General features: G+C 36.8%; 8 protein-coding genes across 14 annotated transcripts; 5 read left to right on the forward strand and 3 right to left on the reverse strand.

The window, feature by feature from the left end:
• The first annotated feature begins 76915 nt into the window (after window positions 1–76915).
• Window positions 76916–77547, forward strand: LOC129242518 (uncharacterized). The gene is made up of 2 exons (XM_054879197.1): window positions 76916–77136; window positions 77305–77547. Exons 1-2 carry the CDS (start codon window positions 77001–77003, stop codon window positions 77442–77444), a joined length of 276 nt encoding a protein of 91 aa, XP_054735172.1. The 5' UTR covers window positions 76916–77000; the 3' UTR covers window positions 77445–77547.
• Window positions 77548–87617: 10070 nt separating this feature from the next.
• LOC129242378 (D-3-phosphoglycerate dehydrogenase) lies at window positions 87618–88759 on the forward strand. The gene has a single exon (XM_054878986.1). The coding sequence runs from the start codon at window positions 87733–87735 to the stop codon at window positions 88729–88731; it is 999 nt and encodes a 332-aa protein (XP_054734961.1). The 5' UTR covers window positions 87618–87732; the 3' UTR covers window positions 88732–88759.
• Window positions 88760–93512: 4753 nt separating this feature from the next.
• On the reverse strand, window positions 93513–94228 carry LOC129241725 (uncharacterized). Its single transcript, XM_054878207.1, has 2 exons — window positions 93971–94228; window positions 93513–93893 (listed from the first exon to the last, which is right to left on the reverse strand). The coding sequence occupies exons 1-2, from the start codon at window positions 94104–94106 to the stop codon at window positions 93712–93714; spliced, it is 318 nt and encodes a 105-aa protein (XP_054734182.1). The 5' UTR covers window positions 94107–94228; the 3' UTR covers window positions 93513–93711.
• Window positions 94229–103663: 9435 nt separating this feature from the next.
• On the reverse strand, window positions 103664–125703 carry LOC129242982 (mediator of RNA polymerase II transcription subunit 1). Of its 2 annotated transcripts, XM_054879979.1 has the most exons (6): window positions 125443–125703; window positions 118198–119378; window positions 117919–118051; window positions 115907–117852; window positions 106932–108309; window positions 103664–106859 (listed from the first exon to the last, which is right to left on the reverse strand). In XM_054879979.1, exons 1-6 carry the CDS (start codon window positions 125480–125482, stop codon window positions 106855–106857), a joined length of 4683 nt encoding a protein of 1560 aa, XP_054735954.1. In that variant the 5' UTR covers window positions 125483–125703; the 3' UTR covers window positions 103664–106854. The 2 variants fall into 2 exon arrangements, with proteins under 2 accessions (XP_054735954.1, XP_054735953.1); XM_054879978.1 differs by having other exon boundaries at window positions 103664–108309.
• A 1429-nt stretch (window positions 125704–127132) lies between these two features.
• LOC129241762 (NADH dehydrogenase [ubiquinone] 1 alpha subcomplex subunit 9, mitochondrial) lies at window positions 127133–129228 on the forward strand. Its single transcript, XM_054878264.1, has 4 exons — window positions 127133–127431; window positions 127559–127997; window positions 128074–128439; window positions 128497–129228. The coding sequence occupies exons 1-4, from the start codon at window positions 127392–127394 to the stop codon at window positions 128888–128890; spliced, it is 1239 nt and encodes a 412-aa protein (XP_054734239.1). The 5' UTR covers window positions 127133–127391; the 3' UTR covers window positions 128891–129228.
• Window positions 129229–130373: 1145 nt separating this feature from the next.
• Window positions 130374–169147, forward strand: LOC129240141 (uncharacterized). 3 transcript variants are annotated; one of them, XM_054875699.1, is made up of 7 exons: window positions 130374–130652; window positions 130855–131889; window positions 159489–160418; window positions 165103–165332; window positions 165401–165637; window positions 165706–166446; window positions 167530–169147. In XM_054875699.1, exons 2-7 carry the CDS (start codon window positions 131616–131618, stop codon window positions 168355–168357), a joined length of 3240 nt encoding a protein of 1079 aa, XP_054731674.1. In that variant the 5' UTR covers window positions 130374–130652; window positions 130855–131615; the 3' UTR covers window positions 168358–169147. The 3 variants fall into 3 exon arrangements, with proteins under 3 accessions (XP_054731674.1, XP_054731673.1, XP_054731675.1); XM_054875698.1 differs by having other exon boundaries at window positions 130374–131889; XM_054875700.1 differs by lacking the exons at window positions 130374–130652; window positions 130855–131889 and adding an exon at window positions 159156–159337.
• A 4734-nt stretch (window positions 169148–173881) lies between these two features.
• On the forward strand, window positions 173882–237812 carry LOC129242326 (phosphatidylinositol 4-phosphate 3-kinase C2 domain-containing subunit beta). Of its 4 annotated transcripts, XM_054878906.1 has the most exons (19): window positions 173882–174538; window positions 178222–178595; window positions 182132–183499; window positions 183562–183617; window positions 206195–206338; window positions 206441–207049; window positions 207118–207206; window positions 209133–209376; window positions 209517–209906; window positions 209974–211184; window positions 211391–211636; window positions 211703–211988; window positions 212133–212283; window positions 212353–212745; window positions 212818–213018; window positions 230278–230474; window positions 233357–233445; window positions 234027–234176; window positions 235339–237812. In XM_054878906.1, exons 3-19 carry the CDS (start codon window positions 182169–182171, stop codon window positions 235516–235518), a joined length of 5967 nt encoding a protein of 1988 aa, XP_054734881.1. In that variant the 5' UTR covers window positions 173882–174538; window positions 178222–178595; window positions 182132–182168; the 3' UTR covers window positions 235519–237812. The 4 variants fall into 4 exon arrangements, with proteins under 4 accessions (XP_054734881.1, XP_054734879.1, XP_054734880.1 ...); XM_054878904.1 differs by lacking the exon at window positions 178222–178595; XM_054878905.1 differs by lacking the exon at window positions 178222–178595 and having other exon boundaries at window positions 182135–183499.
• LOC129242327 (uncharacterized) lies at window positions 216572–225312 on the reverse strand. The gene is made up of 4 exons (XM_054878908.1): window positions 224542–225312; window positions 224233–224432; window positions 220421–220505; window positions 216572–219221 (listed from the first exon to the last, which is right to left on the reverse strand). The coding sequence occupies exons 1-4, from the start codon at window positions 224585–224587 to the stop codon at window positions 216799–216801; spliced, it is 2754 nt and encodes a 917-aa protein (XP_054734883.1). The 5' UTR covers window positions 224588–225312; the 3' UTR covers window positions 216572–216798.
• Window positions 237813–282501: the final 44689 nt, after the last annotated feature.

Genomic DNA, 282501 nt, shown 5'->3' on the forward strand with positions numbered 1-282501 from the left:
TCGTTGTGTTAATTGATTCATGCTAGGGAAACTCCGAAAATGCAATTTTTACAGATCCCGAAATTTTCGGGATTTTATTTTGTAGTCCCAATATAAAGGGAATGTACCGAGATTTGAGAAATTATAGAGTTTGTGGTATTTAAAATGTTTTAGCGAATTCCTTTTCTCGAATCCCTAGACTGTACCGAGATTAAAAAAAATATATAAACAATTTTTTATTTAAAATTAATTGCTGAACTATTTTTCTTCAACTATTATTTGTTTGCTTTGATTAAAATGTGATCTTGAAAAATTAAAGCAATTGAAGGGTTATCCACAAGCGTGACCTACATTCATTGCATTCAAAACCAGCAGATGAGAAGTAACCTTCTGCTTCAACTGGCTTCAACCAACATCTGATTTACTGGATTGTTTATACCTATGAATTGATCTGCAGCCTCTATCAACACCATAGTATCAATCAATCACCAAAACATATCAATTTCCTAAAGGGGTTAGGGGTAGTCAGAATTTTCAAAAAATTAATTTTTTTTTGCATTTTCTTAAAGTTATTTCAAAATTAACAAAGGGCGCTCCGGCGCGTTCGAGAGCAAGTAGCAAAACTGCAAATGCGTTTTTCTCAAAACTATGTTTTTTTGAACTGGTAATCACTGTCACTTAAAAACCGCTTGGTAGATTTCAATAAAATTTATACCGATTTTGAAAAACATAAAAAACTCGTGCCTCTTCGAAGGATTTTTTTTTTCGAAAAATTTCGATTTTTTTTAACAATTAACTGTCGGCTTTTTTCTCGAAAATTTGAAAAATATTTCCTGAGGCCGCCATATTGTTAATTTTGAAAGAAAGCTTCGATCAGGCACAAGATTATCTGTTAATAAAACTAATTTCTCTCGTCCGATTAATTTCAGATGAATCCCCAAGGGCTTGTGATGATCACCGCAAGGGACTTCTGGAGAAATGGCCTCCACACAAACAGCGATAAATTTTACAATTATTAATCTAGTCAAGTCTAAAGTCAAGTCTTGTTTTTATTTTTGTAAAATAAAGTAATTGACTAGCCAAAAAAAATTATTGAAAATCATCATTTTTTCGGGCCTCTGACATTCCCTAACCACTTAACCAAAACTACTGAGCTTCTAGCTGCGAACTTCTGGAACTTTTACAATTTACTCTTAAGCCTAACTGTGCGTCGTAGATCTATGGATGTTATTTTTTCCCTACTCTAAAGACACAATTCTCCGCCAAACAGAACTTAATTTGTTTTATAAAAACAGCTCAACCTTGCAGCCTTTTCCCCTCAAAAAGGTGAATTATTGTGATAAAAATTTTGCTAATGCATCTAATGAAAAAAAATTATACTCGGCAATCTCGGGATTTGCATCAACTGGCAGCGGGAGTTTTGGAAATCAAGATCTCGGGTGCTTGGGATTGATCTCCCTAATTTGTACTAAAATTTTGTAGCTATTTAATGAAAATTTTTATAGTTCACGAAACTAGGCTGCAAAATATTGAAGTAATGAAAATACGATTTATAGGATCCACAATGTCCACTCAAAAGTAGTATTCCTCTATTTATTATTGGAAGACACTTGAATGGGTTCATTCGTGCTTATGTTTAAAGGATTCCTAGTTGAGCTCCTTTGCATAGTTAGGTATTTAAACGGACTTCATGCCCCAGTTCCTAAGTTGACCACTACTAAGTATAAAAGTATCTCCCTTTAATGATTACTTCGATTCATATACATCCCCCATTCGCACACTTACACAAACAAATAACATGTTGTCGAGAAGCTTCGAAACAAAGTAAGGAAAACACAAGTGGAAAGTATAACAAAAGGTAAATTGCACTGCATGCAATCCAGAGCACCTCTTCACTCAACTCAACAGTGGCAGAGATGGACGACAATAACTTACTAAATAAATAAACGATAAAATAACAGGAATTCAAGAACTTATTTGTTGTTCTTTTTTGCAGTTCTTACCCTCTCCATACAACAGGTGTGTCTCTGATATTGGAAGAAAACTTGACTACTTGTCATAAATCACATGTCAAGAGCAAAAAGAGAAACAAAATGCATAATAGTTTGTATTCTTATTATTATTATTTTTTTTTTTTTGTTGAATTTTGAAAAGTTGTAATTTTATTAGTCAGTGGAATGAGCTTACGGCAAAGTAGGAGCTTTTGTAAATATGACAGCGAGCGTGCATAGCACATAAAGAAATTTGTGATAAGGGTAAATAGTAGATGAATATGAGAGGCTTTTGCTATTGTTACTTGTAGGAAAGTAAGTGACCTGCGTGACGGTAACAGTCGAGATAAATGTTTAAAGAAAGCCGTCAGGTCATAGATGAGATTACACTGTGGCTGGTGGCAGAAGAGTTGATTCAAGCAGGTATTGGAAATAAATATGGATAAGTAGTTAAATCGGTGATAGATAAAGCCACCAGAGCCATGTGGGCATGTCGCAGTCTCCTGGGGAGAACATGGGGTATTGACTCCAAAATGATTCATTGGATGTATACAATGATGATTCGACCAATCATTACCTATGCGTCCCTTGTTTGGTGGCCCAAAACCACACAAGAAACAGCCAAGAAATTACTGGCAAGTCTTCAAAGGCAGGCCTGTTTGTCTATAACAGGTGCCATGCGAAGTTGTCCTACAACTGCAATTGAAGCGAAAGTAGGATTATCCCCACTGCATATATTCATATGGAAATGTGCAGCTAGAAATGCACTAAAAATGCAAATCTTGTCAAATAAGGAATACAGTGACTTTGGTCATATGAGTATTCTAAGAAAAATACCGGATAGGGATATTAGCTGTTCAGTAACAGACTACATGATTCCGAAACGGGTCTTCAATAGAAATTATGAGATAATTATCTCAGACCGTGATGAATGGGAAATTTTCAGGACCTTGGGTTAACCCAAAAAGTCTGAAATGGTTCACTGATGGTTCAAAAACAAATACTGGAGTTGGTGCCGGGATCTTTGGACCCAACACAAAAATTTCAGAACCCATGGGCAAATGGCCCAGTGTCTTCCAGGCCGAAATCCAAGCGATTTCGATCTGTGCACTGACAAATCTAAAAAGGGGTATCAAAGGGGCCCACATAACTATATATTCGGACAGCCAAGCGGCACTGAAAGCACTAATGTCTCATTCTTTGGAGTCGAGACTAGTGGAAGAATGTGTAAACAATCTTCAAAAATTAAGTACAAAAAATACGGTCGTACTTTGCTGGGTTCCAGGTCTCTCTGGAATCGAGGGTAACGAAATTGCTGATGAACTGGCAAGGGCTGGATCGACATCAGACCTTATAGGACCAGAACCATATTGTGGTATCAACTGGGCGGAAGCTAAATCTAGGGTAGACCAGTGGGAACATACTCTCAGAACAGCTTACTGGGAAAATAATCTGAAACTTCGTCAAGCCAAGAGGTTGGTTAGACCTTTTACCTACAAAAAGGAACTGATTAACTTACGGAAAGTAGATATCAGGAAAATAGTAGGCTTTCTTACGGGCCACTACTATCTAAACTATCATCTTAACAGAATCCAACTTCTCAGGGACACTGAGTGTAGACTCTGTTTTGAGGATGATGAAACAACGGAGCACTTATTGTGCGAGTGCGTTGCACTGGCTAGAACCAGAATGCAAATTTTCCACCGTGATCAACGGGATCCGGAAGAAATAAAGAAAGCTCCTATTACAGATATACTAAGGTTTATAAGTATAGCAGAAAAATTGTTGGAAGAACATGGCTTTCAACCAACTCCTTTCCAAAGGCAGAGAACAACTAGGCAAACTAGAACCTGATGGAGTGGTCGGGTAACTTTCGCGGATGATCAGAAGGATCATCCATATTAAATTAGGTAGCTTGACACAAAAGATCTTTTAGGTCGCAGTGTCGGTCATTGGACCACCTACTAGGATAAATTATTAAATTATTAAGTAGTTTGATTACGGGAAGATGGCATGCCAAATTTGTGCAGACTATAATTCTGATAAATAGTGCGAACGAACGGTGGGGAGCTTCTAAGGAAAAGCATTGTGAAAAGTAATTTAAGGAAAATAATGAAAATTTGTATCAGGAATAGAGATGGTCACATCGAGAAATAATTATAATATTGTATTAGAGTTTGGGGAAAAACAAATCCACAATTTTTATTTTTTTTGCGCAAATGGTTTAAGGTACTAGTCTGGTCAAATACTCATTTGTTATAGATATTTTTTAGGATTTTTTTTTTTTAAGAAAATAAAATGCGGTCGTTTTGATTTTGTAGTATGTTATTATTCACATCAAATAGTATAGAAAAAAAATTTTTTTTTACTTTTTTTGTAGTAGGTTAGGCACCAAAGTAAGCGTGTTAAAAGAAGATAGGAGACTTGTCAACAGGATTTTGGCTATTCAGGACATCTGAAACGAAAATGTTAAACTGATTATTATTCTGTAGGCTTGTCATTCTGGCAGGTGCTAAAACGGGAAATTTTTTTAAAAAATAACACAATGGCGGACTTTTGAAAATATCTTTTTTAGGTTTAAAGCTATTTTAGTATTGATCTTTAGCTCCCGGGCGACGCTACGATTACTAACATTCCGGTCAACTTCGATTATTTCTGTAGTTTTATCGACATTTTTATCAAAGAGTACTGTAAAATATACCGAATTTTCTCTTGACTTCCATCAAAAAGAATTTTTTTAGTGCGAAATGTCACCTTGACAACGAGCATAAACTTTTTAAATTGTAAAATAAATTGTATGATAGAAACATTACGAACTATCGATCACTACAGCCATCTACTAAGAAATTAATGGATTTTTTACTCACCTTATTTATTTTTTTACTTTTTTTATTTAATTATTACACCTTTTTGCATAGTTGAGAATATATGATTGTTTTTAGAATAATTTGCAGCATAGTTGCCATAAAATATTTTATTTTTCACACTTAGTGAAAAATTGTAAAATTACATTACAGGACGTGGTTCAAATTTTAATACTGATTTTTATTAGTTGGCATACTCTACAAATCGAAAAAATTAGACCCTTAAAACTAACAGGAAAAAAAGTGGACGATAAGAAAGTCGCATAGCCGCTCGAGTAAAATTATAATAAACCAGGAGTGTAAAATGTGTAAATGAGTAAAGGAACTAGCGTAGAAAGTTCGGTTAGGTTGAAGCAGTTGTCCTGTGAACACACTCAGGCTCATAACTTATTGTGATGCCGCGTGGGGAATTTATCCCCATCTCTCATAAAAAATTGTCTAACCAGAATAATAAGCCTACGGCTGGATAAAGCAGGACAATGACACAGAAGGTGCAAGATTGTCTGTTCCTCCTCCTCATCTAGACAACTTCTACAGAAGTCATGTGGACGTGCCACTCTTTGGACGTGCCTACCTATTAGGCAGTGTCCCGTTATGCTTATACTGTGTTTATTTTGACTTGGCAGAGACTTTGTGCATTTAGCATTGAGAGTAGGCCACAATTGTCGGCGATTCTGCAGGTGGTTTCATTACGCCATCTTTCGTTCGCCGTGCTTACGATTTATTCAAAGGTAAGTAGCTTACATGTTTGTAAGGGTATCCCTGTGTCATTGTCTATGTACTTATCCGTCAATTTGGTGCCGAATCTCGCTAGTTCATCGGAGCTGCAGTTACCTTCAATGTCGCGATGGTCAGGAATCCAAGTTATCTTAAGCTAAAATGACTCAGCCACCTCGTTAAGAGGTTGTGCGGCATTTCATGGCTACCTTGGAGGTTGTCGACTGCCTTGTGAGGGATTTTATCGTGGGCTGGTGAAAATCTAGATATCATCTCTAGGTATCGCAGCACACTGTACCAGTGTCGCGGTTTTCATTATTGTCATTAACCTGACAGACACTACAATAGCCGGGGAGCCGAAAACTGAAGAAGATCCCCAGATGTTCAGAGTATGCGTCTCCACCAACTCTGCCCTCGAGCATTGAGCCATCTGTGTATACATGGATGGACTCGCCCTGTTTTTAGGGTCGAGGGTCGTGAACGCTGTAATGGCAAGTGTAGGTGGAAGTGCATAGTCCAGCAGCCAGGATCTTACCGTGACCGTAATTCGTGTTTGACCACTTACTTAGAGTGTTCAACCTTATTGCCGGACTGCATGCGTTATATATTGCCTACAAATCTACCGGAAGGAAGTTTAATGTTGCATATAATGCTTTCGATGGTGTAGTTGACATCGCACCAGTTATAAGAACAGATGCTAGTCTTTGAACCGTGTCAATTCTTTTGAATGATCACACCCTTCTCAAGGGCATTCCACCATATTATAATAATAATATTATTGCTTACTCTATCTGCGACTGTGAGCACCCAATTTATCTTCCTCTCCAGTACAAGTCCTAGAAAATGTGCCCTTTCTGTTACTCTAAGTGGTTTTCCCTCTAGGAATATCCGTTTAAGAGCAGGTGTTTTATGTTTCCTGCCAAACAGTATCAGACCCGTTTTTTCCGGATTTACTTCTAGTCCTCGAATTTTACCCGAAGGTGATAGTCTGTTAAGAGATCTTTGTCGTAGTAACGGTTCAGATAAAACTACAAATGTTACAAAAATAAAAAAGTAGAATACCCTGACATTTTGTGGATTTTCATCCAGCCATTAGTTGAAAAAGAAAAAACCGAACCTCATAGTCATAAAAAAATAGCCCAATCTTTTAATTTATTTAAACTATTGCAAATTTGTTCAGTTCCGAGTAATGGCATCGCATTTTTGGGGCCTTAAACTATAAGAAACTATCAAAAACTCAAAATCGATTTGTTGGGCGTTGACCACTTTTTCAAAGACGAATTTCATATATACCCTTTTTTTTGCCCTTTTATGCTCAATTCATTCCACTGCTTTAACTATTGAATTAAATTTTTTAGTTACCTGAAGTTTTAGAAACCTGTGCAACAACTCGTTTTTAAATAGCAGAACAAAGTGATTTTCTTATTTCCATTGCTCTTTACCGCTATGCATAAAGAAGCAATTTACTCTGCTTTATCGTGGCTAAGTGACAGTTGCAGCTGCAACTCGTCAGTTGTGCAAAATTCTATACATAAGAAACAGCAACAAATACAGAGAAGTGGACATTTTGGCCACCCAACGCTAGACCAAACTGTCTGTCACTCTGATATGCTGTGTTTGACATTCAACTTAGGACCTCGTTATATAATAATTTAGCGCTCATTTGCAGCAGAAATTCCAATGAAATTGAATTCACTAAAACGTACAGTATTTCGAGCTTAAAATCATTTTTAATTGTATTTGAGATATATACCTTTATTTTTATGCAATGATTAAAACAAAATAGAAAAAAATGATTTTGAGTGATGGAGCCCGGTAGTCTAGCGTAACTGCACTAGCCTGTCATTCCAAAGGTTGTGGGCTCGAATCCCACGATCGGGAACGGCCCTCGCACTTTTCCAAATTTACCTACTTTCCCTGTTTCTAAAAAACAAAGCAAACAAAAATCTCATTCCTAAGACCCAAAAACTTATCCTTTCCATCTTTAGTCCCGCACAATTAGTCAGCGTTTTTATTTGCATTGTGGCTGCTAAAACAAGCAAAAACAAACAGTTACACATTGAATCAGTGGCGCCAGCCGCGAGCAACCGCGGTAATAGCGCAGACACACCAAATGTATCAAAGTCCTCAATCAGCTGTGCGATACTTCTGGCAAAAAAATGTGAAACACAGATGGCGCTCCAAGCAGCAAGAAGGCGTTGTTCCTAAGCAACGACAGGTGGGCATTTCCACCACTTAGGAATGGTAGCCGCAGACTCACCGAGCCTATCAGAAATCAAAATAGATTAACGAAAGACCTGTCGAGGTCCTATGCTCCCGAGAGGAGTGAATAAGGAAAAAAAATTGAAGTATAAATTTTTTGGTTAAAAACGCCTTTGGTTTACTTGAATTATGCCTTGAATGTCTTCCGAAACTTTCAGAAATCTAGTGAGCAAATTTTTAATAGAGCATTTTAATCCCTTAACTCCTACCTGGTCGGTCTTCTGAACTTCTTTCAAATAACTCACTTGATAGTTAATTAAAGGAACAGTTTAGTATTTTTGAATTCAAAGGCAAAATGACACAGTAGCCAAGCCTCCAAAACATTTTATTAATGAAAATTAATTTATATTTTATATAATTTTTGTTTTTTTTTTTATTTTGTTTATTTTATAAAATATAGATTTATATAATAATAGTAATACTTTTTAAATTCATTCGCCCTCTGGAATCCTTCATTTGGAATTTTTTTAAATGAATCTCAGATTCATAATAAGCGATCTCAGAGGCCCTACATATCGAGTCCCATGAAAATCCTTAATTTTTATTTTATACTTTTTTTTAATTAGATCCACCACATTAAATGCACATCGGACTGACTCCATACCGTTCCGAATTTATAATCGGCGACTTCAAAATCGTCTAACTACGAGGTTTCGTTAAAAGCCGCACAACTTTTAAAATTTTTCCGCCCTATGTATATAACCAGAAACATGAGAAATCTAAAAATACAGAGTCTCATTTAAGGGGGGGGTAGGGTCACAAAATCGAAATTTTTTTTCTTCACTCATCTTATAGTAAATCATTTCAAGAATGTTGTGTCAAAATTTTAAGTGGATCGGAGCAGAACTCTCAAAATTTTAGCCTTTGTAGGAACTCTACCTCGAATGCGGAGCATCGATAATTTCTCAGAGTCATTTTTTCAAACGCGTTTTTCCCGAAACGACTTCTTAAAAGTCGGTGCCAATCACAACTCCGAAACTATTCAACCAATTCTTTTCAAATTTGGCACACGTTTTCTAAATCAAAAATACCTCCCCCCTACACTGTTTTTTTTTATTTTTTTTTTTTTAAGGTTGTTTTTCACTTACAAATATGGCGAAATTTTTCGCCAAAAATGCTCGTTTTACGTTTTTTGCCACCAAAACTACAAAAATGAAAAAAAAAAATTTTATTAATGTAGGGGGGAGCATTACGTCATACTTTAACTGAAAAATTCGACTTTTTTAGTTTCAGATGATTCTACGACGAATGCCGATTGGCACCGCAGAGCACCTCTTGAAAAACATATCTCCAAAAACACTCTGTCATGGGCTTATTTGTCAATATTTTTTTATTAATATTTTTTAAAAACTTATTGAAAAGATGTACAATAACATGCAACTGATTTTATTAAAGTATCTTAAGCCATATTTCTATAAAAAATTCAAAAAAAAAAGTGTTTTTTTTAGCGCTAAACCCTACCCCCCCTTAAGTCAAATAATTTTAAAAAATATATAGATGCAGCATACGAAATCCATGTTTGCATCCGTAACTTTGAATTTAGAAAAAATCTACTTCAAATTTCATTAAAATCCATACAATTTTTGTATGTAAAATCGATTTCAGATTCGTAATCAGTGATCCAAGAATCCTTAAAATATAATTATTTTTTTATTTATTATTTATATTAATCATAAAAAATAATTAATTCAATTATTATTTACAATTACTTTTGATTTAATACTTCTATTATTTCTGTTCGCAAACTTTATATTTTGGATCCACCGCTTCCTTCTTCATGTTTGCAAATAATTATGTAAATTCAACGCCATTTAGTTACTACTAAGCAAATATTGAATGGCTATAAAAAATACTAAATAAATAACAATTAAATAAACCACAAACAGGAAGCAAAACACGTTAATTAAATGCCAGGCAAAGCAACTACACTGACGCTTTGGCACTTATTTAATAAAAAAAGTACGAATTTAGCACTTCAGCAACGTGGATAAATGCGATAATTCAATTTGGCGGCAAATAAGCGAATTTTTATTTATCATAAATCTTATACTTGTTGTTGTGAATTATAAAAATAACTGTTAATTTAAGATATTAATTATCAAGACATAAAAGTATAAGTTTATGGAAAGAACTTCGTTATAGATAAACTGTTTATGAGGACTGAGCCGCTCAATCTGAAATGCCCGCATTTCTCATAATTGGTAGTTCCGCACTTAGTTTAATAAGACGTGTGTGCTTAAATAAAAAAAGCTATTATGAATAAGCAACATTTCTTTCATGAAAACTTAAATGCCTGGTTTGTTTTTATTTTTGGCTCTCTTTCTCCTAAAAAAGTAGGTAATTTATAGGCTAAGAAATTTGTGAGCTTAAGGCCTCACCCATACCAAATTTCTCTTTCAGTCAAACATCTAGAACTCCCTCCGTTTTTCTCTGATTTACTTGAAGCTTTCACACCAAATTATGAAAGCATTAAACTTTTTATGATTGTTTTTTTTTTAGGATAAAATGTACGACGAAGTCCTTGCCACAGTAACGTATTTTGATAGATTTTTTATTAGATATGGATTTATGAACTTGATACCAAACTCTATACTACGGTGATAAATTTTTTATACTGGGTTCAGTCAATCTCTGTCTGTAATAGGAAAACCTAGAAAGAAAGTCTGAAAATTGCATTTATTTATTATTCTTTCCAATCAAATATATTTACTTGTCGCCAAAATAAATAGTAGAGAACTGCTATGACCTTCTTCAGATTCTATAAAGAAAAACACACAGTAATAAGTAATACCCCCAAGAGCTGATAAGATGGGGCCCATGAACCACACAAGTCATCTTCATACAAAGCAGAAAAGCAAATATTAAGAAAAAATCACCAGGTGTGTGATATCTAAACCTGCTATAACGCAGGTGTAACAAAAAAATGAGAGCCAAAATGTCTGAGGAAAAGATACTGAGATGATTGCACTTTGTACTCCAGACAACTGCTACCGAAAGGAATTGAAGCAGTCTCCACGCATGGCTACCTAACGGACAAAGCCCGGTAAGGAAGCCCACAAAACTCGAGAACCGCAGCTTTATTAGCCTTACAAGTTCTCTCGAGTACCCCCGATCTGCCCATAATCTGAAGGATTTCGTGATTTTGCAAGTTTGCGCACCAACCCAGCCTAAGGGAACCACAATACTCTCATTTCGCACCACCTCTAGGGTCTCCTGTCTAGCAAGCTCATCTGACCTGTAGTTTCCCCTAAAACGTCTGTGACCGAGAATCCAAATGAACCTCATATCGAAATATTCGGATGTTGTCGAAAGGGAAGTCAGATATTCCCCGACTAATTTCGAACAACCAGCAACAAGATCAGGGCCCTAATTGGCGCTTGGCTGTCGGTACAGTAGTTACTACTCTTACAATATTAGCAAAAGTAAGAAACTTTTCGATTGCAGCTACCTCCGCATAGAAAAGACTCCAGAGGACCTGAATATGATCTTGATAGGGAGCTCTACCAACTATTTCGGCTAATTTTAAGCGATCCCTAAAGATCTTTGCTATGCCCTGAATCCAAATGCCCGCTCACTGCTCCCTTCAGGGAATATGTGAGTTTCCGCAGGTTACGCTCTTTTGGTAGCTCCATGAGTGGGTCTGTAGGTAACTTTTTTCTTCAGAAGATATACAGCTAGTAGGATGAAAGACTCCCAGTCCTGTGTAGCGTCTTCCAATCTGAGATCTACGCTATAGACAAAGCAGTCAAAACGATAAGACTGATGGACTTACTTCCAGCAAGCGTAACCAATTTTCTTGATAGTCAAGCAGTGATCAAGGCACTGGCCTCAACCCGCATCAATTCATAATGTGTTAAATAATGCCGGAAGCCGCTCTCGCTTATCCAACAACACAACACCACACTTTGTTGGGTTTCCGGACACTCTGAAGTGGGGGGAAATAAAAGACAAGATGCAAGGAAAGGCTCTGAGCATGACCTTCAGCGAGTGGTAGAAGACATAAGTATTCCTCTAAACTCGCACTATACATACAGTGCGATTGACTTGGGCGTAGTCGTGGAAACCAATAAAAGCTGTTATCTGACTACTAACTGCAGGGTCTTCAAAACGCTCGGGCCAAAACTGAATCTTAAAAATACAAAATGTCTGTTTGGATTCAACAGATCAACCACCAAAGTCCTCACAGGGATTGTAAAGGGTTGTTGCCCTTCTACCACCCTAGCCAGTAGAATGGGTGTACTTCACAATGACTTCTGCAGGAGCTGCTGTGGAAATAAAGAAGAAATTGATTCGGTACAACACCCCATCTGTGAATGTCCTGCACTCCATAGATTCCGTGCCAAAATCTTCGCAATTATTTCTTCGAAGAGCTGGAAAATTTGCAAAATGTCTCACTGGAGGGACCAGTTAACTTCTTCAAAAGATCTAAGTGGTTTAAGAAACTTAGTTAGGAGATGCAAATCAATTGCGAGTATCACAATGGACTTTAAAGTCTTGTCTACCGAGTGTCTTGTCTTAGAAAAACAACCTGGCTAACCTATCCTCACCTAAAGGATAAAAGTTATAACCTTTTACTTGAAGGTGTCTCTCTCTTCTACTACTCTTATCAGCCAGTTTTGCTAAATAACAAGAAAGTTATTGGCATACTAAATGAGCGATTCCATGTCAAGCCAGAGTGGTATTTTTCATTGATTCGCTGTACGAATTTGAATATAACTCGAAAAGTTATGTGAGTCCCACTATGAAACTCTCAGAAATGACTGGGAATAGTCTAAGATATGGGCCCGCCATCTATCGTTACGGATTTGAACTAGGTATTATTTGAAGAATGGTAACATTTAGCTGCCATCTGATTTGACAGAAAATTAGTTTTATTCTTCCGCTGAAGGAAAATGGTTGTCTATATGCTCAAAGAACGCTGGGACATATTGCGACACTACTTTCAAAATCATGGTAATGTTGCAGAATGTGTACGAAAATTACGTACGGCAATGGGAAGAAGAAAAGCACCGAATGAAGCGTATGTGCGTTACTTTGCGAAAAAAGTAAGAGAAACTGGGTTGCTTATTGACAAACCAACGCGTGACCGACCAAAAACCGTGCGTACACCCAAAAATATTGCTGCTGTGGCCGAGAGTGGAACATCAGTCATAGCTGAAATACAGCCGCATACAATCGAAAATGTGTTGAAAAATTGGACCGATCGTATGGGATGGTGCATGGCTAGCCGAGGCAGCCATATGAATGAAGTTGTGTTCCATCATTAACCGGAAGGATTGTACTTCAAAAATACAGTTTGGAAAAATATTGAGTAATTTCTTTTTTATAGCATTTTTAATTCCGTAAAGTTATATGGCGGACCCTTTATTACACGGTGCAACACTGAAAATACACCTGACAAATTACACACTGTAGGTTGTTTATATGGTCGAATAATGCATAAAAATATTTTTGTTATTTTTGTTGTACCCTCCAATTTTTATTTATTTATAAAAAAACCGTTTTTTCAGACTTTGCGCGGTAATCTACGGATATCTCAGTTATTTTTTCACCGATTTTCAATATTTTATATAATATGTTTTGAAAAGGATATTGTCAGACCTTTCAAATGATGTACAACAAGTAATTATTCAAACTAGTTAGTTGTGATTTTTATTTGATTAAACCTGGAGAAAGTACTTTTTTTTATCATTTTTTTAACTTTAACAATTTTTTATTGCATAATTTTACTACAAAATTAAAGATGTTTGTTAATATTCTTTGAGTGCACTTATTAACGAAGAAATTAATGTATTACTTTCAACAATCGGACAAAAATTGCGTAAACTACGCTAGTTTTCCGTAAATAGAAAATATGGGCCATCATGTGTATTGCAGTGTGTACAATGTATTGGAGTAAAAGGAACAATCATACTGTTTTTTATATAAATTTTTTTGTTGATTTGACATACCTAACTTTTTTTTAAAATGTTTACCCGACCTTCGTCGTTTTAAAGAAGAATCGCTCGTCTCGCGTTTGAGCGACCAACAGTAATCCGCCAACATATGTATTTTGTTTTTTCCGAGGAAACGTTTTTCAATTGACGCAATTTCTTGATGAAACCTTTCCCCTTGTTCATCGCTGAATTTTCCAAGGTTCTCCGGAAAGAAGTCTAAATGTGAATGCAAAAAGTGAATTTTGATGGACATTCTGCATCCCATGTCTCCGTAGGCCCGTAAAAATTCATCCACGACGGCAACTTCTTTTCTTCACTTCTTTTTTTTCCCAAAAAGTTTTCACAAAGAGAAATGAAACTCATCCATGCTCTTCTTTCCACCGGATTCAGTTTCTCAGTGAAATTTCCATCCTTTATGATTTTGCGAATTTGCATTCTACAATGTGTAATATGTCAGGTGTATTTCGTTTTTTTCTTTTGTAGCACTGTGTTATTAAAGAAATAAGATTAAATTCTTTTCTTTTCAAAAATGGCCACAACAATTAAATTGTTTTTTTTTTTTAATTTTTTTTTAAAACTCAAAATATTTCATATAAGTTTTAGAAATAACCAAAAACATTTTTCAAATAAGTTTTTTTTTTTAATTAAAAAAAAAATCATATAAACTTTAAAAATAACCAAAAAATTTCAGTTAAAAAACTTTATAGCAAAATATTAAATTATTTTCTTTTAAAAATGGTCATCAAAATTAAATTGTTTTTTTTTCAAATAATTTTTTCTTAAAAAACTCAAAAAAATTCAATATACATTTTAAAAATAACCAAAGACATTTCAATTCCAAAAACTCTATAGCAAAATATTCAACATAGAATAAATCTCGAAAATGATTATGTAAATTTTTCAAAAAATTTCAGTTTACTTTTAAATGCGCCCTAAATTGTGACAATACACAAAATACTTTAATCCATTGACATCCTTTTAGTTTCGAAAATGTTCAAATTCGCTTAAAAACAGTTTTTTGTTTTTTCCCCATTATTTTCAAAACTAAAGTTCTTCAAATCACTTTACATGGAATTTGTTGTTCAGAAATGTTCCTACGCTGTACGCCTTTATTTCCATTACCGAAAAGAAGGAACAATGAACGTCATAGACGCCTGCCTGAATAGTAAATATTTATTTCCCACAATGCATTGCCCCAGACGCGCATACACAAGCATTTAAGTTGTGGAGCAAACGGCCTGCAATATCTTACAATGCCTTTTTTTTGCTTTCCTTGCATCTTCTTAGAACTGTGGCTGGTTGTCCGCTAGTTATGTTGACCAACAATTCTGACTGCATATAAGGAATTTTATTTTACCCAAACTCAACGCTCTTCCAACAAAGCGAATGCAATGCCAGCACATCCTCTATCCTGCTGCCAACATTTTCTTATGCATACACAGGCTTATGTGCATAGTTGAGATGCAAACATGTAAGCGACAGCGGAGTGAATGACACCAGAGCGCTCGTGGCAAGCGACAGCAAATGGGTACTATAACATATTCAAAAAAAAGGAAAAAAAAACAACAATAAGTAAGTACTAAGGGTATAAAAAATGGCAGGGCAGCAGCATATCCTGCACCGCCTAGCAGGCTATGCAAATATTTGCGTTTGCATTTGCATTCGCGTTGTGCAACGCTTATTTGTCTATGCCATGGGCACTGGAGATGTGCACGTTTGTCCACATTCCCATTGGATAATACTCCCAACATATTTCACAATTAAATGCAGCACAGAGCACTTTGTCCAAATGCGTTGAACTCTAAAGTGAATTTGGCTAGAAGTGCGCGAGAGCAAGCGATGTGGAAGGCAGTGATTTAGATGAGGCCAAGTGCGAGTGTACTTCGGTCTTGGTACCGCATTAGACGTTATGCTTTGTACAGTGGATATTGCAGTTATGCTAAAAGTACATATGAAGATAGCCCTCTTGTTGACTATTTATCAAGTTTTTGTCTCCTAAAATGTAATATCTGATTACATCATTTTGTGAAGCGCATGCAAAATTTGCCTACGACCGTCAAAGCTGTATGAGATAGCAACAAATTGCGATTAATATTAACCACAAAGTGAAGCAATTGAGCTGTTAGCAATTTAGAATCACCAAAAAGGTTGCGCACAATTATTCACCCCATGCGAAGATTAATAATTTTTGCAAATGGCGTCGCTCGTCAATCATATTTGACACTTGTGAACTAAACAGCTGCAGTATACAATGGATCGCGTGAAGGTCAAAATAAAGATTTCCATCACTCAAAATAATTTTTGTAGTACTTAGTGGAAAATGTATTCAAAAACCAATTCCTTCCTCTTCTTGATTGGCGCAATAACTGTTTAAGCGATTTTGGCAGAGTGTAACAAACACACAAGTCGTTTTTTTCGCGTGTTAACCGGCGTCAGTTGAACACATCAAGTGAAGCCAAGTCCTTCTCCATTTGATTCCAACGCAGAGGAGCCGCTTCCCTCTTCCTCTGCTACCCGTTTAACAGTTCTCGAGATTACCTCTTTCAAAAGAATATCCGTGATGGTATTTCCTTTAGTCAAAAAGAGCACAAAATTACATGTCAGCCCGCTTAGTCCAAAAATTCTCAACTCATAAACGATTCCATTAGAACCGAAAAATTGTCTACTTTTTAATTCAGCCGCATCTTATTATATTTGTCATTTTAGAGACCTGAGAAGAATGTTGATAAGAACTCATTTATTTTTTACATAAATTCTATCTTCCTTTTTGCATAATTTTCATAACTACCCATACACATACAGTATATCACAAGGAATGAAACCACGAGCATTTATGAAAACGCAAAAAATGTAATCACATCACCACAGAAATAACAGAGTGTGGGAAGAAAACGAAAGGAATTTATTTGTAAATGTACAAGGGGCAGTCCAAAATAAACAAGACTGAGCTAAAATAGACACGACAGGAGCTTTGTTCTGATAACTTCGAGTTTATTTACTCAAAATAGTCCCCGCTGGCTTCGATACACTGCCTTGCGCCATCTAAAAGCTTTTCCGGAATGTCCTTCCGAATGTCGGTACAGTCCTTTCCGATGGCCTTTACAAATGCAAAATGTTTTCCTTTCATAGCCAAATGCAATTTTCCGAATAGGTAGAAGTCATAGGGAGCCATATCAGGCGAATACAGTGGGTAATTTATAGTTAAAATGTGATTTCTAGTCAAAAAATCAGTCATAAGAGTGGATCGATGAGATGGTGCATTATCATGCAATAAACGCCAGCTTCCTCCTTCGCGGTATTTAGGACAAATTCGTCGGATGCGATGCAAGAAACGCTTTCCAAGATAGAAAATTGCATTGACAGTTTGGTTCGATGGCACAGATTCCTTATGGACAATTCCCTTGGAATCGTAAAAACAAATGAGCATCGTCTTGATTTTTGACTGCTCCATACGCGCGTTTGTGGATGATGGCTCGTCTGGGGCCTTCCATTCGGTACTTTGACGCTTAGTTTCAGGTTCATGTTGAAAACACCTCGTTTCATCACCCGTTACAATGCTGTACAGGAAGTTCTCGTCTTTTTTCGCCTCTTTAATGAGGTCTTTAGAATATTGAATACTGAGCAATATTTGTTCCACAGTTAACTTGTGCGAAATGAAACGTGCACAGACCTTTCATAAGCCCAAATAATCAGTTAAAATGCGATAAATCGATGTTTTGTTTTTAAAATGTGATATTAGGTCTTTGTTCGAATCTCATTTTTGTACGGATGACAGAAACATACTGACACTTTAGACGCAATAAATTCGCTTCCACTGAACTGAATGTTACCAAGCTTTCACTGGAAGTCAGCTAGGAATGTAACTTCCAACGCACTAACTCACTAAAAAGATGGCGCCATCAAAAACATTTTTATGACGCCAGTCTTGTTTATTTTGGAATTCACCTTGTATTTTAGTATACAACGGAATTGTGTGTGTATGTCAACGATTTCATACATATTCTACACATCAGTAGAATGTAAAGCAAAATGCAGTCAAGCAGCCATGTACATATAATATTTACACTAAGTCAGACAATAGTCGATTGTGGCAAAGCAATTGCAGTCAGTAATGGAGCGAGAACAAACCGTTATAGTAACCACAAAAGACACATATATATGTACATTTGCAAGCACACATATGCATATAAAAGGCAATAGAATTGGAAAATTTATTGCGTTAAATAATTGTCAATATTAACAACACCACATTGGTGGCCCTTATTCGCAGATAAATGAAAAATGGAGCGCACTTATCGCACATGCTGGAAGTGGGGCAGCATATGAAGTGCAAATAAAAGCTATATATAATATGTTCACATCTGTATACATATAACAACTGTTTTGCTTGGCAAAGAGGACATTCAGACAATCAAGTACAAATTTATATTGAATACGGATCAAAAGCGCATGCCATATGAAGATGAAATATAAGTACCTATACTGGAAAAATAAGCAATAAGTAGCGACCAAACTCAAACCTGTATCGAAATTTGCATAGAAAAAGGAAACAGCAATAAGCGTGCGGTATACGCTTGGTTGCACAGAGAAAAGTTTCATTAAATTGAAAACTTCCTAACTTATTCACCATCCCATTCGAAACTGCTGTCCTTGTAGTTTGAGGAGAAAAACTAAAAAAATATTTTAAATATATATTCCAGCGAATATAGCAAAACTTTAAGGTGAGTATTTTTGTAAAATATTTGAACCCTTTAACCCCCTCAAGAAAGTGTTGTTTTAACCTTTCTTTTGAAAAGTCTGTAAAGGAAGTGAATATCAACAGCGCTTTTAGGGTAGTAGGTTAGGTTAGGTTACACACATAGACCACAAGGGTTCGTAGTTTTACCAGTGTGGTTGGAGTCGTGTTAAATATAGTGAGTTTTAATAAAGAGTTGAATCTTTTGTCAGCAATGTTCTTCTGAGCTCTTTACCTCTTTCATTTCCCTCTATACCCTTGTAACCTGCTTTCTTTGCTCTTTCTTGCACATTAAATCCCCATGACAGTTTACTATCTACAAGCACTCAAACACGCAAGTAAAACACTCAGACACAATTAAGTCCATTGTACTGCACTCGGACCCCCTTTTAATTTTCTTTAAAACCAATGCTCGGTCCTGGAGCCATCCGTGAAAATGCGAAAACAGTGTTTTCCGAGCTCATTTTCAGAGTTTGACCACAATTGAGCCTCTGGCAGCACCACACTGTATCTCTTTTCAAGTACGTCTCTTGATGGCATGGAGTCAAGAAGCATGGAGAGAATCTTTGGATCGATGTCCATGCCTTCTCTATTTTCTAATGCCAGTTTGAACCTGCAGATGACCTTCAAGGACTCTCCTAGGATGAAAGCATCAAGTGGTGGTAGACCAATCAGAGCATTTAATGCCGGGACTAAATAGTCGATGTTTTAAGTTTTAATTCACCTCCTCCAAGTATCGGTGGTGACCAGTTGGGAATCTTTTACTTTCTTGTGAATAGTACTAAGTCCGTCTTATCTTAAAATTCCAGTCCCCACAATTACGTCCACTTGTAGATTGCTCGGAGCGTCCTTGTGCGTATTTCACTCATTGTTTGGGAACACCTAATATAGAATTGTAAAGTCCCTCTATTTGCCTTTTTTTTAATATTACTGGGCCCCCATTCGCCCATTACAATCCGACAGTTTACTAGGCTGCCGATCCAGTATCGACCAGCAGGCTCTACACCACTTGACTCTAGACCTTCCACATTGTTAAAGGGTCCAGATGTATCAAGAAAGACTTCTTTATGGTGCAGCGCATTCTCTGTCTGTAGCACCACCCTCTGGAAAGCTGTTTCAGTAGATTTTGCCTTTGTGTAAGTATGCTGGTTTGGCGACAGTACGTTAGGCCTTTCCTTAATGTATGAACCCAGCAGTCTCCCCAACGTTTTATGGTAGTAGCATTGCGCAAAATTATTCAAGTCAGTCACTGAAGGTGGCATGAACCCAATTCAGGTTAAAAATACTCGACTCTTATAGATGAATTTCCAAAGTTCTTTGAGTACTCAGTTGAAATTTTGCAAGATTGAATTATTATTAGTTATTCCATACTCCTTAAGAAGCTTAAGGACTCAACAAAAGTTTCCTAAACATTTCTAGCCGTAGGTCTCAGTTCATTAAAAGATTTTCCCGTTTCATTGCGAATAGTCATTTATCAAGTCACCAGTGATTTGCCTCTTCTTTTCGTTCTTTGCTGGTTCTAAATCAAAGCGGAATGCCGAATTTTTTCGGCGTCGGCCCTAAGACCTATTGTGATACCTGCACTTGATTTCGATCCCCTTAAATCACACAGATATTTTTAAGAAGGTAATTAGTCCCACCAGTTAGGAATTTTGCAAAGTTTGCAGGTCTTCGAAGAAATAATCGCCAAGATTTGGCACGGCATCTTTGAAGTGCAGGACATTCACAGCGAAGATGTTGTACTGACTCAATTTCTTCTTCATCTCCACAGCTTCTGCTAAAGTCATTGTGAGGTACACCCATTCTACTGGCTAGGGTGCTAAAAGACAAAAACACTTTAAAACCTCTGTGAGGACGTTGGTGGTTGATCTGTTGAATCCTAGCAGACATTGTGTCCTTTTAAGATTCAGTTTGGAGACCCTGCAGTTAGTAGTCAGAGACCATCTTCTATTGGTATCCGCGTTTACGCTCAAGTCAATAGAGGAATGTTTATGTCCTATACCCCTCTCTGAAGCACAAAGCTCAGAGCCTTTTCCTGCACACTCATCTGCTCTTTCATTTCCATTCACTTCAGAGAAGGCAGGAATAAGCGAGAGCAACCTCCTGCATTCTTTAAAATATCTGATGCACTTTGAGGCCAGTGCTTTGCTTGAAAATCAACAAAATTTGTAAGGTTTGCCGGAGCTAAGTCCATTAGACTTATCGTTTTTGCTGCCTTGTCTATACATCGCATCTTTTATAGTCTTTTGAACACCTTTTTAAAAAGACAAGAGCGAGAACGCGGCTATTGAGAGGGAGCTATAGAACGCAAATACTTCCACTTATCTTCCACTTATTGAATGACGCTACGGAGTGACGAGAATGCGTGAAAACTGGGGACTAATATTGCACAGTCATGAACCAAAGGCTCCGGCGACCGGCTTAGCAGAGAGTCGCTTTCGTGAAGCTATAATAAAAAAGTTCACCCGATTAAGATGAATCATATCAAAGGTCCTGAATGCCTTCCTTCTGCTGTAGCACAGATGCTTATCCTTCCATTATCTAAACATTCACACATGTGATGTTGTTCTATCTCTTCACCTTTCAGACACTTGTCACACAAGCCTGATTGTTTAACCCTAATCCGTGTGGAGAGCAACCTAGTGCTCAACCGCCTCCCAATGATTTACTTAACGGGAGTGCCAGGAGGGAATCGGTACGTTGACGGTAGGAGGTTTAGTTCGGATTAATATCCCACACTGATGGAATAAAGGCTTTCGATGCGTCCTCCTCGTAAAAAAAGAAGACCCTAATGTTGTGTATACCTGTTTTGAAAACAATGAAGAAAGGATGCAGCCAATAATGGTTTCTAAATCACATTTTTCCATACCCTGCTTGGTCTTCCCTGTTCTGTTTCAAATATTTTAATTAAATGTTACACTACCGGCACGTGTCGCACGTGTGCCCGTAATCATAATGTTGGTATGACCATATACGCACTCCACAGGCTACATCTTTCGAGCTTTTCCGATCTGCAGATAGTCTCGCAAGCAATCTTCGGATTTTACCTATACGGCTGTTCATGTCTTGATAAGTGCGTGGCTATCAGAGCAAATCCTTGCTTCTCGTTCACCCTCTCTTCATATATTACATATAGCTTTCTTACCAAAAGACAATGAAGTCGCCAGCAAAGTTGCATTGAAGCAGCTGAATGGGTTCACGCTCAAGGCTGAGTTCCATCAGGGTCGTAATGAATAAGAAGTAGTTATCTTATATTCAAGCTCATAGACCAATCACTTGGGGAATCGAAATCCCGTGAAAATTAGCATCTATGTACCTGCTGAACTTTCACTTAAATGTAGCGGCGAGCAGCTCCAAAGAAAAGTAATCAAATCCCACGCCATGGGTGAGAAGGAGCTCGAATATAATCGTTTGATATGATTTCAAATTGGATGATCCTCTCAGGTACTGTCTTGAACCTACTGCTGATCTAATTGTGGGTCCTTATCGTGGCAAGACTTTTCATTTTAACTCATCAATCTAAGCTGTAGTCCGTGCAAAATTTGCCCAAAGTTTGCGCAAATTAAGAATACTTTACACTTCGGTGTATACTTGAAGCAACTAAACTCCCTTCTGCAAGAGCCTATCATTTTAGGCGAAAATACGTAATATCAGTAAATTTAAGCACTAGGTATATTTGTGCACCTGAAAGTGATCTGCACATACACCAGAGCTTAATACTCACAGGCAAACAAAAATATTGAAATACTAGACAGCGACTGGCTTACGCAAACATAATTAAATTAACGCGCGATTGCATTTCACACTAGATGCATGTTTCACACGCTGCGCCGAACCGCAACCGACGCAATCACGCAACGTTGCAGGCAAACCCCTACAGCGAAAACATGAAATACTAAAACACATTTTTGTTTTCATAACTAGTACACTTACTACCAATTTCGAGATACTTCACTTTTCGCGTTGTGTGGAGTGACGTCTGCTTTTGGAAAGAGTGGCCGTTGTTATTGTTGCAGCAGCTTACCATGCCCTGCTAGGTGCGTGTGACCGCTTTTGTGACAGGTCATTATTGTCACTCTTATTTAACGGTAATCCTAGAAAACGTGTTATTTCGACATGGTAGGTTCACAGTTGCTATATACAAAGAAAAAAAATTAAACAAAAAAAAAAATGTATTGCTTCTCCCAAAAGTTGAAGCAAGACGCTCCAAGCTGATATGCCAATAAGTTACTCTATCTAATTCTAGTCCCAACTAGCGAGAAAATGATAAAGTGAGAACACAAACTGAGAATGGTTACAAATGTACTAGTAGCCAACCAATTTGATACCAGTCAAATTCTCTGCAGGATATTGCTTTTGAATGCTCATATACATACATATACACACGCGTAGGTAAACGCAAGCTATGCGCCCAATAATAACTTAGGTATATGCCACACACTCTTGCAACAAACTCACTGGCAAGCAAATTTACAACTTGGCAATTGCATCTAATGAGCCACAGCTTCATCTACGCAATTGGTTGGCTTAACACATCGGTTTAAGGTAGACCGGTAGACCTGTGTGTGCGTGGTAAATGTAATGAAAAACTTATACCTTCTGTCAGAAAAGTACCGGGAATTATTCAATGAAACGCAAAATACTTGTTTAATCATCAAAATTTATTTTGTCGCCTTCAAAATACGCTCCATTCGAAGCAATTCATCAAAACACCTTTTCAAAGCGTTTGAAGAGATCGTCTTCAGCTCCTTCAGCGATATCTCCAATGGCATTTAAGTTTTGGGAAAAAGAAAAAGTCACAGGGGGCTAAATCTGGTGAATATGGTGATTGTTCGATGATATTTGTCGCGTTTTTGGTCAAAAAAGTGTTCACAATATGAGGCTCGTGAGACGGTGCGTTATCATCGTGCAAAATCCATGAGTTTTCTTTCCACAAATTGGGCCGTTTCCTACACATTCTCTCTCAAACGTCGCATAACTTCCAAATAATATTCTTTATTTACTTATTTACCGTAGAACCACTTGGAATGAATTTCGAGTGCACAACACTATGATAATCAAAGGAAACGAGTAGCGTGAATTTCACTTTTGACCGACTTTGACGTGTTTTTTTTTTTTTGGTTTCGGCTCATGTGGATAGCGCCATTCAGCCGCCTGTTGACCGGTTTGCATACCAAACTCAACTTTGCAAACGCATACCCACATCTCATCACTTATTATGATGCGCTGGATAAACGTTGGGTCCAAATTCACTAGCTGAAGCATGTCTTCAGCCACCTTCTTCCGATGAATGTTTTGGAACGAGTCGAGCAGCCATGCGTCTCATGCCCAACTGATGTGGTAAAATGTTGCAAATCAATTCGTGAGACACGCTAAGATCACGAGCTGTTGTTGTTGAGGTGGTTGAACATTTCTGAACTGAAATGCTCCTAATTAGTGACCAGCACCGCTTTACTACCACTATCTCGTGTGATGATGATGTTTTTGTTTTTTTTTGTTTCCATGTCAGATCCATTTAGTGAGATCTCCAAGTATAGCAGCAAATCCTTTATCTCGATGTCTGAGATCTCCTTAATTTGCTGTAGGAAAGGCTTACCGAAGGATCGGAGTCGTGCCCTGGCTAGTCCCGGACATTCACATAAATAGTGGAAAACACTTTCCTTCGCCCCTTCCGCTTGACAGCTTCTACAGATAGGATTGAAGAGTAGATTGAGTCTAGCTGCATGATCCCCTACTTTCCAATGTCCTGTAAGGGTTGCAGTGATGCGTGAAATGTTTGACCGAGAACATCCTAACAGGTCATTCGTCCTTTGGATTTTGTATGACGGCCATGTGTTTTTTGTTGTAATACATGTAGGTATTTGCTTTCATCTTCTTTCGGCTAAAGCATGATAGTGTGAAGCAATGGATGCTTTTAGTGTGTTCAGTGGGGTGGAGACTGCCACCGCCTCTGCTATGTCTAGTGTCGAACCCTTTCTTGCTAGCTCATCCGCTATCTCATTGCCCCGTATGTTCCTATGACCGGGAACCCATATCAGAGTAATTTCAAGCCAATGGCTGAGCAGTTTCAGCTCCCCTCTACACTGTAGGACCAGTTTGGATGAAATGTAGGTGGTGTCTAAGGCCTTGATAGCTGCTTGACTGTCTGAGAAAATAGCTACTCTTGCACCAACTTCCTTGTAGAGTTCTAGGAATTTGCATACTTCTCTGATTGCTAAAAGTTCTGCCCGGAACACGGTGGCATAATCAGGAAGACGAATTGATTGAGATAGGTTGAGTGGCTCCGAATGGAAGCCAGCTCGTATACCACAGTTCATCTTAGAACCATCGGTATAAATTTCGATATCGTGTCTTCCAATCACGAGCTACCTCTCTCAAACTTAAATAATGGGTTTCCAGCACCATTTCCTTGACTTTGTCGACATTTCCATCCGCTGAAGACGTTGATGGGCGACCAGATCGGGCCAAATCTTCCACGACTTCTCGTCCTCTTATACCACTCATAGGCTCTTGTTATTGATAAAGCACACTCGCCATAGGTTTTCGGCAGTATTTTCAATACGAAATCCCGTTCAAAACACAAAATTGAAGACAAATTCTTTCTTCGATATTTTTATCCATCGCGAAAATCGCAGAGCACACCTGCGGGTGACTGATATAATTAAATGCCAAAAACAAGCTAATTGACAGATTTTTAAATGAACAATTCCCGATATTTTTTTGACAGAATGTATACGCATACGAGTATACTTGGTATGTTGGTGAGCATATGCAGTGGTGCGATATTATAATTGCTGGTTTAATATGCGCTGGTTTCTGTGTTTGTATGCTTGTAAGCGAACATATCAATCTTCCAAGGTCAATTGTATTGCATGCAGATTCTGTATAATCTTGTAGATTTGTGTGCATCACTTTGTGTGGAATTTCGGCATGGGCTTCTTTTTGCAACCCATTAAATCCGATTATCCATTACAGACTCTTACTAGGCTTAATTGTGTGGGGAATTTAAAATATTGTTTGAGTGGCGCCACTAAAGTTGGTAATATTCACATTAGGAACGTATGCATATTTAAGGATAGGTGGTAGACTAAGTATTTCACTGAATTTCGCAGAGCGAAAATGCCTTTCATAGTCGACATTTCAACGACTGTGTTCGGTTAAGCTCGATGGCAATCGATTTCCTCTTATCTTTAGACTTCTTAATATTGGAGGAAGTAGAGCACATCCATGCACAGATGGTAGGAAGATTGCGAAGCACAAAAGACTTACGTGCTTTCGCAGTGCCGTGAAACTTAGACAATCAGCACGTGGATAGCAATAAAATAGCATTGAGTCTACTACTACCCACACTAATACCTTTCGATGCAATACTTTGTGCTAGTATCGGAAGGGGTAAGTTGCACGTGCATATAGAGCCTTCTAGTGTGAATTCAAAATCTACAGTGTGTGATCGGGCTTTTCGATCAAAAAATTATATGGTTCAGCTTCGATATTTAAAAAGGTGGTTCCACGATTCTCAAAGGAATCAACAGTAACCAATTTTTAAAGGTCTCGACACTGAATACTGAAATGTTCTGAAAAGTACTCAAAATTCCCCAGTACTAGACGTTAAATTAAAAATTTTACTCAGCATGAATTCATAGCACTCAATGTCGAGTGCTGAATGAGGATTTTATTTGCCTGCAATGCTGACTTACAGTACTCTAAAGAAGTCAGTAATAAATAAGTGTTCAAACGAGATGCGTGGGTTTACGATGATACCCTATTTTGAAGTCAGTAAAGCGCAATTGATTCCTTATTGAGTGGTTCACTTTCCAAATTCAAATTCTGAGAGTCTCAGTAGTTTGAAAATATAATACCAAATACTTTTAAAAATACCCCCTTTTTGGAAAAAATCGTTACCAAAAAACTCGTGTCTCAAAAGTACGCGATTCTCCCATCACTGAAGAGAAATAGAAGAAGTAAAATATTCTGACCATTTTTGGCTAGATGCATTCAATGGCCCATATCTCACGAGGTATACTTTGCAACGGGCCAAAAAGTTCTTCGAATTGAGTTTTGTCTTGGTTAAAGTCAGTTGTGATACGCTCCAAGAAGTAAGTAAAAAGGAAATACTCTTTAAATGCTTCAGTACCACTACCACCTAACTGAAAAACGAGAACAGGTGGTCAAGAAAATTTGTTCTCTTTTTGACCAAAAATTCCAATACAATATAGAATGCAACAGCAAAATGGTGGTTTCAATTATTTCGCTCTCGTATGGACGTTTAAAATAAAGTGAAATCTGGGAGGCCAACCATCGAACATGTCGCTAAAATCATAAAAACTCGATGAGTCGCCCCGATATGTGAACCACACAAGACCTTGCAGGGCGAGATCGCCACCGGACTGGTCGTTCGACCGAGAATACCATGACTGCGTCTGCCGATGCCGCTGAGAACAAAGAAGCATCAACCAGGCGGCGAGATATGAAATTGGGCATTACTAGGCGGAATCTAAAACGAATTTTAGAAAGACTTACACCAGTTCCCGTACAAAGTGCAAACAGTACATCAATTAATGCCTGCTGACCATCAGTCGAGTGTGTAAGCGGTTATTGAACTAATCAACAAGAGAAATGCGAATAGTTATCGCCGAAAAACTTACGGAAGTCATGAAAATGCGATACACCGGGCCGAAATGTGTATCAACATTAACGACAGCCAGACGGATATCATCCTTTTCACTAAACAGAAAAACGCGTAAAGGACCAAATAAACATTTTCATCACTCAAATATTGTTTTTTTTTTTTTAATAAACAAAAATTGGAATATTAATTTTGGGCATTTTCATGAACGCTCGCCCTATGACGAGAAAGTATCGAGAATGTTTAAATAAAACAAAACAGAGTTCAATTTCATGCAAATTTATTTTATCTCCTTCAAAATATGACCAGTCAAAATATGACGATGGTATTTACTTGGTGTTTGGTCAAATTACAATGGCGCGTTATTAAAATTCAAAATCCAATATGGGCAAACAACATTTCCCGCCGTTTGCGACGTACAGCATCTCTCAAACTCTTCAAAACGGTTAGATAATAAATATTCTTCATTGACTTTCTGGCCCTTGCCTCGCCTTAGCAACCGAAGAAAACAGTCAACATCTCCTTCACTTTTGAGCGGCTTTGGTGCAATTTTTTCGGTTTCGGCTCGTCTTCAAAGCACCACTCAGACGATTGTTGTTTGGTTTCCATGTCAAATTCATAGACCCATGTCTCATCGTCAGTAATTATCCGTTTCATGAAGGTTGGATCACTTTGGGCTTCAGAAATCATCTCCTCAGCAGCTATCTTTCGGTGCTGTTTTTGCACTAAATTCAGGGCCTTCGGAACGAACCTGGCTGCAACGCGTCTCATACCCAAAACATCATCGGATCGCTCACAACACAAAATTTCAAACAAACTCTTTGTTCAACAAAATTATCCATGGTAAAATACGACAAATTGAAAAAAGTTGACTGATGTAAACAAACGCCAGGCAGACGCTAATGATCCGATGGCGCTAAAAAGTGACAGATGTGTCTTTTACAGTCCTACCAACATAAGAAAAAAATATGGACCGGTTCCCACGTGCGCGGTTCGTTTAAATTAAACATTCCCGGTACGTTTTTAAAAAAAATCGGTAAAATTGCTGTGGTTTCTAGAAGAGCCAACTTTGATAAAAAAAATTGTTTTTATTTATTTATTTTCTCCAGGCAAATCTACTAAAGGTGGTATCGGTAAATCAGCTGAATTGTTTTTTTTTTTTGTTTCGCCGTGGCCATGTGGCTGTCAGCCCAGAACGCAACAAGGCGAATTCATTCTTTGTTTTCTACTTTGCCAATACTTTGCTTTGATAATCGCACGTACAAAACATTGTTGCCTAGTGCCACCACGTTTAATAAGTGCGCCTTGTATGGGTTTACCAATAACAGGTGTTATTTTGGAATGGATTGCGCTTTCGAGAGATGATTAACGATTTTTTATGGCCGGAATTGGATGGTATTGATTTGCACAACTTTTTTTTCAACAAGACGGCGCTAAGTACCACACAATCAACGTGCCCATTGATCTTTCACGGGAAAAGTTTCCGGACCGTGTTATCTCTCGAAGGGGTGATCACAATTGGCCACCGAGATCTTGTAATTTAACACCTTGTGACTTTTTTAGGCCCAGGGCCAATTCAATACCTCAAAGATGGAATTCGTGAGGCTGTCGAGGACATAGGGCAACCAATATGTATCTCGGTTATGGAAAATTTCATGAAAAGCATATTGTCCTGTAAGCGTCGTCGGGATGGTTATTTGTCTGATGTTATTTTCCGCTATTAACGACATACCTTCCTCTTTATAATGAAATAAACATCCGAACATTTCTTTGAATATCAAAATAACACCTCTTATCCTATATTTGGTCCTCTATTAGTTACATAAAAGTATCCAAAATTTGGCATTTAATCAAAAATCATGACGACTGGTGTAATCGGCTAAGAAGCCGCTAGAAGAGGCATTCCTGCTTTTCAGATGCATGATTTGCATTCGGTCTGCTTGAATTGCGTCCAGCCTGAATATCCATTTAATAAAAGTTCCAGTGCTTTTGGGTGAGTGCAAAGCAGAGCCGCTGTAACGAGCATGGGAGCCGATCATTACCATCTTCCAACACTACTCCTAGTGAACCGTTAGAGCGAATGGCTTTAGCTTAATTTAACTACCGTAACATATTTTCTCACTTTCTTACATTATATACAAAATATGTATGTAATTGGCCCTTGCTTTCATTACTGACAATAAAAGTCAGGCATTAATTTAATTTACTTAAATTTAATGAACTACAATCACAACATTTTACTATAAGTATACGTAGTTTAAAATAAATTAAAAAAGTATAAAATCCAGTTACACTGATGCTTAAATTTACACTTTAAAACCATTTTAATTTTAGCTTTTACGAGTATGCGCGCTATAATATACGAGTATCCACGCTGTCACCGCCAGAACAAAAACCCATCGGCAAAGTAATTGGCTTTTCGCCGCACTGCAGCGACGCCAACGGTTGAGATTTAATTACTTTCGGCTGACAAGCGCCACACACTCTGACAGCCAACGCTGCGGAGAAATTGCGTACGGGTTGAAGGAAATTCCCGGAAGGATACTTAATGCTTCATTTGCTGGTGTAGTGTAAATTGATGTTGCAGCACTGCAATGGCGCAAGCATTTGTGAAGCAACAGCGTGATTTCACGCAGATTTACTACTCTATTCTACATAAAAGAATGTCTGTAGATATGTACGTATGCATGGATGGCATTTACTGCTTCTTTTCTCATTTCTTAATTGCATTAATAATTTTCATGTTTCATAGGACACGGCGCTTTTTAATTCATTTGCTTGAATACAACCACTGATGGATGCGCCCAACTGAGGAATACAAGTGCAAACTGCTTTTGTGTTGGTGCATGCGTGTGCATCCGTATGAATAAGATATTGCGAACAATCAACAATCTTTTGCCGCCAAAGATTTATAACTGGCCGTTGTGGCAATAAAAACCGGCTCTGACATAAGTGAAAGTTCAGTGTATTGCTTGATAGACAAGTTTTACGCAAGACAAAAACAAAAACAAATAACAACAACAAAATCACAATATATGTAGTCACAGGGCAGTAAATGCGGCAAAAGTGGAAATAATTGACGAAGAAATAGCAAAAAAATAAATTTCCTTGGGGTTTTTCGCTCTTAATCTTTTGTGTTTTTTTTCACTTTTCTCTGCTTAAATTTTCGTGTTTCGTTGCGCAAGTTTTTTAATTATCTTTTATATGTTACTTGTTTTCCCTGAGCAATCATAGTGGTACTAAATATTTTTTATTTTTTCAAATCTGTACATTAGGGTGGGCCAAAAAAAGGATTAAATTTAAGCTCTCTCTCTCTCTCTTCTTAATTACGTTAATTGTCCTGAGCAATCACAGTCGTATTAAGTAGTTTTCTTCAAATCTGTACATTATGTAATATACAAAAAAATGTTAGATGTTAAGCTCTCATTCTCTTTTATTTAGTTATGTTGTCTTGAATAGTCACAGTGGTTTAAATATGCATATGGTTTGTACAAAAAAGTTGTGAATGTTAAGCTCCCAGTTCCTAATATTTAATTATGCTGTTTTCATTGAGTAATCAAAGTGATATTAAATCCATATCTGTTTTTCAAATCTGTACGTTAGGGTGGACCAAAAAGTTTAAGTGTTTTAGCTCTCTCTCGCTATTATTAATTACGTTAATTGTCCTGAGGAGTCCCAATTGTGTTAAGAAGCTTTTTTTGTACATTAGGCTGGTCCAAAAAAATTTTATATGTTAAGCTCTCACTCACTATTATTTAATTATGTTGTCCTGAATAACTGCAGTGGTTTAAATATGCATATGTTTCGCATATTGGGATGGTTAAAAAAATTATTGTTTAATTACATTGTTTGTCCTAAGCAATCGCAGTGGTATTAAATATTTGCTACTTTGTATTCTGTTTTAAAAAGTACGTGAAAATACAATTCAAAGTCTAGGGAAAAGACTAAAAGCAAATATGATTACTTTTTAATGAGTTTTCCACATTTTTACATTATATTTGGTTTTTGCGGCGCCTTGACAAAAGTTTATAATAAAAAATAATAAATAAATTGAGTACTATTGACTAAACCTTTGTGAAGCGAGATCGTACAGTCTGGTTAAAAATATTGTGTCTCAGGACTCTGTACCAAATCTGCGAAGACGGTTTATCCCTCAACTTACCTATGTATACACATATACAAATTTATCCGTCTTTCCGCGTATGTTTGTGAGCGGTGAACTGAAAAAGTAGCCAGCCGATTGATTTGAAACTTGCAGGTAAAGTTTGTCTTTAAGTCAATTAGAAGAAAATCGCACAGATTCCAAATAGGGGACGCTTTGTTCGATATATCTCTAAAAAGCGTATTTATAATCCGATTGAGGTAGGGTTTCAAACACCTATTAGCTACACGAGAGTGGATATTTTGTTTCTAAATTTATTCGATAGGTGGTGCTGGGGTCGATATATCTCTAAAAATCATATTTTGGTTCATAAGTGGCCGGATTTACTTGTAAATATACATGTTATATTATAGAGATCCGGAAAAGAACTACAAATCATTTTCTAAGACAAAAAAAAATGTATTTAATAGGCCAAAAGTAAAGCAGAACGAGAAACATTGTTTTTTTTAATTTTAAACATTTTTTTTAATTTCCAAGGGCTTGAGGGTGTGTATAAAAATAATTTTAATTTTTTTTTTAAGTGGTGAGAGCTTATATCTAATCTTAAACAAATTTCCAATTAAAAAAAAAATTTCCATTTTTTTGAGTCACCCTATTACACACGCATACATATAAAGAACATTTTTTTATGCTTATTTAAAACCATTAATTTCTGAAACTACTTGGCCAAATCGCATTAATATATGTATATAAAGTTCTGATATAAATAATACCTAAACCGATTACGGAAATATAAACCAAGGACCATTAAGGACTACAATGTACCCTCGCCGATAAAGAGAAACAAGATTTTCAGGTATGTAATGCCCTTCCACTCTATTTGAAAAGTAAAGAGGTACGGTATCTTCTCCCTTTTCTGCTAGGTTTTTCAATTCCAAATAATGAATCGGGTTTCTATACGAAAAATCAATATTCATTATACAAGGTGGCACAAAATTAGTCATCCAATTTGTTTTTGAATAAATGTTTACTAAATAAATATGTGCTCGAACGAATCAGATAAACTCTTTCCTGAAGCGCAACACATTGGAGAGTCCGTACCAATCAGGTTTTCCATCAAAAAAGAGCTACATTACTGCGCTTATTAAGGATTCAGATGATATCAGACTTAACATTGACGACAACGTTCAAGCTTTTAAAAAAATCATACCTGATCCTAAATCGTCTCGATCTCTTAACTTACTTAGTATAAAATACAGTTGCCTAGTAACAGAACGTCAGTTCTTTGTCCTAGCTGACCGTCTTTGGAACCTCCTACCACAAAAAATCACTATAATCAGAAGCATACCGCGCCGTAGAAATGAACTGCTACATTACTTTGTTGCCAATAATTGCTAACATGTATGCATTTCTTTCTTTTTACCCTATCTCTTCTCTGCTATTTCTATACCTTATCAATTTTAGCATACCTTATATTCTACTGAATCCCTGCTAACTCCTATAATTGGATCGTACACCCTTTTTGGATGTTTAGCCAAGCTCCTCCTCCTATTTGTGGTGTGCGTCTTAATATTGTTCCACAAATGGAGGGGCACTGTAAAATGACTTCTCGTTGTGTGTTTGATAAACAAATAAATAAATAAATAAAATGATTTTGAGGGATGGAGATTCTTATTTATGTGTCCCAATGCTTGTCTGTTTGTATACTACGGCGGTCTAGCGTACAGCTGTAGTTTGCAGCTAAAATTTTACAATATCCAAAGGAAACTCTTAATCTAAAAAAAATTTACATTTTATGGGCCTAATACAGTAAGGATTGTAACAGCAAAGCCTTAGTTCCAGCAATTATGTTCTTGTAATCTGAGCATATCACTCAATTCTGGCCTCTACTATCAATCATTTAGCATCAAGCCACACATAAATTTAGCGACGCCAAGCGATTATCTAAACATCACAAAAATGTGCTAAATTTTCTTGATGGTACAAAACTGGCCTAGAGAGACTGGTGAAAATAAGCTGGTCAATAGGCGAATAGGCACAAAGACTTCTGCAAATGCAGAATTATGAAAATGCTTTCAAAGTGGAAAGAAATTGTTGAACTTAACGGCACCTTTTATGAAAACTGTATAGTTTTAGCTGTCTTAATTTCATAGAGCGAAAAGGCTCAGAATTTTTCACCTAACTATTATTGTTTGAAACTTTTTCATTTTCAGTTGATTTAACATAGTAATAGCATTTCCAACATCCGCAAATACAGTAAAGGACTCAGTGCTCAAAAGTTCTGTTGAATTTCATTAACAAGCATATTACAACAAATATTTCATTTGTGAAAATTTGTGAAATTAGGGAAATTTTTTAAAGCAATTTGTTGTTGAAACGCATTCTCGCTCATACATCTGTTCACTCTAATATTTTAGCTGGCTAAATTGCCTCCCGGAAATACTCTTATTATTTTGAAATTATATCATTCTTCCAATTTTGATTCAAAAATTTCCTCTGAAGTAGTGGCTTTTACGATTCAACTCATTGTGCTATTTGAGCCAAATTTGATGCACGCAGTATACACTCGCTGGCAATTATCCTTCTGGAAAATCTCATACTACTGCACAGATTGGTATGAGATTTTCGACTGGCACCACACAAAGCATTTCAGGCGCAAGGGGTAAGCTGAAATGCACCTCTGTTTCAAATGACTGTCACAAAAAAACCCCACTACTTGATAGAACCGTCAGAAAGCTGAGTGGCATTCTTTTCACAGGTGTTTCTCGATAAGCAAAATGCTTTATTTGGCACAAAAGCGTCACCTGTTTTAATTTGAAATAATTTATAAATCCACCCTCGTACAAAAAATTAGTTTTTTTTGTTAGAATCTTTGAACGATAGGAATGAAGGGCCATCCATTCTAAATCTCTTGAGCTTCTTGATCCACCCGCGCATGCAATAATTTTAGTCTCATGACAGCTGCAAAACAATACTTAATTTTCTATTTTATTATATCGTTTTGGTGGACTTGACTACCTGTGCAATGCACCTGCAAAGTAATTAGACTTGTGACTGAAAGCCTGCAGCTGTTACTGGTGCTGTTGCGAAAACCAAAACTTTCGCTAAGCTAAGTTGAGCTGTAAAAAGTTAATTTCTATAAAATTTCGCACAATCAACAGGAGTGTTTCGGGGATATTATCACAGCAGAAGGAGTAGTTGCGAACAGCAATAAAATTAGCGACCACCCAACAAACACGCCCATCAACAACGACTGCAGTGGGCAGCTGTAGCAACTGTTACTAACCAACTAGCCATGCTAAGCAAACAATTGCCACTAATAGCAGCTACTCAAAGGCGGAAAGGATATAAAGTTTCTGAAGTGTATGCGTACGTATGGGCGCAGGTTGATTGTGCGCTTGAAGGCATGCAACTGCAGGCGGTTTCTGTTGCAAGGCAATTGCCATAAATGATTGAATGACACTCGAGAGCGACTCAGTGCTGGATGGAGGCACTTCACAACAAGTTACCAACAAGTGGACAGCTCTGCTCTCCATCTGCGCTGCCTGACAAGTAAGTTAATTTCCAAGTGATGACGAAGTTTGCCAAGCCCAGTGTTGGGAGGCACCAAGAAGTCGATGTCAAAAGTTGGCGAGTAGTGGAAGTTAGCAGCAGTGCATTAAATTGATTTACAGCGTATTTATCTTGTTAGATGTAACTTTTGAAATTATGCAAAGCGCACTTTAGCTTATTGATAAGTATGATTGTAATTTCAATTGGTCACTTCAATGAAGAGAAGCTCGAACTAGAGAAATTGTTCATACAAATTTAAAGAAAATTGTATGCAATAATTTTGAGCACTAAAGTTTTAAAAGCACATTTTAAACACCTATTCGTTTTTGTGCAACAAAAAATTTTCCTTTTTTGAATTACAGAGAACTTGCACTTTTATTTAATACTCGCTTCGTTATACTTCAATGCACTGAGTTTTTTAAATATTTTTTTTAATAAATGATATCCTTTAGATTCAAAGACCTGTTAAAAAATCTCTATCATCAGATAGAAAAACTAAAAACGCAGTTTTACTATATTCAGCCCCTCGTTTTGCGCGTCTATTGCTATTTTGTATGTGAAATTGGCTATCGCACGGTGTTCGGTCGCTGTTATTTTGTCCAAAAAATTTCTTCTCAAATTTGTTGCCACCGCATTTTATTTATCTTTTTGCGTTTGCTGTTGTTATTTTATTTATTTTCATCACAATTTTCGCTTAACCTCTTTTTTGTGCTGCGTGTACGCCCTTTTGGCGCCATACAACGCCAAAAAAATACAGCTGTTAAAACAACAACAAGCTTGTTGAATGATTTGTGCACTCGTGGACGTGCTGGCATTTCGCCAAAATAAAATTAAAGCTGATATCAAATTTCGTAAATTACGTACTACACAAAGCAAACAGGCGCGACTCTGCAAATAGTCAAAACTAAAATGCAATAAAGCCATAAGAGCAGAAAAGCATATTTATTTAGAATGTGTCCTTGCCAAAATTCCGGCGTAATGAAATATTTAGCTGCAAAAATTTAATTATATATGTGTACAGACAAGCGAAATTCGTCATCATAGGGACAGAGATAAAGTTTTTAATAAACTATAATTGGTTGTGGAGCGAAGTGTCGAATTTAAGTTCTGTTATGGGAGTGCAGAATGCAAGCAACGATTGTAAAGGGTGATGACTCTGGAGGTACTTTTGCCAATAGGGTTCTTTTGACTACTGACAAACTAAATACATAATTTTTTTCAGGATTCATTGAAATTTGAATTAAATTTTTCAGTATTTCATCATGGAAAGAGTTACGCCTCAACAAAGTTTACAAATCGTACAAGCAAAATGTATTACAAAAATCGTTGCTTTGTAAAAAGTGTTCATCGCGCGCTCAGGCCAATTTATATTGTTCAGAGATGAGGCCCATTTTTGGCTTAATGGCTACGGCAATAAACAAACTTGTGGTATTTGGGCTGAAGAGCAACCCGAAGCCATTCAAGGACAGACATTACATCCATTGAAAACCATCGTTTGGTGCGGCCTATGGACTGGAGAAATTATCGGCCCATATTTCTTCAAAGACGAGCCTGGCGCCAGCGTAATGGCCAGTGAATGGCGAATGCTATCGCATCATGAAAAACGACTTTTTAATACCGGATGCCAGAAATTGAAGCCCATGATCTCCACAACATTTGATTCTAACAAGATGACGCTACTTGCCATACCGAAAGACAGCCCGTGAAACCATGGATTTACTGCCTCGTCATTTCGATGAGCAATTTATCTCTCGTCTCGGACCAGTGGATTGGCCACTAAGACCGTGCGATATCACACATTTTGACTTTTATTTGTGGGGGTATGTAAAGTCTAAATGCTTTTTGGATAAACCAACTTTTTTTTGAGGCATTGGAAGCCAACATTACTACAGTTATTCATGAGATACCGACTGAAGTTCTCCAGTGAGCCATTCAAAATTGGTGTTGTTGGCGGCACGTGTAAATATCAAATGAAAAATATGTGAGCGATTGCCGGTAAAATAATCCAAGTATTTATGGTAAATTCTTAAAAAAATTGGTTTATTCGTAGGGCTTTGAATATAATAATAAGTAAACTGGAAAAACCTTTTAAAAATTTTATAATTTTCAGATTAATTCATTATTGAAAATTTTGGTATACTTTTTTTTTAAACAGAAGGATTTTACACTCCTTTTAGCATTTTTTTATTATTTTTTTTATATATTTATTTAAAAAAAAATTTCCGGGAAAAAATTATAAATCTTTGCCTAAAATTTTTATTTTTGTCAGTTTTAAAAAGCATTTCTCATTTTTTTTCTGTTAAAAATTAATATTAAAAAACTTTTTTTTTAATATTATACATTTCTTATTTTCTTTTTTTTTGTCAGTTTTGAAAAACATTTCTCATTTTTTTAGCCATAGTACAAATTTAATATAATTTTTTGTTTATTTTTAGATTTATTCAATATTGATAACTTTGATATAAAGTTTTTATAGCGAAACATTTTTCTCTCTTTTGAATATTTTTTTTTTATTAATTTTTTATATATTTATTTCAAAAAAAACTTTTTTCGGGGAAAAGATTATATTTCTTTATCTAACATTTTTATTTTTATCAGTTTTGAAAACCATTTCTTATTTTTTTAATCATAGTACAAATTTAATATATATATTATATATATTTTTTTTTTTGTAAAAAGTTAATACTAAAATTTTTTTTCAATAAATATATATTCTTTAATTTAACTTTTTTTGTCAATTATGAAAAAACTTTTTAATTTTTTTATCATGGAACAAATTTAATATAAATTATAATACTTTTTTGGAAAAAATTAATATTAAAAATTTTTGTTTTTGAAAAATATATATATTCTATGAGAACTCTTTTTCAAAACTGACTAAAAAAGAAACAAATTAATGTTACTTTTTTAGTCAGTTTTGAAAAAGAGTTCTCATTTTTTTTACTACAGAACAAATTTGGCAAGGGGCATCAGGAAAAAAAATTTTTTTTTGAAGATTCTAATGCACCAGTGTATGGTGAGTAGCGTTAGATGAGTATTAAAACAACTTTTTTGCAATAAAACGCAAAAAATAAATGAAGAATTTCTTTGACTAATACTTTTACTTTATTAACAAGGAAATTTTTGTGGTTTTTAATACAGGTTCACAATTTGGTTCAACTAAAAGGAAGCGAGGGAAAAAAAGCATCGTCACAATATACATAGATTAAATAAATATATATAGAAAAAAAATCGTAAGTACAAAATTTCAGATTATTTATTCGAACATCATTTTAAAGATTTTCGTTATCAAAGAAAAGACAAAGTATTATCGATTTATTTTAGCATTTTCTGCTACCTAATTTCATATAGTCGAACCACTAAAGAACATGTAAATTGTGACAGAAAAGATGTGGGAGCTAAATAACGAGACGAACACTGCTGTAGGAGAAGAAGAAGTACCCAAACGCGTGCTGTTTAAGGGAAATCCTTCTTCTGCGAATGAACTACCTTTCGTTTCTGCAATCAAATCAGTTGCAAAGCTATAACCTTAATTACTGTTAAAGCTGTATTTTTTGTTTTGTTTTGGGAGCAAATCGCCTGTAGGAACTTCGATTCGAATAAAAAGAATTTCAAATACAACTTTTGGCAGCTAAGTCCTCTTAGATGCAATTCCTCTCTATTTTTACTTTGTTGCAATGCTAAAAAGAGCGAATGCTGACACTCATCAACTAGGTAGAGAAAATTTAAGCAAAGGAAACTTTAAAACCCATATGCTGGATGTATTTTCCAAAAATTCATATATTATTTCTTACATTTTTATAAAGTTTAATTTACATATATATTATTTATTATTATTATTTACTAAAATATAATTCAAATTATAGCTTAATCTAATATAAAAGCTCTAGCTACCAGGGCTATCGGTTTATATATATTTATATTTTATTGTTTTAATAGGGACAGTGCAACCCTCACAATCGTTTCGCTTACAAAATTTAACTATGCGTTTCCCAAACATACAATCACGTCTATATTTGCATACCGTCATTGTTAACTACCGGATCTACCAACTAATTGAGCGGAAAAACTAACTTAATCTGCTAGAAAATAAAATCATTTGCAATGCATTGACTTGCGATTTGTTGTCACCGAGTCCCCTTGATATTTGTATTGTAATATTCTTTATTTTATTCATTTTTATTTACTATTCCTGCTTACTCACTTTTCTGATATTTTGCTTTCTATTCTTACCACAAATAAATGGACAAATTTTAATGCGTTCACTCAATCAAGCGCAGTTTATTGAGTCTTTTACTTACCTTGCGTTCTTATTGTATTTTATACATAAATTTATTAGTGTATGTGTGTGTGCGTGAGTGTGTAAGTGAGTTTGAATAAACATATAGCTTCCTGGCAGAGAAAACCTAAACTTTTGAAACCAATTACTATCTCAAAGAAGTGGATATTATTTCTATAAATGCAAACTAGTTTGTAATTGACTACATTGTTACCAGTTGCAAGTGGACCGAAAGCGTGTGTACTTTGCTGTCAAATACAATGTAGATGCCGGAATGTGTCCAAGAGGTCAACTATCAGGCGTATAGGATTAATAGTAGACTTAATTATTGTTGTAACAGCACAACATTATTTTTAGGAAATGCTGCTGGAGTGACAATGCTTGGGCTTAGCGGAATTTCAGTAAAGGTTATACCAGTATCTTAAATTTTTAAATGCCACTATTGTGCCACGTTTTGTTTTGGATTTCGAAAGACTGTCTGGAGTGAGGTTAATAGCTGTTGGAGTTCTCTCGCAAATTCTCTCCAGAGACTTGACTCAAAACGCGGCACTTCATTAGACACAATTTCGGCTACTATGGCCCTTTCACCTAAATGAGGTAGTTTGAAGAAAACTCAAATCATGTCAGGCCACAATTCTTTATGGCAGCCAACAAAGTAGCTGTATCTTAATTTATTTCACTAAATCGATGACTTCGGGTGGATTCATTGACTCCCGATTTAAATTATTCCCATGGCTAAAGACGTATTACTGGGATATGAGCGATTTTGTGGTGCCCGAATTTGATTTGTTCTATATTAACTTCCATCTCTGCTTATATTTTTCCAAATTCATTTTTCATTTCATGTGGCATCTTCTTCTTGATTGGTGTGATAACCGCTTAAGCGATTTTGGCCAAGTTTGACAAAGCGCACCAGTAGTTTCGTTCACGTGCTAACTGGCGCCAGTTGGACACACCAACTGAAGCCAAGTCCTTCTTCACCTGATCTTTCCAACGGAGAGGAGCCGCTGGATCTTTATTCGCTGCACGATGTCTACGTCGTCGTAAAGCTCATACAACTCATTGTTCCATCGACATTCGATACTCGCCTATACTAACGTGCAAAGGTCCAAAAATCTTTCGCACAATTTTTCTCTCAAACACTCCAAGGGACGCCCCATCGGATGTTGTCATCGTCCAAGCTTCTGCGCCATACGACAGGACGGGCATGATGACAGTCTTATAAAGTGTTAGTTTTGTTCGTCGAAAGGCAACCCAAAAAAGGAATATATAAAAGACCACCCGGATAATACCAATTCGAAATCACCGATATTTCCTACAGCGCCACTGCTGCTCTATCAGCTGTTACTGCTCACGTCCATAATTGCGATGGCTGCTATTAATACGCGCCACTACAATTTTTTCTTTATCCGCTTTTCGCGCATTTATCCTAGTTAGTTGACGCCACAATAATGCCAACAAAGGCAAAAACAACAGCGAGGAAGACTCACAGAACAACGATAAAATAATAGCTTGCCTGTAAGGCAGCAACCGTTATCTTTCGGTTGTTGTTGTTGTTGGTAAGATTGCAATATTGCTAACGATTTTCATATCCGTTCAATCTGTTGGCAATAACGCTGGCTCTAAAGGAGATTATCGGTGCAAATTGTAATTTCATTAAACGCTAATCCACAGATGTAGTTACCTGGATTTAGTCAATGCAGGGAATTTGTGCGCTATTACACTTGCTTTTTTGCCAATTTTATATTTATTGCTTCAAATTCAATTTAATGTATAAAAGATTGTTTGAATTTTATTCAATTTTTTTTCGTTTTCTTTATGTGCAGCAAGCGATTAATTCAATTAAATGCAATTGAAGGTGAATATATGTACGCATGTATGTATGTGTGTATGTATTCTGTTGCAAAAACTTTTGTGTGATGTGAAAACAAAATTGAATTTATATTGAGAAATAAGTGAACGGTGTACGCAGTGAGTCAAGTGAACCAGCAACTCAACTTTCGTGTAGGAACTGGAGAGCAGTGTGACCAGATGATCAACAGAAAATAAGTTCGAATAAGTTATTTACCGAATTAGGCATTAGTCGATAAGACCAACGCCGGAAAAATTTTAAAAATGTTAAATACTATGAAAAAATTAATAAATAAATCAATAAATAATTGGAAAAATCTTCCCAGCACTGAGACTGCTCAAAGAAGCTCCAGTCCCATCTGCTACCTTCGCAAATGTCAATCGCCTACGCACGCTGATCACGTCTGACCAGTGCCTAAGCATAAGTGTCTTGTCAGACACGGAAAATATGAGTGCCAATAAAGAGGCCATTCGTATTTTCCGTGTCTTAACTTAGATCGTCCAAAACGGCTGGAACTGGTACTACAATCACGCCCCGTACCATTTTTCGTTCATTGTGCAACGTTTTTTGGCGCAAAAATGGCATACCAGCATTGCCGCACCGGCCTTATAGCTTAGATATCGTCGGATTTATTTCCCAGGAGAAAGCTGTAATCCCAATGCTGAACGGGTTAACTTCAGAGAATCCGAGAAGTTCGCTGATGGCAGACGATTAGCAGGGCTGTCTGCATTTAGTATCTGTTTGTCTGCAACTTTCATACTTTTGAGTTTCTTTTTATTGATTTGCTTCAAATTGATTTTTAATTATAATTTATAATTATTGATACGTCTTTTCCCATTTATAACAAAAAAACTTCCTTGTGAAAGGGAATCCTGCAATTTTCAGAGTATTCGGGCAAGAGTTCGTGTTAAACGTAAACTGGTAATTTAAGGTTCAATGGAACTAGGCTGAAGGACCTCATGAGTTCGGGCAAGAATTCGAGTTAAACGCAAACTGGTAATTTAAGGGTCAATGGAACTAGGCTGTAAGACCTCATGAGTGTTGAGCGTTTTTGTTTTTTTGTTTGGAAGAACGCTCCCGCTAATACTATAACAAGCCTCCACCTCGGCTAATTCTACCCTGGAACCACAAAAGTATAACTTCTGGGTAGAGCCGCGTTTATGCCCGAAGACACAACAGGTAACTGTGTCTAGGCTCCTCTCTTGCAGGCATATGAAGGTTATACACCGTCGATAGTCCCAATTACAGTCAATATGGCGAAGTCGCGTTATGATTTTACCTGCGAAAGTTTGTGCGGCTGAAGTGGTCGTAATAAAACATGACGTGTTCTGCGTTTTCGTCAGTATTCGGACAGTTTGGACAGAAAGGGCTGTCTGCCAGCTTAAAACGGTGCAGGTATTCCTAAATACAGCCATGTCCGCTGAGCAACTGCGAGAGGTGATAGTCGGCGTCTCAATGTTTTCTCATTAACCACTCATCAGCTTTGTGACTCATCCCACAGCTGCTGCCACCGACCTATTGTTAGCAGGCGTTCAGCTGCTTTTTCTACTGGTGTGGGCCGTGCTCTTTGCCTATTATAGAGCCGAAACATTTCATCTGCCAAGAGCCGCGTAGCTATTACGCAGATTTCATCATCATGCCTTGCCTGTATGACTGGGTGACTTCCTGTAGACTAGACTTTTTGGACCCCGCCCAGATAGGTGCGGCATAAATAATTATAGAGTCATCAACCAATGACAGTAGTTGTCTGCGATTTCCCTGGGGCCCTCCTATATAAGGTAGGAGTCGCGTCAGGGCACCATTAACATAAGCCGCCCTGGAACTTACATTTATTAAATGCTGCCTGAATCAAAGTGTTGTGTCTATCCAGACCCCAAGATATTTTATCGCCTTTCTCGAGTGAGTACCTATGTTCAGTGAGTACCTATGTTCAGCTCAAAGGACTTTCACCCTCCAGCACTTATTGGAACTACTTCGGTTTTGTGACTGGCTAAATCTAGCTTAGAATCGTTAAGCCATCGTTGCACTCTTGCTGCAACATCGTTGCGCTTTTCCTTCAAATAGTCAAATTTCCTATCAACTACCACAAGGGCAATATCATCGATCTTCCCGCACTAATAGCCCTGTGTGCTATTTCCACCAGCGTTCTTATTGCATCGATCGTAGATCTAGTTTCCCGGAAGCTTAATAGGTTGTCTGAGAGAACTGTCGAGCCTTCTAGATGCTCCTGAAATTGTTCGCAGATAATGTGTCCAGCAGACAAAGAGGTCTCAGTGCTTCTAAGCTCCTCCTTGATGGTGTGTTGCCGCATGGCAAAGAAGAGCTTGAATCCTATTGTAACAAAGACGCTATTTCATTCCCAATTATATCACTATGTCGCCCTGGGATTCACATGAGCCGTATGCCATTATGCATTCCTAGTAAATTTAATTTCTCAATGCACACAAGGAGGACTTCCCCTCAAAGGATGACAATGACTTTGGGTGTCGCTTGATTGTCGCTCAGAATGGCAATTCACTCATTCCGGCGGTTTCCATCTAAGTTGATCTCTGCACAAAGGTGAATGGCATTCACAACGACGTGGAAGCTGCATGGAAAACTACTCGTCGACACAGACCGCTTTGTTTTCGGTCCATATATTCTAGCACCTAAGCCTTCAACTGTATCTGAGCCATCTGCATACCAGTGCATTCTTAGAACTTCCGTTCGACGACAAGTGCGCGCCAGCTTAACTCAACGAAAGCATATCAAATCGAAAGTTACTCGAGCGGAAAGTTCAATTCTCTGCCCCAGTTGCTAAATCTAAAATCTCCAGTGTCTCCAGAGTACAAAATTTAATTGTAAACAGTTACATCGTGGTTCGTAAGTGGCATATTTCTCTAGCTAATATTATGATTTGAACTATCAATTATTTTTTGGGATCGAAGGGCTGCTGTATTTTAATCAACTTCTTGGGCGACGGTACGCAAAGAGCAAGAAATGTGAGCGCATTCTGCACGAATAGTGTTCTATAGAGTAGGCGCCGGGGAACGTATCATTAGACTCCTTTGACTATTTCGTTTGGTATTGGTTATAGAAAGGTGATTATTCTGGAAAAGGCCATATAAAATCAGACCAACCAGATTGTCTTCATTAGGCGCACCTGAGATATTCGAAATTATTCATAAACTGTCAGTCTTATCAACGAGTTCGTCATAGAAAAGTTACGAATACAACCCTCAGAAACGACTGCGAAAAATTTGCTATGCAATTATTTTCCTCTTTTTGCAAATAAAATTCATTCTATTGAAAGTGCGATGAAGAAAAGCAGCAAAGACAGCGGGAAACATTGAGGTATTTTATCATACAAGGAAATTTCTAAAGTCAATTCCACTAAAGTTAATACTAAAATTTTACTAATTTACCCTAATTCGATCTGAATTTTATTTTGAAACTATTCCCCGACAGCCTAAATACCTCGCCACCAATTCTTTGAAAAATATACCAAATGGCTATGCGAGTGAACTTAGTGATGCAACTGTAAAAATATCGAATTTGCAATGTACACTTTCGAACTCAGTGATGCGTTTTTCGTAGAATGTACAAAAATAATAAAGATATAAATATAAGACAATTTGCAATTTGACAAAGCAAAAAATTGTTAGTTACAACAATTTGTTTATTTTAAGTTGAGAAATATTCCTTAAAAAATCCTCTTAACAAAACTTCAATTGCAGTTTTTCCTTGTTTTTTTTTGTGTTTTTTTTTTTCTTCCAAATTACAAATAAGTTTAACAAATTAATTCAAGTCCTCTTAGCTGATTAAAAAAAATAAACAACCTAATCAGTGGCTAAAGCGAAATAAAGCCATAAAATTATGTCATAAATAAATTAAAAAAAATAGCCATAAAATTCACTGACTGCGCAAGAGTAATTACGCTCTACTACTTTGAGGCATATTGTACATTTGTAATAAAAAGTGATTTTAATTGACAGTTTTATAGCGTAGAGCAGCACAAACTGAACTGCAGCACTGCCAACTATCAAGGATCTTAATAACTCAAGCAGTCAAAATCGCCGCCTTGGGGTTACTGTGCGAAAAGCAGTCAACATAATTTGAACTTCGACCATTTTTGTGATGCCATTCGCAAATGATATAAAACATTTAATAGCCACATAGTGTTGAACGGAGTTTCCATCTTAAAATTATGTATGTTGTTGCACAACAGGGGGATCAATGAAACCTTGGCCTGGTAAGACATAAAGTGATTCTCTTGCGAAGTATTTATTTTTATTTAATTTTAAGTTGTCTGGCTAACGGATGCTATGGGCGAAGTACCACCGTAGTAAATCTACTGAGGACTGTTTATTGAACAGCATGATGTTTTCTCTTTGGAATGCTGTACTTCTCGCTGCTGTGACTATTCGGCGCTTTGGTTTCACCACTTTTCTGCTCGCTATTACTGCCATCTGCTTACTTGACGAAAAATTTGCATGTGAAAACAATAGGAAAGTTATCAAGCACGAAACGCCGCTAGCGAGTACGGTCATACCTCATAAAACTGGTGTAACTCTTTTGTGCTCTGCCCATAGAGAGAGCCCGTCATCAGTCCAACCAGCCTCCTCTGCTTAGTGACAGGAGAAACTGTGACAGTCGGTCGGACATGACAGGTAACATCAGTTTTGTCCATCTACAGCCTCTCAGCCTGCCAAGCTCATGGACAGACACATTAAGATATGCTTCTCCTTGTGTTTTCCACAACAAAATTCATCGCTTCTTGAACAGCACACAGCTCCGCTTGAAGCACATATGCATGCATTCCAAGAACAAATGTAGTTTTCTCCCACTGCATTCCACGTAGATACCAGAGCCGGAGCTGTGCTCGGTCCTGGAGCCATCCGTGAAAATGCGAAAACAGTGTTTACCGGGCTCATTTTCTGAGTTTGACCACACTGTATCTCTTGTCAAGCACGGCTCTGGATGGCATGGAGTCAAGGGGCATGGCGAGGATCGTTGGATCGAAGTCCATGCCTACTCTGCTGTCCAATGCCGGACAGGGGCTGTACCAATTCCCATTGTGTTGCAGCCTGCAGATGGCCTTCAAAGCTTCTCCTTGGATGAAAACATCAAATGGGGGTAGACTAATCAGAGCATCTAATGCCGGGCCTGAATTAGTCGGAAAAGCTCCGACGCAACAGATGGCCACAGTACGTTCTAGTCTCGATAAGGTCCTCCTGATGCAGTTCACTGATGCATAGGTGATAATAGGTCTTATCATAGCCGTGTAGATCGATAGGACCTTGTTAGGAGAAAGACCCACGTTTTCCCAAAATCACTCTTGTACTGCCAGAAGACTGTCAGTGCTTTGGATGTGTTTGTTTCAACTTGTGATTTCCAGAGGAGTTTACTATCTATGGTTACTCCAAGATATTTAATTTCCTTGGATAGCTTAGGCAGAACGAGTCCATCAAGCTTCCTCCTTCTGGTGAAGAGGACAATGCCAGTCTTGGTGGGATTTGCCCGTAGCCCATTCGCACAGCACCAAATATCAATCATATCCAGAGTTTTCTGCACTTTCCTGCAGATGTTCATAAGCGAAGGGCCTGTTACCAAACAAGCAACGTCGACTGCATATGCTTGTGTGTAGACTCCCGGGACGTTTAAGGTGGTGAGCAACTTTAACTCACTTTTTTCTCAAACAAATGGTAAAAATAAAATCGAAGGTTGTCGTTGCTTGCCGCGGGGCGACCGATAACATTTGGTGTTTCGAACCCGAGCACTACCAATTGATAGTTACGCATCAGCCCGTTCACCTACAGCAGGTACAGCGGCCTCGATGTCGACAGATCGGCGAAATTGTGCAAGAATAAACATTTTTAGAATTATAATAACTATTACGGGTCACTAAAAAACATTCAGCACTAATAAGTATTCTCTAGTATTGAACCTGTCGCTGTTGTCCGCTGGTTGATAGTGAAGAGATTATCCATTTTGTACGATTTTTCGGGCCCAAATTTACTAGCGCGTCAAAAACGCCGTAACGTGAGATGATAAGTTCTATCTGAAATTCACTGATAGCCCTCTGTTTATTTCTGACAAATTCGCGCATTTTAAAACTCCCTTCTTTTCTTACAAAAATCGATATTTTATCTTGACAAAGGGGAACCTATAGGTGCTAGAGATTTCAGTGGCAATTAAGACCTACCATCACCTCGGTTGTCGAAATGAGATGTTGGTTCTGAGGGAGTTTTGTGAAATTTTTTAAGCTTCCGACTCTGACTCTCTGAGAAAAAATTGTACATATTTTCTTGTATCTGAAAAACTGAACCGACTAGCGATAGGGATTTCAGTGATGTTTGGGACATTCGATGTGGAAGGGATCTATTTTTGCAGCTGGGCAATTTTGTTTTTTTTTTTGGGCAGTTTATTGAGCCCTATGGCGGCCGCCGTAGCCGAATGGGTTGGTGCGTGATTACCATTCGGAATTCACAGAGAGGTCGTTGGTTCGAATCTCGGTGAAAGCAAAATTAATAAAAACATTTTTCTAATAGCGGTCGCCCCTCGTCAGGCAATGGCAAACCTCCGAGTGTATTTCTGCCATGAAAAAGCTCCTCATAAAAATATCTGCCGTTCGGAGTCGGAACAACATCAAGACGCACACCACAAATAGGAGGAGGAGCTCGGCCAAACACCTAACAGAAGTGTACGCGCCAATTATTTATTTTTTTTTTTTTATTATTGAGCCCTATTCTGTGAAGCAGTAAATACCGAAGCTCGGCAGTACTAACATCTCAAATGTTGTTATACTGACAAAAGACAATAAATCAGAGCCTATATTCACCTTGTTTAGAAGTTTTCAGTTTTCGAAGTGAAACAAGGTTTAATGATTTGTTCATTTTGTGGAGTAAAAATTGTTGCCCTCTATAATATAATAGTCGGTTGGTTGGCTTATCCATCGGAGTGAGTGTTGCAAGTGGATTGGGTAGTTTGTTGTCTGATTTTCAAGAAAGTTGTGTCCGCAAAAAGGCTTTTTAAAAGTAAATTACAGCAACAGAATTTTAGCTTTAGCAAAAATGTTGGCATTTAGTTATGCTCACATTTCTTATTGGGTATGTTCTCCCCACTAATTCACCACAATTCCATGTTCTGTGACCATCGTCATGCTCATCTCTTCTTTGTATTGACCCAGTCTTGTTTGCTTACAATCTTTGGTATTTTAGCAGCATTACTGTGTGCACTTTTGCCTAACGTTTGCTTTTGCTCTTGTCTCGGGCCATGTGGCCCTTCAGCGTGTCGCTCTTAATTGCATTTATTACAAGAATGCAGAACAACGTATCACCATAGGACGTCAGCTATAGTATGATATTTCTTTCTGTCATGAAGCAGAGAAAATTCCGCAAGGGCAAAGGGATTATGATCATAGATAATTGATAAGCTGTGTTGGTCTGCAAGGACTAAGATTTTGCTATTCATTGGATTTTTGTCAGTTTGTCAGGCTACTGTCAGGAATTCTTCGTCTTCTTTGTCAGGCAAGTTAAAAATGTCAAAATATAAAATATTAATTTGGCTTACTATTATAAATTTTTCAAAAAAATACACGTAAAATTCAGAAAAATGCATGAAATGTGTATTTAAGTCGATAGTACAGTCCATATAATTTAATGTTTGAAGATGCGCTTCAAATGGTCCATCCGCTAAGTCCAATTTTGGCCTACTCTTTCCAATGTTTCGGCCGGTATCTCACATATAAATGCTTTAGTATTGTCTTCCAATGCGTTAATTGAAGCAGGCTTGTCTGAATAGACATAAGCTTTAACGTAGCCGCACAAAAAATTATCTGAAGGCGTTATATCACACGATCTGCGTGGCCAATTGTCAGGTCCCGAACGTGAAATGAAATGTTCACCGAACTCGCCTCTCAACAAGTCCATTGTTGCGCGTGCTGTGTGGCATGTGGCACCGTCTTGCTGAAACCATATGTCATGCAAGTCAAGCTCTTGCATTTTAGGCAAAAAAAAATTGGATATCATTTCACGGTAGCGCTCAACATTCACAGTTACGTTGGGATTCGCAGCATCTCTGAAGAAGTACGGTCCAATGATACCTTCAGCCCATAAACCGCACCAAACTGTGACCTTTTCTGGATGCATTGGTAGCTCTTACAATTCTTCGGGCTGATCTTCACTCCAAAATCGATATTGTGCGCCGTCGATAGTAATCGATATGTTTGTAGTTATCGATAGTTTTTCATACAGATAAATTACCGATAATTTGAACTAATAGCTGAGGAAAAAATAACCAACGTGGCATTTAATTCAGTTCATTTTTATTTGAAAATATTTACGTATACGCACATCACTTACTTACTTATGTGGCAGCACAGCAGTATGTCGGTTTGGCCGAATCCAAAATAACATGCCAGCTATTTCTATCAAGCGCACGCTATTAGAAATCTCAGAAGATGACAGATCATGCAGCACTTGGTCCCTCCAACGGAAATGTGGTCTTCTTCATATTGCTTTTTGGGGTACCGTGTCGTAAATTGGCCTTGTTGAGTCGTCTTTGGTCCTTCAAGAGAGCGCTCTACTTCTCAACCTCACTCACCAAAAGATCCACCTTGCTCACCCCTCCCTTTAAACTGGAGTGTGGCGACTGTAGGGCTTGCGAGATAATGTCGATGTCATTGTGTGTTTGTTCGCTACGTGGCAAACTCCACTCCAAACTCCACAGGAGAATCAAAGATTGTAAATGTATGCTCACTGATTCCTGTATCAGCTAATGCGTTGTTGTACTGCTCTCTACTCTTTTCTACCCTTAGGAGACAGGTGAACCTCAAGTCAACTCAAGGAAGGCAGGGCGAAAATATTGATCTGCAGGATTGCTATGATTTTCTGGCCGCATGTTGATCGAAGGCGGTTAATGAAGCTACTGAGGTTAATAACATCTCATCTTTCATTAGTTATGGAAGGTTATGGAGTCTTTCTGGGCAAACTCAGCGTGAAACATCGAGCCATTTTTGAATAAACATCTACTCCTAAAATGCCCTGCTTTTCCAAGGTTTAGACTAAAACATTTTAAAGACACCAGTGGTGCTTATTTCACATTATTTACCGTTCGTTTTTTTAGCCCTTCCTTTTTTTCTTTCCCATCTTTAATTTATTCCAGAATCAAGAGAGAACGTAGGTTCGAGTCTCGATGCAACACCAAAATTAAGAAAAAAATTGTTCTAATAGCGGTCTCCCTCGGTAGGCAATGGTAAACCTCCGAGTGTATTTCTGCCATGAAAAAGCTCTTCATAAAAAAATCTGCCTTTCGGAGTCGACTTGAAACTACAAGTCCCTTCATTTGTGGAACAACATGAAGACGCACGGCACAAATAGGTGGAGGAGCTCGACCAAACACCAAAAAAGGGTGTACCGTCCAATTATATATATATATACATATATATGTCACTGCAACCATTCATCTATTCCTACGCCACGTAGGTATATTTTTATAAAAATTTTCATAAGACTCCACTCCAATATTGAGCACAAATTAAGCTATTATCTGGAAGATTTATTCAATTTATTGGAAGGTATTGTATGTAATCATTGCAAATGGGTAACACTTAAGCATTAATGGGCTAAGTATACGCACAATGAGTTAGTTGCGAAATTAAATGGAAAGAACATAGCAGGACGGCTGATTGCATTCATTTGCTCGCATACACGTCGTAGTAGACAAAATAAATTGCCCAAATCACTTAATGCCACTCAGCTGACATTTTTGCTGAAGCTATTTATTTGACACCAAACACAACATGGTGATTGATTTGTGAAAATTGAGAGAGGCGTGTAAAATTTCCAATTAAATGGGAGTTTCACTTATAGAAGAGAGTCACTTAAGTTGTTAAGTAAAAACAAAAAAATTTATAATTATATTGCTTACGAAAAACTTTGGGTTCATTATACTACTGTACTTTTGACGCAAAAAATAAAAGTAAAATAGGTGGTCCGCACTTGAAAGTTGTATCCAGATAGGTTCAATTTGACGAACGGGTAAGGGTCTGGAGTAATTATCTCTTCTGGAGATAAGAGCAGATGCTTTCATATAAGAAAATCTGGTTTATTTTTCAATGACCGGCCAGTGATAGGAAATCTCAGCTTGGAAAGTTTTTGAAAATAGCAAAATAAGGAAGAGGCTGAAGGCGAAGCTCGGGTGGAAGTGGTCCCACAGTGTAGCGCCCAATACTTACATCACTTAGATGATTCAGCTGGTTCGGGATGTAAGACAGGGCACGGGAACTTTCTCCACTCATAGGGAAAAGTGGGCGGGGGGCTACACTTGGAGACAGGGCCTGGTGAATTTGTTCGTGGATGGATCGAAATTGGAAGGAAAGGTTGGCGGAAGAGTTTTTTGCGAGGAGCTCCCCATCAGACTCAAATACAGGTTATCGGGCCACTGCAGTGTGTTCCAGGCAGAGGTAGCCACAATCAAGGAGGCAGCTGACTGGCCAGGGAATGCCTCCGAATTCTTTGACATAAGCCTCATCTGGGATCCTGGTCACAGTGACATTACGGGAAACTGTGAGGCGGATGAGCTAGCCATACAAGGGATATGTGAGGAGATTTCCCGCCGAAGGGAGAGAATTGAGATTCCCCTGACTACCTGTGGTCTGCTCCTGGAAAGATGGGCTTCGCGCCAACTCAGCGAGCGTTGGGCAAGTACACAAAGGTCGCGAAATCCTTCTGGCTACGTGTGGATAGGGAGCGCTCGGGCGAGCTTCTAAGGTTGACAAAATATCAGCTCTCGAATCTCGTGGGTTTTCTCACAAGACACTATGCGCGAAGAATGCATGTTTTGAGACTTGGGCTTACCTTGAGTCCTTTTTGCGTTGGATATATGGAGGATGAGGTGGAATCATCTCAGCAAATTCTTCTTAGCTGCCCTGCTCTCACGGGGTTTAGATCCAGGCTTCCTAGCTCTTATTTCTTTGCTACGCCTGCTGATATAGGTGACGTTGACATTAAAAATCTGAAATTCATCAGCAGCACAAAGCGGTTGACGCAAACACAGCACAGTCATCGTTCATAATCCACACACTCTAAACCCATTCTGCTAAGCATCCCACCACCACCTCTCCGCGCCCTCTCCCTTCAAACCAGCGGGTTTTTTCTCTTTCACCTCACCTCCTTCATAATGGTACCACAAAGGACGAATCCGTTTATCTTTGTCGAAGTGTGTTCATTACTTGGGCAACCATTCCAACCTAACCTAGATGGTTCAGCCAGTAAAGGATTCTTCGTAGTAAAAAATGATACATAAAACGGTCACTGCTGCATGTGGCAGCGAAATTTATGAAGTGTTGATATTTTTACAATACAATTCAGGAGGCAACGCCATAAAAAAATTAGTTTTGCACAAAAACTATCTGCGATAAAGATTTCCTTCACTCAAAATCATTTTGCCTGTTTAGTAAACATTTTGTGCAAAAAAAATTATGATTGGTTTTGCGCCACCTTGTACCTTATCATAGTTTTCCGAAAAAACATTGAGATAGGGCGCTAACTAATTCATTAGCACCTAAACTGAATTATTGAAAAAAGTTTGCTGAATGCATTTTAATTGTGTTCTTTATTTCGTAGTCAGATTGATTACTATAAATAATCCTAGGCTAAAAAAATTATCTGGATGTCATTGGAATGTCCACAACTTACATAATAAAATTCATAAATATGCGTGTAATCTAATAACTATGCACATAACGCCCCAATTTGCACAGATTTTTTGGTATTTTGAAGCTGGTCTAGCTTAGCAAATTTTTTCATAACCTTTTTGCAGAAACTTTCAAACGAGGAATGTCTATAACCCAAAATGTATTAAAAAATCGTAAAACTAATTTTCAAACTTGCGCATTAAAAAATAACTCAGCCAATTGGAATCCTGTTTTTTGCTATAAAACCTTAAAGTGCTTACCATAATTCCGCAATCATAAAATTCAATTCAATTTCATATTATTACTAAAATTTTGAAAGCAAAAGAAGGATTTTTTAAAAATTCTTATTCGCTGGGTGTCAAACTCCACTAAGCGGGAATAAGCAAGTGAAGAAAAGACAAAGACTGTATGCTTTGAGATTTCTATATCCGCTGATTTGTTATTGAGTTGCTCACTACTCTTCTACTTCTACTTTGCCTTAACGCTAGAGCAGCGCTTGATTTCTATAAGACCTTTATTGCGAATATTTTCATCAATTAAACTGATGAGTTCGTAAAAACCTGAGCGCATTGATATAAAATCCATTTACTTCTTCAAATTACAAAGATATTACAAGATCAAATGTACTGCTAGTAAAATTTTAATTTATTCTACTTCGGATTTTATTATCGTTTATTTGAAGAGGCACAAAAACTGAGTAAAACAAATGCAAATGAGGCAACAATACCATCATTTCCACATTTCCAGATATACAATAGGTAAAATACAGTCGCTGTCAGAAAAAAAGAACCACGATTATTCATGAAGTATAAAAGATATAGATTTAAATTTTTTGGCATGACAAAACTACGAGTCGCAATTACTCAATAAGCCGTGTAGTCTTCATCGTTGTCGAGTTCTTCATGCAGTGAATCAGCTTTTCTGCGTAGCTCGTCGGCATACAGGACTAGATTTTGCGAACTTGACGCACGAGTTGCTTTAAATCATGGACTGGCCTTCCGTCAAGATGCGTTTTCATAGGGGTTGGCGTCTAGGGACTGGGAAGGTCATTCCAATACTGTGACGCCATTTTCTTGTTTAGTTGTTTCTCAATGTGTTTTTCTGAGAGCAGTGGTTTTGATGATGTGGGACGGTAGGATATGTTCGCCGCCTTCAGTCGACATTCAATGGTGTTGATACTCACATCTTTTCCCTTTTTAGCAAGAACTGGTCATGCCAGGCGTAGTCACAAAGAAGAGTCCCGCTTAAAAAGTTGCTTTTTTGTCGTCACTCGCTTCAAGCCGCGCTCAGAAAAGTCATCAATATTTGTGTACACCTTATACCGCTGATTCCACATCACAACAAACTGTTTGATTTTTTAATCACTTTTGTTGCCGCAGTATAAGACAATTTCGCACCTTTCGAATGCGTGCATAAAAATACCGCCTTAAAACGCTTCGCGTACTTCTCAGTCATTTTTGTTTGATTGCGTTTGCGGGAAAGTTTCGAACGACACTAACTTGAGTTAGCAGTGACGTCGTAGCCTTTGAGTGGGACTATTACACAGTAAAAAGCAGAACGAAATATACCTTCAAGTTACAAGAAAAAAAACGGTTCTTTTCTTCTGACACAGACTGTAGCATCGAATTAATTTCTTTCACTTATTTTGTGAACATTCTTTCACAAAAGAAATTGGATGCAGATTTTGGAAATGCTTTTTAAATACCATATCGTTTGCAGTTTTCTTCAAAGAGGAAATAATCTCTTGCTTGCAGTTAAGTGTTTTCCACTTAACTGCCATCAGAAGCGGAAATTGAATTGCATCTCTGCTATTAGGAGATTTTCGTGTGATGTGAGCAACGAGAGTCAAATTCGCCGTAACTGCTTTGAGTAGTACGGCCATTGTGTTGTACGTGGCGTGATGGTTTTCTGTATATTTGAAGAAAAAGTAAATCATCATAAAATCAAAAGTTAGGCAAGTCATTAAATTCGCACAGTGGATTCAAATCAGCAAAATTATTTTAGTTTTTCAGTTATCTTAAATTATAAATAATATTTTAATACCTATTGACATTAAGCGCTAGCTGCTGTGAAGTTCTGAACTGCCACTAATACTTACATTGCCTAAAATATGATATCTCTAGCGCAGGGACTTATTGACAAGTTGTGGCACTTTATTTCTTTCTCATTCAATTTTAATAATTTTTGTATGAAACTATAGTTCATTCTGCTACAAAACTCATGAAGCAATTTAAAGGTGATGTAAGATATCTATGTAGGTAGGGAAAATGGTTGAAGTACCACTCTGGGACTCCCCAAGTAGCACTAAAACGCCGTTTTGATACCATTATGAGACCTCGAACAGATATCTACAGCCAGCCAGCTATTGATGTAATGAAGAAGAGTTATAGAATTTGAGTTGGCATACTGCCCCAGGCTGTTGAAGAATGGAGCTCCCAGTAACCTTAATCGTCTAGCTGCCAAACCCGGACTTTTGCAGGGAGAATGCTCAACAGTCTCCATCTCTGAAAGGTCCAGCTTCTACAATGGGGGTTAAGTGGTAAACCTAGCGGCAAACACAGCTACGAGTTTGGAAATTGAATGGCGTGAAGTCCCCTGGACTTTCTGGGTCCTGCGTCTTTTGTACTAGCGCCAAAAGGTTTTTGAATTAGCACTTGAAGAAATGGAGCTCCATCTTATCTACACTTTCATGAGAAATAACAAAAGTCAGGGGGATGCCGATGACCGGGTAAAAGGCCTCTGAGGCCAGTTCAGTCCCCCTCCCCGCAAGATCATTACCAATTTCATTTCCTTCTATGTTCCTATGTTCTCACAGATTAGAGAAATGTTACCTGAACACCCAAAAAATTTGATCTCTTCTTTACAGGAGCTTACTAGTTTGGTCAGTGAAGACAGAGGTGCAAGTTTCGATGCAGCTTTTCCCCTTAATCCAACCCTGCCTATTTGGAAAGATTGCGCTAGCATGACCCTCAAACTCAGTTTGCAGATGGAGAAATCTGTCCGAGGTTCGGAGAAATACGGTATTAACTGCCCAAAAATGCTACCATATGCCATGAGAGATTGTCCCCAGATTATCAGTCTAAAGTGTGGAGATTTATATTTTCTGGTAAATAGCACCATCTGTGTTTTGTCAGAATTGACTCAGAGTCCGCAAGTGTATACAGCTAGTGGCTTTTTCAAAATCTCAGCCATGACTGAGAGAAGTGGTCTAAGTTGTCTAATTTCCACCCTGTGTCAACCATCTTGAGCTACTTAATAAATCTGCGACGTTCTCTTGGCAAAGCTACTTTTATTTCAGAGCAAATTCTAGAGAAAAATGGAAGAATGAAATACATATATCATATTTGAAGATGGCTTCAAGAATCTAATAAGAATCATAAACAGGTGATGGATGACCGGTCACCTCAAATTGTCTTCATAAATGGTCATAGATAGTCGTGAAGGGCATACAGCGGAAGTTTGTGGATGGTCCCAACTCAACTTGGTCCGTATCTGGTATTGAGAGAGCATTTATTGTGCTAGTCAAGCCTATATCTTATCGCGCGTTGCTCTTTGCTATTCTTAGTGTACATTGATCTGATGTCAACATGAAGATCTATGACCTTTGAAATCAACAATGTTTGGTTCAAGATTGGACTTTGAAATTTTCGCTATTTAGATAGGTGTACGAAAGAAATATCTCCTGATATTTATTTCTCTGGAAACACTCAATGCGGTAGCTGAAGTAAGTAATTGCGGTATTTTTTTTTAGAAAATCAAATACAAATTTTTCATTAAACTAAATTATTCTGTAAGGTATTGCCCATTTTGACCTTTTGGCATCTTTCAGGCAGCATCATAATCCCACGTTCATGAAACTTCTGGTTTTTATTAGCAGAGAACTGAATCAGGTACAATTTGAAATCATCATCATTATTGGAATTTTTACCATTAAAGAATTTTGTAAAGATCGAAACAAAATGTAATCAGGTGGTGCAAGATCAGGACCATATGGTGGATGTGGCAAAATATCCCAACCAAGCTCCAATGATTTTTGCCGAGTGGCCAAAGATGTAAGTGGCCTTGCATTGTCTTGATGGAATACAATACCTTTTGTCAATTACGAATTAATTACAATATATTTGTCAATTCGGGCTGCTTTTCTTCAACTGCATTCTTTAATTTCATTAGTTGTTCAATGTAGACAACAGAATTGATCGGATGGTAAGAGTTCAATATAGGCAATTCCTATCCCACTAAACTAGTAACAAAACCTTCTTTTGATGAATATCAGCTTTTGATGTTGTTTGAGTTGGTTCACCTGACCTGTTCCACGATCCTTTCCGCTTGATATTGTTGTAAACAACCCATTTTTCATCGCCAGAAACAGAGAGGGTTTTTCATCTTTGAGTGAAAAACCACCAGAACGAAATTTGACAATGTTGGCACTGCCGTTCTTTTAAGACTTCGTCACGGAAATAAAACAGCAAAATATGACGCAAATGTTTCTTTTGATTTTCCATTTTTCAACGAACGCCAAACGAAAACTACGCAACCGATCAAAAAACTTGTTTTGCTGATTGACAGCTGAATTGCCATCTATCAAATAACAAAATGTGTTTTACATTTGTACTATGTCTGCAAACCTAAAAATTCAACTGAAGCCATCTATAAGTGAAATCCGCAATTACTTAGTTGCCAACCCAATAAAAGAGAAATGGAGAAGTATTTGAATCCGCGTATTTCCAATTGCCACGTATTTCCAAAAAGTGAAAAAGTATTCAAAGTCCTCTAGAAGCTAATAAAGAGAAAGAAAAAAAGTATTTTTACAGCTATTAAGCTATTTTGACACGATTTGTCGCCACTCATAAAAACACATCCAATACATTTAAATGCTGCTCACTCCATCCACACCTAAAAATTTAAAATTTATGGCTGCATTCAGAATTTATAGAATTTTTATTGCTTTTTAATTTGCATAAAATTCTTTCCTCACAAAACATATTTTAGTTTATTTTTCCCTATTGCATATTATCACAGTTTTTCAGCATTTTTTATTTACTTTAGAATCGTTTTTATGGCTTGCCAGTGTTTATAGTGGCTAACAATTCTATGCGCTCTTACAAATATATGTAAAAACATAACTGTATATGTATGTGAATATATATAACCTCAGCAGCATTGCCATTGACACCATTAGCAACAAAAATACATTTGTTGTTATTTTATTGTAGTTTTTTCATAGCCTAAAAACAAATGGCGCGTATGAAAAATTTCCCCCGAGAATTCGCGCTTCAAAATTATTATAGCGCACCCACAAGTTCACATACATTTACATATGTGACATTGAAAAGCTGAGGCTACTGCCAAATATGAAATAACATAAGCTCGCCGTCATTTCGATGGAAGTTAAAAATAATACATTTTATTTTCTCTAAAAATATTAATTTATTTTATTTGAAAACAAAGCGGCTTAAACTGAAGCCGTAGAGATTTGTTCTTTTTTTTAAGCTTTCTATTTATTTGGTCACGATGAGGGCAACGGCAAAACTAATATTTATCAACACGAATTTAATACTGAATTGAAATCAGGGGAATTTCTTTGTTTTTTGAAAGACGTATCGATACTAATCCTATCGAAAGAGATCCGTTTGAAATCTTATTTTATTTGAAAATTTTAATTTTTTGTAGGTTACCCATTATTTCATTATCTAATTAAATGTTCTATGAACTCCTCTTCATCACAGCAGAACCGACATAAACTAGTGCTAAATAGTTATTTTTTTTTTCCTTGTTCACTCCTCGTACACGGCTCTGTGCTGTTGTTTTTGCACCATCCCTTCGATGTCGGCATCTGCTAGTTCGCGCAACATCGACCTTCTGCAAGTGTTTTTTGGTCGACCGCGATCTCTGCTCCCTTGCGGGTTCCAGTCTAGTGCCATTCTCGTGATGCTTTCGTGTGACCTACCCATCGCCACATTCTGCGTTTGATTTGCCTAAGGATGGGTTTCTTATTCGTTAAGCTGTGCGTCGTTACTGATCGTGTTTCATCAGAATATTCTGCAGATCATGTGGAGGCATTTGTTGACGAAACATTGTACCCTCTGTGTGATGGAGTTAGAGACCATCCATGTTTCGCTTCCGTACAACAATACAAACTTCACACCTGAGCTGTTCGGAGTTCTCGTAGAAGGCTTTGATGACACGGATTATTTGTGCGATCATTTTGGCAGAAATATGTAAAACACAGATGACGCTCCAAGCAGTAAGAAGGCGCTGTTCCTAAGCAATGACAGGTGGGCATTCCCACTATTTAGGACTGATAGCGGCAGATCGATCTCCTACCCGGTCAGAAATCAAATAGGTAGATTAACGTAACCAACGCAAGACAAAAATAATTCCATTCTACTGAAATGTTTGTTTTATCTAGGGTTAGAATAGATTTAGCTCTGTTGGTATTAAAGTGCAGGAACTTTTTGGAATGGCGTTCTAGTATTCCCTGGTTTTTATTTGGATTCATTTTTTAGTTTCCTGTTTTACGGGCTATCCCGCCCCTTCGTCTTAAGAGTTAGGTGGCAAAGCCGAACATTAAAAATTGTAATTTAAGCTTTGATCATTCTTTTGCACAAATACTACCTAATATCCTAACTTTTTACTAAATTTTGGTATTAGTAAATAAAATTTTAACTATATGGCAACGCTTTTAAGAAATATGAATGTTTTCAAGCTATCTTCGTCTTTGCATTATATGTCCATATATATATTTTTTTTAAATTAATATATCTTGTATTAAATTTCCTAATTTCCAAAGAAAATAATAGGTCGCAACACCAGTTAAAACTATTTGTTTATTAGATACATATTTACATATGTTTTTACATTTATTTTTTACAATTAATATTTTTGTATTAAATTTCTTAATTTCCAAAGAAAAAAATAGGTGGCAACACCAGTTAAAAATATTTGTTTATTAGATACATATTTACATATGTTTTTTACATTTCTTTTTACAATTAATATATTTTGTATTAAATTTCTTAATTTCCTAAGAAAAAATGGGTGGCAACACCAGTTAAAAATATTTGTTTATTAGATACATATTTACATATGTTTTTTACATTTTTTTACAATTACTATATTTTGTATTAAATTTCTTAGTTTCCAAAGAAGCCATAGGTGGCCACACTACTGAAAAATATTTCTTTATTACAGCTTGTTTAAATACCTTTTATTTGATTTTCATATTTTAGAGTTCAAATAAAATGTGTCGCAGGTTGCAATACAAATCATGTGGCAACGCCAAACAAACATTTTTTTATTATAGCTTATTTGAACACTTTTCATTTGATATTTATTTATTTCTATTGAAATGTAATTTATGACGAGTTGATATTTTTATAATAAAATTCAGGTGGCAACTCCATAAAAAAATTTGGTTTTAGAATATATTTTTCTGAAAAATATTTGCTTGCTCAAGTAAATATTTCAACAAACTACTATTTGTAAAATACAACCAGTTGGCCAAGTTGCCAAGTTAAAATTAAAAAAATAATAATATTATAATAATACGCGCGTACACTTCTTTTAGGTGTTTGGCCGAGCTACTTCTCCTATTTGTGGCTTGCTTCTTCATGTTTCACAAATGGAGGGACCTACAGTTTTAAGCCCTCTCCGAACGGCAAGTGGTTTTTTTGAAGAGCTTTTTCATGGGAGAAACATACTCGGAGGTTTGTCATTGCCTGCCGTGAAGGGAAAGCCTGGGCGTGCTCTTGGAAAGATGGTAGAGAAGCTGCCAATATGGTGAGGAATACGAAAATAAAGTTTTCACCTTCTGTGTTTACTCCACTATGGCCGGGTGGTGAAACAGAGACAAGAGTCCCATCCGTTTTCTGCAAGGGACCCCGGGAACAATACTGTCGTATCACAATTAGTCCATACTTTTGGCCTGCATTGGTGTACCACAATCTTCGACTAACTTAGCAATGATCTTTAATAACTATTACTAATTTAGTACTCATCGTATATCCTTTGAATAGAACTACATTTTAAACTCCGAACTTTAACTGAGAATTTCTACTGCTCAACCGTATCAGCAGCAACATTATTTTCTCATCAACCAATCAACAGTTCATTTGTTCAACACGACTTCTTCGCTGTTGTTCTTGACAGGAGTGCGTCGCCAATTCCAAGCCGAGTCTTTTGTTCTAACCAACTCTGAGACTTTTGTCTGTTTGTCTGATTATGTATGTATATTTTATGTATTAATGTGCTTATATCTGCTGCCATTGTTCTGGACTCCCCGCTTACCCATTTAACAAGGAGCAGCTTCGTTGTGAAATGATTGCGTCTGTCTGTCAAATACTTGCTTTGAAATGGCAAAATTTCGGCCATTTGGTTTTCTATCTCTCATTTTCTCTTTTTGCTGCACTCTTACTTCACTGAAAATTTTATTGTATCTATACTTCCATGTTTATCTTTTCATTTTTTTTGTTTGCTTTCGAACTGGATGTGAAGTGGTGTGGTACAGTGAGTGATTATCATGCAAACGAGTGTGAAAAAGTGTTTTGTTTTTTAATTTGTATTATTATTGTATATGTATTGTATTATGAAAATTCAAAGGAAACAATTTTTTTTCAATTAAAATGTTAAAACCCTATATTTTCCGGATAACTTAAAAGCATTCTTTAAATTAGTATACATACATGTATGTATGTATATAATATATATGAGCCTCTATTAAGAAAAACCTGAATTAAAAATTGAAAAAAAATATATATACCTATGTATCTTAAAAATATTGTGAGAAAAGTTGAAGTGAATCTGGCATATACTATTGGAGTTATTCAACAATTAACGAAGGGTGTTCGTGCGCTCCGGAGCGTTGGAGAGCAGGCAGCAAAACTTTAAACGGATTTTTCTCAAAACAACGTTTTTCTGGTCTGTCAACAACCTACAGTAAATTCTATTTAACCGATTGATTCCACAGGTCAGTCGTTCTACCTTCGTTTCTTTTTAGCCCTAACTATCCACTTTGCATCAGACTGCAGGATTTCTACCCGAAAAACATACTTTTTTTCAAAAACCCGCCATTTTGTACAATAATTTTTCAAAAAAATTTTCCCATTGTAGCACCTGCCAGAATGACAAACCTACAGAATAATAATCAGTTTAACTTTGTCGTTTCAGATGTCCTGAAGAGCCAAAATCCTGTTGATAAGCCACCTATCTTTTTTTTAAGACGCTTACTTTGGTGCCACGCTACTACAAAAAAATATGTAAAAAAAATTGTTTTTGTATACTACGAGTATTTGATGTGAATAATAACGTACTATAAAATCAAAACGATCGCGTTTTATTTTCTTAATAACAAATTCCTAAAAAATATCTATAATTTGACCAGACTTACTGATTTTTAGCTTTGAATACTTGAAAAAATTACTTCTGTTTAAAATTTTTGTATTTGTTAAAGGATTTTTTTCAGACTCCCCTATTTACTATAAAGTACATTTTAAATTTTATAAAGTTTATATTTCATTTCATCATCAATAGGAACTTTGATTTAATTTTTTTTTTTAATTCAGTCTGGCCTTCTTGTAGTACCATACTCTAAAAAATTAACCGAGAACCCAGTGGGAACCGAAGGAGATGGAATTGATAAAAATTGATTTTCACAAAGTGGAGTTTAAGGGTCGTGCTAGGGCAATCTTTCCAAGTAGCCACGATTGGAACGAGCGGAAAATCTTTGCCGAAGCTGCTACTTCTGTCTCCACTGACTGTTCCAAGATGAATTCGGGGTCTTCTCTAAATCAGCCAATTTATCTATTTACTTGAAACAGACATGCAAAATGCTTACGCGAACGTGGGACCGAAAGAAGTATTAACATTTTCTCCGATAGTCAAGCCGCGATCAAGGCACTGACGACGCCATGGTGAAGATCCAAAACTAGTCAACTTCTGTACGGAGGAGATCAAATATCATGGGTGTGCAGGTAACATTTCTGTGATCTGAGTTCCAGGACATAGGAGCATAGAGAAAAAAGAAACTGCCGATGAGCTTGCAAGGAGAGGGACTGAATTGGTATCAGAGACCTTCTACCTGACCATCGGCATCCTCCTGACAGGTGTTGAAGAAGACTATTGCTATTTCTCACGAAAGCGCAGATAAGATGGAGCTCCATTTCTTCAAGGGCTAATTCGAAAACCCTTTGGACCCAGTACAATAGACGGAGGACTCAAAAAGTCCTGGGACCTCCACGCTATTCAATTTGCAAACTTGTAGCCATTTAACCCTCATTGCAGGTGCTGTGAGGAGCTTTCAGAGATGGAGACTGTTGAGCACTTTCTCTGTAAATGTCTGGATTCAGCAGCTAAACGATTAAGATTACTGGGATCTCCTTTCTTCGTCAGCCTGGGGCAGTGCTCCAACCTAAACCCCATCAATCTTCTTCAATACATCAATACCTCTGGCTGGCTGTAGATATCTGCCTGTTGGAGTTCTCATAATGGGATCAAAACGGCGCTTTAGTGCTATTAGGGGAGTGCCAGATTGGCCAGCCATTTCACCTACCTAACCTCACTACCTCACGAATGAGGAACCCATCCTAAGGCAAATCAAACGCAGAAAGAGGCGATGGATAGGTCACACGAAAGCATCACAAAAAAGGCACTGGACTGGAACCGGAACCCAAGGGAGCAGAGGCCGCGGTCGATCAAAAAACACTTGGGGAAGGTCGATTCTGCTCGAACTAGCAGATGCTGACATCTCATGGCACGGTGCAAAAACAATAGCACAGAACCGTGTACGATGGAAGCCCCTATGCTCCCAAGAGGAAAAAAAACTACTACCTTATATGAATTTAGCTCGTCTTTATTTGAAATTCTGTCATAATATCCAAAAACTTTAAAATACGTATCCACCTTCTGTCGTGGCCTTTCAACTTTTTTACTTTCATAGATATTTTTCAAGTTTTGTTCTCAAGTACAATTAAAAAAAATTGTTGGCCAGTGTAGTCTACCTAAAACAAGATGAATCTTTTTTAAATCGAGTTATTACACCATATTCCGTGTAAGAGTAACATTTACAGACATTTGTTTATCGAACTGTATGAGAGTCGGCCTCACTGTGAGTCGCCTCTTTGCGGTGGTGATTGTGGTGTGTATGTAATTCAATTTTAATTGTGTAAGTACATAATACTTTTTTAATATTATTTAACTCCTACACTTTATTTGTGTATTTGTGCAAAGTCAAACACCAAGTAACAGTCGTTGGTTTGAGTTTGTTTTAGCGAATATTTGCAGACATTTTTCGCGGTTGAGTTAAGTACTTTTCCTTGGAACTCTCACAGTCTCCTCCGCATACTCGCATTCCATGGCTGTGGTTATTTGTTTTACTTTAATTTAATTAAAATGAGTTAAGCTGCGGTTGAAGTGGGTAAGATAAATGTGTGCGGGAATTTTTTTTTTTTTTTAAATTATATGCCTTTTGAAGTGAGAAGATTTCATAATGGAAAATTTCCGAAAAAAAAACAGAGTGGAAATAAATTATGGGCGATGTAGTTGTTTTGTCATTTCATTTTGCCTGCATTTACATCCTGCATGATATAAAAAGCACTTTTTATAAATTTCAACAATAAATAACAGAATTTCAATTAAAAACCCGAAAATGTGATTTCCTTTAATATCTGTTTTTTGTTGTTTTCTTTTTTAATACAAATTTTAATCACTTAATTTTTTATTAACTTTTTTGTTTTGTTTTTGCACAGAAGAATGCAGACATCCATTAATTTAGCCTCGCTTTAACCTCACTATAAGAAAATGTTCCCTTAACGAAGCCAGTATGGAATGAAAGCATTTCGCAACTGCAAAATCATCGAATTTAATTGACCAAAAAAAAAAATGAGTTGTTAAAAATTTTTATTAAAAAGTATTTAAATATCAAATTTACGGATCGAATCTTGAGTTATGAATATCAACCAAATCGACTGATTGCTAAATAATACTGATAAGTAGCTTCCTTCCATCAACAACAAAACAGTCATTGGTCGTATGGCGGTGGCCGACACAAATGGTGGCTAAGCCAGGATTGTCGGTGAGAAAGCTCGATTCTCCAGCAAGGCAGCGAAGTATGTTGATATGCGCTAACTACAAAGCCAAGGGCAAAGCCCTGGAGGGTGTGCAATGAACAGCAGCACTCAGAGTTGCCTCAGCCTCCCGCACTATTTCTGGTGCTGCAGTCGTTGTGATCATCGGGGTGATACCCGTCGACCTCATGGCCTGGGACCGAATGGATGCGTGGGACTCCAAGAAGAAACACGTCATCACTATGATACGGGGGCAAAGCCGATGGGACCCTGAACCGAGTGACAGATGGACGGCGAAACTCATTCCAACAATAGGCAAATGGGTCCAAAGGAGCTTCGGTGAAGTGAATTAGTTCTTAACTCAGTGCATATACTGGGCAGCCCTGACTAATGACGCTGAACGCACGTTTTATAATTATGACAGATGGCTCGTGGAAAGAGATACTCTGAGGAAGCAGATTGGCGATATCGCGCCGAGCAACATAATCAGCAAAATGGTCGAAGCCGAGGACAGCTGGAACGCGGCAAAGAGATACAGTGAGGACGTGCTCCGAAAAAAAAGATAGACCTCGACTCAGTGCCACAACGTAAAGCCTCATAGATAGAGACACAAGAAGACGAGTCTATAACATGAAAACTGGCTACAAAAATGATGAACCCATACCAATAATTAGTAACTTTTTTTGCATTGATTGATCTTCAAATTCAATTCATTGCCGCTAAGATCTCTATTAGATTGAAGAAGGTTGGCCTCTTCAGGCAATCTCCTCTAAGATAGATCTCTCCATCCCCAAACTGGAATTTGAGGGTTGAGCTAGAGCTATATTTCCAAACAGGCTAGATTAGAAGGAAGGGAGAATCTGCACGGACATAGGTACCTCTGTTTTCACCGAAGTATTCAATATGGAATGTGAAATTTTAACTAGGATTTTCTTTAGATCAATCAATATTTCAGTCTCCTTTAAACTGTCAAAAACAAGTAGTGTTTTTCAAGCAGAGGTCTTCGCAATCCCGCAGTCATGCAAAATGCTCAGGGATCGCTGTTGGCAGGGAGACATAAATATCTTTTCCGATAGTCAAACTGCGATTAACAGCATGTCATCGCCATGTTACAGCTCTCTTCTGTCAGGTCAACTTCTGTAAAGAGCAGATCAAACGTCTCGAATATGCAGGAAACATTAATCTTATCTGGGTTCCAGAGTATAGGAGCATAGTCCCACTATGAAGTTGCCGATGAGTACGATAAAAAGGGGTCGACAGAACCAGAGAAGCTTGGACTTCCGTACAAATCCCATGCAGAAGCTGTGGGGATCCGGTAGAGAAAGAGTTATTTCTATGGACACTTTCTTAGCAAATGTCTAGTTCCGGCGGCTGGGCGCTTGATGTTCCTTAGTATGCCTTTCAGGGATAGTCTGAGTGAGTTCTCCAGCCAAGATCCCGTTTCTCTCCTTATACCCGTGGTACTCTGGCCACCTAACCTACCTACCTTCTTTTCAGAAATGGACCCATTCACTGGCCCTCTCGTTCGTCCAATTCAACGCCTCTGGACTAATTTTTGTGGGGCTATGTTAAGTCATTGGTTTATGCCGAGGAACCAGCAGCTCTTCACGAAGCAAATATTCAAGTCACCATTAACGCCATACGGCCAGGTTTATTGAAAAAAGTAGTCAAAAATTAGTCAAACGGACCATTTAACTCGTAGCCACAGCAGACATATGCCGGAAATGTTATTAAAAAATTAAATGCCACGAAATTAGCTACCAGATTATAATAAAAAAAATTATGCCAGCAATAATCCTGTTTAGTATTACCATTTATGCTCTCAAAGAAACACCCAATATATCTTTGCATGCCCAAAAATACTTTCGCATAGAATTTCTACCTATTTTTAATATAACCCCCGTACTGCCTTATTTTATTTAAAGTTCAAATAATTCAAACAATAAAAGATCAGTCGCTCAGGTGCTTCCTATGCCCCATGATTTACAATTTTATTATAACAGTAGCATAAGCCCATAAAAATTCGTATTAAAAGACCGAATTCAACGAATCTGATAAATCAAAATTTTGTGATACGCCAAACTACGCATATTTTATCATTTTATCAAGGCATGATATTAAAAAAATTGTATTTTTCCCAAAAAATAGGTCACACAAACAAAAGTGCAGAGTGCAAGTATGTGTGCATAAAATGCAAAATATTCAAAAATTGTATATTAAGATACATACACATCTACTAACAGTTATTACTTTCACCATAAACGCATCAAATTTCAGCTCGCACAACAGCTAAACACCACCCCTAGCACAAACACACACACAGACACACTCGCATTCACACTGAAAACCACTCATTTCAATCTGACAACTATGTCAACACAATCTAGACGAACCCTTGCCAAAATATCAACACCAGCTACGCAGCACCGTTGAATTGATTTAAATGCTAATGCATTTTGCTGGCACTGCATTGATTTGGTGCAAGTTTGTATTGCGCGCGTAAATATTTGCTTACTTCCATGTACTCATAAATCCGTAAATGTGTGCGTGCATATGTATTTTTGAAAATACATATGAATGCATTTTTAACAAAAATAAAGGCAGCGTGACATGTATTGATAAAGTTGACTAGCTAATGGCGGATTATTTGCTATGCACTAATGCATATGTTGAGGCGCAAAGCAGCATTCAATAGACAATGAGTAGGTGTATGAGATAAATAACAGCAACAAAATAGCAGGCAATTCTTCAAATGCTTACATTACTGAATTTTCTTTACGATTCCTTAAATATTTTTTCTAAGTAGCCAAAAACCACATCACAAATATGACCGAAAAACCTTAAGCCTTAGCAAATATTTAGTACTAAAGGAGTTAACAGATCTTCCGTACATCATTGGCGTCCTTTAACTGCTTAACAGAGTGATTTAACAGATAAAATAGTATCATATAAAGTTACATTCTAAACGTACATTTCTATAGCGTACATAAATATGCCACATTAACAGAATGATTTTATTTTAACATACGGGTAACATAACATTTTTCGAAGTACTCAGCTGCAGTGCGTATACGTAACATAAAATTAATCTCACGAGAGAGAAGTGTTTACATGGGATGCATTTATATGCTATTAAAACAACGAATGAGTGCAATACCGCTCGAACTGTGAAATTGAGTTACTCCGTTACTATAAGAGAAAATAAAAGTACACATTTTACTCGTTGCGTGGGTGGTAAGCGAAACTGTTAAAAGTTATTAATCTTATTACAAGTACATATGTACTTTAAAAGAGCAATTATTGTACAGCGTCCTTCAAGTTCGAGTTAATTGTTAAACTAAAAACACAGATTTTATATTTAACCGTTTTTAACATACAAGCATATATAGTAGAGGATACACAATTTATGTAAGATTAATCATTTTTACAGTGAAATTTTCGTTGACGTTTAGACATAATCTATGTTCCACCGCGCCATATTTACGTCAATTGTTATCTTTCAAAGTTTGTATTACTTATCCAAAGCTTATATTTGCCTTCTCCAATCCCTTGAAGAAATTGCCCCAAATAGCATAGCCAAACCACAGGGTGCACCAAGCAGTGGTATGAGAATAAATATAAAGGCTCCTCAATATATTGCCGTGAATTTTCTAATGCTCAAATTTTTCGATTAACATTTTTATGTAGGTTTCTCTGGAATGACCAAAAATACCGAAAGTTTAGCGAAATGCAGTTTTCATAGATCTTTCATTTCCGAAGTAGATTTTAATTATTTTTGTGCGGTTCTAGCGCAAAATTTAACTTATTTTATTGTAGTAAAACGTAGATTTCTACTAAACATTTGTTAGAAAAAAATGTCAACTAACTTTGACAGCTGGTGAAGAAGACGAATACTGCCAAAAAAGAAACGTATACTTGAAAGACCCTGTATATAGTTGCATCTATATCCATTATTTTCTCAGGCGCAGCTGTAATGAATTGCCTGAATTTTAGTAGTTAACAAAAATGTTACTCGTTAAGTTCATCTAACTAGGTGTCATCACTGAAATTATGCGTATAAGGATGGCTGGTTGTTTAATATATTTTAATAAATATAATAAAGGGTAACTAAAACCTACAATATGGGTATCAAATGAGATGTATTTTACACAAATTTTTGAGTAGGGTTGCCATCAAATTTCGAATATAACTTTTTCATTTCATCATTTAAAAAAATTAAATACAATTTTAACAAGCGCAAGAATTTGCAAACACCTTTAAATCGGGTTTAATTTTGAACAGGGTGCCAGTTTTTATTACAAAAACTATAATTAACCAAAAAGTTAAGTGAAGAGATTTTATTAAAACCTAAGTAAACGAGAACTTTCGCCATAAATATGTTTAGATAAGTTTTTCGAAAATAGTTCTAAAACTGTTTGCAGAATACTAAATATATCTGTGGAATTTTGCTAAAACAGCTTATGAGAGCTTACAAGGTTTTGAGGTTAGACGTCAGAGTTCAATAAATTCTTATTTATCATAGAAAAATTTAGTGTTTTATTGAACTTTTATTAAGATATTGCAGCTATTAATGATCATAGCTCATACAGCTGTATGAGCTTTACGACGACATAGGCATAGCGCAGCGAATAAAGATCCAGCGGCTTCGTTGGCTGGGTCATGTCGTCCGAATGGATACAAACGCTCCGGCTTTGAAAGTATTCGATGCGGTACCAGCTGGTGGTAGCAGAGGAAGAGGAAGGCCTCCTCTGCGTTGGAAAGATCAGGTGGAGAAGGACTTGGCTTCACTTGGTGTGTCCAATTGGCGCCGGTTAGCACGAGAAAGAAACGACTGGCGCGCTTTGTTAATCTCGGCCAAAATCGCGTAAGCGGTTATCGCGCCAATTAAGAAGAAGAAGAAGCTATTAATGATTAATTGATTCGATATGTCGAGAAAAACAAGGAGTTTAGCATCTAAGAGAAAAAAATACTAAGTTGTTTAATCAGAAGTATACAGATATTATTGGAAAATCAATAAATTAACCTTATAATTTATGAAGTTACATGGACTCACTGGTTATTTCGAAAAACAAACGCGAAGAACAAAGAAGTTTGGAACTGAGGTTAACAGAAAACTGCACCAAAGAACGTATTAAGGCATGAAGCTGCAAGCATCCGGCGGAAGGTCTATGTTTGACCTTCAACTGACCCTCAATTTAACCTCACAATGACAACGAATTCACTTGCAATCAATTTTCCGGTGAATATTCTAGATTTTTCCGTAAAAAAATTAGTTTTTAAGTTTAAGTCCGACCGAATTTAAATCCATACATTATTTTTTTTTAGTTTTCCCGAATTTTTCACAAAGGTACCCCTATTCAAAGGTGTATTTTGATGTAATAAAACAAAAAGGAATTAATTCTGGCCTAGAAAATCTCTTTCAAAATCATTGACGAGCATTTTAAGATAAAAATTATAAAAATAGGTCAATAATTACCTTCTCTAGAATTTATGAACAAAATTGGTCGAAAAATCCCCATTGTGCGGTGTGGAAAATTTCCTACACCAAATTTCCTACACCCCACATCTTTACTTCTGTAGAACTGTCACCACACAATAAATTAAATGATTCCGGCAAGGATGATAGATACCAGGTTTCCCCGGTAGGTATGGCGAAAAAAAAAATGTTGAGGGGAACTTTGGATTCCACGTCATTCGTTTTATGTTTCACAAAATTTAGCTTTAGCTTAGTGACACACAAACCGAATGACGTCGGCATATCTGTCAAATTCGCTCTGAGCCGAATAACGGTCTGCTAGGTAGTACACCTCGACAAATCTTTTCACCATGCGATTCCAGTTTGTTTCAGTTTTTCCATTTTGTGAGGGTAACTCCTGATATTTGTCAGTGGGTACCATAAAGGTATGTGGCTACTTTCATGCTTAGGTGGCTGCATGCATTGGGTAGAAAAAATTTTATTACAATGACAACTTAAAGTAGTGTAAATGAAGTCATTTGGTGTTGCCATAAACTAATAAACAAACCATGAACACCAATATATTAGTCCGCTCGTGCAAAGGTTAAAGGTATCCAATTACTAGTTTAAGTAATTAAAAATATTTAAAACAGTTTACCACCAGTCGACTCAGCTATGCAAAAAAATAGGTATATCTAATTGCGAGCAAGTGTATTTTTGTTTTTGTGACACGTGCCAACCTGGACGTACAATGTGTGCCCACATACATACGAGTGCAAGTACATTTATATGTATACAACCTTGATCAAAAAGTTCCCGGAAGAGCCGGAACGCTCTATGTCAACTGGTTTGAGTTCTATTTTTTTTTTTTGTTAGGTTGGCACATCAGTAACTAATTTTCCTACCAAGATCTCATCGCCATTGCTTTACATTTGTAAAAATTACGTCGACTTGCGTAAGTCTACCTCTGTCCGTGTTTTCGATGTTTTATAGTTTTAAAAATGAATTGAAATTTGCAACAACGACTTTGTATTAAATTTTGTGTGGATTCAATGGAACAAAAACCTTATAAACCTTAAATGGTCTCAAAGTACCTGAATTTCATGCAAAAAAGGGGCCTCGTTGATATTAACAAAGACATGATTTCCAAGGTTGAATTAGACCCAAAATTACTCAGATGCATCATTAGTGGAAACGAGATGTTGGTTGTGGTGAGTACGACACGCAATCCCACTCAAGCGCGTAGGTGAGTGAGTGGAGAGCTCCGAACAATCCAAGACCAAAAAAACCACGTCATTTGCAGTCAAAAAAAAAGCAATGTTCCTGGTTTTTATAGACTACAACCATATTATAAATTTTTGCCAGAAGGTCAGCAGCTAATAATAGCTATTATTCGGGCGTTATGAGACTTGTACGTAAAGGAATTTGCCAAAAGGAAATGATTTGGGGTAACATAACTGGTGGACTTTGCACAATGATTACGCACCGTCACACATCACTTCCCCTGAATTTTTGACCCAAGAACGAAACGAATACAATCCAACATTCATCTAAATCACCTGATATGACTCTTTGTGGTTTTTTTCTCTTTGATCGAGTAACCACTACGGGGAACGTCGAAAGGAAGTAATGAAAAAATCGAAGACGATTCTTTTGGCTATACCGAAAATAGAGTTCCAGAAATATTTCAAGAGCTAGATCAAACGCCGGCATACGTGCGTTGCAGTTGATGTGGAGTACTTTTGAGGAATAAACTGGCATTTTGAAATTTCTGAATATATATCGGGAACTTTTTGATCAAAGTAGTAAGTAAATACTTTTATATGTGTAATTTCGTTAGATGCACAAGCACAATATATACATACATATAAATAAGTGTGCATACATGCGCATGGGTGTATGGATGTAGGCGAAAGATGTCTCCATTACGACTGTCAATTTGTCCCAACTAAGCTGTGGGACTCTTTTAGGCGCACTGATGAAAAGGGTTGGCCAAGGCCAGGGCAGTTTATGAATTTTTGCACGTGTATTTTTGCGTTTTACTTACCGAAATTTGTGTTGATTTCAATTGTCGCTAGACAGTTTTTTCACTTCTTGTCAATACCATTTTTATTTCGATTTGATCTACCTAAAGAAGAGTGAATGAAAATCTCAACGAACTACTTATGGGGAATTTCACAGCTGCTATGAATGGCAGCACAAACACATGCACAATATTTGAATTTGATATCTTTGAAAGCATAGACAATCGGGAATCGACACTACAAATAAAAAACTGGCATGTCTGTAAATTGAAAATATGTATTATTAAAAAATAATTGTGGATTATGTGGCGAGTGTAACAGAGTAGACTAAGATTATTTCAGAAAACTTTATATGCCTTTTGTCTGTTCGAATACACCGCAGCATATTAAACGAATTTCTCGGGACACAAATTGGCAGTGCCGTATGAAATTTTAATAAAAGTGCGTATGGAATTTTAATTTTGCGCTTCAAATGATTTGATACCGCTGCAGGTTGGTCCTTTTAACCAGTGGTCGTCTAAATAGCATCAATCTATCCACTTCTGGTAGTCTGGAATTAATATTTATAGTCAAAATGCACACAAAGTCAATTTCTAGCACATTTTCGAGCCCGAAAAAACCCTTGGTATGACGAGAAATGTCATGCTGCCGCAGAAAAAAAAGATCCTGCCTATAGAGCCACTGCGATCGGTCGCAACACAAGCCATATGGGATCGCTAACGGGAGCTAAAAAAGGAGGGCAGGCGTATTACCAGAAGGAAGATATGAGAGGCCGAAGTATGTGAGTGCGAGGAGCCTGAGATGCTGGCCAATAGGAACAACGCCCGAAATTTCTACCAGAAAATTCAGCGGCTTACAGAAAGTTTTAAGACCGGGGCGTTTGCCTGTAGAAACGAAGACGGCGATCTGGGAAAATCCACCATCGACAAAATATTCACAATACGTCAAGTCTTTTCGAGCCGTTCGATACAAAGGGAGGTTTCAGACAGGGTGGCTCACTGTCGTGTGACTTCTTTAACTTGATGCTGGAAAAGATCGTGCAAGCCGCAAAACTTAATCTTTTAGGTACAATTTTTTACAAGAGCGTACGATTTATGGATATTGACATCAAAGCAAAGCGAATGGGTCTGGTGATGAACTGGGACAAAACGAAGTACCTCCTGTCATCAAACAAAAAGTCGGCGCACTCGCGTATCGGCGCCCACGTCACTGTTAACAGATATGATTTCTACGTTGCAAGTAACTTCGTTTATTTAGGAACCAGCATTAACACCGACAATAATGTCCAACTTGCAATTTAAAGTCGAATCTCTTTTACCAACAATTGCTACTTTGGACTAAATAGGCAATTGAGTAGAAAAGTCCTCTCTCGACGAACAAAACGAATACCCTATAAGGCTCTCATTAGTCCTTTCGTGTCTGTAAGCAAGCTTCTGCGCGGACGATGACAAAATCCAATGAGGCGTTCTTTGGAGTGTTTGAGAGAAAGATTCTGGGGAAGATTTTTGAACCTTTGCACGTTGGAGACGGTGAGTATCGTAGGCGATGGAACGATGAGCTGTATGAACTTTACGACGGTATGGACATAGCGTAGCGAATAAAGTTCTAGCGGCTACGTTGGCTGTAAAGGAAGAGGAAGGCCTCCTCTGCATTGGAACGATCAGATGGAGAAGGACTTGGCTTCACTTGGTATGTCCAACTGGGGCCGATTAGATCGAGAAAGAAACGACTGGCGCGCTTTGTTAAACTCGGCCGAAATCGGGTAAGCGGTTATCGCGCCATTCAAGAAGAAGAAGAAGAGCAAGTACAACCAACCGTTTTGAGAAAAAAGTTACAATGCCCTAGTGCACTTTTGCACACTGGTATATGTAATTACGGAAGATGAGTAATTTAAAATTGAATTACTGACGTTTAATGAGCAAAAGAAAAATTTGGAGTGTATAGATGTTTAATAGACAAACTCAAGCGGTGAAATGTTTAACGCTATGCTTACTCCTTAAAATATTAAAATCGTTTACTTAACAAACATGCCTCGAAGTATTTTGTGGTGTTTAGTACTCGTACCTAATTTTGCATAATTATTTGACTTTTTGCTTTATTATCCATTTGTAACCACAGGCGCGTGCACGAATATGAAAATAAGTTTGACGAAAGCAAACATCAAAGCAAAACCTTAATGTGCGTCATGTACTTAATTCATTAAAAAACAAATATAGACTGTGCACACAAGTTTTTAGAGGCGAAAAATGGCTCGTGCATCGGCCTAAGGTTTATTATTCTTTAAATCCATTGATATGTACGAAATTTGTATAAAAACAAATTTCTATTCGATATTCTGGTTCAGCATTGCCCAATTTTGAAATATGTATGTAAGTGAGTACGCATGGCATTTGGATGTAAATCATTTCAGTTATGCCTTAAAAAACATAAGGTAATGATTACATAGACCGACAACATTTTATTGACTTTGAGGACCTGGTGTAAAACTAGAGTTTGCCAAAGGTTGTTTACGTATTAAATGTGAACTAATCTCATAATTGCCCCAAAGTTTTTGGGCTTAAAAATGCAGAAGATACGATTTTTTGTTCTGTATAAACATGGCATCATGTTCGACTTAAAAAAAGGAAAAATCAGCTAATTTCGCGCGTTGTCGGAATGATAAAAGGGATAAAAAAAGGATATCAAAGTAAGAAAAATTGTATTTATTATTCATTTATTTATTTTTTCCTTGTTCATTCGTCTCGAGAGCATAGTACCTCGACAAGTCTCAGTCTTGCGTTGGTTTCGTTACTCTATTTTGATTTCTGACAGGGTAGGTGATTAGCCCACCAGTCCTAAGTGGTGCAAATGCCCACCTGTCGTTGCTTAGGAACAACGCCTTCTTTTTGCTTGGAGCGCCATCTGTGTTTCACATTTTTCTGCCAGAAGTATCGCACAGATGATTGAGGACTTTGCTAAATTTGGTGCATCAGCGCTATTACCGCTGTGGCCCGCTTCCTCTTTATGGCGCCACTGATGCAGTATGTAACTGTTTGTTTTTGCTTGTTTTAGCAGCCACAATGCAAATAATGCGCTGACTATTAAGCGGGAGTAAGAATGGAAAGGATCAGTTTTTGGGTTTGAGGAATGAGATTTTTTTTTGTTTTTTTTTACAGGGAAAGTAGGTAAATTTGGAAAAGTGCGAGGAGTGTGCTTTACGTGGGATTCGAACCCACAACCTCTGGGACGGCGAGCTAGTGGACTTGCGCTAGACTACTGAGACCTTATTATTTATTACTCATATAAATTTTGTTCGTTCTTGTGTGCGTTTTTTAAATAAATTTGTTATGGTTAAGTACAATAGAGTGTATTTGAAAAAAATACAACAGAGTAGTATTGAAAAAACAGAATTTAAAAATTCATGCTTGTATTTAAAACTTATGTTAAGAGAATTTCTTAAAAAAAAGACCGACATTTTTTTTGCAATATTTGAGGTTATGTAACAAGATAAGGTACTTCTTTTTCAAAAAGGTTATTATGGTTTCCTCAGTATTAACTGCTTTTTTTGTTCTTTATTTTTACTATGAATACCGCCCTATTGCTTTAAGGGGTTGAGGAAAGGCCCGAAAAAATGATGATTTTGAAATATTCTTTTTTGCTAGTTAGTCACATTATTTTACAAAAATAAAAACATGCATTAATACATTATATTTCAACTTGACTTTAGCAAAATTTCAACAAAAAAAAATTTTAATTGTAAAAGTTACCGCTGTTTGTGTGGAGCCCGTTTCTCCAGAAGTCCTTAGCAGTGATCATCACAAGTCCTTGGAGATTCATCTAAAATCAATCGGACAAGAGAAATTAGTTTTATTAACAAATAATCTTGTGCCTGATTGAAGTTTTTTTCAAAATTAACAATATGGCGGCCTCAGGAAATATTTTTAGATTCAGAGAAAAAAAAACCCACAATTGTTTAAAAAAAATCGAAATTTTGAAAAAAAAAACCCTTCGATCAAGCACGGGTTTTTTATGCTTTTCAAAAACAGTATAAATTTTATTGATAGATTTAAGCGGTTTATAAGTTTCAGTGATCACCAGTTCAAAAACCATATATTTGAGAAAAACGCATTCAAAGTTTTGCTATAGAGCTCCGGAGTGCCCGAGCGCCCTTTGTTAATTGTTGAATAACTCCAAAAGTATTTGTCGGATTCACTTCAAATTTTCACACAATAATTTTAAGATATACTTTAAGAAAATGCAAACAATTCAATATTTTTAAAATTCTGACTACTCCTAACCCCTTAATTCGTATTCAGCAAATTCAAAGGCTTTTTAAAAATTATCAAAAGGTTTCAAATGTTAAGAAGAGTTGAGAAAAGAAGATCCAATATTCTTACATAACCTCAAAAGAAACAAATAATTGAGATTTGCGCTTTCAAAACATCAAATTTTATAAGAAGAAACAAATTTTCAATAGCATTGAAATCTTCACAGCGTAAGCTTTAAATACCAGAGTGGCTTTTTTAGCCCTTTTTAATTATACAAAATTTTAGCTTTAACTTACAATTTTGATAGCGTCAAATTGAAAAAAGAAGCAAACACCAAACACACAAATTTACGCATATTGGGTATAAAAAAGCTCTGAATTTATTACGAAGAGCAAATGGTTGGCAACCCTGCACGACTAGACTAGCGTGACGTCACGCGCTCTCTGATGAACACAATCTTGTTTTTAGCATTCTTGTCTTGTTTCGAACATTCTTGCCTTGCACACTGGCAATTGAAAAGTTACTCGCTCACCAGTAGTCGTTGAGATTAAAACAATTTTCTTATTTATTTCGTACACATAAAACGATTTTTCAACTTCTATTTTCGAAACGATACTCTTTATTTATTTATTTATTCTATAAAATGTGTCCCTTAGACAACGCGGAGAGATATTTTACTAGAGTTCGCTCAAAATATCGTGGAATTGATGGAGATCTCATCAAAATCTTAGCAGAGAGGAAGACACCCGAAGACGCTATTTGTTTGGGAGATCTTAAAGGTTTGTATTTAGAAAAATTTCAATTTAATTGTTGCCAAAATGCAAATTTTTAAATTATTAGAAAGCTACCGATACTACATATAAAAGTATTTTTACTTGCCAAGGGTTGAAACAAAAGGTGTTGATGACTTTCAATTATATCACTAAATTTTGCAATATTATTTTCAGACCTATACAGAATCAATACAGAAGACACGTTTCCACCGAGCATGTGCATTCCAAGAGCCAGGCAATTCTTACTGACGATACCGAACATTGCAACATTTCGCAATGCAGATGGAGTTCCTTATTTTTATAGCTTGCGTTAGTCATGACTACATATATTTCAAACTATGTATATTCATATTTCTAGAAACAAATATTTTTTATAAATTTTGATTAGTGTAGTTTTTAAGATACTTATTAAATATATACAGATGGCGCAAAATTAATCACCCATTTTTTTACTAAATAAAAAAAAGATTTGAGTGATAGAAATCTTTATTTGGACCTTCACGCGCTCCATTGCTTGTCTGTTTGTATAGTGCAGCTGTCAAGTGTCATATACGACACCATTTGCGACACCAAAATTATAAATATTTTCATAGGGTGATTAGTTTTGCGCCACCTTGTACAAATACATACATGCAATATACGCCGGCGGTCAAAATAAAAAAAAAACAATTTTTTTCTATACACAAGATAATGCAAAATACTCAAACGAAACAAATTATCATAAATCAACGGTGCTTTTAGGTCAACTAAAACTTGCTTTTTTATACTTTTATATACTAAATAGGCTATAAAATTGCATTCTCAGAGATTTTCTAAGGACTTTGTCTAAAAATATTGAGATTTTTATAAATTTAAATTTTTCAATTCTGTACAATGTTTGAAACTTTAAGATATTCGGTTTTTGTTGTAGTATAAAATATATGAAATATTAAAAATTTTTATAAATGAATTAATATTAAAAAATTGCACATATTTACTTTTACATATATCAAATTTATAAATTAGTGCCTGCACAAGTCTGATTTTATTTAGGTGTATTTTCTTTTTTTTAGAGAATTTAAATAAGACTAAAAAAAATGTCCTGTCTATTAATTTATTTCTTGTTTTTAATTTGCTTAGAAATATGCGAAATACCTTTAGATGGAATAATATTTTCATGAATTTTTATTTTCGAGCAACAAAGTACAGTCGTTATTTGAATTATCAGAAGACCCTCGTCTTACTAGATTAAAGCACCATTTTATTCCATAAAAGTGTTTGTCTTTAATCAAGTGAACTGGGCTGTATGTGGCGCAACAATCGTGTGTCGGTTTTGACCGAATTCAAATAGCGCGGCAGCTGTTTCTGTCCGGCTCGTCGATGCCAGTTAGAAACCTCGAATGTTGACAGGTCCTGCAGCAGTTGATGCTTCTAACGGAGATGTGGTCTTCCTCGTCTTCCTTTGTGGGCTAGCGTGTCATAGATTCGCCATACTGGCGGCTCTTCATTCACACGAGAGACATGACCAAGGCAGCGTAGCCGCTGTATTTGTACACGCTTAACTATGGCCCTATCTCTGTACAGTTCATGCAAGTTCATGGGACCAAAAATCTTACGGAGAATTTTTCTCCCGAAGACTCTCAAAACTTTCGCATCTGCTGTGGACATCGTCCATGCCTCAGCGCCATATAGCAGGAGGGGAATGTCGAACGTTTTTTAGAGTGTCAATTTGGTCCTACGAGAGAGTGAGTAAAAGTACAGTACACCGAGAGTAAAAGTAAAGGCATACTGAAAAATAATTTTTTACTTAGCATAAACGCAGCGCTGGTGGATTTTATTGTATAGATAAATATTAGATTTATTGTATATATTATATTAGATAAATATTATTCACTTTTTTTGTATTATTTTATTAAAACTGTCATGCAACAAATTAGTGATATGTACATCATTTTATAGGTAGACATTATTTATGTATGTATATACATAAATTTTGTATATACATACATACACAGTGTTTGTATACATTATAGTATTCCTGCCAGTTACATATGTACATATACACGCATCCATCAACGGATTTCGTGTTTTCAATAACCCGCACTAAAATATTTTAACAAATATTTTCGTAGAACATTTCAATCCTCAAATGTTGAATTTAAAAAGACGTTCAGGCTATCTTTAAAAAATACTACGAATTGACCCGAAAAAAGGAAGATAGGGGACTAAAATGCTCTACAAAAATGATGCTCGTGAAATTGTAGATGTACTATAGAAAACTCATAGAAATTTTTCTTTCGGAAATCAACTTATAACGCTTTCTACACGCAACATAAATAGTATATATCTATTAAAGTGGTGCACAAATGACTTGCTTATTACAAAGCAACAAGTCACACATTGCATGTGACACTGTTTGTGAAGACAAAAAGCAATGTTGGCACACAACTTGAACAGCAACGAAGAAAAACTGTCTTCAACAAGCAATACTACTTCGGCTCTATCGACAGTGCACGAATTGCACGACGCTGCTTATATGCTTGCATGGCAATGGTAGAAAAACCTTCTCATACAAGCTTTGCCGAAAGACATCAAGTACAATGTGTGAATTGGTGTCATATATATGTATGTACGTAGCGTATATTAGCAGGCAAAGTGTAAGTTACATTCAAATATTAATCAGAATTTAATTTTTATTCTACAAAACCATCATACCAAACATTAACTGCGTATTTGATTTTAAAATATCAGGAATTCATGTAAGTAAATAATCCACATTTGACACAATTCACTTGTTTGAATTGAATTGTTTTTCATTGCCTTTCAGTGTCATTGCTTTTCTTGCTATCTTGCCGAAATATGTGTGTTGTGATAATGCTGAGAGAGAAGCAAGTCATACAAAAGCATGATTTGGTTTTCTCTCTAGCTGCTATTGCCTGTTACTGTTAGTTGAGAACAAAACACTGCATTGTTGTGTGAATTTAGCAAATGACTTGAAAGCACATATATGTCGACTTGTGCACCACTTTAATATCTATGGCTAAAATTAGAAATAAAAGTAAAAATTTTTGTTTACCCCAATTAAAAAAAAAACATTTTTGACCTGCTGGCTTAAAACTTTAATCTAAAAAAATAATCTACTTATAATGAGTTCTCGCATTTCACGGTCGCCTTTCTCCGCCAATCAAAAAATCTACATGCATACTCGTATATACTTATATGATATTACGCATGCATAAACACGCGCGCTCAGTTTCGCACGCCCACTAGGTGCATATGACAAAGTTTAATATCTCACCTCACTCTTAAATTCTCAGTTTCGCACGCGTATGCTCACACGATGAAGAGAATAATGATTCTATTATTCTTGGCATGCTCATATGACAAAGCTTAATTTCCCTTCTCGCTCTTAAGCCTACCGCTTTCGCACACCGCTTTGTAAATAATGCAAAATACATACATATATACGCTTTTACTAACTTTTTTCTTTGGCTTTTTCGCTCAGCAGTTATTTGAATAATTTCTGGTGAGAATCTCAATATTATATTTGTGCCAAGCTTACTTAGCTCATTGTTGTTTTGTAGAATTTTGCTGACTGAGCGCCTTAATCTCACCACCATAAACCTGTTAGGAGCAAGTCAGACGCTCAATATACTTATATATATTACATAGTTACATATACTATGTTGTGACTCGGCCATGATCACAAAAACTGCTGCACCTGGGACAGTACGGTAAGCGGAAGCAACTCTGAATGCCGCTGTTCGTTATACAGCCTCCAGTGCTTTGCGCTTGGTTTTGCAATTTAGCGCATCTCCCCATATTTCGCTGCCGCACTGGAGTATTGCGTTTGTGGTGGCCATGATCAACTTTCTTTTACTCTGGGCTGGTTCACCGATGTTCGCCATTAGTCTGCTGAGCAGTCCTGTGACCTTCGTTGTTTTAGTAACCGCGTGCTGTATCTGGGGCCAGAACATAAGCCTGCAATCTAGTGGAGTGTCCAGGTATTTCACCGCTTTTTGAGTCTTTAGGGAAGTGTCGCCTAGTTGCATGCTGGCCTCGAGTGGCATGTGACCTCGTGTCATCAAAATTACTTCGGTCTTTTGTTTGCGAGCTCCATTGTTCTCAAGCCAATATTGGGTCCTTAACATAACTTGGTTCAGCTACCTCCTGGCATCCTCGATCATAACGAATGGCTCAGGCCCTATTAATAGTGACGAGGACGCAGATAATTATTAAGGCGACAAAAGGGCTACGCGATGAATAGATTGATTTGCAGTCGTAGCCAGATTAGATCTATTTCGGCAAGCGGCTATGAATATCTCTTTTTTCTCCTTCCTCTGTTAATCGTTGTCTTTCTTTCATTCTTTTTATTTTCTTTTGTTCGATAGTTGTGTTTTGGAGATATATATGTATTTTATTAATTTTGACAAAATTTTATTGTAGAAATTCGAAAGCGTTCGTTTAGTATTACAGCAGGAGTTTTTGCTGCCGAATTATTTGAAATCAAACAAATGACGACATGGACAATGATAATGCAGATAAAACGCTGTGGTCGTATGGTCTTTAGTATTACATACAAATATTCATCTAAAGCTGATAAGGACAAAGTCGGAAACTAATTCATCTGAAACTAAACTGCTGTTTTTCGTGTTGATAAGGGATCTACGAGCCACAGCGAGAATCAGTTACAATTAAGATGTAATGATGCTATAATAAAGGGTATTCCCCAATATGGATGGGTCGATGTTGAAACGACTCAAAGAAACAGCCTAGCTCCATTTGCGGAACGCATGGCAACAGGGAATATACAGTTTTTCACAAAATTCAGATTAAAGTGTGAATTGGTAAGTGAAAACTGGTTTACAGATTCATGACAACGTAACATATGAGCCTAATCCCCTAAATATTGTAAGCGCCAGATATTTCACCATAAATTATAAATCTTCCATGGAATCATATCATACTATGTATTTAGGTAGGTATGTACTCAGATACTCATCAGTTATGAGCAAAATTTCCTCATAGGCGAACAAGTCTCTTTTATTGTGTATTTTCATATTTCTTTTTTTTTTTTGACGTGATAACGTCTTATAATTCGATTTAGCCGGCTGCATGCACGAAAAAATGTGTCGTTGCCTTGCTCATTTGTCGTTACATTGCTCATTGCCGTTACCTTGAATGAACTGCAAGCGAAAGCGCGGAACGAACAAAGCAAACGAACGGCAACGTTCGACATCCTGCTCTCTCCTACTTAAGTGAGCGTATATATGTATGTATATGCGCATATGTACATATATAAATTCACGTATTTGTATTTGCATATGCCTTCTTATTGATTATTATTAATTTGATTTACTTGAAGAATTTAAAATAAAACCAAGTTTGTTAATAATACCTGTTGTTTTAATGTTATTATTATTAATTTTTTTATTATATATGAAGGAAAAAATGTATGGTAATATTTACCATATACCTTATAAGATATGTTGTATACTAATATTTGTATATAAACATGCATATACATATACAATTTCGCGCAATTTTCAAAAAGAACAAATCTATATGTAAAGATGCATACAAATCATATGGACATATCAAATATACGAATCTATTCCGTATGCAAGCAAATGTAAGCTAATGTGCTTGAACTGCAAGCGAGAGCGCGGAACGAACGACAAAGAGCACAATCGGCCCCCGCGTTAGGCAACGTTCGACATCTGGCTCTGTCCTACTTGAGTGAGCATATATATGTATGTATATGCATGTATATGCGCATTTGTATATAAATTCACATATTTGTATTTGCATATGCCTTCTGTGTGCATAGTAATGAACCATTTCTCTGTTGAGAATAGGACGATGATAGAAAAAGTAGGAAATGAAAGGGAGTGTTTCGAGTGTAAAATGTCTTGAAAAAGGCAAATCGATGATGGTGCCTCTTAGTGTTGTTGACTTATTAACGTCTGATGCACAATCGAAATTGAAGATATCTTTCATGAATTTGGTAAATGTTTCGTCATTTCTCACGTTTGTGTAAATGTAACTTGACCTATTCCATTGCAATTCCATTTACCTCCTCCTCTATATCCATACAAAATATCTATCAAACAAATAAAATTAAAATTTTGTTTTGAAAATTGCAACCATTCCATCAATATTTTCTTATGACGTTGTCACGTTTAACTATCGTCAGTAAACCGACTTTACACACAACCTCTTTTTTTAATTCTCTAACACCTTATCCCACGTCTACACCTTCTACTAAATGTGTCTTAACATCTGGCACATATCTGTTTTGACTTTGTCCCGTTTCCTATGTAGGTAACATTTCATTTTAAAAATGCCATCCAGCAAATCAGATCCCTGTATTCGGTCGTTAAAGTGGCACTTCTCACGGTAGACGATTCTACGTTACCAGAACGACCCGCATTTATATCCTGTCACTCCAGCAGCCTTCCCCATGGTGAAATGAATTGAAAAGGTGTGGCCAATAACTGACCGTTATCCCGCTCTCAACGAATTTGACAGAACCAGCTGATAGGCTGAAGTAACTGGGGTCGCGAAGCGATTTTTTTTTTACGAAAAAACTAAGATTTTATTAGTGACATTGCCGTGTAATTGACGGCTGATTGGACGAGTGTGTGAAAACATGTAAAATGATCGTGCATAATTCGCTTACCGAATCCGTGGCAGCTGAAGCTCCCCTCACAATTTTCTTTTTCACGATAGTTATTGGCCAAACCTTGTAAATCTATAATCATGAGCCTTTCCCGCAAGGACGATAGAGTTAAAGGCTTGCGTGATAGGTATGGTTAAAAAAATTTTTAAGGGAACTTTGGATTCACGTCACTTGGGATGTGTTTCACCAAATTTAGCTTGTGGTACTGATATACGATAGACGATTGTGTGTATTAAATTAAATTTAGCTATATTTGAAAATCAATTCAAATATAAATTTTGCTTTGCACATTTGTATTCACCGTTTCGGTAAACAAACCGATAATATGAGCATTGGATGTGTTGTTTTGTATCAGTACCACAAGCCAAATTTTGTGAAAAACATCCCAAGTGACGTCAGCACATCTGTCAAATTCGCTCAGAGCCAAATAACGGTCTGCAAAGTTATACAGCCTTAAAAATCTTTTCACCATGATTCCCCATATATGAATGTATAGGGAATGTTTGTGTTGCTACAACAACAATTCGGTAAGACATATATTTTTAGGAGTGTTATTCGCTGTAAAAACTAAGAGGTAAACTACCTGCTCAACCCCAAAGAGCATCTATAGTAATTTTGTAACTCAAAAACCAACTTTTCAAAAATTGTTGTTGCAGGCAACTTTATTTTTCTTTGCTCGCCTATACGCGACTGTGTAAAATATGAGTGAACATAGGCTAGCAATCAAGGTGAATCCACACGAATGCGATTTGCTGTTGGAATGTCAAAGTGTCCCGCATTTTTGTTGTTGCCATATTAACTTGGTTAGATGTTCGTTGAAATTTTCTCATTCGACCTTCTACGAATTCCTTTTGCTAGCATTAATTTTTGAAGTACAATGTCCGGCACTCGATGTGTAACCAAATAAAAAATCCCTAAATTTAGTTTGGAAAATTACTTATATTCAATTTAAAGTAAAACATGTATGAAATAATACAAAATTAAGAATCAATTTACTTTTGCTCGAGACGGTCCAGAAACGAATCGCCAGCTGCCCAAATGTGACTTGCATGTATTTTTGTCCACTCGCTGGCAATGGCTTTTTTCAGCGCTTCGAAACTGTTGAATCTTTTAGTTCGGACCTTGCTCTCCAAAATGGCCCAAAGAGAATAATCCATCGGATTCGCGTCTGGTGAATTTGAGAGCCATTGTGTGGCCGTGCATCAGCTGAGCGAGTGGTCTGTATATGCTTTGAACATGACTGAAACACTGAAGGCAGTTGAAGATATGTATTAGCAGTCAAAAAAAAATGTATAGGCAGTTAAGAGTTACAATGGGAGAATTTTGAGCGCATAAGTCAAAAAATGTAAAATGTAAAGTTCCGTGTAAACGTCAAATAAAATAAAATTTAGATTTGGGTTGCCCGTAATTTCGTGATTTAAGCATTGCATACACGAGGAACATTGTTTCACGCATCATTTTGAAAGAAAACGCGAACTAACACATGGGCTGAAAAGTCCCGAGACTAACAAAGAAAAAGCTTTCTTTTTGTTCAAAATTAGCTTTATTCATCAACGTAATTTCCATCAAGAACGCGCAATCATTCCAGCGCCGCTCTAACATTTCAATACCACTTTTGTAGAACGATTTATCTTTTGCCTCAAAATAGACCTCAGCTTCAGCGATAACCTCTTCATTCGAGCGAAATATCTTACCGGCGAGCATTTTTTTTTAGATCTGCGTACAGCTGGGAGCCAAATCTGGCATGTGGGAGCAATTCGAAGTTCAATTCATGTAGCTTTGTCGATGTTTTGATTGACTTTAATTTAAATGAATATGCGGAAATTCATTTATTTCCAAGTAAAAATCTTAGGACAATATTCTGTTTCTTTTTGGATCAATATATTCCTCCTCCAAACACTCATTAATTATAATTGACGAGGGACTCTACATCCAATATTGTGTTCGTACGATTGATGCCATATGTACTCTTCTGCATCCACAAAATAACTGATGTTACGGCAATTGTTTCTAACATGTCCATACAAAGGTTTTCAACATGCCTCATAATGAAAAAAATGTATTAACTTCACTCATCAAACATCACTGTGAACGTATCGTGCCGCATCATAGCGCCATAGCCATCAGTGTACCCATATGTTCCTATTGAATTTTTGTTTTTCTCATTTGTTTTGATCTTCTGCTTTTTTCTTGAAATTTAGATTTAGTGTTAGGTGGGATTTTACATCCACAAAACGCCAGAGTATACAAAGTTGGGTACTAAAATCTTATCTAATCGACATTTTCTTTTTAGTCCACGGGGGCTATTTTATTTCACCCCTAGCACCAATTTCTGGAAGGCATCCCCCTATCCGCCACAGGGGGATGCGCCCTCTAGTGGTTTCAAGCTCTTTACTTTACGATAAAAAAATGAAAGACGAAAAATTAATTGACATAGTGCAAAATTATCAGTGTTCTTATGACAAAATGCAAATATTGTCATAAGTTCTGTTCCAATATCAACTGTTTATAGTTACGGCATGACTGATCGTCAAATGCTCTAATGTTGCGGCTATGGTGTTACGGCTGCGGCACCACTAATTGCAGCTTTAAGCTTGAAACAATGTTCCTCGTGTATGCCGCGCTTTAGCGACGACCAGCCTACACTTGTGTGGATGATTGTGTGAGTGTGCATTTGTGTGCTCAGTTAACAGGTGAATACATAAATTTCCTGTTTATGTTGTAGAGCATTAACGATATTCGCTCTATCTATCTCTTGCGATTCCATTCGTGCCCTATACTTTCTTTTTATTGCATATCGCCTGCTGACTCCACGAAGCATTTACATACACTGTTTTAAGTAGTAAATTAGCTTGCTTTCGATTTCATTCGGGTTTCCTTCAATGGATGGCACACCTTCTAAATCTTTTTTTGGTTCTTCCGCGGCTCCTCAGGGAAGTATTTTAGGCCCTTTACTATACCTATGTTGGGTTGATTAACGATGTAGGAGGTTGTTTTTCCGCTAATTTTTGTGCTCTAGGCAGATGATTTAAAATGTTTTCTTTCATAAAAAATCCGAATGACATACAAAAACTCTATTGGGTTTTTGATATTGATAATTTTCATCTCTGGTGTACCAAGAATCAACTTTCTTATAATTTTAAGAAATGCTTCAAAATCACTTTTGCAAAAATTCATAATGTTTTGTTGACTCGGTACAGTATATAAAATATATTTTTAGAAACTGTTGATGTAGTTTCATTTCAAGATCTTGTCATTATTTCTTCATCGAATTTCACATTTCAAATTCCTATTGACCAAATTTTGTGGAAATCTTATTCAACATTAGGCTTTGTTAATCGGAACGGTGCACAGTGCTCTGATCCGTATGCCTTTAAACTGTTACACCTCTTTGTTACGTTCGTTTGAAGCCCATATAACAGTAATTCCATTAATCGTATCAAACGGGTTCAGAAAGTCTTCTTAAATTTGCTTTGCGATCTTTGAATTTTTTTGAGCCTACTTTTTCAGGTCCTTAATCACTCGTGGGATATAGGGCATCAACCACGCCAACCACTTTTATTTTCCTAAGTTTTTGTAATTTGTAATTTTTGTTTAGTTTTTATTTGCCTATAGCTGTAAGACACCTGTATTTTCAAAGACTAAATTTTGTATGAATAAATGAATTATATCTCTCTTAACAGCGCTGTTATGCCACAAGCAATATCTTGTGTAGATCGCCTGTAACTCGAATATATTTTATACTCTCTAAGATCGTTTTTTTATTTTTTTTTACATCGCCTTATAAGCGCAATGTAACTTAACATAGGCTTTCAGTTATAAGCCGCGCTCAGAGTGAAACGGAAGCTCCCATACGAATTTCGTACGAATCATTTGCAAAAACAATCTTATCAATCGTTTTTTTACAAAACAGTTGCAGAGGTTATTTCAGTTCGTTCAGAATGTCTATTGCTATCAAAAATGTATTGATTTGTGATGCGGTTGACAAAGCTTGCGTCGAACTATTACAAAGCAATGGCATTAATGTGGATACAAAATTAAAACTGCCCGTCAACGAATTATGTCGTGTGGTTAAAGATTACAATGCTGTTATCGTACGCTCAGACACAAAGATAACTGCGGAGGTTATCAAAGCGGGCGCAGAGGGCGGCCAACTAAAGGTTGTGGGACGAGCTGGCGCTGGCGTCGACAATATTGATGTGACTGCCGCTACACAACATGGTGTTGTTGTATTGAATACACCAGGCGGAAATTCAATTTCAGCATGTGAATTGACTTGTCTCTTAATTGGAACTTTGGCACGACCAATTGTGCCAGCAGCGCAAAGTTTGAAGGAGGGACGTTGGGATCGTAAGTTGTACAGTGGATTTGAATTGTATGGCAAGACGCTTGCAATTATCGGTTTGGGACGTATTGGACGAGAAGTGGCCATACGTATGAAGACATGGGGTATGCGTACGATCGGTTACGATCCTATCACAACAGAAGAGGAAGCACGTGCGGCCGGCATTGAAAAAATGGATTTGGATAGTATTTGGCCACTAGCCGATTATATTACCGTTCATACACCGCTCATACCACAAACTAGGAATTTAATTTCAACTCAAACTTTGGCGAAGTGTAAGCGCGGTGTTAAGGTGGTGAATGTGGCTCGTGGTGGCATTATTGACGAACAAGCTGTTATCGATGCGTTGGAAAGTGGCATTTGTGCTGGCGCCGCCTTTGACGTGTACCCCGAAGAGCCGCCAAAGTCGGAGGTGACCAAAGCGTTGATAGCACATCCGAAAGTAGTGGCCACGCCACATTTGGGTGCCAGCACTGCCGAAGCACAGGTGCGTGTAGCTGTTGAAGTGGCTGAGCAATTCATTGCCTTGACTGGAAAGTCACAAAAGTATACAACCTATCCGGGGGTAATTAATAAAGATGTACTAAAAGCTTAATAATAAACATTTGTTTTGAATAAATTTATTTATACATTGCTTTCTTTGTTTGTTTGTAAGTGCTTACTTATACACACACAAATATGCAAAAATACAGGCAACGTGTCTATTTACTATATTTTGAAGCTTTGTAGGTTGTTGATGAGGCTAAAAGTGCAGATAGCAATGAATTGATAGAAAAAATATTGACAAATTTCTACTGAGACTCAGTGACTGAACGAAGGTGTGTTTGTTCCTCGGTTGCTTATTTATGTATATACGTCAACATACCTGAACATCTAAGATCAATAGCAACATTTTAAGGGGAATAGAAAGCTGTTAAAGTTTCGCAGGTAGGAAGGAAGATTGAAGGAAAATAAAACACTCAGTGGAATTCATCCTTTTAAGCTCATCAATGTATTCTCACACAAAAAATCAGGTTGCTCGAAGAAAAGAAGAGCAAATATTTCAGGACAAGTGCATTGCTTTCGGTAAATGTAATTTTTGAGGATGCATAACATAGATTCGTAAACCACGTTCCGAGACTGGCCCGTGTACGGCCAACTTATTTCCTTAAGCTGCAATTAGTGGTGCCGTACCGTAGCCATAACCGTAACCATAGCAATCAGCTATTCTGATCAAACATGTGGGCATTACTGTAAACGTTTTTAGCTGCCGCACCATAACGCCATAACCATAACCGTAGCCGTATGTATCTATTGAATTTTAATTTTTCCCCGTTACCTTGAAATACTTGATATTTGCTTTGATCTTCTTTTTTTTTTTTGAAATTTAGGAGGTGTTTGGCGGGATCTTACATCCTCAAAACGCCAGAGTATACAAAGTGAGGTATTTAAATCTTATCTAATCGACATTTTCTGGTCTACCTTTTTGGTTCGAGGGGGCTATTTTAATGCTGCTGGAGTGATAGTCCTTGGTCGGATATAAATCCGGGTCGTTTCGGTAACGTAGAACCGACTGTCGTGGGAACGCATTTGGTTTTGTCATGTGTCTTCTTGTACGCTTTAATTTCGATGCAAAGAAATTTTAGAAATTTTATTTAAAATGGTTTTGTCAAGAGGTAATCGTGTTTAATGTCATCTTCATCGCATTTTGTAGTATTAACTATGAAAGTAGTTTTTTTGACAGCCTATTTAAATTATGCCCACCCTAATGTATAAGTACAAAGAAGAAACAAATTTCTGTGCATAATATTATATTATATTTTTAGTTGATAATCTCTAATCAACATTTCAAAAGGTATATTGATATATATAGGTATATATTGATATTATAGATACGAATGCATTACATACTTACCTCTGTTCATACAAACAGGGGGAGACACCTTTCATCTTAATAATTGTAATAGCTGAAATTTCATTTTGTATTAGAAAGCTCCACCTCCCAATAAGTAATAAGCGTAAACTAATTGTTTATTTTTATTTTTTTATTTATTTTTTATTAATAATTCTATGTATGTACAAATATGTTTTGTGTAGAATAAAAAAGTCCATATCAACATCTGGCAGTGTAGTTTCTTCTAATTGTTAATGGTAAACTCGGTTGAAATTCAATAGCTTAAAAAAATAACTGAATAGTAAAATGAGATGCAAAAAATTTGTGTTTTTTCTATTTATCGCGCCAAATTCTGCAATACTCCATTCCATTTGCAAACGGGTGAATGAGCTGGCCGGTGGTGCATTTACAAAACCCCAATAATCTACGATCAATTCATCAATAGAGAACTTTAGTCTTGCGCACAATATTCTTGACATCGATGAGTTTTGTGATAAGCTTTTTTATGGCTGAAATAAGTTTAAGTCCGATCTCTATTAGGAAAAACTTCTTCTATAATGGTAATTTGGTAGCTTATTTTGGCAATTTAGTAACTTATCCACAACGAGCATTAAACTGGAGGGAACCGAATAGTAGTCGCGCACAAACCGAACTTTATCGCAATCCGATTCCGCGAGAGTTGACGCAATCTTGTACTTTCCAGCTGGCTTAGCTTAAAATACTTTGTTATCCTCAGGCACTCTCTTCCTTCTATTTATATTTCGTGATTCACGCGTGGGGGTTTCACTACTAAAACTATTCATAACGGTAAAAAACAGTTCCACCATGATTTGAATATGCTCTGAAAATCGTCGATGTTACTCTGTTCAATCGTGATTTGAATATGCTCTGAAAGTCATCGTTCTTACTCTGTCAGAAATCCTAGTCTTGAAGCCTAGCATAGGCCACAGAACCCCCTAGTAGAATTATCGGGTGTTCTTCTTACCCACTAGCAGCTCCAGCTCTTTGCACTCTCATCTTTCTTCACTCTTTCCTTTTCTCAGAAAAAGCTTATTTCTTTGCTCTTCAGCTCACGATATTATTCAAATATAGCCCGCATTAATTCTGATCTTTGACCCCGTAAGCAGCGCTATATTTCTTAACGTACATATTCGTAACGTACATCTCATTTTTGTGATCGCTAAAATCCAAGGGTTTGTTGTGCGGCTGTTCGAAAATAGCGGGAGAGGCATTTGCGAAACTTTTTGCTGCGGCAATACGTAAGACCTTATGCGATCCTCGAATCTTACGTACCCGTCTAAAACACTGAAAGCGGACCGTCCGTCTATGACTAAGTGAGCGATTTGGTTCTTCGTTTTTTAAGTAACGGGTGATCAATTAAGAGGAGTTTTTTTCATTTGCGTTTTTTTTACAGATCGCGCGCGAGTTGTGGTAAACTGTCATCGTGGATTTGTTGAACAGCGTTTGGCATTTCATCATGGAAAGACTCACACCGCAACAACGTCTACAAATTGTTCAACTGTATTATGAAAATCAGCGTTCTGTGACAAATGTTTTTCGTGCGCTTAGACCGCATTATGTTCAACATAATCGGCCTGCCTTAAACACTATTCGACATACCATCAACAAATTTGAATCCGAATATTCATTGGTGGATAATTCTCGACCGAATAGACCACGTCCAGCAAGAAGCATTGAGAATATAGCGGCAGTAGCAGAGAGTGTACGTGAAAACCGCGATGAATCGATTCGGCACCGTTCTCAGCAACTTGGACTGTTGTATGGAACAACTTGGTCAATTTTACGGAAGGATCTTCATTTAAAAGCATACAAAATACAGCTCGTACAAGAACTAAAGCCAAATGACCTTCCTGCACGTCACCGTTTTGCTGATTGGGCTCTTGAAAAGATTGAAGAAGATCCGCTGTTTTCGAGCAAAATTTTGTTCAGCGATGAGGCGCATTTCTGGCTCAATGGTTACGTGAATAAGCAAAATTGCCGTATTTGGGATGAAGAGCCACCAGAACAGGTTCAAGAGCTACCTTTACACCCAGAGAAAACAACGGTCTGGTGTGGTTTATGGGCTGGTGGAATCATCGGTCCATATTTTTTCAAAAATGATGATGGCCGCAACGTAACTGTGAATGGTGCTCGCTACTGTACCATGATATCGAACTTTTTACTACCTGAAATTGAATCTATTGATCTCTACGACATTTGGTTTCAACAAGACGGAGCCACTTGCCATACAGCTCGTAAAACAATGACTTTATTGAGAAGTCATTTCGGAGAGCAGCTGATTTCACATTTAGGACCTGTGAGTTGGCCACCAAGATCTTGTGATATCACACCTTTTTTCTTTGGGGATTCGTGAAGTCCAAGGTCTATGCTGATAAACCAGCTACGATTGAAGCTCTGGAAGCCAACATTACGCGTGTTATTCACGACATACCAGTCGAAATGCTCGAACGAGTGATTGAAAATTGGACCTTCAGAATGGACCACTTTAAGCGTAGTTGCGGCCAACATTTGAATGAAGTCATATTCAAAAAGTAAATGTCAAAGAATGTCCTTTCAAATGATAAATAAAGGTTTTGAACATAATTTACATTTTTGTTTTTTTTTAACTATTGAAAAAAGCACCTCATGATTGATCACCCTTTACGAGCACCTGGTACTAGACCACCGTGTTCCAAACTCTGCGAGGTTGTTCAATCTCACTACGTTAGCCGAGGCTCCGTCGTTGAAGCAGAATTTTCTGGTTGCATTGCCAAAAATCTCGTATACACACTGGCATTTAAGTCGCCAACATTCCCTAAACGAAGAACAAGGAAATTGCTGAAATCTTCATGGTTTCTCCCGAAAATTAAAACGAGGCGCTGAGCTCCTAGTGCCTCAAGCCTTTCAAGTTTGAAGTCCCGCTGAACGGAGCTGCAGAATGCAGATTTAACGTTCTCAGGATAAACAGTTTTTGCGTCCTTAGAAGTTTTAGAAAAGATTTTGTCGTTTTGCTTATTAAAAACTTCTTCTAAGAGTGAAAATTTTCTCATCTGTGAAAAGAATATTTTCATGCCAGTTGACCGCGTGCCACCGAAGAAGCTGCTTGCAGCTGTTGAGTCTAATTTTTTTTAAGCGCGCTGTCTTAAAATGACCAGTTGAGCGACGGAAGGTTTTCATGGGCGGATCATCTGTAATTAGTCTTCGACATGATTTTCTGCTTTCTAAGGAATTGCGAATTCTTTCTCAAACGGTTTTTATGGCTGCACTGGCTCTAATCACGCGAGGACGACCACTTCTTTTCAGATCATCTCTACTTATTATTAATATTAATATGGATACACTCTTTTCCATGGACTTGATTTTCTGCTTGCTAAGGGGATTTCTTCGAATTCTTTTGACAACGCGCTTAAAAAAAATTAAATCTATTGTTGAAATATCTGTACAAATGGTTTAAATATGGCAATAAAACATTGTTTTTTTTTTACTCTCGTCCTTTTATTACAGATGAACGAAATATACCTAATATATATATGTGTGTATACAAATATAAATAAATATGAGTGGGCGTGGGTGGGTCTGTAGTGATCTCCTACATATTGTTTATCTTCTCCTCTAATGTTGTTGCTTCGGCTGTAAGATATAAGACCAGGTATACATTTACTTATATATTTCTATGTATGGATGTGTGCGTATTGAAAACTTTCAAATATCGCTACAATTAGGCTGTGCCCCACCACTAACGTCCTTGTTTGGCAATCTAAAAAAGTACGGCATTCCAGATTTGCGATATGCCACAGTAAATGGTACGCTCACGAGGAATTCTGTTGCTCTTATGGCGCACATATGTAGTGGAAAAGTTTTGCCTGTTCGGCTTTTATACTTGTCTGCAATAAGGACACATGACACAATACACATTTACTGCAAAAATTGTATTCGGAGTGGTCGCAAAAACTATACATACCCACAAATTGTCTGAGGCTTATACTTGTTTCGCATGATGTGTGCTCGGCTAGGATTTCTTTAATTTCATCATCGAGTTCGGGATATTTTTTTCGCACTCGAATAAGGTAAAGTGCTGCTATTGCTGAGTAGCCCATTTTTTTATTTAGTTTTTGCAATTAATTTTGTGTCTGTTTTGAAAATTAAACAATTTTCGTTCAACACATAACGAATTCTGGTTTCCAAGTTGCCTTAGGAATCGTTATTTATAAAATTTTTGACACGCGCTATTTGAGTGAAGAGCCCCTCCTACTGTGCTAAACATGGCAGGTACATACATATATTGTGTACATATGTATGTATGTATGTATATAAAAGGTGATCAGTTAGCAGTGATCATTTTTCCAGTTGTTTGTTTCAGCAGCTATTAAAATTAGTAATTCTATGCAACTGTTAAAATAGGTTTGCAAATTCGTCATGCAGCATTTCATGCTCGCCGAATATATGGAAATCCAGAAAAAATGTTATCGAAATTCTGCTTCAGCTGACAATATGTAAATGGGGATTATAAGGGTATATAAAAAAAACAAAAACAAAAAACAAAACACAAGGGATATAAAAAAACATATCCGAATAACACCTTATTAGCTCGACGGCTATGCCACCAGATAAAAGTGCTATTATTTAAGCGGGTCTTCGACTAAGCATCAATGCATATCCAAATATTGAATATTTAGCGTGGTGAATGGCAAAGGGAAAGGAAAGAGACAACCAAGACGAATCCATTCAAGTTGATAGCATTCGAGCAACAACAACATTTCTTAAATTAGAACGGTCAAGGGAAAGAGAATAGAAGAATGGAATGAATGGGAAATGCATAGATAAAATTAGTTTGTCGCGCATTCATAACAAGAACTTTCCGTCATTCCGTCGTTTTACTCACATTTGAAAATTAACCCAGCCAGACTTTTTCGACTTAGGAGGTAAATTTAACATATTTCTATTACAGCTAATGACTTGAGCTTCCAGGTAACTTCCTAAAATTGAATTTTCTATCGTTTTATGGATATAACCTTTTGAAGTGGATCCTCGAACAGGACGAAAAAATAGCAGACCTCAAAGAAGTGGTCGTCCTCGCGTGATTCAAACCAGTGCAGCCATAAAAACCGTTCGTGAAAGAATTCGCAGAAATCCACTTAGAAAGCAGAAAATCATGTCCAGGGAAATGAATGTTTCGACCAAATCCATGTCAAGACTAAGTAGAGATGCTCTCCACACAAAAGCCTTCCGTCGCTCAACTGGTTATCTTTTGACAACGCACTTGAGAAAAATTAGGCTCGACAGATGCAAGCAGCTTCTTCGGTGACACGCGGTCAAGGGCCATGAAAATATGCTCTTCACAGATGACAAAATTTTTGCTGTCGAAGAAGTTTTTAATATGCTAAACGACGTAATAAACTAAATACAAAAATGCTGTTCCAAGGGCTTAGCATGGCCAACATCCAGCCTCCATAATGGTTGCGTGCGGATTGAGTGTATTGTAAAGGCGTTACATCTCTTCATTTCTGCGAAAAAGGGATTAAGGCCCGGGTCAAAGTGTACTAGGAGGAAGTCTTAGAAGGCGTGGTGAAGCAGTTGAGCAGTACTCTCTTCAATGGAGGGCATAAGGCAAAAAGCACACAACAGTGGCTAAAAAACAATTCTCCTGGGTTCATAGCTGCAGAAGATTGTCCGTCTAAAAGTCCAGATCTGAATCCATTGGACTACAGTTTGTAGTCAGAATTGGAGAGCATGGCCTGTCGGTGACCTCACAGAAATTTGGAGAGTCTGAAACAATATTGCTTCAAGCAGCGACGCCAATGGTTAACTTTGTATTCGTCCAAAAATATTACTTTTCTCCAATCCTCTTTGGTCCATGTTACCTGGTGTTTAGCCCAATAAGAATATTGTTGCTGCATTTTAACTGACGAAAGTGGCTTTTTGGCTGGTCGATGGACTGCTAGTCCGGCTTCTAGGATGAGTTCGCATACTGATTCCGAGTTCATTTCATTATTTAAATTCACTTAAACCGATCCTGAACGCTACCCGTTTAATGTCCTTAAGGATGGTCTTTTGCGGTCGTCAGGAACCAGCATAAAGATCCGTTCTTGGCATATTTTTGAAGTAAATCGCTGACAGAAGTTTTGGGGGAACACAGCCAAAAGTATGACCTTATCAACTTCAGTCAAATTTGTATTTTCCACACATTTCATTATATTTACAGTCATCATCACCTCTAGAAAATATGAGGAAGCGTTTAATGTAGCTCAATAATGTACTTATCAGAATTAATACTTACTTGAATAGGGTGTTTTTTTAAGAGCTTGAAAAACTTTAAATTATAATACAAAAGAGATATATATTTTTTTATTATTATTATTTTTTTTTGTTATTATATTTTTTTATTATTATATTTTTTTTATAACATTTTTTTATTTTATATATTTTTTTTTAATTTTTGTTTTATTACATTTTTTTAATTTTATATTTTTTTATTATTATTATTTTTCTTATTATTACATTTTTTTTATTTTATATTTTTTTTATTAATTTTTGTTTTATTATTAATTTTTTTTTATTTTATATTTTTTATTATTATATGTTTTTATTATTATTTTTTTTACTATTATATTATATATATTTTTTATTCGATTTTTTTTTTTTTTTTAATGTGGTATTCGGCATTTGTCTGTCGTCGCTACCAATTACACGGTCCAATCTATCAGTTCAATTTTTGACTACTTTTTCCAATTTTAATTCCAAAATTTCCGACTATAGTCCAATTTTTGACTACTTTCCGCATGGCGTCAATGGTCGGCTGAATATGGCAATAAATCGACTAACCCTTTTTCATAATCCGCGAACAAAAACTCTTTCTTATCACCAAGAAAGGAATAATCCGCAATAAATAATTTTTTTTTGTTAAAATTTGAAGAAAATAATTAATTTTTTTAATCCTAAACATAATTTTTCATTACAGAAATTTTTTAAAATTTTACATTCACAGTAAAAGTCTTGCCGACGCAAAGAAATTTGAGTCATCGGTGATGCGGTGATGCAAAAGGGTTAAACGCGTTGTATGACAAGTGTCTTTGAACCGAATGTCATCGATGTTTAGCTGATTAATTTTTGGAAAAATGCAGCCAGCAGAACTCGATAGCGCTCGCCATTCACCGTAACGGCAGCTTCTTCCTTATTTCGAAAGAAGCTGCGGACAGTGCTCTATGAACTGCACAAACAGATTTCATTTTTTTTTTTTTTTTTCAAAATAAATGTTCACATTTTAGAAGCGTTATTCTGGTCTTAAGGGGTCCCGGTGGTCTAGAGCTGGAACATTTAGGGTATTTTCAGGAATTTTGTTTTACAATAAAAAAAAATGAAAAATGATATTTAAATTTTTTAAACTTTTTATTTAACTTCTTTTACATACAAAAATGATTTTTTTTTATTTTAATAATTTACAAAATGGCGCCGAAAAATTTGATCTGAACGGTGTTGTCCATTTTGGCTCTTCTATTTATCTGAAACACAAAAACTTAAAAAATTATTAATCATTATAACTGTAACTATGTCCCATACTAGAATAAAAAATAAAACAAAAACAAAAAAAAAAAAATTGACAAAATGCGCGGTTTTGAATTTGACACTCTAAAAATCGTTTTTTTTTCAGTTTTTTAATAAAAAAAAAGTAATTTCGAGATAAATGCTTTTAAAGTTAGAGGTACAGGAGCGTGCGGACCGCTCTCCACCTAGTTAATGGGCTGTAGACGCTAAAATATAGGGAATTTCCGCACTTTCGAAATTTCGAAAAATCAAAAAATCGATTTTTTGAAATTTCTAGACCACCGGGTCTCCTTAAACGAATCAGGATGGTTGGCAAACCTTACTGAACAGACATGTTCACACAATTTGCTATTCTCAGCTGTCAAACCATATTTATCGATATCTATAGTTTTCATACAGCTAAAAAAACACCCGATACAAAACAATTGGATTTACCAATATTGCATTGACTTCAAGTCACTACACTTAAATGGGCTCCTTTTTTGTCCGCTACTGTATATAGAATAAAAACGATTTAATTAAGTTATTACTTTTCCTTTGTACTAAAAACTTACTTACATCTTTTTTTTATAACACGTACTTACTTTGCTGTTGAAACGTGTGCGCCAGCACCATAGAAGTTCCCAGCTGCCATTAAAAAGCACAGCTTGCTGCTTAAAAAGTTTTTCAATGTATTTAATTACAATTATTTCCATTAAGATTTGCTTTTGAACTTAACTAACTTTTCAACAATCATTTTTCTTTTGCCTGCAATGTAACGAATATCATTTCAATTGTTGTTTCGTTTTTTGTTTTTCATAAAATTCGAGATACAAATTATGGTTTACAATTAGTTTATAATACATAGGCGTGCATGTGCATATTTGTATGTAAATTATAAAAATCCTTTAATTAATTTTTGTACTAAAATTTTTTAGCCCAGCCGATTTAGTTCTAATGGTTCATAAAATTGTCATTTAACTAGTTTTCTATATGTAGTAGCATATTTTTTTTTATTTTTCCCCCTTAAATTATTTTGCTTTCATTTATTTATTTCTTTTTTTAATTTTTTTTGTATTTTTTTTTTAATAATTTATTTTTTTATTTATTTATTTTCTTTTTTATTTATTTTATTTTTTTTTTTACTTTTTTGTTTATTTCTTGATTTATTTATTTCCTTTTTTGTTCTCGAGTCTTGGGCAGCAATTTTCTCTCTTACGCTTTTAATTAAAGTTTTTAAACTTAAATTTTCAAATTAATATGCATATCTTTGTATGTATGTATGTGTAATGAGCCAAGTTCTTCGTGTGACCAAATAACAATGTGATGCATTAAATTTCGAACATGATTCTAAAAATCCTTTTCGCAAAATTTCCAGCACCAAAATTCCGAGTAAATAGTGCGCCTAAAAATATAATATAAAATAAATAGCATATTGGTGTGTTCCAGACATTGCATATTTTTGGGCGCACTTTTACTTTTGAAAATATATTTCCACATTCCAATAAATTAACAATTTAGTGTTTTTAATTTATTTACATTTGGCCTACTTTTACACCCACAACTGGGGAGGGTACAACGAACTGCATGCATTGGCAGCATCACCGAAGCATGTAAAACCTGCCCAAGTGCTGCCCTAAGTGTCGTTTTGCACTTACTTTCATCGATTTTTACGTTACATTCCATCGCTGCACAAAGTGCAATCAAGTTAAAGGAAGTTGGCCTCTGGAGGCAATTTCTCAAGAGGCCTGGTAGCGTTTTTGGGCAGTTAACACCGCATTTCTCAGAACTTCGAACAGATCTTTCTATCCGCAACCTGGAGTTTGAGGGTGGTGCCAGGGCAATCTTTCCAACTAGGCAGGATTGGAACGAGGGGAAAATCTGCAGCGAAGCTGGTACCTCTGTATACACTCACGGCTCCAAGATGGGATCGGGAGTCGAAGCAGCAGGTTCCGCTAAATCAGCCAATTTATCTATTTTCGAATACTGCTAGTATAGTAAAATACTGAGGGAGCTAGGCAGATATTAACATTTTTTCCGTTGGCCAGGCCGCGATCAAGGCTCTGACGATTCCATGGTGCAGATCCAAGGAGGAGATCAAATATCTTAGGCGTGCAGATAACATTTCTCTGACCTGGGTTCCAGAACAAAGGAACATAGAGGGAAATGAAATTGCTGATGAGCTTGCGAGGAAGGGGACTGAATTGGTCTCAGAGACCTGCTGCCCGGTCATCGGCATCCCTCTGACAGTTGTTAAAGGGGAACTGTACAAATTATTTCTTAGGTAAGCGCAGAAAGGATGGAACTCCATTTCTTCATGTGCTATTTCAAAAACCCCTGAGTCTCAGTATAATAGACGGAGGACTCAGAATGTTTTCGGAACCCAGCGCCATTCAATTTCCAAACTCGTGGCTGTGTTTAACAGTCATTGGACGATCGGCATCGGAAATGCTAGGTTTGCCATTTAACTCTCATTGCAGAAGCTGTGGGAACCTTTCAGAGAAGGAAACTGCTGAGCACTTTCCCTGTAAATGTTCGTGTTTGCCAGCTAGACGATTAAGGACACTGGGTGCTCCTTGCTTAGACAGCCTGGGGCAGTGTGCCAACCTAAATCTCAGGAATCTTCTACATTACATCAGCTGATCTGGTTGGCTATAGATATCTGCCTGTTGGAGGTCTCATAATCATAAAACGGCGCTTTAGGGCTACCTGAGGAGTGCCACGTACTGGTACTTAAACCATTTCACTATCTGCCTACCTACATTTGGCCAAAATAGTTTCCACGGAGCAGACAGTAGCAGAGAGCTTTAGTGCCAAAAAAAAAACGGAATGAGATTCCGATTCATGTAAATCGGTTAAAACATATTGAAATGTTGTAATGATTACTGAGCTTTTTATATCGATGTATATGTATGTATATCGGAAATAGATTTTTTTATAAAATAGTCGATATTTATCATCGAACTAGATTCGATATATCACTTCAAGCATTAATAATTATAAGTAAAGCAGTGCTCTTCTGATATCTATATCAGACAACTCCTATTCCGATTGATTATTTAAGAGACTTTAATTGTGATACCTTTGGCCAGACCTATGTAAGTTATCCATACCAAATACATTCAAATTAAACAAGGCAAAATCAATGATAATAATGGTTCTGTTTTTCAAATGGTTACACTATTAAACCATATACGAACTCAGCTAATGTAGCAGACACCTTGTCACCCTTCAAATGCTGGATGGACTGGGAGTGCGCAAAGTGTACACACAAAATTTGTTTGCCAAACGTCTCCCAACCATCACAGTTGTGGCCAAGACAAAATATAATTGCTCAGATGCAGGTGAGAGCACAGGTGTCATACTACGATAACAGAAAAAAAAAAATACTAAATCGAAGTCATTAGTAAGACTATACTTTGTAGGCGTAATTAATTCAAAATCGTGACTATTAGATGTAGTTTGCCAAATCATTTTGAAAAATTAAGCAAACTAAAGAGATGAGTAATGAGCTTTTGTTGCATCAAGCACACGATCAAGTCACGCTATATACTTAGACCTGCCATAAGTTCTGTTACAAGTTAATGAAATTAGTTTTATTTAATCATATAAATATTAAGTGGTTATATACAGTTAGAATTTTCAAAAAATCGATTTTTTTTATTTTTTTGTTTCTTAAAGTACATATATTTAATACACACAGAAAATTTAATATCGTTCCGGTGAATATTTTCGAAGTTACACGCAAATTTGAAAAGGCGTTTTAGAGTGCTTGAAAGTACTCGTTTTTCTCAAAATGGTGTTTTCAAAGTCTTGGTAACCGACTACTACTCGATAACGGCTAAACCGATTAGTCTCAAATTTTAACTCGAACTTCTGAAATATATTTTTTAGTAATTAATCGAAAATGAATATTTTTTTTATAAATAATTTAAGGCACCTTTCTGGTCTAGAATTTCGAAAAACTCGATTTTTTTCATGTTATGATAGTTTATACTTTCAAAAATATACTTGCAAATTTTTATATTAGAATTCGTTGTAGTTTAGACGTTACAGTCCTTTAAAACGACACCGCGTTAACCGTGTTTTTCTCGAAACTATTTTTTCCGAGTTGGCGTTGGTAATTTCTCAAAACGTACTGAGCCGATTGATTTGAATTTTTAATTTGTTATTAAGTAGACTTTGTGCCCATTTACACACGGAAACATTCGGAAGGTAAACATTTTGTTCGGGGGAGAAGGACGGCCGCGGTAGAGAAAAGGGAATTTGTCTTCTGTACTGGGGACACGCTTTGCCTTTCTTATTCGTATTTCCAATTTTAAAGCAATTTTTGACAGTTGCTTCATTTGGTTTCTTCTTTTGTGGGAGAAAGTTCTAAGTTATGTGTTGGTTTTCAATCAAACGGAAGATTACAACGATGACAAACATCCGAACGCTGCTTGGGAAGTGCACGATTTTTTTTGCTAGTAAAGTAGGCATAGTTTAAAATAGTTATGGGACATGTTAATTTTTTCCCGCATTTCTAGATACTCAACTTAATTTTAAATTAATTACACAGGTCAACAACGTTTTCTTCTAGGAAAGTGTAGGGTCATTTTCGAAGTAATTTTTTGCGTAGAATCCGAATCCGGGGTTTAAATTGCTCTATCACGTCAGGATTTTGAGATATCCTAACCTAAAAGTGCAAAAACGCTGTTTTTGCCCATTTTTGAGGTTATGTAGCTACGCAGATTTTGCCCTTCATAAAAAATTATAGTATTTAAAAGTATAAGTCTTCCTCTTTTAAATGCCGTTGAGTTTGCTTAAATATCTTTATTTCTCACTGAGATATCGCATTTTGAAGTTTCCATGTTTGTGAATTTTTCGATATTCGAAAATCCATTGAGATAACATGAGAGGTGATACGGTCGATTACATAGTCGCACAAAAAAAAAAACATGGAGACTTCAAAATGCGATATCTCAGTGAAAAATTAAGATATTTGAGCAAACTCAACGGCATTTAAAAGAGGAAGACTTATAATTTAAAATACCACGTCTACTTTTTTATGAAGAGCAAAATCTTCGTAGCTACATAACCTCAAAAATGGGCAAAAACAGCGTTTTTGCACTTTTAGGTTAGGATATCTCAAAGTCCTGACGTGATAGAGCAATTTAAACCCCCGATTCAGATTCTACGCAAAAAATTACTTCGGAAATGACACTACACTTTTATAGAACATTCCGAACCCATTTTTTTGCAGACCTGTGTTGTTTATATTATATATGAAGTATTTTTAATTTAATCTTTTTATTCAAGTACACAAATTTATTTATATATACCTATGTAAATAAAAAAATAGGAAATTATTTACTATTTAACCATTTTGGATTTCTCATTGAAATATTTAAGAAACTGTTGACGAATGCTCTCTGCTTTACATGTAAGCGGGTTCCAGAATATATCCGAACCAGGCGATGCTTAAGTATTAAACGTCAAAATGTTGCCGAAAACAATTTTGCCCGTGTGACTGCGAACCAGACATGAAAAGAGAATTTCTAGTGTCTCCCTTCCAGATGTCTCCATGTGTAAATCCGGTGTTGTGGCTCTCGGGGGTAACAGAATTATAATTTTATAATAAATTTTTCTATTTTTTTAAGAGCGAGAACGTGAAAAGAAAATTTTTTTCTTTTGTTTTTCCAATAAACACATAAAATATCTAGAAAAAAAATTTTTTTTTGTAAATCTGCTACCCACCATAGCGACATATCTCCTGATGAATAATCGACCGAATTTTTTTTCAGACGTATCTGAGTAGCCCAATCAGTTACGCCAGTGGCTTGTGTTACGACAGGGGAAGCAATTTTTTTTTCACTGTCATTGAAAACAAATATATATTTTTTTATTGTAAATAAAGAATTGATCTAACGAATAAAAACGATTTTCAATTGATACCGATTGTTTTTCTTCAATTATCAACACCTTCAATATTCACGTCTTTAGACTAAAAATTAGACTAGAAAGGTGCTTTAAGGCCGAAATTTTGGTCAAAAATCGATTTTTTTTTCTGGAGAAACCGCTTATTCTTTCGATTAATTACTAGATTTCACATTAGTTTAACGAAATCTGTTTGGTTTTTCTAATTTCAGAGGACTCAGTTCAAAGATGTAGTGGTCACCGCAAAACGCCTTTTTTGAAAGGAGCTCCAGGAGATCAGCTATAGCACCTTTCCAAATAAATATTTTTACTAATACTGGGTCTTAAAATACAGCTAAAAGATAACATAATATGTGTACAAATTTTTAGATCAATAAGTTTAAAAGTTTTCTCGGCCTTCTAACTGTATATAACCCCTTAAGTAAAAAATATTTAAATTTTCTTGCGAAACAATCACCATTTGCTTTTACAGAAGCCTTCAAACGATAAGGCCCATCAGCTCGTGCACATGGATATTGACGTCGCTGCTCGCACCGAAGATTGTATGAAGCTTTCCAAATTTCTGTGAAGCCTTCGTCGACAGGCCATGTTCTCTAATTCTGACCACAAACTGTAGTCCAATGCGATTTGCCTTAGCTCCCCCCTCAATCCATGGTTAACAAGCGAAATTTGCCACGAAACTGAGCATAATTAATGAGTTGACGATGCATACGAACAAAATTGTTCGTTCAAATTGATTTTATTCTCGCCCCACGCATTCTAAAAGTTGTCACAGAATTTATGACAAGACTAAGTATATTGCATACTTTCAGGCATGCCACTTATGTTTACCTCAAGCAACAAATAGTAACTGTAATTTTAGCACCGCTTCTGTTAGAATTCACACTACTGTTCACAATTCCATATGCAATAACAATACACAGAATGTGAACTGCCAAATGTAAGACATAGAAGGTGCAAATATGCACCACGCCTGAAATAATCGAAGCCAGATTCAGTGGTTACCTGATAAGTAAAATCCATAAGAAACATCTTCATATACGTTAAATAAGAATTTCAAATAAAGAGCTGAGCCTTAAACTCGCACATAGCTGGGTAAGTGGCAGCAAAGATATTACTTGAGAGACTAATCTTGTGGAGCCACCAAAGGGGTTTTGAAATTCATACATATTTGCAGAGACAAACCAAGCAATCTTATTATTATAATTTTTTTTGTGTGTCGGTAGTCAGTTGAAATACGGCTAATATAATTGCGAAAGCGAGATGGAGTTGGGAAAATACCTGCACAAAAAAGGTTTCCAAGTACATACTTAGGCATAAGACTGGACACAAGACTAAGTTTCTGAGGACAAATAAAACACGCAGCCCAGAAAGCCGCTAAGAACCAACATAGGGAACGAACTACGTTCTGTTGTTATTGGTGTTCTAGCAGCATAAACATTCCCCATACATACACGAGAAATGTTGCTGAGACTACAGTACTTGGCCGAATATAAATCCTGGGCGTTCCGGTCACGTCATGAATTGTGGACAAATGCGCTAGAGGTGAATCACCAGGAAAAACTCCTAGCATTGGTACGGCAGCTCTGAAAGTTGTGTCTGTCTACCGCACAGTATCAGGGACTGCTGCTTATCACTAAGCGGTGCAATACCGATTGATTTACTAGCCTTCGAAAGGAAAAAGTTGTTGAGAACGAGGTTATGGAAGAAGGAGTTGGCAAACTTGCAGCGCGCGAATTAAAGGACGAAACGATAAAGCTATGACAAGATCACTATGGAGAGACAAAACACGTGGCAGATGTATGACTAGGCTAATAAAATATTTCGCTACATGGTACAGTAGGAACGTCGGTGAAGTAAATTCTTATGCAACACAATTTCTTTCGTGACACAGGTATTTTCAGAAATACCTGTTCAAAATAGGGCGAACACCTTACATGCATATGCAGCCGAAAATGACGCTGAACACACCTTTTTCCCATGCATGCGTTGGAAACAAGAGCGTCGAGCGTTGGAAAATTCAGTCGGTCAAGATGCTAAGCAGCGAGGAAACGTGAGAAATCAGCAGTGGATTCGCGGAAAATGCACTCCGACTGAAAAAGCGGGATCTGAACGCAGACACACAAGCATAGATCATAGGTTAGGGTTAGTTGAAGTGGATATCCTTCGACGCACATAGGCCAATTAGAGGCCCCGTGTGATACTACCGAAACTATCCTATCCTTACTATACTTGGTCCTCTTTAAACCATTGTGTATGACCTTTAAAAAGCTGGCTATACTAGCTAGCTTGATATTCGCAACATCCGCAATGTTGTCCAGAAAAGCGAGACTGAGCAGTCTCAACCGGCTTTTACACAGAGCCATGCACCCGCATAGAAGGTGTTTGACTTACGCAATAGTCATAAGATGGTGCCCCTAATCTACTGGTATGTCTTCCTATTACACCTACTACGGTTCTTAAGTCTTTCCTACTTAATTTGAGTAGACCCTTGGTGCGACGCATGCGCCATTCGGGCCACGTTTATCTACTGATAGCGCAGGTGTTTAACTTTTTCCAGTTGGATCTCATAGATCTTGCCATGAGAAAGATGAAGCGCCACTCTGAAATGACGCGAAAGCGGTCCCAGGTGGGGGTGACGGTTCCAAACGAGTGCGAACTTTTTAATTTCTGGGTATAGGGTACACTAGACAGGCCTAGTTTACTGGGGCGGCAGCCCTTGGTCGGGAACAACTCGAGTCATTCCGGTAACGTAGAACCAACCAGCTGCCATGGGAATATTTTTTTAGTTCCTGACATACCACTGCTACGATGGCAACTTTGATGATGCATTAGGCATTTAAACCTCCTCATCCGCGAAAAGAAAAAAATTGGAACATAGAGCCATGTACAGTAATTCGATTAAATTAATTGTATTTTCTAGAAAATAAAATGTCTGCTTTTCTTTTTTAAGAATGTTATGGTCGTTGCATATTTTCAGGCGCACATTTACATTAAAGCCTTTTGCATCATTCGACGGGATAATCCGCGAACAAAAACTCTGTCCTTATCACCAAGAACGGAATAATCCACAATAAATATTTTTTTTTCGTTAAAGTTTGAGGAAAATAAATATTTTTGGTAATTCTGCAACATTATTTTGCATTAGAACAAACAGTAAACGTGATGCAAAAGGGTTAATGCACTTAATAATTCCGCGTACGCGAGCTCTATATTTTTATGGCTTATATTCGAAAAGATTAGCAAAAATATTTGTTTTTTTTTTTTACAGAAATTAATAACATATTGCTTATTATGTTGCACAATTTGTTTACGGGAGTTGATGAATTTTAAGTACATAATTTTTAAGTGATCTCCCTAAGCCTAACGGTACCAAAGTGTATGCTCGCAACTGACAAGCAAAGTCCTTCAGCCTAACATAATGAATTAAAAATATACCATAATTAAGAAAATATAAGAGAAACCAAATAATAAATGTCATTTACCGGCGAGTCCAGCCGATGACGCGGGCGCAGCAGCAACGCTTGGCATAAATGTTGCCTCATCGGTGGCAACTTGACTTGTTTGGTGATATTCAACGGTCATCGATGCCTGTGGTTGGACATTTGCATTATAAGTGTGTTGTTGTTGTTGTTGTTGGTGCTGCTGCTGCTGCTGACGGGGATTTATATTTTGCTGTTGCATTTGTACGCCTTCCGATGTTTGTTGCAAATGGTAATTTGCATTTAATTGCATTGACGTGGCAGTGTGTTGGAAACCGATTGGTGGCGATGATGTGTCACCCGACATTTCGGGGTACAGTGGTGACGAGCGCACATTCGAGGAGGCTGACTTTGTAAGCTGATTTTGCGCTTGTTGCTGTTTTAAGGCTTCATTGGCATGGTTATTCACTTTTGACCCGGTCACACCACTACCGCTACTACTATCGCTTGCAACGCCCAACGCTGACGTTAGTGTCTGTTGTTGTGCAGTGTGCGTTGTAGGTGCCGATTGTGTGCAATTGGTCGCTGCAGTTGTATTCGTGGCGCGTTGTGATAGTTTTGGTATTTGAAATTTGCTATTGAGGCCCTTCATAAAACCCTCCATATTGGCCGCCATTGTGGGTGAAGCATACTGTAATATTTTCAACATATCCGCTTGGTGGTCCATACGTGTGGCAGGTTGTGTTGGTGCTGATGTGATGGAAGATGTGCCACCGCTGTTTGAGCTAGATGATTTTTTTGATGATTTGCGCAGTGAGCCTGTGCCGCCGATCAAGTCACCAAATGAATTTGTGCTATAACTCTTAGTCAAACCACCACTAGCAGCAGGCGGAGCAGTGCTAGAGCCTGCAGCTTTTGTTGATAGGCTACCCGAAGAATTGGATTTCTGGAATGGATGTTTCGATGTGGCACTTTTCTTGTTTGATGACTTTGCTAGCGACAATTTTTTTGAGGCTGGTCCGCTATTGACGCCTGGCTTGAGACCAGTATGTTGTCGCTTACTTGTTGAATTCGCACTTGCAGCGCTACTTGGCTTGGCACCACCCTTCGTTGTTGCTATTGTAGCAGACGTACAAGTGCTGACTGCAGCACCACTGCCACCACCTTCACCACTGCTGCTGCTGCTGACGCTAGATTTGCCACCACTGCTTGTCTTGTTGATAGTCAGCTTTAGACCCTCTTGACTCGACTTCACCATATATTCGGAAGAGCTGGATTGCTGGTCTATAGACTCGGCACATTCTTCACCCCGTTGCGACTCACTGCTGCCAATGGCCGGCGGCGAGGGTTGCGGCGGCAGCAGCGGTTGCGCTGCCGGGTACGCTAGAGTTGCTGTTGCTGTTGTTGGCGCGACTGACATCGTTGACGCCATCGAACTAACCTGACAAAATAATTTCGTATCATAGAAAGTGTGTAGACAATTAAACGCCGCAAGCGTTAAAAGAAAGAATTATAACGAGAAGAGGTGTGATGGATATTTGGGTGTGTGTGCGTGTGTGTATTTGTTAATGTATGAAAGAGAAAAGAAGAGCAGAAAACAGTTATCGAAAGTAAAAATTGCGGACAATAGCAAAAAATTAAAAAAAAAAAAGATGGGGAGAGAAAGAGGAAAGTAACAACGGTTAGTAGATGTTAGTTAATATTTTATTATTAAATTATTATTTTTGCTATATTTTTACTATAGGTATGGATGCATTTTGTGTATGTAATAATAAGTTTTTACTTTATTTTGCTGCGTAGCTTATAACTATTTTCGAATATACCATTTTGAAAGCAAAATATTAAAGAAAATTAGAAAAAAAAAAATTACTAAAGATATGCAATACGAATTTCTTAAACCAAAAAAGGTGAATCTTTTTTTTTTTTGATGGTAATGCTTTGTTTCTGAAATTTTTTTTAAGTTTCATATACTCAAAGATTCCAGGTCAAAATCCCGAAAACACATGCCCGAATGGACATTCACCCGAAACCCAATCACCCGAAAATAATTTACCCGAATAAATTTGCCCGAATACGAATACCCGAATCTTATTAATTTTCCCGAAAAATGCCCGAAAAATGCCCGAAAAAATAAAAATAAATTTTATATAAAAATGTTAATAAATAATTAAAATTCAAAATTTTGTAAACAAGTTTTAATTATATGGCATGGTGTGAAAGAAATTGAATTGTGTGAATTTAGGATATTTGAATGTTGTATGCTAAATTAGTTAAGTATTCCAAAATTTTGTTTTCTTCTTTATATCTTTGGTATTCTTCCGTTATTGTGCGTAATCGTTTTTGGAGTGATCTTCCGCGACTCGTTTTAAATTAACCTTCACTAATTCCGCTTTCGCTGTATCCTGATTGGGCGGATGTTCATGAGGAGATTTTTTAGGGCCTTTTAAAACTATTAACTCAGAAACTGTCTGCAATGTAATTGCCCGCGCTTTGCATTCTTTTCTTCGAACCAATTGACAGTCCCAATAGAATTGATTATTTTTCGACGGTTTGGATCTGACATAAATGTATCCTCCGATTATTAATTTTTTTCCGACAAGTTGTCCCACTTCCTCAATTTCTGCCATTTTTATGAATAATTAAGAACGAATGACTGACTGATGAATTTGACACAAGAATTTTGACAACATTTGTTATGAATAAATAAAGGAATAGCACTCTTTTGTTCTTTTCTTGCATGTACTTCAAGTGTATACTAATTCTTAATTATTTTAAATTTTTTTTTCTTTTCGGGTAAAAGGATTCGGGCAAATGGGTTCGGGCGAAGACGTTCGGGCAAAAAAATTCGGGAAACTGTCAATTCGGGGAAATATACATTCGGGCGTGTGGATTCGGGCGGGTGTTTTCGGGCGTTTGGGCGTAAACGATACTCAAACTGTTTATTTTATTTTATCTTGCACCAATATTTTTATTTTGTTTATTGCTTTTTAATTTTTTTGATGTTTCTTTATTTTTTCTTTTGTCTTTTTATTTTTAATTTAATTTTTTTTTATATTTTTAATTTATATTTTTTCCGATTTTTTTTCTCTTTTTATTTATTTTTTTTTTACTTTTTTCAATTTTTGATCTCTTTTTTTCAGTTTGATCTTATTTTTAATATTCTTTTTACTTTTTGTAAATTTTGATCTTTTTATATCATTATTCACCATTTTTATTATTTTTACCATTTTCCTTTAAGTTTCATATACTCAAACTGTTTATTTTATTTTATCTTGCACCATTATTTTTATTTTGTTTATTGCTTTTTAATTTTTTTTTATTTATTTTTTTTATTTTTTTTTTTGTCTTTTTATTTTTAATTTAATTTTTTTCTCTTTATTTTTTTTTGTGTTTTTATTTTTAATTCAATGTTTGGTTGGTTGGTTGGTTTAAGGGTGACCCCGCATCGGAGTGCCACATAGACTGCAAGTTGGGTCCTTTGTGTTGCCCTAGAGCTCATTATGTTATATGATTTCCCCACCTAACCGAGATTTTTTATTGTAGATTTTGGTCAAAGATATTAATTCGTTTCGAGAATTTGATGAGATTCGATTTTCAGGTCCGAGAGTCCTGAAAGATTGTCAATTGTTGGAAAGCCTAGAAGAGCGATTCGACTTCTGGCTAGACCGGGACAACTGCACAGCAAATGCCTGCTCGATACTTCCTCATCTTCGTCCTCGCAGTATCTGCACAGGTCGTTTTGAGGAACCCCGAGCCGACGTGCGTGAGAGCCCAAAAGGCAGTGGCCGGTGATAAGAGATATTATATGCCATAGTTCGTGTTTCGAAAGACTTATAAGGGTTTTGTCTGTTTCAGATTGTAGGATGGCCAGATTTGTCTGGTCGTAACGCAAGTAGTTTCCATTCACCACCTCCGATCAGCAACGCTGTGAAATTCTCGATCAATGAGCATTTTACATGTTGAGAGCGAAATGTGGATTGTGGGTAAGTTACTAACATTTGATTGCGCAGCTCCAGCTCTTGCGAGCTCATCAGCTTTGCAGTTACCTTCGAATCCACTGTGACCCGGTATCCAGACAACTTGGACAGAATTCTGAACACTTATTTCGTTAAGAGATAAGAGACAGGATCGAACCACATCTGAGTGGGTATAAGAGGAGCTGAGTGCTCGAACGGCCGCTTGACTGTTGGTGAAAAAGCGGATATCCTCTAGTGATATTCTATTTTCTAAGAGAGTTTTCGCAGCATACCAGATAGTGAGCACTTCACTTGGAATATACAGTCGGGTAATCTAAATGATAGATTGATGTGAGGGGAATTTGAAAAGATTCCAATTCCCACTTTACCGTCTTATTTTGAACCATCTGTATATATAATCAGAGGACCATCGATTTCGGTAAGATTTGTCTTCCATTCTTTCCTAGTTGGGAGTGAACACGAGAATAGCAAGGGTGGTGATGGAAGACTTACATGATAGTCTATGTCGGAAGAGATAACAGTGTTCCTGTTCAGTATGGCCGAATGGCCAAGATACTTATTCCATTTCGATATAGCATTCATGCGTGTCGCTGCTTTCGCTGCAATCGCTTTGCCAGCCAGATCGATAGGGAACAAGTGAAGCAACATATTTAAAAAAGAAACAAAAAGGCATAAATAAAATATTAAAAAAATAAATAAAAAGACAGAAATAAAATATTCAAAAATAATTAAAAAAAATAAATTATTTATTTTTTAATATTTTTTTATGTCTTTTTATTTATTTTTTAAGTTTTTGTACTTATTTTTTATATATTTTTAAGTCTTTTTATAGTCATTATTAATTTTACTTTTTAGTTTTTTTATGTTTACTTTTTAATTTTTTTCTACATTTTAATCATATTTAAATTTTTTTATGTGGTCATTTTTATTTTATTTTTATTAATATTAGTTACATTTTTTATTTATTTTTAGTTTTACTTTTTTCTACATTCTAGTCTATTCTAATCGACATTCTAATTTAAATTATTTTTTTACGTAACCTTATTTTTTTATTATTATTTTTATCTTTTTTATTTTCTTATTTTTTTATTATTATTATTATTTTTTTTTTATTATTTTTTTCATTTTTTAGTTCTTTTTTATTTCTATTTTTTACATTCTAATAATAACACTTTTTATTAATAATTAATTGATTTTAGTTTCTTCTACCTTCTAATTATATTTCTATTTCTTTTTAATATTTTTTTCTGCACATTTTGCTGTATTTTAGCTTTTTTACTACATATTTATCTACCAGCATGCACTTCACCTGTAAAAATAACTCTTACATAAAATAAAATAAATCGCAAAAGCAAAATTAATAAAATTAAATTAAAAAGCTTTGAAATATACGCAAAATAGAAAAGAAAGACAAACTACAAGTGTTAGAATATTATTTTCTTTATTACTATTATTTTTATTTAACCAGAGTACAAATGTCTGTATTTTTTAGAAGTCTATAATAAATTATAATATGTATGTATATACCGCGTTCTTTTTAAGACTAAGCCACATTTTTTCCCTTTCTATATTTGTAAAAATCGAGTAATAGAATTTGAACAAGAAAATTGTTTCCAACTCTACTATAAACCAATATTTTAAAAAAGGTACATACATACATATTAGGCCGGGTCGATTTGTGGGGAGGCAAAAAAATCGCCCATTGCTCTGTGAAAATCATATTCTAGGGATCAAAATAAGAAACTTTGCCGAAGGAACCATACCTCTAAAACGAATTCTGATGTCCCCCAACTTGGGTCGAACTTTTTAGTTTCTTTTCTATAACTCACTTAAATTAATTTTTTCATTTACATATGTTCTGATTAAATAAGTTTCTTAAGAGAAAAAATAGATATTATTATAAATAAATAATAAATATTATTATAAATAAATAAAAATAAAGAAAAAACATAGCCATTTAGCTGATTTTTTCATGTAAAGCCCAAAAATGGTGATATTTTGAAATGGGGGACTTCAGAATTCGTTTTAGAGGTATGGTTCCTTCGGCAAAGTTTCTTATTTTGATCCCTAGAATACGATTTTCACAGAGCAATGAGCGATTTTTAAATCGACCCGCCCTAATACATATGCATACAGTAACTAAAACTGAAGAAACTATCAGAACTGCTTAAAGAATTTCACGTCTCAATAAGGACTAAAATATGTAACTAACAAAGGTTCAGAAGTTCTCTCCTCATAATAATAAAAAAGTTCACACATAGAAGCATAGTTCTAGTATGGAATTCGACTCTCGTGTTGTCAAATTTCAAATATTTTTTTCTAAAATATGACCTAAGAATTAGTGATGATTCTAGAATTAGGTAGAGACACGGAATTATGTAATAGAGCATACAATTCGATTTCTTGTATTGGTCTGAAATTTAATAATGCATTACCAATGGAAACAAAAAACGAGACTAAGAAACGAAACGAGAATAAGAGAAATAATGCAATGCATCGTATGGAATGTAAAGTATTGTTAATTAGTGGTTTCGCGGAAAGAATTCTCCGGGACCTGGACGCAGGCACATAGGGATATGGATCTTTGTAATGAGGAAGATGGAACGCCACTCTGAAGTAATATGAAAGCGGTTTCAGGGAGGGCGACGGTTCCAAACGAGTGGGAGTTTTTTAGTCCCCGGTATTGTTAATACTTTTAATAAAGCAAAATAATAATAAAAAGGAATGAAAAAATATATATAAAAAATAAAAAAAGAAATAATAATAATAAACTAATAAAAAGAAATATAAAATATTGAAATAATTGTAATAATAAAAAAACAATAAAAAAATAATAATAAAAAAACAATAATAAAATAATAATAAAAAAAATAATAAAAAAATTTAAAAATAATAAAATAAAAAATTGAAAATAAATGTAAAAACAATAGAAACAAATAGATAAATAAGAAGTAATAAAAATAAAATATAAATACAAAAAATAAGAAAATAATAATAAAAAAATTTGTCATCCGCAAAAAAAACAGTATTGTTAATACTAATAATAAAACAAAATAATAATGAAAAAAATATTTAAAAAATTAAAAATATATTGTAATAATAATAAAAAAACTAAAAACAAAATAATAAAAATTAAAAAAAATAACAATAATAAAATAAAAAATTAAACAGAAATGTAAAAACAATAGAAATAAAATATACATAAAGAAAAATAATAATAATAAAATATAAATAAAAAATAACAAAAAATTCCACCAAAAAAAAAAATAAAAATAATAATAAACAAATAATAATCAAAAAATAATCAAAAAATAAAGAAATTTTGAATAATAAATTTCTCATCCGGAAAAAAAGTATTGTTAATACCACCAATAATAAAAAATTATGAAAAGAAATATATAAAAAAATTAAAATAATAAAAAAATAAATAAAAAAATAAAAATAATATAAAAAAACACAATAAAAAAAATAAAAAAAAAATAGAATAAAAAAAGAAATGTAAAAACAATAGAAATAAATAAGAAAATATATAAGTAAGACATAATAATAATAAAATAAAAATAATAAGAAAATAATGATAAAAAAAATCAAAAAAATTTTAATAATAAAATTCTCATCCGCAAAAAACAACAAAGGATTGTTAATACTAATAATAAAACAAAATAATAAAAAAAATATATATACAAAAATTAAAAAAATAATAATACTAAAATAATAAAAAGAAATATAAAAAATTAAAATAATAATAAAAAAATAAAAATAACAAAATAAATAAATAAAAAAATAAAAATAAAAATGTTTAAAAATAATAAAATAAAAAATTAAAAAGAAATGTAAAAACAATAGAAATAAATATTGTAAAACATAAGAATAATAAAAAAGTAGTACAAAAAAAATAAAAGAAATAATAAAAAAATTTAATAATAAATAAAATAAATAAAATAAATAAATAAAAAAATAAAAATAAAAATGTTTAAAAATAATAAAATAAAAAATTAAAAAGAAATGTAAAAACAATAGAAATAAATAAAACATAAGAATAATAAAAAAGTAGTACAAAAAAAAATAAAAGAAATAATAAAAAAATTTAATAATAAATTTCTCATACGCGAGGCAAAGGTTTCAATCTGATATTTGTTTAGTTTTTTTATCAGAAAAAAGCGAATACGAATGTTTTTGGGTATAAGAAACAAATTGTTGACATTTAACTTTCTCATAAGCAGCTGGCGTAACATAGAAATTTAACTATCTCAAGAGGAAAATCGATAGAAACACAAGACTTTTTTACATTTTATATGTGGAATTATTAAATAATGGTAAAAAAGGGTCGATATTTTTATAATTTGTATGCTTTATAATTTTTTAATTCAATTTATAATTTTTTTATATAATTTACACAAAAAAATGCAAAAAAAAATCTATTTCGTATTTAAAAATGTATTTTTTATGTTTTGTTTTTTGGAATTATAAAACACACACATATAAATAAATTGCGCATTATGTTATATCGATTTGCCCTATCAAAATATTTAAAATGCAAATGCTTGAAAATAGAAGAGGACTAGAACTATGCTTCTGTGCGCTTTTTTGTTCAGGATTACGGATTACGAGCCAAAAAAAGCCTAATGCAGAAACTAATATCCATTTAACTCTACCGCAATTTACGGTTGGGAGAATGCATCAGCCTTGTCTGAAAACCAAGCGCTTCACGCGACACATGTCGTCAATTCATAGTTTATATTAACTCACGAAAATCCTTTAAGATTTGAGGCTTTAACAGTTTTGTCTTTTCGTAATAGTTATTTTAATAAAATACTTATTTGCAACAAAAGTATATCGAGTCTTTAGATTTAGTTACTTCGATGAGTTACTTTTACAAAAACGACTTGTATTATCTATTTAATAACCAATCACGCAGGTTTCAACAACTTGTTACACCTTTCTAAAAAGCACTTCACTGCATGCAGCAAATTAGCATACGAACTAAACTTAACTGCTAAGGAACTATTTAAAGGCTGTGTACTTGCATGTCGTGTCTACTGAAAAGTTGTATGAACTTACCGCGCCGCCAACTACTTTGCGCATAGCTGCCGCTTGTGACGCTGCCGCATTCATATCCATGCCAGTGCCTGCTCCATTGCCACTCATCAACTGTCCTACGCCACCACCGCCACCACCTATATTGCCCATATTCGAAACACCACCGTAGCCACCGGCAGTTGTATTCATCGTCGTCGGTGCAGCTAAGTGATTCATTGTCTTCATTTGTTGCATGCCAACAACACCTAAGCCGCCCACTCCCATTGCAGATTTCACAGCATTTGCGGCCGCCACTCCTGCAGCTGCCGCCGCTGAAAGGCCTCCCGTAGAGCCAACTAAGCCACTGCCGCTGCCACAACCGCTTTTGTCACCTTTCGGACTGAGACTGGTTGCAGTGGCACTTTTTAATGTGGACATACTCGGTTTGCCCGATGAGCCATGCTTCGGCGAGTGTGTGCCGAAGGGTGATTTCGGACTATTCGATGCGGTGTTTGTGTGCTTCGGACTACTATAGACGGGCGAATGTTTCGGGCTGGGACGTGTCGACAGTAAAGCAGCATTGCCAGCAGCGGCAAGTGTTGCAGCTGAGCTGCCACTGTTCAACATGCCACCACTGCTGCCACCTTTGGGTGAGGAGGATGGCGAAGAAAATTTGCGTGCCACCACTGTAGCGGCCGCTTCACTTGTGGCGGCGGGTGAGTTTTGACGAGAGTAAACTTTTTCCGGTGGACCCATTGGCGAATCGTCCCGCTTCTTTTTGCGTTTCTTCTCTTTTTGCCCGTCCGTGGAAGATGGTCCATCCAATTGGCGTTTGTTGGCGCCAGACGACATGCCCGTATTAGTGGATAGAACATTGCCGCCTACGACTGGGTTACTGTTGCTTGACTTCTTATCTTTGCCAGCGTTATTGCTGCCACCGACAGCATTTATGGGTGTTATAGTGATGGTGGACGACGTGTTGATGCCGGGTTGCGAAACAGCGACGCCGGTTGTAATTGCTGCAGCGCCACTACTGCCATTGCCGCCATTTGCAGCACCACATTGCGAAGTCAACGGTATAATTTCAATGCCGACAGCGCGTTTCACATCAACACCTTGCTGCTGCGAAGCGCCCCTGCTGTTGCTGTCCGGCGAAATTGGTGTTATGCTGACACAGTTCTTCAAATTGGTCGTTTTATCCATCCAAATATTCTTGTACTTATCTGCAATTTCTATTTCCGATTGCTTGCCAGTAGCTAGTTGATCAAGTAGTGTTGGTTGTTGTTGCTGTTGTTGTGACTGCTGTTGCTGCTGCTGCGTTTGCTGAAGGTGGTGTAAGCCGCCCAAAGAGCTGCTCTCAGCAGAATGCAGCGTCAAACTATTTTGCATTTGACTCTTTGGGCTGTCATGAAAATCCTCTTGCTTCATTTCTGGTTTATATTGAAGAAACCCTGACAAGCCGGCAGCACCACTACAAGCTGAACTACCACCACCACCTAACGTGGCCGATGCAGAAACCATAGAAGGCATTTGCTGCAGCTGTCGTGTGTTTGGTTCCATTTTTACGGCACTGCCGCCTCGTACGCCAGTACCACCACCCGAATCATTTGGACCAACACCCATATTAAAATTTACATAGCCACCTGAGCCGGTGCCACTACAGGCGCCCGTGCTACCCAAACCACCCATGCCACCGCCAACGCCACCACCAATGCTGCGTTGGAACATTTTCAATCTTTCCTGATCCCACAACTTGAGTAAGGCACGTATGGTCACAGGTATGGATAAGCACGTTTCAACTATTTTTGTGAGTTTCAAAGAAAGCAAATCGTAGTTATTCGTAAGGGAGTAGATTGTACATTTTACATTGCCATCGCGCAAGTCGAACTCCACAGTAGCCATTGATTCCTCGTAGGGGTGTTGAAGTGAAACGCTAATCTGCTTAAAGGAAATAGCGTTCACCTCGAGTATGGTGGTCGATTCCATGTCTGAAAAGCAAGAAAACAAAACGTTATTCCATTACTTTTTCTACTAATAGACCCTGCAACACTCACCATTGCCCATTTTTGACTGTGTACGCACACAACTAGCCAACAATGAATAGAAAAGTGCTTGTCTTTTGAGAAAGTTTAATATTTTTGGTACTTGAATCGGCTCCGTAAAAGGAATGGAAGAGATTAGGGTGGCCTGCGAAAAAATATTGTAATTAGTTAAATTTTTACATATTAATTAATTAAACTAAACTTAAAAAACATTCACGCAATTTCCAATTTCAAATTTACTTAGCGGAGTATTCTGATACTCCAAAAATTTAGTTTTAATTCATTGCCTACCTGCAAGTGTTTGTTTTCGGTAAAGAAATAGCATTGCGTCTGATCAGGCAAATTTACAAACAATCCCTTCTGCGAGTTCTTCAGCTGCTGATCTGAGGCCGTTTGAACTACCAGATCCATAATTGATGAGGTAACAAGTTCCTTTTTGTCTAGCGATTCAATGCCACTTGCGCTGTCCGACGCGACACCCAATGGTACGCCGAGTGCCCTTAAAGAGGCATGGCACACGGGCAGCGGTTTGTTTAATCGTAGCACAAATGTTGCTGGTAAGAGCATCGAGTTTTGTTGATTCAACGGCGCATAAATGGGCACATCCAGACCAGTTTGAGGATCATTAGTTACGCTCACAATGGGTAGGATTTGCAACTTGTTGGCCGACGAAGCCTCCAAATTTACTGTCACACTAAATCCGATATCTTTGCTCGTAATCAAATCTGTAGTGAGCGGTTGCAACGATTTGGACTCGAGCGATAAAAGATCATAAGGCGGAACGAAATAGATCAGCTTCATAGGATGACCACCACGTCGTTTCAACACCAAACCCACCGATGATACTTTAATCAGTTGTTGGGTATCTTTGGTGAAATTTTGAATTTGAAAAAGATTGTACAGATCTGTTTCCATTGCTTGCAATGCAACAAAGGCTTTTGTTTTAACTTTTGGTTCTGCATTCAATTGATAGATGGAGGAGAGTCCTTCTAGTTGCACAGTGAAATCAGCGAAATCTCCATTATTCAAACAATTCACCAATTCACTGCAGGATTGCTGCTCAATTTTACACTCATGATGCACTTTCACATCGGTGAGTGCACCATTCGCATCCAAAATAATTTCCAAGAAGAACATATCAGTCGAAATAAATAACCCCGATGTATCTTCCATGAACTTTAGTCCCAGCTGTCGTGATAAACTTTCCAGACGTTCGACTAAGCCCTGTCTCGATGTTACCTTTATGCAGTGCTGCATGCTGTCGAGACATTTTTGTAAATTGGCCTTCTCTACCGCATCAAGTGCGTAACGTTTTTCCAGCATAGACATACGCATAGCTTTTGAAAGTTCAGCAAAGGTTTTGTGTTGGTTTCCGCGAGACCGAATTCGCTCCATGAGTAATTCCCGCTGCCATTGCTTGTTTTTCTCGGCTGCACTGGGTGCACAACTGAGCAACTGAGCTGCGGTAGTTGCTGGAAAATAAATTTATTCAAGGCATATAATTTTATATAAATACTAGCTGACCCGGCAAACGTTGTTTTGCCATGTATGTTATTTCTAGGAATCATTTTTATAGTTAAATAAAAATAATTATCTACTATAAGTGTGCGGGGAAGTATTTATAATCGAATGCATTATAAAGAATAAAAGTACGTTTTATTTAGGTTAATAAATAAATCTTTATTAGAGTAACGAATATATTTGAAACAACAGTCTTTGATAGCCATCCAAACATCAAAAATAAATATTTATATTTTCACTATCAATTATGGCAGTTGAAAAAAAAAAAAATTAATCTCTTAGCGCAATAGAGTGTACAATATTTTTGGTTAGTCCGTCTTTAGCCAACACAAACAAACTGGATGGTTTTCCCACGCGAGAACATCCCACATATAGTTGTCCGTGGGAGAAGCACGGTGTTTCCAAATCTAAGCCACATACAGACAATGTTTGTCCTTGTGACTTATTGATTGTCATAGCGAATGCCAATCTAATTGGGAATTGAGTGCGTTTGAATTCAATTGGCACATCTGTAGGAATCATAGGGATTCGTGGCAGCAACACATTTTCGCCTTGAAACTTGCCATTCAAGATGGTGACTTCAATAACGTTTTTCATTAATTTTTTAATGACTAATCGTGTGCCATTACATAGCCGTGGTGGGTTTAAGTTTCGAAGTACAATAATCGGAGATCCAACCTTCAATTGTAAATGATGTGGTGGCATGCCTGGCAAATCCAATGAATTTAAGAACTCAATTGGATAATTCACAGTCTCGTTGGTATCGCAAACTGCATCGATAGATTTATATGACACCAAGTCCCCAGGCAACAGCTGTTGTATCTTTAAATTTAACCCATTGACGTCCACATTTTTAGCTGCCAAGATCGCTCTTTCTGCCAGCCACTTATGATTTGTATATTGTGTGTGTACGTCGGGAAATATGTTATCGATGAGACTATTTTGCGAGTCGATGATTGTGCAGAAGTCAGTCTGTAATTTTATGCATCCAGTATTTTCATGTACAGCAACTTTCCCATCGCCAATATCTAACAGTTGTTTAGAGAAAGTTTCGGCGGATGGATCCTGAAGCATTTGAACGCGCATGTTCACCGTCAGTTGTATTTTTTCAACATTACGCCATAGTCGCGATGATTTTAAGCACGCGTTGATTTCATCAGCGTAGGTTGAACGCGGAATAATGGGAAGTGTTTGTCTGAAATCACCTGAAAGGAGTAACAAAGTGCCGCCAAATAGTTTATCGTTGTTTTTTATATCCTTTAATGTCCTATCCAATGCCTCAAGCGAATGTTTGTGTGCCATAGTGCATTCATCCCAGATAATAATTTTACATTGTTTCAGCACTGTGGCCATAGACGATTGTTTTTTTATGTTGCACACTGCATCTGGATTATTTTGAATGTTTAACGGCAGCTTAAATGCTGAATGAGCTGTTCTGCCTCCATCTAGTAAAGTTGCTGCAATGCCAGAAGATGCAACGGCCAATGCGATGCCATTTTTTGATCGTATCTCGGCAAGAAGTAGCGAAATAAGAAATGTTTTGCCAGTCCCACCTGGTGCATCTAAAAAAAAGAATCCTCCTTGTCCTGCCGAAACTGCCAGCATGACGCGGTCGTAGATAATTTTTTGTTCATCATTAAGTAGTGGAACATTGCGGCTAACAATGCTTGCCATTTGTACAGTATCGTACTGTAGTTCACGATTCATATCTGTGTTGAGTAAATCAGATGCACTTCGATTCGGTGAGCCCATACCGAAATGACTGATTGGTAAATTCGCAATAGCAATGCAAAGATCCTCGATAGCAATCAATGCTTCATTGTACATGGCTTCACTGAATGATATTGTTAGATCGTTGCACCTTGTACGATGTCGATACAATATATCATCAGTCATTGAATCTTTGTGATTATCCCACAACATTTGTGCTCGGGCTGGGAAACATGTAGTCAGTACTATAGCAAATAGTAGACGAATTTGTGTTCCTGTGCAGTTTAATGCTGCTTCAGTAAGCATGCTGTCCCAATGATTGTCGTCTTCTAGCAAGCCTAGAGCAAGGCACGCATCTTTATACGTAGGATACTTTTGTCCATCTACCTTCCGTATATCTTGAAATGACAATGGTCCGGTGACATTAACCAACAATAGTCGCAGATAAAAGCACTCAGTCTGCCTTGGATTAACGGTATATACACGACCCAAACTATTTGATTTGAATAAACCGGGGCACGCATCAACTGGTATCCCTTGCTTGCGGGGTGTCCATTTTTTTGATTGAGCCCATGTAAAATACCGCGGAACTTCAGAATAGAGCAGTGTTTGTGCGAAGGCACCAAAAGCATCCGCACGATTGCACAATTCAAAAAATTCGGTGAGCGTAGTTTTCGGTGGATTTATTGCATGATCAAGCGCTGTGTCGTTCGTGAAATATACACGCTGGCCGTTTTCAAGATGGACAGCTAAATGGATAACTGCTGGATCCCGTTCATGAATTGGGAAACCGAAAATACGCCAGACAGCTTCATTGGAACTGATATACCGGCCAATTTGGAAATTCGTAATTTCATCATTTTGATTCAACGGAGGAGAATGAACATTATTATTTTCAATCCGAAATACAGCCATATCACTTCCTTTATTCACATACTTGCAAATATATTTGATACTCTTCACCGAACTGCATGACTCAACATTTATATGAGCATTAAATGTTTTGCTCAGCAGAGGAGAATATGGTACCACCCAACGATTGTCAATGTCGATGTCTGCGTTGTTGGTAGTTTTAATGAAAGATTGTCCGCCATTTTCGGTACTTCTTCGACGATATATTGGATATCCGTCAACATGTGTGACCGTATCGCACCCATAAAGTATATTTGTAAAAATTTATGAGGTTCGTTTGACATTGGCAGCAATGAGCCCACTTTGTGATAAACTTGGCCTTTGATTTTGAACGTGGAATTAAATTGTTGACCGTTTGCAGCAGTATTGTTAACTATTTCTGTTGCTCCAAATGATGTCATTTGGAAACATAAATTGAATGTGCGAATTGACTTCAGGAACAGGCTAGAATCTGGATTTGTACCGGTAAGTAAACCGTGCAATGGTTCAGGTGGTGTTTCAATTTCGGTTAGTTGTATTTTTCCTGATGAGCAACACATCCCAACTGGCTCATTTTTAAATTTAAGTGCATGGCAATGCGGGCATTCTTTTTCCAAAGTACCAATAATCACTTTAGAATGATTATAATATTCAACATCCGGCTCGTACTGGAACGCTAGTCGAAGAAATAAATTTGACGTAAATGCTCGATGAACTTGTTGGCGTTGTTGGTCAATTCCTCTACGTCCATCGACTATGAATCTGCGAGTTTCTCTTCGTTCTAGTTGTCTTTGTTGATTTCGTTCATCTCGTGCCTCTTGTGATCGTAATTCACGTAACTGCGACATTCTCCTACGCGCATCAGCATTGACTTCTTGAATTTGTTCGCTTGATCTTCGTAGTCTTTCATCTAGTCGGGCTCTAGAATTGATCGTTCGACGACTCAAATTGGCCCCTTTGCGTTTTTTTGGCATTGCTGACTGTACATAGAACATATAAATAAATGAAGTTAAAGTACTTATACGGATAGAAAAATTTGTTTATATTTGATAAGCGTTAACAGTCAATAAGTAATTTATTAAGTACATTTTACGAATAGTTAATAAATATTTATTAATGGTTATAAGTAAAAAAAACATTTATAAATAAATGATATAAATGTGATTATAAATTATATAAATATAAATAATTTGAAAAGATGATTTATGTTCGTAAGCAATATTCAGATAATATAAAATTGCAAGCAGAATATATTCACTCAACAAAATATTTATTAATTTTTTTGAATTAACTATAGATATTTGTGACAACAATATTTGTTAACTATTAATAAAGACTTATTAACAATTAATAAATGTACTTTCTTCCCAAATAAATATTTATTGAATGTTAAAATATATTATTTAAATTTAAGAAAATAAATAAATTATTAATAGTTAATAAATCATTTTATCAGTGAATTTATAGAAAACAGTGACTTACTTTGAACAGTTTTCATTTGCTTATTCATTTGACTTACCTTTCACAATAATAAAACAGGTATATTTATTAACCACATACACGTTTTCGTTTTGATTTAAAACAATGCCCAAAAAATGCTAAGTACAATATATACAGGTACGGTAATGGCCGTTGTTGGCGGGAGCTTACAACACGTGTTTATTTATATGAGATCACTTAATTAACTGAGAGTTAAAACTGTCTCTGTCAGATTAATAAATAGTAAATAAATTATTGCACTGGAAATTAATGATAATTTTACGATGACAGTGAAATTAATATGAGAATTGCAAAGGAAAATTCAAACAATAGGTATAACAGTAACTGCTACGATTGATACACATATAAAACTAAAAATACATGGCTGAAAAATGTATAGTGAGTAAGACAGGAGACCGGCTTCGTCCTCATCCCTACTACGTAATGTTTGCTGGATAAGTGGTGACACCTGGCGGGAATAACTGATCGATTGATAGTTGATGAGTAGTCGAACGGTGAGGGCGGAAGATCAAATTGAATTTAAAAAAAAATCATAATTAAAGGAACTTGAAATTATAATATCTGGATAGGAATTAACATATAAAAAATAGGGGTTGATCGTAGAGGGGTGAAAAATTAAGAGTAATATGAGATTTTTATTGTAAGTCATCAAAAAATAAAAAAAAAAATTTTGCCAAAAAATTAAAGTTTATAATTAACAAATAAAATATAAGGGTTGATTGTAGAGGGGTGAAAATTTAGGGTTATATGTATTTTTGTATGCTGTGTCATAAAAAAATAAAAACAAAAAATTTTGCTAAAAAAATAGAAAATAAAATTTAGGGGTGGACTACCCTTAACATTTAGGGGGATGAAAAATAGATGTTGGCCGATTCTCCACCCTGGCCGACAATCACGCTAAGGATCACAAAAATCGGTCGAGCCGTTTCGGAGGAGTTCAAGTTCGAACACCGTGACACGAGAATTTTATATATTAGATTGTAGATTTAGGTAAAAAAAAATCGTTAAAGACTAATGCTTAAATAAAATAAAAACGTATGAAAAGGAAAATTTGTTTCTTAAATAACTTTTCAGGTTCCTAAACCAATATTTAATTGATCTCATGGTCGAACAATTTTTTTTAATTGGTTCAATTGTCGATTTTCTGTTGCGCTACGGAGCCGATGGTAATTGCTTGAAAATTGTACACATATTTTTCGCGAAATCACTTTTTTCAAACTAAGACCTAGTTCGATTGGTATTATCTCGATATGCAGCTGCATTATTGGCTGCTCCGGGATTTTGCCTGGTTCATGTTGATTCTCCATAAATGTTTGGGAAATATTGCTGGTGCGACAGTCGTGGAAACCTAGTTGTCTTTGTTGTTGTTGTAACAGCAAAACATTCCCCATACATGTAAGGGGAGTGCTGCTGGAGCGACGGTCCTTGACAAAGAACCGACTCTCGGGGGAACCCGAACCTAGTTCATGTCAATTTGTGCGCTACACCAACTGCAGTCTAAACACCCCACGTAGTGGTAGTATGACTGCCAAGTTAGCCATCCAATCTTCTGAATGTTTGCCGCAATCGACTTCCACCTCGGATTCTGATTTACATGGTGCTTGTGGTGTAACTGTAACTCCACAGCCACAATATTCACATTGAAGTTCAAGCCATTTAAAAATTAAAGTATCGTATAACTGTAACTCCACAGCCACAATATTCACATTGAAGTTCAAACCATTTAAAAATTAAAGTATCGTGATTTAGACTCAGCGATTATAGTACGTGTAGTTGCCAATATTGTTGGTTAAATATTTTTTGCGATTTATATATCTACATAACATACATATGTATATATCTTTACAAAGCATAAAAAAATTGATAATAATTAAATGAATATTAGTACCATATCATTAAAAGTATTACACTCACTCGTTGCTGCAGCTGCCGACTTTCCAATAGTCGGATTCATTTTATTTGCTAAAACCGGTAATAGCTTTTGGGACTTCTTTCAGCAGCAGGATGTCAATGTAAATTGTGCACGTTTCGTTAGTATTCTTTTACTCAAATTTTACTGTTTAGGAATCCATATCGCGCCTAGCATATAAAATTGTACACATAAAGTATGTTTGTTTTATTTTATGAAAGAAAAACTAAACTTTTCCTCAACATGAACACCATTTTTTCTTTGCATCTGTCTTGCACTTTAATAAATATGCAAATCTTTTATCGAGTTTTATAAAACATTAGTAACTTGTAATCGATATCCCTAATTTCGATATCTATAATAACACATTGACAATACAAACATTTTTACATCACGTCTACACCTTCTACCAAATGTGACTTAATATCTGACAACTTATGTTATGACTACCACAAAATTAATCTATCCGTTCACATATGGCAGATTACCCGCAAAATTAACAATCAGCTGTCAACACTGTTGTGAAATGTTTTTTTTTTATAGAAATTATTTTGGAGGAATATATCGGTGTTCTGGAGTTGTTTAATTATTATTAATGATAAGAAGAAAAGACAGGGAGAAGAAATAGCTTAATTAATTTCGCAATTGGCTGCTAAAAATAAACAGTTGGAGGATATCCGTAAGCGACGTTTACTGAGGTGGCAAAAAATTATGGCACCAATACGCATGGGAAATTCTATATTAAATTTTATAATAAGTAATAAGAGGACAAAACGTTTAGGGGTTTTTTCCTGTTAAATGATTCATGGCTCTTTAATTAATAATATTTAACAAAAACTTTATTAGAATTATGTTTACAGACCTGTTTTCTTTGCCGACGTCCAATTCATTTAGTTTTTATTTTTATATTACACCTTACATTCGTAATTATTATTATCGATAACATAGGGCTGTATGTCAAAAAGTATGGTTATTATCTAGGATTATTTTATAATCTCAGATTTTGGAAGAAAAAATTTGTATGGAGAATCCCTTTTTTAAATTACGGATTAGAAGTTAAGCACGAAAAAGTAGATCACGTACTTATATGTGAACTAATATAAGTGCCGATTTCTCATGTGTTTTCTTTTGTTGTCTTAACATTTCATTGAAAAATTTTAATTTTAAAAATGCAATTGACTACTCGCTCATAATAGGTTCACATACAACTAGATTATCTACTTTTTCGATCTTAACTCCCAGTCCGTAATTAAAAAGCCTGATTACCGATACAAAATGTCTAACTGGCTGTTTATTAGCAAATTGCGCAATTAAATTTTTTTCATATCATTAATAATAATTAAACTAACCAAAAATACTAAAATATTCCACCAAACCAATTTCTCTGAAGAATAACCTTTCAAACCAGTCTTGACAGCTGAGCTGATTGCTGATTTTGCAGCTTATCTGCCGAGTAGATTAATTTTTGTAGATTTATTGCTAATGACTGCATATGTGAACATACTTTAAGGGAGTGTCAGAATTATAATGTCCCAAGTGGGCAGGCCTTTAATAATTGAATACTGCTTATACAGTATGTATATATAATTATAATAAAGCAAGTTTTGCATCATTCATTTTAAACTCAATATCTACTTGCTCACAAGTTTATTTGACAAACAATTTTTTTCCGCATACATATTAGATTTTAAATTTCTAATTAAATATTTTGTTTTTAATAAAATCTCTTCGAAATCCAAATCCATCACTTTGCGATTTATCATTTCTTTTCTACCCGTTCCTGTGCTGAAAGTAAAACGTCAAAGCTTGACATTTCCAATTGACGGACGTGTTTTTGTTGTTTTTTGCATCTGGGGAAGTGTAATTTTTTATATACGACCGATTGCGAGTTTTCCTTGAAAGGGCTATTAAAACATTGTCAGATTTAGGGGATCTCATTCCGAAGTAACTAAATATGGCCTCGTTAATTTTGCTGCGCAATGGCCAATTAACAAGTAAGTGTAACAAACAATTTTGAAAACGTTTTTGACAGGAGTACTTATAAATTATGTAACTTGCGCTTGGTTCAGAAATGTGTCCAATGATTTACTATTATCGCACCTCCTCTTTTAAATATTATAGAACAACAAGGCTGTGCTGCATTGAGTGTATTTTGCGTGCGCCATGCTTCGAGCTCTACCGATGCGCCTCGTCCTTTGAAGACAACCAATGTCAGCACTATGCGCCGTGGTACCGGCGGACGCAGCAGTTTCAATGGAATTGTGGCAACTGTATTCGGTTGTACAGGTTTCGTAGGACGCTACGTTTGCAATAAGTTGGGAAAAACTGGTACTCAAATGATATTCCCCTATCGCGGTGACTCTGGCGAGGCGATTCGTCTAAAGGTATGCGGCGATTTAGGACAAGTGCTGTTCCAATTTTTCGATTTAAGAGATGAAAGAGCCATACGTGATGCCGTAAAATATTCGAATGTGGTCATCAATTTAATTGGTCGCGAATTCGAGACGAAAAATTTTAAGTTCAACGATGTACATGTGGATGGTGCCCGACGCATTGCTAGGTATACAAAAAATAAAAACTAAATCTAGATTTTTAAATGCATGAATATAGGTATATATTTTATATTAACGTTACAGGATTAGCAAAGAAGCTGGCGTTGAGCGTTTGATTCACTTGTCTGCGTTGAATGCTAGTCCTGAGCCGATGAGCTTTGTTCTCGAAGGTGGCAGCAATTTTTTGAAGAGCAAATACCATGGCGAATGCGCGGTACGCGATGAATTTCCTGAGGCGACAATTATCAGACCTGCGGATATCTACGGCTCCGAAGATCGTTTCCTTCGTTACTACGCTCACATTTGGCGTCGTCAATTCCGTGCCATGCCACTCTGGTTAGCCGGTGAACGCACTGTTAAGCAACCGGTTTACGTTTCTGATGTAGCGCAAGCTATCGTCAATTGCGCTAAAGATCCTGACACCGCCGGTCAAGTATACCAGGCTGTGGGGTAAGCCATATATATACATAACCTTTGTACTCTTTTTACATGCCGACCATCTTACAGACCCAAACGCTATCAATTGAGCGAATTGGTTGATTGGTTCCATCGCGTGATGCGCAAGGACGAAAAGTGGTGGGGTTATCACCGCTATGACATGCGTTGGGACCCCACTTTCCTAATGAAAGCCAAATTCACAGAACTTATCTGTCCAGGGCAACCTATCGGCGAGCTGCACATGGAGCGCATCGAACGCGAATGCGTAACCGATGTTGTGCGTGCTGACATACCATGTCTGGAAGATTTAGGTGTGCAACTGACCGCCATGGAAGATCAAGTACCATGGGAATTACGGCCATACCGCGCCGCGCAATATTATGATGCTGAAGTGGGAGAATGGGAGGAGCCTTCACCACCCAAACCAATAGCTCATCGTGATGAATTACGTATGTTTGCATAAAAATACGGCAATGGCAACAACGCTAATAACAACAGTTATGCAAATAATAGAAAAAAAGTATCTCATACAAGTTGGTGGCGTTGGTGGCCAAGCAGCAGTTTAAGGAAGAAACATTTACAAATACGCGAATTGTTATTCGTTGTACTTGTTGTGCGTTCTTTGTGGTATGGAGTAACATCTAGTGAATTATGGTCGTCTATGAGTGAATTCGTTTTTGAAATTGATGAAATTTTGAACAAGTAAAATATAGAATATAAATGGCATGGATTTGAGGGCCATATGTTAAAAAATGTGTTGTTGTTTTTTTTCTTATATGCGCACAAATTTCCGATTTATTAATTTCTTAGCAGATACTCGTATTTCACCATATTATTTTGAATGATTTTCATTACAATGCAATATTAAAAAATTTTCAACAAGCACTAATTTTTTGTTTATAAATCGCTTAAAAGTAAGCTTAATATTATCGGAACGCCTTCTTGGTTATATTTGCATATAAATAACTTCTAATAAATGTTTAAAATAAAGCCTTTTATAAACACTTATTTAAATTAAATTTTTTTCCGTTCAATATGTACGAGTATGGAACCTATTTTTTTATGATTATGAAGTATGAAATACTTAATTACAAATTTTTAGATATAGTATAAGAACTAAATAAGATAAATTAGGGTTTGCGAACATACATTAAATTTAAAAAAAGTTAGGTGAATTTATCTTGTTCCGTGCACCAGCTTTCAATTTAAACCGTTTATTATTAAAGCTATACCGATTGGCACAGCTGGTGCTTGGCTGGCCTGAACATTTTGCTCATTCAGCAGATTTCGGTATTCATAAGTGAACTCAAAATGTCTTTTTCGCTTTTCTAACAAGATTTATTTCTGTTTTTACAGCAATGATTTACTAATACATTTTATTTTTTATAACTATTTTAAAGCAGTTCTACACTTCGCTAGCAATTAGAAAAAATTTTACATTAACCGCTTTATAAGCAAACAGTATTTTTTGTCTTAAATCTTAGTCTAAACATTTGCCTTCTACTTTTAGCGACTTATAAGCATTTATTCTCTACTTACTTACAAAAGGTTCATTATTATAATTTCGCCATTGTTTTTAGGGCCTTAAACGATCATAAATATTTATTTAATAAACTCGGTCTAGGTTTTTCGATGTCCAGATTATTGTTTGCGTCTAGAAACTTATCTCATTGTTTCTGATTTTTCTTTAGTTAGTTTCTAGTTTTTAGAACTTGAAAACACCTACAGAAATGCTTTTGGGTTGATTTTGTCTTAATATCGAATATAGTCATATTGCCGTGAACACTGCCAACAGAAACCAGCCCTCAGCTGTCATTTCCAATCAGAAGTTGCCATATTACCGGTACATAGAACCCAATTAGCACACCTGAGCAGCTGATCAAATGATTTCCTAGTTTGATAAAGTTATCGATGCTTGTGTATGATCAACAGCAAAACTGAAGTCTATTTGACTTACAACAGAAATATCAAGTAAAAACAGGTTTAAAAGCCGGTTGTAATTATTAAAAAATTGCGTCTATTTATACATGTGTGTGTGTGGCAACTCTCGCCGATAAAAACTTTTGCGGGTAGAACCCGGAAAAAGACGAGGAAACGGCAACGGTTTTCCTTCATCGTGAGCCTTTCGTGTCGTTTGGAATTTGTATACATCGTGATTCGGTTCGCAGCCGTCTGTCTTGTGAAATTTCTGGAAGTTATAATTGCAAGAAAAAATCCGTATATATGTATGTTGTGAAAAATCACCGGTGTATAGTGTAATTTCGTTGGCTTGTGAAAATTCTGTGAAAGTGTGTGCGAAATTATTAAATATTTATTTTTTTTGTGGTACGTGTGTGTGTTATGCGCGCAACGCGAAAAAATATAATTTAAAATACAACGTTTAGATTAAGAAAGCATCTGTTTTTGTTCTATTACCGCATGTAATAGGTAAACGGTTGCGTCCAGAGCGTTTTCTAGTTTGAAGAGTGTTGTTTAAGTTTTTTCAATACTACTAAAAGTGTCGTCACACCCATGTGGGAGCTTTAAGTGCACGCAAGAAATATCAATACCGAAGCGTCGAGGAAAAATCGAAATTGCACGAAAACTAGGGAAGCAAGGAAGTGTGTAAAAACTTCCAAACACAGTTCGGAGCCCACAGGAAGCGAACGGCGAAATTTAATTGGTAGAGTGATATCTACGGTACTGCCACCAGGGCACATAGAATTGGGATTGTGTAAAAACAACAAAAACTGCAATATCATTATTCCTGCGAGAGTATTGCAGCAAATAGAAGCAATTGCACTAGCTAACTCAACAACACCAACAAGTAGGCAGATTACGCTGCATTGTGCGCACTAGTCTTGCGCTATTCTTAGATTATCATCTGCACTTTTGTGAGCCCATCGAAATTTTTTGTGCATCCAACGCGAATTGCCAAAATATTTGGTGTTGTAACATTTTACCACGACTAGGTACGCGAAACGTCTGTAGGGAATTCGTGTTTGAGCACTGCCCACAAAAGTTTGCCGGGCGTACTTTTATAGTGCAAATACACCAGCAACTACAATAGTGGTTGCCTTTTTCAGCATATACCAGAAATTTATGCGCTCTACCGCAACGGCGGCGTCAAAGGTGTACAGTCGAAGGAGTCGTTACAGTTACAGCAGCGGCAGCAGCTGAAGACAGGTGAAATCCAGCTACGCTTCAGAATGCTATTTGCAGCTTGTTCCACCGCAGCGCCCAAGGTGCTGCAGCATACTACGCACACCGCAAGCAATTTGGGGCAGCAGCAGTTGACAACGTTGCAACAGCTGAAGGATCAGCATGCGATGTCCTTGTCGCCGTCATCGTCGTCATCATCTTCGGGTATGCCAACGCCATTGCAAATGTCACCGAAACATCAAGTGGTATCAACAGGAACTGCAGTTGCAGCAGCTGCGGTGGCAGTGGCAGCGGCTGCGCGTGCAAACGAGGAGGCCAAAGGTGAGTAAAACACCAAAGCATAAATTGACGTACTAAATTTGAGTCAAATGTATCAGGTACATAGTATAAGTATGATACAATGAGGAAAACAATCAATGTGTGAAACTAGCCAAAATATCGACTTCCTAACATACTCACCCAATCGATTCATCACTGTCTGAAAAGGATAAACAAATGATTCCGCGATTTCACTTTTTGAACAGCATACAACTCCGCTAACATGTTCTGAAATACTGCTGGAGTGATAGCTCTTAGCCGGGAACGTTAGCAAAAGTAGGCCCTCACATTTCGAGATATTTTATTACCAAACAAAGTAAATTTTTTAGGCAAGACTATTTCCAAATTCTAGGGAAAATAGTGCAAAAGTGGTATAGAATTTACGATGCGACATACGGAATCAGATCGATCAAAATTGTGTTATTGGCTAGTTTGCCCAACTCTGTAAAAAAAATAATAATAGTGATTCTCAGGAAAAAACGGTGCACAAAATGTGACATCGCGTAAAAAAGGTAATAGGGGAAGTGTTACAAAATCGGCGAGTATAAAAGCTGTAGAAAAAAAATAAGCGAAAAGTGAGGATCAAGGGCATGTATGTACGTACATATTATATTTATGAATGTATGGAAGATATTGAAAAACGTTGCTGAACGAAAGCGACAATGGCCTTTCGTTTTATAAATATTTTGTTTTTATTTTTCGCTTTTTTATTTGTGTACGGATGTATATGCGTGTGTGTATCACCAGTGTTATGCACTCAAAACTTGCTTGTATCATATATTATACAGCACATTTGTATAATTTTTCTTATTGCTTTTTGTTTGCGTGCGCTTACCGGCATTACTTGGGCGCGCTTCAACCATTATGCAATCAGAGAATCGCATATAAAATGCTTGTGTATAAATATGTATATGTGATTGCATGTGCGCGCGAGAGTCTAAGTTGGAACAATCTGAGAGAAAGACTGGTTCTAAACTAGTTGTTTTAGTTATAATTTCCTCGCTATTTTCAATGGTGTAGGAATTAACAGTTTTAAGCTGAAAGTCATGGGCGAATATCGCTTTTTGTTGTTGTTTTGACAGCTTTTCTTATGTATAAATTGTCATTTCCAAAAGTGTATGAGAAATACTGATAAGTCGAATATAAATAAATGCTTGTTCCAATGGCGTTGGCTTGCCGATTATTGGAACGACTGGCGCCTTTCAAGTTTAAATAAAGTTTATATAGGGGCCCCCAAGGATAAGAGGCTCACATCGGCAACCCGTATATAACCCCTTAATACAGTTAGAAGGCCGAAAAAAAGCGATTTTTCCAGAATTTTTTCTGCGAAGACTTTTAAATTTATTGATCTAAAAATTTGTACACACAAATTTGTAAGACTTAGTATTAGTAAAAAAATTTATTTGGAAAGGCGCTACAACTGATCACTGGGAGCTTTTCTCAAAAAAGACGTTTTGCGGTGACCACTATATCTCTGAACTGGATCCTCTGAAGTTAAAAAACCAAACAGACTTCGTTACACTAATGTTAAATCTAGTAATTAATCGAAGGAATAAGCAAAATAAATTTTTTTGACAAAATGGCAGTTTCTTTAAAAAAAAGTCGAGTTGTGACCAAAATTTCGGCCTTAAATTGTTAAAAAAAATATGTAGGTATATTTATCGGTCAGCAAAAATCTTCGATAAATTACTACAAAATATATTTTAGCAGCTCCTGTCAAAATTTGAGCTAATCGGTTTAGCCGTTTTCGAGTTATGTTGATCACCGACTTTAAAAACTCCATTTTGAGAAAAACGAGTTTAAAGTTTGCCTTGTACTTTCAAGCACTCTGAAACTCCTTTTCAAATTTTCGTGTAACTTCGAGAATATTCACCGAAACGATATTAAATTTTCTGTGTGTATTCTTAAATATACATATGCACACAAAAAAAAATTTAAAAAAATCGATTTTTTGAAAATTCTAACTGTATGGGAATGTGGTTGTTGCGGAATTAATAAAAATAATAAAATACCGAGCTGAACCTAAGGCGGCAACCTAATTCTAATTTTGCCTGGGACTATATTTAATTTACCACAGGGCATACATACAAACATATACATATGTACATACATATATCGTAGATATTCATGTGTGGGGATACGCAGCAAACAGCAGATAATAACACAGAAGAAGATATTTAGTTCTGGGAATGAAAGCGTCATACATCTTCGACGTCACCTGTTCGTGTTTTGTGTTTCTCTCCAACTCTTTCGTGCATATACAAAAATTTTCGTGTATACATATTATTTAATGAATTATTTTCCTACAAATACGTATGCATTTATTTGTGAATATAAGCAATAAATTATTAAGTATTATTAAAGTGTTTTCACCAAGTTTTTTTGCTTTGTGTTTTATTTTTATATCATAAACTAATATTATATATCTGTTATAAATTTTAAAGCATTTTTTGTTTTCGCTTATTATTATTGTTTTAGAACATTTTTTTCATTTTTATATCAGAAACGGAATGAATCTATTTTAAGTTTTAAAATTGTTTTGCCTTTTTTTTCTTTTCTTTTCTTTATTTTGTTTTTATTTTGATTTATTTTCTATTTTATTTTGTGGTTACGCATTTACATATACATACATACATTCATATATACACGAATTTATGTATGTATTCTTAATAGAATTGGTTCTTTTCTTTTAAAATAGTCAACCAAAGAGAAACCTCAAACTTTTTGTATACCTTTCTGGCGCGTGCAGACATCTAACAGTTAGCTATTTATTTTAAATGCTGTTCGGAATGCCACATTTCCGTTGTAAGGGGCATATGTCAAATAAGAAACATGTCCAGCTATGACAAAATATTTCGAATGAGATTCCTTTTTTGTTTTGGACCGTAAACTGCATTTACAACGGATGACAATGTAATGTTGGAGAGTTGTTGAACGGGGCAAACGGGTTGATAACCAACCAAAGTAACAGCATTCTCAAATAGTTGTGGGCAATATAATATGCTATAAAAACAACAGCAAAAACAACGAACAATTTGTGAACTACAAATGACGTTAAACGGTAGACAATTAACACCTTTCGCTCTACTTTTCCCGAACAAAATTTAGCAGAGCAAAACTATATCTTAAACAGAAAAACGGAATTATTTGAACATATTTTTGTTTTGTGACTCACCGTCAGCTGATCGCGATGATATTTATTAAGCGAGCTCAACAACAACAACCTACGGGCAATTAGCACGGTGTGGCTTTCATTGGGGAAATGGCCTTTTTTGGCCATCCGACAAGTAGCCGTGATAATCACATTGAATCTTATGCGCAAGAGAACTGCACGCAATTCCCACCTGTCTTAGGAGGCGTTTAATGCTAATATAAATTTTATTATCTATTACTTGTATACCATACCCTTTTTCTCTGGGAAAGCATTTTTTGCCATTCCCTTCTAACATTCGTTCTTTCCGATTTATAAATTTATTGCTATACAAACATATATGCATACATATGTCCATACATACATACATATAGCTCGAATTTTATCATTAATTGGATTTGTTTTTTGTGCGTCATGTAACACATACCTACATTCTTATGCAATCTGCTTGAATTCAGCTGCATACATACATACTTATGCATTCGTGTGCATTAATATTGTAAATAATCTGATTGTTTGTTTTAAATTGCGAGACCAGCTGCCCTATAAAGTGACATTCGATTTAAAAGTTACATATACAAATAGTGCATACACACATTCATATCTACATATATATTTGTGCAGTAAGTCAGTCAAATGCGAGTGCACGTTAAATAATAAATTTTATTTTAATTTATTTAATTATACAATGAGTTAAATGAGAATCGATTAGTAGGCTTTTATTAATCGATTGCAACTTAATTCTAATTAGTTTCGATAATAATAGTGATGATCCACCATCTATTCACTTCGCTCTCCCTGGTTGTCGTTGTTTTAGCAATATAAACTTTCCCCATACATGTACGGGGAATGCTGCTGAAGTGACAGCTCTGTGCTGGTTGTAAATTCAGGTACCGTATAATCGACTATCGTGGGAACGTCGCTCTCTGTGGTCGTCCAGATTGCTCTCAGCAGTCCCTATAGCAGTCAGCGTACCCTTTCATTGTAAGTGCAGCAAGGCGAGTTCATTCAAGGTGGTGGCAAGAGAACAGCTGATTTTGCGATTTTATATTTCGATTGCCAAAGTGACCTGCTTCTTTGTTGTTGCTTTATTTGTTTGTTTACATTCTCAATGAAACTCGACATTCAAAACACTAAATTGCACAAACAAAATACAACTACTATATGAAACTGCTGTTGTTGCTCTAAAGATGGTGTATAGATTCGGTTTGGATGTTGTTAACTGTTTTATCGCGCGATATTAGAAGAGATATCAGAGAGCATAACAGTTTACGCTGGTCGGATAGTTCCCCTATCGATAACAACGCAAGGCTTATGACATAAGATATGTGACATTGTCAGTGAATTGCTTACTCGTATTATGTTTAATTTGGATAATACGAAAAATTTAATATAATTGGAAATATGCACAGATTTTTACGCCTTGCCCAATACTCAAGGAATTTCCGCCAAAAAAGTGCGCTTTAACTAAGGGTATAAAGAAAAGTATTAAAATAATAATAATTTTTTGGTAAGAAAATCAGTTTAAACCATGCTGCACCTCCGTTCTTAACCATTTTTCTATTACATTTCTCTGAAGGGTCTTCTTAACCCCTTGGGACCTCAAGTGCAGAATTATGCACATAATGTTTAAAGCATTATAATATTTTTATATTACTTTGTTGACAACACTTGGGACCTAATGTGCATAATTGTGCACATGCCGGAAAATTCATAAAACTTAATAAATATGCATGATTTTTCCCACATTTGTTTTTATGATGTCCTTCTTACTAATAATTAATAAAAAAATTATTTTATTATCCATTAACAATAATTCAGGTCTGAGGGGGTTAAGAACGACATCTCGATTGTGAAGAGAGTTTTCTATGAATGTTCCCCTAATGAGTTCAACAGCTCAAAATCCATTTTGTTGTATGAATTTCCCTCAAATTATTCATTTACATAACTAATGAACCAAGTTTCTTCATAAGTACCCCGATTCTCTCATTATTTCTCAGTATCTACTCGTCCGGATTTCAATGTTCGCTACTGTATGTACAGTGTACGACAAAACTAAAGCACGAAGTCCCTCTTGAACTCTTTAAGTTAAAAAAAGACAACAAATGGTTATATCCTTCAATTGTTTTTTCTAAATCTGATAATAACAAATATATATGACACAAAAATACAATATTCCAGTTTCTTAACGGAAAAATAGTACTGTTATGTGCAAAAACAAAGCACGTGCAAAAACTTGCTGCGACAAAACTAAAGCACAACTCCCTCTTTCTATCCATAGCTGGCAGTTAGTTATTAATGAGAACCGTTAGGATTTAAAATATTATACGTCAAGCATAAGCAAAGCATTATCAGTGTTATTGCGTGGTTTTAGCGGCATTTATTACATTTTCGAGCTAAAGAAATAAAAAAAAAGGTTAAAAATGGCCCGAAACAAGTATAATACGGTATTACGTGAAAAAATTATAGATGAATTTAATGGCGGTGAATCGGTTATCAATATTTCTCGAAAATTCAAGATTCATCACAGCGTAGTTTCCCGCACAATAAGTCGTTTTCGGTCATCCGGCTCCTTTGAAACCAAACATTCAGGTGGTAGGCCCCGAAAAACAACTACTCGTGAGGATAAATTAATTATCCGCAAGGTCCAGAAAGACCCCTTTATATCGGCGAGATCCCTGAGAAGTGAATTATCATTGCCCGTTAGCCTTAGAACCATTCAGCGAAGAACTGTCGAAGGTGGCTTCAAAACGTATAGAAGTGCTAAAAAACCTTTCATTTCAATAAAGAATCGGAGAGCACGACTCGAATTCGCGAAGGCGCATATTAACTGGACCATCAGCAAGTGGCGAACCGTCCTTTTCTCTGATGAATCCAAGTTCAACATTCAAAATTCTGATGGACTGAAGCTTGTACGCAGACCTAAAAAGCAGCGTTTAAACCCATGTTACTGTAAAGGTACTGTAAAGCATGGTGGAGGCAGCGTAATGGTGTGGGGCTGTTTTTCCGGCAATGGAGTGGGTCCAATTCATAGAATTAATGGCATAATGGACAGATTTGTGTACAAAGACATTCTCCAGACCATTATGCTGCCCCACGCTGAGGAGGAAATGCCACTGAGTTGGATATACCAGCAGGACAACGATCCTAAGCATACCGCTAAATGTGTGAAAGAATGGTTTGTTGCCAATAAAATTAAGGTATTGCAGTGGTCTGCACAATCACCCGATCTCAACCCCATAGAGAATCTATGGGAGATTGTAGATCGGAAAATAGAACGCGAAAACTGCAAAAACAAGGACTCCCTGTTTGTTCAGGTAGAACGAGCTTGGGAAAGCATTTCCATAGATGTTTTAAATAATTTGATTGAGTCTATGCCACGAAGATGTGCAGCGGTATTGAAAAACAAGGGCTTCGCTACGAAATATTAGAAGAACCAACTTTTCTTTACAAGTATATACCAATGTGCTTTAGTTTTGTCGCGGCATATTTAATACTACTTTTATGTTTGAATTAATATTTAAGTTTAGAATGAAGTTTATTGTATAATTTTTTTTTTACACAATAACCAATGTGCCCTCTTCTAAATACAATAAAAAGATTTGCCATTACTATTTGTTGGAAAGTTTATTTTCTGATTGTGGGGGTATGGGAAGTTTCGTGCTTTAGTTTTGTCGTACACTGTACGTGTGTATACATTTTGCAATATATTTCCCCTGCTATATTTTCTATTTGTTTTAGGTAGAAATTCTTAAGCTAATTAAATACAATCGTTGACACATCAAGTTCGTGATCACCCATCTGCTAAACTATTTAAATAATTCATAAAATAATTTTAAAATTTATTCATCACTATTCAGTAGAATACAAAACAAAAGATACTAAAAACTATTGTGCGAATATGTACAAATTGTTGCTCGCCAAAAATATGTTTGTATGCTGCTATGTTTTATGTTTATGTGTGTGGTTTGCAATATGTATGTACAGCTTTGGTCAACTAATCAGCAACGCAGTTGTATGGAAACTTGTTTTAACAATAATTAGGTATTATATTTCCGCTGTTAATATTAACCAGTTGGTAATTATTAATTAAATTCTACTTGGCCTATAGACATATTTTGATTTAGTATATTTTTCTTTTGTTGTGTTTGGATGGTTCCCCAAACCTTTTGGGGCCGTTCCGGTAGCGTAGAACCGACTGATACTGTATTCTGTAGCAAATGGAGAAGATTATTGATAATGAAATCAGATCAAACGCTGCACACTATAAAATTTTAAACATATGCAAAAATTATTCGAAAAGTATTATATTTAAAACCCAAACAAGGATTAAGGATTGATTCATAATTACAGCAAAAATAAATCATTGCTTTTACCAAATTTTCCATCACAAGTTATTCAAAAACAAAATTAAAATGATGATTAATTTTGCGCCACCTTGTAGATCATCTGCGCCTAACGCCTTTGAAATGAAGTGCTAATTATTTGAAAAACTGTTACTTAAACGTCGTTGACAATTAGTTGGCCGTAGCTGTATATTTAAAATAAATGAGTCAAACGTCGTACCCAAATTTATTTCTAGCATAAAACATTTATGCGGTCTCTTCCCACTCTATTTCTCAACCTTCTTAGCCTGGGCGTTGCTTCTTAACTTTATTCCTTTTACTTTCGTATACTCTCATATTAGGTATACGGTTTTTGTTTTGTTTAATTTCTTTACCTTCGGCTTTGATAGTTCACACTTAGATAAAATTTAAAATTTTCCATTGCGGCGTTTGTTTGCCTACTCAATACGATTACATATGCACAAATACTATATAGTAAAACTGCCAAAGCAAATATTTGTGTGTGCTTTTTCTTGCTTTATTGCCCCTATAGGATAGAAAAACAACATGAAGCAATAATTAAAGGTGATGTAAGTAGCCTAATTTTCACCCTGTGTTAGCCATCTTGAAGCTACTTAATAAATCCGTGTTGTCCTCTTGGAAAAGCTACTTTTTATTTCAGAGCAAATTCTAAAGAAAAAGTACTCAAAAGCGTAGAAATTAAAATTTTTGCTGAAAAAGTTAGCAGGCAATATTGTTTTGCCTATTCCATTTTACTTAGACTTTCGCATCTTTCAATTCTATTGAAAGTTCTGTGAAAATTACATTGATTAATAGCTGCTACATAGCCACATTTAGGTAAGTCTTTTGTTGCAGATTATCAATCTGATTTTTTGTTAATAACTGCTTAAAATTTATTTACACAGGTGTGAAAAAATTTGTACACAACGCAAAATTAATACTTCGTTGCTCCACCTTTTTGCTTTTCAACAGCTTGTAGTCGCCTTGTCATCGATTCCACTAACTTTTTGCAAACATCAGGGCTTATTTTATTCCATTCTTCCTGCAGAGCAATTTTCAAGAGTTGAATTGATGTACACTGCCTTTCCTGCATCCGGCGACCTAATTCATCCCACAAATGCTCAATGGCATTGAGGTCGGGACTTTGTGCAGGGGTTTTTATTACCTTTGGACAGTTATATAACAACCAGCTCTTGACGTCATATGAGGAATGTTTGGGATCGTTGTCCTGGTAGAATTGAAAACTACTTTCGATGCCTAGTTTTCTCACGCTTTCTTTCAAATTTTGTTTCAAAATTGTTAAATAAACGTGTTTATTCATTATTCCATCAATGAAATGCAATTTTCCAACTCCTGACGCCGCCATGCATCCCCAAACCATTACAGATCCACCACCGTGTTTAACCGTTTTTCTTAAATTCTTGCCTTCCAGCTCCTTGTTCGGTTTGCGCCACACTTTACCCCTTCCATCACATCCAAATAAATTAAATTTACTTTCGTCAGTAAATAATACCTAAAGAATGAATATTAAAATCATGAAATTGTTATTTTTTCCCCCACTTACAGTGCTCCAAAAATCGAAATCCTTAGCCATATATTGGCGAGCAAAAACAAGCCGGTCATTTTGTTTTTTCTTGCTTATTAGGGACTTCTTCCACGCAACTCGGCCGTGAAAATAATTTTTTCGAAGAAGTCTTCTTATTGTTTCGGGATTTACCTCCACCCCAGAAGCTTCTTTAACCATCGCAGTTAATTTTGGAGCAGAAATGAATGGATTTTTCTTCACTTCCCTTAGCACCATGCTCTCATCTTTGGAGGAAAGCTTCTTTGGACGGGTTCCACGATGCTTATTTGCAATGAAACCATTTTTATTGTATCTAGCAATAATATCGTGCACTGTTGATTTGCTTTTTTTTATCAATTTCGATATTGCTCGCTCAGATTTTCCGTCTAAGTGCAGTTGAATTACTATTTTGCGTTCCTCCAATGTAGACTGTTTACCATTACGCGGTAGTTTGCAAAATACTTTTATAAACTCACCCAATGATTGACAAGGCAACAATGAACAATAACTTTTAATACAAGTATAGAAAATTTAGAAATAACGGTATGCATATTTGCAAAACATGGTTTGCCCGACTTTAAATGTGAGACAGAGAAGTGGCCTTTTTCAGTTTTTTATACATTAACATTTTATAAAGCAACTTGGAATATATTTTTTTTTTTGTTGTTTTTAAATAAAACAATTTTTGTGAAAAAACAGAAAAAGGTAGAACGTGTTTTCTTTCATCAAAACATAGATATTATGTCTAGAAGTTTTCGTATGCATCTGCCCGACTTTGAATGTGAGTGACCGTATATAAATTTATCTTTTTTTAACACAGATTTTATACTTCTAACTTTGCAGGTAATCTCGTTAAAAAATCAAATGTATGATTAGCGGACGTGACGAAATAAAAGTGGTTTATCCTCGTTAAGAGTTTCCACTATTCTCAAGTTGTTTTATTTATTACTTCAGTGTAGGTTTACAAATGGCACATATAGATTCCAATCCGAAGCATGGTCAAAATACATACATATATGACACAAAGCCATGGGAATAGTTAAGTTAAAAATATAAATAATTAAGTACCACTTATAAAATAACATAAAATTATTCTATGGCTTACAACGACTTTTTTCAATTTTTTACTACATTTTCAGAAAGGGGATAAACTTATGCCCTTTTTTCCCTTGCTTCCAAATTGCATCAATGGATTAAGTAGCATCCGAAATCAGTTGTCAAACTTTACTTAACCTTGTATAATTGAATCATGGAAAAACAAAACAAATGTTTGTGGCGGTTAGTGTAACACAAGTAAAGAGAAATAAATATCAAAATATGGTATGAGCAGAGGGTTAAATATTTATTTACACATGTATGTATGAAAATGTGAATGTTTGTATGTTTGCTTGTTTAAATACCAAACATTGACAGCAATTATTATGACTCACATGACACCGAGGAACGGTAAGACGATGAGGACTCACTAAGTCTTAGAAATCTATGGAAAAATGTACAAAAAAAATTAAAAATAAAGAAAAAACAACAAATAAAAAAGCGAAAAAAAATTACTCAAGTTGTCCACTCGGTCTACGTTTATAGTCTAATTTCAGATTTGAGTGCAGGGACCCTAAAAATTTCAACAAACCAAGTATTAAAAAAATATGTCATTTACTAAAAATTTCCCCTCAAAAAAGGGTGAGGGTTTTTATCCGCCATATTGGGTGCGCCATGGTGAATTTCGCTGTTGACGCAAAAATCTTATAAATACATCTGCTTTCTACAGAAACTATGAAAATCAAATTCAGTCTGCAATAAGCGGAAATTTCTACGACTTTGATGTGATTCCCCACTTTATTGAAATACTTATTTAATAAATATGTAACTGTTACAATCAACAATACCGCAGTGTAAAATAAAATACATACATATATGTATGTAAACAAGAGCAACAAAAAAATTGTGCTAATAAAATGTAAGGAAAAGAAAAGCAAATTTGAAAGAATCGGCGAATTGGTTGACGTGACCTGGGTCATGACAGCGGTGTGTTTATGAAAAAAACTGAGATTGTGTTGGCTACAGAGTTTGATTGAAAAGTAATGAGCCTTATTTTTTTTAAGCAGTTTTACTAAACCTTTTGGCTTATACAACTAATATTCTTCAAAATAGGACCTTGAGCGGCAATACACTGCTGGTAGCGGTCCTTCTACTGCAGGAAACATTTTTTAAACTCATCCGGCGGAATCGCGTTCAATTCAGCTGTCACAGTTTTTTGGATCGCCTCGATGGAGTCGAAACGCTTCCCCTTCAGCTTTCTTTCGAGGCGCGAAACCAAGAAGAAGTCCGGAGGGGATGGTCTGGGCTGAAGGGAGGGTGGGGAAGCACCGGAACCCCCATCTTAGCCAATGCAGAGGTTTAGAGGAAGGCGGTGCGCGCCGGCGCATTGTCGTGATGAAGGGTCCAATTGTTGACGAGGTCGGGCCGAACCCGGGCGACGCGGTTTTTCAGCCGATGGAGCACTTCTTTGTAAAATGCCGCGTTTACAGTGCTTCCTGGAGGTACAAACTCATTGTGGACGCTGCTTCGAGAGTCCAGAGCGCTGTTCGTCTTCGACGTCCTCCCGGCCTTCCTTGAACGACTTGTGCCACCGTTTTACCTGGCCACTGGACAGAGATTGGTCCCCGTAAGCCTCCTTGAGTAGCAAAATTCTGCTGCCGAGAACCCAGCGACGTGGAAGCCGAAGTGTACTCGCTCAATTTCTTTTTTAACCATACCTGACATCATTTTACATAGCTTAGGCCAACCATGGTGAAACTATTTATAGAGGTGCTCTATACCGTTATTCGGCGCTGAGCGAATTTGACAGAATCGGCTGACGTCACTTGGGATGTGTTCAACAAAATTTAGCTTGTGCTAGTGATATACGAATCTTATGGCATGAGCATTAGCTGTTTGCTGAATTGTGTTTTCGTATATAACTAACGGAAGCTAAATTTTGTGGAACATATCTCGAATGACGTGGCAGCCAAAGTTGTCGTGTGGGTAGAGTTCTGACGAGGCAGCCGATTTTAGCCAGTTGCTAATTTTTTCACTTTTGATAATTTTAATTTCATTAAAACTGTAAGGTGTGGTGTGTGGTTCTTGTCATGAACCCCATGTGAACAAATTATTACCATAAATAAAAATACAAAATAAAAACTAAGTGACAGAGTTGGCCAATTTGTTTTCGTAGTACTTTGTACTTACAAAAAAAGCAATTTCAAGAAAAAAATTTCATAATTGAAATTTTCTTACGGTTGCCTTTGCTGTAGGAATATGAACGAAAATCAAAAATCTATCAATTTTTAAAATCGAAAAATTAGCCAACTTTCAAGATAGACAGTGAAAATATGAACATTTTGTATACATTTATTTTGTTAAATTTTATGGGGTGTTCAATTTTAAAGGTTTTACTGTAATTGAAAGTCCCATATTAGCTTCAATACTCTAATAATACGTTCACATATAAGTAGATGATCTACTTTTTCGCGCTTTACTCAAAATCCGTGATTAAAAAGCGCGATTTCCCATACAAAATTTCTCTCCCAAAATCTGAGATTATAAAATAATCCCAGATAATAACGATACTTATTGACATACAACCCTGTGTTTTCTGTGTTATCAATAATTATTATTACGAATGTAAGGGGAACCATCAAAATAAAAGCTAAATGAAATGGATGCCGGCAGAGAAAACAGGTCTTTTAACATAATTCTAATAAAATGTTTGTTAAATATTATTAATTAGGGATTCATTTTACAGAAAAAAAGCGTGTGTCCTCCTTTTACTTATTATAAAATGTAATATAGAATTTTCTATGCGTATTACTGTCATAATTTTTTGCAACCTCAGTAAACGTCGCATACGGATTTCCTCCAACTATTTATTATTAGCAGCCAATTAATTGCGCAGTTAAATTAGCTATTCCTTCTCCCTGTATTTTCTTCATATCATTAATAATAATAAAGAAACCAAAAACACCGAAGTATTCCACCAAAATAATTTTTATGAAGAAAAACCTCTCAAAGCAGTATTGACAGCTGATTGTAGATTTTGCAGGTAATCTACCATATGTGAACGGGTAGATTAATTAGGGTTGGTGTCGAAATTCTGTATGTACAAAATTCTAAAAACAAAATTCACTTTTTAAAATTCTGCTTTTTTAAAATTCTGCTTTCTAAAATTCTGCTTTAAATATTCTGTATTAAAATATAATGTTAACAATGTTAAAGAGGTAATGTAATTATTTAATTTATTATTATTATTTTTTTTTATTATTATTCGAGATATTAAATAAAAAATAATAATAATAATTTTTTCTTCAGTTTTGATAGAATCCACAGTATTTTTGCGTAGAACTTCTTTTCGCGTGGGCGGCCTTCGGCTGCGCTTCAAAAAAATAACCCTCATCAGTCCAACTCCGGCTACGCAATCCACCGTATTTTTGCGTAAAACTCCTTTCCGTGTTAAAACCATTGAGGCCTTCCAGCCTTTTTTTTATTCAATATCTCGAAAACTAAGCGAGATATCAAACAATTTTACTCTTTCATTTCGTTTTCTTTTGTCGAGTTCATACATATGTTTGCAATCAAATATTACCTGGAGATGACTTTGACTCTCTTCTTGTATGACGAAAATCACAAAACTTGAATAAAGCAGAATTTTTCGCTTAAACATGCAGAATTTTGAAAAAGCAGAATTTTAGAAAGCAGAATTTTAAAAAGCAGAATTTTAAAAAAAGCAGAATTTTAAAAAGCAGAATTTTTTTGCAATTTACAGAATTTTGTAACCCAGAATTTTCTAATACAGAATAATGACACGCTCCCGATTAATTATAGGTGATTAATGCATATGTGAACGTATTATAAGAACACTTGTCGTTAATCTCAATACGAGTACTGAAATGGTTCGTAGTTGATGAAAACGTATTAGGTCAGGTTTTTCCTACAGGGTATCTAATGCATCTTAATTTGTTTTTGTGGCGTCTGTACGACATTGCTCGAGTTATCTCTTTGTGGTAGTTTCAATGTGCAAATCCTCCATTATTCATATGTTATGTTGTGATGTTTCTAGGCGTGTAATGCATGTATTTTTTTTTTGTATTATTGTATTATATTATATCTATGTATGTATGTGTGTCGGCTATCATCGTTGACATTGAATAAATTATGTACGAGACCTTGATTTTCGGCATCCGTGTCGAGCATCTGCTGGGGATAGAGGCATACACAGGAAATACAAACTTTATTTATAACTATACATATCTATGGATATGTGTATGTATGTATTTTGACATGCATACAAAAGTGCAATATTAATTATTTGTCAATCTAATTTTAGTTGAATTCTTTTACCTTTTTTAATTGGATGAGTACGAGTATAGTTTTTCTCAGCTATAGCATATTGAGTATGTAACTATGTACCTACATATCATACCTACATATGTATGTATATGTGCAGGTATAAATGTGAAAATTCGCACAATGTAAAACATGAGAAATAGGCAAAAAAAGTAGACGGCAACAAATTTGCGATTCAACGATTTATTGCCGTGATGACAAATCGGTATGAGTTGGTTGCGCGCTTCTGTTAGTTGAAGGGACAATTGCCGGAAAAATATATTACAATTAATATCCTAGAGCAAGTAAAATGAATGAAAGCATCTACCGAGTAAATGCTGACTAAGGAATGCTAGATTAAGATTTCAAAACTTAGTGTTAGTCCCTAAGTAATAGGGCGCAAAATTAATCACCATATGGAAAGATTTAAAATTTTTGAAAATAGCGTTGTACGTAAAAAATTTTTGACACTTGCGAACTAGGCAGCTGATGTATAATAAATACATTGTGTTCTTGTAAAATTATCGTTTTTTCTATTCTTCGCATCGATTAATTTTTATGAGGTCAAATTATCGCAAATTTTTTTTCATCGTGCTTAAGAGTTTGGTCGGCGTTTTGAAAAACAGGGTTCAGTAGTAGCCGCCCATACTGGAAGAGGTGCTCAGCAAACTATTCACTGAGTATAAAACGTGGAAGTTGTGTGGTAAAATTATAAATATATGTGAACTCGTCGTTGTTCCGGTCTATTGAGCATTTCAAGAAGAACAACGTGGAAGCTTTAACCTTTCTAAATATGAAAAAAAAAACACAAAAATCATAAAAAAATCATTGTGTTCTTGTAAAATTATCGTTTTTTCTATTCTTCGCATCGATTAATTGTTATGAGGTCAAATTATCGCAAATTTTTTTTCATCGTGCTTAAGAGTTTGGTCGGCGTTTTGAAAAACAGGGTTCAGTAGTAGCCGCCCATACTGGAAGAGGTGCTCAGCAAACTATTCACTGAGTATAAAACGTGGAAGTTGTGTGGTAAAATTATAAATATATGTGAACTCGTCGTTGTTCCGGTCTATTGAGCATTTCAAGAAGAACAACGTGGAAGCTTTAACCTTTCTAAATATGAAAAAAAAACACAAAAATCATAAAAAAATCGGTGCAATGAGCCTAAAGCCTCACTAGTTCCAAACTGCCCTGGCTAAATTCTCTCAGTCATAGTTCTATTACTGCCTCTGATTTGCTTGAAATTTTGACACAAAATTACGAAAGTGTCAGCCTTTTGAAATATGCAAAAAAACACAAAAATCGTTTGTAAAAAAACGGTCAAATGAGCCTAAAGTTGCACTAGTACCAAATAATGTTTTTTACTTTATATAACCGGAAACTCTTTTACTCACCCTCGTATGAACGTTAGCATGGCAACAAATGTTAGATTAATCAAGAATGTAGAATTTCTCATAAAATACGGATGAGTTCAAAAGCTTATCAATTACGTCGACCACATTTCATAATTCATGAGGAGATAATTTTTTGTAGCAGTGTTTGCATCAACTGCTTCGTGGCCAAGGATGATAGAAGATTTCAAGGTGTGGCCATCCGAAGCAAAATTATGAGAGGAACTTTGGCAGTTATGTTACAGAGGTTTTGTCAGCCAGATTGGGCCCGGTTCATTTCACACCTTTTTTTACGTTCTTCCAATCAGTCGTTGTTCAGACGACAACGAAGTAACAAAGGCAAGTCTTCGTTGATTTTTTTCTTATATCACTAATACAATCTTAGTTTCAAAACCGTAAACAAACCGCTGTCACATCGCCTATTACGTCAGAAAATCAGCTGATTCCTTCAAATTTGCTGAGAGCCGGTTAACGGTCTGATGTTGGGCACACCTTCTGAATTCTTTTCATCATGGTTGGAGTAGTAACAAAAAACTTGGAGTCGGCCGAAGCACTTCGAGCTAAATTATTCATGTGTGCTTCAGCTACCGCTGCTGCTCTCGTTTCTGTTGATCCGCAGCTATGGCATTAGCTGCTATTTGGGCAGCGTTCGTTTTTGTTATGTTAAATGCATTTCTTATGCGTTTTTGCGGCGCTACATTGAAAATATAACTGACAAATTTCCAGGAACTGTACATCAAATGATTAATATTTACTTCAAACAAAGGCTCTCTTCTAAAACCCGAAAGTACAGACGGGCAATACAAATCTAGATTTTTATTGTTACTGGGCGTTTACATGGAACTCTGTTTTGCATAGCTTGACTTGTTTACAGTAGCACAGAAAACAAACTATGTGACATATCACGCTGAAATTTGCCATGTAAGCTTATAACAGTCCTACCAAAAAACAAAAAATTTATTTTTGCCATATGTCATCCGCGGACCGTTTTATTGATAACGTCTCGTTCATATTTGAGCAGAAGATATATACATACATACTGCATAGTATGAGTCCATGTAACATTTAAAATTTAAGGTTAAATATGTGGAACTTACAATATTTAGCGCACTAGGCACATCTGTTACGTTATCATGAATCTGTAAACCAATTTGCACTTTCCCAATTGATAAGCTTTTGAACTCATATGTAGTTTTTGAGAAACTGTACATTCTTTGTTGCCACGCGTTCCGCAAGTGGAGCTATGCTATTTCTAAAATATAATATTACATATTTATGTATGTACATTTATGTATTCATGTTGATGTATAACGCGCCGAGTCTAAAGCTGATAAGGCCAAAGTCTGAAACTTATTCATACGAAACAGTTGTTTTTCATGATGATAATAGATTCACGTGTCACAGTGAGATTCAGTTACGATTAAGATGTAATGATGCTATAATAGAGGGCTTTCCAATATGGACGGGTCGATGTTCAAACTAAATAAAACTAGCTGTATTTGAGGTATTACCGAAATTCGGGGGATTCCTGTAGTTATCTGTGGCCTTTCTAGCCACGGGTGGATCATCAAAGGCGTCCACGAAAGCTTCTTGATCTAACACAGCTACTTCTCGTCAATGATGGGGATTTTGATCGGATATTGGCCGAGTCCCGTATCTCTTCTGCAGTGGCATTATATCAGCATTTATCTCAGTTGCTAGAGCAGTGTACTCCATTTAATCCCATTACTGCATCGCGGAGTATAATTTTGGTAGATGAAGGCTTACTCCTAAGAGGAATTGAAATGCTTTTTGACCATCGATCCGTAATGGCGAATAGACTTGACTTAGATTTAGATTAGATTCTTTATGAAGTTTGCACCTCGACATGGAACGAAATTAAATTACTGGGCAAAATCGGGATCAGTGGAAACAACTTGTTCCATATTCCATATAGGAATAAAAGGATCAAATATACTTCGACCGCATGGTCTTTTGTAGTATAAGGGCACTTAACTTATACGCCAAGATCATAAAATACCGAGAAAAGAAATAACCTACGAATTTGTAAGTAGTCAAGTAGTCAAAAAGTAAGTTCATACTACCCACTAAAAGTTTACTATTCACAACAACGGCCCACGACAAAATTGCGCTGACTGAGTTAAGTATACTGCTACAACAACAACAACAACAACAACGACCCATGACAGTTGGGCAAGCAGCTACAACAACAGCAACCCACAGAGTCGGTTCTACTTAACCGGAACGACCTGGATTAATATCCGGCCAGGAACTGTCCCTTCAGCAGAATTCCCCGTATATGTATGGTAAACAACAGCAACAACGATATTTTTTATTAGATTGTGTTAGATGTTTGCATCCAAATGCTTCGTAGTGTCTAGACATTTTTCTACTAATATCGGATTCAACGCTAGCGAGCTTAGAACCCCTCTTAAAGGGTATAGCGTATACATCATCTTCTTTAATATGGTGTGTTCAAAATGTATCGCGAATTTTGTGTTTTTTTCAAAAATTCTTTATATATTCATTAATATCTATTTTGCCCCCCTTCAAAGTAGTCCCCATGAGTTATTATGCACTCGTGCCAACTAAGCTTTTCCAAAAGTCTTTTTTTATCTTATTCAGCTCCTCCGGCATCGAAGTCTTTATCTCGTCAATCGTAGCGTCGTCCTTTCATGGGCCTCTTCAATTTCGGGAACAAGAAAAAGTCACAGGGGCCAGATCTGGGGAATACGGTGGCTGTGGCGTCATTAGTGTGTTGTTTTTGGCCAAAAAGTCACGCACTAGCGACGATGTGTGAGCAGGGCCGTTATCGTGATGCAAGAGCCAATTTTTGTTCTTCCACAAATCCGGCCGTTTCTGGCGGATTGCTTCGCGCAAATTGCGCATAACTTGCATGTAATATTCCTTATTGACCGTTTTACCCTGTGGCAAGAACTCATGATGCACAACGCCCCTGCAAGCGAAGAAAACGGTAAGCAAAACTTTTACATTCGACCGAAGTGGCCGAGGTTTTTTCGGTATTGGTTTGTGCGGCAGCTTCCATTGAGATGATTGAGCTTTGGTTTCCACGTCATAACCATAAGCCCACGATTCGTCACCAGTTATGATCCTCTGGAGAAAATTTGGGTCGTCGCGGACAAAGTCCAACATCTCTTTTGGTCGAAATTGAGCAGTTTTGGTACGAATTTTGCGGCGACCCGTCTCGTGCCCAAATCATTGAAAAAAATCGAATGGCACGAGCCAATCGATATGTCTAAGTCCTCAGCAACTTCTCTAACGGTGATTCGACGATTGGCCAATACCACTTTCTTTACTTCATAATTTTTTTCATCCGGCACGCTTTTCGTCGTTCTCATCTTCTCGGCCTTCTGAGAACATTTTGTACCACCGATAAACGTTGCTTTGGTCCAAAGTTGCTTCTCCGTATGACACAGTCAAATTTAATACAGGTTCTTAATCCATCTTTTTGAATAGGTAAAAATCGAAGACCAGCCGAAGCACGTGCAAGCAAAGCAGCTGTCAACATTTAACTGAACATTCAAAATGGCTGAACTCGTCGGCATGAGTGAGAGACATGAGTACCAACATAGCGCCAAAAAAAATCGAAATTCAAATATACGTAACCTGCGAAAATTCAAAATTCGCGATACTTTTTGAACACACCTCGTATTTATCCGTCAACATTACCAGCCAACTTTGAGCTATACTAAACCAGGAGATTTACTGGATCGTCTTTCCAAATATTGCTCCCATTTAATCGTTCTTGAAACAGATGGAGTTGGAGAAAAATCTGCTTGCACTCTTTCATTCCTTCTGCTGCTTAACCAACGTAGAATTTCCCGCTCTATTTCTATGGATGAAGACATAATGTATGCACCATTATTGGTTTCGTGGTCCCATAAATGAGCTAGCTAAAGTGAAATGAATTTATAGTAAACTAGCAAACCCGGCCCCCTTCGCTGGGCACACTAAAATAGAATAGATATGGTTTAGAACAGAAAATATATGGTTTTCATATTATTTATTTCTTTATTCTTTATTCAAGCGCTTTGGCATAAACAATATTTTTTGTTTTTCTATTTGTTTTTGAGTAAATATAAAATATAAATTGAAAATCAGGAAAAAAGAAGATTGTTTTTAAATTTCAAATCAACGCATATGAATAAACAATCGTCTTTTTTCCTGATCATCCATGAGTTTTTCGTTTCAATTTATATGTTTTATTAAGCATTGGAGCTTTTTTAACCATTATCCATTTATATTTTTCAAAAAAAAAACGAAAAAAATTTTTTTTTCCACGAACACATAATTTCATTCGGATTTCACATTAAATTCTCAAATTTCGTAAGAAATTATTCACTGTTCCAAAATCCACTCCAAAAAAATTCACAAACAATTTTTACATGTTGCACTTACGTTTTTTCCTTATGGCATCCAAATCAGAAAGAAATATTGACACATTGTAACTCACACTGTCAATTTGACAGTTCAGTTCCGCCCCAAGCGTTAAAAAAGTAAGCGACATTATGGCTGGTTCAAAAGAACGCTGTACCCGTTGCCAGTGCTCCGAATTACAACCAAACTTTACGAAACCCATTTTCAATACTTAACAATGTGCGTAAGTTTGGTTTAATTCGGTGCAAAGACACGGCGGGTCCACGTTTTGGCATATATTTCGAGACCATAATCATCAATAGGTATGAAAATTACCCCGTATTAAAGCACTTATCAACAGCTTTCATTTGATACCCATATTGTACATACACAACCAAAGGTTACCCGGGTCCACGTTTTGACCTATATCTCGAGACCCCAGTCACGGAGCGGCATGAAAAATACTCTGTACTAAAGCATTCACCAACAGCTTCAATTTGATATCCATATTGTACAAACACATTCTAGGGTCCACGTTTTGGTCTCTATCTCGAGACCCTAGTCACGGAGCGGCATGAAAAATACTCTGGACTAAAGCATTCACCAACAGCTTCCATTTGATACCCATATTGTACATACACATCCGAAGGTTACCCGGGTCCACGTTTTGACCTATATCTCGAGCCCTATGTCCAAAATAAAATATAATCCATGTTACTCGTGGATGATGTAGCTTTCGAATGGTGAAAGAATTTTTAAAATCGGTCCAGTAGTTTTTGAGCTTATTCATTACAACCAAACAAACAAAGTTTTCCTCTTTATAATATTAGTGTAGATAGTGGATCAAAGATAAGCAAATCGCGGGGTCCCATCGTGTGATAGGCGAATACGTCACTGTATAATTAAAAACATTTCGCAGTTATCAATTCGAATCTCTATTTTCAATGCCAAAAATTATAATACCGGAAGACTGTTCCCAACTGTATACATAAAACATTCGTATGTATGTATGCGGCATATTTAATCTGAAAAATAATTCTTAAATTCTAACCCCATCAGTCGTGCGGGGTCGCACTTTGAACTTAACTCTGATATGTCTATTACGTTTACCCGATTGCAATTCAAAAATGGGTGAAAAAAGGCATTAAATTGAACGAAATTTTTTTATTCATGTGTTAGTATATACATAAATAAATATATATTTACTGAAGCTTAAATTTTGAACCAAATTAATTTAGTGGAAAAAAAATTTACGTACCATAACAAATTGTCGAATAATTTTTTAGCCCCTACTCGTTTGTTTTCACAATTCGTGACTTATAACTTTATGAGTCAATTAGGGGATTCAAATAGTCTCATAAAGTTGAAAGTCATAAAAAAAAGTCTTAAAAAATTTCAATTTGCCTAGTGGGGAACACCCATTTAATTTGGCTGTAAGAAATCAGCTCCTAAACCTAAACCTGCATAAGGCATTATTGCACTACACAGCACACAAGCACAATTAAAGTAAAAAGAAATCAGCAAATATAATGCTTCGGGCTTGAATCACTCAGAGTCATATTTTTTGAATTCCTTTTCTGTGCAAGGGAACAACATTTTTTTAAACTATTACAAAATATTATAATTTTTTTTGATAACCTGTGAACCCCCTAATTATGTAATATAGGTTATTAGTAATTCATGATAATTTCAAAAATTTTAACTTTTATTTGCTAATTGCAAAAGTTGCAAAATCGGAAGCGTGCACTCTTAATCGTGAAATGTGCACTAGACCTGTCCCGCTTTTGTATAGACGATTATATAGGCGATAAGCAACCCGGAGACAAAACTGCACTATACAAATAAGTTTCGTGACTTCCACATAAACCGATTTAATTACTCATATTCTTCCCTTGATGATAAGAAAATGTACTTAATTTTGTTCCATACTGTCTTGCGAGTTTTTTTTTATACTTTCTTGATATTTTGGGCTTATATTTGCTTCCATTGCCCGTCATGATGATGGGTCCAATGAACTTGGGAGGTTCAATGGCGAACGAAGACGCCGATCGATTGGAATTTTCAATTTTGACAATTCTTTAAAAGTTGGTGTTAAGTTCAGAAAATAAAAATGCTTCAATGAGAATGAGATAGTGTCAAAAAAATGTTGTTGTAGCTATAGCGCTCAACATTGACGTAAACATTAGCTTCATCTGCAGTTCTATGAAATAGAGGAATAAGGAAATAGGAATATGCACCAAAGGCATGCAAACCATACTAAGTAATGTCCAATCCAAATCTGGAATTGTCTCTTGTTTATTTAGTCATTAAGCCAAAACGGATCCTAGTTACTGTTGTTGTAGCAGCATAAACACTCCCCGAATTTGTAAGGTGAATCCTGCTGGAGTGACAGTTCTTGGTCGTTCCGATAACGTAGAACTGAATGTTGCAGGGAGGAAAGGATGCTGGTCATTAAACGCATTGTAGCCACGGTAAGCTTCGTAAGTTGATCCACGTTTTTCCTGAAATTCATGGTGAAATAACGTTACTTCACTAACCTAGCCATTGTGAAAAGATTTCAGAGGTGAGCTCTTTAACAGACCGTTGTTCGGCTCTGGGCGAATACGATACGGCTCTACTGATGGGTCGACGTCACTTGAGGTGTGTTTACATAAAAACTGAACTGGTGATATACGAAAAAAATTAACCAATGATTCTTCGTTGCCGTCTATTCAACGCCTGATTGGCTGAGTGTGTGAATATGTGTGAACTGATCGCGCGGATTTCGGCTGGCAATACGATTGTGTTAGTGATATACGAAAACAAATTAACACAATCTTCACTCGTGCTACTTCGTTGTTATCTGAGCAGCGACGAATTGGCCGAGTGTGTGAATACATTTGAAATGATCGTGAGAATACGGCTGCCCAATCCCCAAGTGACGTGCCAGCTAAAGTTATCCTCACAATTTTCTTTTTCACCATAGTTAAAAGCAATTCTAATCTACCACCACTAAAAGCAGTATTGCCAAGCCAAAAGCCAAAGCTCTAAAAAACAACCTATATTAATAAGGTTTTTTGATAAAATTCTAAATTTTAACTCAAATTTAATGGAAAGCACTGAATGTAAAAAATAAAAAACATCAAAATTGATCGAAAAGATCAACTCGATCCCTTATTTTGTATATTATTCGTCTTGAATAAAAGTTTTGTGACAGTTTTATGTTGGGTGCAGTCAGCTTTGTGCTACAACGTTCCAAAATAAGGGCAAAAAAATCGAGAGTTCGCTACAGTCTTTCGTGCCACTACGACCCAGCTGAGAAGACCAAGCAGGCGGGTAAGATTTTTTTTTTCTGTTTATGAACCAAATACAGTGTCGAATAAAATAGCAAAGCGGTGGTGTATATAATATGCATTAGTAAATATAGGTGTGTATGTATGTACATACTGGTGTATGTACGACAGTTCATTGCTTCTTCAAGCACCCTTGTCACATTGAATACTATACTTACTAGGTCTCTCTCCTTGCCTTATATTTGATTAAATAGAAAATAATTCTGCTATCAATGGTTTTAAAAACATTTATAAAATTATTTTGTAATTTATATAATTTTCAATAAATATACTATGCATGTGTGTGTGTAGGGTAGTAATTTCAAATAATCATTGAGTATATTGTTTGCTCTCATGTGTAGAGAGACATAGAGACATTATCTGTGCGCTCTATTTTCCCTTCAACAATGGGGCTTTTTGATGAAAATTATGAACTGGAAAAAAAAATGTTTTAAAAAACCGGATATTCAATTTATAGGACCTTCCCCTTCCACTAGAAGCCGGTCCCAGTTCGCTGGCAACAGCGGTGCAGTCAACATCGCTCCGCGCGTGAAAGCTGTTTTAAAAGTGTGTTAGGATTTTGCTGTGGCGAAAATGCAGCTGATCATCTTTTTCGACTCTCGAGGCATCGTCCACAAGGAGTTTGTACCTCCAGGAAGCTCTGTCAACGCGGCATTTTACAAAACGGCTGAAAAACCGCGTCGCCCGGGTTCGGCCCGACCTCGTCAACATTTGGATTCTTCATCACGACAATGCGCCGGCGCACACCGCCTTCCTCTGCACCTCTGCATTGGCCAAGATGGGGGTTCCGGTGCTTCCCCACCCTCCCTTCAGCCCAGACCTGTCCTCTCCGGACTTCTTGTTACCGCGCCTCAAAAGAAAGCTGATCGACTCCATCGAGGTGACCCAAAAAACTGTGATAGCCGAATTGAACGCGACTCCGCCGGATGAGTTTAAAAAATGTTTCCTGCAGTGGAAGGACCGCTACCAGCGGTGTATTGACGCTCAAGGGTCCTATTTTGAAGAATATTAGTTGTATAAGCCAAAAGGTTTAATAAAACTGCTTAAAAAAAAATAAGGCTCATTACTTTTCAATCAAACCCTGTAATATAAAGGTGTAGCCAACATCAAATCGTTCTTAGGCTCTTGGCGAATTTGAAGGAATAAGTTGGTTTGCTGACGTGACAGGCTTTATGATGCTAGTTTGTTTATGACAGAGGTCAGCAAAAACTGAGATAGTGTTGGTCATATACAAAAAAAAAAAAATCATGTTACTTTGTTGCCGTTTGAAAAACGATTGATTAGAAGGTCATAAAAATACGTGTGAAATGAAGGGGTACAATTTTGCTGGACGTAAGAGCCAAATAATACCCTCACAATTTTGCTTTGAATGACCCAACTTTGTTTTCGATCATCCTTGGCGCTTTTGTTATTGAATAACTTAGTTTAAAAAATACATAAATAATTGCACCCTTTTTGGGCTTCGACCGACCTCCTTCTCCTATTTGTGGTGAGCGTCTTGATATTGTTCCACAAAAACGGGGACCTACAGTTTTAAGTTGACTCCGAACGGGGTATGGTCCCGTATGAGGAGCTTTTTCATGGCAGAAATGTAGTCGGATGGCCAAACCTTGTCTTCGATCATCCTTGGAACTTCTGTAATTGAATAACTTAATTCAAAAAAAAAAAAAAAAAATAAACGAATTAATATTTGGCACTTACCCCCTTTTTGGGTGTTTGGCTAAGCTCCTCCTCTTATTTGTGGTATGCGTCTTGATGTTTTCCACAAATGCCGAGGAGCGACCGCTAATAGAAAAAAAATTTTGTGTGTCATTTTGGTGTTTCATGCACGGGGATTTGAACCTACGTACTTCCAAATAACAGTCACGCACCAACTCATTCGACTACGACGGCTGCCGTAACGTTGGAATTCAATCTTTTTCATATTTACAACCGTTTAAAACCTAGTTTCATTATTCTTCTTCAAACTTCTCAAAACTTCTATTATTGTTGAGAAATTAATTAAGCGCCCGACAGAGGAAATGTCAAGTTAGTACGTTCTTTCCCGCCCCTTTCATAAGCGCATTCTCTATCTGAGCACCACATTTCGGGATCCTAATGTCTATATGCAAGTTTTTCACATTTTGAAACTAAGTTTAGCCTCAGTTGAATGTTGTGGTTCACTTAAAACGTTGCTATTAAGTTTGACAAGAAATTTCTTTACTTTACCAACTCTACATACTCGAAAAAGAGCTTTACATATAACTGAATTACATCATCGTCGTCCCTCTATAGTTCTCTTCTAAAGGTGCTGACAACTAAAGAGTAAGTTTATGCCTAAAATTTGTTCTGGTGCTGGTAATCTTGTTTCTTTTAGAGTTTAATTTTTACTTATATTTTTGTAAAACTTTAAAAGGAGTATAACTGCTTTATTGGAACCTTGGTGCACTTTGGCCGTTAGTGCAGGTACTAACACCTTTCCATTTTCAAATTGTTACATATGAGCCTATGTTCCACCTAGGAACTACGAGAAACTATATACATATATATATATAAATTTTATAAATTGTTATGAAATTTGGGTGCGTTTTCTCCGATAAAACGTCTCACAATAACTCCTCTGAGTTCGATCACTTGATTGTGGATGGTTCCTCACCAACAACTGCCTGTAAGTGAGTCCTGCGTGCCATTGAGTCCTGCAACTACGTGCCTTTAACAACTGTATAATTGGTTGAATCGACTGTCTTACGTCTCCTCCCACGCCTTACTCTTTACTTACTTTCGCTAATGCATAATGGAAATAAAAAGTACCTGCTTTGGGTCGATTTCCACTGCGAAAAATGTGTAGCCTTTTTCCTTAAGTGCTCAAGGTAAACTACAAAGATGCGGGTTAGGAAGTGCTTGGGTATTCTTCGAAGGGCTGTCCATTATCATTTAATTTGTCGCCACCTTAATTGTTTCTGCTTGCAGTCTAAATTATTATTGGTTTTTTCTGACATGTTTGGGGAAAAAGATCTTCATTATTTTCTCTACTACAGTGATCGATATCTCGTAAAAACAAACAATTTAAAGTTTATGCTCGTTTCCAAGGTGACATTTCACACTCAATTTTTTTTTTGTTTTTTTATTAGTTTCATTCAGTTATAAGTTACAGGGTGTTAGCGATGGAAGTTGACAAAAAGAAAATTCGGTACATTTCACAGTTTTTCTTTGATAAAGGCAAAAATGCAAGTCAGACCAGTGGAATTGTGATTGGTGTTTATGGTGCCGATATTGTAACAGCTAATTACTCGCAATTTTGGTTTGGTGGATTCCGATCAGGCAATTTCGATATTAAAGGAAATATCGATAATGTCGATAAAATCACAGAAATAATCGGATAATTGACCGGCATGTTAGTAGTCTGGTTTCTTTTTCTCCCAGTATACATTTTAAGGTATATTGAGAAGTTGGTCCTAAATAAAAGAGTAATGGGAAATTTTACTTTTTCAGCTTTAAAAAGTTCAAATAACTGATTGAGGTTTAATTAAAAATTTTTAAAAAGTTGAAATCAAAGTTTTTCGTTTTTATTTCTTTGATTTTGCTTCACTTTGTCCCACTGTCGAACAATATGCGCTCTCTCTCTCTCTCTCTCAAGTTTGTTTAGCACTCTGAGTTACTTTCTTACCTCTCGTTTCATAATCAAATCTATTGGAATTTATTTGTCGATAACGCTAAAAGCGGAAAAAACAGTGCGCTCGCAAAATGAGAACTATTTGGTTTAAATAGCCTCATCGACCGGCAAATTTTTCATTCTATTCAACGATTGCGGCCAAATCAGTACTCGTAGTGATCGCCTAAGTTGCGCACACACGCACACACACAAATCTACAAGCAAACGCTTTGCTGACTAAAAAATAATTTTTGCTGGTTCTAGTGACTTCTAAAATAACCAAATTTTTTAAAACTTAATATGGGTACGAAAATAAATTTTTCTCGACAATAATTTTTTTTATTACACATAAATAGCAAATATTTTCTTAATAACTTAAAAACATTATTTTCAAAAAAAAAAAAAGTTTAATTAAAAAAAATTAATTAATCGTATTTTTCTTCTCTTCCTTACAGAGGCAATGCGTAAACTCGACGCTAAGCTGGTCGCCTACTTGGCCGGTGAGACAAAGCTGCAACCAAAGCAACGAAAGCAATCGGAGCAGGAGCTGGAGTTGAACTCGGAAATTGATATAAATGACTACACCGATGAATTTGCTTTGGAAGAATTCGAAGATCCTGTAGAAGAAACAGTTGAGAATATTACGCGCGAAGAGCTGCAGCTATTTAGGCGCATCAAGAGCGTAAAACTGCAATTGGAAGCGCTCACACTAGAACCAGAAGGCACTAAACGCATGGAATTGCTGCAGAATGAGACACGGCCGATATTCACCGTTGAGTGTCAGCTATCGCATGAGCTGATCAAGCATGTGCCGCGCTACGAAATGTTCCACATTATGCAATTCGAATCGGAGAAGTTCCATAGTCTAACTCAGTGTACGCGTTTCGGTCAGGAAGCGCAGCGCGATGTCAACTTGACGCCATTAATTGATGAACTTGATTGCATGAATGGCAACAACAACAACAATAACAACACCATTGTAGATATGCCAAACTTTGGCCGCATACACTTTACAGTGTGGTGGCGCGAACCGGGTACTTGCTTGAATGAAATGCTTGGCATGGGTGTTTTCGAATTGCGCGAACTGTACGATGCGGCACTGTTGGAACAATGCAAGCGCATAACCATTCAGAGACGTGGCGTACCATTGGCATATATCTATTTAAAAATTAATCTACTCTTGTGCGCATCAGCTGACACCAACAACAACTCTACAAGCATGACCTGTGAGGCAATAGCAATTAAGCAGCACCCAGGCGGTGATAAGCAACAGGAAAATACAAAAACCGCTGGTAGTGGTGCCGGTACTGACGTAAATGCCACCAATGTGTCACAATCGTCGGCAGCGGCAGCTGCAACCGCCTCAACCTCTTCGAATACTAAAGGTGAATATCAACTCGAGCGTTTGCTGTTCTTGAAAGATACCGACATTCAATGACTAAGAACACTGTGTGTGCGCGTGTGCGCGAATCTGCCACTCGTTGGTGAATCAAACGACCATCAAAATGGGTATATTCAAAGGAGTGTATATACCCCACATTTTTCTAGTAGTTTAACATTATTTAAAAAATTCAAAAATACCATTCCTGCAATTCATTATCGTCATGATTTTGCGAGTGATGTAGAATTTGAATTTGAATTTGGTATTATTAGTTATGCTAATGGTGATGAATGTTCTAAAGAAAGCAAATTATTATTTGTACTATTCCTAGATTGGCTAACTTTTTTATACACATTAAATATCTTGAATATAGTAGAAAACAAAGAAGAAGAAAAAAACAAAAACCAAGGATTTTTTTTATTGTATTTAATTATTTATTATTGCTGCTTACTTATGCTTTATAGTGACATCCCTTGGCCAGATTTAAATCCGGGTCATTCCGGTAACCTAAAACCGACTGGCGGGGATGGCAACGTTGAAGTGTAGACTCGACTGACGTGGTCTTCTATTGGTGTTGTTGTAGCAGCATAAATATTCCCCATACATATACGGGGAATGGTGCTGAAGTGACAGTCCTTGGCCGGATATAAATCCGGGTCGTTCCGGTAATCTAAAACCGACTGGCGGGAGGACAACGTTGAAGTGTAGACTCGACTGACGTGGGCTTATCTATTCTGGGCTTGTTAAAAAATGATTACTCGTATACATATAATTTTGATAGCCGTTGAACCGAAAAACCCAACAGATGGTATAAAATCTTAGGAGATTTATATAACATTATTTTTTTGTTTTCGCCTGTCTTGCGTCAATTGAAGAGTGATAAATAAATGAAGGAATTTCTTCTATTATTTGCCATTTTATTTATTTAAATCGCCCAGCGCATGTGAACTTCAAAAAAAGTTTAATTAGTAGATTTGGCAACAGGTGCTGTGCTTTGGCTTCATTCCCGCGCTGTGCTCTAAATTGATTGCCCATTAGGTTGACGATATTGTTGAGTGGCATGGTGTACGCTTATGAAACTATTTGAGAGGCTCAATGCTAAGCTCTACGTAATAATACAAAAATGAGAGAATATGAAATTGCGTATTCCAAACTTGCTGTGACGTCATTGCTTGAGAATATACAATTCTGTACCCGGCGCTAATAATCAGTGTGCATTCAAGCCATATGTAAGGGGTGTTCCATCTAAACTTGACAGAAGAGAAACTTTAAATCAGGGATGATAGTTTTACAAGTTTTACTCCAAGGTGATGGCATCGGCGAATAAGTAAAACCATACGTGCAATTTGTTTTTGCTTTTTGCATTTCATTGCGTCAAAATCAGCATGCTACCCTCCAGGAACGCTAAAAGGATCCTTTATGGTAGTAGTCTGGTCAAATACTCATTTTTTATAGATATTTTTTTGGAATTTTTTTTGAAGAAAATAAAATGCGATCGTTTTGATTTTATAGTATGTTATTATTGACATCAAATAGTAAACAAAAACAATTTGTTTTAACATATTTCTTTGTAGTAGTGTGGCACCAAAGTAAGCGTCTTAAAAAGAAGATAGGATTTTGGCTCTTCAGGACATCTGAAAGGAAAAAGTTAAACTGATTATTATTCTCTAGGCTTGTCATTCTGGCAGGAGCTTAACTTTTTTAAGCCCAATACACACTTTTTCATGTCTTTTTTTTGTAATATGTCACTTTAGATATTATTTGAATCACTAACTATAAGTTATCAATGTACACAAATGACAAAGTAAGCACACAGATTTAAACAAAACAAATAATTTTGACGTTATTCATATCTACGGCGAAAAAATCAACTGAGCGGATGCCATCAGCTGTAATAAACCCGCCTTGTTTGCTCGTTAACTACATATGGTGAATAAGAAAATTGCAAGGCGGATTTCGGCTGGCGAATTCCGCACGATTATTTCACATGCATTCACACACTCGTTCAATCTCATCTTTTTTTTTTTGTGAACCCATCCCCTATTTCGCCAGCCCATCAGCTGATTCTGCCGAATTCGCTCCGAGCCGAATAAGGTTCTGTTAAAAGAGGAAAGGCAAAGGCTCAATCCAACCCAGCTCTATGCTGAGTTTAATAAAGGAACTGAGTCTGTATGAGGTATTGTGTTGAGTAGAGGGAACAAAACAGCCATGAGGGTGAAGTGCAAACCTTATAATAGTCCGGGAGCCAGTGGTCATTTTGACCTCATCATTTCATGCCGACTGATTTTAATACTGAAGGCAAACGCCATCCAATGGATGACGAAACCAACCGTCACTTGGTCCAGTAGCGGTGGGTACTAGGGGTGGGATTATTTTCGAATAATATTCGAATAAACATTATTCGAATAAAACGAATAATACTATTCGTTTCAAATAATTCGAATAGTTCATTATTCGAATACCTAACTATTCGAATAAACGAATAAAAAATTCGAATAAATATTATTCGAATTACGAATACCTCTCGAATAAAAGATTTTATTATTCGAATAATTTTTATTCGAATAGTCCCACCCCTAGTGGGTACGTGCGTGGGATGCTGCGAAACGTGTCGAAAAAAAAAATTTTTGAACAACTCATTTTATACCGGCTGAAATTTTTTTTGTGTATTGTTGACATTTAGTAGAATAAAAAAAAAAGTCAGCTGCGCCGTAGAGGGGGGAAAATACGACAGCTGAACAGGCGAACTTGTCGATTGCAATTTTTTTTACATAATTTTGAACACATATGAAAATATAATAATGATGGTCAGCTGCGTTTATAGCGGTGGGAAGACTGACAGCTGAAGCAAGAATGTATCATTGCATTCAGCTGACGTATTTCCCCCCCTCTACGATACAGCTGACTATTTTTTTTCTACTAAATGTCAACAATACATGAAACAAATTTCAGCCGGCAAAAAATGAGTTGGTAGAAATTTTTTTTCGACACGTTTTGTAACCTCCCACAATCACACCCACTGCGGTGCGCCAGCTGACGTTCACTTTCATTATTCATGAAAGCTAAATCACAAGTATAGTCAAGAATTTAACGGTATAAAAACGCAGTCCAAAATCGACCCCTGGCTCCCGGACTATAAGGAATTATTATGATCTAGGGCTTCAAAAGCTGTTACCACATAATGTACATTCAAAAAATTTTGTTGTTGGTACAGCATAAACATTCCTCATACATAAAAGTTTGGGGAATGCTAATATAAATTCAAGCTGTTCCGGTAACGTAGGACCGATTGGCTTGAGAGCAAGTGACAATTTTCAAAAATTGTATTTCGAGCTGTTTTCATGTCAAATTTTATGCCCTTTTGGAATGAGGAAATTGGAATTAATTGAAGTTATCCAACTTTAGTTAAGCAGTCAGTGGAAAAAAAAAACGTGTTAACTGTTCCATGCATTAGGGTTAGTTGCCTAATGGCATAGTAGGAGAAACATCCCCAAACCATGTGGCCATCACCTTGTCTAAAGGTAGATCGAACAACCCCCAGAGCGTTCACCGGTTTCCTGAACCTAAAATGCTAAATTTTGACTCGTCTCGAATAATTATTTTTCTTCAATCAATTGTATTTGTGTATATCGGCTTTTTAGCAGAATGCCGAGCGGTTAATGCAGCATTATTCAGCTTTCGACGAGATGTTCTTGTACAAATTAAATTTCGACGCCGCCGTGTTCTATGAACTTTCTGCCTTTGGTTGTTCTCCATCCATTTTGCAAGCTTATTCCAGATAGCGGTTTTCATTGTTGTTGTTGTATACATATATGGGGACTGCTGCTGGCGTAACAGTCCTTAGTCGGATACAAATCCGGTTCGTTTCGGTAACGTATAACCGACTGTCGTGGTGATCCTCTCTCGAATTGGTGTTTCTGGCGAAGCCTAAGCTGGTTGTCCTCTTCACACACTCATACGCACATACACCGCGACCATCTCAAAGTCCGCCACGGATTATCTGATACGACAGTTTCTTCTTCCACTTCTGTTACCGGCTGATAAACAGGTCTTCAACAGGGATATAACACGAAAATAACTATTGTTGACCCCAAAGGGGCGAAGTTTCGGTGCTTCAAATGCGCTCACGAGGTCTGCGGCATTCCCAATTCCTGTGAAGGACTTGGAATACGGTTCACTGGACGGTGCTAGTTTACTGGGGTGGCAGCCCTTTGTGGGGGAAAACCCGAGTAACGTAAAACCGGCTGCCATGGGCGTGAATAGCTTGGAATCGATAGTTCTGGTTTGTTTTCTACTGAAGCTGCGATTTTTTCGGTACTTCGAAGGATGAACTATCTTAGTGGCACAGACCAATAAAGGTAGTAAGTTTGGAAATATTCGCGTGAATATTTAGTGATCGAAACTCAAATTAAGTATAAATATATCCACAATAGCTCACTGTTTTCTGAAATGTCTTTATTTTTTGTATTTTTCGTGTCTCTGCTAAAATCTCGTTACACTTCTGGGATTTCAAATTCATTCTTTAAGAACATAGGTTGCTTCAAAGCGACAAAAAAAAAATACCGCCTGCGGCCGAATCGATCATTATTTCTGGCTCTTGATATTCCAATATTTTGTATCAACATTCCCATAACATTTCCCTGTCACCAATTCGATCTAATGTACGTCGCATCCTCTCTTATTTCTAGCAAATGAAACCAACACCAAAGATAATAATACCCCTAAAGTAGATACAGACAGCATCTTCGATAAGGAAACGATGAGGGTACGCCTCCTAACAGGCCTCGTGTGCGCATGTGAGGTTCGTCAATTGCAAATGTGCGCAAATCGTGAATATCATCTTGTGTGCGATCGCTTTTGGAAAGCAGAGCAAGCCACAGCGAAGTCTATGGCTGTGCAACAATTCTATTATCAAGAGGTGAGTTTCCACTTTTTTCGATTTTCCAACACAGGCGACCTAAAGAACGTTCTCGCAACTATTTCTAGCAATTTGCCGTAGTCCGGGATGAGCAGTTTCTAAATTGTGTCAAGGGTAAGCAATTGAAGCTAAAAATTTGGGATCGTCCCTTGGGTCCAGAAACCGTAGATGGCAATGGAAATCCGCGAGGACCATTACAATCGAGTGAACCGCTGGCACCAGTAGGCGTGGTGCTATTACCGTTGCATCAATTTTATATAGCATTCAGCAATGAAATTATGGTAAACCGTTTGGTTACAGAGAAGGTATTCAGCAACGCATTGCTTTTTGAAGTATAAACAAATAATCATATATTTTTTTTTAACTTCCTTAGCTTCCCGTCATCTCCGTTGATGCCTGGTCACCCATAATAGGTCAGAGTGGTGAGAAGATTGGTGAAATTAAGTGTCTGTTGGCTATTGGTAGCGAAGACCAGATCAATTATCTTAAACAGGATCGTGGCTTTCGGCCTCTACACGCCGATATGTTTAATTGTGTTGCCATGAACACTCTACACGATCCACTCTATCCGAATCTTCGTATGCCGCTCGAAAATATTGAGCGACCGCCAGCAATCAAACCAAAAAGTATTCGACCTACTGTAGAATTGATGGAAATGTTGCAGAAGGCATTGCAAAAAGTTCAGCCGCCGCCTTTGCCAGCACGAACAGTAGTATCACCAGCTCCAACTCAGCCAACAACAACGACAACAACAGCTGCTCCGCCGGCAAGAGATTCAAATGAGTATGGGGCTACTCAGCCCGTGATACGTTTGCCAGAACGCACCTTCCAATTTGAGCTGTTCATTCGGTGTGCGGCTGCATTGGCTTTGAATCCTGCCGCTAAGGGTAAGGGTGGAAAGCATAGCGCCAAGCGCTCGGCATCGAAACGTTTTCCACCAGGCGAAGCACCATCTACGTATGTTACATTTCAAGCGGATGCGTGTTTGGGCGGTGGTGGACCCTATAAGTCGCATGAAGGAAATGTCTACGCCACAGAGGTTGCGGAGCGTTCCACGCATCCGAATTGGTCGGAGCGCTTTTTGATCACAGTGGGCGCAGAATATTTGGAAAATGTATGAAAACAGTTTTTGCGATAATTTAAGTTGCATTCTATAGATTTTAGTTGAGATTTCGTTATACTTTTTATTTCCATTTGATTTTTTTTATTTTATCTAATTTTATCGTTTCGAAAATATTACTAATTGGGTATAATTAATTGCGATCGCCGTAGCCGAATGAGTTGGTGCGGGACTACCATTCGGGAGTGCGTAGGTTCAAATCTCCGTGCATGAGACAGGAAAATGAAGAGGTTTTTTCTATAGTGGTTGCCCCTCGGCAGGCAGTGGCACACCTCTGCATGTATTTCTGCCAAACAAAGCTTATAAAAATTGTTCGCCGTTCCCTCCACTTGTGGAACATTTTTTTAATTTTTAACTTTTTTTTTATTTTTATTTATTTAATTTTTTTTATTTATTATTTTTTTTTTTTTTAATTTTTATTTATGTATTTTTTTTTTCAATTTTTTTTTTATTATATTAAAATTTTTTTTTTTTATTTTAATTTTTGTTTTTTTAATTTTTATCTCATTTTATGGTTTCAAAAATATTATAAATTTTATTTCGCCGTATCCGATTGGGTTATGCTAGACTACCATTCGTTACAGCCCGAGTTCGAAACCCAAAGTGAGCATGAAACACCAAATGGTGAAAAAAGTAGTTTCCTAAGAGCGATTGCTTATCGGCAGGTAAAGGCAAAACGCCGAGTGTATTTCTGCCATGAGAAAGCTTCTGATAAAACCATATACCGTTCAGAGGCATAAAACACCATTTGTGCAAGATCATCGAGACGCGCCCACAATTTGGAGAAAGAGCCTGTCCAAACACCCAACGAAAGGCGCCAATTACATTGATAATTTTTTTTTTTTGTATTAATATATTTTTTTTTTTATAAATTTGTTTTTTGCATTAATATATTTTTTTATTCATATTTTTTTATTATTTAATAATTTTATTAATATTTTTTTTGTAATGAATTTTGTATACCTATTTTAGTATATACTATTTTTATTTCGTATTCTTTTATTTTATTCTATTTTGCTCATTTATCCTCATTCTTCTGCATCTTCTACTGAAACACTTTCTTTTACCTCATTGCAGCCGAAGCAAAATTTCATTCTCAAGCTTTGGAAGAAGGCAAATGTACCGCCTGGCACTACCAGTAGCTCAACTTCCACCACAACTTTGGTGCCCAAGCCCATTGATGATGCCATCATTGGTTTTATCGCCTTGGACTTGAGCACTTTTTTGCATGGCCTGTACATTGGTGGCATCTTCAATGTGATAGATTTTAATGGACGCATAAATGGACAGTTACAGTTGCATGCCAAGCCAATAGATGGCTGGTACGCTAGGTACCTTGCTCACTTAGTATTTCAGCAAACACAAATGCAAAAAAGTGAATTACAATTAAAGGCGGCGGATAGTGGTGATGAAAGCGCACAAGACCCTTCGGACGGTGCCACCGAGGACCCAGTTAAAAAATTTGGTAGCGCAATCCATAAAGCCGTCAGTGCTAAATTAGAGGAACTGAATGATATCTCTCAACGCTTGCGCATGCGTCTTAGCGATATAACCGGCGAACCTTTGCCAAACCAGTTGAATACGACGGAGTTGAATGATTGGCGCCCGCTCAATTGTGACTTGGAGGAGTTGTCCATAGATAATGAAGTTGATGAATTCGAGCGCGATATTAATTCAAGCCCGTCGGATGATGAGAATGTTCCTCAATTAGTAAAGGATATGATATCGGTGTCAACGGAAATCATAAAGAAATCCGCTTTGGATGTAGGTGATAAAGCTAGGGATGTTGACAATGCGGTTGGCGATCGTATAGTCGAAGAAACGGTTGATGATAATAAAAGTGATAAAACAGAAATATTGATCTCAAAAACGGCGCCAGGTGCGGCCGACTCCACTGTCGAATAGTGGCGACATAAATGCAGGAAAATAACTAAGTCAGCAGCAGCGATGAAAGCAAGAACTAAGATTATAATTAAAATTACACATAACACATTGACGCTTTTGCGTCAGGCCATAGCACACTTAGCATCACAATTAACATTTTCACCAACACCACCACCACCACCGACCGAAGGAGCATCACATTCAATCCCTTTCATAATTAAAGCGCTCATTGCATTTTCAATAAAGGCTCAATAGTACTTAACTAATTGTATGCTTAATACGTAAAGCGCATGTTTTGCCAATTTTTATTAATATTATTACATATAAATATGTTAACGAGTATGATGTAACTATTACAACAACTGCTACTATAGTGGAAGTTTTAAAAGGTCTGCGATTCTTAATAGCTAAGCGAAATTGTTATCACTTTCTTCCCTCCTTACCTTTATAAATATTGTATTTCACCCAGTTAGCATTAATTACTTAATTGATATACATAAAAATGTAGTTACGTAAATACATACATACGTTTAAGTAATGAATTATATACTAAATTTCGAAAGAAAATAAAATCGTATTCATAAATGAAATATTTAGTTTCACCAAATTATTATTATTATTATTATTAATTATTAATTATTATAAACATTTCTGAAAATTCCATAAAAGTAGAAATGCAAGGCATTCGATGATTATTGATTAGAATCGTAGGAAATGAGCAAATTAACTATGTAAATTCTTATATATGCCCAGCAACAATCTTTGTGTAAAAATTTGAAATGAAAATCAAAATAAATTCAATAAAATGAAATGTTACCGGTTTTATGTGAAATCAAATGCGTTTTGGATTAAATATACAATTATTGTAAGAGGCGCACACATAAATTGATTAACTACTTTTTCATGCTTAACCGCCAATCCGTAATTAAAAAGGGAGATTCTTCTTCTTATTGGCGTGATACACGCTTACGCGTGTAATCCGAGATTATTTTATAACAAATTTTTAATTATTTTATAAACTGAGATTATTTTACAATTTTTTTTATATATTTAAAAATTTATTTATACATTTTTTTATAAAATAATCTCATATTATAAAATAATTTCAGATTATAAATATACTTTTTGTTGTTGTTACGGTAGCAGCAAAACGTTCCCTATACTTGTACGAGGAGTGCTACTGGAGTGACCATCCTTGGCCGGATATACGATAAATCCGGGTCGTTCCGTTAAGGTAGAACCGGCTGTCGCAGAAACGAAAATATAGTGGTTGGTGTACAACCCTGTGTTTTCTGTGTTATCGATAATTATTATTACAAATGTAAGGCGAAACCAAAGCGCATTCATTAAAAGTGGTGGTACTAGACCAACAACAATGTTCTGTACGTTTGGTTGTCAAAACAAAGTATTGGCAAAGAAGAAAACAAATTATGAATTCGCCTTGTTTCATTCTGGGCTGACAGCCACATAGACACGGCGAAAGAAAAAAAAAACAAGTCAGCTAATTTACCAACACCATCTTTAATAGATTCGCCTTGAGAGAAACGTTAAAGTAAAAACTAATTAAAATGGTTGCCGGCAAAGAAAAGAGGTTTTTAGTCATAATTCTAATATAATTTTGTTGGATATTAGATATTAATTAAGCATTCATATTACAAGAAAGCGTGTATCTATAGTAGCTTTCTCCAATTATTGCGTATTATGAAATGTAATATTGAATTTAGAATGTGTATTGCTGCCATATTTTTTGCAACTTCAGTAGACGTCGTTTACAAATTTCCTCCAACTGCCTATTACTAGCAGCAAATTGCGAAATTAAATGAACTATTGCGTCTATTTGCCGTTTCTTCATATAATACTAAAATATTCCACCCAACCAGCAATTTCTGTGAAGAAAACCGCTTCAAAACAGTGGCTGTGGTGGTGGACAGCTGATTGTTAATTTAGCAGCTAATCTGCCATATATGAACGGGTAGATTAATTTTTGTATATTTATTGCTAATCACTGCATATGTGAACGTATTTTTATTAGGGATTCGCGAACAGTTCTCGTAGTATTGAGGTGTGGTCGAGCGTCAATAATTGTGCCAGTGTTATTTTTTTATGGCAGCATCACGTTCTAAGCGAAAATTTTGACAATTTTGTCAACATAGGATGTTCCATTAACAAAATATTGACGGTTTGTTGATCATAACCAGCAAAACAAACACATTTCCAAAAATGCGCAAATGAGGTGCAAAATGAAAAGCAAGTAAAGTTTAGAATAACTGCTTTTTACTGTCCAAAAAAGTTGCATTGTTTTTATCGCAAAATTTAGCTCGACTGGAATCATGATATTGGCTAGTTGGCAAACGCGCTTTGAAGATGAGTTAGACTTCAAAAAGAAATCCATTCCTTCTGACCATGATGCAATATACATACATATTTACATGTTTGGGACAAAACGGTGCAAGGTGAATTTATACGAGGTGACTTCGCTACAAGAATGATAGAAAAAGTATTCAATTCACCTTGACTTCGCTAGAGCAGATGATTTGCTTCTTTTCTTGTATATATTAGAATTTTGAATGTAAAGTTAAGGGATCTCGGTGGTCTAGAATTTTCAACAAATCGTTTTTATTGTCTGATATTTCGAAAGTAGAATATACTGTCAAATTTTTGGAAGAAGGAAGAATTTTCGATTCTATAGCCGTTTTAGCAGATAGAGTCAGATACGTTACGCGGCGGCATGGAAAATATCCACTCTTAAAACTTTAAACTCAATTATCTCAAAATTCCTTTTTTAAGCCTGGAGTTGTCAAAAAAAAAAAAAAAACAAAAATTACTCAACCGAATCATCTGAAATTTTAATATGTTATTCACAACATCAATGGCTATCGCCCATACTAGAATCATATTATTATTCCAATTATTTCGTATTTTTTTTATTAAAAAACTGAGAAAAACCCTTATTTTAGAGTGTCAAATTTAAAATCGCGCCATTTTGTGAAATTTTTTTTTATTCTAATACGGGACATAGCTACAGTCATACTGATTAATAATTTTTTTGTTTTTATGTTTCAGATAAATAGAAGAGCCAAAATGGACAACACCGTCCAGGTCCAATTTTTCGGGAGGGTCAACTTCAACGCCATTTTTAAAAATGTTAACATTAAACATTTTTTTTGTTTTTCATTTTTTTATTTAAAAGAAGTTAAATAAAAACCTTAAAAAATTTAAATTTCGTTCTTAATTTTCTTTATTGTAAAAAAAACTCTAAAAATGCCCTAAATTTTTGAGCTCTAGACCACCGGGACCTCTTAAGTGCTTCTTTGTTGTTGCCGTGTTTTTTATTTACATTCTCATTGAAAATTTTCTTGTAAATTTTCTTAAAAATTGTCAAAATAACTTTTCCAATAGTGCTGCAGATTATCAGCTGAGTTTCATCAAGTATAGGGTTATTCAATAGGTGCGCTTCAACTTTTTTCCGATAGGGAGGGCGAACGACGCAATATTTTTTATTTTTCGCTTGTCATTTGTAAACTTCCCGTTTTGGGGTTATGTGAAGTCATTGGTGTACAGTAACAAGCCGGCGACGATTTGTGAGCTCAGAGCCAATATTGAACGCGAAATTGCCGGAATTTCGGCCGATTTATGCAAAAGAGTGGTCGAAAATTGGGTTCAACGATTGGACTTCGTAAAACGTGCACGCGGTGGTCATGCAAAAGAAATCGAATTTCATACTTAAATGTATATGTTCAAACTCGATAATAAAAAAAAAATTAGTTAAAAAAGTCAAACCGTTTGTGTTTTATTAAAAAAAAAAGAGGTTGTCTGTAAAGTCGGTTTATTGACGATAGTTTAACGTGACAACGTCATAAGAAAATACTGATGTAAGGGTTGCAATTTTCAAAACAAAATTTTAATTTTATTTGTTTGATAGATATTTTGTATGGATATAGAGGAGGGGGTAAATGGAATTGCAATGGAATAGGTCAAGTTACATTTACATAAACGTGAAAAATGACGAAACATTTATCAAATTCATGAAAGATATGTTCAATTTCGATTGTGCATCAGACGTTAATAAGTCAACAACACTAAGAGGCACCATCATGGATTTGCCTTTTTCAAGACACTTTACACTCGAAACACTCCCTTTCATTTCCTACTTTTTCTATCATCGTCCTATTCTCAACAGAGAAATGGTTCATTACCATGCACACAGGAAGAAGGCATATGCAAATACAAGTATGTGAATTTATATACAAATGCGCATATACATACATATACATACATATATATGCTCACTCAAGTAGGACAGAGCCAGATGTCGAACGTTGCCGAACGCGGGGGCCGATTGTGCTCTTTGTCGGTCGTTCCGCGCTCTCGCTTGCAGTTCAAGCACATTAGCTTACATTTGCTTGCATACGGAATAGATTCGTATATTTGATATGTCCATATGACTTGTATGCATCTTTACATATAGATTTGTTCTTTTTGAAAATTGCGCGAAATTGTATATGTATATGCATGTTTATATACAAATATTAGTATACAACATATCTTATAAGTATATGGTAAATATTACCATACATTTTTTCCTTCATATATAATAAAAAATTAATAATAATAACATTAAAACAACAGGTATTATTAACAAACTTGGTTTTATTTTAAATTCTTCAAGTAAATCAAATTAATAATAATCAATAAGAAGGTATATGCAAATACAAATACGTAAATTTATATATGCGCATATACATACATATATACGCTCACTTAAGTAGGAGAGAGCAAGATGTCGAACGTTGCCGTTCGTTTGCTTTGTTTGCTTTGTCGTTCGTTCCGCGCTTTCGCTTGCAGTTCATTCAATGCAATGAGCAAGGTAACGACAAATGAGCAAGGTAACGACACATTTTTTCGTGCGTGCAGCCGGCTAAATCGAATTATAAGACGTTATCACGTCAAAAGTTCAAAAGTTGAAGTGCTCTTACTGAAAAACCCTATATTAAGGCTACATATGCAAGGTCACGAATGACGAATGAAAAAGTACAATTCTCAGAAAGTTCAGAACTCAATTCGCCTTGGTGGTAAGTAATATGTGGCTCAAACACAACCATATTTCGCACTTGTTATGGATGAGTAGTAGTTATTATTTTTTATGTAGTCATTATAAATAATACATACAATTCATGTTTTTTTTTTTTTAAATCATCACTCCATTCAACCAGTGAGTTACATTTACGTGACGTATATTTTTATTTGGGTGTAATCCAGGTCACAAAATTTCCAATGTTTCATTACAATTGGCACAATTAAACAAATGAAATTCTCTTTGCTCGCAAAAGTATAACCAAGTTTTCGCCATTTTTATAAAATAATAGACTGGTGTATTTACGCAGTTAGGCCAACGTACAAGATGCTTGGCAACTCTGATAGAAGGAGAAAGTTTTTTGTAATGAAAAGTGTGGAATGAAATTGCCGATAGCTGTCAGTGTAATTTTCTTTCTCTGACAGTTGCACATAAAAATTTCCCTACATTTAGTTGGAAACTTCAGTTGGTGGCGAGTAGATTATTTTATATCTTTGCCCCATAGTTGTTGAAATTTTTTTCATTATAATTTTTATATGGTCTCCGCTTTTTGGTGACCAAATTGGGCATACCCCCGTGTGCTCTTCGACACGAAAATACTTGGAAGTAGTAAAAAATTGTGACAAATTTGAAGTAATTAATATTATACACAACTTCAATATCTTTACATTTTCCCCATTGAAAAAATAAAAAAAAGCAAAAAACACGGTATGCCTAACAAAGCAACGAAACGCAGAACTAGTGCATGAATAGGTGATAATCGAAAGAAAAGTTGAAAAAAAGAAAATATACACAGCACAGCAAAAAGGCAAATATCTCTATAGCAGCAAACGTGAAGTGTAGTCGCTCAGGGCTGTGAAAACTAAATACTGCATATTTGGCTAAGCGATTGTGAAACAAAAGACTGCAATATTCCATCACACCAAACAGAAATAGTCGAATAGCTTATAGTCCGCACTAAACAACATACGCCACCGCAGTGCCGCAAAACAATCTATGCCGAACGAGGGCTGCTCTGGAGAATTCAACTGGAGAAAATAAACTATCTTCTTGCAAAATATTCGAGTACATATATGTACATACTTATATATGTGCGAAGCCGCAATCGTGTTCATTCCCAAAAATTAAGTAAGTTAATGTCGAACCGGCAAAGAAGTTTGTCAAATTTGTAGTTGTAGGTAAAATGGTGTCGCTCAATGATGGCTCTTACCTGCATGCTTGCATTGGTGCCTTTGCAATTTCTATTAAATAAGTGGTAATCGGAGACTTGCAAAGTCGTAAACGGGTGCTATAATCGTACTTTCTTAATACGAACTAGTGATGATGACACCGTACCGCAAATGGCTGAGTGTCCGTCTAAAGTGACACGCACCTATCGTCATGCCACCGAGCTGCTGTAGCTATACTGCAGATATAAGTAGGCGCAATTAGTTCCACTAAGGTGTTGTATGCGGTGTGTTGGCCAACATTACTATAGCCAGCTTGTATGTACATGCCATACACATGTACTATATGTTACTATTCTATTAATACACATTTCTAACTGCCAAAAGCAGTGGTATGCTTTGGAAATATTGTATGCCAGTTGAGCTCTCTACTTTTATCTTTTATTGCATATTTTGCTAAGTATGGTTTACAATTTTCGCATTGTAATTTGGATGTGTCGCTTTGTGGACGCGGTTTTTGCATTGAACAAAAATAAGTGGGCAGACCAATATTACAAATGTGTCTGGTTTTTGCCTGGTATCAGGAGCAATAAATAATTTTTCATCAATCTTCTTATATGGACCAGCAAACGGCTAAACTTTCCATTACTACCACGTGGAGGGAGAGGGAGAAAGAGAGGGCGTGGTTTCGCCCCGAAAAATCTTCTATTTTTATAAAAATCGCGCGATTTTTATTCCAAATTTTCTGTACATGTAAAAATATATAATTATTTAAAATAAAAAAAGTTCATTCCAAATTTTCACTATTTATAAAAATATTTTTTTTATATATATGTATGTACATTTTCAATCAAAAAAGTGCCGCAGCGGAAAATTTGGACTAAGAAATTGTACAATGTTTTATTCCAAATTTTCACTTTTTATGAAAATATTATTTTGTCGCAATTTTTTAGTCCAAATTTTCACTACTTTTTTTGTGTTTGTGTTTAAGTAAAATAAGCGTCTGTAGTAGGGCAGTTTTTCAAGCTTATGCAAAAATTAAACATTCTTAACGTTAAATATTGTTATTAATTCTTAATGGTAATTTATAAAAAGTACTATAAATCAAAAGGCTGATATTGGGAATACATTTGTGTGCTATAATTCTTAAATTCAATCTTCGCACTTACACATTATAAGCAAATTTGTCGTGGTAGCAATGGAAAGCCACCCCCAGCAAACTCTTCTTTTTAAACATAAATTGACTGAAGTTATCAATTGGCGGAAGTATTTAAATATTTGTTTTTAATAAGAATATATAATTTTATTTTATTTTTTTTTTTTGAAAGGGCGTTCTTATACTCTATAGTAAATAAAGTTACTAGAAACCGAAAATACACAATAATAATAAATAAATGTATGGAAAATGAAAGCATTTTAACAACACTAAGAAAAATCTATGCTTAGGTTGGTGAAGGAAATTTGAGCGAATATTTTTGCTCAGAAACGACAGTCCATAGTCAGCCTTAATATAGGATAGTTTATTAAACACGAAGTCTGGAGAAAACTATCTCATTTTGCTACTTCGCTTTATATTGGCTTTAGTGTCTTGAATATTTTTTTTGTGTATCTGTTTTAAGTATTTTTTTTACGGATGTTCAAATACTCGTAACTTCTTCAATTTTGTTCCGATCAACTTAAAATTTTGTCAAAATATTCTTGAAATATTACACCTTTATTTAAAAGCAAAAAAATGTAGTTTTTATATCTTAGCCCCGTTAATGGGCTCGCGCAAAACATATAAGCTTTGACAAGTTTTCGTTGACTTTGTGTTCAAAATCTCCAGGGTTAATGTAAATTGTGAAACAGCAGCAGCAGCAGCAGCGCGTTATCAGCTGTAACAACAATACCAATAAAAAACGAATCGTATCATCCAACGTTGGTATTTCATTCAACAAATCTGTTGGAAGTAAAAACAAACAAAACAAAAACAACAATCATATGCGCTTTTTTGCCTTTGTTGTTTTTGCAAATTTTTTATTGTATTTTATTGACTTTGTTTTGTTTACAAATGCAAGCGAGGCCTTCAAATGAACCCATCTTCACCACCACTTGCCCCCTGAGCATTGTGAATAAAAATGTATGTATTTGTCTTTTTTATGTTTTTGCTTCATTAGATTTGTTTTCTTTACCACATTGCGCCATTGCCGTTCATTGATGTATTCTTTCTGACGGCACGTTGTCTGCTTAGCGTCAATGTTGTTTTGCCTAAAAATAGAAGAATAGTACTTTCAACTTAATTCTTTTCAATTCAATACCATTAATTGGATTCGATTCTTAAGTAAATGGAAATCGAGAGAAATTGATTGAGGAGAACCAAATACAGTTGCATTTCGTTAATCGCGACTGCTAAAACTTAGTGGCCGGCTAACATTTATTTAATTATTTTTACAATATATACGAGGAGGAGCTCTGCCAAACACCTAACAGAAGTGTACCAATTATTTATTTATTTATTTGTACTACAATTGAGAATCACTAGTGAAGAGGTTTGTCGAAAAAAGTATATTTTCATTCCTTATGCATGTTTTAAGCTGACAAGACCATCACCTAAGAGATGAGTTGAGAGTGACAAGATAAGAAGACCGGTGTATCTTGCGACGTCTGCAATGGTGTCGAAATTTTGGTGATTGAGAGGGAAAGTTCAAACGATCTGAGGGTCTAAGTTGTTGCAACCAATACCGGGAAGTATTAAAAGCTGGTGTACTTCTAAAATTTTCCTTGGGTATACGAATATAAAATGTAGCTTTTGTATATAAGAAAATTTTTTCGTTTGTTTTGCATTCTTCACATTCGCAATTTTGTTCTTATTTTTTACTAACTCTTATCACAGCGCCCAACTTGTATACGGGTTGTGTTTTTCGAAACCCGTTTAGTTTTGACACTTATCCAGTTTGTGGCTTATCAGCTCTTGCAGCTTAGGCTTGCTTTATGAATTATTCCACAATTTCAAATCGTGCTAAAGTGATAATAATATTTTTTAAATGCAACGTTGCTTATCCAGCTGGTACGGCATATATAACACAGAGGATATGATGCAATGTAAAAAAGACTTATGAATCCAGCCCCCATTTAAGTAATCGTAATTTTTGAAGTGATTGTATGTTTTTAGCTTTTGTTGGCTACTACATTACTAGGTTTTACTTGGGGGAGTTTAAAACACTTATTCATATATATATTTAAAAATATGTATGTTTATATTTATAGTTGATGTGCTCAGTGAAATGTACTTTAAAAAAAAAACCAGCTTTCAAACGCGACCAGTAAAGACATAAAAAAGGGGCTTTAGATCTAAACATGGTTATATACATATATATATATATATATGTCTTTACTATGTATATATATATATATATACATATATGTATATAACCATGTTTAGATCTAAAGCCCCTTTTTTATGTCTTTACTGGTCGCGTTTGACAGCTGGGTTTTTTTGAAAAGTACATTTCACTGAGCACATATGTACATATATATATATATAATTGTTGCTTTCACCCTTTTTTTCGGTGTTTGGCCGAGCTTCCCCCCTTTGTGGTGTGCGTCTTGTTGTTATTCCGCTAATGGAGAGACTTTCAGTTTCAAGCCGCCTTTTTCTTTTCACAGAATCAGCTGATAGGCTAACGTCACTTGAGGTGCGTTTACAGAAAAACTGAGATTGTTTGGTGATATGTATACGAAAAAAATCAACCAATGACACTTCTTTGCCGTCTGAACAACGACTGATTGAACGAGTGCGTGAATATGTGTGAAATTATCATGCAGATTTCGGCTGCCAATAAGATAGTGTTAGTGATATATGAAAAGATAACCAACACAATCTTCAATCATGCTGCTTCGTTGCTATCCGATTGATTGGACGAATGTGTGAATACTTGTGAAATGATCGTGCAGAATTCGGCTGCCGAATCCCAAAGTGACGTGACAGCCAAAGTTCCCCTCACAATTTTATTTTTCACCATAGCTAAATAGCAAACCTGGTAAGCTATCATCTTTGAACAAATCAGCTGCTATAGCGAATCATACTTGTGTTGAAGCCTTGAAGCTATCCTTAATTTATGCGAAGTTATACGTGTGATGCATAAAAATAGAGAGGGAGTTATGGTTATGACTATAGAAAAAAGTCACTTCGTGTTCGTAAAAGTGAAAGAGTCGAATAAATAAAAAAAAACTTTTAAAAATAGTGCAAAAGTTAATCGGTTCTGATTTTTTGCAAGTTTCAGTTTGGTTTATATATAAAAAAGAGGTTGTCTGTAAAGTCGGTTTACTGACGATAGTTTAACGTGATAACGTCATAAGAAAATACTGATTGAATGGTTGCATTTTTGAAAAGAAAATTTTAATTTTATTAGTTTGATAGATATTTTGTATGGATATAGAGAATGAGTTAACATTAACATAACATAACATAACATAACATAACATAACATAACATAACATAACATAACATAACATAACATAACATAACATAACATAACATAACATAACATAACATAACATAACATAACATAACATAACATAACATAACATAACATAACATAACATAACATAACATAACATAACATAACATAACATAACATAACATAACATAACATAACATAACATAACATAACATAACATAACATAACATGTTGTTCAAGCAAGGTAACGACGCATGAGCAAGATAACGACGCATTTTTTGGTGCGTGCAACCGGCTACATAGAATTATAAGACGTTATCACGTCAAAAAATAATAATAACATTAAAACAACAGGTATTATTAACAAACTTGGTTTTATTTTAAATTCTTCAAGTAAATCAAATTAATAATAATCAAAAATTAATAATAATAACATTAAAACAACAGGTATTATTAACAAACTTGGTTTTATTTTAAATTCTTCAAGTGAATCAAATTAATAATAATCAATAAGAAGGCATATGCAAATACAAATACGTGAATTTATATATGTACATATGCGTATATACCTACATATATACGCTCACTTAAGTAGGAGAGAGCAAGATGTCGAACGTTGCCGTTCGTTTGCTTTGTTTGCTTTGTCGTTCGTTCCGCGCTTTCGCTTGCAGTTCATTCAATGCAATGAGCAAGGTAACGGCAATGAGCAAGGTAACGACATATGAGCAAGGTAACACTAATGAGCAAGGTAACGACACATTTTTTCGTGCGTGCAGCCTGTTAAATCGAATTATAAGACGTTATCACGTCAAAAATTACATGCAGTCCCTTTTTCTATTACAGTATGCAATATTTTGCGATTCTTTAAATAAAAAATTGAAAGCAAACATAATTTGTTTTACCATTTACTTTATTAAAATTACCAATATTAGTGGTAATGAATCGCATACACGTTGTGGAAGGCAGTCTAGAAAATTTTTAAAAATTTAGACATATTCTCTAACTTACGAGAGGCTTTTATGTCCAAAATAAATATGGAGATACACTTCTTGAATTGTAACTAATGTAACACATGGGCTGAAAAGTCCCGGACCTAACACATAGATGGAATTAGTTTTATTGCTTTCCCCACTTTTTTAGTTAGTACTAACCTTAAAAAGACAGCTGTTCAAATTTCATGATATTCCAGCCATTAGTTCGTGATTTGTTTTCAAAAAAAAGGATCAAAAAGAATTTCGTATTTTAATTTTACACTGCTTCTTGATAGAGAAAAATACCGTTCAAGCAAAGCAATGGCTTGAAAATTGTTATGGGGACTTCATCAGAAACAACAACAAAATTATGGTTTACTAAGAGACCCCGATGATACACAACGCAGTGGACGTCAAAAGAGGCGGTAACACCAGTAAACATTGAAAAGATCCACAAAATCGTTCACATCGTAAAGTTATCAAAATAACGTGTTGGCTTTATATTGCATGAGCATTTGACTATGAGAAAGCTCTGTTCAAAGTGAGTACCGCGTTTACTCACTTTCAAGACAACGCACCGTGTCACAAGTCAATTAAAACAATGGCAAAACTACATGAATTGAACTTCGAATTGCTCCCAAATCGACCGTATTCGCCAGATTTGGCTCCTAGCGACTACTGGTTGTTCGCAGACCTGAAAAAAATGCTCGCCGGTAAGATATTTCAGTACAATGAAGAGGCAAAAGATAAATTGTTCTAAAAAAGTGGCACTGAAATGTTAGAGCGGCACGGGATCGATTGCGTTGTTCTTGATGGAAATTACGTTGATGAATAAAGCTAATTTTGAACAAAAAAAAAACGTATTTTCTTTGTCAGTCCCGGGGCTTTTCAGACCGTGTGTTATTTCACCATATTGTTCACCACATATAATAGTTGTATAATGAATTGTATTTTAATTGATGCATGAATGAATACATAAATAAATAAAAAATTCCCCAAATTCAAGTTTTAAGTATCAAGAAAAACAACATTCGTAATACGAAAACAATAACTTCGTATTCATTAAATATAGTTTCTTTTAAAATTTGGAATCCGAAATTTACTTTGGATCTGATTTTTTTTTATTTTTATGTAGAATCCAATTCTGCTCACAAGAATGCCGAAAAAAAATCATTCTTTACATGGTTTTACTGAGGCATGCACAAGATAACTGAGAGAAGGTGAAATCACCATCATCAGACATAGCACTACAACTCGGTGAGAGCCTTAGCTTCCTCCCTAATTTTTCTCCAAATTGTCTATCATTTTGGAATAAATAACGTAACTTTTCCATACAAAATATTCTGGTTGCAGAGGTACAAATTGTACATACTTATAGGTACTCCTAAACAGTCTGTAAAGAATACTTTCGCTTGTGCCCTGTGTATGAACTTGAGCACAGAGCCTCGAAAACTGCTATCTTTTGGTCACCAGTACTCATGACGGTATCTGCTAACGATGATAATTAACATTTCATAGTTCGCCTAATCACTTTTATCAGACAACGCATTGCAACATATTTTATTTCGCCATGGAGTTCACGAGTATTATCGCAGGTATTTGTGTTTGTGTGTTTCATTTAGATAAAAACAACAATAAATAACAGTAAATATTATCACAAACCATTGTGCTGATTAAATGGGACTGTAGGTTTTGCTGCTCTTTGTTTCTGTTAGCTTTTAGAGGGGTCCCATTTGAACTCTCCCTACGTTGAATGTTTAGTGCGAGAATCACCGAGTTCAAGTGTACATACGAAATTATTTGGCAAACAAAAGTGTTGCAAAGAATTGAATTGGACATTAATTTGCAATCAAATTGCGAGTACAAACAAAAACATAAAACACAAAAAAAAAAAAAATACAACAAAAAAATTACAAAAAAAAATTAGAAAAAAAGTACAAAAAATACAAACCCCAAAAATACAACAAAATATAAAAAATAAAATCCGACAAAAAATATATTAGTTAATCTACCTTAAACGCGCGTTTGCTGTTGTTGCGGCCACTTTTGTAAATGGTCAAACTTTTTATTTACATTTACATACACATTTACCATTTACTTGCGCTCGGTTGTAATGCATTTTACTTGCTTCTTGTTTCATTCCAGGAGATATTGTCACGCCTTGGAGTATTAGAGAGCAAAAATGTCCAATCAATCGGAAATCGATTATGATAAACAATTCCAAGATGATTTGGCAAAAGCGACTGCTTTAAGCTTGGAGCAACAAGCACTTGATGATTATCGACGCGCCAAGAAGTATGGCACTGCCGCCCACTATTACAATGAACGCGCTCAATCGCAATCACCATCGTTGCAACATTCACATTCCCTAAATCAGCGCCAGCAATCGACCGAATCCGCGGTGGCTTTCTATGCCCAGTTGCGTACGCGTTACCAGCAATCACGCGGCAATTCAAGCGAAACCACAGCACCACCACCAATGCCACCGCATCGGCGTCACTCGGAGGCCAACAACAATGTGTCGTTGAATGTAGCCGCTGTGACGGCGGCGTCACGTGAACGTTCCAAAACACCACCGGCCACGCTGCCCGAAAGTGATCTCATTTCCTTTTCAAGCCCCACAGCAAAAGAGGCACAACCCAATACTTTTGAAAAATTAATAGAAGATTTGCAAAAGTTGCAGACGTCGAGTCAACAAACGGCACTAGTGCCATTCGGTCCTGTGGCTGCGACGCCAATGACTTCGATGCAAGCGGCAGCTGGCTTTCGTGCTCCACCGCCTCCGCAGGCCACGCCCACACATAATACTGCTATATACGCTGCGGCAGCGGCAGCGGGTGCAGCTGGTGGTGGCGGCGGCAATTGTATGCAGTTAGTGCCTTTTACGCCGCTGCCAACAGCGCAGCAACAGAAAGTTCCACTAACAAGCGAAGAGTTGCAAAAACTTTACAATATGCCACTCCAGCAGCAACAACAACAGCAGCAGTATTATCAACAACATCAGCAACAGCATCAACACATGGCGGCCATAATGCCACCGGGCGTCGTTTATCCTGCACAGCGCATGGGCTTCGTACCGTCAGTGGGCGGTGGCTTTGTTGCACCAACGCATGCCAGCAACTATACACAGAGCGCGCCACCGACAGCTGCTGCAGCGGCCACTTATATACCTCCACAATTTCCATCAACGGTTTCCCATTATGGTTTTCAATATGGTGGTATGCCACCAAGCGCTGCACCTTATTATGGTGTCGCGTCGGCAGCAGCAGCATCACCGCATATATCGTCCACAGGGAGCAATGTTTCAATAGCAGCGGCGCCTATACCGCTGACCAAGTCGCAGTCAGCTGCGGCAGCTATAACACCGAATGACAGTAATAACAAAGGTGGTGGTGGTGGTGGTAGTAGCGGTTTCATCGGTGCCGTTGCGGCTGGCGCGCGTCGTCCAACACCACCTGTGCGCAAACCGCAACGCACTGGCAACGACTTGATCGATCTTAGTCAGGAGGATGAGTATGTTGGCTTTAAATGTATTTGAAAAAAAAAAACACTTTAATTTTTTGCTTTTTTTGCAGTTCGCGCGTCAGCGTACTGGAGGCATTCGATCCTTTGCTCAATGCGGATGAAGCAGGTAAGCATTGCATTGCTGTTATCTGCGTCTAAACCCCAAAGTTGTGCAAACTTTAGCTGCTACTTTGACTTTGAATTTATGATGATTTAGTAAAAATTGGCGATCATTTAAATTCCAATAGTTGTTGTTTGAAATGCGTTCCTGCGTATGAATTTCAATTTGGCTTGGCGTTAATTATTTGCTCATCATTGTAAGGCTTGAAAATTATTTAGATAGTTTGGAAAACATTTTTTAAGTATTGTATTGGTGCTGATTCTTGCAATCCTCTATTCCAAGAAAGTACCGTGTTTTTCAATAATCTCCCTCCGTAAAGTTGTTTATGTTGTTTTTGTCCAACTTTTTGTTAGTAACTTACAATCGAATATTTTGAGAAAGTATTTTTTGTTAACCAATGCCTGTTGAGGCTGAAAGTTTTCAGCGGAAATGTAAATGTATGCCATAAAAAAAATTGGCTATGGTGAGGTTTGTGATAGGCTACTATTTTGTGAGGTTTACACATTTTTTTTTATGACACGCCCATTTTTTAAAGGCTTAATGGGTTAGTGCAAATTTTGCTTCTTCAGATTCATATTTATTTCGAGAAAGGACCTTTGAGGAAAATATTTTAATGATTTTGAAGATGGTAAGTTGACTTCTCATGCCTATTTTAAAGGCCTAGGGAAAATGTCTGTTTTTTGTTGTTATAAATAAATTTTTGTTAAAGATCTGAGAAGTGTATGCGACATATATTATAAAAAAAGAAAACAAAATTCTTATAAAAATAATCATAATGTCACACCCCTTCGCTTCATTCTATGCAATTTTTCACTTCCTCTTGTAGATCATCCTACTTAATATCTACTTTGCTCGGTTTCCATGCAGTTTTCATGAATCTGTTTCCTAAATTCATTAATAAGAGCTGATTCTTTAGGAGATGCGCAATTGAAGCAAATACCATTAAAATTCCGGAAAATCACAGTTAAGTTTTAGTCTACTAGATTCAAAATACTTTAGATGTTTCTCCTACTTGTGTTGTGCGTCTTGCTGTTGTTCTACAAATGGAGGTACCTAACACATGGGCTGAAAAGTCCCGAGCTTAACAAAAAAAACACATTTTTTTTTTACCAAAATTAGCTTTATTCATGAAGAACAACGCAATTATTCCAGCGCAGCTCTAACATTTCAGTGCCACTTTTGCAGAACGATTTATCTTTTGCCTCAAAATAGACCTCAATTTCAGCGATAATCTCTTCATTATACGGAAATTTCTTACCGGCGAATATTGTTTTTTTAGATCTTCGAGGAGCCAGTAGTCGCTGGGAGCCAAATTTGGCGAATACGGTGGATGTGGGAGGTATTCGAAGTTCAATTCATGTAGTTTTGCCATTGTTTTAATTGACTTGTGACACGGTGCGTTGTTTTGAAAGTGAGCAAACGCGGCACTGACTTTGAACAGAGCTTTCTCATAGTCAAATGCTCATGCAATATAAAGCCGTTTGATACCTTTACGATGTCAACGATTTTGTGGATTTTTTCGATATTTGCTGGTGTTACGGCCTCTTTGAACGTCCACTACGTTGTGCATCATCGGGGTCTCTACGACCATGTTTGAAGTTAGCAAACCATCGTTTTATTATTGCTTCTGATAGAATGGAGTCCCCATAACAGTTTTCAAGTCATTGCTTCGCTTGAACGGTATTTTTCCCCATCAAGAAGCAGTGTAAAATTAAAATGTGAAACAATTTTTGATTCATTGTTTTGAAAATAACAAAAGTAGCGTCACTCTTAGCACCATAACTCACGAACTAATCAATAGAATATTATGCAATTTTAAATCTTTCTTTTTAAGATTAGTACTAACTGAAAAAGTGGTGAATGCAATAAAACTAGTGCCATCTATGTGTTAGGCCCGGAACTTTTTAGCCCATGTGTTACATGCTTAGGATTTATCCCGCTTACGAATGGCAGATAGTTTTTTTGTATGAAGTTTTTTTCATGGCAGAAATACACTCGGCGGTTTGTCATTGTTTGCCGAGGAGTGACCGTTATTATTTGGTTCTTCATGCCCACAATGGGTTTCGAACCGGGGTACTACCGAGTGGTAGTCATGCACCAACTCATACCGCTACGGTCTCTTCACCATAATACTTTTGTAGGATTAGGAAAAACACAAATTCGCAACTTCTAGGTTGTTATGACACAATTTAGCATAGTATACGAAATTCAAGTTTTTGTAATAATCGAGAGTCGCGATTATCGAGAAGGCATTGTTCTCTTATACCTTACAATTTGTGATTAATTTCAATTTTTTTTAATTTTTATTTATAATATTTATTTTTATTATTATTATATTATTTTTTTGATTTATATTTATTTTTCTAATCTATTTGTATTTTTTTAATTTTTTTTTATTTTTTTATTTTTTTTTATTAAAAAATTTTTTTTTTTTTAATGTTAGAAAAAACTTAAAGATATATTTGCATGCCATTTCACCATTGACGTTCAAAAATTGATAGTAAAAATGCTTTTCAAATTTACTCGAGTATTTACTTCCATCACATTTCTCCTTCTTTGACGCCTTCCTTGTACGCCTATAACCAAATTTGCTAGCGAAATTTATTGAAACAATTTATAGCCATTACTCCCTAGTTGCATTCTGACATATATTTGTTTTTATCTTAATATTAGCCTTTCCATTTCATTTACCTTTTTTCTTTGCATGCCTCATTTCCTCACAATTCGTCTCCTCCATTCACTCACCTGCACATTTGTATTAACATTTTAGTATGTATTTCAGTCGTCTCTGTAAATTACTTAGCTCTTTTTGTATAAATGAAAGAATTTTGATTTCATTAAAATATTGTTGTATATTTTTTATTTATTTCTCTATCTTCCAGTATGGAAAAAATAACCAACACATTTTGTTGCAAGCAAAACGCTTTTCTACTACCACACATACACATACTTAAAACGACTAATAAAAATTTATATATAATAATATAATAATTAAAATACAAATAAAAGGAAAACGAGGAAGCTTAACAAGCACGTAAATATAAGCAGAAAGGTACAAGAGCCAAAAAAAAAAAACAAAACAAAAAACATTAAATAATGAAAATAGCAAGACAAAAATAGTCGAAAAATTTACAAAACTAATTGAAAATAATTATATTACCGAGTAAAATTAAATGAAATTAAATTTCAGCAAAATGCTATAATAAATGAAAATAAAAAGACACCCAACAGTTCGTTCGCACCTGGATTTTGTGTTTTTCGTCGCTGTTGTAATATTTATCATAAAATATACAGGGTTTTGCAATAAGTATGTCGCATCTTTGAACTGAAAAAAAAAATAAAAAAAAGAAGGCTACATTCGGGCGGAGTGCACATTTTTTATGAAATATTCAAGCAGAACAAAAATAATAATTTAAAATTTATATCGCCACATTTAATTTTAATATTAAGCCCTACTTACGAGCGTTGCCTTTATATTTTGCAGCCAATAAAGACCAGTAAAACAGTAAAATAATAATGAAAATGGCTTTATTGATTTTTAAAATATTCTCCTCTTGGAAGTCAATACATATCTGCATTTGTTTAAAACAATTTTCAAAGCACTTTTGCCGCTCAGGAGTGCATACCACCAAAACAAGTTGCTTGAATGCTTCAACAGCTTCTAGCGTTGAAAAATGTTGACCTCGCATTTTATTTTTGTTGCTCGGGAACAAAAAGATATCATTAGGAGCCAAATCAGGGTTGTAAAGCAGAAGAACCATTAATTCGATTTTTTGAATGCTCAAAAACTCTTTTAAGTGAGTCCATACGTGAGCGTTCGCATTGGCTTGGTGAAGGAAGATCCCCCGACGAATCTGCGGCGATTGATTTTCCTTAATTACCTGAACACTTCTGTTTAAGTTAAGTTTCTCTAGTGGTACAGTTGCGACATGACCAGGTTTTCCGGCAGCAAGCGACAGGCAAGCTTTGTTCGATTAAGCTCCTTACATCCATACTTTCGATTATCGATTTGTTTTCAGCTCAGCTTAGATGCAAGATTCGCTGCTGAGTTTCTTTAACTGTTTAACAGTTGACAGCCACATTGGAACTCGTTGTAGCAGCGTTTCACAGCGGCTAAGCAAGTTAATCAATTCACTTCTATGTATCTCGATAATCAATGTCGAAAATCGTAATAAATTATCGCATGAAAATTTTCACGAGTTAATTCCATTTTTTGGGCGAGATGAATTTTTAAGCTCACTGAAAATTTATGCCAAAAATACCAAACTTTTCGATCAAAATATCGAATTACAGCTCATCGCGCATGATGTTGCAAAGGCGCAATATATAAAAAGCAATCCCCTTATATACATTTTTTTTATTATTGGAATTGACCGTGGCCAAATGGGAACTAAATACCTTGGGAAAATCGACTCCGTCTTAATATTATAAAGTTCCTTCTTGCGTTATACCAAATTCAGGGAATTTTTTTCTCTAGTCACCGAACAGGGGTATATCTTCATGGCGATAATCAACATAAAATGTTTTACACCAAAAAATTCATTATTTATTGTAATAGCATCAGCTCATATATAACTTTTAAGCTTTTGAAATCTTTGTTGGACCTAATTTTTGTAAGATTACAATGATATTCCAAATTATTTTTTGTGAGTTCGTTTTCAAAGATAAATATAGGTATATATTTACTTAAAAGTAAACTCATTTTCCCAAAAATGTTCGCATTCGTATTTTTTTTATGGGGTGACCCCTTATTTGGTAAAATATTTTTTCCATTTTGAAACTTTTGTTTATGCAGCGAGTGGGCGTCATTTTTGTTTGCAAAATAAAGTTAAGCGTTTAAAAATGCTGTTGGCCCTTTTAACGATCCATGATGGTTTTAAAAAATTTCTCAAAATGAATACAAGAAAAACAAAATTAAATAAAAAAAAACACTGACGAACAGAACTTTGAAACTGGCCGAAGCGAGAGTTCAAAGATACAACACCCTTATTGGAAACCCCCTTATATTTAATAGCACTGTTAATTTAACTGCATCTTCTATATACGATTACATAGTTCTAGAAAACTCAATTTGACCTGTACAGGCTGTGTTGTGTCTTTCAAGTTTTTTTCGAGTTGTAAATTTTTATAACATGTTTTAAATATGCAGCTAAGAGTAATTAGGTATTTATTGAAAATGAAATATTGTATTTATTATGTAAAATTATTGCCAAAAACAAAAAAGTGTGCACGAAATTCTTTAAGAATCAATAATTTCTCATTTCAAGCGTCGAAAATTGCTCAGCAACTGAATCAGTGCGCATAAAAGATGCAATATGAAATTAAGCAAATATTTATTAATAAATAGCATAGAGATGCTTTGTTGTAGTCATTGCATATTTTTTGACGTGCCGCATTATTTCATCTGGAAATGCTGACATTTCGAGTGCTGCTTATTTTGCGTAGAAAAGGGGTATTCACGTTTACACTTGCGTTTAAATAAAAATAAATAAAATAATAAATAAAAGAAATGTAGAAAAGCATATTTTTTTGAATAAATCACTGCATGAATGAATTAAAAAAAAATTCCACATAAAATTTCATATAAAACTTCATATTCTTCTCAATTGGCGCAAACTTCATATTAAGTTAAAAAAAAGGTGTATCAGTTACGAAAAATTTTAAAAATCACACGCGTTTCTTTTTTAAAATAAAACTAAACACATGCGCAAATTTTGAATGCGTATTAATTATCTGTTTATGGATACATGTAGAGGTTCTCTAATTTATAAATGTTTAATGATATTTGCCATAGAAGTTGATAGAACCGGCTTTAACTAAAATAATAAATGCCGTGGGCTTCAGAGCACTCCGGGTGATAACAATTTCTACAATCACGTCCCAAATACCAAATACCATTTCGTTTTTAAGCATTTGTAAAGCGCCAGAATGCAAGTGAAGCCATGATTTTAAATTGAAATATTTTTATTAGGAAAAATTCGAAAGTTTAAACTTTTTTTTACAAATTTAGGAAGTCCTATTCTTTATGGCATTTAATTACCTACCAACTGACTCTTAAATCACGTTTTTGTATTTTTAATAAAGTCAGGCGTGACACTACATATTGGGTCGCGATCCCGCCCTTCCAGAGATAAATTCCTTTGCTGCCTACTTACCTATATCGATATTGTGATTTTGGCTTGAAAAATATCTCGTGACGAGGAATTCAAAATCTCCATTTCTAAAAGTTCTGTTTTTTCAAAAAGAATCAAAAATATTGTTTTACATAACTGATGCTAATTAAAAAACAATAATAATTATAAAAAATGTAAAAAAATTTAAAAAGAAAAAAAATTATATTAAAATATGAAAAAAATAACAATAAAAAATAATAATAATAAAATAACAATAATAAAATAAAAATAATAGTAAAATAATACTAATAAAAAAAGAAAAACAAACAAAATGAAAAAAATTAAATAATAAAAATTGAAACAAAAATGATTAACAAAAAAATAAAATAAAAATATGAAAAAAATAATAAAAAAAATAATAATAAAATAATAAAAAAAAATATAATAATAAAATAACAATAATAAAATATTAACAATAATAATAAAAAAAAAAATAATAAAATAACAATAATAAAAAAGAATAATAAACAAAATCGAAAAAATGACAAATAAACAAATAATATTAAAATATGAAAAAATAATAAAAAAAATAACAAAATAATAATAAACAAAATGAAATAATTAAATAATGGTTGGTTGGTTGGTTGGTTTAAGGGTGACCCCGCATCGGAGCGCCACATAGACCGCAAGTTGGGTCCGTTGTGTTGCCCTAGAGCTCATTATTTTAAATGATTTCCCCACCTAACCGAGATTTTTATTGTAGATTTTGGTCAAAGATATTAATTCGTTTCGAAAATTTGATGAGAGATTCGATTTTCAGGTCCGAGAGTACTGAAAGATTGTCAATTGTTGGAGAGCCTAGAAGAGCGAGTCGACTTCTGGCTAGACCCGGACAACTGCACAGCAAATGTCTGCTCGATACTTCCTCATCTTCGTCCTCGCAGTATCTGCACAGGTCGTGTTGAGGAACCCCGAGCCGACGTGCGTGAGTGCCCAAAAGGCAGTGGCCGGTGATAAGAGATGTTATATGCCTTAGTTCGTGTTTCGAAAGACCTATAAGGGTTTTTGTCTGTTTCAGATTGTAGGATGGCCAGATTTGTCTGGTCGTAACGCAAGTAGTTTCCACTCGCCACCTCCGATCAGCAATGCTGTGAAATTCTCGATCGATGAGCATTTTACATGTTGAGAGCGGAATGTGGATTGTGGGTAAGTTACTAACATATGATTGCGCAGCTCCAGCTCTTGCGAGCTCATCAGCTTTGCAGTTACCTTCGAATCCACTGTGACCCGGTATCCAGATAACTTGGACAGAATTCTGAACACTTATCTCGTTAAGAGATAAGAGACAGGATCGAACCACATCTGAGTGGGTATAAGAGGAGCTGAGTGCTCGAACGGCCGCTTGACTGTCGGTGAAAAAGCGGATATCCTCTAGTGATATTCTATTTTCTAAGAGAGTTTTCGCAGCATACCAGATAGCGCATACTTCCGCTTGGAATACGCTACAGTAGTCGGGTAATCTAAATGATAGATTGATGTGAGGGGAATTGGAAAAGATTCCAAATCCCACTTTGCCGTCTTGTTTTGAACCATCTGTATATATAGTCAGAGGGCCATCGATTTCGGTAAGATTTGTCTTCCATTCTTCCCTAGTTGGGAGTGAACAGGAGAATAGCAAGGGTGGTGATGGAAGACTTACATGATAGTCTATGTCGGAAGAGATAACAGTGTTCCTGTTCAGTATGGCCGAATGGCCAAGATACCTATTCCATTTCGATATAGCATTCATGCGTGTCGCTGCTTTCGCTGCAATCGCTTTGCCAGCCAGATCGATAGGGAACAAGTGAAGCAACGTGTTTAGAGCCTTAGTAGGTGTTGTACTTAAGCATCCTGTTATCAGAAGGCAGGCTGTTCTTTGAACTCGATCAATTGTGGCTACTCTACACCGTTTTTCGAGTGCTGTCCACCATACAACCACACCGTAGAAGAGTATCGGTTTGATGATCGAGGTATATATCCAATAAATGATCCGAGGTGAAAAACCCCAGGTTTTGCCTATAGCTTTCTTACAAGTATAGAGAGCTATGAAAGCTTTTTTACATCTGTTTTCGATGTTCAATTTCCAACTCAACTTCCTATCTAGAATAACTCCTAGATATTTAGCTGAATCAGATAGAAGTAATGATTCCCCTTTTAAAGTTATTGTTTGCAGTGGAGGAGATTGTTGTTTCCTATTGAAGAGAACAAGATCTGTCTTTGCTGGATTCGCATTTAGTCCGCATTCGGTGCACCATTTTGACAGAATATTGATTGAGCGTTGCATGAGCTCAGTGAGGGTATTCAGGTGTTTGCCTGACACGCAGAGAGCAATGTCATCTGCATAGGCTACAACCTTGCAGCCTGCTTTTTCGAGACTTCGAAGCAAACTGTTTACAGCGAGATTCCAGAGAAGGGGTGAAAGTACTCCGCCTTGAGGAGTGCCTTTGACGGCGTACATTCTCATGCGGCTTACCCCAAGCTCTGAAGTGATTATTCTATTTTGGAGCATTTGTTCGATCATCTTTCGGATGGAGTAATTGATACCCAATTTGGCAATTTCAGACAAAATAGCGTTGGGTTCAATATTATTAAAAGCACCTTCTATGTCCATAAATGCGACAAGAGAGTACTCTTTATTGTGAAGGGAAGTTTCCACTGTTTGCACCAGTGAATGAAGTGCCGTTTCAGTCGATTTCCCTTTAGTGTAGGCATGTTGTGCCTCAGAGATCAACTTAGTATCAAGTTGGGTTTTGATTTGCTCATCTAAGACTTTTTCAAAAGCCTTTAAGCAAAAAGAGGTTAGGCTAATGGGCCTGAAGTCGTTTGGTTTGCAGTGTGAAGGCTTTCCCGTTTTCGGAATGAATACTACCTTCGATTTCTTCCAAATTGTCGGAAGGTAAGAGAGATTTAAACACTTGTTAAAGATCCTTGTTAACCAAGGCAGTAGAATTTCCAGTCCTTCTTGAAGTTCTGCTGGAATGATGTTGTCAGGACCTGGTGATTTAAATTTTTTAAAGCTTAGTATTGCTGTGGAGATGCTATTAGAGCTGATTAGATCTGATCTATTCCCATAATTACTCTGAAGAGTGCTGGGAAGTGCAGGTAAGTTGGCAACACAGCCTGGAAAGTGAGATTCTAGAAGTATTCTAAGAGTGTGGTCAGTTGAAGTAGTCCAAGTTCCATCTTGAGTCATGATAAAACTGGGAGAGACTGGGTTTGATGCAAGAATCTTGCGTAGTCTGCTTACTTCTGAGGTGTTCTCTAATTCTTGAGTGTATGATCGCCAGGATGTGCGTTTTGCACTTCTGACAGCTTTCTTAAAGTCTTTGAGACTTTGTCGATATTCTTCCCATTCGTCTGTTATTTTAGATTGGTTAAAGAGTTTCCGAGTTCGATTGCGAAGTTCTGAGATTTCTGGAGTCCACCAAAAAGGTTTATGCTTGCCTCCTGTTTTTGTCAGGAGGCAAGATTGTCGTGCTGCGCTTTGACTCGTTATCATGTTGACAGCGTTTTCGATATCGTTTTTATTTGCCATTTCAAACTGCCTGATATCAGGAAGTCCATTGGCAAGATGTTCTTTATATTTGATCCAATTCATACGTTTTTTGTTAAGGTACTTCATGGGTTTTGCCGTTTCGGCTTTTAAAGTGAATGTTATATATTGGTGGTCGGAAAAAGAGTGCTGTTTATCAACGCTCCAGTCCTGCACCAGTTGTGTACATGATTCGCTAGCAAGAGTAATATCGAGTACCTCTCTTCTAGACGAGTTAAGAAACGTAGGGACATCACCTCTATTACATATATCAAGCTTATTCGCTAGAATATAATCAAAAAGTTGCTCACCTCGTGTGTTGTTGTTTGTACTGCCCCAAACAGTATTATGTGCATTAGCTTCTGCTCCAATAATGACGCGTTTCTGGATCAGATGCGCCGTATTGACGAGCCTCCTCACTGCTTCAGGAGGAGGCGCCTCCGCTGCGTCGTAAGGCATGTAAGCCGACACAATCCAAATCGGGCCGTGGACTGCTTCAACCTCAATGGCAGTGGTGTCAGCATTGCTAAAGGGAAGAAGAAAAGCATTAATATGTTTTCGAATGAGAATACAAGAGCGCGATCTAACGTTAGCCTCACCTTGAAACAAGGTGTAGTGCGTATCTTTCAGGCCGCATATCTTGTTGTTTGATATCCAAGGTTCTTGGATGAGAATGATGTCTTCTCTGAGGTCAGAGAGACGAAGAATGAGGGCTGCCGAGGCAGCCTTAGAGTGGTGCAGGTTAATCTGCAGCACTTTTAGACGGACATTCAACGACTGTGGCGTTCGCGTCATCACCGCTATCTAAAAGACTATCCTCGTCCTCGAGTTGAATGTTAAATAAGTTCCCCACAAGTTCGCTGTTTGATTCCGAGTCGGACTCAATCGTCGAAGCTTGTGAGAGAGGCTTATCGACATCCATCTTGGGGGCCGCCGTACTCTCTTCGCTGGGTGCGAGGAGGTTTTTCGGCTGATAGGTCCAGATGGTAGCTGTAGTGAACCCGAATGCCACAATCCCCTTGCGGTCGTCCAGTGCTTTAACGCTTTCCTGGTCCAGGAGCAGCGTGACATGTCTGGAGTTTCCTGAAGGCTCTTCCACCTTAACTACCCTCCAGTTTCCGGTGGGTAGGTTCGGGTTTCCGACCTTCAGTAGCTCCAGGATGGTTTCCGGATCGGATGGCTCTACAGGTATTCTTACTCTGCCGCGGGGTTTGTTGGGAATTTCGCTCTTCTTGATTAGTTGGAGCTTCGCTCCGGGCCACACCTCGCCGAGTCGGTCGAGGGCCTTGCCGTACAGGCTGACAGAGCGTTGATCTGAGCAAGCGATCAACTTGACCCTTGCTTGAAACCAACCCGCGTCAGAGCAGAAAGGAGGGGGTCCTGGGTTCTGCTTCAGAACGTCCAGGTAGCCCAACTGAAGTTTTCTCTCCACAATCTTCCAGTTTGATGGAGAGATGAAACCGTCAGGGTGGCTCTTATCCACCACCGCCATGACCAGACTATCTCTGGCAACTTCGCAGAACTTGCGTAGTTTGACCTCAGAGGAAACTTTATGCTTCTTGGGGTCGTTGGAGCTATGAGGATCCTCTGAAGACCGCTGCCGCTTAGCTGCACTCGGTTTATCTTTGGACGCCTCATAATTCCGAAGGAACTCCCGGGCCCAATCGAGCGTTGACTTTTGCTGGTCGGACAGCTCCTCCTCAGGGGTTTTGCCGAACTTTTCCATAAGGAAAGTGGCGCGTCTTCGATCTCTGTATCGACGGAGATGAGGAGGGATGGGTTTTCTGGAGACTTCTGTCCGACTTGTTTTCCCAGTTTCTGGCAAAACAGATTTGGTGATCACTTGGTTTTCCGCAACCGAGTCGGTTTTGGAGGAAGTAGAAGCCTCAAGGGAATGCGGTGGTGTCTCTGTGACGGTTTTGCTCTTAGCGAGCACTTTCGCCACCGAAGGGGTGGTTTTTGACCCCGCCATAAGTTTGGTGGAGCCAAGGGGTCTTCCGCGTCGGGAAGGAGTTTGTTGTGTTGTTTGTTTTTTGTTTGTTAATTTGTTCATAATTTTGCGGTGCGGTCACTCAGCCGACGTGTCGGCAGTCGTAACCTGGGATTTAGATAGGGAAATAATGGGGTCCGCCACGCCAGAGCCCTATGCCGTGGTAAGTCGAATTGAAACTGGGGTGCGACAGGTGCCCCAGAGTCCGCATACTAGCGACTTAGCTCACCCTAAGCCATGCATCCCTCGGCGTATGCTGTTCCACCTTGGATTGGTAGCCTTTGATATAAGGGAGTGGCCTTCTCCCCGTGAGTCCATGTTTATTCCATTCGTATTAGCAGAGACATGACCTACTAATACGAGTGGCTTCTCGCCATCCACCGAAGTGGATATGGGTCACTGCCAGCAATTATGGCAGTTACGGCACGCGTGCAGTAACACTGCACTACATGTTGTTCCCCCTACCATAGTTGTTGGTTGACGAGAACTAGGCTGGTTCGCGAGTAGGCTTTTACCGAGGCTATGGCCTACTTAACCACAGAAGATAACTGTGGCGTACCCTATCCACCACCTGGGACGCGCCGCAATAGGTGCCCAACCAAAGGGGAATTAAATAATAAAAAGTGGAAAAAATTACAAACAAAACAAATAATATTAAAGTATAAAAAAAAAAAAAAAATAATAATAAAATAATAATAATAATAAAAAAAAAAAGAATATTTAAAAAATGAAAAAATTAAATAATAAAAAAATATATATTATAAAAATAAAAAATGACAAAAAAATAATATAAACTCGATTTTTTGGAATTACGAGGGCCATGTTATTTATTTTTCAACATAGTCTTTTTCTGAGCTCGAGGCATTCATATCAAGATTCTTTAGTTCTTTGACGTTCTTCAAAAAAAAAAGCTTTAATGTGTTTTTAAACGTTATAAAGTAAATTGAAATTATTACTAATAAATCAGATTTATTTTATGCCATTTAATAAATTTGTATAGATATTCTTTCATAATTGGTATTCTTATTAGAAAAATAATTAGTATTATGGTTCAAATTGACGAGTTTCCTAATAAAAAATGAAATAAAATAAAAAATGAAAAAAATGAAAATAAAATTAAGAAAAATAAAACAAAAAAAGGTGAAATTAAAAAAAAAATAAAAAATTAATAAATATAAAAAATAAATAAATATAAAAAATAAATAAATATAAAAAAATAAATATATATAAAAAAGTAAATAAATATAAAAAAATACTTTTTTTCGATTCTATGACAGAAACAAAAAAATTGAAAAAAGTGAGAAACGAAAAAATTAGAAAAATTGACCCTATTCCTAATAAAAAATGAAATAAAAAAAAAAATTGAAAATAAAAAATAAAATAAGGACAAATTAAATCAAAAAAAAAACTTAAAATTAAGAAAAAAAAAATAAAAAAAACTTAAAATTAAGAAAAAAAAAAATAAAAAAGGTAAAATTTAAAAAAATAAATAAATATAAAAAATACTTTATTTTTCGATTTACTATGATCAATACCACCCTCAAATGAGAAACAGAAAATTAGTTCTTTTTCAACATAGTCTTCTTCTTAGCTTGCGGGACTCATATCGAGTTTCTTTAATTCTCTGATGTTTTTCAAACAAAAACCTTTAACGTATTTTTGTATATTAAAAAGTAAATGGAAATTATTACAAATAAACCAGATTTAATTCATTCCATTAAACCATTTTTTATGGTTCACAGTCAATTTTCCCACTCTATTGGCTCGGTGGGAATACACCATTATATCCACATTTTCGAATGAAAGACTACCGCGCTCATATACTCATCTACAATCACTTCTTCTTGCAACTCTGCAAATATTTTGTTTAATTTTACATTAAAAAACACTCGCAATATAGCTGCTTTTCGTGAATACCCCTATCATAGCATACGATTTCATGACACTCTGTTTACACATAGTTATACAAGTATTAATCATTTTCTTGGTCACAAATATGAAATGAAAACCACAATTATATATATGCAACTCATTCAAATCATAATAAAAGTTTTGCGTTTTATTTAAAAAGCAAAAATTTCCACAAAGCTAAGCAACCAAAAAAAAAAAACCAAAAATTAAAAGAATTTAATTCATTGCTATACATTGTACTTTGCGCTTGATTTTTGCATACTTCCAAGAACAAAATAAGTTAAATTTAACCAAAAAACTATGTTAATTTAATAAAAAATGGTACTGTTAGTCGATTCCAAGAAAAAAGTTATCAAATATAATTATACATTTTTTCAACTGCAAAATATTGTAATTTATTAGCACATGAAAAAATAATGTGATTGATTATTTTAATTTGTTTAATGCGAATTTGTTAATAAAAATACATGAATTTAGAGCGCTGCAACGTCTGTATCCACACGCCCCCACTGCAACCACTACTGACACGTACAGTCTGTAGTTTGTGGTAGAGCGAGCGTATGCGGGTATAGGTGAGCGCAGCGTTCGAAATTATACTAAAAAATATACCGAAAAATTGTTGTTTCATTTCACATTGTGTACACTGTGTGCGTGTGTCCGTGTAGGTATGTAAATTAAATTTTTAATACTGGTTCCATTGAAGAACTTTTGTGCATACAACTTAGTAGAAGAGAAGAATATTTCGTAAGTTTCATAGCTCTTAGCTGCGTCTCATTCGATACATTATTCATGTTTTATTGTTTTTTTTTTTGGTTTTTGTTTTTTTTGTTTTTTTTTTTATTTGCACTTTGTTTTAATGATTTTTATTTTTTCTCCACATTATTCCTTTCTATTCGTTCATTTCACTTGCCCATTTGGTGATAAGCTTCATTATAATTTATTAATTTTTTTTATCATTTATTGAACCTGGTCTGTGTATACATCTTTTTGTAGTCGTATATGTGGATTTATGGTTTGTGCATAGTATACGGCCTCCTATCGAAAATTTATGATGGGTTCGGCTTTACTAGAAATCGCCTTTCTTGCAACTGCAATCGACAACTGATAATGACAATGATAAACCGCCGAATGAATGTTGTAAAGTACATTACTATAGAGGGTGTCACCATTAAAACGGCAATTAAAGTTGCAATGCTTCACAAGTAAAGGGTGATCAATTTAGAGGTATCGGATTTTAAATTGAATAAAACATCGAAAATTCAAATTGATTGGGCGATAATTCCTTTCAAATGTTGTCCGCAACTGCGACGTAATTCGTCCAATCGTAAACACCAATTTTGAATGGCTCGCTGGAGGATTTCGGTCGGTATCTCATGAATAACTTTAGTAATGTTGGCTTCCAATGCCTCAATCGAAGCTGGTTTATCCACAATCATTTAGACTTTACATACCCCCACAAATAAAAGTTCAAGTGTGTGATATCACACGATCTTAGTGACCAATCCACTGGTCCGTGATGAGAGATAAATTACATTTCGAAATGACGACGCAATAAATCCATTGTTTCTCGGGCTGTGTGGCAAGTGATGCCATCTTGTTGGAAACAGATGTTGTGGAGATCACGGGTTTCAATTTCCGGCATCAAAAAGTCGTTAATCATGGCGCGATAGCGTTAGCCATTCACTGTGACATGGGTGCCAGCCTCGGCCCATAGGCCGCAACAAACGTTTGTTGGATGTATGAGCTGTTCTTGAATGGCTTTGGGTTGCTCTTCAGCCCAAATACGACAATTTTGCTTATTGTCTTAGCCATTAAGTCGAAAATGGGTCTCTTCGCTGTACGTCATAAGTTGGCCTGAGCGCGCGTTGATCTTTTCACAGATCATCGATTTTCGTAATACAATTTTACGATTTGCAAACGTTGTTGAGGCGAAAGTCTTTCCATGATTAAATGTCAATGAATACTGAAAAAAGTTATATATTTAGTTTGACAGTAGTCACTCGTGATCTGTCAAAATAATTCTTTAGAAAAAGGACCTCCAGTCTGATCACCCTTTAGCAGAGCACCTCAAAATTGTAAATTAGCCTATAACGACCACTAATAAGTTCGCTATTTGTCATCACTTTTAATTCCTCGCCGTCCTATGTTTAATTTGTATAAGGCACAGCGAAAGCTAGACAGTTTACCTGCTATCTCGCCCGTTTGAACGTTTGACGATCTCTACTTATGGTAGTAATTTTAAGAAGGTGCAGCAGCATTTTTCTTTGGGTCAGCTAATTCATTCGTTCTCATAACTCCGTCTACTACTATGTAGGTGGTTCGTCGAGCACGAATTGTTTCATTGGCATGGACATAGCAGAATTGGAGGTTTCCTGATTCTTCGTTCGGTTTATTTGCAGTCCAGGTAGTGCCGCGAACCCTTACTGCTTCTTTCCGCCGCTTTCTCAGTGTGGAACACAAGCACAGCATAAAAGTGGAACCTGACCTGTCGCATTAGCACTCACCATATCAGCACCGCCGTTCTTCAATAAGAGGACATTGTGGCGGTATTGGTGGCGAAACAATGAAGTCACCGAAATGTTCTCGAAAATAAAAAAAAAAACTTTTGCTCTTCTATCCGGTTGTATCTGTCTTTTTCTGAAAAAGTTTGGTGGTTAATCAAAAAATTGCCAGAAAACTATTTTATTTTTGATTATTTTTCTTTTGCCGTCTTCTTAACAGCAAAACTTTATCTTGCAAAGTGTATCCTATGAGTTGGTTTAAAGGGCTGTAAGAAGAGCTGTAAGGACCACCAAACGGTGGTTGGTGTAGAGCTTTTTGAACTTGCTAAACATATGTTGGGTATGTCCGGATGCAGGGCCTAGTGTGCCTTTGTTACACGATTAATTTCAAATATTTTTAACAGCATCAGGTTGAGGTTGATCTTCTTCTTCTTCTTGATTGGCCGGTAACCGCTTACACGATTTGGCCGAGTGACAGTCCTTGGTGGTCTGCTTTCGTTTTCCAGAGCATACTGCAGCATCTTGTGGCTCTACACCACAGGTTACCGTTGCGCTGTTGTGGAAGTTGTAGGGATCTTAATAGTTCGATTGCTGAGTTTTGTTGTCATGTAAAAGACCACTGTGTGCAGACCCCGGCTAGAAAAACACGACATTTCAGATCTGCAGCCTTCCTTTAAGTAGAAGTGCCAGGCGCCTTAGCAGCATGGGTTAGTGTGTGACTAACATTCGGGAGTACGTAGGTTCGAATCTCTGTGCATGAACGTCAAATAATAGAAAAAAGTATTTTTCTAAAGTGGTCGCTCCTCGGCAGGCCGTTCGGAGTCGGCTTAAAACTGTAGATTCCTCCATTAGTAGAACAACATCAACACGCACGACACAAATAGGAGGAGGAACTCAGCCAAAAACCTGAAAGAAGTGTACGTGCTAATAATTTTTTTATAAATGCTGGGAGAATTCATCAGACCCTTCCCGACACACCTGCTAAAATAAAATAAATATGATTAAAAAACATTTTGTCAACCAATTTTTTCGAGTTTCGTCTTTCTGCCAAAAAGTATACGTCACTTATTTCTATTGCAATGTTTTTTGACTGACTCTTAAGCGTACGAACTTCCATATATTCGTATTTTTAAATTTTATTTTCACAACAACAAAAAAAAAATACACCAACACCTTTTCGCCAATTGTCGCGTTTTAATGCCATTCAAGTTGTTCCTGTCAATTTGTCTTGTTGCGCGTATTATCTTTTAGTCAGCGATTTTAGTGGCCACTTTATAATCTACTACATAAGCCAATGCCCATTTTGTGGGCAGCTGACCAACTTGCTCACCGTTCGATTATACGATTAGCACTGGTATGTTATAATTAACGGGCGTCAAGTGTGCGTTGTTTTACACAAGTTTATATGTGTCTGTATGTATGTTGAATGGGCATATAAAGGGTGGTGAAAAGTTAAGATAATTTTTAAAAATGCATTACATTAAAATTAAAGATTATCTGGCCGTTATTTTCAACACCCCCATCCCTGCCTTGATGGTTTCTGGCTCTATCTTATGATTGGTTTCGAAAACATGCGTCTGCATAGTGTGTATCGTGTCTGGATTACTTTCGATTTTTTACGACGTCCCACAAATAAGTCATGGGCCTTCAAAATCACTATTCTCAGACGGTCAGTTGGCATCGTCAATATGGCTGATCAAATGGCAACTATATTAGCGTCTAAAAATCGTTTGCTTCCTGGGCTGTGTGGCATTCTGATGAAATCAAATACCGGCTGGGCCGTTGACTTCAATTCCATTACACAAACAGTCAATAATTTCGGCTCTAGTGCTCGTCGTTGACCGTAATGATGTTTCTAGCAGCATCAGCGTAAAATAGCCAAATATGTTACCACTCCAGAATTAGCATCAATTTGTTGCCTTCGAGGTAAAAATCTGTTTTTTTTAGAGAATTGAGAAAATGCGTCGTCCTATTCGAGCTGCTCTAAGACACAAACTGCCTTCAATTGCTGAGCTAAATGTACATTAAAGATAAAATCTGAGATCTTTGTGCAAATTTCTCATCAGGCTATTGCTTTAAATATTGATATATTGTGATCGATGGCGCGTCGATGCACCTGTATTGACCAAGTCTGTTATCCAATGCCAAGCCATTCTTTGGAACTCTACCACTTTTCTATTGTTGCTCATCATAAAAACGATTAATTAAATTCTCCGTAGATATCCTCCTGAATGTTAGCGAAAATTTGGAGCAGGTAAATAGCTGTCAGTGCCAAATCATTCCCAGATTTGAAAGTATACTTGCATTTGGAGCACCCTGTATTAAGTTTTGAGTTAAAATTTCGCTTACTATACATTTTACTAAAAGTGTTTTTTGCGCCTGCCTGATTTATTGGTTTTGTTTTGGTGCTTTGAGGCAAATGGCTATAAATTTCGCTCAGATTTTTATAATACGTGCTACGGGGGTCGATCAATAAGTTCCCATGTTTCACAACGGGTGACGTTGCTAAGGGGAGATGACATTAACTACCGTAATCGATCTTCGGATAGCACTGAACCGAAACTAATTGTTGAACCGATTTTGTAAGAAACTAAAGAATAGATGACGCCATTTGGCTAAAAAAAAAACTTTTCTAACAGATTGAAGTATCAGCATAGAACTGCCGTGGTCAATTCCATCGGCTGTGGTACTTTGGGCTGCTTTTTTTACTTTTCTGTATTATATTTGATTTATTAATAGGACTATGGTTAAGTTCGTGCGGTTTTTTTTTGGGTAGGACATCCCATTTGAGCGTGTCTAAGTATGTTTTGACCACTTGTGCAACATGTGGCCGAGCATTGTCATGTTGCAAAATAACTTTGTCGTGTCTATCGGCGTATTGCGGCCGTTTTTCTCGCAGTGCTCGGCTCAAACGCATCAATTGTCGTCGGTAGACATCCCCCGTAATCGTTTCATTCGGTTTCAGTAGCTCATAATACACAACACCCAGCTGGTCCCACCAGATACACAGCATAACCTTCAGGCCATGAACATTCTGCGCCGACGTCGATGTTGAAGCATGGCCAGGGTATCCATACGTTGCCCGACGTTTTGGATTGTCGTAATGGACCCACTTTTCATCGCCAGTCACAATTCGATGCAAAAAACCCTTTCTTTTGTGCCGTTGAAGCAGTTGTTCGCATGCCATAAAACGGCGTTCAACGTCTCTTGGCTTCAATTCATACGGCACCCAATGGCCTACCTTTCGGATCATTCCCATGGCTTTTAAACGTTTGGAAATGGTTGATTGATCAACTCCCAAAGTTTTTGCAACCTCTTCTTGCGTTTGAGCCGGATCTTGATCGAGCAATTCCTCCAATTCGGTATCCATGAACTTTGGCGGCGCACCCTCGCGTTCTTCGTCTTCCAAGCCAAAATCACCACTTTTAAAGCGTGCAAACCACTTCTGGCACGTTCGCTCAGCTAGAGCATGCTCACCATAAACTTCCACCAAGATACGATGACTTTCGGCTGCTTTTTTCTTCATATTAAAAAATTCCCCGCAAAAACACATTATTTGGCACGAAATTCGACATTTTCAAGTGTGGTAAAAATATTGTTGTTTACGCTTCAAATAAAAAACTTATACTGACGTTTGTGCCTTACGACAGTAGCTCTCCAATGAATGTTTGGAAATGTGGATCGATGGAATAATAATCAAGTTACGCCATCTGTTGTAAAACCGCAAGGAACTTATTCATACTCCTATTAGAATTTTTTTTATATTTTTAATTTATTTCAGATTTTTTTATACTCGTATCTTTAATTTTTTTTCTCTGTAGTGTTTGATTTATTTTCAATTTTTTTATCATTTTATCATTATTTTGTAATTCTTTTTTAGTCTTTTTAATTATATTAGTTTTATTAATTTTATTTATTTTTATTTCTTCATTTTCTTTGTTTCGCTCTTAATTTGGATTACGTAGAAAATTATTTTATTTTGTTATTTATTTCTATAATTTCAATTCGGCTTTAATTTATATTTTCATCTTTTCATAAATTTTAGTTTGTTTTTTATATCTTAATTTGTAATATATTGTTTTATTTTAAATTTGTGTTTGTGTTTGTTTTGTTATTTTTAATTTTAATTTATATGTTTGTTGGTTTTAAATTTATATATATTGTTTTTAATTTATATATTTTTTATTTTAAATTTCTATATTTTTATTTTATTTTAAGTTTATATATTTTTTATTTTAAATTTATATTTGTTTTTTTTTTTTTATTTTAAATTTATTTATTCGTCTATCTTAAATTTATATTTGGTTTCTTATTTTAAATTTATATATTTTTTTATTTAAAATTAAAATTTTTGTTTTCATTTTCAATTTATTTTTGTTTTCTTATTTTAATGAAATTTTTATGAAATTTAAAAAACAAAATATAAATTTATAAAGTATTAAAGTATTAGTAAAAATGTAATTGGAAAGAAGTGTATGTAATTTAAATAAAAAAAAATTTTATATAAATTCAAAATAAAAGTAAAAAATAAAACAATTTAATATAAAAAAAAACCCAAATATAAATTTGAAATAAAAAAAACATAGTCTTTATTATTATATTTATCTATTTTTAATCGTCATTTTTTGTTTATTTTCCGTTATGGTTTTTATTTATTTTTCAGTACTTTTATTCTTTTGCATTTTTTTATTTTATTTTTTATATATTTTTATCTATTTTTAATCATTATTTTTTTTTAGTTTTCATTGTTGGTTTTATTTTTTTCATTTTTTTTTTTCAACATTATTATTATTTTTATTATTTTCATTTTTATATTACTTTTATTTTTTCTTTCATTATTATTTTTATTCATTCTAAATGACTACTTTCTTTGGTTTTTTGAATTAAAAATTTCAAGTTTTACTTATATTTTAAGCTTTAATTACCTTCTATTTAATTTTTAATACATCATAAATATATTTTGTATCAGCGCCAATGACAGTGAAAAAAATGCAAAAACTAGCGTTTTTACTACTAATTAGAGTACTTATTGACCAACCCTCGTGTGTTCGTTTGTGTATTTTAAGATTTCGTTTTGTCGTTGCCAAAGAAAATTTCGTCCGAAAAATTTCAAAAACTAGCGTTTTCATTACTAACGCGAGGTACTTATTGATCAACCCTCGTATATCGTTTTGTGTATTTTAAGATTTTGTTTTGTCGGTGCCAAAGAAAATTTCGTCCGATAAATTTCAAAAATTAGCGTCTTCATTACTAACGCGAGTACGTATGTAGCAACCCTCGTATGTCGTGTTGTTTATTTTAAAATTTAGTTTTGTCGGTGCCAAAAAAAATTTCGTAAAAAAATTCAAAAATCAGCGTTTTCATTACTAACACCTGTAGTTATTGAGTAACCCTCGTATGCACGACGTACTTGTTTATTTAATTTTTTCTTTATTTAATACATTTATTATTATTTTTATATAATTTTAATATTCTTTGCTCCCTTTTCTTTAATTGTTTTATTCATTTTCAGACTTGTCTATAATTATTGTAATCTATAGTTCCTGTTGATTTTTTTGCTTTTTTATTTTAAATTAAACTCTGTTTTTTTTATTTTTTTCTTTCATCTCCTTGTCATTTATTTTATTATTAATTTTATTCATATTTTGTTTTTTTGCTTAATTCGATTTTTTATTATTCCTTGATTCTTCTATGAACTTTTTGCTTCTTTTTTCTTACTTTTTATACAGGTTTTTAAATTCTTTAATATTTCATGTATGTATTTTTTTATTGTTCTTGCCTCAGTAATTTGAATTGCGTACTTCTCTTCCAAAAATCGTCGTCTTTAGCGGCACTTCTATTGCTTCTATTTTTTTGCAACTCAATCGAAATCGTCATTTCGTGAAAATTCCTTCGAAGTCACACATTTGGTTTTAGAATCGCTCGCAGTCGCCAAATGACGATCGAGTTATTGCGCACAGCTGAAATGTGAAAATGTTCTGTTGTTGTGTAGTTGTAATTTTAGGTGAATGTAAAAATGGGTCAGCGGCAGCGTTGTAAACAGTTTCACACGTTTTGTTTATCGGCGCGGCATATTCGCTCGTTTTGGTTGCATTTCCTACACTCTATTATTAAAATATGTATTTTCAAATATATATTTGTTATTGTTTTCGAGCGGCTTTGGCCGGTCGTTGACGTGATTGCCATCATTGTCGTCGTCGTCGTCGTCGCCGTCGCCGTCTGTGTGGTTGTCGCTGCTGTCTCCCGGCCAAGCGCAAAAGCTATTTTATATTTGATTTTTTTTATAACGCTCAGCTGGTTTTTCGTCATTACAAAAACAATACTAGTTGTAGAATATGATTGGTAAACCGTTGGTGGCTTTTTATTATAATTAATTTACGCCAATGTGATTCGCCGCAGTTTTGATTTTTTTCTTTGTTGCGAAAGTGAAAATTTCCTCTAAAACAAGTTAGTGTCGAATTTGTGCGAAAATAAAACGATGCATTCACTGCTTACAGGTTGCGATGATGGCTCGGATTGCACCTCTTACTATGCGGAATATGACCCATTCGATTATCTCTACAGTGGTGGTGGCACGCAGTACTCAGATCCAGTTTACGAGGCTGTGAATAAATTGGAAAAAAGTGCCGTGAGTCCAAATGGTAAGTAAAAAAACTATTATAGTATAATACTAATAGAAATATTTTTTATATTAATTTAAATAATATAAAAAAATACATTTCGCACCTTATTTTCCTCCACAGTCTCCTCTATTGGTTGGCGCACGGACTATCTCAGCCGCGATGAAGCACTCGCCACAGATCCAATCGCCATTGGCAACTCAACGCACTATCAGCTCGATGATCAATTGCCCAGCGGTTCACGTTCGCCCCCACCGCCGCTGCCACCACGCAATAGTGGCTCACGCTCGCCACCTTTTCTGTCCGGCCTCTATCCTACACTTAAGCAGGATAATAATTTCGAAAGTAGCAGTCAAGTTGGTGCCGGCGCTGGTGCTGGTGGCTTCTATTCCACTCCTAGCTCAGCCGTGCGTCCGAGTGCAACGCTGGATCGTCGAAAAACCTTTGGCACGCGGCTGTATGAAGTGGTTACCGAGCAACGCACCGTCGATCCGGAGTTGTTGGAATTCTTTTTTATGGTTAAAGAATTGCGTATGCGTTATTTGTATAATGACGCACAAACCAATCCGGGACATGTCATTGCTTCGGAATTCAATTATCATTATCCGCTAGAGACGAGTATTAAGATTTTGGTGCATCCCACATTGAAGGCATTGATGCCGCATACGGAGATGGCGCGCACGCAGGGGCAAGTGAAGGGTTACGGCGTGCCGGTGGTGTTTACATGTGATAGTGAGTGCTCAGTATTCGTTTTTTGTTGTATATCTATGCTAAAAAATTTCTTCAAAACTTTCTTTCAGTTAATACGGCTGTGGAATTGGTCATTGATCAAGCATTTTGTTCGCTAGAGGGCCAAATAAAGGGCACGCCCAATGATTATGTTGTGAAGGTAAGGGGATGATTCAAATACTGGTAAAAAATATGTATATATTATGACAATTGGACGGTGGCTGTGTCTGATCGGTTTACACGTGATTTTGATTTGGTTGGTAACGAATTCGAAGCAAGCTTTTTCGTACCTCGGCAGGCAATCACAAACTTCCGATTACATTTCTGCTACGAAAATAAATCTTACAAACATTTGCCGGTAAAATGGGTGTACCTTACAATGACTTCTGCAGGAGCTGAGGATGTGAAGCAGAAATTGAGTCGGTACAAATCCTCCTCTGTGAATGTTCTGCACTTTAAAGAAGCCGTGCCAAATATCTTGGCGATTATTTCTTTGAAGACCTGGGAAATTTGCAAAATGTCTCACCTGAGAGACTAGTTACCGTCTGAAAAAGATCCAAGTGATTTAAGCAACTTAGTTATGGGATGGAAATCAAAGACAGGCATAACAAAGTGCCTTAGGGCCACCGAGTGTTTGCCTTAGACAAGCAACTTGACTAACCTAACCTAACATCCGCCGTTCGAGGGCAGCATAAAACTATGGGGCCGTCCATTTCAATGATGGGAAAATGGACTGCCAACGGGAACTGTTTGGGGCGACTAAATACTGCTGCGTTGACGACATTTGCATTCTCCTACAATATGTGGTGTGCGTCCCGATGTGACGACCTAGAGTTTCATGCCACCTCCGAAGGGCAGATGGTTTTTATGAGGAGATTTTTCATTGCAGAGGTTTCCCAATGCCTGTCGAAGGGCGACCGCTATTAGAAAAACATTTTCTATCATTTTGGTGTTTTGTGCTCACATCAGATTTTGAATCCGGGCACTACCGATTGGTAGTCACGCCCCAACCCAGCTTTAAAAAGTAGCAAGAGTACATATGGGTTAAATGCTTTGGGCTTCGGTCTCAGGAAGCTAAATATCTGTATCTGTCGAGCGGCTGCATCTTCCACTTACCCAGCGACCAAAGGATAATATCACTAAAGTCATCAAATTCGAAAAGAAGTTCAGAATTGAACTAGACGATAAGTTAAATTGGAGTTGATCTGCATTTGAAAAGAAACTCCAGGAGTGTACCCTGCACAGATACACAGATGGCTCCAAGACTCCAGAAAGTATAGCCGTTGGAATATATGACACCAGAACCAAGCGTTTTGTGCCGTTGGCTAGTTTTCTATGCATCTGCCAAGTGTGCAGAGATAAATTTAGATGGAAAATTTCGGAATGATCGCATTGCCAGCCAGCCTGTGAGACTAAGTTCTCACTGGTCCTTGAGTGTATCGAGAAACTGAATCTACTAGGAATGCACAATCGCATCCAGCTATTTTAGGCCCCCGGACACAGAAGTATAACTGGGAACGAAGTGGCGGCCGCATTGTCGAAAAGGGCTGCGGCCTCGCCAGTAATATGAGCCGAGTACGTCCTTGCTATGGGACAACACACCATCTAGGAGAAGCTTAGAAGTGGAGAGCTAGGGCTATATGGCTACGCCAGGCAAAATCCTTATTGGGAGGGTACAACCAAAAGAGTTTTAAAATACTCATAACCTTTCCCAAGAATAAACTGAAACTGCTCACGGGCAGTCCCACAAGCCACTGCAGACTGCGTAGTCATCTGCACTTGATCGGGATAAGGTCCACTGATTCCTGTCGTTTCTGCCACCAATTTCAGGAGACTCCAATCCACCTTCTCCTTAAATGTAGCGCTATAGCGCTGTGAAGATTGAGATATCTTGACCAACTGCTGCCAGAAAAGAGGCACATACGCTCAATCCAACCCAGCTCTATACTGAGTTTAATAAAGGAACTGGATGTGGATGAGGTGCTGTGATGAGAAGAGGGCACAAAAGACCGAACCTCGTAGAAAATATATCTATCTATATATAAAAATAGTATGTATGCATTAATATTTTTCTCGTTCTTTCTAGCCCATCGGTGTCTCTGAATGGCTATCACCCACCTCCAAACTCAGCCAGCTTGAATGTGTGCATAACAGTCTCAAGTTGGAGCAAGATGTGCAATTGGGCTTATGCGTTAAGTCCGAGGAGAGTATGCAAGTGATTGCACGTACACAATCTGACGATATGCGTGACGCCGAGTTGCGTGCCGAAGATGTACTACCAAACGAAATGGCTACCACCATTAACTATGATAATATGATGATATTAATAGGTATGTATGAGGATAGGGATTGGCGGGAAAAGCAGAAGTTTGATAAATGTTCAGGAGGAAATTAAAATTTACTGATAAGCATTTCGCATCTCACTACCCATTTTAACTAAACTAACCTAACATTTTTTACTCCTCCACAGAAACGCTCGAAACAGAGATTGATAAGTTAGAATCTGCCGATCCGAATTCACGCTCCATACTTTCATGCTCGGGCGTTGTACAGGCGGCTAAAGCCATTTGCGCGCTCCTCGGGTCGATAGATACGCTTGAAATCTCTGCTTGCATTACCGATCTCAAGCGCATATGCGAAGAAAGTCAAGTGAAGTATGCCGCACACACCACGGAAAGTAATCCGGAGATAGTCAGCGAACGCGGTGACTATGCAGAAGTACGAATGGTGCCACGATCCAAGCTAGATCAGATAAAATTGAAATGCAGTCAGCTGCGTGATGCCGTGCAGGAGTTGATCGAACTATATTCAAATGTATTCCGTGTGGGATTCTCTGTGAAATCAGTGGATTATTCGACAAGTAAGTAGGCACCAAATTAACTGCACAAAGATGACTTTATTTTTGCATTTTTATGTTCGTTTTACAGCGCCAATACCGGTTTCGTGTGTACTCAAACCGATTGTTGTTAGCATTAATTGCCTGCATCGGCCACCGCCCACTTGGCGTTACGACGATTACTCGCTGGGCGTGCAAATCAATTATGGCACACGCTTTGTATCCGATCCAATAGTTACCAAATGTTCGAACGATATGAGTGGTGGATTGTTTCCACGCCTAAATTTCTCCTCATGGCTTACATTCGAAAAAAATCCCATTTGTACGCTGCCACGCGAATCGCGTCTGATATTTGTGCTCTATGGCACGCAAACGGCGGAGAATGAGCAGAATACAGATGCCAATGGTGAACGTCGGCATGTGGCCACCGAATTGGGCTGGTGCGCCATACAGTTGTTCGATCAAAAGCGCGAAATGATTTGCGGCTCATATTTGCTCTCAATGTGGCCGCCAACGACAGACAAGTTCTTGGGACCCGCACCTGCACGTGGCTGTCATCCGCAACCGGATATCTGTCCGGTATTAAGTATAGAAGTGCCACCTTATGGTGGACGCATACTGTTCCCCGAACCGTTGGAACAGCCGCCACCAGCACCGCGTTACGATTTCAATTCGTTGGATACAAATTTGCAGCAAGAGCTGCTCGATACCGCTGAGCAGGGTTATTCGGGTGCAAAGGATAAGCGTGAAGTATTTTGGGAAAAGCGTCTGTATTTGCAGAGTTTCCCATATGCATTGCCGAAAGTGCTACACGCGGCGCACAGCTGGGACTATGCTAGTCTGATGGATCTGCACTCGCTGCTGCATTCATGGGCGCCGCTTTCACCGTTGCAAGCACTGGAATTGCTGCTGCCACGTTATCCAGATGCTAAGGTGCGCGAGAAGGCGGCCGAGTGGATTTCGCAGCTACCCAATGATCAGCTGGTCGATTATCTGCCACAATTGCTGCAAGCGCTCAAACACGACACCTATGAAGCATCGGCAATGGCACGCTTCCTACTTTGCAAGTGTTTGGAATCGCCGCGCATTGCGCATCACATGTATTGGCTGCTGGTGCACAGTTTACCTGGCGATGACCCGCAAAATTCGATTGATGCCTCGTCAGTAGCAAATGAAATTGATGAGTCGCTGATAACACAAGCGCGCTACTATAGGCGCAACAAGATGATGTTACGTGCGCTGTTGGCGATCTGTGGTGAACGGCTGCTGGCGCGTTTTCTCAGTCAGAATATGATGTGCAAGGTAAGAGGTGGAGAGAGTTAGAGAGAAAGAGAGAGTGAATGATAGAACGCGAACGAAAAAGAAATAGATAGTGTGAGAGAGAGAGAGGGAGAGAGCGGGAATGTAGTAGAAAGAGAAAGTAGAGTAGAGATATAGCGCTAGAGGGCGGACGAAGTAGAGTTCTTTAAAAATTTAAATACAATCTAAAAACAAATTTTTGTTCACAGAGTCTTGCTCGGCTAGCGGAGTCCGTGAAGGAGGCTAAGGAATCGCTGCGCCAGAAAACTCTCTGCTTCGGCATGGACACAGTACATCAGCAGTTGGGTGATAAACCCACATCATTGCCTTTGGGCCCCGAATTGGAAGTGACCGGAGTAAATGTGCGCAGTTGTAGTTATTTCAATTCAAATACGCTGCCACTAAAAATCTCCTACATCGGTTCAGATGGCGAGGTGTTGCCGGCGATATTTAAGGTACGTATCGAGTGAAAAGCAAAAACAAAACAAAAAGTGAATACTCACAAATCTTCTCGCTTGCAGTCGGGTGACGATTTGCAACAGGATATGCTCACCATTCAACTCATACGCGTTATGAACAAAATGTGGCTGGCAGAAGGTCTGGATCTGAAAATGGTTACCTTTAATTGTGTACCTACGGGCTTTAAGAAGGGCATGATTGAATTGGTGTCCGATGCGGAGACGTTGCGTAAAATACAAGTCGAATATGGCTTGACGGGATCCTTTAAGGATCGTCCGATTGCTGAATGGTTGGCCAAACAGAATCCTAGTCAGTTGGAGTATCAGCGCGCGGTGAAGAATTTTACAGGTGAGCTTTGAAGGAGAAATGAAATTAGGAAAGTTATGTGTGCTAGGCTATTTTAATAGATCACAAAAAAAAAAGAAGCTCGTTTTTAACAAAGACAACAACTTTTTTTCTACCATTTTCTCAATTCTTATTCTCCAATTACAGTTTCCTGCGCCGGCTACAGCGTTGCGACTTATATACTCGGCATCTGTGATCGTCACAATGACAATATTATGCTGAAGACTTCGGGTCATCTATTTCATATCGATTTTGGCAAATTTCTTGGCGATGCGCAAATGTTTGGCAATTTCAAAAGGTATCACTACTCTTTTTTCTTTTTAATTACTTTCCTATACTTAACTCTCCATCACTCTTCCGCACACAGAGATCGCACACCCTTCGTGCTCACCTCCGATATGGCATATGTGATTAATGGCGGCGATAAACCCTCCACAGATTTCCATTATTTCGTCGACTTGTGTTGTCGCGCTTTCAATATTATACGCAAACACGGTGATCTCATTTTACATATGCTTGCACTCATGGCCACTGCCGGCATACCGGGCGTGACAGCGGATGCAGTGACTTATGTGCGTGGCGCTCTGCTGCCAGAGCAATCGAATCCAGAGGCTGCTGCTTCATTTGCCAAGATGATACAATTCTCGCTGAAGAGTTGGTTCACACAATTCAATTTCTTCTTGCACAATTTGGCACAAATGCGTTTTAGCAATGATGAGGGCAGTGGTGAGCTGTTGTCCTTTGTGCCGCGCAAATATACGTAAGTAAATGCGTTTTGGATGATTGTTTCAAGGTGTTTACGGAAACTTTTTTTGGTTTGCTTGCTTTACAGCATGCAGCAGGATGGCCGCTTGAAAAGTGTAATGGTAGTGCGTTGCCAGAAGCATTATGATATGGAAAAGTATTATACATACATTTTACAAGTGACGCGTCATGGGCAGACCGATCCAACGCATTTATTCCGCTCATATAAGGAATTTACGGAATTCCATCAAAAATTGTGTTTGCATTTTCCGTTGGCGAAATTGCATAGGTAAGTAGTCGTTTAAGGTATGTAAATGATTTATTGTTTAAAACGAAAGTTCCCTTCACGGTGAATTTATGAAATATCCAATTTGGATTCATGTCTGTGCTGATAGTAGGACCGAGAAATACCATTTTGTTATCATAAAAGTGTAGGTCAAATGGTTGAAATACCATTGTGGCATTCCCCAAGTAGCACTAAATCTATAAAAATATACTCTATGATCAGAAAGTACCGGGAATATTTAAATAAAACTAAACAGAGTTAAATTTCTGGCAAATTTATTTTACCTCCTTCAAAATATGACCCGTCTGAAGCAACACACATCTGCCAACGTTTAACCCAGTCCTCCATGCAGCCCTGGTAGGCCGACGAGGAAATGGCCTTCAGCTCCTCCGTCGCAATTTCTTTGATCTGCCCTATCGACTGAAATCTCCTTCCACGAAGTGGTAACTTCAACTTGGTAAACAAAAAGAAGTCGCACGGGGCCATATCAGGTGAATACGGTGCTTGCACGATGGTATTTACTTGGTGTTTGGTAAAAAAATCCAATGGCGCGTTATCAAAATGGACAAATCCAAGAATTGTTTGCCCACATTTCTGACCGTTTGCGACGTACAGCATCTCTCAAATGCTTTAAAACGGATAAATAATATTCCTTACTGACTGTCTGGCCCGATGGAAGGTACTCATGGTGCACTACGCCTCGGCAATCGAAGAAAACAGTCAACATCACCTTCCCGGTACTTTTTGATCATAAGGTATCTAAAAAATTACTGCTGACAGAATACTCTACTATGCAGGCTGCGACTAGGATTGCTGAAGTGAGAACGCTAGCCCGATATCAATCTACATAGGTTGTTTCGGTAAAGTAGAAACAACTGACGTGGTTGCTTTGCCTTTTTTCGCGGCAGATATGCTTCCAAAGATTTGCCATTGACTTCATTAAAAAAAATGTGATTAACTGTTCAAACAATAGGCTATGTCGTTGTTGTTGTTGTAACAGCATAAACATTTCCCATACTTGCTCGACATACCCCCGACGTAGAACGCGAATGGCCACCTAGACTATGTTAGGTTGAGGTGGCGTGGGAGCCACTGGTTCAGCTGGTGAGCCAGCTGCGTTGCCACTGAAGTGCGAGCTCGTGCTTTTTACCTTCCCTACTTCTCTTCACTGCAACCCATCAGATAGAATCCTTTAATTATGCCGATAAACAAGCTGCTGGAGCAAGGATCAAGATGTATTAGCGACTTAGACCGTTTTTCATTGAGTTTATTTTATTTGTTTGCCTGCTTGTACTGATCCGAGATGTTTTATTCGAGCTTTCTATAGAAAACTATTCCAATGTCTTTGACCTTTGTAGACAACTTCAGTTCCACCGCGTTTCTAAATTGTTGAGTCTTGTTGTTGTTGTGGCTATAGTAGCTTACTACACCCTGTCAGTGCGATGTAGTTACCGGTCGTTTGCGTCTAACTCATCTAACGGCAGACCAAGAAAACATGCTGTTTCGACTGGGTTGGGTCCAGGTGAGTAGGTTTGATAGGATATGTGAATAGGTGGATAGTGTCGTGCTGTGTGCCTTCACATGGTAGACATATATTGGGTATGTCGGGGTCGATGGTACAACAATAACCAGAACACAATTGGCCAAAAATGGTCTCGCGAGGCAGCTCGAGCTCTTTATCTGCAGTAGGTGGTGGTTGGACTCTGATAACGTCATTCGGCAGGGGTCGGGAGTTTGGAAGGCGGTAAGGGTCTCTCGATGAATGTCGTTTAGGGTTTGTATGTATACTGTCCGAACCAGTAGTTGTAATTGTGTTTTGCCCTGGATCTCGTCAGTGTAGTTAAAGAGATGTCTCCTGACGTGCCTGGGAGGTGGCTCAGACTTAATGTCTGCAGGGCTGACATTTGCGGTAGAACCCAAGAAAAAACTGCTTGCTGAACATTTAGTTGTGCTCCTTAACAGGAAGCATTGATGCCTCATTGTGTAGGTGCCGCAGGGGAGGGGGCATCATCAGATATCCCGTGAGTGTCCTGATAGCAGTATTTTGACAAGTTTGTAGCTTTGTCCATTGCGCATCACTGGTTCTAGGCGACCAGACAGGCGCAGCGTAATTTATAACCGGCCGGCCAATTGCTTTAAATGTCGCCAGCAACATTTCTTTGTCTTTGCTGCTGTATTTTGACCTCCTTCGTCCAGGGGATAAAAAAGGTCACCGTGGATTTAGTGGAGGAAAGTTGGAAATTCCTCCTAGTGAAAAAGCGAGAAAATTTGGTGAGATAATCGTTCACTTTTTTGGCGGCCGCCGTAGCCGAATGGGTTGGTGCGTGACTACCATTCGGAATTCACAGAGAGAACGTCGGTTCGAACCTCGGTGAAACCCTAAAATTAAGAAAAACATTTTTCTAATAGCGGTCGCCCCTCGGCAGGCAATGGCAAACCTCCGAGTGTACTTTTGCCATGAAAAAGCTCCTCATAAAAATATCTGCCGTTCGGAGTCGGCTTAAAACTGTAGGTCCCTCCATTTGTGGAACAACATCAAGACGCACACCACAAATAGGAGGAGGAGCTCGGCCATACACCCAAAAAGGGTGTACGCGCCAATTATATATATATATATAATCGTTCACTTTGGAACGCAAGCCAGCGATGTCATTGTCCGACGTAATTATCGAGCAATCGGCAGCTTAGGAGACCAGGGAAACTTCCTCTGGTGGTTGGGGGAGCTTCGCTATATAGAAGTTAGCAAGGGAGAAAGAACACCACCCTGCGGAGCACCTTGCGTTATCCTCCTCTGTTTTGAGTTTTGGTCTGGAAAGATGCTTGACGAATGCCGACTACTCAAACTGTTCGCGGAGAATCTCTTCAGTCCCGACGGGAGGATCGATTGTATCATCTAGCAGTGTGGTGTGGCTGACAGTGTTGAAAGCCTTCTTCAAATCCAACCCTACTAGGACAGTCCACTCACAGGGGCGGTTTCGGTTAAGCCCGCGGTTAATCTGAGTATTCATGGCGGTGAGTGCTGTGGTGGTACTGTGCACTCGGCGGAATCCATGCTGTCTAGTGCACCGTCCCTCATTCTCCGTTTTATTCATTTCTTTAACTGAAACCTTGAGCTCCAACCCGTTCCAAAGAGGATCGCAAGCGACCACCTATTCAAAGAAGTTCGCAGCTTACCTACCTTGACGATTGCTGGTACCTTTTCGCTCCTTGATTATTGCAATATTTAGAAGCTTTTAGTGAGCCCTGTTGGCATTGCCAAATATTGCTTACACTCAATCGGGAAAGGCTGCTTGATTAACAGTTCTTGGCTGAATATAAATCTGGCTCATTCCTATTGCGTAAATTCAACTGCCCTTACCGAGTTAAAGGTTTTAAAAAACAAAACAGGGTGCGTGCCTAAATACACGAGTAGCATTACTTCTACTATGAAGTAAGAAAGATTATTTAAAGTTGAAAAAGAGATTAGGTAAAGTTCGAAAAACCGACTAAAATATTACCTTCGGCTGTGGAGTGTGCAAAACGAAACTGTTTTCACTTGTATTTTTTTGAATTTTATTTTTATTCTATATTTAATCTTTATTTTATTTGTTATGTTTGAATGTCTTTAGGTGTATATTTCTGGCACATCATACTTAAAAGAAGACTAACTTTGGTTGAGCTACATTTAATACTTTTGCAACTTTACTTCTAGCCTCCATTTGGATTAGACTTTTCATCCTTTTTCAAAGCTCTCTTTTGTTCTCTTATTAGCTCGTATCACTCTTTCATTTTATTAGCTTTCCCTCATGCTTCTGTTGAATTGTAATTACTCTCTTCAAAGTATTGTTTACGTGCAGTAGCGAGCGGCTTAAAACTACTCATACTCGTATACTGCTGATCCTCCACTACAGTTAAACTTTTCACCATCGATGTTTTTGTGACTGTATTGCGGTAAGCCGGTTTTGGATGTTCATCCTTATTCAGAAGTGTTGGCGACATTGATTTTGGTGGTGTCGTCGCCCAACTATTATTCATATCCACCTCTGCTGTGTCGGACGAAGTTTGTGTGCCGAAGAGTAGCGTCACTGGCGCAGGCGAGAGAGTAGGTGAGGGTGCTAAGCGTATTTGCTCTTCTGTAGCGCTGCTTTCGTCGTTATACAACTCAGCTGCATAATGGATTTTAGTTACACGTTGCATTGGCTTAGGTATAGTCTGAGACGCAACATCTTCTTCAGCTAAATCGTTATCCGGCCATGTAGTTTTTAAAAAATCTGCTGCTGCTTCCCGCTCATCTGACTCCTCATCATCCTCGGTGTCCTCCTCTCCGTTGGACGCTTGGAAGTATTCTGTATTGCTGAAATCGAATGTGACTTTTTGCCGCGGTCTAGGACGCGCACGTGGCTGAATTTTCACAGTTAGCGGCTCCTCGACAGGCTCGAAAATACTATTTTTGTTATGCTCACGCACGTAATCGTCATCTAAGTCGGTTATTTCTAGGTGCGCATAGCCTGTTGGGCGATGCTCTTTCTCGTAGGTCGGCGTAGCGTAGCACTCCTGATCCTTTTCCACTAATTCAATGCAACTTGCATTGTTGAGCGGCGATGTGGGTTCATCTGCATCTTCGATATTGGATAGCTCGCGTTTAAACTGAACTCTATTGTGTACGAAACTAGTTGGTCGACGCTCTATGCGCAGTGTCGATTCCTTATCGTACGCATCCTCTAAGTCGGATAAATTGAATTGTACAACGTTTTTGCTAGCTGCCGCTAATATTTTAGGTTTTTCTTCGGCCAAATTCTCAAAGCTCTCCCAATCTTCATCGATGCTTTTGCCAAAACCATCTGGTTCGGGTGTCGTTATCAACACCTTCTTGGGCACACGTCGTAAACCGCCGCTATTCTCCAGGAAGGCTGCCTCATTTTCTTCGTATGAGTGTCGTATCTTGTCGAATTCCTCCTCAATGTTGCTAACGAGATCTCGATTCAAATCGAGATCCTTTTCAATCTCAAGCCACAGATGTCTTTCATGTTCGTCCTGTTTTATATTAGCCTCCAGCTCATCCCATAGTTGCTCGGGCTGTACTGCGCGCAAATGACCTGTCTGTCGTCGCAAAATTGGATTTTCTTTAGCGGCATCGTTTGTCACTCCTTCCTCGTCTAGCTGAGTGTTTTCAAACTTTAATGTGCCTGTTTGAACCGACGGTTCTTCTAGCGGCTGCGGTCGCACATTTTCCACTGCTTGATAGCTATTGAAACTGTAGTTAGTCACTGACGTGGATTTGAATATCTTTTTTCGTTTAACACCATCCAGCTCGTCTGCATACTCTTCGTCGCTGGTAAAGTCGATGCTTCCTAGCGATTCTGGTGTGCCGCGTTTGTCCCCCACACTTTCATCTTTCCCCCAATTTAGACGCTCCTCCCTGCCCGGTTTGCAACTCTCATCTGCTAAGGGTGTTAGCTCAGTTATAGGTGCAACTTTATATGAATCGCGATCACTCGCTCGATTTATATGGTCATAAATGTGGCCGTGAGACTTTTCATATTCCATACGCTCACTGTTTTCATATGTTATTGGTCTTTGTGCACCCAAACTTGTTTGCAACCCTTCCCATTTTTTGCGAAAATCTTCCAAACCATGCACATCGATTTCCTCGTACTTGATATAACCGGTCGGACGACGTTCACCGAACTCTTCCATGCTTGTCGGGCGCTTTACATTTACTTCGTGCAGTGACGATTCTGAACCTGCTAATGTAGCATTTATATCTCCTTCGTTAGGTCGCAGATAGCCCGTCGCTCGACGTTCATTAATTTTTTGTTGGAAGCTCTCTGTTTCTGTAGCCGGTGGTCTAGATTTAACGAACTTGTGCATGCCCACCAATTTGCTTTCGTTATAAGAATTTCGATTTAAACGCTGTGGTGGTTGTGGTGGTGATTCTTTTACACGTAGTATGTTCTCATGTGAATCCGCCTTTAATTCGGTTGCTTTTTCTTCGTTCAACTCCATTTGTCGATATTTTTGCTCGAGCTCATCGAATGTAGGCATTTCCTCGACTAGACTAATGGCTGGTGTGAGTGGTGGTGATGATTCGGGTGGAGGGCGTGGTGGTTCACGTGTTGGCGGTTGAAATTTTTCGAAGAGGGCGCTGCGTACGTTTTCTTGTCGCCGTGGAGGTGGCAGCGGGAAAAGAGAGGGTGTGCTTTGAGAGAGCTTCCGAATGCGAACGGCTGGAAAGAGAGGAGAGGAAATTTAATAAAAATATATGAAAGAGTGGGTTAGCGGAATGTGAGTGGAATGCGAGAGTAACGGAGGGAAACACAAAAAAAAAGAGAAAAATAAAATGAAATGAAATAACAAGAAATTATACTCGTATGCAGCAAAATAAAATAAAATTAAAAGAAATAAAATAAACAAACAATTAAATAAATGAAATTAAAAAATATAATAAAATAATTAAAAAATAAAATAAAATGCAATTAATTTTAAATTAAATAAAATAGGATAAAATATTAAAATACAACAATAATAATCAAAAAAAGTAATATTTAATATAAAGAATAAAATAATTTAAAAAATAATTAAATTCAAATAAAATAAAAGTATTGTAAAAGAAATAAAATAAGATAAAAATAATAATTACAAAAAAAAAAAAATAAAATAATGGAAATAAAAATAAAATAAAATAAATTAAATTAAATTAAAATAAAGTAAAAAATTAAATAAAAATATTAAATAAATTATACTCAAAAATATAATAAAATGAACTAATTTTGCATTAAATAAAATTAAAAAAAAAATAAAATGTGATAAAATAATGCTATACAACAATAATAATAGTATAAAAAGTTAATAAATAAAAAATTAACTAAAAAATACATAAAATAATTAAAAATAGAATTAATTTTAAATAAAATAAAATTAAAAGAAATAAAATAAAAAAGGAATATAAAAAACTAAAATAATTAAAATAAAATAAAATTATATTGAATTAAATTAAAATAAAGTAAGACAATATATAAAATAAAATGAGATAAAATAAAATAAAATTAAATGAGATAAAATAAAATAAATAAAAAATTGAATAAATTAAATAATATAATAAAATAAATTTAAAGTAAAATAAAACTAATTTTAATCAAAATAAATTAAAAAATAATATAAGATAAAATGATAATATACAAAAATAACTATATATAAAAAATTGTAATATTAAAAGTAGAATAAAAAGTAGAACAAAATCAGATAAAAAATAAATAAACTAAATCAAAAACTAAAATAAAGTAAAATTAAGAGAACTAAAATAACACAAAATAAAAATTTTATAATATAAAAAATTGAATAAATTATTATAATTAAAATTAAATACAATAACAAAGAGTAAAAAATAAAATTACAATAAATAAAAAAAAAAAATTAAATTACTTACGCGGCAATTGCTTTGTTGGCACAATATCCAAGTCATTTTCTTGTCGCCGCCGGAAAACGCCATGTATCTCAACGGGTTCACGGATCTAATTAAGTAAAAGCGAAAAAGTATAAAAATTAATTGAAAAAAAACGAATAATAACAAATTGCCTTCGAAAAAAAATATTCCGCACATCTGAGTAATGCAAATCAATGTTTGTATATGAAGAAACCGAAAAAAGAACCGCGAAAAGCTTGCGATGCGCCGCTGCCACTGATAAGCAAAACTAATCAACAAAATGGGTAGATTTCCTTTGTTTTTCAAGATAGTGCATCTAATGGCACAGGGATATAGGTGTATGTGTGCCTGCCTATTCAGGTCTAATTGCAACTACAACATATATGTACCTACAATATATATGTACATATGCAATCATGTTGTTCGCTGTGGTAGGAAAATCAAAGTGCAAATGTGTCATCGCGCGTTTGTTTGGATTGCAGACAATTTAGACCGGCACCGGTGGCAGTTTATAAATATAGAACAAGTAAATAAAAGGCATAACTATTTAGTAACGTCTAATCCAAGGGGAAAAGAAAGGAAAACATGCAGAAAAGTCTGTTTTGGCTTTAGTTGCTCTCTTTATCTGCAATGTGGCAGGCACCAAGTTGAAGGTGATTATGGACGCACGAACTTATGCGTCACACGACTGAAAAAGCAATAACGTTTACAAACTCCTACACATATGCACATATGTACATAGCTATTGTTTTCCTCAATATTTTTGACTAACCTATTTGGCCATTTATTTGCGAGTATTTGATTATTTTTATGACGATTTCTTATGTTCTGTCGTTGTCGGTTATCGGCCTAAAATTTATGAAAGGGTATTGCTGTTCTGCAATCGTAAAAAATTACCGACTAATGATTAGGCAGTCAATCAGTGCCTATTAGTTGAAGTGGGTTGGAAATGTTCGCTATTCAGTAAAAATAAATTCGATTGGTTTTTGTTAACAATGTAAATTTTTTTATAGACATTTGCGTAGAGTGGCGCGAACTTAACCTAGAAAACCGAAGTTAGTCACTAAATAAATACACTTTGGATAAACATTAGTCTACCTAACTTCCACTGTAATCTATCCGGGTGTAGTACAATGGTCTTCCTGACTGAGTGATTTGACTTGTCCAACCCCCCACAAATCTAATCTATTCTACCTAAACAAAGCCCTTCAAAAAATTCTGTTTTCCGTAATTTTGCTATTTAAATTATACCCCCGCAGAGCAGTTCTTAGCTGACTCCTCTTGTTTTTCTATCTAATGTTTTCGAGTGTAGAGTACCTTAAGTCATCTAGTATTAGTTTGGAGAAAAAGAGATCCATTATTTTAGATTCCATTAGTGGGAGCTAAGATGTCTGAAATCAGGCCAGCTGAAAAGTGGAAACATCTACCCATTCTCCGATGGGACAGTGTTCAGCTTAGATATCCCTCATTAACGAGAGTTGCGACTTAAAAAGCCGGAGAGGCGCCCTCGATCACCTCTAATCCATCCGTGGCTAGAAGAACCTCATAACTATGCATGTTAAAGTTCTGATGGGACAATGTTCGATACTTAGATAACGTGAGATGCGGCTTAAAAAGCCGAAGAAGCGCCCTCGATCATCTCCAATCTATCCTAAAAGTCAAAGTTCTCGGGGGAAAAGCTTGCTCTGCCGACTCAGGGTCTAACTATCCAAGAGCAGATCAAGAAACTTCCATCACCTTTTTACACTAAAAGTCACAGCGCTCAGGAAAAAAGCTTGCGCTGCTGACTCGGGATCGACCTATCCAAGAGCGGTAGGCTCAAGGACGCTTCATCTTGTCTTTACACTACAAGTCAAAGTTCTCGGGGAAAAGCTTGTGCTGCCGTCTCTGGGTGTACCTATCCAAGAGCGGACCATAGCTATATCAAGAAACCTTCATCCCATCTTTACACTATAAGTCAAAGTTCTCGGGGAAAAGCTTGCGCTGTCGGCTCAGGGTCTACCTATCCAAGAGTGGACCTTAGTTGGCTCAAGAAACCTTCATCCCCTCTTTACTCGTAATAACAACCTGATCAACAGCTCAAGACAGGTGTAATGTGTCTAATGTTGCTGTCGGCAAAACTACCAATTTCAGCTAAAGTAGCACAAAAATAGCCTTAGAAAGCTTAAAGGCCCACCCCATTAAGTTAGTCACAGTTTTGTCAATAGAGATCATCTTCTATCCGTATATATCCAATGACTAACACTTAAGGCCTGTCTTCAGACTACACTCTCGCAAGTCGGTTTATTATCGAGCCTCAACACAAGAAACTACCTTTCCTAGAGATTTTAATTTTCGATACCAGTGGACCGGATAGCTCTAGTAAAGGTAACCTCGTCTATGGTACGGTTATAATTATTTAGAATTAAGCTCCTACAAGAGGGTAGCTCTGGCAGTCACTGTCTGTCAGCTTTTGTCCGTCCAAGAGTAGGCTTCACTCAAAAGAGAGGGGTTCACTTCTTCCGATAGATAAGATTTGGTATAGAAAAAACATCCGCTCAAAGGACGTCCGTTCCTTCAGACTTGTTGTTCAAATCATGTCAAGAAAAGGGACTGCCAATTGGTCGCCTAGGATATGCGATTTGACTTTTTGGAACTACGTTAATAAATAAGTTACGATTGACGACTTGACAGCGAACTTTCAGTGTGTTATGAACGGGATAAGGCTGGTTAGACTGGAAAAAGTGGCTCTAAACTTTGTCGAATGGATGATCCTGTTAAAGCGTATACCCGAACTTAGTTAATATAGTTTAGTTAGTTAATATAAGGAAACATGTTCGCTATTTCATAGTTTTTTTTAACATCCGTTACTGAGCGCCATATAGCGCAAGTTCTAATGCGAAAATAAAAACACAGCTGATACCATTTTTCACTAAAAAAACTTTACTTTTTATCTATAAGTATTTGCAGTTGACCATTATCCAAAAGTTGAAAGTTAAGTTTGTGATTTGCGGGGAGTTCTAATGTTGCACAATAAAATATTGAGCGTATTCTGAGTGTTGTTGAGAGAGAAGGTGTTGAATTGTTTTCGCAGAACACTTCGGATTTCTAAATAGGAAGAAGAAAAAAAATGGATTTATGGCTTTGTGTCAGGCGCATTCATTAAAGGTGGTGGCACTAGACCTAGAACAATGTTCTGTACGTTTGATTGTCAAAGCAAAGTATTGGGAAACTAGAAAACCAATAATGAATTCGCCTTGTTTCATTCTGGGCTGACAGCCACGTGGACACGGCGAAAGAAAAAAAAAACAAATCAGCTGATTTACCAACACCACCTTTAATAGATTCGCCTTGGCTTTGTGGTTATTGCGAAGCAAAACAAAAAAAAAAACAGTTTCAGATTGGTTTGAAAAATTGCTTTCTACGAAAATGTAGTTTAAAAGCGTTTTGCGTTTTCAGAAACCAAAAAAATTTGATACTCTAGGACTTGACACTTCGACATTTCTTCGAACGAGTGCGAGTAAAAAAAGCAAGGATTTGTTATTGTACATGCTCTTCTAATAGCTGCAGCGAAACTCTGGTGCAGAATAGGAACCAATGGGTTTTGTAGTCTTTTCATTGCAACTCAATGGCAACACTTATAACTTGAAAACAGTTATATGAAATAGATGGAAGGCTGCCTAGGAAAATTATGCAAAAGTGGTTGAGCCAAACTACACGGGAAGTACGCTCTAATCTTAAACACCAGCGTAGTTATTCTACTCTACTCCATCTACTAAGTGTGCCTTTGCACATTTCCTATTGGCTATTGGCAACCACAGCATCATCGTTTTTACCTGTTGTGACATGCGTTTGTCCCGACTGCTACGCGTTCGCAATGGTACTGTAGGCGTGGCACGGCCTGCCGCACCATTGTTCGTCGTGTTGTGATCGAATGTTAGCCGATGCTTAAACCACCAAATCTTGATGCCTATCAACGTGGAAATCATGCAAAGCAGTACACCAACCGATGCCAGCATGGCAAAGAGGCCGTCACCTGCATATTGGTGTGTGTGTGTGTGTGGGTGGGCGGAAGTGGGTTGGATTGGAGAAAAGAGTTGAAATTAGTTAGTTCCATTTGTGCGTATGTAGACATTTTAGCCTACCTGTGCCGCCAGCGCCAACTGCCGCTACACTGTTCAATTTAGCCATAATTTTTCGCAAAAAATTAACAAATTTTTATTTTTATTTTATATTTCTGCTACTAAAAAATATCCAAATTGCTTTTTGAATTTTCGTTTAGAACATTTTTGACACTCGTTTAAGTATTTTTTTCGATATATTTTGCGTTGTCGAACGTAGTAAATTTGTGTTTTCCAATTTGATTTTATTTCTATACCACATTTATTGAAAATATCAGCAATAAACTGATACTGAAGTTTACGTTTCTTATCACTATTCACGTTTTTTGTGCCGCGCCGAGGTATCTAAAAAATCAATTATAATTTGTTCATGCTTCAAGTGCTTATTTCTTTTGTTTTTTGTTTTTTATTTTTTATTTGTTTTTATTTATTTATTATTTTTTTCATATTTTTTATTTCACGTTTGCGCTACTACCTGCGGTTGGTCGTGTCTGCATCGGACGCGTTTATGAAATTGAATGACAAAAGCTTCGGAGTTGGTTGGTTGGTTGGCTGCTTGCTTGGTTTGTTGGTTGTTAACTTCTGTTTGAAAACAACAACAACTATTTAGTGTCTATTGTTTTTACTCTTACCACAACGACATTTGTTATTAAAACAGTTAATAAAACATTAGCTTTTGTTTTCTGCCCTACTCCATGCTCTCGCTCGCATTTCTTCTGCTCTCAAGCGCTGACTTTGTTTGTGCGGTTTTTACTCCGAAAATGATTTCATTTTCAATTCCATAAATTAGCGTCGTATTTTAGCCAATTTAACATTCATGGCCCTCATACCAGTTACGTATTACCAACATCAGCCGTCGAAAAATTCTTCAGCATATCATTTGCACCACCATTCGTTTTTCTACATAAGTTTCTCTGCTCATATTTCTTTTATTTATTAAATTTTCTTTAATTTTTCTTGTTCTTTCACACAAAACAGCTGCATCTACTACATCTCTGGCTTCTTTAGGGGTACATTTTAAAGTTGTATGGTATCGGTTATTATAAGTATTTATAGCAACCTGCATCTTCATATTTATAGTAAGATCTTTATCCTCGATACCTGTTATTAATTCAATAAGAGTTGAGTGTAATCTTTCTATGTCGCCATTGCCAGTGTGTGAGTTGGGTTTTGTCAAATGGACAACTACATTTTCCTCTTTTAAATATTCAAGCAACTGTTCTGCCCTGAACTCGTTATCCATTATAATTTTTTTCGGTTTACCAAATTTAGCAAAGTGTTCTAAAATCAAAGTTTTCTTCGTTTGCCAATTTCTATTTCCTATATCATAAGCTGCGGCAAACTTTGTTAATTTGTCTATAGTTGTTACGAATGAATGTTTTTTTATGTGGAATATATCTAAATGAATGACTTCGTTTTTTTCAGCTGGCGTTTCTGTGATACAAAACTTCTGCTTTACAGGATACCTGTCATATTTTATTTCCTGACATTTCTGACAATTATTAATTATTAAATGAATGTGTTCTCTTAATTTTGGAAAGTATATTTTATTTTTCAGACTATTGTAACACTCGTTAATACCGCTGTGTAGAGATTCTTGGGTATGGTATAATGATATTTGTTTATGTAAGTCGTCTTCGTTCAGTATCTCTTTTGCACGTAGTGTACATTTTACAAACTTGGTTGTGCTGGTGGAAAAAGTGGAAATCAAAAGAAGTTGGATTTTATGGTAATCCCTGTCCGATACGTCTGCAAAAATGCCAATTATTCCTGGTTTGATGTGGCACTTTAACAAGTCTTTTATATAGTCTTCATTTCCTAAAGGATTAATTTCAATGATTTTTCTATTATGAATTGTTTGAATTTCATTTACAATATTGTATGTCAAAATAAGCTGCAGTTTATATTTGTTCACAATTTCTTCTTTTATTCGTATCCACTGTCTTGATTCTTCCTCTTCAGTACTCGATATTTGCATATTAGACTCGGTTTCATTATTTTTTCGTATTTTTTCCGCATTAGTCAACCTGCTAAGATAATCAGCTACCTTATTTTCATGCCCTTTTAAATATTCTATCTCGAAGTTGTACTCCTGAAGTTTTAACAGCCACCTTTGATGTCTTTGGGAGAATTCCTTACCCTTGTATTTGTCGTTCATGTATTTTATCGGTAAATGATCTGTCCGAATTTTAAATTTATTTCCATGTAAATAAGGCCTAAAGTAATTCACTGAATAAACAATTGCCAAAAACTCTTTATCTGTTGTGCTATAACTCTTTTCGTGCTTGTTTAAAGTCCGCGATACATAGCATATTGGGTGACCCTGTTGCGATAACACTGCGCCAATAGCATAATCGCTGGCATCGGTTGTTACAACAAACTGCTTGTCAAACTCTGGATACTTCAATATTGGATGAGTTGTTATCAGATTTTTCAGCTTTTCAAACGCCGTTATATATTGAGGATCACTACTATTAATTTTATTATTTTTCTGAAGGTATTTGATCATTGGATAGGCCACACTAGCGTAGTTTCGAATAAATTTTCTATAGAAACCTGTCGTTCCTAAAAAGCCCCTTAATTGTTTCTCTGTTTTGGGTAATGGAATTTCCTGAATTGTTCTTACTTTATCCGGATTTGGCTTCATTCCTTCTTTTGTGAGAATATGCCCCAGAAATGATGTACTTTTTTTCATAAAACTACATTTATCGGACTGAATTTTCAGATTGTGCTGCTGCAGTTTATAAAATATTTTACTTAACGATATTTCATGTTCCTCTAAGGTGGTAGAAAAAATAAGTATATCGTCAAGATATACAACGCAAATCTTGTTAATATATTCTCTCAAAATATCGTTCATAAGCCTCTGAAAAGTTGCCGGCGCGTTCTTTAAGCCAAACGGCATTCGAACGTATTCATAGAGGCCTGCAGGGGTGACAAACGCAGTTTTTTCGATATCCTTTTTGGCTAACAAAATTTGATGATATCCCTTTGCCAAATCAATGGTGGTGAAATACTGCGCTTTTCCCAGCTTGTCTAAAATACTGTCTATATTTGGCAAGGGGTATTTATCATCGATTGTAACTTGATTAAGACGTCTATAGTCAACAACAATTCTATACTTTTGGACTCCTGAGCTATCTAATTTTTTTGGGACGACTATTATAGGAGAGCTATAGCGACTTTTGCTTTTTCTAATTATGCCTTGAGCTTCCATTTCTTCCATTTGACGTCTCACTTCTGCTTCGTGCTTGGGTGGATAGCGATATAATTTTGAATTTATTGGCTTATCTGTTGTAGTATTTATTTCATGTGTAATTGTTGTTGTACTCGTCAGTATGTCATTTTCTTTGTAAAGTAATTTGTTATATTTCTTCAATAACCTTTCAATAACTTCTTTCTCTTTTTTGTTTAAATCATCTAATTGTTCCTTTTGTATTTTGCATTCTTCTAAAACATTGACTTCAAATTCTTTTGATATAAAATATAAAATAGCTCCATTAGTTAAGAGTATTAGCTGATCTTTTAGAACGATTTTTGCTATATTATTTACAACAAAATCCATACCTAATAAAAGGTCATATGGCTTATCCATTGATATCGCAAGCCATTTCATTCTAGAATTGCAGGGGTATTGAAACTCTTTTGGGCATTTAGTAGACACTGTTTTGTTAAATTTACGCACTCTACCCTCTATCGTATTTAATGGTGTTGTGGTTTCTGTTAATATTTTGTATTTATTTTCTCCTATTTTGTTGGTATTTAGTAAACTTACAGTGGACCCTGTATCTAATAACGCAAGATATTCTTGGTTTTCGATTGTTAGTTTAAGTAATATTTTATTACGGTCCGAGGCTAGTTGATAAAAAAAATGTCTTCAGTTGTATTTGTTTCAAATGGGGTTTGGCTGATAACATCTACCTCCATCGGTTCGCTTTGCCTATATTGTTGCCTACGAGTATTATCGCTGTCTTGTCTCAATGGTTCATTGCTGCTATTTGTTACATAGTGACGATTTCGGTTATAATTGTTATTGTGGTATGATCTAGTATTATATGAATTCTGTTGTGAACTATTAGTATGATGTCTAGTTTCTCGATCGTATTTGCTTATGTTTTGTTGTAACTGTTTTGGTTTTTCATTTTCGTAGCGACTATTACGATAATTTTGATTTTGGTAATATTTTGAATGACATTCAGTATTTTTTATTGTATGCTTTAGAAGTAGACTACTTTTTAAATTACCCTCGTCTTGACCTACAAAAGAAACCACAATTTCTCTAACTTCTTGAATTTTTAGTTTTTTCATAATTGCGAATGCAAGAGTACCTGAAACTAATTCTTTTGTTCTTTGTACAAGCATGCCACTAAATATATTAGTTACAGTTTCGGAATCATCTTCAAACAGTGCAAGTTCGCTTATATACTCTAATATTTTAGTAATTCTATAATCTAGATCTTTTATACTTCTTACTTTAAGATTATTGATGATACTCGTTATTTCCATTTGATTTTTGGACGCTCGATAATGCTTCTTTAGCCGCTGCCTGCATTCATCCCACGTCGAAGGGGGGCTCACGGATAGTACATTTTTGGCCATGCCCTGAATCTTCAGGTTGAAAATTATTTTATAAACGTCATCACAACTTGACGGGAAATCTGCAAGGGCTCTGTTAACAGCTTCTATAAAGGATGGCAGAGTACCTGCTTCTCCTCGGAACTCCGGCAAATACCGAATTTCCTTCTCTATTTTACTCCTCCATGATATGGGTTGATGATTCGCTACTACGAGCTGCGTCAAAGCCGCTAGACACTGTTCGATGGTACTTTGATTACCCTCCATCATTTTACGGTTTTTCTCAAAAATTTGTTGGCGTTTCTCCTGACTTTTCATACAATATTGTCACAGTGTTGTTTCTGCGTTAGTTACTAAATTTTTGTTTTAACTAACTTCGTTGCTCACTTGGAAAAAGTACGCCTTTTTTTTTATTAACCAGCAGTGTGTCCTTTTTCGGTATAAAATTATTTTAGAGTTTTCGTTTCGTTTCACTGGATTCCTTTTAAACAAAAATAGGAATCCTACCGACTGCGCCACTTAAATTTTCTTTTATTTTTAAAAGAAAATTTTATTTTTCAAAGAAATAAAATATTTTCAAGAAATTTTATTTTTTTATGACTTTATTCATTCAACTCAATTTTATAACTTCTAGAAAATTTTCTTTTTTCAACTCAACTTAAAAAACAAAACTACATCGACTCATATTTTATATCATTAACTCGCATAGTACATGAATCCGGTGAATAATATAATACAGACATACATTAGTAAATACCTTAATAAATAGAGGGTACATAGTAACATAATTAATACAATAACATAACTCATAACTCATAACTCGCGCACTCTCAGCTTAGCTTATCAGCTACACCTTTTAGGCTCTCCGCTAATAATTCTCCGCTGTTTGTTGGTGCGTTCTTTTATGATGTGTCGCTTGGTTTGGCGCTCTATGTGGTTAATTGAATTTTTTCGGCTTCAATTTTTTTTATCAGTTTTATTTGCGCGATAAATTTGAATTGATTTTGCTTTTGTTATTAGTTTTGCTTTTTCTTTTGTTTCTTTTCATTTTTATTTGCACACACTTTTGTGTTGCTCCACCATCTTTATTGCCCAGTTATTAAATTTACTTCCAGTTAGGTAATTGATTTCTTTACGCTTTTTATCTACATCGGACTCTCTTTTATCTTCTCTTTTCGTTTTCAGTTTACCCAGCGGCATGCATGTGGGCCGTTCCAACGTCAAATCGGTCGCAGAGCGTCGTCTCCCACAAATTCAACGCTTTCTTATCTCGCTCTTCAATTCAGCTGATGAGATCGCTCACTCGGATTTGGTGTATACGTTTTTCCATCCCTTGTTGCGCGATCAGCAGGAGGCTAAGTTGACGGTGTCGAAAGTTCGAGGTAAGTTATTGTACAAATTCTGATAAGCACGCGGAAGGGTAAAAATAGAAATCTGGCAGTAGTAATAATAAAAAAACTGTTGCTTTGACTAGTTAATCCGAGGCCTTTGTGCTGTCTCTCTCTCGATTGTTTTTTTTTTTTTTTTGCTTTCGTAAACTTTTGTTACTAAGTTTTGATAGAAAAGCCAATATTTAGATATCTGTAATAAAATATGATTCGCTGGATATATGAGTATGCGCCTTGAATAACTAGAAATTCATTTAAGTTTGCGTTCAATAAATTTGCTTCATTTAATAAGCCTTCTAGTAAAATAAAAAAATAAATAAATAATTCGCGCGTAAACTTCTGTTAGGTGTTTGGCCGAGCTACTCCTATTTGTAGCGTGCGTCTTGATGTTGTTCCACAAATGGAGAGACCAACAGTTAAAAGCCGATTCCGAACGGCAAATGGTTTTTATCAGGAGTTCTTCCAAGGCAGAAATACTCCCGGCGATTTGCCTGCCGAGGGACGATCGCTATTAGAAAAAACTTATTCTATTATTTGATGTTCATGCACGGAATTAGAACCTTCGCGCTCACGAATGGTAGTCTCGCACCAACCCATTGGGCTAAGGCGGTTGTCAATTATGGAGTAAATATATTTTACTGGCAACCTGATACTCGAAGCTCACGAAATTGTCGACAGTAATCACTGCCGCTGTAACTGGCGGATTTTTTTGCATGATCAGCGTTCGGTAGGCACTTGGCTCGATACCAGCAGCTTCTTCCAATACCGATTGTCCCTTGGAAAACTGCGGCACACATACAAACCCATTTCTGTCGTGAAAAAGGGTCTCATAAAAGTTATCTGTTCAAAGCTGGCATAAAAGTTTGCCGCTGTGTTTCTTTGTAGGATAACATCGAAGGGCACACTTTGAAGAAGAAGCTAGAATGCCTTGAAAAAGGAATATATGCGACAATTAAATCTATAAATCCACCTATTTTAGATTCAGCCTCATTCTTTGGAAATTGGTTGTTGTATTCCTAACGGACTTACCAGGTCTTCGCGAGGTCTTCATAATGTGATCGTACCAAATGGGGTGGAATATGAGATGATTTATTTTAAGTAGACATACGAATTGGTTGTCTTGTAAGTACAGGAATTTCTTCACATGTTGGACATATATTTGGTAAGCTGGGGTTTACCGGATAAGCGCGACTTCGGCTTGCTGCAATATCCGGAACGTAAATGCGAAAGTTACGCGGGCTTCACGACACAACTAGAGCTCTTCGACTGTGATGTATGATGGTTGATGACCGACCAAGAGCGTTCATGAGGCAAGCTAAGCTTTATTATTGCTTAGTTGATGACTTGTCTGGTCTAGCGATTAGCGTCGGTATTGTTGAAATATGTCCTTTAGTCTAAACAGGTGGCTTCTGATGTGTCAAAGCGCTGGCTCAGCTCACAGCAGATTTTTGCTTTGCAGACCACTGCGGTAAAACCCAATGTAAACTGAGACAACTACAACTTTTCGTCTGTGATGATGTTCAGCTCCGACCAAGGGCATGAGTTTATCATTATCATCAAGGAGCGATTACAGCTCGGGGTGAGCTAGCTTCATCCACAAGCTTCTTCCAATCTGTGCGGTTCAAAGAAATAGATCTACAACTCCTAACTCGTTGCCTTTTTGATTTGGTACAGCCAGGTTTACCTTGGACGTGCTCGGGCTCGGGTGTTTAGACAATTCGTTGTTAAAAAAGATTTTTGGGTCTCGATGAATTTCATTATTGCTCAGTTAATGATCTGTCTGATCTAGCGATTGGCGTCCGAATAGTTGAACGATGCCTTATATATTAAAAAGATGGCTTCTGATGTGCTCAGTTTACAAAGGATTTTGCTTGGGGGCCAATATAAACTGCTTGCTAAGCATTTTATTATACTTTTTGTCTGGGAGCGTAAAGGAACTGCTCAAGAGATGATATTCGGGCGACATCAGAAGCCAGCAGCTTCATTCTCTGCACTCGACTATGTAGTCTCTGGACACTAAATTGAAGCTGCATCCGATCGACCGATCGCCAACAATGGTTCTGTGCCCCGACCTCAAGCGATTTGCGAACTTAAGAGTAATTACTTTAATTACGACTGCGATTGTATCCAATGCGTTGTCACGATTTCCGCTAAATACAGTCGGTATTCGTGTGACATCGACCTGTATATCTAGCGCCAATTTGATTTCCCTTGCCCATTTTCGAAATAAGGTGACTCTTGATTTCGTAGGTAAGAGTGTGAGGCTCCTGGTGGGCAGTGAGGAAGGTAACTGTCTACCTTTGAACACAAGTCATTATCGAGCACTCACCAGCATATGAAATCAAAGAAACGTCCTCTGGTGGATGGCGGAATTTCGATATGCATTGTAGTCAACAGTGGAGAGGATATTTCAACCTCGCCCGTTGCTTAATTATTCACACTTTTGAGTTTTGATATTTGAACGTTACTGGTAAGTGTGGGTTATTCAGTTATTTCGAGGCTGTCGCATCAGACTAGCGCTACAAGGGCCATTTTCTTACGTGGTGATTTGGGTTTTGATCACAATTGTCTAACCTTAAGATGTGTGGGGGTGCTGTGCACTTTGCGGAAGTTGTGCTGGTTTGTTACTGGGCTTAGATGGTGTACTATGAAATACGGGAGTAACAAGGACTTTTCACGACAGTCGTTGATACGTTCCGGTGCTGCAAGTTTTTTCCGCTCGATCTCAGCGACTTTATCCCTACCATGGCCCCCATAAATTATCGTATTCCTGTTCGCTTCTTCAACTGATCTTGCACAGATCTTTGTTTTCTAAATATGAATCACTCAACATCTTCTTAACTTGTAATAATTCATTTAATGTTTTTCATTTCCAGAAGTAAAGCAACCAACGCGGGAAAATCCCTACGAAGTTGGTCAGATTAAAATATCTTTACAATATCGCCGCGGTGTCTTAACGGTGATGGTAAGTAAATAAAACAATTAAAAAATATTATAGCTAGAAATTTTAAAACCCTAATAGACGTTTTCTCAACTTCCTGTTAAAAGTTATCTGCACTTCAAAAACTTTTTAACTTTATTGACTGTTCTCGATATGTCGTCAGACAGTTCAAGCATCGATCAAAATCCTTAGCTAAATCAATGGAAAAGCTTGATGTTTCTGAAGCTTAACAGAGCTTTTAATTGTAGTTGAATTCTTGGTGGAAAGAGGCTCTAATAATAAATATAATAATGGCCAAATAATGTGTACATCGTGACTTCAAAGTTCTTGTTCGGCGGCCAAATACTTTCAAGAGTTTACATTTTTTTATTAAATATTTAAAAAAATTTAATTTTTCGCAAGAGGGAAATATTTAATTTTTGTGTCAAAATTAACCACATTTGAGTGTCTTACTTTTTGAAACCAACTTTTTTGGTGGACAGTTTTTGGTGCCTTCAATAAAAACCATATATTTAGTATTTTTTTAACTACAATTTTTTTAGCTTAACTTAAATTTTTTTAAGCTTTAATACTTATTTACCAATCCCGCACAAATTCGCTTACAGATTCACCACGCGAAGGGCTTGCCCATGCTGCAAGGTGGCCAAGAACCAAACACCTACGTCAAATGCTACCTCAAACCGGACGCAACCAAAGTGACGAAACGTAAGACGAAGGTGGTGCGGAAGACGTGTGTACCGAGCTTTATGGAAACGGTAAGAAGAAGTTAAATGAATAATAATTTCCAGAACGTATTTTGTCATTTATAATTGGCTCATAATTTTTTTTAGTATTATACAAGGGGGTGCAAAATTAATATAGAAAAAATACAAACTTTTTAATAAAGCATAGTTAAAAAAAAATAAGAAAATTCAAAATAAAACAAAATAAGCTGAAATAAAATAAATAAATAATTAAATACAGTAGAATAAAAACATATAAAAATTAATTGTAAAGAAATAAGATAAACTTAAAAACAAAATAGAAAAAAAAGTAAATAAAAAAATAAATAAACATAAAAAAAAAATAAAATAAACTTAAAAATAAAAATAAAAAAATAACATAACTTGAAAAAAAAATGAAAAAAGAAAATAAACTTGAAAAAATAAAAAAATCAGAATAAAACCAAATAAACTGAAATAAAATAAATAAATAATTAAATAAAGTAGAATAGGGATAAACAAAACATATAAAAATTAATTGTAAAGAAATATGGTAAAAAAATAACCTTGAAAAAAAGAAAAATAAAAAAAAATAAAACAAACTTGAAAAAACATAAACATAAAAAATAAAAATAAACTTGAAAAAAACCTGAAAAAATAAAATAAAATGTAGTTAAAAAAGGAAAAAAAAATCAAAATAAAACACAATAAAATGAAATAAAATAAATAAATAATTAAATAAAGTAGAATAAGAATAAATAAAATATACATATAAAAATGAATTATAAAGAAGTAAAGTAAACTTAAAAACAATAAATAAATAATAAAAAAAAAAAACTTGAAAAAAAATTTAAAAAAATAAGCATAAAAATTGCCCGGGTCTAGCCAGAAGTCGACTCGCTCTTAGGCTCTCCAACAATTAACAATCTTTCAGTACTCTCGGACCTGAAAATCGAATTTCTCATCAAATTTTTGAAACGAATTAATATCTTTGACCAAAATCTACAATAAAAATCTCGGTTAGGTGGGGAAATCATTTAAAATAATGAGCTCTAGGGCAACACAACGGACCCAACTTGCGGTCTATGTGGCACTACGATGCGGGGTCACCCTTAAACCAACCAAGCATAAAAATAAAATTAATTAAAATTATGTATGTTTTTTCTCCTGCTGTTATTTATATTAATATATCATTTTTTTCCTCTCCTCCATTTAGCTTGAGTATCGCATGCCAATGGAACATATACAAATTCGTACATTGCACGTCACTGTCTGGTCACATGACACTTTGCAAGAGAATGAACTGCTGGGCGGTTTTCAAATCGATCTGAGTAAATATGATTTACGCAAAGAACTAATCGACTGGTTTCGACTTGGACCCATGCCACGGAATTGAATACCATAAATTGAGTTTGTGTTCGAAACAAACCAGAAATAATGGCACATATTAAGTGAAAAATAAATTTGCATTTGTTGTTGGTTCGATGAATGTAAAGTAGTCGGCAACTAGTTTGCCATAAAAACCATTACAAAAGTACGACGCAACGAGGTTTACGAAAACTACTTGTAAAGCAACAGTATTTCTTCCGCACATACATACATACATAGATACCACTACAGGGATGCCCGTTAAGGGGTTAAACAAATGCATGAATATACAAGAAATATTTACAAGCAAACATGCCCACATATACATACAAAGTATACCGCAAGCAGCTGACACAGCCAGTAGGCCAGGAACCAAGTTCTGAGAACACTGGACTCACAATGATGCATATATTTTTATAAATCATTTTACTCACAAATATAATATGTCTAAGCGGTAGTCCCGTTAAATAACTTTCTCTCTGCGTGATTGCACTTATGAAATGGACATTCCAATTATGCATATATATACATTAAAAGCAAAAGAAAAAATTAAGAATAATGAAAAAAATTAAAAACGTAAGCAAAAAATGGAAAATATTAGATATAAGCCACTTCATCATCTTAATTACCAGCAATGAGATGCTGAAATTGTCAGTGTTGAATATATTTCAAAAACTTACCATATGATGTAATATTGCGCCTAAAAACTACTGCACGGAATTGCAAAACAAAAAACATAGAAATCATATTTGAACTGCCGTACTGCAAACACAGCATACTTTTAGGCACTTCACTTGTGCGACTTGCGCGACTATTGGTGAGCGAATTTTAGCATCTCAGTGCTATTAAATACCTGCGGCAGCACTCTTTTGTTGCTTATTAAATATTAACAGTTGCTTGTGATTTTGATTTCTGCATTTTTATGTTGGCACAAATTGCAGACGCCAGTTTTGCAAATCGCAAAGCATATCAGGCATGCAAGTATATACAAAAACAACAAATTTATAAGAAATCACATATTAATAATTAAAAAAAATTACGCTTTATTTTGTAACAGATTGAAGAAGATATTATCAAAATATTTTCATTTGAAATTTAAAAAAGAAATTTATTTTCATGTTGTGTTTTATGGTAGAAAAGGGGCATTTAACAATTTAACAGAAATTAAAAAAAGGAACGCAGTAAGATATTTTTTCAAAAGACTTAAACTCGTTCTAAAATAATACCTGAGAAATTGTGTCCTTTTTCTGTTCTTTCTTGTAGAACTGCCTTGTTGTAATTTCTGAAAGTTTTAAAATTTATTTAAAAAAAACATCAATTTGTGTTGAATAGTATACAAGCGGGTTTCGAAAGGAGTTTGCCCCTCCCATTCCCATGGCAGCCGGTTCTACGTTACCAGAATAACTCGGGGTTTTCCCGACCCTGGTAGTAGCAGTAAAGCAGCAGATTTGACATTTTGTTCTATTTATGAGGTCTCGTAATTCTTAAATTACTCTAAACTGTCAGTCTTTGTTTATATAACTATTTTGACATTCGTAATTTACTCTATTTGCTACTACTTCTTCAATGTGCCTTGACAAAGTCCCAAAACAGTACAGAAACGCATATGAGTATTAAAATTTCTGTATTACCTTCTTGCAATTTATATGAAATTTTTGAAAAAAAAATTCAAAATTTCTTTTTATTTTAATATTTTTCAAAAAACCAAATACACTCAAATTTATGGGGATACTTGATTACTTTTTTTTTTAATTATTTCATTCCATATTCCACTGTTGCTAGTACCCTTAGACTATTACTCAATTAAGCTTTAAATGCCCTATCATTGACGCGTGCATCGCGAAATATTTTTGTAATCGGTGTCATCGGTGAAATCTTTGAAATTTATGCTAACTGAAAAATGTATACTAAAAAATTATGCATTATGTATTTATGTATTTATGTAGATTTTTCGAAATTAAGTGCTGTCATAATTCTGAAGTTTTCCTGTTTCACACTTAAATTTATTTTCATGATTTTGTTGCACAATTTGTTTCACCTACTTAACCGATCATTGTTGTTCTTTTAATTATTACGTTCATGTATGGATAAAAAAAATGCTCTGTATTGTTAATATTTTTGATAATTATTTATTTGCGATAAATGCGTTTTTGCGCTATTTGTTAGAAATCTATTTTAATTTGTAAGCTAAGCGAAAATCTATAATAATTATTATAATTGCTTTTGAATACACACAAATTGCATTTTTTCTAGCTTAAAAATATTGTAAAAAGTAGAAACGAAAAACTAAATAAAATCAAAATATTAAAAACCAAATAATATTGTATAATAACAAAAACGAAAAAAAAATTACATACCGAAACTAATCCTATTCGCACCCTAATGCATTTGCATTTCCTTTAAAATTGAAATATAAAAAATTTGAATGAGCTTAAGTAAAGAGTAATGAGCTTAAGAGGAGTAAAGACAAAAAATGCCAATTATGCATAAAATCATTGGGGTAGTCATAAGGTCTTCTACAGCTGCTACGACTACAAAAACATTAAAAAATTGCAAAGAAAAATATAATAAAAAAAAAATGCGATAAAAACTTTAAATAAAATAATTTCATACGGTAACAAAAAAAAGGGATACAATAAAGTGAACAATTATAAGATAAAAATATATAAAATCAAAAATAAAATTTAACATATAATACAAAAAAATAAAATATTAATAAACTAAATTAAATAAAAATAATAATAATAACAAAAATTTAATTAAAAAAAATTAAGGATATTTAATAAAAAATAAAATAAAATCTAGTAAACTAAAATAAATCTAATAAACTAAAATAAAAAACTAAATTAATAAATTAAATATTAATTAATAAAAATTAAATAAAAATAATAATTAAATATAATTTTAAAAAATTGAATATAATTAATAGAAAATTAAATTTAAATAAACGAGAATATAATATAATAGAATAAGTTAAAATAAAATAATAATACTAAAATAAAATAAAGAAATAATGATAAATAATAAAAAAAAATAAAGTAGAATAAGAATAATATGAGATACCTGCCTACAAAAATAAATTTTAAAAATTAAATTAAGTTAAAAATTTAAAAATATAAAATAAAAATATAATAAAACAAAACAAATAAAAAAAAATTAATAAAAAATTTAAAATAAAACAAAGTAAATAACAAAAACATAATAAAACATAATTTAAAAATTAAAACCGAAAATGATACAAACTAAATTAAAATCAAATAAAGAAAAATAAATAAGTAATTAAATAAAGTAGAATAAGATGAAAATAAAATACCTGCATATAAACAATTTAAAAAAAAGTAAACATAAAAAATAAAATTAAATAAAGTAAAATAAACAAAAAAAATTTAACTGAATCAAATTAAATAATAAATAATAATTAGCATAATTAAATTTTTTTTTTTTAAATTAACCGAGGTAAATTAATATAAAATAAAATTAATTATAAAAAAACAAAATAAATTCTAAAAAAAAATTAAATAAATTATTAAACAATAAAATGAAATAAAAAAATTAAAAAAATAAAAAAAATACAAGCTTTAAAATAAAACAAAATAAATTATAAAAAAATAAAATACAAAATTTAAAATAAAACAAAATAAATTATAAAAAAAAAATAAATTAAAAAAAAAATTGAAAAAAAATCATAAAAACAAGATAAAATTGATTTAAGTAAATTACAAAACAATGAAATAAATTAGAATAAGAATAAAATAATATAAATACATATAAAATTAAAGTAAATAATAAAAATGTAAAACTAACATAAAAGATTTAAACCAAAAAATTTTAAAATTAACAGGGCAATATTTATAATATTTTTATAGCAGAATAATTCCATGATTTTTCGTGTGAGAATTTCATAGTAGAAATAAATACAAAGGTGTCAATTAATTTAAATGTACTGAAAATTAAGCCGTACTTGGTTAAAGCTACTTATGGGCATATCGCTCGTTTACTGCAAAAACGTCATTAGTCAAATAAATTTTGTATAGAAATGGTCACCAACTCTTTTTTTATGCTGTGTGAAAAAAAATATGGCGACATCTATTAACAGTAGATAAAAATGTGTTTTTACTATTAATTAGTGAGGCTTAGTAAGTTGTAAACTTTTAAGACGTTTTTTCCGAATTTTTGAGTTATGACATTCCGCCAGCAAATTAGCGATATGTATGGAGTACTTACGAAAGGTAGCAATAGCACTATAGTATTCATAGGTTATGTAAAGGTAATTGGACTCCACAGCTATTAACTGAAAAACAGTGAGAAAATCGAAAAATCGCTTGTGAAATGCTGTTTCAGAGAAGTAAGAAAAAGCTTTCTACAGCGAATTGCCACTGGAGATGAGAGGTGGTACCATTACTTGCACTTCAAAGCAGAAAAATCTTGTGGTCCAGCTCAGTGAATAGTCCGATCTATTGCAGCCAAAGCGACTTACATATCTCTGAGAAAGTTCTGTTCTGTAGGGGATTAATAGAGAAGGTATTACGAGAAGCTAAAAAGCATTGCTCATTCTCTCAAAAAGCGAAACAGTAGGTGCAAATGGTGCTAGTATCGAAATAGCAAATTTATCTGCTCCAGGCAATTGAGAAATGAAAAGAGTGAAAGGGTCGCTTAAAGTTAGGATTTATTTATTGGCTCGGTTAGTAAAGCTTACTTTGTTGAAAATGTAGAAGAAAAAATGGACCGTAAACAAAAAATAGTAGCTGTAGAAGCACCGTATAACTTTTATAAGAGCTCCGAAATTTCTAAAAAAAATAGGCATTTTAATCAAGCTGTCTTTGAAATAATTTGCCTTTCAAAGTAGCACAACTTAACATAACTTGGTACTTCAAGAAAATATATAATGAAGTCAGTTCTGCGTTCCGATTTGTATTTTCATTGTGACGGCACAGCGGAAAAGTTTTTCAAAAGAATTTGTTCATTTTGTTTGCGAATAAAGCGATTGGAATCCGGTGAAGAAAACAGATGAATATTTCAAAAAGTATGAGGATATTAATTATTGCTTTATATGCTGTATATGTGAATAATTTATCAAAAAAAAAAAATAAATTTAAACAAGGGTGTGTTTATTATTTTAAAAATCCTTCGAAAGCCAAAGGCAAGTCCTGCATTCGACATTTGAATCAAACACACGCATTCACACACATGCGCATATATGAGTATGTATTTTTCGCAACGCAATGCCCAATTGATGTTTAAGTTAAAATATTCTTAAGCTAACAAACATATTCTAAGAAACTGTAATAAATTTGTAATGTAAAAGTCTGCAGCAAAATAAAACTATTTACAAATAAATAACTAAGAAATGTAATATAACAGCCGGTGGTAATGGAGGAAGAAAAAGGGCGAGTGTGATGAGAGTATGGAGAATTTTTAAAATTTTAAATGATCGAAAATACAATGAAAAGATAGTTCAAAGAGATCGAAAGGTTTGATGAGCCAGAACCATTTTCATGTAATTATTGTAGTTTTAAATTATGTGTGGATGTTGGAAAGCAAATATTGCAAGCAAAATAGGATTTAAAACTATTTTATTCTGAGTAGACGTAGATGGAAATTTTGATTATGCAACACTAAAGTATTTATACATAATTCTTAATTAACACGCATAAAAATTAATAAATAAATGTACAATAATTAAAAAAATTAATTCAAGTTGATTTCTTTTTTAAACTGCACTCCTCAAGGAGAAGTCTTATTTGCGCTCCTGTGGGTGGTGGCACCGACTTATATTGTAGAGCTCAATGGAACGGCAATAAAAGTAGTTGCATATGCGTGATGGCGTAGTGAAGGTAGCACAAGGTGGCACAAAATTAATCATCCTATCGGAAGATTTATAATTTTTGCAAATTGTGATGTAGGTCAATCATATGTGACACTTGTGAAATAGACAGCTGCAGCATACAAACAGACTAGCAATGGAGCGCGTAAAGATCAAAATAAAGATTACCATCATTTAAAATCATTTTTATTATTCAGTACAAAGTAAAGTTATTCAAAAACAAAATTGGATGATTAATTTTGCGCCAAGCTGAACTGCAAGGTAAATGTTTAAAAAAGTATGGAAAGTGCTTATTTGGCCTACTACACATGAAATAGAAATTTCAGCAGAAACTGAGGACTAAAGGATTTTCTAATAACAGGTGTTATTTTGAATAGCCCGCCATTTCGGTAGATGTCACTTTTGAAGCTGTCATTTTTTGATAGTTGACAAGTAGAAACCAGGCCATTAATAAAAATGGAACGATATACGTTTAAGCAACGCATTGAAATTTTTAAAATTCACTATAAAAATGGTGAAAATTTGGCAGAGACGGTTCGTAAAACTCGAACATTTTTGGGTCATCGTGAAGCACCTTGTCGGACCGCAATACAGAAATTGGTGAAAAAATTCGAGCTGTTGGGACAAGTTAGTGATGTGAAGAATAAAACCCGTGCACGTCGCTTAAGAACAGCTAAAAATATTGCTGTTGTAGCCGAAAGTGTTGAAGAAAACCCAGATTTGTCCATTCCTCGTCGTTCTTTGGAATTAGGCATTCTACAAAGGTCATTACATCGTATTTTGCATAAAGATTTGGGTCTTAAGGCTTTTAAAGTCCAGTTAACAACGTCGGATCTTTGCTGATTGGGTCGTTGAAATGCATAAAAATGATCCGGAATTCCATCGAAAAATCATTTTGAGTGATGAGGCCCATTTCCACCTCGGTGGCTTCGTGAACAAGCAAAATTGTCGGATCTGGGGCTCAGAAAATCCAAGAGTTATTGTTGAAAAGCCTCTGTATCCTCAATGTGTGACTGTTTGGACCAGTTTATGGTCCCGCGGAGTCATTGGACCTTACTTTTTCGAAAATGAAGCCACAAAATGAGCAACAGTTACAGTGAATGGATTGCGCTGTCGAGAGATGATTAACGATTTTTTATGGCTGGAATTGGATGGTATTGATCTGGGCAACGTTTATTTTCAACAAGACGGCGCTACGTGCCACACAAGCAACGAAACCATTAATCTTTTACGGAAATAACACCTCTTATTGGAAAACCCTTTATAAACAGGACGGCTTCTTTTTAAAAGATCAAAGAAATTAACAAAATCAATTTTTTATTTGTTCATTATTGGCTCATTCGAAAGAGCTAACATTTCTATTATTTATGCAACGGGATTTCACTCATGCGGCTGCCTCGGTTGGTTTTGCAGTAGCGTATCCTGTTAATCCAGTTTTCAAACACCTTGGTTATAGTTTCTGGCTCTATCTCACGAGTGGCTTCCTTGATATGGATTGCTCACATAACATCAGTCCTTTACGACACCATATAAGAAAAGGTATAACGGCCTCAAATCGCAGCTCAGAGCTGCCTAATTGACCTCACCCAGACGGCTGATAACACGATTATTGAACTTGGCGCGCATAAGATCGCATACGAATAAGTCGTATCTTCAATTTTCGGCCACAAAAAATCGTTCTTCATGTATCTGTAGTGTTCATCGTTGACTGAGACGGCGTTACCAGCAGCATTTTCAAAGAAAAGTGGGTTAATGAAAATCCGCACCAAACTGTTATTCTCTGAGAATGCATTGGCCTCTCGATGATCACGTGCGGGTATTCCGATTTTCGGATGCGGCAGTTTTATTTGTTAAAGCATTCGCCGAAGTGAAAAGGCTCTTCGTCGGAAAAATTATTTTGACTCCTCTTCAATATAAGCACTGTTTGGGCTACAAGCGATTGTTTAAAGCGATTAATTTCGTTCTGCCGAGATATACTGAGAGAAATTTCAGAGAGAAGTCCAGAAGTCCCCATCAGCCTTTCGAAAATGGTGCCGATTGCAAGAGAGCTTACTGAAATAATTGAACGGAAAGGAAATTCGCGTCGTAGATAACGAAAAAAACATCAGCTCTCGAAATAGCGAGAAGGTGGCCTATACTCCATCTTATATCTGAAGGGTGTCCAATGACCGACACTTCGACCTAAGAGATCTTTTGTGCTACCATTTTTCAACAGTAAAGGAGGGACTCGAAGTACCGACCATTGGAGATAGGCATTCCCACACAAAGAGAACGACGATCTGCTGTCCAAATGTACACCGGCAGGGCGAACATTTATTACTCCGTACGAGTGGCTGATTAGAATAGTAGCGAAGACTTTTTTAATACCGGAAGTTCAAGTTAGAGGAGATCAAATTACAGTTTTGCGTAGAATGACTGAAAAGTAAAATGAATGAAAAGTACGCAAAGCGAACGTCGACTGATGGAAGCGAACATATCCCACCGTCCCACATCATCAAAACCACTGCCAACCCCATTGAAAATGTGTGGGGAACTATGAAAACGCATCTTGTCGGAAGGCCGGTCCATGAGCAATCCACGCAACTCGTGCGTCAAGTTCGCAAATCTAGTTCTGTTTGTCGACGAGCTACGCAGAAAAGCTGGTTCAAAGCATGAAGAAGATGCCAGGCTATAGTCGACAACGATGAAGACTACACGGTTTATTGAGTAATTGCGTAAGTATATATAATTGGCGCGTACACCATTTTTGGGTGTTTGGCCGAGATCTTCCTCCTATTTGTGGCATGCGTCTTGATGTTGTTCCACAAATGGAAGGACTTACAGATTCAATGCGACTTCGAACGGCAGATATTTTTTATGAGGAGCTTTTTCATGGCAGAAATACACTCGGAGGTTTGCCATTGCCTGCCGAGGGGTGACCACTATTAGAAAAAACTTTTTCTTCATTTTGGTGTTTCATCGAGATTCGAACCTATGTTCTCTCTGAATTCCGAATGGTAGTCACGCACCAAACCATTTGACGGCTAAGACGGTCGCCAATTGGGATTTTTGCTCAATTGAAATTTGCTAACTATTCGAAAAAGTGCACACGGAAGTACAGGTGTGGGGCTTTGATCAGGGCGGACAGAGTTGGTATACAATAGTTTTTTCCCCCTGCTCGTAAATCGCTGAATGGAAAACCCAGCCTCTTACTGTCTATACCTAACAGACAGTGTAACTTGTTTAAGCCTTCTACCATAGAGAAACGATCAATATGTATTAGAAGTAGGAACTTAGATCTTTCATGCAATCTTGACTTGTCTAACAGCTAAGCCGCGTAGTCCATTTGTTATTTGCTCTATCGATAAATTCACCTCTGAGCGGGTCTTAACAAGAAGATAGTGGAGTTAAGTATCGCCCTGGATAGAGTAAATCACGAATAGTCGTGAACTTTTCTCTCTTGCTCATCCGAAGCTAAGCTTGCCTTTCGATTTTTGAGATTTTGGCTTGGCTGTTCGAGTAAATGGTATTCGCACAGTCGGTCGGAAATGTGGCTGTAGTGGTCAAGGAGGCAAACTTTTCAGTTAAGTGAGCCATCCTCGGAGAGAATTCTTCTACTTACTTTCGCCTAGAACGGTCTACGAAATTTGAAAATAGCCGTGGATAAGCATCCTGATTCGAGACGTCATGCCGTTCTGAGATTCTAGTCAGAACAGAATAGAGCGTGTAGAGGTAATTTTGAAGTCGAACAGTCTCAAGTTTCCCGGAGTAACATCTAATATTCTGGCGCGTTTATTTCTATGACCTCTCCTAGACTGAGTTAGTAAAATAGACAGATACTAAATATGGATACTTTTTCTATTCTAAGTAACATTTTAGTTTGCTTTGCCTTCATAGTAGCGGTGAAAACAACCTCTTGAAATTTTATGAGATTAAGAGCTGAAAGACCTGCTCAACTGCAGTTAGGTAATAAAAGTACGTCTGGGTAGTGCTACTCTCCAATTTTCAAGCGAGGAATGTCTGGGTTCGATTCTCGGACGAACCAGTTCATTTTCACAAATTTGATACTCTTTAATGAATAAATGATAGTTGTGTTAACATTACAATGATAGAATTTATAAATAGACCCGCTATTTCTACAAGCGCTTACGCTTATCAATCATACGTCAGCGAAATGCATTGATAAACTAATTTGATAAGAAACAAATGCATGTAATTGTTCGTTGAATGAAGCAAAAACTATAGAACCACATACACAGGCACACACACACACACTAAAATAGGGGAATCTACCTGCACTGCTGCCACTACGGCCGCGTATTAAAAGCTGCTTATCGCTTTCTTATCACTCAATGTGCCCTTGTCCACATCAAGAAAAAGCGCCACTTGTAGAGTGATGAGGTGGTTGGGGGCTTACGCGCACATATCAACTTACTTCCTTGCATCTGTTTGTACTATGTAAAATGATTGTGTGGCATATGTCCTAAGAATGACCGTCGCAACTATTGTAAGACAAATTGCGCGATCGTTATCGTGTTTGGAATGGTCTCGCTGGCTAACGATACGCCGTTTAGTTTGATTAAATCCCAAAGATTTGCGCGCAAAGCACAGTACTAAGTATTGTACGTTGGCTAATGAATGGCGTGGGAAATGCATATTGCAAGTCTTGAGTTCGAGCACGGCAAAAGATAGTTTCGAGACCACTTCAATCCGTTGCTCCGTTTTACTTTGTATGCAAATTATTATTTTTTTTATTTTACAAGAATTTTTATGATGGCTATAAAGTGCATTCGACTGATAATTGCATATATGCAAGCAAATTTAATTGGTGATTATGACGAAACAATTTTAACTCGCCAATTCACAAAACAAATTAAGTCGAAAAGAAGTAGATTTTAATTTCTTTTATAGGTACATTGTTGGAAAAAATTAAAGGAATAATCATTAAAAAAAAATTTTGAGTTAAATGCTTTATATGGGCACATTTGATTGCAAAAAACAAAAAAATTTAAATATATAAAGGGTGATTTTTTAAGAGCTATAGGGAAGTTTTTCAAAACAACACGTAAAATTCAGGAAAATTCATGAAATTTTTATTTAAGTCGATAGTACAGTCCATATAATTTAATGTTTGAATATTATTTCATGCAAATGTTGGCCGCGACTGTGCTTCAAATGGCTCATCCGCTTCGTCCAATTTTGGCATACTCTTTCCAATGTTTCGGCCGGTATCTCCCATATAAATGCTTTAATGTTGTCTTCCAATGCGTTAATTGAAGCAAGCTTGTCTGAATAGACATGAGCTTTAACATAGCCCCGCAAAAAGTAATCTAAAGGCGTTATATCGCACGGCTACCCAGCCAATTGACAGGTCCCGAACGTGAAATAAAATGTTCACCGAACTCGCCTCTCAACAAGTCCATTGTTAGGCGTGCTGTGTGGCATGTGGCACCGCCTTGCTGAAACCACATGTCATGCAAGTCAAGCTCTTGCATTTTGGGTAAAAAAAAGTTGGATATCATTTCACGGTAGCGTTCACCATTTACAGTTACGTTACGATTCGCAGCATCTTTGAAGAAGTACGATCCAATGATACCTCCAGGCCATAAACCGCACCAAACTGTGACCTCTTCTGGATACATCGGTAGCTCTTGCAATTCTTCTGGCTGATCTTCACTCCAAAATCGACAATTCTGCTTATTTACGTACCCATTGATCCAAAAATGAGCTTCGTCGCTGAACACAATTGTTCGATAAAAAAGTGGATCTTTGACCAGCTTTCCAAGAGCCCATTCACCAAAAATTCTGCATTGCGGTAGGTCGTTCGGCTTCAATTCTTGCACCTGGTGTATTTTGAAAGGCTTCACATCTAAATCCTTTCGCCAAATTTTCCACGCTGTTGAGTAACAGAGGCCCAATTGTTGCGAACGGCGACGAATCGATAATTGATGGTCATCATTAACACTGGCAGATACAGCAGCGATATTTTCTTCAGTTCGCACTCTACGTAAGCGTGTTGGTGGTTTGATGTTCAATAATGTAAATTTGGTTCTAAATTTAGACACAATAGCCGCTTCAGTGGGTCGATTAAACCGACCATAAAATAGAAGAAGCGTGCAAGCGTTGTTCGTTTGTAAGACGATTCATGGTTAAATTATAGGCCAAACGGAAGATGTTTGACAGTGAAAAAAAAAAAAACACGAAACGTGCGTCAGCTGTTTAAACCAACTGTTTAAAAAGATAATAGCTAATATGCTTTTCGAGTTATTCAACAATTAACAAAAGGCGCTCGGGCGCACCGGAGCGTTCGCAAAACTTTAAGTGCGTTTTTCTCAAAACTATGATTTTTGAACTGGTGATCTTCTCTCTTCTTCTTAATTGGCGCTATAACCGCTTACGCGATTTTGGCTGAGTTTAACAAAGCGCGCCAGTCGTTTCTCTCTCGTGCTAACCGGCGCCAGTTGGACACACCAAGTGAAGCCAAGTCCTTCTCCACCTGATCTTTCCAACGCAGAGGAGGCCGCCCTCTTCCTCTGCTACCACCAGCTGGTACCGCATCGAGTACTTTCAAAGCCGGAGCGTTTGTATCCATTCGGACGACATGACCCAGCCAACGTAGCCGCTGGATCTTTATTCGCTGCGCTATGTCTATGTCGTCGTAAAGCTCATACAGCTCATCGTTCCATCGTCTGCGATATTCGCCGTTGCCAACGTGCAAAGGTCCAAAAATCTTGCGCAGAATCTTTCTCTCGAACACTCCAAGCGTCGCTTCATCGGATATTGTCATCGTCCAAGCTTCTGCGCCATACGTTAGGACGGGCATGATGAGAGTCTTGTAGAGTGTTAGTTTTGTTCGTCGAGAGAGGACTTTACTGCTCAGTTGCCTACTTAGTCCAAAGTAGCATTTGTTGGCAAGAGAGATTCTACGTTGGATTTCAAGGCTGACATTGTTATCGGTGCTAATGCTGGTTCCTAAATAGACGAAGTCTTTTACAACCTCGAAATTATAACTGTCTACAGTGACGTGGGTGCCGACACGCGAGTGCGCCGACTGTTTGTTTGAAGACAGGAGGTACTTCGTTTTGTCCTCGTTCACCACCAGACCCATTGAACTGGTGATCACTGCAACTTAAAACCGCTTGGTAGATTTCAATAAAATTTATACTGCTTTTAAAAAACATAAAAAACTCGTGCCTGATCAAAGGATTTTTTTTTTTCAAAAATTCGTTTTTATTTTAACAATTAATGTCGGTTTTTTTTCTCAAAAATCTGAAAAATATTTTTTTTGAAGCCGCCATATTGTACATTTTGAAAAATAAACAAAAAGTTTCGATCAGGCTCAAGATTATTTATTAATAAAATTATTTTCTTTTGTCTGATTGATTTCAAATGAATCGAAAAGGACTTATGATGCTCACCGCAAGGGACTTCTGGAGAAATAGGATCCACACCAACAGCGATAACTTTTACAATAATTATTTTTTTTGTTTGAAATTTTGCTAAATTGAAGTCGAAATATGATGTTTTATTGCTATGTTTTTATTTTTGTAAAATAAACCAACTGACTAGCAAAAAAAAATTTTTGAAAATCATAATTTTTTCGGGCCTTTGACTACCCCTAACCCCTTAAAAAAATTAGTTTTACAATATAATTATTAATGCACAAAAGTTGTACTTGCATGTGATCATTAGGTGGTTCCCAGAAGGAATGAAGGATTGTTCTAGTGGCCACACAACTCAATGCAGTAGACGACGAGCGCTGTAAGTGCGAAGGCATTTCATTTTGAACCCTACCTGACTCACAAAAAAAAAAATTACCCTCTCACATATTATTCATTGCTGACCCTGGAGAGAGGGGTTTGCCACGTCACTGTTTACGCAGTTGATCGGCAATTGCTGTTAGAGGCCAACAACACCCTTATGGATATTCTGCGCTCGAATATGGCAACGCTTAGAAGCTGGACGGTGAGTAGGGGACTCGCTATAATCCCCGCAAAAAAGTGATCTAATTCTCTTTACAAAGAAAGATAGGCGGCATAATCTCCCCGCTAGTTTTTAAGGGTGTGAAGATTCCTTTGATTCCTATATGGAACGCTTGTATGGTGGCTATCTGCTTAAAAGGCGAGTTACGCTAAAATTATGAGTAGGTCCAAAGAACAGCTTTTCTATGCCATCTCTGGCGCTTTAAAGACCCCAAACAAAACGCTGGGAGTGCTTATCAACTTGCCTGCACTAAAGCTTGTAGTCAAACACGTGGCCGCAATATTTTCAAAGCACTTTTGTTACTCCAAAATGAGCTGTTTAAAGTCTTCAACCACTTTTTCAGGCGTTGAAAAGCGTTGACCTCGCATTTTATTTTTGATGTTCGCAAATAAAAAGAAATCATTAGGTTCCTAATCAGGGCTATAAGGCGGATGATCCATTCAATCGATCTTTCTTTGAGTGAGCTCATACCTGAGAGCTCGCATTGCCCTGGTGAAGCAGGATTCGTCTATGGCTATTAATTTTCCTTAATTCCCTGTAAACTTCTGGCAAACAAATGGCTGTGTATCCCTTACCCCTCAGAATTTACTGTTTTAAATTTCTTTTGTGGTACAGTTACGACATGACCAAGTTTTCCGACAACAGGCGACAGCCGACCATTTGCTTTGAGTTGCTTCTTACTTTTATTGAAACTAACTTGTCTTGGAGCTACCCATACTGCTGAATGTTGTTTTGTTGCCGGTTCATATGCATAGATGCAACATTCGCCACCTGATACGTTGTCATAGACGTGCTTTGACCAACGCGGCTGAATTTTTTCAGCACTCCTTACTGTCTGTCAGTTGTCAAATTATGCGATATCCAAAGAGAAAACACCTTCTTGGCGACCAAATGTTCACGCAATATTAATTACATACAGGTCACACTAATGTCCAAGAATACCTTTATACCTCGATATGCCACATGACGACATTGCATTATCAACTGATGCACAGCATTGAATGTTTCTGGCAGAACAACAGTTTTTGGACGGCCTTAATCAAATTCATCCTGCAAGTTTCGACAGCCACGTTGGAACTCGTTGTACCAGCACTTCATAGTGGCTAAGTGTGGGGCTTCAACGTCAAAAGCCAAAGTAAGTTGATCAATGCACGCCTGTCTTGATAATCCAGACCAAAAATCGTGATAAATCATCGCACGAAAATTTTCTCGAGTTGATTCCCCCTTTTGTGCGAGTTGAATTTATTGACTCACTAAAAAAAGAACAAATAAAACTCGCTAAAAAAGTTTAAATTTTCGATAAAAATATCGTATTACAGCTCATCATGTAGTGTTGCAAAGGCGCAAAATATAAAAGGCAACTCTCATAGCAAATAGGTGTCGTAGAAAAGGAACATGACAGTAAAAGCCAACGTCTTTATTACCCTGGAACTACTTGGGAATAAAAAATAGTTTTATTAAACTCTGTATTTGTTGTAACAAATCATGTCGATTCATAGGGAAAGAGGTGTTAACTGAGTGGAAATGTGGTTAATTTCCGCAAACTAAAAAAAAATTAATTTTGAATTCAGCCCTATTCCATAAGTTGATTTCATCGCACAGGTGAGGCGCCATAACCTGACAACAGTAGGTATTCAGTATCAGTATCAGTGTCAAGTACTTACTCTACTTCAATGAATATTTAAAACATTGTTCTCACATCGCAAACAATTAATTCATTTAAAATGTATGTCTATTGACACAAAGTGAATTACGATAATCCAAATAAATAGCTTATAAATAATACACTGTGACAATAAAGTACATGCAACAAGAGAAACGTGGCAGGTGGAAATGGAACGTGTATGTAAATGTTATGTGGATATGTATGCATGTTTGTGTATACATTATTTTAGTAATGAAGTTTACATAATATACAATATTCGCTTAAGCAAAATTTACAGTGCTAATTAGATAAGTTCGAAAAACGTTTACGTAATTGAATTCCTTAAATGTTTTTCCCGAATTTTGTATGGGAAAGAGCACTCGAAATAGCCAATTTTTAAGTAGGTTAGGTTAGGTAGGTAGGTTAGGTAGGTTAGATTGAAGCGGTTGTCCTGTGGGACACACTCAGGCTCATTGCCCATTGTGATGCCGCGTGGGGAGCTTATCCCTATCTCTCCTAAAACCAGTGTGTGTTTTTCAGAAATTTTATAATATCTCTGATTTCTGTAGAACTGCGATCTTCCAACTTATTAAAAAATTGTGTACCTAGAATAGTAAACCTACGTCTGGATAGAGCAGGACAGTGGCATAGTAGGTGCGAGATTGACTCTTCTTCGTCCTTGTCTAGACAACTTCTACAGAAGTCATGTGTTTGCACACCCAACATTTGGGCATGCCTACCTATTAGGCAGTGCTCCGTTATGACTGAAATCAGTTTGCAAAGACTATGCTTATTTTGGCTTATCAGAGATTCTGTACGTTTAGCATTGTGAGTCGGCCACAGATGTCGCGTGATTCTGCAGGTGGTTTCAGTACTCCATTTTTCCTTCGCTGCGGCGTTGATGGTATGTCGTCTTCAACTTGTCTTATGACAGCGTTGAGATTATTGCCGGTAAGTGGCCTCGCTGCCGTAGAGGTAGTCTCTGAAGGAACGGAGTCGGAACTAGGCCCTAGCGTAGCCATAGGCTTCTCTCCGCTTGCAGTAGTGTAGTCTAGTGTAGTCAGAATTTTCAAAAAAGTGGATTGTTTTGCATTTTATTAAAGTATAATATCTTTAAAATATTGTGTGAAACTTTGATGTGAACCGTAAAATACTTTTCGAGTTATTCAAAAATTAACAAAGGGCGCTCGGGCGCAAAACTTTAAATGCGTTTTTCTCAAAACTATGTTTTTTGAACTGGTAATCACTGTTACATTTAAAGCCGCTTGGTATATTTCAATAAAATGTATACTGCTCTTGAAAAACATAAAAAACTCGAGCCCGATCGTACGATTTTTTTTTAACATTTAGTTGTAGGTTTTTTTCTCGAAAATCTGAAAAATATTTCATGAGGCCGCCATATTGTTTATTTTGAAAAATAAAGAAAAACCTTCGACCAGGCTCAAGATTATCTATTAATAAAACTAATTTCAATGTCCGATTGATTTGAGATGAATCTCCAAGGACTTGTGATGATCACCGCAAGGGACTTCTAGGGAAACGGGCTCCACACAAACAGCGATAACATTTACAATTATTAATTCTGCTTTTTTTTTGTTTAATTTTGGTAAAGTCAAGTCGAAACATGATGCTTTAATGCTAAATTTTTAATTTTGTAAAATAAAGCAGTTGACTATAAAAAAAATTATAGCATATCATAATTTTTGCGGGCCTCTGACTAGTGCCTGAGTTAGTGCATTGGAAGTTACATCCCTAGCTGATTTCCAGTGAAAGCTTGGTAACATTCGGCTCAGTGGAAGCGAAGTTATTGCGTCTAAAGTGTCGGTACGTTTGTGTCATCGGTACATAAATGAGTTTCAAACAAAGAGCTTATATCACATATTGGGGAAATACTATACGTAATATTAAATAATACGCTTTAACCATTGATTGCCGTAGAGTTGTATTTTTTTTTGTATTTAATTTAAATTATAATTTCCGAATTTGTCTCAGTACGACAGTGGCTACTCTTCATTAAGCTGTGACCGCTTAAATTACAATTCAAAATAAATCGGCATATTTTTTTATTTATTTTAAATTTATTGGCATCGCGCGAGCTAGTCAACAATGAAAAGTGATTAATATAATTTAAATCAATAAAATAATCCATTATAAAGACTTAATGAAGTGTAATGGAAAGACAAAAGCAACACAAATCAAATAGTCGACGATAAATATAGGCGTAAAATAAAAAAATGAAAAATAAAAATAACAAAAACCAAACAATAAACAAGAAAGGGCCAACTCGTAAAGCGCCAACTGATTCAAGCGGCGTTAAGAAAGCAGTTGGCACGCATTTAAATTTTATCAAAACTAAATAAAGTGATTTTTTTAATTTCTCTCATCCGACAATACAAATTGGACAACAACAAAGTTGTTAACAATTCACTTACATTGTTTTCGCATAAATGATTATTCTAATTGTTTATTTGTTTGTTTATGTGGGTGTTTGCTTGTCAAAGGCGTTGAGCAACAAATTAAACTTCAATCACGCGCGAAACAGCTACATAATAGATTTGATATGTACATGCGTAAGTATGTAAGTGCGCTGAAACCATTTAACACTTCGATAACAAAGCGAATAAAAATTTGTAGCAACAAAATTTAAATAACAATAGACAAAGAAAAAATTGCATGAATTGTATTTGTATATAAATGAAAAAACAAAAAAAAAATTATATTTATTATAAAAACAAAATAAAAAAAATGTAAGTACTTAAAAAAAGATAAAATGGAAATACGCCAACTAACTTAAGGGCTCGAATACCAGAGGAATTAAAATGCAAGCGAAATGGTTTTTAGCCGAATTTCAGTAGATTTCCTCGAGCAGGTACATTCGAAGCCACATAAGTTACGATAAGCAGCCCGTCAAATGCGCCATAAAGAGTTGCGGCGCATGGGGTTTGCACGTCACGCGGGCGTATGCCAAGCGATAGGCAAAAACGTTAGAACTCTAAACTCGCATGTGCTTACATAAATATGTTTGCATATACAAGCATACATACATACATCATGTATGTGTGTGTGTGTAAGTTTTTGACTGCCTATTTGAAAGAAGCTTTTTTATTTGTTACTAAAAATAGTAACTAGACAAACAACACCAACTACACTGCACTTCAGCAACTAAAACAATAACAACAATAAAAGATTACTACCACCACCACCTATTTTTTGGTTGATAGGTGTACGTGGCTTTGTTATCAGTTGTTGAAGTATTGTGAGTAGTTAAACTTTCCGCACCTCAAGCCGCCTGAGTTGTGCGACGTAGGTTGGTGGTTGTTTGTGAAACTGACGGTCCGGCTGGCAGAGAGGGCAATACTATGTGGTCGACTTGATATCGGTCGCCAACTTAACTGGTGATTAATGATCGCACATGCCAGCGTGTGTATGGCCATTCATTTGAATTGCCTGTTATCGTTTGTAGTTAAATTGAATGAATTTAACATCGGTTGCTGGCAGCCAGGCGACCACCTCAAGCGGGGATAAATACTGAGTGAGGGAAGGGTGGCGGGAGTAGCGCAGTGAAAGGCAAATAAGTAAAGGCTACGAGCATGTAGCAGTAAGTCCTAGAAAATTAGAATAAATGGTGCTACCATATCAAATCCAAAAGTTTGCATGTGAAGCCGCATATTTCAGAAGAATGCACTCTAATTGGCTGATTGAGCTGATAATTAGTTTTCTTGTGACAAGTGGTGTCAGATTGTGCGAAATTTTCATAATTTATTGTAATTTTGCGGCCACCATAGCCGAATGGATTGATGCGTGAGTTTATTCGGTAGGGCGTAGGTTCAATTCTTCGTGGATGAAGCAAAATGATAGAAAAAGTTGTTTCTAAAGCGGTCGCTTTTCGGCAGGCAATGGGAAACCTCTAAGTGTATTTCTGCCATGAAAAACCTCCTCATAAAAAACCACTCGCCGTTCGTAGTCGCCTTAAAACTGTAGGTCCCTCCATTTGTGGAACAACATCAAGAAGTACGCCACAAATATGAGGATGAGTAGCTCGCCCCAAACACTTAACAAAAGTGTACGCGCCAATTATTTATTATTATTGTAATTTTGGAACAAATTTAAATATTTCCAAATAGGCAGGAATGGAACGAGAGGAATATCTGCACCGAAGCTGGCATCGGAAGTCTGAGCAGGCTTTTTCTCTTAATCAGCCAATTTATCTTTTGGATATGGGAATAAGTTTCAGTCCTTTCTTAGCCAAAGTTACGGATAATTTAAACAATTAAATAATACGTTATATTATGTGAAGTATGTGCCATTGGAAGCTACAACTTTACTCCATCTTTCAGGTAGCATACGGATGCCTCTGACGAAAAATTCGAGTTCTTTTGACTTGATCCATTCATTGAGCCAGTTTGTGATGCTCTCTTTAGAAGTGAACCACTCTTCAATAAGGGCTGACTGCATTGATCGGAACCGACGGTAATCCGAAGGTGCAATGTCTGGGGAATACGCCGGGTGGAGCAAGATTTCTCCTTTGCAATTCCTTCTAAATATTTCTGGACCGATTTAACAACGTGTGGCCTGGCGTTGTCATGCAGCAACATAAGTTTTTCATGTCTCATTCTGGCATTCATGTCCCATTCTGGCCGCTTTTCTTTGAGAGCTCGATTCAAACGCATTAGCTGCAGTCTGCAACGATGGTTTAAGGAGTTCATAATAGATAACATCCTTCTGATCTCACCAGATGCATAACATAACCTTTGAAGCATGCATATTTTTTTCGCTGTCGATGGACCTAGTTCACCTGGCAGGCTCCAACATTTTCGACACTTAGGGTTATCATAATATATCCCTTTTTCATCGCCAGTGACGATGGGATGCAGAAAACCTTTTCTTTTCAGACGACTAAGAAGCATCTCTCCTTCTCCTTCAATTGATGTGGCACCTAGTTACCTGTTTCCTGGACCATTCCCAACAGATGGTTGATTTGTCAACATCCAACTCTTTAGACATATCATCAAGGGTTCGACATGCTTATTCTTCCCACAATTGTTGTAGTTGAGTATCTTCGAATTTTTTCGGTGCCGCTTCGTGCTCTTTATCACTCACGTCCAAATTGCCACTTTGGAAGCGTTGAAACCAGTCTTTACAAGTTGTATTTGATGATTTGATAGCGTGATTACCGTAAATATTGATCAATAATACGTTTCAGCTGAACTTTTCTTAAAAAAAAAAAAAATAATGAAGCATGACTTCCCGCAAATGCTGTTTTTTCGGGACGAACATAGACATTTTTGACGTTAGATCAGACTGCGATCGACATCTCACTTATGCACATTAAAATCACCAGTATATTACCAGAGCGAACACAAAAATAGTATCAGTAGCGATACCTACTTTAGGAGGATGGAAACTTATTCCCATACCCAATATTTCCTTAAAATTTCTAAATTATGGAAGTGATTTTCAGGCAGAAGTCTTTGCGATCCTGCAGGCATGCAAAATGCTTAAGGAACATGGGATGGAAATATCAGCATTTTTTCCTATAGTCAAGCCGCGATCAAGGCTCTAACGATGAAGGAACATAGAGAGAAATGAAATTGCTGGTGAGCTTGCGAGGGAGGAGATTAAATTGGTTTCAGAGACTTCCTACCCGGCTATCGACCCTCCCCTGACTGTTGTTCAAGAGGAATTGCACTACTTATTTCTCAGGAAAGCACAGAAAAGATGGAGCTCCATTTCTTCATGTGCTATTTCGAAAACCTTTCGACCCAAATATAATAGACGGAGTGGTCAGAAAGTCCTGGGGCCTCCACGCCATTCAATTTCCGAGCTCGTAGCACTGTTTACCGCTCATTAGACGATCGGCACACTCGCGGAAAAGCTAGGTTTACCATTCAACCCGCATTACAGAAGCTGTGGGGACTTTTCAGAAAAGGAGACTGTTGAACACTTTCTCTGTAAATGTTCGGGTTTGGTAGCTAAGCAAATAAGGTCACTGATTGCTCGTTTCTTCGAGACAATTCGGCAGTGCGCCAACATAAATCTCATCCAATCTTCTCCAAAACATCAACAACTTTGGCTGGCTGTAGATATCTCGCTGTTGGAGCTCTCATAATGGTATCAAAATGGCACTTTAGTGCTACTTGAGGAGTGCCAGAGTGGTGCTCTAACCACTTGTAACACAATTATTATTTTCCTTCGTGATTGGCGCGATAACCGCTTAAGCGATTATGGCCGAGTTTAACAAAGCGCGTCAATCGTTTCTTTCTCGTACTAACCAGCACTAGTTGGACAGTGAAGTGAAGTGAAGCCAAGTCCTTCTCCGCCTCTCTACGTTTCTGTGGTATGCTAAGTTATGCCAAAGTAGGTCTAAGTCTATGACTAATAGAACTCTATGACTAATATAACTCTTTCGAAGTACTCAACTACGCTCGCTGTGGAGATATAATTTAATTTTTATCTAATATTCACCTAATATTTAAAGCTAATAACTAAGTATCTGTTGCATCCAACTTGAACTCAAATCTTTCTTTTCCTCCGCTTGCGTAAAAACATATTTTTGCACAAATCGTATGCCTGCAAACAAATTTTTAGTCTTACGCTTCCGCTGCTGCTCTACAAATACCTCACCACAACAACAAATCTTGCAAGGACGTAATAATATGAAAATCATATAAATCTAAAAAAAAAACTTTACAAAACGATTATCTGCTAATTAAATTTTAATGTAAAAAGTTCACTCTTACGCTCCAAATATTTCCGACGGCCAAAAACAAAAGAAGAAAAAAATAAATGTTTGTGGTGAAATGTGTCTGCGCGTAGTGCCAGCGCGACACACTTGGCGCAACGCTCAAAATTTACCAAAAAAAAGCATTAAAAGGAAAAAAACTGCGAAAAACAAAGAAAACTTTGAAAATAAAGTATGTGCGCCCAGCAACAGTGTGGTAAAAATGTTTGAAAGCACGAAAGAACCAAGAGCCAGTTTGCGCGCCTAAATGTAGATTATAATTAACGATAGCCCAAAGAGCGACAGCGGCAATAACAAGAAAAGTAAAGCACAAAAACACGCCATAGCGGCCAGAAAAACAACTACAACTACAAAAAACTCGAAAATAAAAACAATTCCAAAAAACAGTAACCACAGCATAGCCAAGTGGTCGACTGAACGACCCAATATGTAGACAGAACCGCACCGTCAACCAAATGTGCGACCGACAAATATCGTAAAAAGTAGCAACAAAAACAAGGTAATTACAATTGATATTTTTCGGCTTAGTGTACTCGAGTGTATGTGTATGTGTGTGTGAGTGTGAGTGCCATGTGCCCTCTTTTCTTTTCACTTTTTCTCCATTCTCTACATTCAATTGCAAACCTTGACCATTTGGCTTCTTTCACAAACTGGGTGACCGTTTGGAACGGGCGGCGCCAATCATTCACTCATGTGGAAATTTGAAGAAGGTTTGTAGTACATATAGAAAGCACATTTGTCGTACACATGCACACATACACACAAAGAAATTGTCTTTTTGAAATTTTGGCTCTTGTGCGCATTGTTTTTGATGCGGGGTCATGGTGTGTCTTCATGGCTCCACTAGAAGTGTTTGCTCCGCTTATGCTGTGGCTTTGAAGGTTTGCCAAGTGGGTTGAGTCAGTGAGACAAGCAGGCAGACAGACGGTCGTCTGGTACTCGTGTCAGGCCTTAATTATTTAATTGACTGAAGTAATTTTTTTGTTATTTTTGAGATCTTTTGCCACTCAATGCCATTTGAATTGGAATGATTTGGATTAAAAATGTAGGCATGCAAACATTAATCGCTTCATTATACGCATAAATGCGTTAATTAACATTAATATTATTAATTAATTACAATTAAGATTAACAAGCAACAACAATTTACATGCGTTGACATTTGCGATGCGAGCATTAATTTTTAAGGTAGAAAATATTCCCTTTTTAGGAATTTCGGAATATGTAGTGGTAAACTTAAAAAATAATTTGGAGCAATACGATTTTCTTGTTCTTCTTAAGTGAGTGTGTAACCGAATTTGGCTTGCACTGGTAACAAGAAATTTCATCAGCTGGAAAGTTGGGCAAGTTATACTTGGTGCTTCCATTGGCGCTTTCATCGGCTTGCTTTCATTGTTCTACCATTGCTGCGCGAGGCATCTTCTTTCAAACGAAAGACATGGGCAAACCAGTTTCTGTTAGATGGGCTCCACTAGTTCACTCGGCGACCAAATGAGTTCTTGTAATGCACAGGAGAGAAATATTTTCCCAATCTCTTCGCTGCATTTTTTATTAGCTTAGGGAGAGTCAAGGGACAGAGAATAAGGGGAACCGGAAATTGTGAATTGAGCTTCTGGGTGAGCTCCCTTACGTGTTTTTTTTGTTTGAGCTTTATGACTCGGGAATTCTTCGAGAAAGTGGCTCTTATAAGAGATTCTTGATGCGGCCGCCGTAACCGAATTGGTTGTGTAGTTTAGGTTAGATTAAAAATGGTTACCCAATGAGTGGGATTCGAGGTAATTCAAACACTCGCGAAGTTCGAGTGCTGAGATTTTGTCAACCTCAGAAGATCGCTAGAGCGGTTCGATCCACACCAGGGCAGAAGTATTTCGCAACCTTACAAGTTTGTATACTTTCCAGCGCTCGCTGAGTTGGCGCTAAGCCCATCTTTCCGGCAGCAGAGCACAGGTGGTCTAGGGGATCCCAATCCTCTCCCTCTGGCCAGCTTCACAGTTTCTCGCAATGTCGCTGTGACCACGAACCCAGATGAGTCTTATATCAAAGAACTCGGATGCAATCGAAAGTGAAGCCGGGCATTCCCCGACCAGTTTCGAATGGACCATCACTGAACCGAGAGCCCTAACTGCCGTTTGGCTAACGGAGTAAATATTTACTTTCTTGACTGTTAGTTCGCCAATCACCTAGCTAGCCAGTAACCTAAATTTTAGTCTGATGGGGAGCTTCTCGCAGTATACTTCTCCGCCAACCTTTCTTTCCAACCTCGACCCAAATATTTACTCCTCAGAAAACCAGCCGAGATAAAAATTTGAGTGGAGCTAAATTCCATACCCAGATGGTTGAATTTTTCAAATAAGGGCAAAAGTAATTGAGAAATATCAAAAGCTGATTTTATAGCACTTCTAATAAGAGAGCAGCCAACAGCCCACCCCCCAAGTATGCATTTATCACTAATGAGACAAGGATAAGTACAAATTTAGTGCGCTTGATTAGGAATTGCCATCTTTTCTGTTGACTATCTCAGGTGTAAGCAATGGTAACTACAGAAAACATACACACTTACACACACACACTCACACATACACCCGCCATAGAAGTACCATTATTTTGCCAATCGACACCCACATAATGACTTGGTGCAGCAATTTTTGTGGTGCTTGCGAAATTTGTTTGCAAGCCATTTCAATTTGTGATTTCTATGTGTCGGAGTGCGTGGACTTTGTTTCATGTGCATATCTACATACACACACACATATATACATCGTATAGTCGCACATAAATTCGATTTTTGTTACTTCCGGGCGTGAAGTAACTTCAAAGGATTCAATTGAATTCCACCTTGTGAACTCTTGTTGCGGGGCCACTAACCATAAACGGCTCCCTTGTAACTGGGCATAAGTTTTTATGTATGCAATTATATACATGCATGCATATATGTATATACGAACGTGCCTGTGGGTTACCTACCGGCGGCATTGCTTTTAATCCGTTAACGAAATCAATCATTCAACCCCTTTTTACATTGGCTACCTTCAGCGACACGACCCTACATAAACTGGCACTCAGTGGACTAGCCAAGCGAGTGCTCCCATGGGCAAAAAGTTTGAAGGTAGAAAGTGAGTGAGCGGGCGATGAGTATAAGTACGTGCGTGTGTGGACAAGGGTTTCGAGGGATGGTTTGAGATTCTCATATGAATGGATGTATGTATGAATAGTATTTATGTATGAAGGGAGATATGAGATATGTATTTAAATGTTGAAGTATGTTTGTAAAGAGTAAGCGCAAAGTATGGAGGAGTACTCACTATATTATTTCACTACTGATATTTGTGATTATGTAAATATATATAATATATATGTAGGCACCCAGCAATATAAATAAATAAGCATATGAACAGCTAATCTGTTCATCTCTATTCCGGTGGCGAAACTTGCCCCCTTTGTAGACTCCAGAGAGCCTTAGTTTCCCAGTTACCCTCTTCTGGGGCTTGGAACGCCACCGTTAACTTGTTTTCTTTTTTTGTTTTTTGTCAGGACAGACTAGCAAGTACAGCGCTCAGGCACAATTAAGTCCATTGTACTGCACTCGAATTCCCTTTTTAATTTTCTTTAAATCTACTCGACCTACGAAGAAATCTGAGTAGATCTTGGGATGCGAAGGTCGCTTCTTAACACATCAGTGCCGAAGACCTCAAGCCTGATTCGAGCGAAGGCTGGAGAGACGCTCCAAAAGTGGTCCGCCGTCTCATCCTCTTCTCCTTTTACTGGACATAGTGCACTGTCTGAGATACCCACCTTTTCCATGTGCTTTGCCCATAGAAAGTAGCCCGTCATCAATCCAACCAGCTGCCTACAGTTCCCTCTGCTTAGTGACAAGAGCCTGACCATGAGCGCAGCTTTGCTGTCGTTGCAGACGCATATATATCGGCCTCCCCCCTGTTTTCCACAACAAAGTACATCGCTTCTTGAACAGCAAACACCTCTGCTTGAAACACAGATGCATGCATTCCGAGAGCGATGATTCCACGTAGACACTAGAGTCGGAACCGTGCTCGGTCCTGGAGCTATCCATGAAAATGCGGGCTCATTTTCTGAGTTTGATCACAGTTGTGTCTCTGGCAGCACCACACTGTATCTCTTGTCAAGCACGACTCTGGATGGCATGGAGTCAAGGGGCATGGCGAGGATCGTTGGATTGAAGTGTATGCCTACTGTGTTGTCCAAGGCTGGACAGAGACCGTACCAATTCCCATTGTGTTTCAGCCTGCAACATCAACTGGTGGTAGACTAATCAGAGCATCTAATGCCGGGCCTGAAGTAGTCGGAGAAGCTCCGACGCAACAGATGGCCACAGTGCGTTGTAGTCTCGATAAGGTCCTCCTGACTCTCACGAGACGGAGTCTACTCATCCAGACTCTCGCTTCACCTAGCTTAGACTACTCTGCTTTCGCATCATTGAATCGTACAGTCATTCATCGTTCCTTGCTGTCCAGAGGGTGCCCGCGTTATGTCGGTAAAGGATTCCAGGAGGCAGAGAGCAGGATTTACACGCCATGCTCTATATCCCACGAGGAGGGCCAGAAGAAAAATAAGATGTATTGGACTACATAATTTATCTATGTACCCTATGATCAGAAACCACCGGGAATGTTTAAATAAAATAACACAGAGTTAAATTTCAGCCAAATTTATTTTACTTTTCAAAATATGACCCGTGTGAAGCAACACACATCTGCCAACGTTTAACCCAGTCGTCCATGCAGCCCTGGTAGGCCGACGAGGAAATGGCCTTCAGCTCCTCCGTCGTAATTTCTTTGATTTGCCCTATCGACTGAAATCTCCTTCCACGAAATGGTAACTTCAACTTGGTAAGCAAAAAGAAGTCGCGCGGGGCCATATCAGGTGAATACGGTGCTTGTACGATGGTATTTACTTGGTGTTTGGTCCAATAATCCAGCACAATTTGGGTTCGATGCGATGGCGCGTTATCATCACGCAAAACCCAAGAATTGTTTGCTTACATTTCCGGTCGTTTAGGACGTACAGCATCTCTCAAACGCTTCAAAACGGATAAATAATATTCTTTATTGACTGCCTGGCCCGACGGAAGGTTCTCATGGTGCACTACGCCTTGACAATCGAAGAACAGTCGACATCACCTTCCGGGTACTTTCTGATCATAGGGTAAGTATCTTGTGAGGCAGATTTGTTGAATTAAAAAATATTAGGTTTTTTTCCATTAAACAATAAACCTGAATTTTCCATGAAATATCACCGCCAGTTGTTTCTGTTCGCTCACAGGTGCCAGTTAGAAATCGCGAGCACTGACAAATCCTGTTGTACTTGGTCCTTCCAACGGAGATGTGATCTTCTTCGTCTTCCTTTTTCGGGTACCCTTTCGTAGGTTCGCCCTGCTGGAGCGTATTCATGCCTACGGGTGATATGACCAATCCAGCGTAGCTGCTGTATTTTTACACGCCTATGTCCATACCCCTATATAGCTCATATAGCTCGTTGTTCCACCATACACGATACTTCTCACCAACGCCGAGGTGACCAAAGACCATTTGTGCCATATAGCAGGCCGAATTTTTTTTTTTTTTTTGTTTTTTGTTGAGGTAGCACAAAGCATTGAAAGCCGAAAAGTGTGGAGCTCCGTTTCCCTCCCACCGCGGGACAACCGTTAGGCATGACTTCGCGGGAGGGGGAGCGGCCTACTGCCAATTCTTGAAAATTTGCGCTGTGTTGTTCAGCGACGTCAACCGTCAAGTATCACTTGACGGGAAGGGGAGCGGCCTATTGCCTCTTCATGAAGATCTGCGCTGGTGTTCAGCGCGACGCAGTTTGCAGGACGGGTGTGATGAGCGTTTTGTGGAGTGTCAATTTGGTTCTTCAAGAGAGAGTTTTACTTCTAACTTGCCTACTGAGCCCAAAGTAACACCTGCTGGTAAGAGTTATTCTCTGCTTGATCTCCAGGCTGACTACCTTTTTGTAGTGGTGCTGATGTCAAAGTAGACAAAGTTCTTCACAACTTCAATTCGATGAACATAATTATAACTAACACTTACTAACAAGTTTTGAAAATTTATTTGATTGTAATTTTTTAGGAAAATATAGTTCTACAAAAGCCATAGAAATGATTAAGAGTGTTCATAGCACTGCGACCTGAATGATCTATTGTGCCCCCTTCATGGATTAAGAGTATTTCTCTAAGCCCATCTTCATCAATAAATTTGAGTATTCGTACTGTTTTATTCAGTTTTATTTCCTCCTCGGGTAAAATATGTTTATCCAGGTGCACGTTCCGCTTATGCCTGAGTGCTGGACATGACGCCAGCTCATGTTTGGCGGTTTTGTCTACTTCCCTACTGAAAATGCGAGTATATTTTCAGGTTAGTAAACCAAGAATATCGCAGGCGATAGAACGATGAGCTCTATGAGCTTTACGACGACATAGACATAGCGCAGCTAATAAAGATCCAGCGGCTACGCTGGTTGGGGCATGTTGTCCGAATGGATACAAACCCTCCGGCTCTGAAAGTATTCGAAGCGGTACCAGCTGGTGGTAGCAGCGGAAGAGGAAGGCCTCCTCTGCGTTGGAAAGATCAAGTGGAGAAGGACTTGGCTTCACTTGGTGTGTCCAACTGATGCCGGTTAGCACGAGAAGGAAACGACTGGCGACTTTGTTAAATTCGGCTAAAATCGTATAAGTGGTTATCGCGCCAATTAAGAAGTAGAAGAAACCGAGTAAACCAATCCATAGTTCAAACTTTGTGAAACATTTCCTTCTCAATTAGAATGTTTAAGAAAATATTGAGTATGTAGTTTTATAGTCCGTTATATTTTAATATAAAGAAGTGGAAGTTGTAAATGGCTCAAGAGTTTCACTAATTTTTGATTTTTTTTTTGCATGCGGTCTTGTGCGTTTTCTCTATATAACCATTACAAAGGTGTCAAGCTCCTTAAGGAAATTTCCGTGGAGCCTTTGAACTCTTCACGTAGAAAGTGATGGTAAATGACACAAGAGGTGTCGAAGTTTGTTCTCATTCTACACATATCAGCATCTTTTACAGAAATCCTTCGAGGGATCATCTACCTCGACTGTAATTTCTAGTAAAAACTGTTGCCGACAGCTGAATTTACTGGCTGCTGAGATTGGGTAGTGATTTGAGGAATTAAGCGCTGCAAGATTAGCGAATAATTTGGTATGTGAGTTGCACTTGAAGGGATATTTTTGAATATTGTGCAGGCGTGTTGCGACTCTCAGTCTCCTTGACTGTAAGTATGCAGCAGTTGGAGATTTTACATTTACCTGGAACATCTCTACAGTTCTCAAAAAGCTTATGATATGGTAAACTTGAAGCACTTTTTTCTTTGTTCATTCTACTCTGGAGCATAGGGCCTCGACAAGACTCAGACTTGCGTTGGTTAATACTATATATATTTTGATTTCTGACAGGGTAGGTGATTAGCCTGTCTCTACCAGTCCTAAGTAGTGGGGATGCCCACCTGTCGGTACTTAAGAACAACGCCTTCTTCTTACTGCTTGGAGCGATATCTGTGTTTCACATTTTTCTGGCAGAACGATCGCACAGATGGTTGAGAACTTCACTAAATTTGGTGTGTCTGCGCTATTACCGCGGTTGCCGGCTTCCTCTTGCTGGCGCCACTGATGCAATGTGCTTTGCAATGTTTTTTGCTTGTTTAAGCAGCCACAGTGCAAATAATGCGGGAGTAAGGATGGAAAGGATAAGTTTTTTGGGTTGAGGAATGAGATTTTTGTTGTTTGTTTTTTAGAAACAGGTACATTTGGAAAAGTGCGAGGACCCTGCCTTACGTGGAATTCGAACCCACAACCTCTGGGATGGCAGGCTAGTGCACTTACGCTAGACTACCGAGGCATGCTTAAAGTATATATTGCCTATATTTTGCAATCACATTTTGCCTTATGCTTTTCTGATCAATATAAGTCTCTTTTCAAGAGTCCACTGAGACCCAAGGCTCAGCAAACTTGAGTAGCCGCCTTTTTTCTATTCGCCTCCCTTCTATTCGGGTTCACCACTACCCTTAATCCAATCATAGTTCTTCGAGTCTGAGGCTCATTAGCATTATAAAATAATAACTAGACAGCTAAGCGCCACGTTTTCTGTGACGATTTAACTTTTGTGCTTTTTTAAGCTGAGTTTAGGCTCGCAGAATTGGAGACTTAAATTTAGTTTGACTGGAAAGCATAATTAAGCTAGCACTGAAAAACTGTCCCTAATACTCCAATCCACTAATACTCTAATCGCCTGTGAGTATACAGGCAGTTACAGTAAGTAAAGAGACAAGCAATCGTGCGTTAAAAAAAATATTTTCATCACTTTAAATAATTTTTTTTATTTAGTGAAAAAGTTATTCAAAAACTTAAATTGATGATTAATTTTGCAGCACCTCGTATAAATACATATTTCAGCTGTTAGTTGCAAATTTTAAATCAAGAAAATCCCAAACTTGCTTGTTCCGCTTGTTCTTAAAGGGTGCGCGTTTGTTTGAAATTGCATTTATCTGTTTTAATTGTATTAGCGGTAAAGCTAACAGCACATCAGTTGCATCAATGCAAGGAAAAAGAAGACAGGAAGCAACAGAAATTAACTCACCACCGGCGACGCGCATGCATCGAAAGGGCTTCCTTTACGCATACAACTGCGCCGAGTAAAAATAGTGATAAGAGTAAAGAGTCAGTTGCATAATTGCAGGCGTAGAAAATTGATACAGACGCACATGGAAGTAAACAAATGAATATGTGTTTATAAATATGTATGTATATAGTATATGTAAATATGTGTGTGTGAGTGGCTTTGTCAAACACTGCGAATTTTAGCGCCAAAAACCGAGGATTACAAGCAGCAAAAACAAAATATAATACAAAAGTAGCCCGCACATACATGCGTGTATGTGTATGTGTTTACACAAGCAAGAACTACCGAATCAACAAAGCCAACAATAGCAACAACGGCATTATAATTTCATACACACATACATACATAAATACATGTGCACAGCGCACGTAACAGAGCCAAAAGCAAAGCAAAGCAAAGCAGCAACCACACTTAACTTTCCAAAAGCCCATCCGTCAGCCCCTTACCGACTTTCCACTTTCACAGTGGCCCGTACGCTTGTCATGATTAAAGTGTTTGCTCATATTGTTTGCTGTTTCAGTTGTTGGTTGGTTTTCGCAATTGTTTTTGTTATTGCTGCTGCTGTTACTGGCTTTGGCTTTGCCTTTGTTGAACTGCCTTCCGCGTGCAACTTCGAATTTCATACCAATAGGAAGTGTTCACATGAACTTGTATATACATACTTACATCTGTGTTAATAAAAATAGCAGCGCGACATATTGCAATTTTTTTGACTTTTTATTTATTTTTTTTATAAAAATAATTTTTTCTTATTTTTTTTATAAAAATATATTTATTAATTTTTTTTCAATATTTCATAAAATTCATTAATTTTTTCAAAATATTCAAACAAAATTTTATTAATATAATTGCTTATAAAAATATTTTGATATATTGTATTAACTTTTATAAACATATTTTTATAATTTGTTATTTTTATACACGTTTTATAAAAATATTTTATACTAAATATATATAATATTTTATATTTAATATTTTTATAATTTTTAGTTTTATTAATTTTTAAAAATATTTTTATAATTTTTTGTTTTTATTAATTTTTTATAACAATATTTTTATAATTTTTTATTTTTATTATCTTTTTATAAAAATATTTTTATGGTATATAAAAATAGTTCATACTAAAAAAAGCCATGTGACTCAAAGTTTCAAACTTTATACAAATTTTAAAAAAATTCCACAAATTTTTATAAAAATATAAAAATTTTTAGTCGGAGTCTTTACAATTCTGGGTACGCAGTTTTGTAGTCCATCAATCCTTTATTAAAACAGGCTTTATACTGCTAAACTCAAAGTCAAACTTTGTAATAAATTTAAAAAAAATCGACAAATTACCATTACAAAATTTTTAGTCGAAGCCTTTAGAAAAATTTCAGAAATGCATTTTTGTAGCTCACCCATTGCTTTATAAGAATGCTACAAAAAACCTTATCAAAAATTGAACAAAAAAAAAAAAAAAATTACAGAAATTTTCATTAGAATTTGAAACTTTTTAGCCAATGTAACTCAAATTTTCAAACTTTATAAAAAACTAAAAAAATAACTCACAAAATTTCATCAAAACTTTAAACTTTTGAGTCGAAGTCTTAGAAAAATTTAGGATATACAGTTTTTAGCTCACTCAGTTCTGGTATATTTTGTACTAGTTAGGTTAGGATAGAGTAAATGGCTGGTCATTAGCACTCATTGGCACTTAGAGAAAGAATCAAATTCCGAGCGGGAAGAACCGAATAGGAGGAAAAAGGAAGAGAGAGGTTCGGATTAGAGAGGGATGACGACCAGCTCAAGTAGCTCAAAATTCACGTTAATTTTTGATAGTTTTTGGTTTTATTATGCATTTTCTACCGCAAAACGAAGCTCGAATTTCAAAAAAACTTAAAATTTCAACTATACAACTCTAAAATTGGGCTATAAAACTGTGTATCCAGAATTTTTCTAAAGATGCTGACTAAAAAGTTGTTGAATTTTTCAACATTTTGTATTAAGTTCGAAAATTTAAGTTATATAGTTTTTGTTGTAGCAGAAACTATGCTTTTATAAGGAAATAAAAAAAAAATAAATAAAATCAAAATTTCGCCCTACGCCGCTCTGCTATTATTACCCACACAGGTGCACATACATACGAGTGCAAAAGCTTTTCCTGCCGATACAGTCGATTTATTAATAAAACTTACATACACACATAAATACATACACAAGCATAAATTCTCATGCACAAGAAGATATATGTAAGTACATGAATATGTTTCACTCCCACTCACACTGACTCATGTTCGCTTTCTCTCTTACTCTTCCCATCGATGCACTCATGCCTTAACAATTATACTTTTATTTTGACACTCCTCTTTGCTCTGTTTCGTTTGGCATTTTACGCTCTGCGTAAAATCGATTTTGCTCATTTGGCTAACTTTACGTTTGGTAGTCAATTGAGTTGAGCTGAAATCCCTTCCACCCTCCGGTCAAAAATCCGACGTTGCATCGTAAAACCTCACAGTCAATGACGACGTTAATATCCCCTCCCTCCAAAAAAAAAAACCACTCAACTGCAACTGTACGCTAGTAAGGGTGTGTGTGTATGCATTTATATTATATTTGTTTGTACGTTGTCCTTCGCTATCAATGTCGTCGCCTTCGTCCCTGTTGTCGTTGTTGGCTTAACCTTCGCTGCGCACATGAATGTACTTAGTGGTGTTGTTACTTTTGTTACTATTGTTGTTGTTCTGTTTGCGTTTTTGTTGTTATGCGCTTGCACACGCTTCGTAAAACGCTTTCCATCTGATAAGCATTGAAAGGTGTAGCCTTTCACCTATTCAACGTCAGCAATTACACCTCCCTCGAGATTCCTCCAATCCCTCCCACTGAATTCGTTTTTTATTTGCTCTCTACTATTTGGCCAAGTATTTACACTCGCCCCAACCACGCCAGCGATTGTTGCCACCAGCACCGGTGTGTGGATGACGATTACGATTAATGGTTCGCTGTACGTTGAACGGACAAAGCCGATGGAGGGAGGTAATGCGAGTTACGAGTTAATTTTGGCGGCTAACTATTTGGAGTTTCGAAGAAAGCGAAGTTTTTGTGTTCGAAACTCGTACGACGATTTATTATAGGTTATTTTCCTCTATTCGAAGAAAGGCCTGGGGCTCAAGCACTTCATGAGTTTTAAATAGCAACTGTTAGAGATATTTTATAAAAATAGCATAAAATTGTAAGTAAACTTTTACGGAATTTAGAGTCCCTTGATGAAGTGACAGTACTGGACCAGATATAAATCTGGGTCGTTTGGGCTACGTAGAACCGATTGTTACTAGAACGAAGGTAAGTCGATCAAAGTCATGTCTTAATTTTATAGCTGTAATCAGAAACCCAAATAAAATTCGTGGTGTATCACGCGGCGAACTCATTCAGAGCTCTCCTATAGGTCTTATGCTGTCAGTCTAAATTGCAATAGACTGCACCTTTACTAAAGAATCTATGAATGAGCGAAAGAGCAGACTCAAGAATTGCTATCAGGTCAACCTGAAAGTCGTTGGAAGGGTCAAGCAGACGTCAGTTTGCAGTTAGTAAGACTTAGTCCTACTAAGTGCCTGATCGCTTAGCTTTGAACGTTGTTTAATAATAGCAATAACTTTTGAGTTAAGGTCTGCATTCCATTTTCCAGGGAAAGAGTATGAGATTGGGAAATTCGCGGTTTGATTTTCAGACGAATAAGAAGTATAGCCTCATACCGAGGCGGAAGTTTTTATAGGCCGAAAGGCCTTTTCTACTATAAATTATCGCCGATTTCTTTCGAACTCACTAAAGCAGTCCCTATTTTTGTAGATAGAAGTGAAATTCATCCTAGTTTATGTAGGTTCCCAACTGAGGAGTCGAGAATCCACCATCTAGCGTAAATCAGAAACGGAGTATGCTTAAAAGGGTCTAAAAAGTACGTAGAAAAATAAGAGATATGCAGCTACCTAGACGATATTTCTAAAATTGACACTCCTGTTAAATTCATACGACTTAAAAAATGCATTTAAATTGAGCTGCTCGAAATTAATGAAGACGGCTCACATTCATGTTGGCAATTTGAACTGAAATGGACTTTATTAACATCGTTGGCCATATCACGAGCGCAGTTTTCGCCAGGTTATAAAAGAAAGGAAGAGAGTTTAGTTGTGGAGAAGGTTGATATCCCTAAAAACACACAACGGAACCAATAGTTTTCTTTGTCGAAATTATAGCGTTGAAAAAGATTTCGTCAGCATAGAGATCAGGGAAATAATGAAAGCCTTCGACAGGAACTATTTTGGGTTCGGTAAACAATTGAAGGTACGGTAAGGTTGACGGCCTCCATAACCGATTGGCGGAATGACGGAAACGTTTTTTTCTAATAGCGTGCACCTCGCGGAAGGCCATGGCAAATTTCCCAGTGTATTTATGCCATGAGAAATCTTCCCATAAAAACCATCTGCCATTCGGAGGCAATAGGACTTTCCATTTGTAGAACAATATTAAGAGGCACACCGCAAATTTGAGGAGGAGCTTTCTCAAATAATAGAAATGGTTGGATTCTAATAGCGATCGCCTCTCGCTACTTGTCCTCCCATATGCATTTGCAATTATGCTCTGGAGAAGAGCTCTCTCACTTCGGTATCGATGGATGGACAACAAAAGTAAGAAGTCTCGCGAAAACTGTGGAAGGACAAACTTTTGAAGAACCTTTCTTTACTTGCTATGAATAATTGGCAAAAGTAATCTAAAGGGAGAAGTATGTGGCGAACTGTTTTATATATATACAGGGATTGATTGAAAAGTAATGAGCCTTCCAGCGCGGAGCGTCTGCCAAGCTATCAACCGAATCGGCTGGTGGGGGAAAATGATCGGACCTTCCCCTTGCACTAGAAACCGGTCCCAGTTCGCTGGCAACAGCGGTGCAGTCAACATCACTCCGCGCGTGAAAGCTGTTTTAAAAGTGTGTTAGGATTTTGCAGTGGCGAAAATGCAGCGATGGTTGGAGCAACGTTAGGTTAGGTTAGGTTATGGTGGTAGTCGGTCTGCACGACCAACTCACTTAGACCTTACAGGTCCGTTGTGATACCACTGTGCTACACGGGAACCTCGTTTATCTTCCTTCGTGGAACCATTTCGTTGCTCTTATGAAGCGTAGTATTGATGCCAACCCCACGCCCGACAGTTCTGTAAGAGAGTTAAAAAAGTGTTTACCTAGACAACCTGCTCTGATTTTAGCTAGGGCTGGACAATTGCAGAGGAAGTGCTCAACTGTTTCTTCCTCTTCCTCATCTCTGCAACTTCTGCAATATTCATGGGAGAAGACTCCTAGCCTCGAGGAATGCCTGCCAAATAGCCAGTGACCGGTTAAGCAAGCCACGACCTTCGAGATATTGTCTCTTGAGAGACTAAGCAATTCCTTTGTTCTTTTCCTGTTTATTTGCGGCCATAGTAGCCTAGCTGTTAGACACGTATCTTCATTTCTCCATGACCTATTGGCCTCTTGGATAAAGTGGTTTTTTATTATTAGTTTACTCGTGACCATGGGTATTCCAATGGTACTTTTATCACTCAGCAGTTGGAGAGCGGTACCCTTTCTGGCTAGCTCATCTGCTTTACAGTTTCCCTCAATATCTCTATGTCCCGGAACCCAAATAAGGCTGACCTTGAATACGTCACTAATATCATTTAGAGCTGCCCGGCATTCCTGTGCAACCTTCGATCTTAGTAATGCCGCATTCATTGATTTGATGGCCGCCTGGCTATCCGAGAATATATTTATAGTCGTTTTTGTTAGGGCGTGCGTATTTAGGTATGTAGCCACTTCTTTTATAGCTAATACCTCTGCCTGATAGACGCTGCAGTAGTCTGGTAGTCGAACGGATAGTTCCAGTCCTAATTCTTTCGAGAAAACTCCGTAGCCAACCTTATCGTCTAGCTTGGAGCCGTCTGTATAAAAGTTTAATTCCCCCCTTCTCCATGGCCTTCTTGTATGCCACTCCCTTCTTGACGGTATACTCGTCTTGAAGAGTCTTTCAAAGGTGGGTCTAGGGATAGAGTAGTCTATTTCTTGTTTATGACTATTCAGAGAGTGCAAAATGGAAGCGTGGCCAAAGAACCGGTCTTTCCATAGCGCCATACTTTTTAATCTGAGCGCCGAGGCGGCGGCCACGTGTTTTCCTACCAGATTTAGGGCAGGTAAGTTGATTAGCACTTCCAGCGCTTTGTTTGGAGTAGTCCTTAAGGCGCCAGAGATGCACAAAAAAGCTGTTCTTTGGACCTTACTCATGGTTTTAGCGTAAGTCGCCTTTTGAGCAGATGGCCACCATACAAGTATTCCGTACATTAAGATTGGCCTAACTACCGAAGTATAGAGCCAGTGCGTAATACGGGGTGTAAGTCCCCATTTGATACCGACCGCTTTTTTGCAAGTGTATAATGCAACGTTGGCCTCTTTCCTCAATATTAGATTTCCACGTGAGTTTCCTGTCTAATATGAGTCCTAGGTACTTGACATTCTCTTTCAAAGGAATCTCCACACCCTTAAGAGTTAGCGGGGAGATTATAGGGAGCCTGTGTTTCTTTGTAAAGAGAATTATTTGAGTTTTTGAGGGGTTTATATCGAGTCCCCTGCTCTCGGTCCAGCTTCTAAGCGTGGCCATGTTAGAGCGCAGAATATCCATAAGGGTGTTAGGATATTTGCCCTTAACGGCGATTGCTACGTCATCTGCGTAAGCTGTGACGTGGCAACCCCCTCTTTCCAGGGTCAGCAACAGGGAGTTTACTGCCAAAATCCAAAGAAGAGGGGAGAGGACTCCACCTTGCGGTGTGCCTCTGCAGACCTGTCTGCTTAGAGTAGTGCTTCCTAATTTAGCCGTTACCTTTCTTTTGATGAGTATATCCTCTATCAGGGCTACGACATGTGGTTCAACTCCAAAATCTTCTAATGGATCTACTATAGCGTTTGCATTTATATTGTTGAAGGCGCCTTCTATGTCTACGAAAGCAACCAATGCAAACTCTTTGTCTGATAAGCTTTTTTCCACCAACCCGACTAGTGCGTGTAAGGCGGTTTCTGTGGACTTCCCTTTAGTATAGGCATGTTGCGCCGAAGAGAGCCTATTTAAAGGCACGACACCCCGTATGTATTCATCTATTATTCTCTCCAGGATCTTGAGAAGAAAAGACGTTAGACTAATGGGTCTGAAGTCTTTAGGGTTAGTGTGTGAGGACCTGCCTGCCTTGGGTATGAAGGAGACTTTTGCCTCCCTCCATCCTAGCGGAATGTGGCCCATGTTAAGACAACTTCTAATGACAGTTTTGATATACGGTAGTACGATGCCCCGTGATTGCTGCAGTTCAGCGGGGTAGATACCGTCCGTTCCTGGCGATTTATAAGGACCAAAAGTGTTAATAGCCCATTCGATTTTTGAGTGTGTGACTAAGAGATTTCCTAGGTCGGATTGCCTTTCATTGTTGGCGGAATGGTTTTGTTCCACCGGCTTGTTTCCTGGAAAGTGTGTGTCTAGAAGAAGACCTAATGATTCCTCACTTGACGTAGTCCATGTATTCCCTTGACCTTGTAGGTAGCCTAGGTTGCATGGCGTCTTTGAGAGAATTTTTCTTAGTCTGGCCGCTTCTGAAGTCTCTTCAAATTCTTTGCAATAATTTTGCCAAGATTCACGCTGCGCAGTTCTAACTGCTTTTTTGTAGTTTTTCAGTTCAGCCTTATAGGCTTGCCAGTCCTCTGACCTTCTCGTGGCCTTGGCCAGATTAAATAGTGTTCTAAGGGATTGTCGTAGCGAGGTTAGCTGCTTGGACCACCAAGGTGGTTTAGACTTCCCTCTGGGTCGGACAACCGGACAGCTGGCTGCTAGCGAGCTATTCATTGCTCTAGTTACCTGATTAACCAGTTTATCCAGCTCCCCACAAGTAGTGGGGGTTTTGGGGGCTTTCTTTGGCAGTAGAGCTCTTAATTTTTTATTGTACACTCCCCAGTCAGTTTTCCGTATATTCCTGAACAGACTAACTTGGGGAGACCTAGTGTCGATTTCGAATTCAATATACCGATGGTCTGAGAACGAATTTTCGTTTGAAACTCGCCATCTTTTAATGTGATTAGAGAACATGTCGGAAGCCAGGGTGATGTCCAAAACTTCCTCTCTGTTCATGGTAACAAAAGTCGGCTCTGAGCCTATATTCAGAACACTAATTCTATTTTCTAAGATAAAGTCTAGTAGTGACTCACCTCTAGCGTTAGTGTCGCTGCTTCCCCACAGGATGTTGTGAGCATTTGCGTCGCAGGAGACAACCAAGTGTTTGTTCTTCCGGGCTGCCTCTTGCACCAGAGTACGGACTTCGTCCGGCGGAGCATCCCTGTCGTAGGCCATATAGGCGGAGGCTAGCCAAAAACCGGTTTTCCCGAGCTCGATGCTAGCCGCTACCATGTCGCCGCTACTAAGCTGTGGGAGCAAGAAGATATTTATATTGTTTTTAGCGAGGATGCAGCTACGGATCTTACCTCTGTGTTGTACGGCAATCAGTTTGAAGCCCTTCACTCCGAGTCCGCAGATTTTATTGCCGTATATCCACGGCTCTTGAATGAGGGCTATGTCAAGTCCACCGGCAGCCAAGCGGACGGAAAGATGCGCGGACGCAAGTTTGGAGTGGTGGAGATTAATTTGGATCAGCTTCATGAGAATCTGTCCGTTTCATCTCCACCATCGTGACCTCGACGTCCTCTTCCGAGGTCTCCCCACCCTCAATGTCAGCGAGGAGATCATCTTCGTTAAACAGCGGCCCCACACCGGTCAGCCTCTCCGAGTCGGTTGAACATTGGCTGTTGGCCAACCCTTCTGCAGTATCGCTCCGCAAGCTGGCTTTGTCACTCTCCTCATCTGAGTTCAAAGCTGGCTCGTCGCTGCGATAGATTCGAATGGTTGCGTCAACGAACCCGAACCTCACGACATTATTTTTCTGCGCCAGTGGGCCGAGCGATTCTCCATTGAGGATGAGCATCACCTGTCGCCTACCTTCTACTGGCTCCTCTACTCTACCTACCTTCCAGTTATGTGTTGGCAGGTCTCTGTTGCAGGATTTGAAAATTTCCTCGATTTTGCTTGGCTCTGCCGGCTTGGCCGGAATCCAAACTCGAGCTCGAGGCCTGCTCGGAATTTCGTCCTTGCTGACCGCCTCGAGTTTGGCGCCCGGCCAAACCTCTCCTATCTTGTTTACAGCCAACCTGTAGAGCGTGGCTGACCTAGTGTCTTCGCAGGCGATGAGTTTGGCTCTACCTTGATACCAGCCTGCGTCATGACAAAGGGGAGGAGGTCCGGGGTGTTCCTCTAGGATCTGGAGGTACACTTCGGCGATAGCCTCCTCAATCCACCTCCATTTTTCCTTAGGAATCACTCCTTCCTCTTCTCCTTTGTCGATGACGGCCAGTATCTCACCGCCGCCTTTTACCACCTCACTAAAGGTTTGGTGTTTTTGGCCACCTACCTTCTGTCTTTTGGCGGCCCTTTCCATTGTCTGCTCTGCAGACCGTTGTCTTTTGGGAGTAGCATCCGCCGGTTTTCCCAAGTCGGATATTACTCCCTTTGCCCACTCTAGCGATTTAGCCTGGTCTTCGGTTAGCTGGTCTGTTGCTACCTCTCCTAGTCTAAATAGGACCCTGCTGGCCGCCTTCTTTTCGTAGTAGTGTTGTTTGGAGGGGCGGACATGTTTAGCCGGCCCCCCCCGTTCTACGCTTATGAACTGCCTAGAGGTACTAGGCCCCTCTATGGCAACCTGCCGGTGAATCCTAGAAGCAGGTGCCGACCCCCGTCCTCTATAAGAGGTTGAGGTGGGATGGGGGTTGTTTGTCCTGCGCAGAGTTGCCCTCGCAGCTTCTGCCCTTGACTGATTTGAGGCCGGTTTACCCAAGCCTCCTCGCCCCCCGCTGCCTCCTGCAGTACTCGTGCTGGGACCAGCCCTTTCGCTTAGGCCCCCTCTAGCTCCTAATATCGGCGGTCTGACCACTGCCTTGCTCTCGGCTGTAGCAGTAGTCGAAGCCACCTTTGTCGGTTTTTTGGGAGGACCGACCTCCTTGTGAAAAGTGTTTTTCTTGTTTGACGTATTCATTTTTGGTCCCACGAGTGTCGGACAAGGGAGGTCCGCCTGTGCAGATGTCCGTGTGCACAGGTAAGGCTAGATAGAACCGGAGGTCGCCAGGTATCCGGAGCACTCCGTTCAAGACTGGGCTATTTTTGGTCTGGGTCCCCAGCCAGGCTGAACCTCGGCACGGGTCGTATAACACCTTGTTCCGACCCAGGGCAGAGCTTGGTCATCGTTCAAAAAGCAGCCCTAACCAAGGGAATGAAGTGCGTTCGCTCAATACTGGAAGGCATTCAAGTGACAACACTATCATCCATTGGTAAGGTCTGGTTAGTGATTCGACTAAGCCTCCGCACCACGGCAAGGTGTCTGCCATCGCGGAGCAACGTTACTCGATCAAATTTTGCGTAAAGCTAAACAAAACGAGTACCGAAACAATTGGGCTACTCAACGATTGGCCCCACCCACCCTACAGCTCAGACCTGTCCCCTCCGGACTTCTTCTTATTCCCGCGTCTGAAAAGAAAGCTAAGGGGGAGGCGTTTCGACTCCAAAAAAATGTCACAGCTGAATTGAACGCGATTCCGGCGGTGTATTGACGCTCCAGGGCCCTATTTTGAAGAATATTAGTTGTATAAGCCAAAAGGTTTAATAAAACTGCTTAAAAAAATAAGGCTCATTACTTTTCAATCAAACCCTCTATATATAACTGGCGCGTACAGGGTGGATGGCCGAGCTCCTCACCCTATTTGTGGTTTGCGTCTTGATGTTGTTCCACAATTGGAGAAACCTACAGTTTCAAGCCGATTCCGAACGGCAGATATTTTTATGAGGAGCTTTTTCATGGAATTGTTTTGGTCCGACCCAAATTGACCAACGATTTAAAGCGAGCTGTAAAAGAACTAGAGGCATGTGGAAGTGGTGACTTCTAGTTTTGGAGGACCCTTTGGCAGTTAAAATATGCCGACGTAATTTTTTTTGATTTTGAAATTTTTCTTACAGTAGATTAATTGGGAGTAGGAAGAGACAGGGAGAGGGACTAGAAACGTTTTCTACAAAATATCAAATAAAAAATATAGATATATAGCAAAACATCTGCCATATTTAACAGTTATAATGCCAGTCTGCTCTATAGAGCTACAACATTTTATGGTAAAATGCTTGTAATCTAATTTACTTTGTTCGGAGACAGATCTGGAGGGTTTGAGCGAAGTATGCTATTGACGCCGCTCTCTCGTTGTGCTCTCGCCATAAAATAGAGTACATTACAAATTTTACAGTTAATACTTCATATTGATGGGGTTGATGGGCAGGCGTTCAATGATAAACGTCTATGCTGGAATATTTGTTGTATGCAAACAAACAAATACGCTAAGCGACAGCTACGAAATTGATGTTGTAATTATGTGACAAAAATTAATGAAGAATGGCTGTGAGAGATAAAAGTCTATGAAAAGTTAAAAGTGCCATTGGTGGGGGTGGTGAAGAATATGGGAAAATACTAGCAATAAAATGTTTATGAAAATTGGTAATAAATAATGAAGTATAAGTGGAACTATCTACATTTGACCATCAAGAGCCATGAACGCAGACATCAGACTGAAATTTGTGGCAGGTATAAGTTATTGGTTGAGAGTTGACATAACTTGCATGCTTTATGAAATTGATTCCGGCTTATGCGAAGGTACCACTATTAAATGACAATTAGAATGTAATACCTACTATGAGTCGCCCGCTCCATTTGCCTGAAATTATATTCAATATCACTTACAATATCACAAATATCAACGAAACCGTTTATTTTAAACAATTTCAGAGCTCAAGCGCTTTTTATAAAAAACCCATACTTTTTCATTCTATTCTCCGAAACTTAGTTTGCGCTTATCTAAGGCTTTTTATTTATGGCTCCACCTTGCGAAGCAAAACAGGAAAGAGAAAAAAAAAGAATTGTGTACGCTGCCTACGATTGCTTAGGACTAATTTGAAGGACCACCAGTTTCATCAATCCTCTTAAAAGCCCTCACTACTAAAGGCAGGAATATTTTTCTCCCACTGGAAAATTCACAGTTTGCTATTAGCAATCGAGCAACAGATTCGCAATCCATGTGAAGAGTAGTTTTCATCGCCTTGGATTGTTTCATATTCATTATCCAGCTTCGTCAGAGAAAAAAGTCGCTATCCTCAACCCTGTAGATGTCATGCCAAAAACTAATGTGCAACCAGTAATTGATGTTATCAGCCTTACCAAACGGGATAAAGAAGCAAAGAGAAAAGATCTGGTGGTGAACGAGGACAAAACGAAGTACCTCCTGTCATCAAACAAACAGTCGGCGCACTCGCTTATCGACACCCAAGTCACTGTTGACAGTTAAGAATTTGATGTTGTATGAACCTTTGTTTATCTAGGAACCAGCATTAACACCGATAACAATGTCAGCCTTGAAATCCCGCGGAGGAATAAGTAGGCAATTGATTGACCCTCTCGACGAACAAAACTAACCCTCTACAAGGGTCCCATTATACGCGTCCTAACGTATGGCGCAGAAGCTTGGACGATGACAATATCCGTTCAGCCGTCCCTTGGAGTGTTTGAGAGAAAGATTCTATGGAAGATTTTTGGATTTTTGCACGTTAGTGACGGCGACTATCGTAGGATTTGGAACAATGAGCGGTATGAGCTTTACGACAAAATAGGCATAATTATCTAGTGGATTCGTTGGCCTTCTGTGCGTTGGAAAGCTCAGATGGAGCAGGACTGGGCTTCACTTGGTGTTTCCAGCCACTGGCACCAGTTAGCACGGTTTTGTTAAACTTGGCTCGAATCGCGTAAGCACCAATCAAGAAGAAGAACCAGTAATACCAGAGATCTGCACATCTGATTCCATATCGGGTGGTTAATAGTGGTTTCCTTAAGCACAGAGCTGGTAGAAGAGATACTTCCGCTCTTGCATTGGCTGGGTTTATTTCAATGATTACCTTCTCAAAGACACGGCCCGGGACCGAAAGGATTTTTCAATAATGATAATAGTTCAATAGTTGTATGATTGAGTTCTCCAGAAATCGAAAGCTATTGGAAATCTAGTCACCTATTGCAGAGATAGTTCTATTTCTTTTCAGTCAAAATACTTTTAAAATTTTCGAACCTTTAGAGGAAATTGTTTATTAAAATTGTGGGGGAAACATTCACCACAAGAGAGTATAAAATACCTCTCTAATGGCAACCGACGCCATAAAACTAACAGAGGCGCCATAGCACAGTGTGCGTGTGCCTCTGTTATATATCGACAGAGTTGCAGCCGGAAAAGGATACTACATAAATAAATGCGCATGTGTATGTAGTAGTGAGCGAGCCATAGTCATCTGTATAGCATTGCAAATTCCGTTATTGCTGACAGTACACAGAGAGAGTGCAACATGCACACTCAGAGGGGTAGTTGATTGAATGGTTGAGTTGGCGTTGGCGAGTGGTAAAAAGCAAAATTGAGGGAAAATTTTACAGAAAGAGGAAGCGCTGTCCCATAACGGCTGGTTGTTGTTGGTAATGGTGGTTGTTGGTTAGTGAATAAAATGAAAAGAAAGCAGAAAAATGCGTGCAGGGCAAAAATTGAATTGTGAAAAAGTTTAGAAGATGTGTGGGAAAGCGAGAAATAAAAACAATTTTGGAAATAAATATTTTGAAAGAATTGAAATAAAACAAGTGTAAAATGGAATAAATACTGAAAATCGTGTAAAATTCCACTCCCAATACTAAGAGTAAAAAAACACAACAGCACAAGTGCGGGTGTGCCACACAGCCAGGATGTACAGCGCAGCGAGCCGCCAAAGTGGCGCTGCTGATTAGGAAAAGTTGGAATGCTGAAAAATTATGTGAATTGTGTAAATTGAAAGTAGTATTGAACAAAATTTTATGCGAAATATAATAAAAATAAGTTGGAACTAACATTTTTCAGAAAAAAAAACTCAATCTATTTTACATTTTTTTGCTTCAGTAAGATGTCAAACATGCAGCGAGTGACATTTTGTTTGTGTATACGCTAATGCGCTCGTTCTCGCTTAACGGTTTTTGGCTGACAAACTTGCTTGCGCGCAATTGTAGTCATGCTATTCTAACCAGCAAAGGTAAGAGCCTTACCACGTACCATAAGCTGAAGAAGCGCTAAAAAATTGGCAACTCTGCTCGAACGAGTAACGAGTAATTGAAGTGAAAAAATCTAATCAATAAGGAGATTAAAAAAATTGGCGACTTCTGAGACTTACTACGAATTGTTGGAGTAGCGAGTGCAGTCATAGTAACTGGCAGGCGCTGTCTTTCTTGCTCGCTTTCTCTCTATCTCCCTCTCCGAGTGTGTGTTTCACAGTGATAGCGCATACCGTTATAACTTCAGCCAAGTAACGGTTGAGTTTAATTTAGATGTGCGCTCTCGTTCTTGCTCTCTCAACGTAAGCGTAGTAAAACTTTAACGGTATTTTGCCAGACTCGATACGGCACAGTGACTCGCATTCGTATTCGTTGCTGGGACACTGCGGTGTGCTGTACTCAACGACGGGCGTTGAAAAACGGTCTTTTGTTAAAAAAAAGGCGGCGTGTATATAAGTTGAATTTATATGTGAGAAATTGCAATTAAATAAATGTTTTCAAAATGGCACAGAAAGTGAAGTGGAAGCAAAAATGTGTTTAAAAATATTTGCGAAAAAAATTATTGAATTACGGTGCTACGAAATGGTGGAAGAGGCTGTAACTTCGAAAGTCTAACCCGTGTTTTTCAATTTAAAAGTGAAGCACCCAAATGTAGGAAATATAGGATATACAATACTTTAAGTGCTAAAATAACAGTTAACTGAATTATTGAAACGGCAAAAAGTGGCAGCATTTTCGCATAAGCCCGAAAAGTGTGCAATATTTTTGGAAGTGGGCAAAAATGGAGAAATATTTAATTTTCAAATATGTCTAAGCAAAAGTGGCTGAATTATGGAGCAAAAAATTGTGAAAAGGATATAACTTTGAAATATATTCAAGTGCTGTAAATGGAAAATACGGAAACACTACAAACGGTGCTAGTCTCTAGTAAATGTTTTGTGTGAACAAAATTTAATGAAAATATACCATTTTCGGCCGAAGTAGAAAAGAACTGCATAAAATCCCTTCCGTTTCCGACAAATGCGGTCTAGCGCCTAAAAGACTGCTAAACACAGCGCGCTCAAAGTAACGAACTTCCGATGCAAGATACAGCAATTACAAAAGGTATAACAGTAAATATAATAAAATCATTAATCAAAAGCAAAATTGGGTTTAAGCATGAGTAAAGCAAAAGGCAATGAAATGGTTAACTGTAAAATACATACAAACACATTTACAGAGTAAAAAGACGGAGAAATAGACGGAGACGCAGATAGTTTGTTAAAAACAAAGATAACAAGTTGGTAAAAGAGCAAAGCAAACTTCGCATAAGCATTTTGCCACTTTTCAATTTCCCTTCAACAGTACACGCACACACACGCGCGCAGGCAGACGTACGTAACAGCGACCAAGTACGTTTACAAACGTCTGTATGTATGTATGTATGCTAGTATGCATGTATGTGTGCAGGTATGTGTAGACAAAATTCATATGCAATTTTGTTAGTATGTTTACAGCTACAACAACAACTAGAGGCATATCCTGTCAGTGAACGTAGAAAACATACAAATAAAGCGTATAAATGCATGTAACAACAATAAAGTTGCGAGGACACACAATACCTATTACACAATACTACAACACTCGAAGACTATATACTTCACACATACATACATTCATACATACAATTGTAAATATGTGCGTAGTATCGTGTGTATGTACATATGTAAGCCTTGTGGCGCCTACACCAAGCCATCGTATAACGAAAATTGCCGTCGAAGTACCGAAAGAACAACCAACCAACCACCCATGCGCTCACTCACCCACTCAACTAAAAGGCGCAAAAACAAATATCTTAGCAAACGACGACCACGACGACGACGACGACAAGGCCAATAAAAAAAATTGTAACGGTAAATCTCATTCATCATTACCGTGAGTAAGTTTGCAACGTG

The sequence above is a fragment of the Anastrepha obliqua genome, chromosome 3, assembly GCF_027943255.1.
Source record: "Anastrepha obliqua isolate idAnaObli1 chromosome 3, idAnaObli1_1.0, whole genome shotgun sequence".
In the NCBI taxonomy this organism is placed as follows: Eukaryota; Metazoa; Arthropoda; class Insecta; order Diptera; family Tephritidae; genus Anastrepha; species Anastrepha obliqua.

Coding starts and splice junctions, on each gene's coding strand:
- LOC129242518 (XM_054879197.1), top strand. CDS start 77,001: ATGTGTCCCTTAGACAACGCGGAGAGATATTTTACTAGAGTTCGCTCA. Junction 77,137..77,304: donor TTGTTTGGGAGATCTTAAAG/GTTTGTATTTAG, acceptor TATTATTTTCAG/ACCTATACAGAATCAATACA.
- LOC129242378 (XM_054878986.1), top strand. CDS start 87,733: ATGTCTATTGCTATCAAAAATGTATTGATTTGTGATGCGGTTGACAAA.
- LOC129241725 (XM_054878207.1), bottom strand. CDS start 94,106: ATGGGCTACTCAGCAATAGCAGCACTTTACCTTATTCGAGTGCGAAAA. Junction 93,894..93,970: donor AAGCCTCAGACAATTTGTGG/GTATGTATAGTT, acceptor TCCTTATTGCAG/ACAAGTATAAAAGCCGAACA.
- LOC129242982 (XM_054879978.1), bottom strand. CDS start 125,482: ATGAATCCGACTATTGGAAAGTCGGCAGCTGCAGCAACGA. Junction 118,052..118,197: donor CCGAAAACAAACACTTGCAG/GTAGGCAATGAA, acceptor ATTTTTTCGCAG/GCCACCCTAATCTCTTCCAT. Junction 117,853..117,918: donor ACAGTCAAAAATGGGCAATG/GTGAGTGTTGCA, acceptor CTTGCTTTTCAG/ACATGGAATCGACCACCATA.
- LOC129241762 (XM_054878264.1), top strand. CDS start 127,392: ATGGCCTCGTTAATTTTGCTGCGCAATGGCCAATTAACAA. Junction 127,998..128,073: donor GGTGCCCGACGCATTGCTAG/GTATACAAAAAA, acceptor TTAACGTTACAG/GATTAGCAAAGAAGCTGGCG. Junction 128,440..128,496: donor CAAGTATACCAGGCTGTGGG/GTAAGCCATATA, acceptor ACCATCTTACAG/ACCCAAACGCTATCAATTGA.
- LOC129240141 (XM_054875698.1), top strand. CDS start 131,616: ATGCTATTTGCAGCTTGTTCCACCGCAGCGCCCAAGGTGCTGCAGCAT. Junction 165,333..165,400: donor AACAATTCTATTATCAAGAG/GTGAGTTTCCAC, acceptor AACTATTTCTAG/CAATTTGCCGTAGTCCGGGA. Junction 166,447..167,529: donor GCGCAGAATATTTGGAAAAT/GTATGAAAACAG, acceptor ACCTCATTGCAG/CCGAAGCAAAATTTCATTCT.
- LOC129242326 (XM_054878906.1), top strand. CDS start 182,169: ATGTCCAATCAATCGGAAATCGATTATGATAAACAATTCCAAGATGAT. Junction 183,618..206,194: donor GCTCAATGCGGATGAAGCAG/GTAAGCATTGCA, acceptor CACTGCTTACAG/GTTGCGATGATGGCTCGGAT. Junction 211,185..211,390: donor GTCAGAATATGATGTGCAAG/GTAAGAGGTGGA, acceptor TTTTGTTCACAG/AGTCTTGCTCGGCTAGCGGA.
- LOC129242327 (XM_054878908.1), bottom strand. CDS start 224,587: ATGGCTAAATTGAACAGTGTAGCGGCAGTTGGCGCTGGCGGCACAG. Junction 220,506..224,232: donor ACAAACGCATGTCACAACAG/GTAAAAACGATG, acceptor TTACTTAATTAG/ATCCGTGAACCCGTTGAGAT. Junction 219,222..220,420: donor GCCAACAAAGCAATTGCCGC/GTAAGTAATTTA, acceptor CTCTCTTTCCAG/CCGTTCGCATTCGGAAGCTC.